Here is a 210763-nt window from a genome sequence, read left to right on the forward strand (position 1 = left end):
AAAAAACAAAGAATGAATCAACTGCCAATTGAAAGAAAGCTGGAGTGACAAAAAAAAAAAAAGGGAAAGAAAAGAAAAATTTAACTGCCAAATTCAAAGTCATGAAGATTTACCCCTATGTTTTCTCCTAAGTTTTATGATTTAACTCTTTGGTCCATTTTGAGTTAATTTTATATATGGTGTGAATGGGGGCCCAGCTTCCTTCCCTTGCATGTGGATGTCCGGTTGTTGCAGCATCACTTGTTGAAGAGACTATCCTTTCCCCACTGAGTGGTCCTGGCACCCTTGTTGAAAATTAATTGGCCATAGACATATGGGTTTATTTCTGGACTCTCAATTCTATTTTGTTGGTCTATATGTCTATTTATATGCCAGTTACACATTATTTTGATTACTGTAGCTTTGTAGTAAGTTTTGAAATTGGGAAGTGTGAGTTACCCAACTTTGTTCTTTTTCAAGGTTGTTTTGGCTTTTCTGGATCCCTGGTTAATTCCATATGAATCTGAAGGTGTTTAACTTTCTTTGGGTTATATTTGTACAAATATGTTATTAATATATATGTTTCAAAATCGTCTGAAATTCCTAAAATTTTGATATGTCTTAATAAATGTTATCAATAATAATTACGGTTATTATGTTAAATTGTTATATGCTACAGAAATATTATTTCTCAATTGTGTCATTAACCATGGCTAGAATAGTCAAACCAAAAGTCTTTTGTCATCCACAGACAATTATTGTTTTACTCTGATTCTTCTCAAAAAGTGGTTTATGGTTGGGGCATGGTGGCTCACACCTGTAATCCCAGAACTTTGGGAGGCTGAGGTGGGAGGGTTGCTTGAACTTAGCAGTTTGAAACCAGCCTGGGCAACAGAGCAAGACTCTGTCTCAAAAAAAAAAAAAAAAAGAGAGAGAGAGAGAGAAATGATAAAAGAAAATAACTTTTATCTGAGGAATGCCAGTACTTTTAATTATAAGGCCCTGAGATACATTAAAATGAGACAATAGACCGGGTGCTGTGGCTGACACCTGTAATCCCAGCACTTTGGGAGGCCAAGGTGGGTGGATCACAAGTTCAGGAGTTCAAGACCAGCCTGGCCAAGATGGTGAAACCCCATCTCTACTAAAAATACAAAAAATTGGCTGGGCGCGGTGGCAGGTGCCTGTAGTCCCAGCTACTCAGGAGGCTGAGGAAGGAGAATCGTTTGAACCCGGAGGGTGGAGGTTGCAGTGAGCCGAGATCGCGCCACTGCACTCCAGCCTGGGCGACAGAGTGAAACTCCGTCTCAAACAAACAAACAAAAAAATGAGACAATAGATTGGGCGTAATCCTAGCACTTTGGGAGGCGGAGGTGGGCAGATCACCTGAGGTCAGGAGTCCAAGACCAGCCTGGCCAACATGATCAAATCCCGTCTCTACTAAAAAATACAAAAAAACTAGCCAGTCGTGGTGGCGGGCACCTGTGATCCCAGCTACTCAGGAGACTGAGGCAGGGTGAATTGCTTGAACCCGGGAGGCGGAGCTCGCAGTGAGCCGAGATAGCACCACTGTACTCCAGCCTGGGCGACAGAGCGAGACTCCATCTCAAAAAAAAAAAAAAAAAGACAACAATCATGTCCTACTTCCCCCGTTTGAGCTATGCATTCATCTCTTGAAACTGCTTGCTTGCTGGGCAGGGTGGCTCATGCCTGTAATCCTAGCACTTTGTGAGGCCAATGCAGGAGGATCACTTGAAGCTAGGCATTCAAAACCAGCCTGGGCAACATAGTGAGATACTCTCTCTCTCTCTCTCTCTTTTTTTTTTTTTTTTTTTTTGAGATGGCGTCTCGCTCTGTCGCCCAGGCTGGAGTGCAGTGGCACGATCTCGGCTCACTGCAAGCTCCGCCTCCCGGGTTCACGCCATTCTCCTGCCTCAGCCTCCTGAGTAGCTGGGACTACAGGCGCCCGCCACCACGCCCGGCTAATTTTTTTTTGTATTTTTAGTAGAGACGGGGTTTCACTGTGTTAGCCAGGATGGTCTTGATCTCCTGACCTCGTGATCCGCCCGCCTCGGCCTCCCAAAGTGCTGGGATTACAGGCGTGAGCCACCGCGCCCGGCCAGTGAGATCCTCTCTCTAAAAAATTTTTTGAAGAGAAAAAAATCCACTTGTAACTGCTGCTAATCAGCGTGTATATTCAGGACAACTTGAATCTGTGCTCCTAGGTTGTAATCCTCAAGATTGGCCCAAACAAACTCTCTACTTAAACATTAATTTTAGCTGGGTGCGGTGGTCACGCCTGTAATCCCAGCACTTTGGGAGGCCAAGGTGGGCGGATCACCTGAGGTTGGGAGTTTGAGACAAGCCCGACCAACATGGAGAAACCCCGTCTCTACTAAAAATACAAAAAAAATTAGCCGGGTATGGTGGCCCACGCTTGTAATCCCAGCTACTCAGGAGGCTGAGGCAGGAGAATCGCTTGAACCCAGGAGGCAGATGTTGCGGTGAGCCGCGATCAAGCCATTGCACTCCAGCCTGGGCAACAAAAGCCTAACTCTGTCTCAAAAAACAAACAAACAAACAAACAAACAAACAAAAAAACCATTAATTTTGCCTTGGCTTCTTCCTTTTAGGTTGATGTATCTTCACGTGGTGATCTCATAACAGCAACCTTGCTGAATTCATTTAACTTTAATAGCTTTCTTATTAATTCTTTGGAATTTCCTATATATAGTATTTTAGTCTACTCAGGTTGCTGTAACAAAATATCACAGACTGGGTGGCTTAAACAAAAGAAGTTTATTTTCTCACAGTTCTAGAGGCTGGAAGTTCAAAATTTAGGTGCTGATAGGATAGGGTTTTGGTGAGACCTCTCTCCTCAGCTTGCAGATGGCAGCTTCTCTGTATGTCCTTACATGGCCTTTTCTCTGCGCACACATGGAGAGAGCTCTGGAGTCCCTTCCTCTTCTTATAGACAACAGTCCTCTTGGATTAGGGTCCCACGCTTATGACCCATTTAACCTTAATTAATCACTTAAAGGCCCTATCTCCAAATATAGTCACACTAGGAGTTAGGACTTCAACATACGAATTTTGGGGAACACAATTTACTCCATATCATTTTTCTCTCTGCCCCCTCCAAATGCATGTACCTCTGACATGCAAAATACATTCAGTCTATCACCCCCCAACACTCTCTAAAGGCTAAAACCATTTCAGAATCAGTTCCAAGTCCAAAGTCTCATCTAAGTATCTAAATCAGATCAGGTATGGGTAAGACTCTAGAAATGATTCATACTGAGGTAAAATTTCCCTCTAGCTGTGAATCTATGAAACCAGACAGACTATGTGCTTCCAAAATACACTGGTGAAACAACCATGAGTTAGATATTCCCATTCCAAAAGGTAGAAATCAGAAAGAAGAAGGTGATGAGTTCCATGCAAGTAAAAAAACTGAGCAAGGCAGGCCGAGCACGGTGGCTCATGCCTGTAATCCCAGCACTTTGGGACGCCGAGGCTGGTGGGTCACGAGGTCAGGAGTTCAAGACCAGCCTGGCCAAGATGGTGAAACTCTGTCTCTACTAAAAATACAAAAAATTAGTCATGCATGGTGGTGGGTGCCTGTAATCCCAGCTACTCGGGAGGCTGAGGCAGGAGAATCGCTTGAACCCAGGAGGCGGAGGTTGCAGTGAGCTGAGATCACGCGACTGCACTCCAGCCTGGGTGACAGAGTGAGACTCTGTCTCAAACAAACAAATAACAAATAAAAAAATTGAGCAAGGCAAACTCCATTAGATCGAAAGCTTTAAGAATAATCCTCTTGGCCGGGCGCGGTGGCTCACGCCTGTAATCCCAGCACTTTGGGAAGCCGAGATGGGTGGATCACGAGGTCAAGAGATTGAGACCATCCTGGCTAACACGGTGAAACCCTGTCTCTACTAAAAAAAATACAAAAAAATCAGCCAGGCATGGTGGCGGGCACCTTTAGTCCCAGCTACTCGGGAGGTTGAGGCAGGAGAATGGCATGAACCCGGGAGGCGGAGCTTGCAATGAGCCGAGATCGTGCCACTGCACTCCAGCCTGGGCGACAGAGTGAGACTCTGTCTCAAAAAAAATAAAAAGAAAAGAAAGGAAAAGAAAATAATCCTTTTTGGCTTGATGCTTCACCGTCCAGAGTCACTGGGGTGGCCGCATCACCCCCATGGCACTAGGTGAGGGCATACTGGAGTGTTGAAACCAGGGTTTCGTTTGAATACTCATAGTATTTTCCTATAGTCCCTTCTATTTTCTGTATGGTTGGTAGTAATGTCTTCATTTTTATTTATTTATTTTTATTATTTTTTATTTTATTTTATTTTTGAGATGGATTTTCGCTCTTGTTGCCCAGGCTGGAGTGCAATGGTGTGATCATGGCTCACCGAAACCTCTGCCTCCCAGGTTCAAGCGATTCTCCTGCCTCAGCCTCCCCAGTAGCTGGAATCCGCCCGTCTTGGCCTCCCAAAGTCCTGGGATTACAGGCAGGAGCCACCGCGCCTGGTCTATTTTTTATTTTTATAGTATAGAGACAAGGTCTCACTATGTTGTGCAGGCTGAACTCCAACTCCTGAGCTCAAATGATCCTCCTGCCTTCACCTCCCATACTGTTAGGATTACAGGCGTGAGCCACCATGCCCAGGCTTCATTTTTATTTATTTATTTATTTTGAGACGGAGTCGCACTCTGTTGCCAGGCTGGAGTGCAGTGGTGTAATCCGGGCCCACTGCAACCTCCACCTCCCAGGTTCAAGCGATTTTCCTGCCTCAGCCTCCTGAGTAGCTGAGATTACAGGCACGCGCCACCACGCCCAGCTAATTTTCGTATTTTTAGTAGAGTTGGGGTTTCACCATGTTGGCCAGGATGGTCTCGATCTCTTGACCTTGTGATCCACCCGCCTTGGCCTCCCAAAGTGCTGGGATTACAGGTGTGAGTCACCATGCCCAGCCTCATTTTTATTTCTGATTTTAATTATTTGTGTTCTTTTTTCTTAGCTAAGGGTTTGCTAATTTTATTGATTTTTTTTCAAATAACCAAACTTTTGGTTTTCTGTTTTCAATCTGTTGAAAGCCAGTGGGTCAAAGAAGAAATCACAAAGAACATTAGAAAATACTTTGAAATGAATGCAAATGAAATCACAACATATCAAAACTTACTGGATGCAGTAGAAGCAGTGCTCAGAGGAAAATTTGTAGCTGTAAATGCCAACTTTCCAAAAGAAGAAATAGGCCAGGCGCGGTGGCTCACGCCTGTAATCCCAGCACTTTGGGAGACCGAGGCGGGCGGATCACCTGAGGTCGGGAGTTCGAGGCCAGCCTGACCAAAATGGAGAAACCCCATCTCTACTAAAAATACACAATTAGCTGGGCCTGGTGGCACATGTCTGTAATCCCAGCTGCTTGGGAGGCTGAGACAGGAGAATCGCTTGAACCCGGGAGGGAGAGGTTGTGGTGAGCCAAGATCACGCCGTTGCACTCCAGACTTGGTAACAAGAGGGAAACTCTGTCTCAAAAAACAAACAACAACAACAAAAAATTAGCCGGGCATGGTGGCACATGTCTGTAATCCCAGCTACTCGGGAGGTTGAGGCGGGAGAATAGCTTCAACCAGGGAGGCGGAGCTTGTGGTGAGCTGAGATCATGCCATTGCACTCCAGCCTGGGCAACAAGAGCGAAACTCCGTCTCAATAATAATAATAAATAAAACAAATGAAATATCTCAAATCAATAATCCAACTTTATATCTCAAACTAGAAAAAGAAGAGCAAACTAAACTCAAAAGTGGTAGAAGGAAGGAAATAATAAAGACCAAAGCAGAGATAAAAGAAATAGAAGAAAAACAAAAGAGAGTAATGAGAGAATACCACCATCCGCCTGTTTCCTCAGCATACTAATTGTGCCTTTTTTTTTTTTTTGGCGTGATGTCGGCTCACCGCAACCTCCACCTCCCAGGTTCAAGAGATTCTCCTGCCTCAGCCTCCTGAGCAGCTGGGATTACAGGCGTGCGCCATCACAGCCTAATTTTTGTGTTCTTAGTAGAGACGGGGTTTCTCCATGTTAGGCAGATCTCAAACTTCCGACCTCAGGTGATCCGCCCGCCTCGGCCTCCCAAAGTGCTGGGATTACAGGCGTGAGCCACCGTGCCTGGCCTATATTTTTTAATTTTTGTAAAATCACAGCTTGCTGCAGCCTAGACCTCCCGGACTGAAGTGATCCTCCTATCTCAGCCTTCCAAGTAGCTGCGACAAACAGGCTGAATTTTTTATTTTTTGTAAAGATGGGGGTCTCACTTTTTTCCCCAGGCTGGTCTTGAACTCCTGGCCTCAGGTGATCCATCCAACTGGGCCTCCCAAAGTGCTGGGATTACAGGTGTGAGCCACCCCAACCAGCCAACCATTTGTCCACTTCTGATGAGTTTATAGATTTAGGCTTTGAGCATCCGGAGTTGTGACCATCACAAAAAGAGATACCAGATATTATGTGTCTCCTGATGGAAGAACTCACTGGCTGGGCGCAGTGATTCACGTTCGTAATCCCAGCCCTTTGGGAGGCCGAGGTGGGCGGATCACGAGGTCAGGAGTTCGAGACCAGCCTGGCCAACATGGTGAAACCTCATCTCTACTAAAAATACAAAAAATAGGCCGGGCGCGGTGGCTCACGCCTGTAATCCCAGCACTTTGGGAGGCCGAGGCGGGCGGATCACGAGGTCAGGAGATCGAGACCATCCTGGCTAACACGGTGAAACCCCGTCTGTACTAAAAATACAAAAAAAATTAGCCGGGCGTGGTAGTGGGCGCCTGTAGTCCCAGCTACTCGGGAGGCTGAGGCAGGAGAATGGCGTGAACCCGGGAGGTGGAGCTTGCAGTGAGCCGAGATCGCGCCACTGCACTCCAGCCTGGGCGACAAAGCAAGACTCCGTCTCAAAAAAAAAAAAAAAAAAAAAAAAATACAAAAAATAGCCAGGCATGGTGGCGGGCGCCTGTAATCCCAGCTACTCGGGAGGCTGAGGCAGGAGAATGACTTGAGCCCAGGAGGTGGATATTGCAGCGAGCCGAGATCGTGCCATTGCACTCTAGCCTGGGTGACAGAGCAAGACTCCATCTCAAAAAACAAAACAAAACAAACAAACAAACAAAAAAACTCGCCACTGTCTATGAAGTAGTCTTACCAAAATAATCAAATCTGAATTTGATCAAACCTTTCAATCCAATACCAATTTACAAAAAATCCATAGGACAGAGGAAAGATGCCACACGATCAGCAAAATCCAGAATGCAGGAAATTCTATAGGACAACAATCCATTTTTTTTTCTTTTTTTCTTCTTTTTCACCTGGAACAGGGAAGGAAGTACAATCCAGTTTTTTTCAACAAATAATTTGCAAGAGAGAAAAAAAATACCTCAGATGATTTCTTGTCTATTTCCCCTGAATAGCTCCAGGATAGGAAATGCCTGAGACAGTCATTGCAAGACTGCTGCTACAAGAATAAGAAATATTTTCATTATCTAAAAGCATATTAAATTCTTTTTAAAGAATAAAAAAATGTTTATATATGCTTAAAATGTATCTTGAAGGATACACAAGAAACTGGCTCTAGGAAGAGGAACTGAATGCAAGACTTTACTATACATTCTTTTGTACTTTTTATATTTTTTCATGTTTTATGTGATCAAAAATAAAATAATTGGAAAGGAAAGAAGGAGGAAGGAAGAAAAATTTTAGGCCAGTTGTGTTTCTCTCTAACTTCTACCAAGCAAGTCTAATTCTAACCTCTGGTTAATCCCTCTTGTATATAACAATCCTTCAGATCTTTGAAAATGTCTCTATTTTCCCCTTTAGTTTTCTTTTTAATTTAATTTAATTTTGTTTTATTTTATTTTATTTTGAGACAAGGTCTTGCTCTGTCACCTAGGCTGGGGTACAGTGGCACAATCATAGCTCACTGCAGCCTCAACCTCCTAGGCCCAAGCTCCCACTTCAGCTTCTCGAGTAGGTGGAACTACGGGTGTGCACCACCATGCTTGGCTAATTTTTAGGTGTTTTGTAGAGATGGGGTTTCCCTATGTTGCCAAGGCTGTTCTCAGACTCTTGGGCTCAAGAGGATCTGCCTGCCTTGGCCTCCCAAAGTAGTGGGATTACAGGTGTAAGCCACTGTGCCCAGCCTTTAAAATATTTTTATTTTTAATTTTTAGAGATGGGGTCTTGCTATGTTGCCCAAGCTGACCTCGAACTCCTGGACTCAAGGGATCCCCCTCCCTCTGCTTCAGCCTCCTGGGTAGCTGGGACTACAGGTGCATGACACCATGTGTGGCTCCCCTTACATTTCTTTTCTCCAACTAAACATCTCTGTGTCCTCTCATTGTTCTTCGAGTGACTCAGTTAATAATCCCCTCCTTGCCGGGCACAGTGGCTCACGCCTATAGTCCCAGCTACTTGGGAGGCCGATGTGGGAAGATCACCTGAGCTTGGGAATTCAAGGCTGCAGTGAGTCAAGATCGCACCACTGCACTCCAGCCTGGGCAGCTAAGCGAGACTCCATCTAAACAAAACAAAACAAAACAAAACAACTTAGTAGGACATGGGCTGGGTGCAGTGGCTCACACCTATAATCCTAGTACATTGGGAGGCCAAGGAGGGCAGATCACTTGAGGTCAGGAGTCTGAAACCAGCCTGGCCAATATGGCGAAATTCCATCTCTGCAAAAAATACAAAAATTAGCCAGGCGTGATGTTGCACACCTGTAATCCCAGCTACTCAAGAGGTTGAGGCAGGAGAATTGCTTGAACCTGGGAGGCGAAAGCTGCAGTGAGCCTGGGAGACAGAATGAGACACTGTCTTAAAAAAAAAAACAAAAATCCCAAAAACTTAGTAGGACATGGACAATAAAGACAAAGAAAGAGAAGGTTTGGACAAAAGTGGGGTAGAGGTAGAGAGCCTCAGAGAGCAAGACATCATGTTTTTGAACACTACCAGAAAACGACAGACAGAAGAAGGAGCTCAGTCTACATTGGAAAGCCATCTGAAGAAATCTTTCAGAAAAATTAAATTTATATAAATGTGAGCAACAGAAGAGTATCGTGTTAAATTCCACACAAAGTTACTATAAGAAAAAAGAGAATTGAGGCCGGGCGCAGTGGCTCACGCCTGAAATCCCAGCACTTTGGGAAGCTGAGGTGGGCGGATCACCTGAGGTCAGGAGTTCGAGACCAACCTGGCCAACATGGTGAAACCTCGTCTCTACTAAAAATACAAAAATTAGCCAGGCATGGTGGCAGGTGCCTGTAATCCCAGCTACTCGGGAGGCTGAGGCAGGAGAATGGCTTGAACCTGGGAGACAGAGGTTGCAGTGAGCTGAGATCGTGCTATTACACTCCAGCCTGGGGGACAAGAGTGAGACTTGGTCTCAAAAAAAAAAAAAAAAAAAAAAGTTAAAAAAAAAAGGAAAGAGAATTGAGAATAGGTAGGTTAAAAAAAAAAGAAAAAGAAAACAGATAATGAAGACAGAAAAAGATTCATGCCAGAGAGATGCTCACAAAACAGACGAAAATCATAACATTTTATTTTAAAATGAGCTAAAAGACATTAAGAAGGTGATATAAAGTCGGGTGCTATGGCTCATGCCTGTAATCCCAGCACTTTGGGAGTCTGAGGCAGGCGAATTACAGCAGTTTGAGACCAGCCTGGCCAACATGGCAAAACCCCATCTCCACTAAAAATACAAAAATTAGCCAGGCATGGCGGCGTGCACCTGTAGTCCCAGCTACTCAGGAGGCTGAGGCAGGAGAATCACTTGAACCTGGGAGGTGGAGGTTGCAGTGAGTTGAGATGATGCCACTGCACTCCAGCATTTCAGAGCGAGACTCCGTCTCAAAAAAAAAAAAAAAAAAAAAAGAGAGAGACATGAAAGAAGCTAGGCACTGTGGCTTGCACCTGTACTCCAGCCAGGGCAATAGAGTGAGACCTCATCTCTAAAATAAATAAATAAATGAAGAAACAAATAATTTTTTTTGAGACAGTCTCTGTTGCCCAGGCTGAAGTGCTGTGGTGCAATCTTGGCTCACTGCAACCTCCACCTCCCAGATTCAAGCGATTCTCATGCCTCAGCCTCCTGAGTAGCTGGGATTACAGGCATGCACCACCACACCCGGCTAATTTATGCATTATTAGTAGAGATGGGGTTTCGCCATGTTGGCCAGGCTGATCTTGAACTCCTGACCTCAAGTGATCCAAAGTGATTAAGTGATCTCATTAGTCCAAAATGACAAATATTATAATTTGAAAAAGATTGCAGGCAACTGCCACCACACCTGGCTAGTATTTGTGGCTTTTTTTTTTTTTTTTGTAGAGATGGGGTTTCACCACGTTGGCCAGGCTGGTCTCAAACTCCTGATGTCAAAGTGATTCGCCTGCCTTGGCCTCCCAAAGTACTGGGATTATAGGCATGCGCCACCGCACCTAGCTGACATATTTTAAATATTTAAGGAATAACAAGCCAGGCGTGGTGACTCAACGCCTTGTAATCCCAGCATTTTGGGAGGCTGAGGTGGGCGGATCGCCTGAGGTCAGGAGTTGGAGACCAGCTTGGCCAACATGGTGAAATCCCATCTCTACTAAAAAATATATATATATGAAATAGCCAGGCATGGTGGTGTGTGCCTGTAATCCCAGCTACTTGGGTGGCTGAGGCAGGAGAATCGCTTGAACCTGGGAAGCGGAGCTTGCAGTGAGCCAAGATTGCACCACTGCACTCCAGCCTGGGCGACAGAGCGGGACTCCATCTCAAAACATAATAATAATAAATAAATAAATAAAAAGGAAGAACAGGTGAGCCAAAGCAAAGCTAATCTTCAACAATAATGGGCACAGACAAATTGTTATCAGTATGTAGGGACTCAGGGATTATTTTTCCCACGACCCCTTCCTGAGAAATCCACTAGAGAGTGCACTTCAGACAACTAGAGAGATGTCAACATAAGGGCTGAGAGTCAGTACTGTATATTAGTTACTCATGGAAATGAGACTAATGAAGGTAAAAGAGAGAGTATAGTATGTAATGGCCATATGATCTGATAATGTAGACATTATAACCATAAAAAATAGGAGAAAGGAAATAGCACTTACAAAAAAAGTTTAAATATGTTTTTAGTAATCATAATGACGAAGGTAGTACTACTAGTTATTCTGAGACTGTTTAATGTATTGTGCAGGATAAAACAAATAAGGAATTATGGAATGTTCTAATTCTCCCATTTCTGTGTCCGTAAGAACCATGACTCTTGATGGAAGAAAAAAAACACAGACTTTTTGTAGTTTTGTAGTCCCAAATTTGACAAACCCAATAGTAATGAGCATCTTCAATAGTAATGAGCATCCTGGTGCAGAGATGGTAGTCTCTAATGACCTTTTTTATTCTTTTACAGTTGAGTCTTACTCTGTTGTTCAGGCAGGAGTGCAGTGACCCAATCATAGCTTACTGCAGCAATCCTCCTGCCTGATCCTCCCAAGTAGCTGGAACTACGGGTACATGCCACAGCACCCAACCAAGTTTTTTTTCACTTTTTATTTTTTTGGGATAGAGTTTTGCTATTGTCCCCCAGGCTGGAGAGCAACAGCATGATCTCAGCTCACCGTAACCTCTGCCTCCCAGGTTCAAGTGATTCTCCTGCCTCAGCCTCCCGAGTAGCTGGGATTACAGGCATCCGTCACCACGCCGAGATAATTTTTGTATTTTTAGTAGAGATGGGGTTTCACCATGTTGGCTAGGTTGATCTCGAACTCCTGACCTCAGGTGATCCACCCTCCTCAGCCTCCCAAATTGCTGGGATTACAGGTGTGAGCCACCACACCCAGCCCCCCACCCAAGGTTTTTATTTTTGTAGAGACCATTGGGCACTATTTTTCCCCAGTCTGGTCTCAAACTCCTGGACTCAAGTGATCATCTTGCCTCAGTCTTCCAAGTCACAGGGATTACAGGTGTGAGCCACTATGCCCAATTCTAATTATCATTTCTCATTAAAGAAACCAAGATTCTTGAAGAAATACGTGGAGACTGCTGGATGCTGGGGAAATGGTAAGATCAATGGATTGCAGTGAACGTGAAGGACACAAATTGTTGAGGTGGCATGGTTGAGTAAGTGAGCTAAAAGGAGATTATTGGAGATTTGGGATTGAAATTTCTAAAATGGTACAGTTTTTGGTGATGCTAAGGTCTAAGTTGAGGCCAAGGCAGGCGGATCATCTAAGGTCAGGAGTACGAGACCAGCCTGGCCAAGATGGTGAACCCTGTCTCTACTAAAAATATAAAAATTAGTTGGGCGTGGTGGCAGGTGCCTGTAATCGCAGCTACTCAGGATGCTGAGGCAAGAGAATCGCTTGAACCTGGAAGACGGAGATTGCAGTGAACTGAGAGTGTGCCACTGCACTCCAGCCTGGGCAAGAGAGTGAGACTCTGTCTCAAAAAAGAAAGAAAACAAAAGGAAAATTAAAGAAAAGGAAAAGAAAAGAGAGAGAGGGAAGGAAGGAAGAAAGAAAGAGAGAGGAAAGCAAGAAAGCAAGAGGCCAGGTGCTGTGGCTCACGCCTGTAATCCCAGCACTTTGGGAGGCTGAGGTGGGTGGATCATGAGGCCAGGAGATCGAGACCATCCTGGCTAACACGGCGAAACCCCGTCTCTACTAAAAATACAAAAAATTAGCCAGGCGTGGCAGAGGGCGCCTGTAGTCCCAGCTACTCGGGAGGCTGAAGCAGGAGAATGGCATGAACCTGGGAGGCGGAGCTTGCAGTGAACCGAGGTGGCGCCACTGCACTCCAGCCTGGGTGACAGAGCCAGACTCCGTCTCAAAAAAAAAAAAAAAAAAAAAAAAAAAAAGAAAGAGAGAAAGAAAGAGGGTCTTGCTATGTTGCCCAGGCTGATCTCAAACTCGTGTCCTCAAGCAGTCCTCTGCCTCGGCCTCCCAAAGTGTTGGGATTACAGGCATGAGCCACCTGGCCTGCATCTGATTTATCTTTGAAACATCCAGGGACTAGTAAAATTGGTGCATCCAGACCAATTTTTTTTTTTTTTTGAGACAGAATTTTGCACTTGTTGCCCAGGCTGGAGTGCAATGGCAGGATCTTGGCTCACTGCAACCTCAGCCAAGGAATTCGGGCAGCCTCTAGAAGCTGAAAAGGGAAGGAAATAGATTCTCCCCTAGGGTGTCCAGAAGGAACCCATCTTTACCAACACCTTGTAGTCCTGTAAGGCCCGTTTCAGATTCTGACCTCTAGAACTATAAGATAATAAAACTGGCCGGGCGCGGTGGCTTACGCCTGTAATCCCAGCACTTTGGGAGGCCGAGGCGGGTGGATCACGAGGTCAAGAGATCGAGACCATCCTGGACAACATGGTGAAACCCCGTCTCTACTAAAAAAATACAAAAAATTAGCCGGGTGTGGTGGTGTGCACCTGTAATCCCAGCTACTTGGGAGGCTGAGGCAGGAGAATCACTTGAATCCGGGAGGCGGAGGTTGCAGTGAGCTGAGATCACGCCATTGCACTCCAGCCTGGGCAAAAAGAGCAAAGCTCTGTCTCAAAAAAATAAAAATAAAATAAATAATAATAATAATAAAACTGAGTTTGTGGTAATTTGTTACAGCACCGAGAGGAAACAAATACAACCGCCTGCCACCTGCATCCTTCCCATGCGCCCCCATACATGCATGCATGCATTCATTCATTCAGTGTTATGTGTTGCTCCAAACACTGAGGACACAGGAGAACAAGAGACAAGTTTCTGCCTTCAAGGGGCTTACATTCTAGAGAGTGCAGACAGCCAATGAACAACTCAGGAAATAACTTCAGTAGTAAGTGGCATGAAGAAAACGAAACAAGGTACTGGGAAAGTGACCACTGCTGTCCACCTGGAGGAGTTAATTTAGACAGAGTGGTCAAGAAGGGGGGTCTCTGAGGCAGTGTCATTTGCACTAAGCTTTAAATAAGAAGGAGCCAGTTTTGTGTTGACCTGAAAGAAGAGCATTCCTGGCAGAGCAACTAGTGAGGGGACAAGGTCTGAAGGAAGAATGAGCTTGGAGGGTCTGAGGAACAGAAAGGAGGCCAGTGTGGTGGAACAGAAAGAATCATGGGGAGGCCATGGCAGAGGAGGTGGTTAGAGAGGAAGGGAGGGGCCAGACCATGCAGGGGCATATATACCACAGTAAGGAGTGTACATTTTAATTACAGAGAGAAGCTTAAGAATTTCAGTGGGGGAGTGATGAGATTGTATTTTTTTTTTTTTTTTTGAGACAGAGTCTTGCTCTGTCGCCCAGGCTGGAGTACAGTGGCTTGATCTTGGCTCACTGCAATCTCCGCCTCCTGGGTTCAAGCAATTCTCTTGTCTCAGCATCCTAAGTAGCTGGGATTACAGACAAGTGCCACCACACCTGGCTAATTTTTGTATTTTTAGTAGAGACGGGGTTTCACCATGTTGTCCAGGATGGTCTCGATCTCTTGACCTCATAATCCACCGCACTGGTCTTGGCCTCCCAAAGTGTTTGGATTACAGGCATAAGCCACTGCACCCGGCCATTTTTTTTTTGTTTGTTTTGTTTTTTTGAGATGGAGTCTAGCTCTGTTGCCCAGGCTGGAGGGCGGTGGTGTGATCTTGGCTCACCACAACCTCCGCCTCCCAGGTTCAAGTGATTTTCCTGCCTCAGCCTCCTGAGTAGCTGGGACTATAGGCATGTGCCACCACACCTGACTAATTTTGTATTTTTAGTAGAGATGGGGTTTCACTATGTTGGCCAGGCTGGTCTCAAACTCCTGACCTCATGATCTACCGCCTTGGCCTCCCAAAGTTCTGGGATTACAGGCGTGAGGCACCACTCCCAGCCCTTTTTTTTTTTTTCTTAAGAGTCAGGGTCTTGCTCTGTTGCCCAGACTGGAGTGCAGTGGCACTATCTTGGCTCACTGCAGCCTCGACCTCCCAGGCTCAAGGGATCCTCCCACCTCAGCCTCCCCAATAGCTGAGACTACAGTCATACACCACCACACCTGGCTAATTAAAAAAATTTTTTTTTTAGAGACGAGGTTTCACCATGTTGATCAGACTGGTCTGGGACTCCTGGGCTTCAGGGATCCTCCTGCAGCACTGGCATTACAGGTGTGAGCCACTGCATCTGGCAGTGGTTTGCTTTTTAAAATAATCAGCCTTCGCTGGGTGTGGTGGCTCATGCCTGTAATCCCAGCACTTTGGGAGGCAGAGGCGGATGGATCACTTGAGGTCAGGAGTTCAAGACCAGCCTGGCCAACATGGTGAGACACCCATCTCTGCTAAAAAAAAAAAAAAAAAAAAAAAAAAAATCAGCTGGGCGTGGTGGCACATGCCTATAATCCCAGCTACTTGGAGGCTAAGGCAGGGGAATCGCTGAACCTGGGAGGTGGAGGTTGCTGTGAGCCAAGATTGCGCCACTGCATTCCAGCCTGGGTGATAGAGTGAGACTCTGTCTCAAAAACTAAACTAAACTAAAACAATCAGTCTTGTTGCTGTGTGGTAAAAGAACTGTGGTGGACAAGAATAGAGGCAAGAAGGCCAGGTAGGAGGCCCCAGTATAATCTAGGTGAGAGATAATGGTGGCCTGGACTAGTACCACAGCACTGAAAAAGAAATCTCTCTTCCATTTGTCCTCCAGTCACCCAGTTCTTTTCCCTGGAGGCAACAACTGTTAATAGTTTCTTGAGAATCATTCTGGAAATATTCCATGCACAAACATAGCAAATGCATGTGTAATTTTTTTTTTTTTTTTTTTTTTTTTTTTTAGACGGAGTCTCGCTCTGTCGCCCAGGCTGGAGTGCAGTGGCATGATCTTGGCTCATTGCAACCTCTGCCTCCAGGTTCAAGTGATTCTCCTGCCTCAGCCTCCTGAGTAGCTGGGACTACAGGCGTATGCCACCATGTCCGGCTAATTGTTTGTATGTTTAGTAGAGACGGTTTCACCATGTTAGCCAGGATGGTCTCAACCTCCTGACCTCCTGATCCGCTTGCCTTGGCCTCCCAAAGTGCTGGGATTACATGCTGTAATTGTTTTTTAAGAGGAGAATTTAGAAAGATTACTAGAAAACGGTCGGGCATGGTGGCTGACGCCTGTAATCCCAGCACTTTGGGAGGCCGAGGCGGGCGGATCACAAGGTCAGGAGATCGAGACCATCCTGGCCAACATGGTGAAACCCTGTCTCTATTAAAAATATAAAAATTAGGCCGGGCACGGTGTTTCATGCCTGTAATCTCAGCACTTTGGGAGGCCGAGGCAGGTGGATCACAAGGTCAGGAGTTCAAGACCAGCCTGGCCAACATGGTGAAACCCCTTCTCTACTAAAAATACAAAAATTAGCCGGGTGTGGTGGCGGATGCCTGTAATCCCAGCTACTTGAGAGGCTGAGGCAGAGGATTGCTTGAACCCGGGAGGCGGAGGTTGCAGTGAGCCAAGATCACGCAACTGCACTCCAACCTGGGCGACAGAGTGAGACTCTGTCTCAAAAAAAAAAAAAAAAAAAATTAGCTGGGCGTGGTGGTGGGTGCCTGTAATCCCAGCTACTCAGGAGGCTGAGGCAGGAGAATGGCTTGAACCCGGGAGGCGGAGGTTGCAGTAAGCCAAGATCGCGCCACTGCACTCAGGCCTGGTGACAGAGCAAGACTGTCTCAAAAAAAAAAGAAAAGAAAGATTACTAGAAAATTAGCTGGGCATGGTGGCACATGCCTGCAATCCCAACTACTCGGGAGGCCAAGGCAAGAAGAATCGCTTGAACCCAGGAGGCAGAGGTTGCAGTGAGCTGAGATGGTGCCACTGCTCTTCAGTCTGGCAAGAGTGAGACTCCATCTCAATAAAAACCCCCAAGAAACAAAAACAAAAAAGAAAGATTACTAGAAGTGTATCTTGTTTATAGAGTCATAGAGAGTGTGTTGTGTTTATACAGAAATGATTATCTTTCCTAGATAAAACTGTCCCTAGAGTAGAGGAGCAATTTACTACTCCAGCCCTAATCCTGTGCTGATGAAACAAGACTTAGTTTTATAGTTTGGTCTCCTGAGTTAACTTCCCGGATAGGAGGGACTATCCCAAGAAAGTGACTGATGTTAGTTGTTTATTTTTTTTGAAATGGAGTCTCGATCTGTCGCCCAGGCTGGAGTGCAGTGGTGAGATCTCGGCTGACTGCAACCTCTGCCTCCTGGATTCAAGCAGTTCTCTACCTCAGCCTCCCGAGTAGCTGGGATTACAGGTGCCTGCCACCATGCCCGGCTAATTTTTCATATTTTTAGTAGAGACGGGGTTTCACCTCTTGGCTAGGCTGGTCTTGAACTCCTGACCTCGTGATCCACCTGCCTCAGCTTCCCAAAGTACTGGGATTACAGGTGTGAGCCACCACGCCCAGCCTGGTTTACCTATTTATTTTGATCGTTATTTTAGAGTGTACTCTTTCTGCTTAAAAGAAACAAGTTGGTCAGGCACAGTGACTCATACCTGTAACCCCAGCACCTTAGGAGGCCGAGGTGGGTGGATCACCTGAGGTCAGGAGTTCAGGACCAGCCTGGCCAACATGGTGAAACCCCCATCTCTACTAAAAATACAAAAAATTAGCCAGGCATGGTGGCGCACACCTGTAGTCCCAGCTACTTGGAAGGCCAAGGCAGGAGAATCGCTTGAAGCCAGGAGACAGAGGTTGCAGCGAGTTGAGATTGTGCCATTGAACTCCAGCCTGGACAACAAGAACAAAACTCCGTCTCAAAAAAAAAAAAAAGAAACCAGTTAACTGTGAAACAGCCTCCAGCAGGTCTTTAGGAGGTATTCCAGAAAAAGGCATGTTATCACAAAAGGTGAGTGTTACTGCCCCTGAAGACCTTCCAGTGGGACAAGATGTGGAGGTGGGAGGCCCAGGCGGGTGGATTGATGATCCCGTCCCTGGGTAGGCCTAGGCTAATGTATGTGTTCATGTCTTAGTTTTCTTTTCCTTTTTTTTTTTTTGAGATGGAGTCTCGCTCTGTCACCCAGGCGAGAGTGCAGTGGCACAATCTTGGCTCACTGCAAGCTCCGCCTCCCGGGTTCACGCCATTCTCCTGCCTCAGCCTCCCGAGTAGCTGGGACTACAGGCGCCTGCCACCACGCCTGGCTAATTTTTTTGTATTTTTAGTAGAGACAGGGGTTTCACTGTGTTAGCCAGAATGGTCTCGATCTCCTGACCTCGTGATCCGCCCACCTCGGCCTCCCAAAGTGCTGGGATTACAGGCGTGAGCCACCGTGCCTGGCCTCTTTTCTTTTCTTTTGAGAAAAGGTCTTGCCTCTGTTGCCCAAGCTGGAGTGCACTGGTGTGATCTCAGCTCACTGTAATGTCTGCCTCTGGGCTCAAGCGATCCTGTCACCTTACCCTTCCAAGTAGCTGGGACGAGAGAGGCACACGCTACCATACCTGGCTAATTTTTTTTTTTTTTTTTTTTTGTAGAGACAGGGGTTTCACCATATTGCCCAGGCTGGTCTTGAACTCCTGGACTCAAGCAGTCCTCCCATCCTGGCCTTCCCAAAGTGCTGGGATTGTAGGCATGAGCTACCATGCCCGGCCATGTCTTAGTTTTTATTTTTATTTTTTATTTTTTGAGACAGAGTTTTGCTTTGTCACCCAGGCTGGAGTGCAGTTGCGCCATTTCGGCTCACTGGAGCCTCTGCCTCCTGGGTTCAAGAGATTATTGTGCTTCAGCCTCCCGAGTAGCTGAGATGACAGGTGCGTGCCACCATGCCTGGCTATTTTTTTGTACTTTAGCAGACACAGGGTTTCACCATGTTGCCCAGGCTGCTCTCGAATTCCTGGCCTCAAGCAATCCACCCACCTTGGTCTCCCAAAGTGCTGGGATTACAGGTGTGAGGCACTGCGCCCGGCCCATGTCTTAGTTTTTAATAATTTTTTTTTTTTTTTGAGACAGAGTCTTGCTCTGTAGCCAGGCTGGAGTGCAGTGGCAGGATCTCGGCTCACTGCAACCTCTGCCTCCCAGGTTCAAGTGATTCTTCTACCTCAGCCTCCCGAGTAGCTGGGACTATAGACGCACACCACCACGCCCAGCTAATTTTTGTATTTTTAGTAGAGACGGGGTTTCACCATGTTGGCCAGGATGGTCTCAATCTCTTGACCTCGTGATCTGCCTGCCTTGGCCTCCCAAAGTGCTGGAATTACAGGCGTGAGCCACTGCACCCGGCCAAAAAAAATTTTAAATAAAAAGATCAAGAATTTTTAAAATAGAAAAAAGCTTATAGAATAAAGATATAAAGAAAGAAATATTTTTGTACAGCTGTACAAAGTGTTTGTGTTTTAAACTGTTATTACAAAAGAGTCAAAAAGGTAAAACAGTTGATAAGTCTATAAAGTAAAATAATTATAGTAACCTGGTGCCAGAGGCAGTGGCTCGTGCCTATAATCCCAGCACTTTCAGAGGCCAAGGTGGGAGGACTGCTTGAGCCCAGAAGTTCAAGACAAGCCTCCCCTGCTAGTTGAGTGAGATCTCGTGTCTACAAAAAAACAAAAACAAAAACAAAAACAAAAACAAAAAAAAATAAAAGAAAAGGAAAATTAGCCAAGCATGATGGAGCATGCCTGTAGTCCCAGTACTCAGGAGGCTAAGGCAGGAAGATCCATTAAGCCTGGGAGGTAGAGGCTGTAATGACCCATGATTGTGCCACAGCACTCAAGTGTGGGTGACAAGAGTAAGACCCTGTCTCCAAAAAAAAAAAAAAGAAAGAAAAAAAAAGTTATCGTAAGCTAAGGTTAATTTATTATTGAAGAAAAAATTTTTAAAACAAATTTGCTGAACGCGGTGGCTCACGCCTGTAATCCCAGCACTTTGGGAAGCCGAGGCAGGCGGATCACGAGGTCAGGAGTTTGAGACCAGCCTGACAAACATGGTGAAACCCCGTCTCTACTAAAAATACAAAAATTAGCTGGGCATGGTGGCACACTCCTGTAATCCCAGCTACTCCAGGAGACTGATGCAGGAGAATCACTTGAACCCAGGAGATGGAGGTTGCAGTGAGCCGAGATCGCGCCACTGCACTCCAGCCTGGGCGACAGAGCAAGACTCCATCTCAAAAATAAAAAATAAAATAAATAAATAAATAAATACATAAATTTAATGTAGCCTAAGTGTATAGTCTTTATAAAGCCAATGGTAGTATACAGTTATATCCTAGGCCTTCACATTCACTCACTACTCACTGACTCACCCAGAGCAGCATCTAGTCTGGCAAACTCCATTTATGGTAAGCACCCCATGCAGGTGTACCATTTTTAATCTTTTTTTTTTTTTTTTTTTTTGAGATGCAGTCTCACTCTGTCGCCCGGGCTGGAGTGCAGTGGTGTGATCTTGGCTCACTGCAACCTCCGCCTCCTGGGTTCAAGCGATTCTCCTGCCTCAGCCTCCGGAGTAGCTGGGATTACAGCCACCTGCCACTATGCCTAGTTAATTTTTTGTATTTTTAGTAGAGATGGGGTTTTACCATGTTGGCCAGGCTGGTCTCAAACTCCTGACCTCGTGATTCACCTGTCTCAGCCTCCCAAAGTGCTGGGATTACAGGCGTAAGCCACTGCGCCCGGCCCATTTATTTATTTATTTATTTATTTATTTATTTATTTATTTATTGAGACAGAGTCTCACTCTGTCGCCCAGGCTGGAGTGCAATAGCATGATTTCGGCTCACTGCAACCTCTGCCTCCCGGGTTCAAGTGATTCTCCTGCCTCAGCCTCCCGAGTAGCTGGGATTACAGGCGCCCACCACCACACCCAGCTAATTTTTGTATTTTTTGTAGAGACAGTGTTTCACCAGCTTGGCCAGGCTGGTGTTGAACTCCTGACCTCAGGTGATCCACCTGCCTCAGCCTCCCAAAGTGCTGGGATTACAGGCATGAGCCATCGTGCCCGGCCCATTTCTTTGTATTTTTTGAGACAGAGTCTCGCTCTGTTGCCCAGGCTGGAGTGCTGTAGCGTGATCTCGGCTCAGTGCAACCTCCGCCTCCCGGGTTCAAGCAATTCTCTGCCTCAGCCTCCCAAGTAGCTGGGATTACAGGCGCTCACCACCACACCCAGCTAATTTTTTGTATTTTTAGTAGAGATGGGATTTCACCATGTTGGCCAGGCTGGTCTTGAACTCCTGACCTCGTGATCCACCCACCTCGGCCTCCCAAAGTGCTAGGATTACTGGTGTGAGCCACTGAGCCCGGCCCATTTTTAATCTTTTATGCCATATTTTTACTGTTCGTTTCCTTCCTTCCTTCCTTCTTTCCTCCCTCCCTCCCTCCCTCTTTCTTTCTTTTTTTTCTCAAGATGGAGTCTTGCTTTGTTGCCCAGGCTGGAGTGCAATGGCGCGATCTTGGCTCACTGTAACCTTCGCCTCCAGGGTTAAAGAGATTCTCCTGCCTCAGCCCCACAAGTAGCTGGGACTACAGATACCTGCCACCACGCCTGGCTAATTTCTGTATTTTTAGTAGAGACGGGGTTTCACCATGTTGGTCAGGCTGGTCTTAAACTCCTGGTCTCAAGAAATCAGCCCGCCTCAGCCTCCCAAAGTGTTGGGATTACCAGCATGAGCCACGGTGCCTGGCCTACTGTATCTTTTCTATGTTTAGATACACAAATATCATTATGTTACAATTGCCTACAGCATTGAGTACAGTAGCATGCTGCATAGGTTGGTAGCCTGGGAGTAACAGACTCTACCATATGGCCTTGGTGTGTAGTAGACTATACCATCTAGGTTTGTGTAAGTACACTCTAAGATGTTCATATGACAAAACTGCCTAAGGATGAATTTCTCAGAACATATCCCTGTTCTTGAGGACACATGACTCTATTTACATATGAGAAAAGAAAGCATATGTCCACACAGACTTTGTACACAAATGTTTGTAGCAAGTTTTTTTCTTTTTCTTTTTCTTTTTCTTTTTTGAGTCTCACTCTGTCACCCAGGCTGGAGTGCAGTGGCACGATCTGGGCTCACTGCAACCTCCACCTCCCGGGTTCCGGCAGTTCTCCTGCCTCAGCCTCCCAAGTAGCTGGGATTACGGGCGCCTGCCACCATGCCCGGCTAATTTATATGTTTTTAGTATACACACATATATACTGTGGGATTCCATTTATGTACAATTCTACAATTCTAGAAATGCAAACTGATCTATAGTTGCAGAAAGCAGGTCAGTGGTTGCCTGGGGACAGTGCTGGGAGTGGCAGGATGGTGAGATTACAAAGGAGCAGGAGGCAACTTCTGGGGTGATCTGTATGTTAATTATCTTGAGTATGGTGATGGTTTCATGGGTATACACTTGGGTATGTGTCAAAACTTCGGCCAGTCGCAGTGGCTCATGCCTGTAATCCCAGCACTTTGGGAGGCGGAGGCAGGCCGATCATGGGGTCAGGAGTTCAAGACCAGCCTGTACAACATGGTGAAGCCCCGTCTCTACTAAAAATACAAAAATTAGTGGGCCTGGTGGCACATGACTGTAATCCCAGCTACTCGGGAGGCTGAGGCAGTATAATTGTTTGAACTTGGGAAGCGGAGGTTGTAGTGAGCCGGGATGGCGCCATTACACTCCAGCGTGGATGACAGAGTGAGAGTCTGTCTCAAAAAAACAAACACAAAACTTTTCAAATTGTACACTTTAAATACCTACAATGTATTATACTTCAATTATCCTCAATAAATCTGCAAAAAAACACTGATTTTTTTTTAAGACTTACAGAGTAAGACTGGGCCAAAAATAGTAACCACTGCCACTTGTAACGTTGCATTATCTGGCAGGTTCTTTTTTTTTTTTTTTTTTTTGAGACGGAGTCTCGCTCTGTCGCCCAGGCTGGAGTGCAGTGGCGTGATCTCGGCTTACTGCAAGCCCCGCCTCCCGGGTTCACACCATTCTCCTGCCTCAGCCTCCCGAGAAGGTGGGACTACAGGCACCCGCCACCACGCCCGGCTAATTTTTTTTTGTATTTTTTAGTAGAGATGGGGTTTCGCCATGTTAGCCAGGATGGTCTCGATCTCCTGACCTCGTGATCCACCCGCCTAGGCCTCCCAAAGTGCTGGGATTACAGGCGTGAGCCACCTCGCCCGGCCTATCTGGCAGGTTCTTTGCAAAGTCGTTTGCAAATATTATTTCATTTAGTTCTCAAAATGTTCTTGTGAAGTGTTTTTAAATGAATTTTTGGAGCTTTAGATAGAGTAACTTACCCAAAGCTACACACAAAGCTACCAAAGAGCGAAGGAAGGATTCAAACTTAGGTCTGTCAGACTCCGAAGCTGGGCTCTTAACTCCTGCACGACACTGCCCTCTATGGTCATCCCGAGGTACTAACATCAATGAGGCCTGGTTTACTACTCATGACATCATCTTTAACTGTAGCCTGAGAAAGTCACATAATTTTCTCTTTCTTTTTTTTTTTTTTTTCCAGAAAGAATTTCGCACTTTCGCCAGGCTGGAGTGCAGTGGCACGATCTTGGCTCACTGCAACCTCCACTTCCAGGTTCAAACTATTCTCCTGCCTCAGCTTCCCAAGTAGCTGGGATTATAGGCGCGTGCCATCACGCCCAGCTAATTTTGTATTTTTTAGTAGAGATGGGGTTTCCCCGTGTTGGTTAGGTTGGTCTCAAACTCCTGACCTTAGGTGATCCACCCGCCTCAGCCTCCCAAAATGTTGGGATTACAGCTGTGAGCCAGGGTGCCTGATCCGGAAGTCACCTTTCATTCAGAGTACCTGAATCAGGGTAAATAGTGCATTATACTAGAAAAAAGGATGTGTCCTCAGGACTTCTTTCTGGGGTACAGAGATGTGGGAGGGAGACTGTATTCCTCTTCCCCACCCCAATCGATCTCCTCCTCTCCTAGTGCTCCCCACACCCCTCCCAATGTTTCTGGGCCTATCTCACCTTGCTGCCTTCCCACACATTCTCATATTTCAGAAATGATGAGTGTAACATTGATCTAAGAGAGTAGAGAGAAAAGGTTAGGAAAATAGCCTTGGGAGGCAGCTGTGAAGTCAGGGTCCCTGGACCTGTAGATAGTGAGTTGGGACTCCAGGTCACACTGCACGCTTGGCTTGTGAGCATGATATTCACCATGGCTCAGTTGCACCTGTTCGTGCAGTCACCACCAGAAGCCCAGGCCTCCAGCTCATTCCACGTCTCTCAGATTCTGGTTCTCATGCAGTCCTTTCTGACCCCATTTGCACTCTTCCCCATCTCCTGAAACCCTTTCACAGCTTTCTGGAACCCAGGATTCATCATCAATAAAATCCTCCAAATGCAACATTCCCTTCACCATCTGCTCTGCGGTATAGTCCGCAGACCAGTTGCATCAGAATCACTTGGGACACTATTAAAATGCAGATTTCTGGCCAGGCGCAGTGGCTCACGCCTATAATCCCAGCACTTTGGGAGGCTGAGGCGGGCTGATCCCTTGAGATCAGGAGTTCAAGACCAGCCTGGCCAACATGGTGAAACCCCATCTCTACTAAAAATACAAAAATTAGCCGGGCATGGTGGCGGGTGCCTGTAATCCCAGCTACTGGTAGGCTGAGGCAGGAGAATCACTTGAACCTGGGAGGCGGAGGTTGCAGTGAGCCGAGATCGGGCTACCGCATTCCAGCCTGGGTAAGAGAGAGAGACTCCATCTCAAAAACAACAAAGTTTGGGATTATTAAGACGAAAAACTAAGTCAATTCTTACCAGCTAGGTTCTTGAAAGTAGAATCCATGGAGACAAACAACATACTCTGCACTTAGAATGCAGAGTATGTTGTGAGTTTGTAAACCTACAGAAGAGGTAGTAGTTAGGACCCACGTGACAGGCTGTGACTATAGACACTTCAAGAGGAATCTTGGATCAGCTCTGTAAGTACACCCACAATCACGATTTACTATTTGAATCTGGTTCTGTTGAGCAAGCTGGACTTTGGGATCACTCAGATTCAGTACCCATTTTTGCCTTGGACCTCTTAATTTTCTTCTATCACTTCCTGTTTACCCTTGGTGTGATCAGGTTGCAAGGGGCACTGATGTCTTGAGCCTCCCTGAAGGATGTAGATTATCGCCTACATTCAGTGCTCTTACACACTCAGGGCTTGCCACAGATATTCCAGTACAAACACTGGTGTACCGACAGTCAAGTCAGGTCAGCAGTTCTTGTCTCGGATTTCTGTTGGGGAGTGCATTCCAATTAACAGAACCTCCACATTCTAAAATCTCTACCCGTTCCTTAGGCTGGGTGCAGTGGCTCACACCTATAATCCCAGCACTTTGGGAGGCCGAGGCAGGTGGATCATTTGAGGTCAGGAGTTTGAGACCAGCCTGCCCAACGTGGTGAAACCCCATCTCTACCAAAAAATAGCTGGTGCATGCTTGTAATCCCAGCTATTTGGGAGGTTGAGGCAGAACTGCTTGAAACAGGGCAGGGTTGCAGGTGACTCCCAGGTGTCTAAAATCTCCAAGCTATACAGGTGTTACCTTTCACTGGCGAAGTCAGTAACAATTTACTCCCAAATAGATTTTTTTTCCTGAATTCTAGGACAAATTAAACTATTGTCATACAGACATAAATAAGGTAGAGCCTTTCTCTACCTTATATTTCTTATATTTCCGGGATGTCTCGTTTCTAGAAATGCCTTTAGTGTCTTTTCCAAGGTAGGAAGATGAGCATCTGAACATTAATCCTTTTATGCTCTGAAGCTATCCAAGTCATACATCCACTATTCAAGATCCCCCTCCAGGGGTATAAACACCTCAGTTTAGGTCACTTCCCAATGTGCTCCTCACTCAACTAATAGCTTTTCCTCATTCTCCTAATGTTTACCCATTTTTAGGATGCCAACTTAAACTTGATGTGGTTAAATCCAAAATTCAGATGCCTAATCTCCATTTCACACAGCTATGCAAACTGTGAGGCCAACGATACGATCACAATTAAAGTTTAATTTACATAAATAGCTAGGCGAGGTGGCTCAAGCCTGTAATCCCAGCACTTTGGGAGGCCAAGGCTGGTGGATTAACTGAGGTCAGAAGTTCAAGACCAGCCTGGACAACATAGTGAAACCCCATCTCTACCAAAAATACAAAAATTAACCGGGCATGGTGGCAGACACCTGTAATCCCAGCTACTCAAGAAGCTGAGGCAGGAGAATCACTTGAACCCGGGAGACGGAGGTTGCAGTGAGCTGAGATCACGCCACTGCACTTCAGCTTGGGTGACAGAGACTCCGTCTCAAAAAAAAAAAAAAAGAAAAAAATTAAATTACATGAATAAGCTTTCTTCCCCATGAAAATAATGTGTGTCACTTCACACTTGGTCTAACACACAAAATCCCCACCCTATCTGGCACAGATACACTTAACATGCAATATTAAGTACAATTTCCATTTTATTTTTCTCCAGAGAATAGCCTGTCTTCAGTCTTTAAAAACTCAGCTCCTTACATGGGCTTTGGTGGGGGACGTGGGGCAGCACCCTGAAAGACAAAGAAACAAAAGAGTAAATTAAAACCCATGGATCCAAGACTCCCCTCCCCCAAAGAACTTGACCACCATCCTCTCACTAACTGATGTATTCAGGCTACAAACGCATGGGAAGCTGATAGAGGTGGAGGGAGAACACTACTCTGCATCCTAAAAACCAATTCTGATTCTAACACTGCTTTGCAGTGTCTCTAAGCATGTTCAGGTGTGGGTCTCACCTGCCTTACAGCTTAACCTGAGGCAGAGACCTTAATTTGATGCCCCTGCACCACAGGAGGAAGCAACTTTTTTTTTTTTTTTTTAAGAGACAAGGTCTCACTTTTGCCCTGGCTGGAGTGCAAGTGGTATAATCATAGCTCACTGCAATCTCAAACTCCTGGGCTCAAGTGATCCTCCTGCCTCAGCCTCTCGAGCAGCCAGACTATAGGTTCACACTATCATGCTTGGCTTCCTTCTCAATATTTTTTGAAGAGATGGGGTCTTGAACTGTTGGTTTCTAGCAATCTTCTTGTCCCAGCCTCCCAAAGTGTTGAGGTTAGAGGTATAGGACACCGTGATCCGCCAGGATGAAATTTTTTTAACCATCACTCCCCTGGCTTCCATTCTCCTTTTAAAATACTCACCGCAGGTCTAAATCGGGGTGGGGGTGTTCGGTCCTTGCGGGCTTCACGAGATCGATTCCTGACTACTTTGCTGTGAATTGCACAACTCACACAGTAATGTAGCTTCACATACAGCTTGGGAAGCACATAGGCTAAGGAATAGAAAATAGAGTTATACTGGTATTATATACCTACCTTGCTTTTTTGTTACATGAATGAAGAGGACCTTACATGTTTACGTCAATTAAAACTAAATCTATTTAAATGCCTGTCGGGCACATAAAAGCACCCCCAAAGCACCTGTTCAGCCCAATACCTGAGCACATATGTATAACCTTCAGTTTTACAAGTGAATTAACATCCCACGTGAGTTCATCTTGACACCGCAAGGACCAGACTGACATTCTAGATGCAATAAACCAATAATCCAGTTCCTTCTACAGCTACACCCGCCCTAATGCCTACCCTGAACCTTGCTCTTTCTATAAAAGGAAAAAAAAAAGCGACGTTCTTATTGCTCCAAACATCATCCTTGCACACCAAACTAGACGGCCTCCATTCTCGAAACGTTGAAGACATTCTTCCTCACCTGTATATTTTCACAAGTACTCAAATAATCAATAGTACAAGAATTGTCAAATTTACCAAGTTTCTAGTTTTTGCAATCTCATAACCGAAACAGGCAAACCTTTACCTCAGAGTAAAGGCTGTGCACTCTATCACAAAGTCACCCTCTGCCCAGAAAAGAATCAAAACGGCAAACAAGAGAATTCTCTTCTACTAGTAACAACCTTAAATACGTGGAAATTGCCTGAGAGGCTCCAACGAACAGAGCCTGCAGAAGGTCGAAGTTGGGCGAAGGCTTTAAGATACTGGGATCCTCACACAGTTCGCGCCGGTGACCCACTTACCATCGAAGACGCTCGCTTCAGAAATGTCCCTGACTGCTGCGGCCTCCACTATGTTTCGAATGACGAATTTCTTAATGGCCTTGTCCTTGGGCACGCATCGGGCACAGTTAGTGCAGCGAATAGGCTGCACGTGGCCGCGGCCTTTTTTGGCACGACCATTGTTCCTTCTTTTCTTTGTCTGCGACACGATGGGAAACCTGTTAGGAAGACGGCGCAACTCACCCAGCCTCAGCCCCTTTCCGGCCACAAGCCGCAACGGCAGCCTCCAGGAAGGCGCGGCTCGGATCTCCTGTTTCTCCGCAAATCCCGCCGACCCCCAGAGCAAATGAAATGTACACTCGGTCCACCCCTCAGCCGTGCTCCAGGCTCTCACTTCCCCACAATCCCAGCGTCTGCACCCGAACCCCCACCCTCACCACGCAAGAAGACTCACCATCTCGGAGACACGGACCGGAGAGAGGAGGCGGTGCCTGGCAGGGCCCTCTTATATAGCATGAGATCCCTACGCGCACACCGGGAGAATCCTTAGGAGACGGGCTTCAAGAACGGCAACTCACTTTACTCAAATATCCCTTTATATTCAGCATTTCTGCTGAAATCTAGGGTGGAAATGCGTTCCTAGTGTTTATTTATCCATGGAACAAAGTGCACATGGAACTATTTAGCCGGGTGGCGGAAGAAAATCGAGGTTATGTGTCTCCCAGCAAGCCTTGCGCCGCGCCGACTCGGAAGGAATTCTGGACGATGCAGTTTTCCGGTATACGCGACGCTAGGCGTGGAAGTTGCCCGACGCTGGACCACAAGGCGCACTCGTTATTAGAGGCCACAGAGGGAGAGATGCTTGGTGGGAATTGTAGTGCGAAGCCAAGAGGCTCCCCCCTCCCCCCCTTCCCCCCTGCCCCAAGTGCTTAGACCGAAGGCGGCGCTGCGCCACCGGGGGACGCCCTGGGCTCATTTCTCTGACAGCCCTTCTACTAGGTAGGTGTAGGATTACGAAGAGGAAGGCCTGAGAGGAAACAAGCATTTTGTGAATCCCTCCTTCCAATATGGAGAAAATCCCACAATGAAGTGCATTGAGGCTGGGGCTATTTCTCATTCATCTTTTTATCTCTGGCACAGTGCCTGGCCCTGTGGTAAGCGCCTTTATAAATATTAACTCATTTAACTTTGAGCAAGCCTATAGGTAGCTACTATTATTATCTTCACTTTAAAGATTGAAGAATTTAGCCCGGCCTGGTGGTGGGCGCCTGTAATCCCAGGTACTCAGGAGGCTAAGACAGGAGAATCTTGAACCTGGGAGGCGGAGTTTCCAGTGAGCCGAGATCGCGCCACTGCACTCTAGCCTGGGTAAAAAGATCGAAACTCTGTCTCAAAAATAAATAAATCAATTTTTAAAAAAAGATTGAAGAACTGAGGTGCAGTAGGTATTCTGGCTCCGCTGTACTATGCTGTATGTCACCTAACAAATGGATGGAGGAATAGCCTGGACTAATGACTTAAACGTTTTTCACCCAGATCCATAGCACGAATACATTTTACATTGGTACCCAGTACACACACAAACACGATTACATGCACATGCAAAACTGAAACACAAGCTTTATGAAACGATACTTCCCCTTGTCATAGGTGTGCTGGTATGTTCTATTCTTTATTTTTACTTAATCTTTCTGTTCTCTATTTTAATAAATGCTGATCAAAAACCACGAAAATTATTTCACCACTCATTAGTGAATCTGACCCCCTAATTGAAAGATTATGTGTAAGCTCCATTTACCTCTGCAGAGCCATCGGAAAGACTTAAGCCTTAGGCTGGGTGCAGTGGCTCACGCCTGTAATCCCAACACTGAGAGGCCAAGGCAGGCGGATCACCTGAGGTCAGGAGTTCAAGACCAGCCTAGTCAACATAGTGACACCCCCACCTCTACTAAAAATACAAAAATTAGGCCTGGTGGCACACACCTGTAATCCCAGCTACTCGGGAGACTGAGACAGGAGAATTGCTTGCACCTGGGAGGCAGAAGTTGCAGTGAGCTGAGATTGGGCTACTATGCTACAGTCTGGGCAATAGAGCGAAACTCTGTCTCAAAAAAAAAAAAAAAAAAAAGCAAGCAAGCTTCAGCCTGGCAGGAATGGCTGTCCACAGCCAACCACCCAGTTGTCTCCAAAGTTGAAGACACTAGGGTGGCAAGGGGACCTCCTAGCATTCAGACCCAGGATGGTACAGATGGAAACCATTGTTCATTTATGACTCACTCTAGAGTTTGAACACACCAGATTCACCTTCCCTCTAGCAACCCATCATGGTTTCTTTTAACCTTTAACCCACTTCTTGGGGCTAAAATCTGTTTTCTTACTTTCTTTTTTTATTTTTATTTTTGAGACAGACTCTTGCTGTGTCACCCAGGCTGGAGTGCAGTGGTGCCTTCTCAGCTCACAGCAACCTCTACCTCCCGGGTTCAAGCGATTCTTCTGCCTCAGCCTCCCGAGTAGGTGGGACTACAGGTGGGCGCCACCATGCCCAGCTAATTTTTGTATTTTTAATAGAGACAGGGTTTCACCATGTTGGCTGGGACAGTCCCGATCTCTTGACCTCGTGATCCATCCGCCTCAGCCTCCCAAAGTGCTGGGATTATAGGTGTGAGCCACTGCACCCGGCCCCAGCTAATTTTTGTATTTTTAGTAGAGATAGGGTTTCGCCATGTTGCCCAGGCTGGTTTCGAACTCCTGAGCTCAGGATATCCACCTGACTCGGCCTCCCAAAGTGCTAGGATTACAGGCGTGAGCCACTGTGCCCAGACTTTTTTTTTTTTTTTTTTTTGAGATGGAGTCTTGCTCTGTTGCCTAGGCTGGCGTGCAGTGGTGCGATCTTGGCTCACTGCAACCTCCGCCTCCTGGGTTCAAGCGATTCTTCTGCCTCAGCCTCCCAAGTAGCTGGCACTACAGGCACGTACCACCATGCCCAGCTAATTTTTTGTATTTTAGTAGAGACGGAGTTTCACCATGTTGGCTACATGGTCTTGATCTCCTGACCTCGTGATCCGCCTGCCTCAGCCTCCCAGAGTGCCAGGATTACAGGCATGAGCCACTGTGCCCAGCTCTTTTTTTTCTTTTTTAAGATGGGTCTGGAGGCTGCAGTGGCATGATCACAGTTCAGTGCAGGCTTGACCTCCTGGGCTCAAGTGATGCTGCCGTCTCAGCTTTCCGAGTAGCTGGGACTACAGGCATGCACCACCATGCCTAGCTAATTTTAAAATTTCTCGTAGAGATGGTGTTGCCCTGTGTTGCTGAGGCTGTTCTCAAACTCCTAGGCTCAAGTGATCCTCCCAAGTAGCTGGGAGGACAGGTGTCCTCCACCACTTCCAGCTTTCCTGTCTGTTTTGACTTTGAATTTGCCAGTTTCAATGGGACATGGAAAATAATAGACTCTAGATAGGAGTGTCTCTAATTTTCACTTCACTGTAATCTCGTGGAAAACAAAAGGCAGACATTACTATATGGAATAGCAATGAGGTAGATGGAAGAGAACATAAAAAAGTTCAGAGTGAAGAGAACGGAAAATAGTTACTATTTAAGACAAAAACAAATTTATGTTCCTACTTTGGATTTTTCTAGCTTAGGGGTTTCACTGGCTGCATTCCCTGGCATAAAGGGATGAGCACATGCTTTGGATCACACACCCCTGGGTTCAAATTCTGGTTCTGTCACTTACTGGCTGATGAGCCTTGGATAAGGTATTTATTCTCTCTTGGGCTTTTATTTTTTCACCAATAATTGTGATCATCCTTTTGTAGGTGTTTCTACAATTCAATGAGTACTTAGCATTTATGAGATGCTCAAGCAGTGGTAGACCCTATGATTGTCATCATTCGCATTATTTCACCCTGGGCATAGAATGTGTTTTGTGCACAGTAGGTACTCAACAAATGTTTGATTAATTTCTACTTTGGGTAGACAGGCAAGTCAGACTTTCTCTCCTATCCTGAAGGCACTCCTTCCTGGTAGGAAAATCTCCTTCATTTCCCAGTCTAGGCTGAAAATTCTTCGTTTTTGTTTACCTCCTAAACTGTTCAGTAGTTGGTATAACATACTGCAAGGAGGACCCCTCCCTCTTAGTAGAAAAGCAAGGCAAAGGAAGTCTGCAAAAACAACCAGAGGTGTTAAATTACTCATGTTTATTTATAACAGACTTTCAGCCAGTACAGTACAAAACTTACAGTAGTATATCTCCGTTACACAAATATTTACTTACAATATATTACATATACAAAATGCTTTGCAATAAGTCTCAAAAGCTAGTTTAACTCCCCTTGAGAAAGGAGAAAAACTCTTTAAAAAAGGGGGGAGGGGAATCAGAAGAAGAGAGGAGGAGGTGAAGGGGTAAAGGTCAAAAGAGACACCAAACATAGGCTACAAAGGAAACCCTAGGAGAGAGGGAGAAGAGAGGTGGTATTGCACTTGCTTCTGTGTTTATTTTTTCTTTTTGTTCTTCATAACTTCTGATTAAAAATATATATATATATGTATATATATATATTATGTACACAAGGAAAGAAGCTGCCAGAAGTATTACAAAATCCTATCTGCAGCTTGGACACTGACACAAAAAAACAAAGGTCTGGAAAAGTGTCTACTTAGAAATATTTTGTTGGTGGTATTGATTTTGAATAGCAATATAAAAGGAAACACCTCTTTTCTCCATGTGGGTTTCAGTGTGTGTGTATTTTTTTTTCTTTTTCTTTACTTTTTTTTTTATGCAAAAGGAGCTGGGAGAGAGCATGAGGATGTTTGAGGTTCCAGAGCTGGAAGGCTCTGAAAAGTAGGATTTTGTACCTAAGACCCTGGTTAAAGTGCAGTGATGGTCTGGAGAGAGGCAGGATGCCCCCTCTCCCCTCCTTAGCACCTGGTCTTGCCCTTCCAGTCTCTGCTCTCATGGGCACAGAGTATAGCCTCAGAGCATAGTCCTTCATGTTCCGGGAGGTTACAGGTGCCACAGTTGACTGGGGAAGGGGATGGGGGCACCCTAAGGCTCTGATACCCCAGAAGGGACTAGTCCTTATGAAGTGTCACCAAATACACAGCAGACACAGAAGAGGTGGGAGGGGGTAGGTCTAACAGGAAGGGCTCAATAACCAGAATAGTTCAGGAAAAGCCCAGATATTAATCTCAGCTCTGCTGACATTCTAAAAAGGAGCTAGCACCCCAGGGTGCCATTGAGGATTCTTCCTTTCTCTAGAGACTACTCTGCTCTGAGCTAGCCTCCCCATTTTCTGCCCTTGGCAGCATCTATTTATTGCTACATTGTCAAGGAGGAACAATTGCCCCACAATGCTTCTCCCTGCCAATCTGGTTCTCTTGGGGAAACCTCAGAGTGGGGGAGAAAAAGGAGGACAAAGAGGAGAAAGTTTTTTAGGGTCTCCCTTCCCATAAGAAGGCAAGGTAGACTCCTCTCAGAGCCCTTAAGGCCCTAATCCCAGGGTCTGTTCCTTAGCCCACCCTTTACCATCCCCCCCCAAAATATCCCTGATAGGGAGTGAGAAAAGTAGGAGGTAAAAGAGCCAATAAGGAAAGGACATGTGGAAAGAAAGATGGAAGGGGAAGGAAGGGAAGAGAAAAGGAGAGAGAGAAAGACCAAGAGTTACAACTTGTGAGGTGTTGTGTTTGGTTTTTACTTTTTTTTTTCTTTAAACATAGAAAAACAGCCTTTGGTTTGAATCTCAAGGAAGCAGAGAGTGGGATGGCTGTGGCCTCGGGCAGAAAACTCTTGTAGAAAGAAACCTCCACTTGCAGTGGAGTTGTATCTCCTTCTGCCCCTTCTCACTAATCCTAGGTTACTCAAATAGCCAGGGGTCTCTGCAGTAGCCAGCAGTCCCCCCTCCTACCCTGTGTCTGGGAGCTGAGTGTAGAAGGGGGTAGTAAAGGATGACCCCAGTTCAGTTGTACCCATCCCAGTCTTGCTGGAACAAGGGTGGAATGGGGTGAAGGGCATGTGCCCGTGCTCATGCTGGGATAATTTTTGGTTATACTGAAAATTAGAAGAGAGAAAAGAGATACCCGTTTCTCCCTGCCACTGATCCTAAGAACAGGGCCCAGGAGCCCGGGAATGAGAGGGTGAATCCTGCTGGGAGGGAGCAGCAGAAGGCAGCATGACTGAGGGGCTGAAACAACCCCTTGTCATCAGGCAGCAACCCACTAGTTTCTCATAGGATGGGGACTGAAGGAGCCCCTGAGAGCCTAGGGAGGTCACTATAGTGAAGAAGTTTGAGAGGTGGAGGAGAAAGAGAAGAATTTTGACCCACTCCTTTCCCATGCCCTGGTTCCCAATTAGGCACCTGTGGCTCCCAATGTGTCAGAGACAGAGGGTTGCAGAGCTAGCCTTGGCCCCTGAGAATATAAAATTGGGGCACTCCAAGGAGAGAAAAGCCACCACTTAATAGACCGGTAGGTTGAAGGGACTAGAGCGTGTGGAGGGGTAGTTCAAGGAGAGGGACCAGATCTATCACATCCTAGAGGGAGATCCTGAATGTAGGCTTTGAGAACTCATATTACTAGGGGAATATGACCTATTACTAGGGGAATAGGACTCTCAGTCCCACAGTGCCTGGGGAGAATTTCTTCAGTCCCTCCTACTTCCAAATGAGGAAATAATTCTTCATTCATTCAAGAATAGTGCAAGCTGCCTAAAGTGAGAGGGCACAAGAGGTATGGAGTACCAGGTTGAAGAGTCCCAGAGAGGCGATATAATGCCACAGAGCTAAGGTAGGGCTGGGGGCAGGTATCAGCATCAAAACTGAAGAATTAGATAATGTAAAGGGTGAGGACTTAAAGCAAGAAGCTTGAAGTCTCTTAGTACTAAGAGGAGCTTCCTACCCCTGGGGCTGCTGGAAGATCTAAGAGAGAAAAATTGGCCTAAAGTGGAAAGGAGTTGTGGACAGGAGGGTGGGGGAGTGGCAAGTGACTGATATAAGTTAAAATTAAAAAAGGCAAAAATAAATCAACTAATTAATAAATAACTCAGTATGCTGGGATGAGAGAAGATAAAAAGGAAAAACATAAGCAAAAGATCTGTTTCATCACAATGCTTAAATCGGTCAGGATAGAGGAAGAGAATAGGTGAGGAGGGGTCAGGGTCAGGTGTGAGGTCAGGTGGCCAGTAGTGAGGGCTACAAAGCAAAACTCCTTGGGAAATGGTGGGGACAGGGATCAATGCCTGTAGTCAGGGCAGTGAAGTGGTGGACTGAGGAGAGAGGGAGAGGTTGCTAGCCCACCTTATGCTCCCCCCGGACAATGTGGGAAGAGAATTCGTACCGGTCCTGGCTGTGATAACCACAGATGTTGCACTCAAAAGGGTCTCTGAAGCCATGGCAGCCCATGTGGATAGTGAACATGACGTGGTCCAGGAAGAGGATACGGCAGTGCTCACACTTGAAGGCCTTCACAGGCTCACCACTCTCGCCCACCACCCGAAGCACTTCCTTGGAGGGGCCTGGGGTGCCCCGCAATAACCCCTCCTGTGGCTTGGGGTCCTCTTTGGCGTAGGCAGGACTGTGCCGGCCCACCACAATGGTGGGAGGTGGCTGGGGTGGGGGACCCTGAGGGAGGGATACCACCCCCGCAACCCGATCTTCATGGTTGCTTTCTGTGTCTGTGGAGTCCTGGCAGCCATTGCTGGGGGATGCCCCAGGGTCAGTCAGGGGGCCTCGGGGCCGGTAGAGAAGGGGACCTCCATCAGCCAGGTCCTCAGGTCCCTCACCTGCTTCTCGGGATCCTGGAAGCTCCAGTCGACCAGGGAGGGGCTGCATCTGGGTGTAGACAGAGCTGATGACAGGCGTGAGTTCTGAGATGCAATTGGTGGGTGGAAGGCGGAGGGGACGCAGATGCTCTGCACCCACAAAGGCCAGGGAACTTCCAAAGCCAGGCTCTAGGCTGTGGTGTGCCACCAACTCCACATCCTTTTCATAGCCACCCGAGTTCACATCATAGGGGAGGTCTGAGAGGCTGAAGCGCATCTGCTTTTCGCCTGTGGAGAAGAGGAACTCAGCAGGGCTGGGTTTGGAGAATTCCTACACTCTCCTCAGGATTACTTCTTTGTTTTCTTACCTGTGGGGCTGGGTGTAATATTATTTACACGTGGCGTTTACTTTCGCAGGGTCAGGTCCTTTGTGGGACTGCTCCCTGACTCTAGGCTATAATCTTAGAGAAGGACTCAATCCCAGCCCATTGATTTTTAATACTTCATTTTATTACTCTCCATAAAGCTCCAGGTCCTTAGAGAGCTAATGACTAGTGCTGGGGATAGGGGGAACCACATACTTATTTCCTCTCTCTGACTCTCTAAGGGCCCACACAGACTGAAGTTCTTGTTATTCTTAAAAACTGAGATAGCCCGGGCCAGGCGCGGTGGCTCACGCCTGTAATCCCGGCACTTTGGGAGGCTGAGGCGGGCAGATCATGAGGTCAGGAGATTAAGACCATCCTGGCTAACACGGTGAAACCCCGTCTCTACTAAAAATACAAAAAAAAATTAGCCGGGCATGGTGGCAGGCGTCTGTAGTCCCAGCTACTCGGGAGGCTAAGGCAGGAGAATGGCGTGAACCTGGGAGACAGAGGTTGCAGTGAGCCGAGATCGTGCCACTGCATTCTAGCCTGGGCGACAGAGCAAGACTCCGTCTCAAAAACAAACAAACAAACAAAAAACTGAGACAGCCCGATGCCTCGACCCTGTCCCTTACAACCACCACGAGAGTCTTCAGTGCCAACCCTTCTCCACTCTCTTTGAGTACATCCTCCCTCTTTACTTTCCTCCTGTCCTGAGGATAGATTTTCAGTATCAGAGGCCACCAGACTGCTTTCTTTCTTTTCTTTTTTCTTTTGAGACGGAGTCTTGCTCTGTTGCCCAGGCTGGATGGAGTGCAGTGGCGTGATCTCGGCTCACTGCAAGCTCCGCCTCCCGGGTTCACACCATTCTCCTGCCTCAGCCTCCCGAGTAGCTGGGACTACAGGTGCCCGCCACCACGCCCGGCTAATTTTTTGTATTTTTAGTAGAGAGCGGGTTTCACTGTGTTAACCGGGATGGTCTTGATCTCCTGACCTCTTGATCTGCCCACCTTGGCCTCCCAAAGTGCTGGGATTACAGACGTGAGCCACTGCACCCAGCCCACCAGACTGCTTTCTTTCCCCAAACCAAATCTCCAGACCACACAGCTCAGATTTATTTGAGCTGTGGCTTAAAGCTGATACGTCTTTCCAACTGGATTCTTACCTACAAACTTCTGGGGTGTGGAACGCTTGCGTTTGGTGAGGCTATTGGCCAGACGATCGATGAAAGTTGGCCGCTCAGAGGATGAGTGCAGCATGGAGTCTGGCACCATCTCCAGGTCACGTGTTTCGTCACCTAGTGGGAAGAAGGTGGAGACAGTAGTAGCAGTTGAGTAGGGGTAGCATTGGCCCCACAGCCTTTGCCTGGAGAAAACCAGCAGGTCAGTAGCCAAGGAAGGACATACCAGATGCCTGGGAAACTGGGCTCTGTTTACCCTACCTAAAGCTCACTCCAGTAAAATTTCAGATCATTTGGGGACAATCATACACATCTGGCCCTTGGTTTTATACTTCTTGTGTTCTCTCTCTCCCGTTAGGCCAAGGATATAGACCCAAACTTCCCCTACCTGTCGATCTCCCTAAAGCACCCACCACAGACAAGGCTCTCCACCAACTGCGGTACCTAGAATGGGGTGTTCGGCAGATTTACTGGGGTAATCGTCCCCTGTTTCACAGACTTCATCCCTCAGTGCGGGAGATACTAGAGTCACCCTTGTCTAGCACTCCCTCTCACCATCCCCTTTTAACTCCCCAGTAGTACATCAATACCCCTACCTGGTTGGCCAGCCAAAGCTTGGGCTTCAGTGCTGAGACTCTGTAGGTAGTTATGGCACCGCTCCTTGTGCTCCTCCAGGGTACTCTGCTGTTTGTAGCTCCGGCCACAGTAGTTACACTTGTAGGGCTTGCCCACTGTGGGAGAGGAGACTGTGGAGGAGAGTGGAAAGATGGCATCAGAGCTATTTCTCGCCGTGCCCTGGCTCTGCAGATTCAGCCAAGAGCAAGTATACACTGGCATGGGAAGGAAAGGATGTTGCTAAATTGAGTTCTGCTTGTCTTTCATTCCCCAACTTCAACTGCAACCGCGGACAGATGAACAATATTTGATGATGAAGGATAATGTGCAGTTATGGGGGCAAGGGAATCCTAGGGCACGTGGCTTCAGACTGGTGGTGGGTTTGTTCAAGATGGCCAAATTGTTGCTCAAAGGAAGTGAGGACCCAGGGACTTTGTAGGGGATCATCCCTAGCAGACAGGCAGGCCCCACTGCAGGATCTCAGAGTCTCGGGCCCAGACTGTGGTTTAACCTTTCCATTTGGCAGGCGGATGTAAGTGCTGTTTATCAGACAAGGGGATTTTTTGCTTTTTATGAACTATCTGCTTTGGTTTGGGGGAAACTGGTGGGCTGGCATGACAGAAATGAGAGCCCTTAGATCTGCCAATGTGGGGAGGGGGCAGTTTTCATTGACCTTTACTTGTATTTTGACCTCCAGCCCTAGCCTGGTTTACTGATTATTTTGTCTCTCTGTCTCTCTACGCTGAGATACCAAGAGAAGTCTAGAAAGCCCATCACTGATAGAGTAATTCTGAAAAGAGAAAAAGAATAAAAGAACAGAGAAGAAAATAAAGAAGAGTAAAAAAAAGAGAACACCAAATTTGGGTTTGTTTGTTTATGTGCTTGTAATAAGGAACAGGTTATAAAGATCTTGTTTCTACCGAAGAAAAAAAATTGGAAAACAGAGTGGTACTTCATTTAAAGATAACTCTTAAGAGATATTTGTGAGAGGAGAGAAAAAAGTGGAGAGAAACAACGTATTGTATATTTGATGTATCTTGCTGCTATTGAGCAGGGAGACAGGAGAAGGTATCTCTAGGAAGCTGGTAATTACTATTCACCCCTAACCTTGCCATGCCAAAGCTGGGCCTTGACTAAATCAATCTACTGGATTTTACTCAGGCTCTGTAAACTCTTGTATTTTAGGGATGAAATGAACACCATGGTCCCTATCCACCCAAAGACCCTTGGGGAAACAGTTTAACATCTGGGGGAGGAATGATCTTCCAACCGCTTTCTTTTTTTTCAAATTTTAATTGATAATTGATACATAATAATTATACATGTTTATGAGTTACATATGATATTTTCATACATGTATACGACATGTAATGATCAAGTTGGGGTAACTGGCATATCTGTCACCTCAAACATTTATCTTTTTTTCTTCTTTTTTTTGGAGACAGAGTCTTACTCTGTTGCCTAGGCTGGAGTGCAGTGGCACAATCTCGGCTCACTGCAACCTCTACCTCCTGGGTTCAAGCGATTCTCCTGCCTCAGCCTCCCAGTAGCTGGGACTACAGGCGCCCACCACCATGCCCAGCTAATTTTTTGTATTTTTAGTAGAGACGGGGTTTCACCGTGTTAGCCAGGATGGTCTCGATCTCCTGACCTCATGATCTGTCTGCCTCAGCCTCCCAAAGGCTAGGATGACAGGCGTGAGCCACCGCGCCCAGCAAACATTTATCATTTCTTTGTATTGGGAACATTCAAAATAATCTCTTCTAGTGATTTTGAAATATACAATAAATTATTGTTAACTACAGTCATTCTACTATGCTGTGGAACACTACAACTTATTCCTCCCATCTAACTGTAATCTTGTACCCATTAACCAGCCTCTCGCTATCCACCTACTCCCAACCCTTCTCAGTCAGCCTCTGGTAACCACTGTTCTACTCTCTACTTTTTTTTTTTTTTTGAGATGGAGTTTCACCCTTGTTGCCCAGGCTGGAGTGCAATGGCGCGATTTTGGCTTACTGCAACCTCTGCCTCCTGGGCTCAAGCAATTCTCCTGTCTCAGCCTCCCGAGTAGCAGGGATTACAGGCATGCACCCCACGCCTGGCTAATTTTGTATTTTTAGTAGAAACAGGGTTTCTCCATGTTGGTCAGGCTGGTCTTGAACTCCTGACCTCAGGTGATCTGCCCGCCTTGGCCTCCCAAAGTGCTGGGATTACAGGCATGAGCCACCGTGCCTGGCTTTTTTTTTTTTTTCCCCAAGATGGGGTCTCACTCTGTCACCCAGACTGGAGTGCAATGACATGATCACAGGACACTGAAGTCTTGACCTCCCAGGTTCAAGTGATCCTCCCTGTCTCAGCCTCCTGAGTAGCTGGGACTACAGGTGTGTGCCACCACACCTGGTTTTTGTTTGTTTGTTTGTTTGTTTTTGTAGTAGAGACGAAGTCTCACTATGTTGCTCTGGCTGGTCTCAAACTCCTGGGCTGAAGCGATCCACGCGCCTTGGCTTCCCAAAGTGCTGGGATGATAGACGTGAGCCACTGCACCCAGCCTACTCCGTGCTTCTATGAGATCAACATTTTTAGCTCCCACATGAGTGAGAACATGCATCCAGTCTCTTTTTTCTTATAATAGGGGTTGCAACAGAAAGCACTTCACAGAGATGGGACCTGACAGTATATCTGTGTCTGCTTCTGTTGTTAATAATCTACAGATCAACATCCAAAATCTACCCAGTTCACCTCACTGTGTAGTTGGTAAGAATTCTAGGGGCCAAGCCATCCTTGTTCCAAACCAGCAGGGGGAGCAGCCCCTTTTCTGAGGAAAAGGAGTATGTATTTCTGGCACTGGACCTTGATGGGGTTCCAGCTAGGCTGAAGAATAGCTATGTGACCCGCAACTCATTTTTCCCCCCAACAGCTTCATTTTCCTTGTCAACAAAATGGGGATAATCACATCTACCTTGGAATTGTTATGAGGATCACATGAAGAAACACAAGTGAAATGCTCTGTAGATATAAAGCATGTATCAGCGATGATCTTTCTCCCTGTTTCTCCACATACATAGAGATAAAGAGGTCCCAATTACAAGGTGGGAGAACCTGGAACAAGGTAAGTGGATGGAGAAAGTAGAGGGTGATGAAATGATTGCTCTGTCCCTTTAAATCCTGGCTCAGGAGAGTTTAAGAAGAGAAAAATAGCCAGGAAAGTTTCCAAGGACAGACCCTACTAATTCTTTCCCCCTTCCTTTCTTCCTGCCTTTTCCCAATCTTGAGCTCCCTCCTTCCTGCCAGCTCAGCTCCTGGCCTCTTCCCAAGTCCAAGCCAAAAGCCTAAAGCTTAGTAAAATGCCTAAAAAGTGCTATCTGTCCAGCTGATTCAGACAGATACTGATTCAAACAGTCTTGACTGGGCTAGAAAACCTTGTTAATCCAGTTTCCCAGCACTGTTCCAAACATTGATCTCTAGGTACCCTCTGGACTTTCTCTTGCCTCTGGGAAGGTGACAACCTCTTGGGATAGGGAACAGAAATAGGATACTCTTTTCCTATTTGGAAGTCCTAGACTCCCTTTTTTGCAATTTGAGAGGGCTATGGATATTTCCAGGAGCCAGAAGGAAGTAAAGGAGAGGACAGACTGGTTGCTCAAGACCTCTGGTGGTGTGGGAGGAAGGAGGGTGAAGATGATGACAGGTGTGGGGCCTGGGGCAGATGGGAGTGAGAGGAGGGATCTCCCAGGGGCTTAGATGTTGGGGGTAATAGGGCATGGATTGTGGCATCAACAATCTAAAATACAAAAGTCAGGGAAGCCCAGGCACAGTGGCTGACACGACGCCTGTAATCCCAGTACTTCAGGAGGCTGAGGTGGGCCGATTATTTGAGATCAAGAGTTCAAGACAAGCCTGGGCAGCATAGGGAGATCCTGTCTCTACAAAAAAATAGAAAAATTAGCTGGGTGTGGCAGCATCCTTCCAGCTACTCAGGAAGCTGAGGTGGGAGGATGGCTTGAGCTCAGGAGATCAAGACTGCAGGGAGCCAAAATTGCGCCACTACACTCCAGCCTGGGCAACAGTGTGAGACACCGTCTTGAAAAAACAAAAAACAAACAAAAGTCAGGGAAGGGTGACTTTTTTTTTTTTTTTTTTTTTTTTTTGAGACTGAGTGTTGCTCAGTCGCCCAGGCTAGAGTGCAATGGCGCGATCTCAGCTCACTGCAAGCTCTGCCTCCCAGGTTCACGCCATTCTCCAGCCTCAGCCTCCCAAGTAGCTGGGACTACATGCCACCATGCCCGGCTAATTTTTTTTTTTTTTTGTATTTTTAGTAGAGACGGGGTTTCACCATGTTGGCCAGGATGGTCTCGATCTCCTGACCTCGTGATCCGCCCATCTTGGCCTCCCAAAGTGCTGGGATTACAGGCGTGAGCCACCGTGCCCGGCCAAGGGTGACCGTTAACAGCCAAGAACATTGCCCCTATTCCTTTTGCTCCAAGTAGATGGATTTTACATCCATATGGTGGATGTAAAATACCCCATCAAGGTGTCTCCCAAATTTCCCATGAAGCCTTGCTGCCCAGAGGATGGGTGAGAGAGGCAGGGGGACCTATCTGCTCTGTAAATGCTCCCCCCTCCTCAATGACAGACATTGGAACTCCCCAAATACAAGAGAAGTCACTGAGCTCTACATACTGGGTGTGTTGGAGCCTCATTCCCTTCTCCCACTGGACAGTCACTGACCTGAGTGTGTGCGGAGGTGACCAGTGAGTGCATCACGCCGGCGGCAGGCATAGTTGCAGAAGGGACATTTAAAGGGCTTCTCCCCAGAGTGCAGCTTGATGTGGCGCAGCAGGTTCCCCTTCTGGGTGAAGGAGGCACCACACTGGTTGCAATGGAAGGGCCTTTCACCTGCAAGTGAAAGAACAAATCCCAGAGGACTGCATGTGAGGAACTTTGAAGGTTGAACCTATCACCCCACCCTCTGCCCTACCTTGCCCAAGGGAAGGTGCTCTGAACACATTGCTGACGGGCAGAAGTGCAATGCACACAAACCCTGATTTATGAAGATCTCTTGGGGATCCCTGGGGTCTTACCCTGGGGAAGGTGTGGATTAGAGGTGTGTGGCAGGGAGAGGGGCCTGGAACACGAGGCCAAAAGACTGTTACCAAAAACTGAGCCCCACAGGGCCCACTCTGCCCTAGGAGCCCAAGGCCCGAGGAAGCTGAGAAGAGAAGGCTTTTGTTTTCTGTTTTGTTGTTGTTGTTTTTTAATTATTGGATGGGAGGGCCCAAAGAATACCCAGGAGTCTTACCCCTATTGGACCATTGGCTCATTCTTGAGTCTACACTTTCCCCTCCCTCATATACTGAGAAAAATATCACCTTTTCTTTATAACAGCAGTTGAGGAAAGTGCCAGGAAACTAAAGGTATTGAGGGGAATTCAAATTCTGTACCCACCCCCACCCTGCCTCGTTTTGTCAGCTGGAAAATGTGCTGGGTGAGACCCTTCCTTTTCTGAGGCTACCCACTCCCTGCATGACCTCCTCCAGCCCCATACCTGCTGTTGTCCCAGCACTGCCCCTACCTCTCAACCCCACCCTGGGAGCTCCTCCCAGAGCCCCTCTGGCTTACTTACCAGTGTGACTGCGCTTGTGCACCATGAGCACGTTGGGTCCAATACAGACCATGCCGCAGACGTCACACTTGAGCTTGCCATTGGGCAGCCGGATGCCCCCAGGGGAGTGAGGCTCTGGCCCACTCCCATCACAGTAGCCCAGGGGCTCAGACAATGAATCTTCCACAATCACGCTGTCGTCCTTTTCCAGGAGCCGCTCATCTGGCCCCAGCAGTCTGCTTGACTCCTCATCGCTGTACATCTCCACCTTGATGGAGTTGGCTGAGGGGTGGGATGGTGTTTAGAATAGAGAGGGGCAAAGGGGGAAGCTGCTCCCAGGCCAGAATGGCACTCTTTTTTTTTTTTTTTTTTGAGATGGAATTTCGCTCTTGTTGCCCAGGCTGGAGTGCAGTGGCACGATTTTGGCTTGACGCAACCTCCGCCTCCCAGATTCAAGTGATTCTCCTGCCTCAGCCTCCTGAGTAGCTGGGATTACAGGCATGTACCATCACACCCAGCTAATTTGGTATTTTTAGAACAGACAGGGTTTCTCCATGTTGGTCAGGATGGTCTCGAACTTCCAACCTCAGGTGATCTGCCTGCCTTGGCCTCCCAAAGTGCTGGGATTACAGGTGTGAGCCACTGCGCCTGGCCCAGAATGGCACTCTTAAAGTTTAAGAGGGTGTCTTTAGGCCCTGAGACATTCAAGCCTTAAATGCAACTAACACCCTAGTATCCCTGCTGCTGCTATCAGAATCCTACTGGAACCTGAGACAACCTTTTCTCCCACCCACCAGGCAAATAGGCTTCAAGAGAAAAAAGTTGGGCCGGGTGTGGTGGCTCACGCCTGTAATCCCAGCACTTTGGGAGGCCAAGGTGGGTGGATTCTTTTGAGGTCAGGAGTTTGAGACCAGCCTGGCCAACATGGTGAAACCCTGTCTTTACTAAAAATACAAAAATTAGCTGGGCATGGTGGTGTACGCCTGTAATCCCAGCTACTTCGGAGGCTGAGGCAGGAGAATCGCTTGAACTTGGGAGGCAGAGGTTACAGTGAGCTGAGATCACGCCACTGCAGTCCAGCCTGGGCGATAGAGCAAGACTCCATCTCAAAAAGAAAAAAGTTGGGGGTACATAGGATGTCTTCTGTCACTGAGGAGAGGAGGCGACTAAGGGGAGCTTTTTTCTCTACTCTCTTGTCATGAAGAAAGATGTCTGGCTTGGCCCTGGGCAGGAAGCCAGCAAGTTAACAGTGGCGGGAAAACAGATCTAGGAAGACTGAAGGGGGACAACAGGCCAAAGAGAGCAAACCTGGAAGACAGACATGCTTACAGTTCCCTCCCACCTCATTAGATTGAATCCCTCTACCCCCTCCACCTCCATAAAACTCTGAGGCAGGGCAGGAGGGGTAAAGGAAGGAGGAACCATTGAGGAGAAGGCTTTGGCTCTAGCTCCGACCTACATTCCTGGCTACTCCAACCATTTAGAGAATGTCACAGATCTAGGGCCAGCTGGGGAGAGGCAGTCATGGGGACCCTGTCTGGGTAGGAGAATGGGCTGTGGGGAGATGGGGAGGTCCTTCTACTCTCTATTTCCTATCTAACTCCACCTGATGACCATTTCTATCTACCTGCTTCTCTAATTCCATAATTTCTCTTTGAAACTTTTACCTTAATCCCACCCATACCTCTTTTAATTCCACCCTAGTCTGCCAGTAACTGACTATTCACTCTCCTTTCAGAAGCCAGAAAAACCCTAGACACTGGGCTCCTTATTGCTCTTAGAGACTAAGCAGGAGACCAGCAGGAGGTGACGATGGGGAAATGGTTGCCAGTGGAAGGTGAATTGAAGGCCAAATGCAACAGGGGGTGCCTACTGCCAGGAGGTGGTAGGAGGTTACACTTACCACTGAGTGAGCGGCTAGGAGAAGAGTGCTGGCTGTTGGGGGTGCTCACCGAGGGCCCCACTGGGGCCCCGAGGAACTCCTTCTCCAGAGATGAGTCCCCGCTACCTTGGAGGAGAGAACAAGAGGGCAGGTAAAGCTGGAGCTGGAGATATCTACTGTCCATTGCCTAATCTTTTAAAAAAATTCAGTTAAATTTCACAAACATTTCCTTCATAGCCATGTACAAAGCAGTGTTGTATGCTGGGCACCATACCTTGTGCCCCCGCCAGTCTGGATGCCTGGTGCTGCCTTCTGTGAGCTCAGTGGCTGGGCCTTGCCTACCCTACCTTTATCTAGGCCTGAGGGCAAGAGCATCACTGCCTGACGTCCACAGGAAGCAGGGCTGAGGCTGGGTGCGCCAGGGCGGAGAGGAAAATGGGGGCTGCAGAAGGGACAGATGTTCAGGACAGACATTCTTCCCTACTGTTCCTCTCTGGAGCCCCCAGCCGGTTCAGGATCTGCAGGAAAGGTAACTGGAATTGTCCTTGAATCTAATGATAATATTAGTAATCATCATAGCAGCTAATAATATTGAGTACTTACTATGTGCCAGGCTTTATTCTGTGCACTTGCAATGAATAATTTTATTTAATCCTCACAACAACTATATGAAGTAGGTGCTAATATCATGATTTTTTCAGATGAGGCAACTGAGGTACAAAAGAGGTTATGTTAGTTGTCTAAGGTTACATAGCTGCTAGTGTGGAACTGGGATCATAGACAGTAAGCGTCCATGTCCTTAACCAGCACCTACACAGCCAATTGGGGGTCACAATCTTAGTAGGGAAGAATTGGGCCTCTTAGACTTTCTAAATTCAGCAAAAATTTGATTACTCTAGAAAGTCTCCTACTGATCTGATTCCAATCACGTGTTTACTATTTGATATTCATTGACAGTTAAGTGATCACTTATTCTCAGTATATTGTTTTAATTTTCTGATAAATTGCTTTGTAAAAATGCTTTTTGAGGCTTTCATAATGTTTTTCAAAATCAGATAACATACCTAAAGGAAGATATGAATGTCTTTTTTAAAAAAATCCCTCCTCCCCACAATCGTCTACACAAATATATAGGTGAAATAAAAATACATGTAGATAAACACACACAGAGACACAGCACATATGTAGATACATATAAAGAGAACATACCTATTGGGATAAACATACTGGTAGCCTTCTACATTATCTGCTAACATGAACATGCATGAATGTGTGCACACAGGCCTAAATATGGAAGAGAGAGAGAGAAAGCAAGGGAGAGTGCAAGAAAGAGAGAGGAAGCCTAAAATTCATCCCTGAAGTCCACCTATTAGTACTTTACCCAATTGCCCAGCTATGCACATACTTACTTTCACAAAATAAAGATTCCATTATAAAATGGTTGGAGTCTTGGGCCTGAGGCAAGAAATCCGGAACACACCCTCCTGAGGGATCCCTCTCCAGCTTTGGTCAGTGGGAAGAAAACAACCACTCAGGACTTTGGGACCATTTCCCATTCATATCCTCTCCTAAAGTCCCATTTTCCCCATTCTATCCCGTCAAAGCCTGAGGAAATTTGTTCACTATCTATAGAAAAAGCCTTATGGCTTGAATCTGAGTTTTCCCAGCTGGGGCTTTTTAGGTGAGCCATGGTTACCTAAAAATGTTGCCTGAAATCAGAACCACACACATATCATGAAGTGAGCATCTCAGGATTGTGGGTTGAGACTTGTAGACTCAGAGCCAGTTTTAAATATATCCTTTCAACTAAGTGTAGGGTTTACTAGGGTTAGAAGGGCTGAAAATGGTATCTTCTTATTCCCTTTATTAGTGGTGAATTGCCCTAAATCACTTGATGTTACTAATCAGGGAAGAACAGGGCACTTGGCTTTGAGGCCTTGACCCTAAAAGGATGAGTGAACTTGTTGGAAATCCATCACTGGTCCCAGCTTATTCGGCTGAGGCTGCCTCTTGAGGCCAGGGACTTGCTATGTGGAGGAAAATATATTTAAAAGTACACTTAGAAACACTGAGGGGAAAGCATCCTTTGTGGCTTTCCCAATTAAGGCCCAGAAACAGGAAGAGAAGCAGGAGTCACAGCAGTAATTCAAGAGGCTCTTTGATGCTGTTGCCCTCCCTAAGATTAAGGTAAGGGGAAAAACAGGCTCAAGTCTACTTTCATGGGGCTAAAATATATGTATAATGAATCTGTTTCAGGAGTCAGAAAGGCTTTCTTGGGCACCAAGGATTTTGAATTCTAACTCAGGGGTGAGGGGACTAGAGTAAGATTTAGGAAGTTTAACAGTTCCTCTCTCAGCCCCAGAAACCCCAGTGAGGGAATTTCAAAAGTCTGGGACTCCCAAGAAATCCCAGACTGTCAAAGCCAAGAATTAAGGCTGCTCTTAGGTCTCTGAGAAATTTTCTTGCTCAACGTCATCATAGATTGGCTGAACCCCCAGAGGGCAAAGCCAAATCATGAGGTTCACATCAGAGGAACTGGGAGGTAGGTAAAGGCTGAAAAGCAGGAGGGAGAGAAAGGAACTGGGAAACAGGCCACAAGCTAAAGGTGTTTCATATGTTAAAGGAGGCTAGCCTCCACTCCTGCTGCCTTTCCTTGAGACCTTTAAATAGTGGCTACATCTAGGGAATAGCCATGAGCTTGGAGAACATGGAGAACCTCCACACTTCTCTGCAAGGCACCTCATCATAACTGCTTTCCCTTTCTTGACCATGGGCTCCAGGGTGGCAGGATCCTAGCCTGCTAGCAGGGAATAGTGGGTACAAGAGCAAAGAAAGACGCCCATCCTCAGCTCTTTTGTGGGGAGGAAGCTGAGGCCCCTCAGATCTCTGTTCCAGGCTGAGGCATCTGCTTGCCAAGGCTCCTCTTCCTTACCTTGATTTTCTCCACTACCCCTTCCCACCCAGGCCTGTCTCGGCATTTCACCCCAGGCAGCTCTACCTCTATCCCCAAGGCCTAATCAAGATGTCACCATAGGCTCCCACTGTCCAAGTCGCCGTCTTTGCTTAGCAACACCAAACACCCTTTCCCATCCTCCGCAAGTATAAGGAGGAACGCCCCCTCCCCCGCTACACACACACACACACACACACACACACACACACACACACAGCCCCCATCCTCTCCATCTCCTCAGGCTTGGGAGTAGTTACTGAATTGGCTCCCTAGCCCCAGCACCCCCCTTCCTCCCTCCACTAGCCGCCTTCTGCCTGAACTTACATTATCCTTCCCTTGCCGGTGAGACCCTGGGGTGCGAACGCGGCCGCCGCCTTGGAAACGGCGAGGGAGTGCGGGTGGTGTATGCATGTCTGCGTCTCAGTGGCAGGCAGGGGTGAGCCCAGCCACTCACCTTCCAGGAAGCGTGGATTCCTGGAAGTGAGGGGAACCGCCGTCATTTCGCAGGCAGCAGCAGCGGCACGGTGAGCAGAGGCCCACGGCTGCAGCCAGCAAGAGCAGCTCAGCCCAGGGTGTATGTGTGTTGAGTGTGTGTGTGTGTGTGTGTGTGTGTGAGAGAGAGAGAGAGAGAGGGAGAGAGGGAGAGAAGGAGAGGGGAGAGCACGCTTGGATGTGCTTGGGGAGGGGGCTGGAGAGAATGTATATGTGTATACAGTGGGGGAGATGCTAGGCTACAGCATCCCTTTTCCAAGACAGTGAAGGGGGTGGGTGGTGGGTGTGTGCACAGGGAGGGAAAGGCAGATGCTGTTGCCCCTCGTGCCCAGCAGACAAAGAGGAACTGCACAACAAATGCCTGAGAGAGGCAAGAGTGTGTGCAAGAGAGAGAGAGAGATGGATGGGCCTGCGGGTGGGAGGGAGAAAGGGGGGGGGCCCAGGGAAGGCCCAATCCTCTGCCAGCTGGGGAAGCCAAGGCCCCAGAGGTCATGGGGCCCAGGACACGGACAGCTTCAAGGCTCTGAGAGAGGCAGAAAGCCCCTCCCCCACCAAACTCTTTCCCTCCTCCTCCAGGAGGAAGGTTGCTCTCTAGATGTGGGGACTGACAGCCTCCTCCTTTCCAGCAGTGAGAGGGCCCAGCAGAGTCTGGTGTCAGGCTAGTGTTGCTCCGTGGCCCTGAGACCTTTCAGATCCCGGGCAAAAAGGCTGGTACGGTCTCCCCACCTCTCCCCTCTCCTGTGCCCCTGGGGCCCCAGCAGCCGAAAGCCCTGGATGAATCCGCCCTCTATCAGGACAAGGCCTCTGCTCCCTTCCCTTTCAGAGGAGCTGCTCACTGACAAACTGACCTACTTTGGAAGACTACATTTTCTGATTCCAAGAATTTGGGGGTGGGAGGGGCTGTGAAACTTCGGGCTGCCTACCCCTGAATCCCTTTCTACTAAAGTTCTCTAAAACATTTCACAGTCTCAGAAAACTTGGGGCAAGCCCTGCTCAGTCAATTAATGGCAGGAGCTGGGTTTCAGCAACTCTGTTTCCCTTGAAAGATAGGAAAATGGAGGGGGTGGTTATCTGTGCCATAAATTAATAGACTCCTGCTTATCTCCCCCTTTTCCCTGCCCCAGAAGGGAATGATCTGTACCTTTAAAAAGAGAAAAGGGGAGAAAAGATGGATTTTCTGAATCACATTCTGTGAGGAATTCAAATCTCTTGGAAGAACAGGAGAGATACCCTTTTCATCAAGTGGCCTGATGAGGGAAGGTCACCTGGCGTGGAGCAGAAGAACTATGATGGCCTGTGGAGGCCCGCAGCGTGCTTCGGGAGGGCTGCATGCTGCAGCCTTTCCCTCTGCTTCCATATGACTCTTCCAGGAGAGATGGGTCAGTGATGAGCGCAGCTATGCCCAGTCCTAAGAGGGGTACTTTTCAGGGCTAATGGTAGCCTTACTTTGACTTTCCCTTTTCCCTTTCTAAGGTAGCTGCTGACATCTAAAATTCTCAAAGTACAGAGGAGGAGTTCCTGGCCTCCACTTCCATTCAAAAACCATCCTGTGCAGAGGCCACTTCTTATCTAGGACATGCCAATCTGCTGAAAGCAGGGAAAACTTGGTTTCATAGCATGGTGAAGCAAATCACCTCCATGAGTATCCAATATTCTCCATAAACAGGTTTGAAAAGAGCTCCACGGGATTTGTAGTTTCTCATTTGCCTGCTTTATGGTAGGGACTGGATTTTATCCATCTGAGTGTTCCCCAGCACTAAAGCAGGGTCCCAAGTGTACTTGTTGCTCAGTAGTGGTTTTCTGAATAGGCTTAACTGAGCAGGAGGTAGGAGGACTGGCTCGCTCCTCACAAGGCCATGACTTTTGTTCTAATAAAGTCTCTTCCAATTAAATGAGTCTACCTGATCCCTGTCATTCTGTCAAGCATGTGGCAGATATTGAATGCCTTTACCCATTCCAACTCCTTCCCTCCTTAAACAAGAAAGGGGTCAGAGTCAACATCTTACCTTACATTACCCGGGTGTTGCCAATGACTCTCATATGTGTGTCTGACCCATCTTGCTATCTCCTTTAGTGCATGCCAATAATTCCTTCATTGGTCCTACTTTAGAGTAAAAAATAAGCTATAGGTCATTTCCACAATGGTGCTTGGGTTTCTGATAGGGATACTCATCACATCAAAACCCAGTTTTGGTTTCTATTATTTCTTTTTTTTTGAGACAGAGTCTCACTCTGTCGCCAGGCTGGAGTGCAGTGGCATGATCTCAGCTCACTGCAACCTCCGCCTCCTGGGTTCTCCTGCCTCAGCCCCCTGAGAAGTTGGGACTACAGGCGTGAGCCACCACGCCCAGATAATTTTTGTATTTTTAGTAGAGATGAGGCTTCACCATGTTGGCCAGGATGGTCCTGATCTCTTGACTTCGTGATCTGCCCACCTCGGCCTCCCAAAGTGCTGGGATTACAGGCGTGAGCCACGTGCCTGGCCTAATTTTTGTATTTTTAGTAGAGAGGGGGTTTCACCATGTTGCCCAGGCTGGTCTCGAACTCCTGACCTCAGGTGATCTGCCTGTCTCCCAAAGTGCTGGGATTACAGGCGTGAGCCACCATGCCCAGCCTTGAGTCATTATTTTAAAATGGAGACATTTCATATAAAAATTTGGATTTCTGGTATCTCTTAAAAATTTAGAAGTTTTGGCCACACTAGATACACATTCCTGCATGACAAGTTCTAGTGGACACTGAAAGCTGCTGTCCCTTTACGTGGGACATATGTTCTCCACTTCATGACAGCCCCCACCATTCTTTTCTGCTTATTATCCTAACCTTACTTCACTCATTCACATGACTACCTGGCCCTTGTAGGCCTTTGAGCTTTGAAACTTTGTGCCACTCTATCTGGATAGAACAGGATTTCATGTTTGGCTGGTGACTTCAGAGCAAAGGAGAAGGAACCACATCTTGTTTCCATCTATTTGCTTCAAATTATTCTTCTAATGATGTCTGCTCATATTCCCCTCCTATTCCCTTCCTCTATACCCCAAGAAGTCTGGAAAAGAAAATTACTATTTAGGGAATGTAAGATCACCAAAATAATTGCACACTACCAAGGGCCACCAAGCATGAGTGTTAGCTGTGTGACTAGGACATTTAGAGGCTGTGTGCCTAGGCTGAAGGCTCTCTGCTCTGCTCTACAGGAGAGTGTCTGCTTCCAGCCCCTAACAAACAGAACACACAGAAGGCATACCAGACATATAGGAGCGGCCATTGCAGTCTTCTATGTCCATTTTAAAGAGATTCTGCTGAAAGAGAAAATAGCTGCTATTAGAAGATAGCTCTGGGAAGGGAGGAGGCTTTTCTTTAATATTCTTGAGTTAGCAAGAAACCTAAAGGAGCACTTAAGCATGGTCTGATACTATCCTAAAGAAGAAAAACCTTAGCCAGGCACTGTGGTTCAACGCCTGTAATCCTAGTGCTTTGGAAAGAAGGTGGGAGGATCACTCGAGCCCAGGAGTTTGAGACCAGCCTGGGCAATATAGGGAGATCCCATCTCTACAAAATATAAAAATAAATTAGGCATCGTGGCATGTGCCTGTAGTCCCAGCTATTCAGGAGGCTGAGGTGGGAGGATCACTTGAGCCTGGAGGTCGAGGCTGCAGTGAGCTGTGATCTTACCACTGCACTCCAGCCTGGGTAACCGAGCGAGACCCTGTCTCCAAGAAAAACCTTACACTTTGTCCTGGTGAAAGACAACGTACCCTGATTTACAAACCCCAATATTTCCTCCAATTTACAACTTCTGCAGGCCTCCCCAGCCTCTGAGGTGGAAACACTATCTTAATCCAGAGTGGACCTTGATTTTGAGATTAGACCGTGTATGTAGGTGGAGGTTACACCTCATCCCTGAGGAGGCAAAGAAACAGCCCCTTAGAGGCTCTATACCTCAGTTAAAGATGGGGGTAGTATTAAGAAGCTGGGTTCAGTCATTCAAGGGATTCTGTCTTGGAGTATGTGGTGTGAGGGAGGGTGACAGGAAAAGTAGAAGATGGAGGAGAGCAGCCCACTCAGGGTTCAGTGATAAGTCCTCTACTGAAGGTGTAATAAACAAGTTAAACCTGTAAATGGTTATTCCCCACCCTCTCATCAATTACTCTACCACGCTTATTTTAAAAAAGAAAAAAGGATGGGGGCGCGGGGGGGGGGAGTCTGAGTTTAAAATGAAGGTTAATGTCTATTTGAGGGAAGGCAAGCAGTAATTGGCAGTAGAGTATTAAACAATCGGGAACTGAGAACACTTAAAAGTGATAATTTGTTGCAATGAATTATCTCTTTAGGAGCCTGTGGGAGGAGAGAAAAAAAATGTATCTGGTGGAAATTTACATACCTCCAAAATTGCGGCCGGCATGGTGGCTCACACCTGTAATTCCAGCACTTTGGGAGGCTGAGGTGGGTGGATCATTTGAAATCAGGAGTTCAAGACCAGCCTGGCCAACATGGTGAAACCCTGTCTCCACTAAAAATACAAAATTATGACCGGGCACACTGGTTCACACCTGTAATCCCAGTACTTTGGGAGGCCGAGGCGGGAGGATCACCTCAGGTCAGGAGTTCAGCCTGACCAACATGGAGAAACCCCATCTCTACTAAAAATACAAAAAAAATTAGCCAGGCATGGTGGCGCATGCCTGTAATCCCAGCTACTCGGGAGGCTGAGGCAGGAGAATCACCTGAACCCGGGAGGCGGAGGTTGCGGTGACCCAAGATCACGCCGTTGCACTCCAGCCTGGGCAACAAGAGCGAAACTCTGTCTCTTAAAAAAACAAAACAAAACAAAATTAGCTGGGCGGTAGTGGCATGAGCCTGTAATCCCAGGTACTTGGGAGGCTGAGGCAGGAGAATCGCTTGAGCCTGGGAGGTGGAGGTTGCGGTGCACCGAGATCCTGCCACTGCACTCCAGCCTGGGCGACAGAGTGAGACCCGGTCACAAAAAAAAAAAAAGAAAAGAAAAAAAAAGAAAATTGCATTCCCCACTCATCTGACGAAAACTAAACGCCCTGAGGCAGAGGCAGAAGCAAGAATGGGGCAAGGGAACAGTCTGAGCTGCTGTGGGGATTCTTGGTCTTTTTGAAGGATCTCACTGAGGCAGATGGATAAAGATTTGGTTTGCTTGTAATGGTATATTGAGAGAGGTAGGGGTGGGGGTGGGGGGGTGCAGGAAGGCACACAGAGTAAAGTATCTGTTTTCCTGCCCCCCCACCCCCACCCAATTCTTGTCTGGAGTTGAGAGACTCCTTTTGAAGGCTCATGAGAAAACCTGAAACATGGGCTTACCTTCACTTCACAAAGCAATTCTCTCTTACATTTTGTCAGAGAGATTCCTAGTATCAACCCTATTTCCCTAGGAAGCCAGGGCATGGAGAAAAAAATTATCTAAGTTTATTAACCCTCTTTTCTTGACATCCTTCCTGGGATGGACTGAACTTAGGGACTGGACCACTAGAACAAGCCACACAATAATAAGTGGTTCCTTGAAGGGTCCCTTAGGAACAATCATTAGAAGAGCCCAAGTCCACAGTTGTTAGAGAACTCAGACTCTCTGGAACTAGCCACAAAACTTGAGATAGAGATCAAAAGATAAAGGAGGGCAGTCTGGTATTGAGGGGCCCTTTCATTTCCAAATCATTAGATTCATAATTGCCCTTTGGTGTTTTTCAAAATGAATGGAAAGCTCAGGCTGGGTTTGGTGGCTCAGGCCTGTAATCTCAGCTCTTTGAGAGGGCGAGGTGGGTGGATCACCTGAGGTCAGGAGTTCGAGACCAGCCTAGCCAACGTGGTGAAACCCCATCTCTACTAAAAATACAAAAAAATTAGCTGGGTGTGGTGGTACAAACCTATAATCCCATCTACTCGGGAGGCTGAGGCAGAATTGCTTGAACCGGGGAGGTGTAGGTTGCAGTGAGCAGAGATCACGCCACTGCACTCCAGCCTGGTCAACAAAGGGAAACTCCATTTCAAAAAAAAAAAAAAAAAAAGAATGCAAAGTTCAAAGTGCCACTTGAAGCCGGGCGTGGTAGCTCACGCCTGTAATTCCAGCACTTTGGGAGGCTGAGGCGGGCGGATCACGAAGTCAGGAGTTCGAGCCCAGCCTGGCCAACATGGCAAAACCCCATCTCTACTAAAAATACAAAAATTAGCCAGGCGTGGTGGGGTGCGCCTGTAATCCCAGCTACTCAGGAGGCTGAGGCAGGAGAATTGCTTGAACCCGGGAGACAGAGGTTGCAGTGAGCCGAGATCGTGCCATTGCACTACAGCCTGGGCGACAAGAGCAAGACTCTGTCTCAAACAAAACAAAACAAGCCCACAAAGTGCCACTTGAAACTTCCCTCACACACCTCCCCATGCAGGAGAGGCAAGAGTGAGCAGGATTTTCCTGTTTTCTGCTTGGAGAAACTGAGAGAAACTGAGGCGGAGAGCAGTGAAGTTACTTGTCCCAAGGTTCATGGTGAGAATAGAACAAGAACAAGAACAAGAACACAAGTTGCCTGCCTCTCTGAGGTGTCCTCTTTCTATTAAACCTTTCAAAAGCCAGGCTACTCAAGGCCTTCATGGGTTTTCTTGCTTTTCCCTGTTTTTTTTTTTTTTTTTTTTGAGACGGAGTCTCGCTGTGTTGCCCAGGCTGGAGTGCAGTGGCATGAGTTTGGCTCCCAGGTTCAAGCAGTTCTCCTGCCTCAGCCTTCTGAGTAGCCGGGACTACTGGCATGGACCACCACACTCGGCTAATTCTTTTCCCTGGTTCTAACATCAGGTAAGTCATCTTTTCCTTTGGTGTGATCCCTGTGGGAGTGGGGTCTGTTACTTAAAAAGGAAGAACAAGTCGAGCTGGCTGTACAGGAAGAAATATGCTCATATTATTTTGTGTGTGTGTGTGTGTGTGTGTTTGTGTGCATGCAGCATGCCTAATGCCTGTGTGAATGAAGGGCTAGACAAGCACTAGGTGGGTAGAACAGGTGAAGCATAGCATTCAGCTAGCACTGGCTCAGGAAGTGTATCTCATTCTTGGACTTTTGCCCAGATGGCCCCAAAACAATTTCCAGAAAGGTCTGAAGGAGTTGTTTTCTGAACTGGACTTTCTTTCTAACAGTAAACTGAGCTTTCCTGCTTAATTGCTCTTAACGTGCTCTGTGACACATCTTGGGCAAAATCAGTACTTAGCTGTACTTAGCTGCCTCCAGCTGGGGGTTTTTGTTTGTTTGTTTCTTTTCTTTTTTTTTTTTGAGACGGAGTCTCGATCTGTCACTCAGGCTGGAGTGCAGTGGCACGATCTCAGCTCACTGCAACCTCTGCATCCCAGGTTCAAGTGATTCTCCTGCCTCAGCCTCCTGATTAGCTAGGATTACAGGCATGCGCCACCATACCCAGCTAATTTTTGTATTTTTAGTAGAGATAGGGTTTTGCCATGTTGGCCAGGCTGTTCTCGAACTCCTGACCTCAGGTAATCTGCCCGCCTCGGCCTCCCAAAGTGTTGGGATTACAGGCGTGAGCCACTGCTCCCGGCTCTCCAGCTGGTTTTAATACCAAGTTGGTAACCCTGGAAGTGAGAGGGCATTGGATTGAAACTCTGCTGTTCTCAGTCCTGGTTTTCTGTGCAAACCAGGAGCAAATCAGCAGATGTACTTTACTCTTTGCTCAAGTCTCCCTACAGCACATCCCGCCCAGCCTTCCCACTCTCTACCCCTTAAAGCACCTCCTCCCCTGCCTAACCAGCCAGGCAGATCTTAGCGTCTCCTTAGAGGAACTGGGTCAAATTAGGCAGTGCCAATTGGAGACACATTGCAGGAGGAGGAGGTATAAGGAGAGGGAAGTTAGTTACATGAGACAGTTTTGTATCAAAGATCTTGGAAGGAGATTAGCTTTAAAGTAACATAACTGTCGGCTGGGGGCGGTGGCTCACACCTGTAATCCCAGCACTCTGGGAGGCTGAGGCAGGCAGATCACTTGAAGTCAGGAGTTCAAGATCAGCTTGGCCAACGTGGCGAAACCCCATCTCTACTAACAATACAAAAATTAGCTGGGCTTGGTGGTACGTGCCTGTAGTCCCAGCTGCTTGGGAGGCTGAGGCATAAGGATCGTTTGAACCCCGGAGGCAGAGGTTGGAGTGAGCCGAGATCACGCCATTGCACTCCAGCCTGGGTGGCAGAGTGAGACTCTGTCACTAAATATATAAATAAATAAATAAAGCAACATAACCGTCACTCAGTGACGGCGGGTAGGCACATATGTACTGTAAATTCAGCTCTGAGCTGAATACAAAGCAACTAGAAACAATCAGTGTTCCAATTCAAAAGGAATATCTCTGTGAGGAGGGAGGAAACGCTGGTCATTGTAATCTCTGGAGACACAAATTTTCTTCCCTGTTCTTATTTATTTATTATATTTACTAGAGATGAGATCTCACTATGTTGTCTGGGCTGGAGTGCAGTGGCTGTTCATGGGCACAATCACAGCACACTACAGCCTCAAACTCTTGGCCTCAAGCAATCCTCCTTCCTCAGCCTAATGAGTAGTTGGGACTACAGGTGCATGTGCCACTGTGCCTAGCTCTTCCCCATTTGTTTGAATCCACTTAGCATAAACAAGAGTCCTCCATGGCCCTGGCTTTCTCCTATCAACATTACAACACATTTGAACAGGAATGGGCATCCTTTCTAGACAGAAGATTTCCCACCAGGCTCCCTGACAGGCAGCAGTGAGGGCCAATCCAGAGTCTGATTTCCAAGAGGAGGTCAGGTATCATCTACCACCCCCCTTTCCCCAGAAACATTCTCACGGCTCTAAGTATTGATGACAAAAATGTGAGAAAGTCAGGTTTTCTCTATGTGGTGGCTCTGAAAGCCTGAAATAAGATGGACATCACTAGTGATTAAAACTCTTCAAATACTCTAAAGAATCCTGTTTAATCCAGTGACACTTTAAAATTGGAATTTAGGCCGGGCATAGTGGCCCATACCTGTAATCCCAGCAGTTTGGGAGGCCAAGGCAAGAGGACTGCTTGAGGCCAGGAGTTCTAGGCCAGCCTGGGCAACACAGTGAGACACTAAAAAAAAAAAAGTAATTTAGGCCAGGTGTGGTGGCTCACGCCTGTAATCCCAGCACTTTGGGAGGCCAAGGTGGGCGGATCACCTGAGGTCAGGAGTTCGAGACCAGCCTGACCAAATGGAGAAACCCCATCTCTACTAAGAATACAAAATTAGCCAGGGGTGGTGGTTCATGCCTGTAATCCCAGCTCCTCAGGAGGCTGAGGCAGGAGAATCGCTTGAACCCAGGAGGCAGAGGTTGCAGTGAGCCGAGATCGGGCCATTGCACTCCAGACTGGGCAACAAGAACAAAACTCTGTCTCAAAAAAAAAAAAAAAAAAAAAAAGTCATTTAACACATGCTTAATGTGGCCTAGGGGGTAAAAGGTCATGAGAAGAATATTGTTGGGAAAGAGGGTGAAAGTAGAGAGAATGGCAAGGATCCATACCATGTTTTTGTTATTATTCCCAAACTATAACAGGCAGAAGTAGAAAAATTTTCTCCACTTTCCCTTAGTACCTGGGTTCTGCGGTGGAGAGCAGTAGTTATTAACAAGACAGAACTTCCCATGTGCCTTGGGTATGAGCCATTCAGGTGCTACAAGTAGAGCAAACCCACAGCATCATCCTCTACTGTCTGTGTCTTCCTGAACTGAGTGAAATCTGAGCAAAAATATGTTGAAATCACATAGCTGGCTCTGCTCTCTATCAAAGCTTTGCATAATTGAGGAGGGAGAAGACGCAAAGGGGCCAGGGAAAGGTATGGAATTAGCCACTGTCTGCAAGCCCCTTTCCAGGAAAAAGACCTAGACATCAAGCAATTTGCAGCTCTGAAATTATTTTTAGGGTCAACCTAGTGCTCTCTGAAGGAAACCCACCAACCTTACTTAGCTCAGCTCATGTGTTTGTCTTTACAGTGGAAAGGTCTGACTCATTTTTCACCAGGCTGTAGATGGTGACCTTCTGTCTACATATAATACAGTTGAAGACAGCTCAGCTTCATTATCCAAGTGCTTGGGGAGCAGTGCAGAGGGGATAAATTCCCAGGTCATCCTAGGAATGGCCAGTCTCTAAAATAAAAAGGGGTAAGAGCTGAAAACACAACACCTGGGCAGGGGGAAAATATCACCTCATTGTCTCCTTTTAGATCTCAGATGGATGCATCTTTTCTCTTGTTCTTTGCGCTTCTCTGTCCTCCCATGTAGACTGCAGAAGAGAGAGAAGGCTAAGGTTTATGAGTGGGAGAAGAAACAATCCTATCCCTCCCATGTCTCATTTCAGGACATAAGGAACTAAGGAAAAGGGCCAAACTAAACACTTTAAATCACTAGATATGATACATAGGAGATGATACTTTTTGGGGTTTTTGGGTGTACCCCCAAGTATAGCTCTCTGTTTATAGAAAGGCCTCACAAAATCACTGCTGTTCAGTGGTATGTTTGGGCAGGGGTGGAGAAAGTAGAGCAGGGAAATTCAATTTGAGTTTTATAATAATCAGTTTTAAAGCCAAAGATGCCCAAAACAGGGTTAGCACTCTCAAGTGAAGTTTGAAATTACAGGGAAGTCTCAATGAACTATTCTGACTAGGGTACAGTAGCAAAAAAAATGTAGAAGAGACAGGAACAATTGCCTTTGATTGCAATTGTGCCCAAAAGTCCCTAATACATGCTGATCAAAAAAGTTCACTGTTGTTTGGGCCAGAAAGATGTTTTCAGGCTTCTCTGCTAATAGTCTTGCTCTGATAATCCAATTTGGTAAGCCTCTCTTCTTCATGTGGAGTGTCTAGGGCACGGGTACTCCAGGAACTGAGAAATCCTGGAGCTGAAATGGAGTTGAGAGATGATCTACAATTTCCTAGTTTTTAACAGAAGAAACTAAGCCCAGAGTCACCAATCTCGTTAACAACAGAATTAGGACATGTAGAGTCCAAGTTACCATTAGAAGATTCTTTCCACTGGAACACTATATTAAATCTTGCCCCAGTTGGAAGATTTGGGCCACCCTGCTTGCCTTCTTTCTTGGGTTATTAAATGAATGGTTTTTGGGTCTGCGTCTTGCTGACCTAAATCCTTGAACTGGAAACACAGGCTTATGGATGGGAGGATAAATAATCCTCTTCCTCCTATGTCTCTTTTCAGAGATAATGGACCTGAGGAAAACACCAAACTAGATGGTCATTAAGTCTCTAAAGTAGAAACGGCCTCTTAGCTTGAGGACTACCCCAGCATAGGTATTGCATCAGAGCCTACAATGTGGATCCTCCCCGCAGCTGGACCAGGTCATTCATATCAGCACTACCCTTTCTTAGATGCTTTTGTCTGATAAACTTTGAACCTATCTCTCTGTTTCCAGAACAGAGTCCATAACTCTTCTAAGAAGAGGAAGCAAATCAAAGCCTGGAATTCAAAGCTTTCTTCAGCAGAGTCAACAGACCAATAAAGAAAGGGAGTCCCTCTGCTTGTGGCATTGTCCACACTCACAGGGTCCCACACTCTTATTTGTTCCTACAGAGTAAAACGAGGCTAGAAATACCTATCTTTCTTTTTCTTTGGTGTGTGTGTGTGTGGCGAGAGAGAGAGAGAGAGAGAGAGATGGCCAGTTGGGGAAAAAAATAATTCCTTTGTGGATACTACTGTGTGTGGGGGGGCAGGGGGTACGGTGAAAGGTGGGATAAGTTTCTCCCATGCTGGGAAGTTCAAGCTGCAGATTTCAAACTAAGAGGACATAAAGAGACTTTCAGTTGCATTTTCACTGGAAAAAAGTCAGGACTTATTTCTGAGCCAAGTCCTGAAATATGCCTTACCCTTAACCTACTCAGAGGAAGGGGATTGCCCAGAAGCTACAATTCAACTAACTAACTGCACTCAGTGGGCAACAAAGACATTATATTTTGTGTTTGAGACATCAACTTCTATTGACTAGGGCAAGGTATAATTCTGAAGCTGCCAAAATGAGGGCAGCTCTCACCATTCTGAAGCCCACCCCAGAAGCTCCAGTGAAACTTCTCTTGCTTCCCAATGGTAAAGCTATTTTCTTCTTTTAAGATTTTATTTTTATCTCAGGAGCTACTCATCTGACTGTTCTCATGACCCAAGGGTCTGTCTGGATTCTCTGGCTTTAGGCTGTTAGTAGGGAAAGCTGAAGTCCTCCTGCAAACCATAAAGCAAGATTCACGGACCTACTGGCAGGTCCATGGGGAGGTGAGGGATTACCATACACCCCAACCAAATGAAACACTATGCTTTCAAAGATTGTCTGATTTGGCCTTTTATCTGGCCTTGTCCTCAGAATCTGAGTTATCGTTAAGTGGAAATATTCTAGGTAGTCAGATAACATTTTCATGCTTCCTTAAGGATATGAACATGTATCTTCACCCAGGCAAAGTGAGCAAGTATCAGTAAGGGGAGACAGGCTTCAATGGTCATCTGGTTGACCATGACGTTGGAACATCTAAAGCTGACATGTGAGCATGTCAGGAACATACCATGCCCACCATTGATGCTTCGAGGGCACAGGCTGGGGAGACAGGCACAGTAGGAACTACTAGACATATAAGCGAGGGTTGACAAGAGTAACAACAATAGACAGTTTTGTTCATGAGAGAAGGGAATGGGGCGAAATAAGGTATGCAAAAAATTTTCTGGCCAGGCACGGTGGCTCATGCCTGTAATCCCAGCACTTTGGGAGGCTGAGGCGGGTGGATCACCTGAGGTGGGTGGATCACCTGAGGTCAGGAGCTCAAGACCAGCCTGGCCAACATGGTGAGACCCCATCTCTACTAAAAATACAAAAAATTAGCCAGGGGTGGTGGCGGGTGCCTGTAATCCCAGCTACTTGGGAGGCTGAGGCAGGAGAATCGCTTGAACCTGGGAGATGGAGGTTGCAGTGAGCTGAGGTCGTGCCATTGCACTCCAGCCTGGGCAACAAGAGTGAAACTCCGTCTCAAAAAAAAAAAAAAAAAAAAAAAAAAATTTCCTGGAAGCAGAGTTCGTAACTTCTTGACTTTGGAGGGGGATTGGGGTACAATATTTCATAAGCATATCGAAAGGTCCACGTTCCATTAAACACTCCACTGTTCCCAGAAAGGACTAGTCATAATTTTTTTTAAAGGCACAGAAATAATATAGAAAATTTAAAAAGTGAGAACCTACAACTCTAGCAGCCATGAGGTAAGAAAATAACGGGATGGGGTTTGTGTGAGGAGGTACAGGGAGGGCTGTTTTGGTACACAGGAGCAGGCAGCCTGCTTCCCAAGTTGGCAGCTCCCGTCTGGGTGTCTGCCCTGGGGATTCCTCTGTTGCACTTCTTTCTTAGGGCTCTTAGGCAGTGAATCTCTTCTTTCCCAGCCTTGCTTCCCAAGTTCCCTACACCTCTCACCCTACACTGTGCACTTTTCACTCCATCCTAAGTTTCTTCTCTACGTGTTTCTCCCAATATGCTCATTGCCTCCCAGATCTCACCTAGGCCTACGTCTTTATCCCCAGATTCCTGTCTTCAGCATTCCTCGACCCAACACCCGGGTCCCTCGCTTTTTTTGTTCAGATACCCTCTCTGCTGCTCCTTTCTCCTCGCTGTCCTTCTGCTGTATACCCAAGCCACATCCCCACGGAGGAGCCCCGCGCCTGGCAGCTCCTGCCTGTCCTCGGCCCCCTGCCTTGATCTGTCTCCCGCCTTTTTAGGGCCCCCGAGTCCCTGCTACCTCGCTCTTAATACTGGGGCCTCGGGCCAAACTCTCCCGGCCATCTTCCACCCCTCCGGCCCCAATCCAACCCGCGACCCTCTCTCAGCCTGGCCCCTTCCCCCGCCCAAGTCTCCCCACTCCTTCACGCCAGAGCCCCTCAGGCCCCGCCCCCGGCTACCGAGGCCCCGCCCCCGCTTTACCCCCACCAAGCCCCGCCCCTCACTCACCTGAGGTGTCTCCGCGCGCGCGCAGGCTGTGAGGGGTTGGGGAGAGGGGACAGTGTTGGGGGAGAGGGAGGCGAGGGGGCGGGGGTCCCCCACTCTGGCCCGGGCGGCCCAGTGCGGGGGGAGTGGGGTCACTGAGGCGGCGGCAGTCGCCGGGTCGGAGCCAGGACCCGGGCGCTCAGAGGCGGCGGTGGCGGCGGCTCCATCTCCATCAGCAGCTTCACCTGAGAAGGGACCTGCCCCCCCAAATATCCCCCCCCATCACAGCCGTCCCCCTCCCCCTAACAACTTCCGGTCCCACTACCCGGCGACAGGCGGCGTGGCCGAACACCGAGTGTCCCCAATCCCGGGAGACTGCTGGGGGAAAATGGGAGAGGAGCTAGGGGAGAGTAGCCGAGCGCCGAAAGATTCAAGTCCGAAAGGCGCCATCGCCTGCCGAAGGTAACCCAAAAACTAGCCTTTAATCTGCACCCAGTTTGCAATCTAAGCACACGCTGGACGCCCGATGTGGCCTGGCACGTCAGGCCCTAGAGCCAAGTTTTCCTTCTGTACCTTGTGAATCCCAAAAATCTGAGACAGGTCTCAGTTTAGGAAGTTTTTGGCAAAACTTAATTTTGCCAAAGTTAGGGACGCACGCCCGTAACGCAGCCTCAGGAGGTCCTGACGACATGTGCCCTAGGTGACTGGAGCACAGCTTGGTGTTATACATTTTAGGGAGACAAGAGACATCAATCAATATATGTAAAGGCGGGACAACTCAAGCTGGGAGGAGGCTTCCAGGTCATAGGTAGATAAGAGGTAAATGGGGCGGGGCGCAGTGGCTCACACCTGTAATCCCAGCACTTTGGGAGGCCGAGGCGGGCGGATCACCTGAGGTCAGGAGTTCCAAGACCAGCCTGGCCAACGTGGTGAAACCCCATCTCTACTAAAAATAAAAAATTAGCCGGGTGTGGTGGCCCGCGCCTGTAGTCCCAGCTACTTGGGAGGCTGAGGCAGGAGAATCGCTTGAACCCGGGAGGCGGAGGTTGCAGTGAGCCGGGATCGCGCCACTGCACTCCAGCCTGAGCAATAGAGTGAGACTTCATCTCAAAAAAAAAAAAAAAAAAAAAAAAAAGCCGGGCTTGGTGGCTCACGCCTGTAATCCTAGCACTTTGGGAGGCCAAGGCAGACGGACTGCCTGAGCTCAGGAGTTCGAGACCAGCCTGGGCAACATGGTGAAATCCATCTCTACTAAAATACAAAAGAAATTAGCCGGGCGTGGCGGTGTGCGCCTGTAGTCCCAGCTACCTGGGAGGCTGAGACAGAATTGCTTGAACTCCGGAGGCGGAGGTTGCAGTGAGCGGAGATCGTGCCACCGCACTCCTGCACTCCAGTCTGGGTGACAGAGCAAGACTCTGTCTCTACAAAAAAAAAAAAAAAAAAAAAAAAAGAGGCAAATGGTTGTATTCCGCTCAAAGAAGGCAATCAGGTATGCATTTATCTCAGTGAGCAGAGGGATGACTTTGAATGGGAGGCAGGTTTACCCTAATCAGTTCCCAGCTTGACTTTTCCCTTTAGCTTAGTGATTCTGGGGCCTCAAGATTTATTTTGCTTTCACAACCTCCTTAGACAATATTGATTTTAAACTCCTAGCACCCTTTGCCTTTCCTGCCAAGTGCATTGGAACTGTTGGGGAAAGGAGTTGGAGGGTACATGTTTTTGTCACCTCTCCTCTCTTCATGGTATCCTGAGGTCAATCACGTAGGTGTCCCTGCAGATACTGCCAAACCTCAGAGAAGGAAGTCCCCCTTTTTTTGAGACGGAATCTCGCTTTGTCGCGCAGGCTGGGGTGTAGTGGGTGTGATCTCAGCTCACTGCAACCTCTGCCTCCTTGGTTCAAGCGATTCTCCTGCCTCAGCCTCCCAAGTAGCTGGGATTACAGGCACCCGCCACCACACCCAGCTAATTTTTGTATTTTTGGTAGAGACTGGTTTTGCCATGTTGGCCAGGCTGGTCTCGAACTCCTGACCTCAAGTGATCCACCTGCCTCGGCCTCCGAAGTGCTGGGATTACAGGCGTGAGCCACTGTGCTCAGCCGGAAGCCCTACTTCTTAACCTACAAGCCTACTTCCTCTCTGTCTTCCTCCCCAATTTTGTTTGTTTTGGTCTAATCTCATTATACATCCCAGTACAAATGCATCCTCCCTCCTGCAATAGGCTCACTCCCCAGGCCCAAGAGTTATGATCTTAAACGGACTATTTATTAGAAAAGTAGAACTATAAAGGGAGACGGTTGTGCCCCTTGCTCTCCTCGCAACTCTCTGGCAACCTGGAGAGGTAGTATAAGATAGTATATACACTTTTCTTACACATGCCACACACATTTCTCTGAACAATCCAAAAAGAAAAGCAAAACAAGGCCTTGATGGCAGTAGGCATTAGAAATGGAGGTGGGGTAGGAAGAGAAAATAGTGCTTGTCTCCAGAATTACTTGTCTCACTTCTAGCCCCTTGCTGTAACAGCTCACACTTCCTGGCACAGGTTCAAAGGCCAAGAGGGGTATGTAACATAGTGTCCAAAGAGGGAAGGTCCTTGGGTGAAATGTGCTATATGTGTACTTGGGTATGGCTTAGGAAGGCCAGAGTTGTGATCCAAGAAGTTGAAAGGTGGGAAAGATTTTTCTGAAGCAGTGAGGCTAATGGGTGGGGAAAGGGGTGGAGGTGGCTCCTTTCCATGCTCATGGGGAGACATAGACATGGACACGATGCCAGGCATTGCTGAGAACACCTCGCAGGTTCCAGATTGGGGCCACGGTGTCTGGCTGCACATTGTAACCATCATCCACAGCCTTACAAACAATGTTCAGTTCCTTTTGTCCAGCTGGCACAGGGGCTTTCAACTGCCACAGACGCCATGCCCAGGCCTTCCTGGGGCGCTGTTCCTCTCCATCCAGCTTAGCCACCTGCCAGGTTAGGCCCCCATCCAGAGACACATCCACCCGGATCACAGCCCTGCCACCACCACTCCATGCATAGCCCTTGATGGTCACCTCCCCTGATTCTACAGTCTCTCCATCCCGGGGCTCTGTGATGGCCGACTGGACAGGAAGTTCCTGAATGGATGGAGCAGAGTCAAAATCTACAGTGTCCCAGTCCACAGATGGAGAGAAGCCTTTGTAATCCCGCCGTTGCCAGTGGCTGTAACTTTCCTCTGGCTGTACACTCACTCTGCCCAGCCATTTGACATGGCGGGCACCCACCACTCCAGGAACCACCACACGCACAGGGAAGCCGTGGTCACGTGGCAGAGGCTGCCCATTCATCTCATATGCCAGCAGGACCTCAGCTTCAGGGTCCATGGCCCGAGCCAGAGGGATGGATGCTCCATAGGCAGTCCCAGTAGGGTCTGAGTCCAGTCCCTCAAAGCAGACGTGGGCCTCAGTTTCACAGAGTTGGTGGCCAGCCTGGGCTAACACATCACAGAGCCGTGCCCCAGCCCAGCGTGCAGTGCTGATGGCTCCTGTTCTCCACTCCAGACCTTTTACTTCTTTGACCTGAGTCATCTCAGAGCGTCGGTTGCCGGCACACTGCAGAGTGACTGTGATCTCGTACCTGGGAAAGTTGTGCAAGTCATCCAGGGAAAGAGACAGTGACTGACCCCCAGGTGCTCCTACTACGTGTAAGCGATAGGTGTCTGGATCCAGGTTAGGTACAGGCAGATGGTTCCGAGTGAAGAAGATAGGGTTGGGTGTGATGTAGTTTTCTGTCAGCAGCTCAGGGGGAGGCTCTGCATTAAAGGGCCGCTGGCTGTTGACCTTCAGGGCTGGGTGACGTACAGGATCATCAGCATAAGGGTCAGAGGTCTCCACGGTGGGGGCTACCTTGTCTTCAGGGTTCAGCTCCCCAATCTTGTACTGAGCCAGTAACTCACGCACATGGGACTGGTTGTGAACAGCATAGAGGGCCCAGAAGGGCTCTAGGGGACCCCCAGCTGCTAGCATCAGCTTTGAAGGCCCCCCTGGATGTAGGTCCACAAATTCTGTGACATCAAAGACCTCAGAGCCCAGAGTTACCCAGATCCCAGTCTCAGGGCTGGTGTGGGAACTCACTTCCTCCTTAGTGTATATGTGTGTTGACTCCTGAGCAGCCTATTGGCAGGGAAGGAGTAAGATAAAAGGGAAGAGACTATTAAGAAGAAATCACTTGGTCGGGCGTGGTGACTCACAACTGTAATCCCAGCACTTTGGGAGGCTGAGGTGGGCGGATCACATAAGGTCGGGAGTTCGAGACCAGCTTGACCAACATGGAGAAGCCCTGTCTCTACTAAAAATACAAAATTAGCTGGGCATGGTGGTGCATGCCTGTAATCCCAGCTACTCGGGAGGCTGAGGCAGGAGAATCACTTGAACCCGGGAGCTGGAGGTTGTAGTGAGCTGAGATCATGCCATTGCACTCCAGCCTGGGCAACAAGAGTGAAACTCCATCTCAAAAAAAAAAAAAAAAAAAAAAAAGAAGAAGAGGAAATCACTTGAGCTCACCCTGACCCAACCTACGGTGTTGGCCACTGGGAAGCGAAGGTAGCAGATTAGCAGATTTCATCTCCACTGTGCATAAAGACTGTGTCACTGTGAACTCTGTGGTAACTACAAGAACATGGGTCACAGCCTGGGTTGCCTGTGGAGTTTACTAGGACTGATTCCTTTATTCTGACAATTTTTTTTTTTTTTTTTTTTTTTTGAGATGGAGTCTCACTCTGTCACCCAGGCTGGAGAGCAGTGGCCCGATCTTGATCTTGGCTCACTGCAGACTTAGCCTCCTGGGTTTAAGTGATTCTTGTGTCTCAGCCTCTCAAGTAGCTGAGATGACAGGTATGTACCACCACACCTGGCTAATTTTTACTAGAGATGGGGTTTTGCCATGTTGCCCAGGCTGGTCTCAAACTCCTGACCTCAAGTGACCCACCCACCTTGGCCTCCTGTAGTGCTGGGATAACAGGCATGAGCCACTGTGCCCAGTCTGTTCTGACAATGAAGCACCTTCCCTACTTACCCTACACCGATGGTCCTGATAGGCCAACACTGCACCGAGACCTAATAGGGTCCCCATGACTCTCCATCCCTGGGTGCTGGAGTTATCACCAGAGAAGGTGAGGCTGGGGCGCTGGGGCTGAAATGAATCATTTGTGGAGCAGGCCTGAATGCAGATCCTTGAGGGGACTGACTTGAGTCTGGAAGAGAGAGAGGTCTTAGTAGCACGTATGGTCATGTGAAAGGGCTAGTGAAGGCTTGGGGTCTACTTCTTTCTCCCTGGTTGGCCATTGGTTCCTTAAGTTGGAACTTAGTTTCTCCAGGGATAGGTGGGAAAAGTGGGATCTGGCTTTCTCTGTCCTCCCTGGACACACTCTCTCAACTGTCTTATTTGCAAGGTATGACATTGTAAAAGACACTAAGGGTGGCAGATAGGGGCTAGGAGGCAAGTCCTGGGATGGGCTGGCCTACCTGCAGGCCTGTTGGAGCCTGAGGACCACAGCTCTGTGCAGCAGCAGCATTGTAGCAGACCTGTAGAAGGAAGATTCTGGGATCAAGATAGGAGACCCTGGGAGGGGATATTAGGGAGGCCTAAGGGAATGGGTGAGAGGAAGACACAGAAGGTCAGCAAGGAGCTTTCTGGGCAAGTGAGGAGTCTTGAGAGTGGGAGTCCAAATGGGCCCTTAGAGAAAACTTGGAGCACTTCAGAGACAGACTGTGCTGACAGGATGGCAGGTAATGCGGGTGGGGAATGGGGTAGGAGGGATGGGTGCTTCTAGAATCAGAATCACCTTTCTCCCATCTTCCATTCTGAACTTTGTCCACCATAGAGAACGATGCCTGGGGCGAAGGGCCTAAAGGACCGAAACCAAATGTCTACTGGCCAGATTATTATTTCTGAAGTCAGCAGAGGACAACTGTGGGTCAGACTGACTTAAACAGGGATAAAAAAGTGAAAAAAAAAGTAGTGACAGCCTAAATGGGTGAAGAAGCCCAGATTCTGGGGGCAAAATGCCTTGGGTTTGTGAAACTGGATCTCTTGTTATTCATTAACCAGCCCAATTTCCTGAGCAAGATTCCAAGCTGTTCTGAACTTGCTTCCTCATCTCTGAAATGGCATCTGCCTAGCAGAGCTAACATGAAGAGTCAACAAGTACAGTAGTACCCCCTTATCTACTGGGGATATGTTCTATGACCCCCAGTAGATGTTTGAAACCACAGATTGCACCAAACCCTATATTACTGTTTTTCCCCCATACATACATACCTCTTATAGTTTAATTACTAAATTACCCACAGTAAGAGATGAACAACAATGGCCGGCGCAGTGGCTCAAGTCTGTAATCCCAGCACTTTGGGAGGCTGAGGCGGGCAAATCACCTGAGGTCAGGAGTTTGAGACCAGCCTGGCCAAAATGGGGAAAACCCGTCTCTACAAAAATTCAAAAATAAGCCGGGCATGGTGACACGTGCCTGTAACCCCAGCTACTCGGGAGACTGAGGCAGGAGAATCACCTGAACCTGGGAGGTGGAGGTTGCAGTGAGCTGAGATCACGCCACTGCTCTCCAGCCTGGGCAACAGAGAGAGACTCCATCTCAAAAAAAGAAAAAAAAAAAGAGATTAACAACAATAACAAAATAGAAAAATTAGCCCGGCGCAGTGGCTCACGCCTGTAATCCCAGCACTTTGGGAGCTGAGATGGGCAGATCACGATGTCAGGAGATCGAAACCATCCTGGCTAACGCGGCAAAACCTCATCTCTACTAAAAATAGAAAAAAAAAAAAAATTAGCCGGGCGTGGCGGCGGGCGCCTGTAGTCCCTGCTACTCCGGAGACAGGAGAATGGCGTGAACCCAGGAGGCGGAGGTTGCAGTGAGCCGAGATCGCGCCACTGCACTCCAGCCTGGGCGACAGAGCAAGACTCCGTCTCAAACGTCTCAAAAAAAAAAAGAAAAGAAAAAGAAAAAAATTATAACATTATACTGTAATAAAAGAGCTGGGTGTCGTGGCTCACCCCTATAATACTAGTGAGAAGTGACAGCGTGCTGGCAGTCCTCACAGCCCTTGCTCGCTCTCGGCGCCTCCTCTGCCTGGGCTCCCACTTTGGCGGCACTTGAGGAGCCCTTCAGCCCGCCGCTGCACTGTGGGAGCCCCTTTCTGGGCTGGCCAAGGCCAGAGTCGGCTCCCTCAGCTTGCAGGGAGGTGTGGAGGGAGAGGTGCGAGCGGGAACCGGGGCTGAGCGCGGAGCTTGCGGGCCAGCTGGAGTTCCGGGTGGGCGTGGGCTTGGCAGGCCCCGCACACGGAGCAGCCGGCTGGCCCTGCCGGCCCCGGGCAATGAGGGGCTTACCACCCGGGCCAGCAGCTGCGGAGGGTGTACTGGGTACCCCAGCAGTGCCGGCCCACCAGCGCTGCGCTCGATTTCTCGCCGGGCCTTAGCTGCCTCCCCGCGGGGCAGGGCTCGGGACCTGCAGCCCGCCATGCCTGAGCTCCCCCTTGTCCTGGGCTCCTGTGGGGCCTAAGCCTCCCCGAGGAGCACCGACCCCTGCTCCACGGCACCCAGTCCCATCAACCACCCAAGGGCTGAGGAGTGCAGGCACACGGCGCAAGACTGGCAGGCAGCTCCACCTGCAGCACCGGTGCGGGATCCACTGGGTGAAGCCAGCTGGGCTCCAGAGTCTGGTGGGGAGGTGGAGAACCTTCATGTCTAGCTCAGGGATTGTAAATACACCAATCAGCACCCTGTGTCTAGCTCAGGGTTTGTGAATGCACCAATCAACACTCTGTATCTAGCTACTCTGGTGGGGCCTTGGAGAACCTTTATGTCTAGCTCAGGGATTGTGAATACACCAATCAACACTCTGTATCTAGCTAATCTGGTGGGGATGTGGAGAACCTTTGTGTCTAGCTCAGGGATTGTAAACGCACCAATCAGCACCCTGTCAAAACAGACCAGTTGGCTCTACCAATCAGCAGGATGTGGGCGGCACCAGATAAGAGAATAAAAGCAGGCTGCCCGAGCTAGCAGTGGTAACCCGCTTGGGTCCCCTTCCATACAGTGGAAGCTTTGTTCTTTCCCTCTTTACGATGAATCTTGCTGCTGCTCACTTTTTGGGTCCACACTGCCTTTATGAGCTGTAACACTCACTGTGAAGGTCTGCAGCTTCACTCCTGAGCCAGCAAGACCACGAACCCACCAGAAGGAAGAAACTCCGAACACATCTGAACATCAGAAGGAACAAACTCCGGACACGCTGCCTGCCTTTAAGAACTGTAACACTCACTGCGAGGGTCTGCGGCTTCATTCTTGAAGTCAGTGAGACCAAGAACCCACCAATTCCGTACACACTAGCACTTTGGGAGACCTACACAGGAGGACTGCTAGAGGCCAGGAGTTGGAGACTCCGTCCCTACAAAAAATAAAAAGTTAGTTGGGCATGGTGGAGCGCACCTGTGGTCCCATCTACTCTGGAGGCTGAGATGAGAAGATCTAAGCCCAGGAGTCTGAGGTTACAGTGAGCCGACTGTGCCACTGCACTTCAGCTTGGGCAACAGAGAGCGAGACCCTGTCTCAAAACAAAAACAAAAAAAAGTTATATGAATGTGGTCTCTCTCTCAAAATATACTTTTTTTTGGCCAGTCATGGTGGCTCATGCCTATAATCCCAAAATTTTGGGAGGCCAAGGAAGGAGGATCACTTGACTCCAGGAGTTCAAGACCAGCTTGGGCAACATAGTGACACTGTGTCTCTAGAAAAAAAAAACAAATTAGCTGGGCATGGTGGTGCCTGTCTGTAGTCTCAGCTACTGGGGTGGTGGGGAGAGGAGTGCTGAAATGAGAGGATGGCTTGAGCCCAGGGGGTCGAGACTGCAATGAATTATGATGGCGCCACCGTACTCCAGCCTGGGCAACAGGGCAAGACCTTGTCTCAAAAAAAAAAAGCCTGGGCGATGGAGCAAGTGTCAATCATGGCTCACTGAAGCTTCAACCTCTTGGGCTCAAGCCATCTTCCTGCCTTAGCCTCCCCAGTAGCTGGGACTACAAGTGTGTGTCACCAAGCCTGGCTAATTTTTCTGTAGACATGGGAGTCTATGTTGTCAGGGCTGGTCTTGAACTCCTGGCCTCTTGCTGCCTCAGCCCCCAAAGTGCTGGGATTACAGGCATGAGCCACTGTCTGGCTTCCCCTGCCCTCCCCCGCCCCTGACAGGGTCTTGCTCTGCCCAGGCTGGAGTGCAGTGGCGTGATCTCAGCTCACTATAGCATCAAACTTCTGGGCTCAAGCCATCCTCCTGCCTCAACCTCCTGAGTAGCGGGGACCACAGGCGTGTGCCACCATGCATGGTCTTTTTTTTTTTTTTTTTTTTTGTAGAGATGAGGTCTTACTATATTGCCCAGGCTGGTCTCAAACTCCTGGGTTCAAGTGATCCTTCAAACTTGGTCTCACAAAGTCCTGGGATTATTACAGGCATGAGCCACCACTCCCAGCCTCAAAATATCTTATTGTACTGTGTTCAACTATTTTCCAAGCGGTTGACCATAGCTAACTGAAACTCAGGAAACGGAAACTTTGGATAAGGGGAGACTGCTGTAATAACATTGTCTTTGAAGGCTTTTCAGTCCCCAACTCTCCCTCCATTCACCCTAAAAAAATTGAACCCAGCTGGGAACTGGACCCCAACCCAGGGTCCCGGACCACCTCAATCTTCTCTGTGCCACTGTAGTGAGCTCAGCAAATTGAGGAGTTAATGGCCAGAGTGTCAGGGGCAGGCTGGAGAAGGAAGGTAATTTTTCTGCTCTCTGCCCTGCAAGTTTCTTCCTCAAATTGCTGAACAGAGAGCACTGACCCAGCAGAGCCAAAGTGAGGAGGGGTGAGAAATGTCTAAACTGCTGATGAGATGCTGGAGACCAATGTGTTGGGGTGTGTTGGGGTGGGTGGGTCGTGGGTAGGAAGGCAAAGAAACCTAGAGATGGGAATAGGAGCAGTCTTCACCTTGCCCCTGGGCCATGGGACCATTACTCTCTCTGCCACCTACCTCAATGCCAGCAGCCTGTTTGTACTAGACCAGAGCAGTGCAGGTAGGGCTGACTCGCAGGTGAACTCAGTGAGCCCAGAATCCCAGGTTTGGGAGGGACAGCCTTTTGCTGTAATACAGAAATGCCACCCGTTGGTGCAGGTGATGACCCCTCACTCTCCATGGGCACCTTAGGTAGGAACATACGTCCGGCATCCAGGCACAAAAGGGTCTTGCGGCAACACCCCGCGATCTCAAGAGCACCCAGACAGAAGGAGTGGAGGCAGGTACTGATAGTTTTGTTGCCCTTGAGGTTCGGAGCACAGCTGGACACCAAGGCCCCCTCCGCTGCCCAGCTCAGCAGCCCTTCCTCCCCAGCTTCTTTACCACCCCCCGTCTCCTTACCGGGTCCAGTGTCCTCAGCACTGCAATTTTACCAGCCCAGCTCTGCGAGTTCTCGAGAAGGGGTGGGGCCAGCGCCGTTATGTCCGGCTGCAGTAAGGGACCTCTCACTCCCCTCAGCTTATCCCTTAGCCATTGGCTGGAAGCGGGTGGCTCAACCATTGGCTGGAACCCGCCTCCTGGAGCCGAGACAGGCAGGTTGCTAAGAAGCCTCGGAGAAGAGGCTGGCTGTTTTTGCTGTCACTCTCGCCAACAGTCCGGAGTCCATTATACCCCTGGTGTGCAAAGAATGGGACCCTCGTGCACCGGGGCTGTATGTCCGGAGCTCGGCAGTGTGGAAGGTGACAAGGAATCCAAAAGTTGGGCTGACAGGTGGGAGATTTTGAGACACCCATGCCGCCCCTCCCTGGAGGAGGCCTCGGGATCCAGTCCGGTTTTTCCCGGCTGTGATCTCCACTTTAAACCCTGGGTAGACCTACCTCTATCTACTCTGTTGCAACTACAACTACCCTGTTTATCTTTTAGGGAAAGCAAAGTCAATCGCTTAGTTCTCGTATTCCAGGAATGATAACAGAAATGCCTAAAATAGTGGTTCCAAGAATTTGAGATTCCTTGGGCTAGTCGAATTTCTCCCCAAACAAAAATGAAACAACAACACTGAATAGCCGTCTTTTATTTTGCGTAGAAAAAAAAAATAATAATAATCGCCCCTTGGTGGCACACGCCTGTAGTCCCAGTACTCGGGAGGCTGAGGCGGGAGGATCGCTTAAGCCCAGGAGTTCGAGGTTGCACTGAGCCAAGATCGCGGCACTGCACTCCAGCCTGGACAACAGAGTAAGACCCCATCTCTTAAAAAACAAACTGCCCCTTAACAAGAGCAATGGCAGCTTAACACCCCGAAGTATGAAGGTTGTAGTCTCTTATCTCAAAGTAAGGGGCATAAATATAATACATTTTCTATTGCCCTTTTGTCATTTGATGCAAGACAAAATTTATCAAACCTAGTCCCCCAACCTGGACAAATGTATCCATACACTGCCCTCTAGAGGCCGGACGGTGGAGCTGCAATTTTAATCAGTTTAAGTGAAGGTGTTCACCTTTAATTTTGAAAGATCATTTCCTTTCCTTTCGGCTCTCCAACTAGAGCTTTTACCAGGAATCAGGGAACGGGGGTGGGGGGTATTACCAAGAGATATAAGGTAAGGGAACCGACACTGAAAAGTTGGCTTTGGCTCTTAAGTGTTTGGAAATGGAAAGGATTTCAATCTGTATACAATCAAATCACTGAAGAAGGCTAATGCCCAACCTATCCTACCAGTTGTTAAAAAAAAAAAATATATATATATATATATATATATATATGGAGAGAGAGAGAGCGAGAGAGAGAGAGAGAGAGAGGGAGAAAGAGGGAGAGAGAGAGAAAGCAAGCTTCGACCTAAAAAAAAAAAGTCTCAGCCAAAGGAAGATACAGAGAAGTCAGTTAGGGACTATCTAAAAGCCTCCTTCCTAATAGTGTCATCTACTTTTGTGTGACACACATACTTTACATAATTGACCTTAATCTTCAGCTTTTGCTTTACAGATGAAGAAACGAGGCAGAAGGCACTAACTTGATCAAGGCCACAGCTGGTAAGTTGACAGAGACAGGCCTAGAATGTCAGATTTGTCTGGCACCAGTCCTCTTTCCTATCCACCTTCAGATTCTTTGGAATTTAAAGCCTCCTGCAACCACACATAATCCTATTTCATTTCCCTTCCCTCGACCTTTAGACTGTGATGGACTGAAGGGTTTGAAGTACACTAGGAGTCAAGAGCAGATCCAGGGGAAATTTTCCCGTTGAGGTGGAAGCTACAAGAAAACTAACTCAGTGATGTTTTTTTCAACCTTTGGGTCATGGACCCCTTTGAGAAACATAGAAATGGATCCTAGAAATATGCACATACGGCCGGGCGCAGTGGCTCACGCTCGTAATCCCAGCACTTTGGGAGGCCAAGGTGGGTGGATCACGAGGTCAGGAGTTCAAGACTAGCCTGACCAACATGGTGAAACCCCGTCTCTACTAAAAATACAAAAATTAGCTGGGTGTGTTGGTGCGTGCCTGTAATCCTAGCTACTCAGGAGGCTGAGGCAGGAGAATCACTTGAACTCAGGAGGCGGAGATTGCTGTGAGCCAAGATCGTGCCACTGTACTCCAGCCTAGCGACAGAGACTCCGTCTCAAAAAAAAAAAAAAAAAAAAGGAAATATGCACATACATTTTTGTATACTACTTCAAATAGCACCCCTCTCTCTAATCTCATCAGTGGGCCCAAAGATCCACAGACCATACCCTACACATATACATTCTGTTAAGAGGGCCTAAAAAGATATAATAGGGTTTGATTTGATGAACAATCTAGTGGCCTTAAAAGAGGGGTGATTAAATAGCAATAGAAGGGCTATTTTCTAAACTAGATGTTTAAGAAAAGATTAAAGGGAATAAGGATGTATCAAGATGCAGGGAAAGGTGTGTTTCTGATTCAGTAAAACATCACTGGGTATCCTTTCTTCCAAATTCCTAGTACCTGACAAACAAATAGCAAAATAATAATAATAATAATAATAATAATAATAATGATAATAATAAAATAAAAAAAAGCAACACTCCAATGCCCTTTTCTTTTTTTCCTTTTTTTACTTACATTAAATACATCGGTAAATCAGCAGTCGCATTCTGTTACCACGATTGTTATGTTGGGAGAGGAAGAAAGGCAAATGCTTTCTTAGAAGCAAAACAAAAACAAAAAACCACAACACCCCCCCTTAAAAAAACTGACCAGAAGAAAAAAATGAGCTGGGAAATAAACAAAAGAAAACTAAGATCCCCAAGCCCAACAGAGCTCAAAGGAAGGCAGAAGAGGTGGTAGGAAGTAGAGGGAAGGCAGCCGATAGGCCCAGAAGCTAAGGCTAAATCCTGTTCCTATGGGGGTGGGGGAGGGAGAAGCCTGGGGAAGTGGTTTCCCAGGCCCAAGATAATGAAACATCTTCACTCCTGATCCAAGGGGGAAAGCTGCACAGAGAAGAACTTCATTTCTAGAAGACTTTAGAAAGCCATCCTAGTTCTTCCATTTGTAAAAAGGATGCACTGGGTGCTATGGGGGGCCAGTGGCTTCTGGGAAAGGAAGGGGGAAATGTGTGTGTTTCAGGGCCATGGGAACTAAGGCTGCCCCTGGAAAAGGAAGGGAATTGAGGCCTAAGTGGAAGAACCTAAGCTGGGTCCTTCAGAATCTCAGCTTCATAGATTTCTCAGCTGTTCTGGGATAGAAGGCAGTCTGCAAGCCAAAAGGGCAGGAAGGTTCCAATCCTAGGTCACTGTGACCTTTCCTTTCTTTCTTTCCCAAAACTCCGGGCTGGAACAAGGAACTTAAAGTTCTCTTTTGCCTTGATGGCTTCTCAGAGACATCTTAAAACACCTGATGAAGGATATGAAGAGAGACTAGAAATTTAGAAAGGACCAAGGTCCTCTGATAATATGAGCCAGTTGTAAGGTACCTTCAGTGCCGGTCATTCCCTCTCCACAGGAACAGGTGGTATGATACGAGGGCACCACAGGAGGCCTCTGTGGTACTAGCCCCTATTGGTACATGGATTAAACCACTGGTTGCATGATGGGGAGGGATGGGGGGATTAAGGATGGAGGGACTAAATTCAAGATATTAACAAAGGAGCAAAGAAACAGGGCCTGATGGGAGGCAGAGGATAGAACAGACTGTACAGTGGGAATAAAGATCATACCTATTTACAAGGAAGTAGAAAAGACATGGTAATGGATATCAAATTGAGTGTGAAACCTGGGAAAGGACAGAAAACTCCTCCTTTTTGCCTGACCTCCTTTTTACTCCCCTACCTTGGCCTGTGGTATCCTGAGACACTCCCCAATTGCTCAGTTAATTCTCCAGGAAAGGCAAACCTATAGTCAATAGTTAGCTTGGCAAGAATATAGGTTAATAATTAGAGTTGGAGGAAGCTAACAGTGGAGATAGGACTTGAGTAGCTGCCACTGGTAGTTTTATCTATAACCTCTCCTCGAACCTCGTATTAACCTCAGATTTAATTGAATTAAAAAGAAGGTGGGAGGGCAAGTAAATCAATCAAAACTTCCATAAAACAAGTACCCCAACTGAACTACCATCAATTAAAGTGCAAACTGCAGGGGTATATGGTGGCTGGGGCTGAGGCCATCTAAAGGCCAGAGGGGAAAAAATGCATATGTATAAATCAGAGGATGGGTACCAGAAACTGTCCCTCCTCCAATCAGATCACAGCAGAGCCAAAGATGCAGGCAACCAGTGAAAATTCTTTGGAAGACTCTGGGGTCCAACCCCCACGATTAGGGGAAACGCTACCTAAGAGGCTGTGTGAGGGGAAACTGGGCCTTTGAAGAGTTACAGAGCCACAGTTGACACTGCACCTCCACCTCCGCCCAGTTAGCTTACAAGGCACCTCCTGCCTGGTGCCTGAGATCTTGCCTCCCCATTCTCACCTCTACCTAGGAACACCCTCCACAAGGCCAACTCATGGATACCGCAATGTTTTCAAATATGAGAAACTCCAACCAAATAAAAACAAAAAGGAAGTGTTTCCTTACTCCCTCCTGCTCTGAGCTTTATTCTCCCCCAGGGCCCTTAATGTAAATGAACTAGAAACCTCCTTCCTCAGTTCCTGGGTTCACCACTTTCTGCATCCTGGGGAGAGAAGAAAAGAGGCTCAAGAACAGGGATTGACCAAAAGCAGAAGGGGAAGGGACAGGAGTCAGAAGTGTTTTCTGAAAAAATGGGGAGGAACACTAGGGAGGAGGAGAAAAGATAACGTAAGTCGCTGTCTTGTACCTATAATACAAAGTGAAGAAAGTTTGTTTTGGAAGGTAAGTCCTGGGGGGAGTTGACCCCCAAGCCCCAGAGTAGGGGGTAGGAGGCCAGTGGCAACAGCTGCCTGGTGTTTGTTGCTGAAGCGTTAAAAAGTGCCATGACGGAGCTGTCAGGAGGCAGCCCTTGGGAGCCAGGGCTCAGTGTGCTGTTACCGTAGGGGCTGTGTGCTGAGGGGTAGGGATGGAGGTTATTTCTTAGCTCTTGTGCTAGCTCCATACTTGTTTGCTGCTAGCCACCCCCTCAGTTGCTACAACACTGGCTCTTGTTCTGCTGGGACTGTTCATGGAGATCCACACCCCGGCTTCGGCCTGCTGCACCTCCCAGATTCTGGGGTTCACTCTTTGGCAACTTCTTAGCTAGAGATAAAAAGAGAAGAGAACAAAGTATGGTAGACTTTACTTCCCTACCCCTCTGCCTCCACCCCCCAAAACCGGCTACTGAGTTGGGGAAAAGGGAGAATTTGAGAGATTAAAAGAATGTTCTGAAGATGGGAGGGTTCACTATTTGCAAACTTTTTTTTTTTTTTTGAGATGGAGTCTCGCTCTGTTGCCAGGATGGAGTGCAGTGGCACAATCTCAGCTCACTGCAACCTCCACCTCCCGGGTTCAAGTGATTATCCTGGCTCAGCCTCCCAAGTAGCTGGGACTACAGGTGTGCGCCACCACGCCCAGCTAATTTTTGTATTTTTAATAGAGACGAGGTTTCACCACATTGGCCAGGATGGTCTTGATCTCTTGACCTCGTGATCCGCCCACCTCGGCCTCCCAAAATGCTGGGATTACAGGTGTTAGCCACCACACCTGGCTGGCAAACTTACACATTGAAGACAAGGGAGCTAAAGCTGCAGCCAAGGATGGAGGTCATAACAGAAAGTTAAGGTATTTCCATACCTAAAGTTTTTGCAAAAGGAGATACTCGCACCTATCCTTGATTTGGGTTAGCTATAATTTTGCCTATAAACGAGGGAAAAAGGAGGACCTCAGGATGTTCTGACCTTACCTATTGCCAGGAAGAGATCATTCACGTTCATAGCCGTCTTGGCTGAAGTCTCCATGAACAATAAGCTGTTGTCATCTGCATATGCCTGGGCCTCCTGCAAGGAGTGGGATGTATTAGTGCTCAGAATGTAGGGTGGGAATGAGTATTGCCTTTCCACTCCCATGCAGCACAACAGCTAGGCAAAATCCTAGGTTCCCTCCCCTTAATTAATACCCCTTTGAGCCAGCTAGCCTAGATGCATAATTTAATGACAACTCCCTCAAGATGACCCCATGTCCACTCAGTCCAACACACAAATGTCAGAAAGCTTAATTATAGGGGAGAAGGTAAGTTAGTTGGGGGCTTTTGGGTTCTGACACTTGAATAGTCCCTTACCACAAATTTAATTGCTCCCTCCTTCCTGTTTTCACACTGGTACCCCCACAGCTGGTACTTCCCTAACCCTCTGCTCTGGAGTTTTCTCCTGACTCCTCTGAAAATCTCCTGGCTGTCATTAGGGTCACAGTGTTGCTGTATTTAACTTGGTGTAGAACTGGGGAATGAGACAATGAATGTCCTCAGTTGACGTTTTCAGAGAGGGCTGGTTTGGAAAAAAAGAGGTCCCAGGAACAGAGGAAGTGTTAGAGAGGAACTCCACGGGCCACCTTACTTCATACTCCACCATACGTTTGTTGGCCAGGTCAGCTTTGTTCCCTGCCAGGGCAATAACGATGCTAGGACTGGCCTGTCGCTGTAGTTCCTTCACCCATGTCTTTGCTCGGGCAAAGGTTTCCTAGGAAAACATGAAGAGAATGAGTAGGCTGGAATGACTGCCAATCCATATCCATCACCTTTTAAAATGAGTCTCAAAATTCACCTCTTCTAGGTGGTCTTCCCTCAGTGAAACCACAGGTCTCTGATAATTCATTATCTGTCTTCTTAGCACTTGGAAGCATAATTTGTAGTCTTATTTGCTATTTCAAGAACCCGTTTTCTGCCCCCTTACCCCCTGCCCCAAACTAACTCCTCTAAATATAAGCAAGGACAGTCTTTTTTCTTTTTTTTTTTTGAGGCGGAGTTTTGCTCTGTCGCCGAGGCTAGAGTGCAGTGGCTCGATCTCGGCTCACTGCAACCTCCGCCTCCTGGGTTCAAGCGATTCTCCTGCCTCAGCCTCCCGAGTAGCTGGGACTACAGGCACGCACCACCACGCCCAGCTAATTTTTGTAATTTTAGTAGAGACGGGGTTTCACCATGTTGGCCAGGATGGTCTCAATCTCTTGACCTCATGATCCTCCCGCCTTGGCATCCTAAAGTGTTGGGATTACAGGCGTAAGCCACCATGTCCAGCCAACAAGGACAGTCTTCTTAGCTCACTTACCTGATTAGTAATGTCGTAAACCACGATTGCAGCTTGGGCACCCCTGTAGTACATGGGGGCTAAGCTGTGATATCGCTCCTGCCCAGCTGTGTCCCAGATCTCAAACTTCACTGTTGTGTCATCTAGACAAACGGACTGGGTGAGGAAGGCCGCTATGGATGAGAGAATGGAGGGGAAGATGCTGTAAGTGGGAGGATGAATGGGAACATCCCTCCCCACTTCAAAATGTAACTGCCTTACACTAAGACCAGTCACCACCCAGGATAGTCAGCTACAGGAAAAGGTTTTGAGTTCTCCTTACATGTAAGTCTTGGAACCAGGATTAAGACTGCCCTTGGCTAAGTCCTTCCTGCCAGAAATGTCACTGGCTAAGGAATGGGGGTACATCATAAACTAAGAGGGACAGAAGAACTGGCACTTATACGAGTCATCCTTCTTCTAACCAAAATAGGAGAATAACAAATGACAGAGAAAATAGCTTCAGATAAAAGTCACATCAAGAACTAATTAGAAGATTGGGCTGGGCATGGTAGCTCACGCCTGTAATCCCAGCACTTTGGGAGGCGGGGGCAGAGGCAGGTGGATCACCTGAGGTCAGGAGTTCGAGACCAGTCTGGCCAACATGGCAAAACCCGTCTCTATTAAAAATACAAAAATTAGCCAGGTGTGGTGGTGGACACCTGTAATCACAGCTACTCGGGAGGCTGAGGCTGGAGAATCCCTTGAACTTGGGAGGTGGAGGTTGCAGTGAGCCAAGATGGCGCCACTGCACTTCAGCCTGGGCAACAAGAGCGGAACTCTGTCTCAAAAAACAAACAAACAAACAAACACAAACAAACAAAAGAATTAATTAGAGGATTGGCTGGGCGCAGTGGCTCATGCCTGTAATCCCAGCACTTTGGGAGGCCAAGGCAGGCGGATGGCTTGAGGTCAGGAGTCCGAGACCAGCCTGGCCAACATAGTGAAACCCCGCCTCTACTAAAAACACAAAAGTTAACCAGGCGTGGTGATGGACGCCTGTAATTCCAGCTACTTGGGAGGCTGAGGCAGCAGAAGTGCTTGAACTGGGGAAGCAGAAGTTGCAATGGGCAACCACTGCACCACTGCACTCCAGCCTGGGCAACAGGGTGAGACTCAGTATCCAAAAAAAAAAAAAAAAAAAAAAGAATTAATTAGAAGATTTTAAAGCTTGATGGCAAATCCCATCATTATCAATATTATTTGGCTGTTACTTTTTCATATAATCTGCTGCAGGTCCAGGAATACATTTCCAAGATGACCAATAAAAAGGGGAAAGAGGCCAGGCACGGTGGCTCATGCTTGTAATCCCAGCACTTTGGGAGGCCGAGGCGGGTGGATCACTTGAAGTCAGGAGTTTGAGACCAGCCTGGCCAACATGGTGAAACCCTGTCTCTATAAAAATACAAAAATTAGCCAGGCATGGTGGTGCATGCCTGTAATCTCCGCTGCTCAGGAGGCTGAGGCATGAGAATCACTTGAATCTGGGAGGCAGAAGTTGCAATGAGCCAAGATTGCACCACTGCACTCCAGTCTGGGCGACAGAGACTCCGTCTCAAAAATAAATAAATAAATAAATAAAAATAACAAGGGGAAGGAATAATATGGAAGTTCTCATAAAAGATCCTTTATTGAATTAGCACCCTATTTTGGGGTAGTAGTGTGGAAAAGGTAGCAAAGATGAGAAAGACAGACACCCTTTGTATTTTGCATTAGTTCCAGCCTCTATTTTACCAGATTTTTTTTGTTTTTGAAACAGTCTCGCTCCTTCGCCTAGGATAAAATGCACTGGCGTGATTTTGGCTCACTGCAACCTCCGCCTCATGAGTTCAAGCGAGTCTCCTGCCTCAGCTTCCCAAGTAGCTGGGATTACAGGCATGTGCCACCATGCCCGGCTAATCTTTGTTGTTGTTGTTGTTTTGTTTTTTTGAGACGGATTTTCGCTCTAGTCACTCAGGCTGGAGTGCAATGGCGCAATCTTGGCTCACTGCAACCTCCATCTCCTGGGTTCAAGCAGTTCTCCTATCTCAGCCTCCTGAGTAGCTGGAATTATAGGCACGTGCCACCACGCCCAGCTAATTTTTTGTATTTTTAGTAGAGATGGGGATTTCACCATGTTGGCCAGGCTGGTCTTGAACTCCTGGCCTCAAGTGATCCACCTGCCTCGGCCTCCCAAATGCTGGGATTACAGGTGTGACCCACCATGCCCAGCCTATTTTACCAGATTTTGATTTTTTTTTTTTTTTTGGAGATGGAGTTTCGCTCTTGTCGCCCAGGGTGGAGTGCAGTGGCGCGATCTTGGCTCACTACAACCTCTGCCCCCCGGGTTCAAGTGATTCTCCTGCCTTAGCCTCCCGAGTAGCTGGGATCACAGGCGCCTGCCACCACGCCTGGCTAATTTTTTGTATTTTTAGTAGAGACAGGATTTCGCCATCTTGGGCAGGCTGGTCTCGAACTCCTGACCTCAGGTGATCCACCCATCTTGGCCTCCCAAAGTGGTGGGCCACTGGGCCCGGCCTCTGTTTTTATAAAGGGTTTCCATTTCTCGGGAAAAGAATGGGACTAAGAGGGCCAGCTCCATAATCAGGTCTTATATCTCTTTTCAAAAGCCTTACCGGCCAGGTGTGGTGACTCACGCCTGTAATCCCAGCACTTTGGGAGGCCGAGGCAGGCAGATCACCTGAGGTCAGGAGTTTGAGACCAACCTGGCCAACATGATGGTGAAACCCCCTCTCCACTAAAAATACAAAAATTAGCCAGGTGCCACGGTGTGCACCTGTAATCCCAGTTACTCGGGAGGCTGAGGCATGAGAATCGCTCAAACCTGGGAGACAGAGGTTGCAGTAAGCCAAGATTGCACCACTGCACTCCAGCCTGGGTAACAGAGCAAGACTCCCATCTGAAAAAAAAAAACCCCTTACCAAACATTCAATCTCCTATTACCCCAAGGCACTCACCTCCAATGGTGCTCTCCTGGTACTCATGGAACTGCCCTTTGACAAAACGTAATACCAGGCTTGACTTTCCCACTGCAGATTCTCCCAGCAGGACCAATTTGAACTGGCAAATTTTGCTGGCCTGGGGTTGCCCATTGGGCCTAGCTGTGCTTCTGCTAGTCATGGCCAGATTATCAGAGTGGGAAAGGGTGGAGGGAGGGGGATACTGTAAAGGGGGGAGGGGGAAGGGGAGGGGATTTCCAGGCTTCAACACTCCTGCAAGAAAAAAAAGTGAATAAAATTAAACATATGTCCACTGAAGCTGCAATCGCTTTTCAGAGAAGGATAGAACCTCTTCATCTCCTTGCTTCTATGAGGACTTAGCTCTGAGAAGGTCCCAGGCAGCTGATCCTCAGTGGTAAGAGTTGGGAAGAGCAAAATAAGAACTGCTTCTGGAGTCTGCCCTACCACATAATCTCTAACTGCCAAGGGAGCTGAAATAGAGAGACTGAAAACTGAAAGTTTTTAATTCCCCAGTAATTCCCCACCAGGTCTTCAAAGTTTTTTGTTTGAGTCACACAAAGTGATCAACCTTTAGTTGGCCTGAAGAATATCCAGATCCACCCACCAGTACCCTAGATCCCTAGTATCTCCTTGGCATCCTGGTGCTGTGCTCTTCTTTTCCTTTTCTTCTTTTTTTTTGAGACGTCACTCTTATTGCCCAGGCTGGAGTGCAATGGCACAATCTTGGCTCACCACAACCTCTGCCTCCCGGGTTCAAGCAATTCTCCCACCTCAGTCTCCCGAGTAGCTGGGATTACAGGCATGCACCACCACGCCTGGCTAATTTTGTATTTTTAGTAGAGACGGAGTTTCTCCATGTTGGTCAGGCTAGTCTGAGAAGTCCTGACCTCAGGTGATCTGCCTGCCTTGGCCTTCCAAAGTGCTGATATTACAGGCATGAGCCACCGTGCCTGGCCTTCTTTTCATTTTTCCTTAGCTCTTTGTCAAAATGAGAGATTCACTCTAGGGGTGTGGGATAAGAGTCACCACTCCTAAGGGCAGAAGGGTAGCTGCTGCTGTATCCTTTATATATGACCTGTCTCCCTGATAAGACATTTCTAAAGATCTAACCAGGGTCCCATTGCCACAAAATCTATCCTTTCTCATTTTTGGTTGAAGGTAGAGAGAAATAAAACCAACAGATCACATTCATTATCAACTCTTTGTTTCATTGACAACTCTTTTTTCACTTTGTTTCTGCCATCTTTCCAAATCTGAAAGTCTATCAAGAATCAGTACGCTTGACCTACTCTCAACTTGCAGCTGTCTTGCTGGTGCCTAGGGATTAGATTACCCTCCACACCAAAGGGGCCTAACAGCTGTAGCCCTCCAAATTAGAGGCAGAGAAAGGTATACCGTCTAAAGACATGCAGAAGTCTCCAGAGGATGGTATAGGGGGTAAGTCTGCAAGCAATCAATATTTGATGAAAGAATACACTGAATCAACTCCTCTATCTTCTAAGAGGGCTAAGAAAGCTGCTGGTGGGGCAGGGAACAGAGAGAAGAGTTGGGACTTTGAGATTCTAATCGTCTAAATCTGAATACATTTCATCATCCTGACTCTGAGCGGTAAGGAGCTATGAAATTCAAAGGGAAGTTAGCACGGGCAGAGCATGCAAAAACCTCTCTCCCAAACCTAAGCATTGCTTGAGAGTTGTACTTTGCTTGTTCAAATTACTCTTTCGCTTTTCCAAAGCAGATCCTAGTGACTTCACAGACATCATACTCTATGGCATATGCGGGGAAACATCATTATTTTGTCACCACAATTAGTGGGACTGGAGTTAAACTGGGGTTAAAAAATTTCAGTAACCCCACTTACTAGATCGTAAAGACAGAAAATCATACAGGAGGCAATTCAGAGGAATAAAGGCTCTGGAGTCCAATTCTCCACGTTTGTTTTTCAGCTCTACTTACTAGCTAGGAACCTTGAGCAAGTCACTAAATATATGTGTGCATTCATTTCCTCATCTGTAAAATGAGATAACAGCCTTATAAGCACCTACTTCATAAGGGTGTTGTAAGGATTAAATGAGATAATGCATATAAGTAACTTAAGTATTTTAAGTATTTGATAGATACTAAGTGCTAAATAAATATTAAGCTACTAATCATTACTAATATGATATAAAGAGAATTTCTCTACCTCTCTAAGCCTTACCTTCTACCTTTGTAAAATGGAAAAAATACCATCCTCATAGCTACAAATAATAAGTGAAAGATGTGTTTAGCATAGTGCTAATAGCTATTAAAATATATCTCAATATTAGTTGTTATCAATATATTCCTAAAAAGCAGCCACAGCCTGGGTGCAGTCGCTCATACCTATAATCCCAGCACTTTGGGAGGCTGAGGTGGATCACCTGAGGTCAGAAGTTCGAGACCTGCCTGGCCAACATGGTGAAACCCCCGTCTCCACTAAAAATACAAAAAAAATTAGCTGGGTGTGGTGGTGCATACCTGTAATCCCAGCTACTCCAGAGGCTGAGGCAGGAGAATCGCTTAAACCCAGAAGGTAGAGGGTGCACTGAGCTGATGTGCCACTGTGCTCCAGCCTGGGTGACAGAGCTAGACTCCGTCTCAAAAAAAAAAAAAAGGCGGGCACAGTGGCTCACGCCTGTAATCCCAGCACTTTGGGAGGCAAAGGCAGGCGGATCAAGAGGTCAGGAGTTTGAGACAAGCCTGGCAAACATGGTGAAACCCCGTCTCTACTAAAAATACAAACATTAGCTGGGTGTGGTGGCGCGTGCCTGTAGTCCCAGCTACTTGGGAGGTTGAGGCAGGTGAACTGCTTGAACTTGTGAAGTGGAGGTTGCAGTGAGCTGAGATTGCACCACTGTACTCCAGCCTGGCGACAGAGCAACAGCGAGACTCACTCTAAAAAAAAAAAAAAAAAAAATTAGCCGGGTGTGGTTGGTGGCCAGCATCTGTAATCCTACTCGGGAGGCTGAGGCAGAACTACTTAAACCCGGGAGGCAGAGGTTGCAGTGAGCCGAGATCGTGCCACCACACTCCAGCCTGGGTAACAGAGCAAGACTCCACCTGGGGTGGGTAGGGGGGAGACGGGGGGCAGGGAAGAAGCCACAATATGAAAGTGGTACAGAGAAAGAAAAAGAGAAAAAACAGGCCTGGCAGAGCGGCCCATGCCTGTAATCCCAGGGGTTTGGGAGATAAAAGGGGAAGCCTTGCTTGAGGTGAGGAGTTTGAGACCAGCCTAGGCAACATAGCGAGACTGAGTCTCTAGAAAACATTTAAAAAAATTAGCTGGGCATGGTGGTATGTGCCTGTAATCCCAGCTACTCCAGAGGCTGTGGTGGGAGAATCACTGGAGCCCAGGAGTTGAAGGTTGTAGTGAGCTGATTGCACCACTGCACTCCAGCCTGGGCGACAGAACAAGACGCTATCTCTGGAAAAAAAAAAAAAGAGACATAACTAAAGGGTAAAGAGGAAGTTAGCAAAAGAATGAGAGGTGAGAACTCAAGGTCCCAAAGTAGACTAGATTAATACAGAGGAACATGACAATTACTTTGATTCTACTGGGTATTCTGTAGTCCCCTTGGTCAGTCAGTCTTAAAAATTCAGATATACATGTACCATTTTATGATTAAGTTTTCAATGGCCTATGATGAAAGGATCAAAATAAAGATGATACAGCAAATTTTTCATAAAGCTAAATTTATTCAATTTAAATGAGTATCTTTAATTATAACATTTCAAAATTTATTTTCCATTTTTAGAGAGAGTCTCACTCTGGTGTTTGAGAGGTCAGGAGTTTGAGACCAGCCTGGCCAACATATAGTGAAACCCTGTCTCTACTAAAAAATACAAAAATTAGCTGGGTGTAGCGGCACACACCTGTAGTCCCAGCTACTTGGGAAGCTGAGGCAGGAGAATCGCTTGAACCCAGAAGGCGGAGGTTGCAGTGAGCTGAGATTATGCCACTGTACTACAGCCTGGGCAACAGAGCAAGAATCTGTCTCTCAAAATAAAAAATAAATAAAAGAGAAGACAGGTGACACCATAATAAAAAAAAAAGGACAGATGATAAGCTGATCAAGTTTCCTTCAGGTAACATATATATGCTATACTCTCAAGAAACAATAGAAAAAGTTACTGGTTTTTTCAACTTATTCCCTCACATTTTTATGTATTTCAAAGCATGTGATCCAAGGGGTAGAATATTAAGCCTCAATGTTACTACTCTACAATACAGGAAAATGTGGGAGTTAGAATGGACTGAATTCTCATGGCTAAACATATCACTTGAGCTCTGGGGGAGTGTAAAGACAGGAAACAATTGCAGACACGCTTGAGTTGCAAAGTCTCTGTCACTAACTCTCAGAGATGGGAAGTCAAGCCAGAGCCCAGATGTGTTCAGCAAGCTTTCTTGCTACTAAGCAACCTTGGATTCTCAGAGATCAGTAACTACTGACTTAGAAAAGACTACCTCGTACCCTAATATGTAGCCTTAAGAGTATGTTCTGGCTGCACATCATGGTTCACGCCTGTAATCCCAGCATTTTGGGAGGCCAAGGCAGGAGGATCACTTGAGCCCAGGAGTTTGAGACCAGCCTGGGCAACATAGTGAGATCCCACCTCTGAAAAAGAAAGAGTATGTCCTGCCTTCTTCCCTGTTCACAGCAATTGTTGAGCCACCTCTAAGCTTTGATCTTTAATCTTATCATGTTTATAAGAGTATCATTTAAAAAATATAATAGCTAGACTCTCAAAAGTTCTGTGGTACAGAAATGAAATCATACATATAAGATTCAATTATTTATTTTCTATTCTCATTTTTTCCCATAAAAATACTAATTTTTTTTTTTTTTGGTAAACCAGTCAAGTGGTATGATGATTATTACCTTCAAACCCGAGACAAAAAAAAGGGAGATGGGGCAGGTTTCTCTTCCTTTCAACCTTTTTAGCTCAGAAGAGAAGAAATCAGATTTAACTTCCCTTAGAAGTGCAGCTCTGCCGGGTGCAGTGACTCATGCCTGAAATCCCAGCACTTTGGGAGGCTGAGGTGGGCGGATCACCTAAGGTCAGGAATTCAACACCAGTCTGGCGAACATGGTGAAACCCCGTCTCTATTAAAAACACAAAAATTAGCCGGGTGTGGTGGCTGACACCTGTAATCTCAGCTACTTGGGAGGCTGAAGCAGGAGAATTGCTTGAACCTGGGAAGCAGAGGCTGCAGTGGGTCGAGACTTTGCCACTGCACTCCAGCCTGGGTGACAGAGCAAGACTCCATTAAAAAAAAAAAAAAAAGTACAGCTCTACAAGAATGACTTATAAAATGACCCATTAACTAGGGAGGATTGAGGCCTGACCATGGGTTAGCCCACTAGATGCAGGAGACCCATGGAGGATGTTCTTTAATGTGGGCAACTCTCCCAAGCAGTGCAGCAAAGTAGGCATAACAGTAAAAGTGTCTTAGCAGTCCCAGCTAGAGTAAGACTCCATTCCTCAAGCCCGCTTCCACTTGTTAGCTTTGAGTCCCTAAACCAAATACATATGAAGCCTCCAGAAGTCTATCGCCTATCAACAGAGACAGAGTTCTCGGTATATATAGCCACTGGAGTCCAACCCAGTACCAGTTGTCAGCCTTAAGGTCAGTCAGGCAGATCAGAGCCAGTCTAGAGGTCATTTAGTCCAGTCTCTATATTTTATAGGTGAGGAAACCGAGACACATACAATTAGTCAATTTGGGCTAGGCGTGGTGGCCTACACCTGTAATCCTAGCACTTTGGGAGGGCGAGATGGGCAGATCACCTGAGGTCAGGAGTTTGAGACCAGCCTGGACAACGTGGTGAAAACCTGTCTCTACTAAAAATACAAAAATTAGCTGGGTGTGGTGGTGCGTGCCTGTAATCCCAGCTACTCAGGAGGCTGAGGCACGAGAATTGCTTGAACCTGGGAGGCAGAGGTAGCAGTGAGCCGAGATCACACGACTGCACTACAGCCTGGACAACAGAGCGATTCCGTCTCAAAAATAAATAAATAGCCCCACCCCTCCCCCGGCTCCCCCGGTGTCCGCCATGGCCAAAGCCTATGACCACCTCTTCAAGTTGCTGCTGATCGGGGACTCGGGGGTGGGCAAGACTTGTCTGATCATTCGCTTTGCAGAGGACAACTTCAACAACACTTACATCTCCACCATCGGAATTGATTTCAAGATCCGCACTGTGGATATAGAGGGGAAGAAGATCAAACTACAAGTCTGGGACACGGCTGGCCAAGAGCAGTTCAAGACAATAACTACTGCCTACTACCGTGGAGCCATGGGCATTATCCTAGCATACGACATCACGGATGAGAAATCTTTCGAGAATATTCAGAACTGGATGAAAAGCATCATGGAGAATGCCTCAGCTGGGGTGGAGCGCCTCTTGCTAGGGAACAAATGTGACATGGAGGCCAAGAGGAAGGTGCAGAAGGGGCAGGCTGATAAGTTGGCTCGAGAGCATGGAATCTGATTTTTCGAAACTAGTGCTAAATCCAGTATGAATGTGGATGAGGCTTTTAGTTCCCTGGCCCGGGACATCTTGCTCAAGTCAGGAGGCCGGAGATCAGGAAACGGCAACAAGCCTCCCAGTACTGACCTGAAAACTTGTGACATAAAGAACACAAACAAGTGCTCCCTGAGCTGAGGACCCTTTCTTGCCTCCCCACCCCGGAAGCTGAACCTGAGGGAGACAACAGCAGAGGGAGTGAGCAGGGGAGAAATAGCAGAGGGGCTTGGAGGGACACATAGGTAGATGGTAAAGAGAATGAGGAGAAAAAGGAGAAAAGGGAAAAGCAGGAAGGAAAAGAAGGAAGAGAGAGGAAGGGAGAAGGGAGAGGAATGAATTGAGGAAGTGAAAGAAGGCAAGGAGGTAGGAAGAGAGGGAGGAGGAAAGGAAGGAGAGATGCCTCAGGCTTCAGACCTTACCTGGGTTTTCAGGGCAAACATAAATGTAAATACACTGATTTATTCTGTTACTAGATCAGGTTTTAGGGTCCTGCAAAGGGCTAGCTCGGCACTACACTAGGGAATTTGCTCCTGTTCTGTCACTTGTCATGGTCTTTCTTGGTATTAAAGGCCACCATTTGCACAAAAAATAAATAAATAGATAAAAAATAAAATAAAATTAGTCAACTTGTCAAGTGTTACCATACAGCCAACTTCTAAGCAGTAAATGTAGGACTCCTAGTCAGGTACTCCTGCCTCTTATACCACTATACTTCTTAAGGAAGCAGGAAATGCTGAACTCTAAAGAGAACACCAGGACAGGATCAAGAGCTTAGACTGGATAGAGTTCCTGCCTCTATTCAGTTTAGGTAAGTACTTGCTTTGGGACTAAAAACAAATTAAGAAGACCCAGGCCTTCCTTGGCAACTGGGATGCAGTCCCATATCTTTCTGACAGAAGAATTAATTCATCACTACTCTTTTCTAGAAGGTCTATGACCAACCCCTGCCAGGACAGTTGAAATAGAAGCAATTCAATGAGAGGCAATAGGAAAACAAGCGGTAACTTTTGCAGAATTTGGTGGGCCCTGCGATTAATGTGAGAGTTTTACTAAGTAGGGAAGATAGAGCAGAAACCAGTAAATACCTTCATCTCCCTCTCCAACTCTGTTTAAACCCAAGTCACCAAAATCTTGAAATGAGAGTTCTACCACTTGGCTCAGCTCTTCATTTTGTTGATCCAGTGTTACCCAATGAGTCACTGGATTAAATGAGATTCCTTCCACATCTCGCACCCTTTCCCTTATATTTCTCCAAGAGGCAAAAAGCATACTTACCTCTTATCAGTATGGTAGTACAAACTCCCTATTATTGACCTAGGTAAGATTGGAATGCCTGTCCCTACTTGTCTGCCTAGCAAAATTCTATATATCTCACAAGACCAAGCTCAAATGTTACTTCAGTGAAATTACATAATCACCCTCTCCCCCACAGAATTAATCATTCTCTAGAGGCCCGTAGGGTCCCACAGTATTAAGACTGTATTTCTGGCCAGGTGTGGTGGCGCACACCTGTAATCCCAGCACTTTGAGAGGCCAAGGCAGATGGATCACTGGAGGTTAGGAGTTCGAGACCAGACTGGCCAATATGGTGAAACCCCGTCTCTACTAAAAATACAAAAATTAGCTGGGCATGTTGGCACAGGCTTGTAATCCCAGTTACCCAGGAGGCTGAGACATGAGAATTGCTTGAGCCCAGGAGGCGGAGGTTGCAGTGAGCACAGATTGCACCACTGTACTCCAGCCTGGACAACAAAGCAAGGATCCGTCTCAAAAAAAAAAAAAAAAGACTGTATTTCTATAATAGTATGTATCACATTATCACAGTATATAAATTGTGTCTGTCTGCTCTGCTAAACTATGAACTTCTTTAAAAGTGGGAGTTTCTTTATCTTAAAATCTTCAGAGCACAGCATGCTGCCTGATCCCTAGTAGGTGCTCATTAAATGCTCCCTAAATTAAGGCTAAGTAATTCTACTTCTCTCCCCCAATCAACTCCTCCCTTTCTGTACCATCTGGACAGATCTTACTCAATTCCATTTGGGTTCTTTTTTTTTTTTCCTGAGACAGAGTCTCGCTCTGTCGCCCAGGCTGGAGTGCAGTGGCGCGATCTCGGCTCACTGCAAGCTCTGCCTCCCAGGTTCACGCCATTCTCCTGCTTCAGCTTCCCGAGAAGCTGGGACTACAGGCGCCCACCACCACGCCCAGCTAATTTTTTGTATTTTGTTTAGTAGAGACGGGGTTTCACCGTGTTAGCCAGGATGGTCTCAATCTCCTGACCTTGTGATCCACCTGCCTCAGCCTCCCAAAGTGCTGGATTACAGGCGCGTGCCACCACACACGGCCCCATTTGGGAATATTTTTAATAGGCCTCAGAGAATCAATTCTCTCCCTAGCTCCTCTGTGATCTCCCTTGGATGGAGGGCCCCCTTGGGATCTTGCCCACAAGGTACTATTGCAACTCGCATGGGCTAACTGCTTTTCCTGTCACCCGTTACTATGCCTCAGATGGCCTAATCACACCCAATATGTGGCCCTCCCACCCAAACACTGAGGCAACTATAGCTAAAAACAAAGTTTGCTGAATTTTCAGTTGATGTTGAATGGTCAAAAGCTTTGGGCCACTATCTATTAATTCCTGACTTGAGAAACACAAGTTTAAAAAAAGGAGCCATAACACCACAGAACCAGGAGACACTCTGAAAAGGTACCCACTGTCCCTGAACAGAAGCTACAACCTTGCCCAAAAATGTACACACACTTTGTTCACCTGGGTAGCTCCTTATTCAGTTCAGTTACTGTTGAGTCAATGGCTAAATCTTTCCCAAAACACTTGTGGGAAGTGGGAGTATACCATGTAGGGTTTTATGGTATCCTTCCTCCAAGAGGGCTGCTGCATTTCCTTATTATAAGTTCATTGTCTCACACTTTGGTTACCTTCAAATCTGAAACGCTTTAGGATTAGGGAGCAAACTATACGCTTGCTTCTTCTACCCTATGCCTCCTTCTCAGAAGTAAAATTCATACCAATAAGCAATATTTGCTCCCAGGTAAAGTAAGAGTTTGAAGATATGAGGTATGTTATGCAGTAGGGATTGTCCAGGAAAAAAATTTTAAAAGATATGAGGTATGACTTGAAGGGCAATGGGAAAGCTCTCTTCTCCAAATATATTTTTGCAACTCCAGGTCTATGTATGAAATTCCTTATTGATAATTCTACTCCTAAACTCTCTCTTAGGATGCAAAAAACTGTTGGAAAAATTAGATAGGATTAAAACACACACACACGCACACACACACACACATGGCCAGGCGCGGTGGCTCACTCCTGTAATCCCAGTGCTTTGGGAGGCTGAGGCACGTGGATCACCTGAGGTCAGGAGTTCGAGTCCAGCCTTGCGAACATGGTCAAATCCCGTCTCTACTAATAATACAAAAATTAGCTGGTCGTGATGGTGCACGCCTGTAATCCCAGCTACTCTGGAGGCTGAGGCAGGAGAATCGCGTGAACCTAGGAGGCAGACGTTGCAGTGAGCCGAGATCATGCCACTGCACTCCAGCCTGGGCGACAAAAGTGAAACTCCGTCTAAAAACACACACACATACTCCTACACAACTGTCTCTAGGACTGGCTTGCAGGTGAGAAAAGTTCCTTGGGGGAAACAACCGAGGTTTCCAATGGGCGCTGTACAAAGGCTGGGTACAACAGAGAGGGCTTTTAAAGCTAGTAAGGACAAATTCAATTAATAAGGTGGTAGTATGAAATGCCCCAGCTGTACTCTGACTCTGAGATTTAGAGGAAAACCGATTTCAAATCCAGATAAGCTTGGAGCTTCTCAGGTCCCTACAGAAAGACACACACTGTACTCCAGCCTAAGTGACAGAGCAAGACCCTGTCTCTAAAAATAGAAGAAAGGAAAAGACAGACAAATACGGGGGCCTCTTAGGAGAACCATCATCATCATGGATAAGAAAGGGATAGTCAAGTAATGTGAACATGCAGAGACCATGAACATCCAGAGACCATGAATTTGAGATAAGGGTCCGAAATTCCTTTCTTTAGCAGAGATGCCAACAATTATCCCAACCAAAATGATCCTTTCTCCCCATAAAGTTTTGTTCCATCTCTTTGGGCACTTCCTAGGACACCCAGCACACAACTTGGGGTGTGTGTGTTTGTGTGTGTGTGTGTACTCAAGGTGAATAACACACAGTACAGCCCTCTGCTTGTCGGACTTGGTAGAAGACAAAATGAACTGTGAAAGGAACACAATAAATAACAGAGTATCATCCCAGAAGGGAAAACTGTAGAAAGAATAAGACTAGAGTTTGATGAGAACATGGAAACACAATTGCCTTTTGTGACACATCCCCCAAAGCAAAGCAAGATTAGTCTGATTTGCTGTCTCTGATCCTTGACCTTCCTAAAAGAAATATGAATAAGGTATGTGTGGGAGGATTTATACTTCTTAAACTGCTGTACAGCTTCCATATTTTAAAATATGTACAGATTAACTTTTGTAATTAAGAAATGTAGTGATGGCCAGGTGTGGTGGCTCACACTGTAATCCCAGCACTTTGGGAGGCCGAGGTGGGCGGATCATGAGGTCAAGAGATTGAGACCATCCTGGCCAACACGGTAAAACCCTGTCTCTACTAAAAATACAAAAATTAGCTGGGCGTGGTGGCACACGCCTGTAGTCCCAGCTACTTGGGAGGCTGAGGCAGGAGAATCTCTTGAACCTGGGAGGTGGAGGTTGCAGTGAGACTCTGTCTCAAAAAAAAAAAAAAAAAGAAATGTAGTGATAAAATATATTGGTAGAGAAGCAGAAAAGGAGGAAGTACAGTAAGGGAAAATCCAATAGGCTCCAATCTACGAGGGACTAAGAAGGCTAGCAGACCATTAAAAATATGTGGGGAGGAGGGTACTCCACTACTCTGCTTTGGCAATCTTTGTCTTTTTTTTTTTTTGGAGACAGGGTCTCATTCTGTTGCCCAGGCTGGAGTGCAGTGGGAAGATCATGGCTCACTGCACCCTCGAACTCCTGGGCTCAAGTGATCCTCCTGTCTCAGCCTCCCAAAGTGCTGGGATTACAGGCGTGGGCTACTGCACCTCTGTATCTTTTTCTCTACTCACCATCTTCCCCAGATACTTCATAGTTTGACCCAACTTTCTAACAGCACAGAAATCTGGGCTTTTGAAGTAGACAAAGAACAAGGGGTGATGCCAAGCTTTTGAAATGGAATTTCTCACTCTTCCCCAAATCTCTTCCTCAGTGATATCACCTCATAGTTTCGGACCTGTTAACTCCATTACCTGCCTGGGAAATACCCAAGTCAAGTCTAAGTCCCACAAAAGTTTCACCAACTATGATCAGAAGATCTCCTGATGGCTGAGGATCTCTAAACCCCTTTCCCATGTAGATAATGAAATAGATATGAAACAGATTCTCAGTTCTAGGAGACATGGTATTCGCTATAGACCACATTATTAAGTGGGAAAGAAGTGGACAAAACATGCCCCCAATCCAACTTCTTAGCTCTTTCATAGGACATGAAACAGTAAGTTAAGAAACAGACTGCAGTATAGACCAGCTATGAGGCCAACAGAAAGTGTAGGGGCTGAGTTTGGAGCCGCCAACAGTCATGGAAAAAAAAAAATTACTTTGATCTTCATCCCTACCCTGGGAGTTTTAAAAAGCTTCAAATTACCACATCTAAACACTAAAGGGAACAAAAGAGTGTGTACTCCCAAGACCCAGAGACCCCAGCCCACCCTTCAGCATTCCCAGAAGTTCCCATAACTGATACCAGGCCCTGCTTCCATTACTTCAACTACCTTAGTCTTCTAGATTAATACAGCCTTCTTCATTTTCCCCAGTTCTCCCTCACTGAACCCAAATCTCTCTCAGCTCAACACCATAGCACCCTCAGTTCTTTTTACAATAGGCACTTTCCCTGAAAAAACCGCTTCTTACCCAACTAAGAACCCTTCTCAGGCCCTTCCAATGAACCTCTCTGCAGGGACCCAGCCCCAGTCACCCCCGGGGCTCGGGCGACAGGTCTGACCCTCCTCACCTCCCTGCAAAATGGGCTTACCTCACTCGCTGCCCTGTTCCTTTCCCCAGCTCCTCCCTCTTCAGCGCTGCTTAATGAGGCCTGCCCCTGCCCTCACTCAAGCTCCAGGCCTCCAGCGCCCGGCCCTCGGCCTGGCCGCCGCCACAGCCCAGCGCCTTCCCGACTCACCAACTTCGGGGTCCCAGGCCGCCCAGTCGCCTCCTCAGCGACCCCCATTAGGCCTGCCGGGGCCCGGCCCCCTTCTCCCCTCTCCGGTGGGCCACTCTAACCCCTCGCTTAGGACCAGACCCGCCTCCGCTCTCAGGCCAGGCTGCTCTCATCTCCCGGGCGCTTCCGCCCCTGCCCTTTGGGCTCCATCAGCTCGGTACCTGGGGCTCCGTCTCCCCCGTCGGCCCCAAGCCCGTGTCGAACAGACAAACAGCTACAGCTCAACCAAACCCTCCTGCCCCTCCTTCTCCTCCTCGCCCTGGGGCGGGGCTCCAGCCAATAGCTCGATTACCCGCCTACCTTCGAGGGTGGGCTATATGTGCACTCATCCACCAATCCTCTGGAGAAAGGCGAGTCTCTTTGGGCGCTGTCACCAACAAGTACGAGCAAGGGACTCGACAGGCGGGGCCACAAACCAATAGCGAGGGAGAAACCTCGAAGATGGACGAGGTAAGGAGCCATTAAAGAGCAAGCTCCTGAAGACAGGGGGCGGTACACTGCCGACAGGCGTATGTATCCACCAATAAAATCTCGACACCCCATGACCCCGCCTTTTGACTCATAAACATCTAATCAGGTGAGTGATGGAGGCGGGTCAAAGTGAAACTTTAACCAGTACTGCGAAAATACGGTACTTGACTGGCAGGCAAGGAGGGGTTGAAGGAAGCCTTAGGAAGGCCGCTACTGACCTTCGCCCCTCCCCCTGGACTTGGCTGGGGCTGGCTCTAGTGCCCTGCCTTCTATGACAAATTCGCGGGCGTAAAGGGAAATACCTCTTCTAGGGATCCGGAGCCTGGGAATTTAAGTAACCCTGACATCAGCGCTTCCTCCTTTTAGTGAGGCTTCAGTGGACAGGCGTATTTGGGGTGGCCGCGGGCGGTCTGAGATGTTTTTTGGTGGAATGAGACAATGGCAACTACAAGAAGTGGTAGCTTGGAGACGCTTTTTCAGAATCGTATGTAAATGTAAATAAAAGAATCTTTGGAAAACTTTTCTGTTTGTGATATGAAACAGAAAGGAAAAAGGGCGGGCTTGCTGGGAAATGCAGTGTCGAAAGGCAAATTCCCCGGAGCCCTCTTCCTGCCGCTATGTATGTGCATGGGTGTGTGTATGTATGGGGTGTGTGTGCATATATGGTGTGTATGTGGTGTGTGTGTATTTGGTATATGTATACGTGGTGTGTGTGGTATATGTATGTATATGATGTGTGTGTGGTGTGTGTGTGGTGTGTGTGTGGTGTGGTGTGTGTGTGGTATGTTGGCTGGGGGAAAGGAGGTTTGCTGGTGTGTGGAGAAAGTGAAGTAGGAAGTATATAGGCTTCAGTTTCCCCAGCCATAAATAGGGATGATAATAACCACTTTGTTCACCGTCAGCACTAGCCAAAATGGGGTGGGGTGGGCAGCCATGCACAGAGAGATTAGGAAAAGGGGTCTGAAATCAATGATCACATACACATATTCATATTCTGTCTCCCACCATTCTTTCAGTAAATAAGAGGAGGAAAGAGATGAACTATAAAACTAGGCACATTTTTTTAATGAGCTACAAACTAAATTACAAATAACGTTAATAGCAAGAGCACTCAAGGACAAGGGTGACAGAGACAAATCATAAACGAAAAAAAAAATGCTTTTTTTTTTTAGCACTGTCATTACAAAACCCCAAGGTGCACATGGCAACAAATCCACCCACTATGACCAAAAAAAAAAAAAAAAAAAAGCCAACTCTACTATTGGATATAACCTGAAATATAAATATAATTGTTCATCCTTCTTTTAAAGAAATATTTTTACCCATGCCCTCACTCAATCACAGCCCTGAAAAAGTGTCAGCATTCTCAAAATGATGCCTAAACCCTAACTTCTAACTCCTATGGGGTAGGAGGTGGACTTCAGAGGAAAATGGGATCAGGGATCCTTGGCAACTGAAGAACTAAGAATACTAAAAGGAAGAGAAAAATTCAAACATCTCTCACCTGCCTCATAAGGCCATGGTGAAGCAATAGATTGGAATGAAGCACAATCCCTGTCCCAGGGCCTCCCAGATTCCTCATGCCTGTAGAAGGGACAAACAAGGGGACTGGGGCCAATCATTTTTCTGCAGCCCCACCCGGGCTGAGTCTTCAGTCTCCCAGCCTATTAGGTGAGGCAAAACACTAACTAGGGTATAAACTGATTGTATCTATTTTTTCAACCGAATTCTTTAAAATAGACTCCTCCCAGTGGTTTTGTTTTACTTGGTTCTCAAAAGCTCCAACTTAGCCCCTGCTATCATTTGGCCTTTATAAACATTGTGGCAGCAGGAGGCTTGGGATCCTGGTCATCCCAAACACTGGAAATAATAATTATGGGGCATTCAGAGATTGGTACAGCAAATCTAACGTGTAGGAAGGCTTTTTTAAAATTATTTTTATACCAACCCTCTTCAGCAATAACTAAGAGAAGGGGGAAAGGGTGGTGGAGGCTAACTTAAGTGCATCTAATACTGAAACTTCCTTTCATTTTCACTGGTTCCCCCCTTTCACCCCTGTATTCCCAGAGTTGGCTGGCCAAGACTAGAAGGTGAGTGTTTAAGGCAAGATCAGAGGGCCCACCTGAGTCCAAATAGCCCAAGGCCAAGCCTGGTCAAGCCCATACTGGAGGACAGGGTGAGATTAGGGCTGGGGGCTTCAAGAAGGCTATCAGAGTCGAAGATGGGGTACTGGCTTGGTCACATCCTGGAAGAAAGGGTGAGCCAGGGCTGCCTTGGCAGAAATCCGCTTGTTAGGGTCGTAGTGCAGCATTTGCTAGAGGGAGAGATGCATGTTGACTTCAATGATGTGATAGTGGACTAAATGGGCAGCAGGTGTTCCCAGAAACCAGGAAACCAGAACTCCTTCTACCCAAGGCAGAATTCTCACTTCCATCCTCCCATGGCTGAATCAGTGTGCTAACAGGGAGAGCAGGAACCAGGGAAATGAAACACTGAGGCCCAGATTTCAGAGTCTCATCCTTCCTTCATCCTGGAAAAGCCCTTCCCTGGGAGAAATGAATGAGGGAAAACAGGTGCCCACTCTCACCGATAACAAGCTCCGTCCATCTTCATCCAGGGGAGGTACAACTTTACTAAAATCTTGCCGGGCCCACTTGGGGAAACTTGGCTTGTAATCAGGCATAGAAGTAACTCCTGGCCACACCACCTCATCTGGGGTCCCCAGAGTCCGAAAGATCCGGAAGAGCTGGTCAATCTCAGAATCTCCAGGGAATAGGGCCCGGCGAGTCACCTGAAAATGGGGAAAGAGGAAATACCAAGACCCACGTTGACGTCAGTCAAAACTCTCCTCTATACAAAGGAGTTCCCACAGACAGTAAAAGGTCAGCAGGGCCCCATGACTCCCTCCCCAGGGCCTTTCATGGGGTCAGTCACACAGAACCTGAGACAATGAAGTCCCTTCATCTGTCTCCTCACCCCCTCCTTCCTTCCCCCAACCATGGCTTTGCAGATCCCCAAGGCTGGGTGGGTCTGGGAGGGGGTGAATGTCTGGGGTGCCACTGACATGTAGCAAAGGTATCCCAAGCCACTCACGGGGTATGGGGTAGACACTGCGGTCATCCCCCAACCTTGTGATGCAGCCACTTCTAGATAGGAGCACAGCGGGCAGAGACTCTGTCTTCCATTTCTTCTGTGTTCCCCACAGCACCTAGCATGGTGCTGGGTACCCACTAGGTGCTTAACAAATATTTTTTGATGAATTGAGAGAGGAATACGGACAATTGTAAGGTAACGCACTGGGGGATAAATGCACATTACATATGTATAGGCTAATGGTCTTTAAGCTCTTGGTTACAACCAAGATAAAAGACAATAAAACATATTGCTGATTTGAAGACAGCCTACTGCACTGCACTGTTATATTAAAGGAGATGGGAGCTTCTGCATAAAGCCAGGCTTCAAGGATCCTTCAGTCTGAAAAGCCAGAGGTTGAAGGGGGACATGATCTAAATCTTTTTTTTGAGATGGAATCTCATTCTGTCGCCCAGGCTGGAGTGCAGTGGTGCAATCTTGGCTCACTGCAACCTCCATCTCCCGGGTTCAACCGATTCTCCTGCCTTGGCCTCCCAAGTAGCTGGGATTACAGGTGTGTAATCCCAAGTAGCCACACCTGGCTAATTTTTGTATTTTTAGTAGAGACAGGATTTTAACATGTTGGCCAGGCTGGTCTCGAACTCCTGACCTCAGGTGATCCACCTACCTCAGCCTCCCAAAGTGCTGGGATTATAGGTGTGAGCCACTGCACCCTGCCTAAATCTGCAGTTTAAATGAAGGGTGTGGGTAAAGTGACCACAGTTGTCTTCACTACATTGCTGGCACCATACAACAAGGTCTACAAGCCTTGAAATGAAGGCCTGAAATAAAAGAGGCACTAAATGGAATCATTCTCCCAAATATATGCAGACTACAGCTAAAACAGCTGCAGAAATGCTTTAACTCATTTCAGGGATAAGAGATGTATACCAGGTACTAAGGCTGTTTGAGGATATCCTAACACTGTGGTTGATATCAGGGCAACAGTTGCATCCTTTCCCACCATTCCCCTTGGTGCTACTTTAGAGAGAGAACCCTGTGATAGAAGGGCCATAGGTCTGGGCCAAGAAGCAGTTCTGTTGTTCTTGGATGTGGGGAGGAGGGGGAGGGGGCTGGGTGGAACTTGGGCAAGCCTCCATACCATCTCAGCAAAGATGCAGCCCAGGCTCCAGATGTCCACAGCTGTGGAGTAATATTTGCAGCCCAGGAGGATTTCAGGAGCTCGGTACCACAGGGTCACCACCTGAGGGACAGGAATAGGGAGGGGCGGGGTGGTTTATAGGGTATGGAAATTCCCGCATCTCAGTTCCTCAACACTATTCTGCTTACTCTTGGCCTCTTAACAAGCAGTTTCCTTCCCTCCATCTTTCCCCTCCCACTGATTTCCAGTCCATAGTTCTGGACTGAACCCCTAATTTGAGATCTTCCTGGAAAAACTTGAGACAAATTGGTCATAATTTTATTTCTAAATTTTTTCTTTTTGTAGATTTGTAGAGATGGGGTCTCGCTATGTTGCCCATGATGGTCTCGAACTCCTGGGCTCAAGTGATCCTCCCACCTCAGCCTCCCAAAGTATTGGTATTACAGGTGTGGGCCCAGTTAGCAACACAGTATGAATTCCATGCATACCCTAAGACTCTTTAGGATGTCAAGAGATTATTTCTACCTAGTAAGAAACTGTTAGCCAGATATTTTTAGTAACTTTGTGAATACCCTAGTTAACACCTCTTGGGAAGCTCAGAGAAAAAAGACATAAAGGGACTCACCTCATGGGTGTAAGTACGAACAGGGACTCCAAAAGCTCTGGCTAGTCCAAAGTCTGCTAGCTTGATGGCCCCCTCTGTGTTAATAAGCAGATTCTGAGGTTTAAGGTCTCGGTGGAGGACCCGATGAGAATGGCAGAAAGCTAGGCCCTGGAGCAGCTGGAACAGATAGCTCTGACAAAGGAGAAAGAGAGGACTGTGCTACTCCATTACAGTGAGCAGATTGGGTTTGCTCTGTGCCCCCAAAACTCTACTAAAGCCTTTATTATGTTGGATTATAGTTACATATTTACAAGCTATTTCTCCCAATGGACTGTCAGCCCAGAGAGGATAAGGACCAAGTCTTACTCAATTTTGCATCCCTTTTCTATATGCTGTGCATTGAACAAATGTTTGTTAATAGACTGAAAGTAGCTCTGGGAGTGAAGAATCCAGCCCTAAAATAGACAATAGGGACTCACTAGCTAGTTCTTCCACCAAATGGAAGGGCTTTTTGGAGGAATTTACCAAGTGCTCTCAAATCCCGTTTATCTGAGTTTCATCTGACCTCCCACCTGAGTTGCTAGGTTGACTCACTAGAGTTTCAACTTTGATTGTTCAGTCCAACCCTAGGGTTAATGAATATAATGAGCAGGGAAGGAGACACAAAAAGAAGGGGAGTGTGTGTGTATAGGAGATGAGGGCTCAGAAGGAGGCGAAAATCATAAAATACCACCCTGAATTGCCTGCCACCAGTCCCCCAAGACATGCCCATGATGAGAGGAGCTGATGAGAAGCATTACCTTGATAAGGGGAAGAGGAATGCCAGTGAGAGCAGAGGCATCCATGAATTTCTTGAGATCTTGGTGCAGAAATTCAAAAACCAGGTAGAGTTTATTTTCTGTGTGAATGACATCCAGCAGCCTAGAGAAGGAAAGTTTGAGGAAATGGAGGTGTGAGAGAGAGAGAAATGCCCACACTGTACAGACAGAACTTATCCTCCTTTCCAGCTGGATCACCTCTCAGACGCATACTTACTTGACAATATTAGGATGGTTAAGCTCCTTAAGCAGAGAGATCTCTCGGATGGCAGTACTGGGCACACCCTCAGTCTCACTTGGAGAGGTTGGGAAAGCAGAGATGGGAATATGGTTACAAATATTCCTTTCCCCCCCACCTAGTCATTTCTTTCCCCCAAGGAGACACCACCCAGCACCCCCTAGGAAAGTGAGAGAAGAGAAAGGGTGATGGTAAGAGCTAATTCTTGGGTAGTCAGGGTGTGGTTTTTGGACATATTAAGGCCATTATCTCCTCTTTTCCCAGGGGTAGGTAAGTAAAACCGCCTGGTGAAAGTGAAGCAGGGAGACTGTAATGGAGGGGAAAAAATGCAGGAGTAGCCCCCAGCCTCCCCAGAGAGGCCAGTGAGGTTCAACTGCCATTCTTTGGAAAGAGGAGAGAATTCTAAGGTGAGGGTGGGGCAGTGAAGAGGGCTCTTCATTCAGAAAGGCGATTCTCGCCGGTTCCCACATAACTCCACTCCATGGAGAGTCTTGGACCTCATCTCAGAGACCTCCTTTCTCTTCCCGAGTCTGTAGTTGCACATTTGGGGGCACGATCCGGCTCAGTTTGGGAAGAAAGTTTTCCATGGATTCCACACCACCCTATACTCTCCCCAGGGAGTATAAGTATACTCTTCACCTTCTACTGGCTCCCAACCCACCTCTCCACTTCTAAAGAAGTCCCTCCCTGCTCTCTTCCGGTCCCTGGACGGCTACCCGCCCGTGGGGGGTTGGGGGGGACAATCAAGGAGGTCCCCAGTTAGGAGTCCCGGGTACAGAGGCCACTCACGTGTCCAGGCGGATTTTCTTAAGCGCCACCACTTCTCCCGTCAACTTGTTTCTGGCTTTGTACACAACTCCGTACGTGCCCTCTCCGATCTTTTCCACCTTTTGGAAGTTCTCCATGAAGCGCCAGCGAGTCGGGTCAGCCCGGCCCTGGAGCGGGGGCCTGGGAACCCTGCAGAAGGCGGACCCTGGCTCTCGGGGGCCGAGGAGGGGGAAACAGGGCCCAGTACCGTGGCCCCGGGTCGGGATGGAACGCAGTATACCTCTCGCTCTTGTCAATTTGGCCAACTTGAAACAATGTTGCCGCCTCCCACCGAGTTCCCGACCGCCACCAGAGGCCCCGCCCCTGCTTCCCGCGTTTCCCTGGCTCCGCCCCCAGGCCTTTCTATTGGTCAACGTCAGAGCCGGGGGGCGAGCCCAGCGCTCCTCCCCGCAAATGATCCCGCCCCAGGCAAGTTTGGTTCTTGGGGGCTAGACAAGTTTCTTCCCCGGTGGGGCGGCTGAACACTCTTCCCAAGTACCTGCTTTGGGTCCAAGTTTCCTACCTATGTCTCTAGTCTGTAGGGATTTCTTGATTTCTAACTCACTATTTTCACCACTCCTGGGGAAAATATGTATCGACCTAAGGTTAAATTCCACCTGGCCCAGGAGCCTCCTTTGGAAACCAGGAAGCCAGGAATCTCGTTGCAAAGGAATCCTGGGCCTCAGAGGAGTCGTTGCCTCTGCCTCATAGCATACCCCGACACTGTCTCTGTTTTGGGATGCAGGGTTCTGTTTCTGTCTTTTTGAGAAGTTCCTGGTTTAATTCACTCTCCCATGATAAACTGTTGTGTCTGGTATGTGTTATGCAGCTGCCTTTCAGTTAGCTCTTGCCCGGGAGTGCATCAAGATGAGAGTGACCCAGTGAAACCAGAAACTGTCATTGAGTAGCAGGATGGGAAAGCAATGTCTAGGGGCCAGGATCCCTTTGTCAGTTTTTCCTTTTTCCTCTCCTCCGGCCCCTCCCAGGCCTTCTCTGAGGGAGAAGAGGAAGGGCTATGCAAATGAGCATCCTTTTCTTATATAGGGGCCTATCCCAGTCCCCCCAGTGCCTTTGGTTGCTGGAGAGAAGAACACAATGGATCTGGTGCTAAAAAGATGCCTTCTTCATTTGGCTGTGTTAGGTGCTTTGCTGGCTGTGGGGGCTACAAAAGGTATGTGTGGATATGTGGACATGAGCAGGTGTGAACTTGGGGATGAATTCCCCCTGCTCTGGTTTCTGTCTTCCTAATGGGAGATAGCGGCAATATTTCAGGCGTCTCCCACTCATTTGATTTAGTGAGGATGTGGGCACCTGGGCTCCCTCCCTACATGGAGATTTGGGATTGAGCCTGAAAATAATCTCATATGCTTGGAGGGGCAGAAGGATAGAAGGTCTCTGTGGCACTGATTCTGAGGCTTCCTTGGCAGTGAGCTGGAGCACGGGCTCCAAAGGGGTGAAATGTGTGGGAGACTCTTTTAGGAAACGTCTCTTGGGGTAGGAGATTTAAAGTGGGGAGTCAGAGAATGTGGTATTGGGTAAGAACACTAAGGAGATACAATCCTCTCCTCTTGGGATGGGTACGGGTGAACACAGCCCAGACCTTTTGTTCTGGGGCTGGAGAGATAGGCAGAGGGGTCTCAGCTGAGCATCACATGAAAGGGCTCTCGGGGATTGGGCCTCGTGACAGGAGCAAGGGGCGGGGGTGGGGTGGTGAAAGGGTCTGGAATGTCCCGTGCTGCTCTGAGGAGAGTTGGAAGTGGAGAAAGAATGGGGTATCTTATGACTTCTCTTGCTCTAGTGGTGGGATGCTCAATAGATGATTCCAGATCCTCCCCCAGCAGAATCAACTAGGGTTACAGCACACATTAGAAAGGGAATGAGGCCGGGCGCCGTGGCTCACGCCTGTAATCCCAGCACTTTGGGAGGCTGAAGCAGGTGGATCACGAGGTCAGGAGTTCGAGACCAGCCTGGCCAATATGGTGAAACCCCGTCTCTACTAAAAGTACAAAAATTAGCCGGGCATGGTGGCACATGCCTGTAGTCCCAGCTACTCAGAAGGCTGAGGCCGGAGAATCACCTGAACCCGGAAGGCAGAGGTTGCAGTGAGCCAAGATCACACCAATGCACTCCAGCCTGGGTGACAGAGCGAGTCTCCGTCTCAAAAAAAAAAAAGAAAGGGGATGAGGCCCGGCACAGTAACTCATGCCTGTAATCCTAGCACTTTGAGAGGCTGAGACGGGTGGATCACTTGAGGTCAGACCAGCCTGGCCAATATGGTGAAACTCCATCTCTACTAAAAATACAAAAATTAGCTGGGCATGGTGGTACGCACCTGTAATCCCAACTACTTGGGAGGCCGAGGCATGAGAATCGCTTGAACCTGGGAGGCAGAGGTTGCAGTGAGCCGAGATCACACCATTGCATTCCAGCCTGGGCAACAGCAAGACTCTGTCTCAAAAAAATAAAAAAAGAAAAGAAAAGAAAGGAGATAAGGAGGCCCAGTGTGGTGGCTCACACCTGTAATCCCAGCACTTTGGGAGGCCGTGGTCATAGGATTGCTTGAGCCCAGGAGTTCAAGACTAGCCTGAGCAACATAGTGAGACCTTGTCTCTACAAAAAGTAAAAAAAATTAGCCAGGCCTAGGCCAGGCTTGGTGGCTCACGCCTGTAATCCCAGCACTTTGCGAGGCGAAGGCAGGTGGATCAGCTGAAGTTGGGAGTTTGAGACCAGCCTGACCAACATAGAGAAACCCAGTCTCTACTAAAAATACAAAATTAGCTGGGTGTGGTGGCGCATGCCTGTAATCCCAGCCACTCAGGAGGCTGAGGCAGGAGAATCGCTTGAACCCGGGAGGCAGAGGTTATAGTAAGCTGAGATCATGCCATTGTACTCCAGCCTTCCAGCCTGGGCAACAAGAGCGAAACTCTGTCTCAAAAAAAAAAAAAAAAAAAAATTAGCCGGGCCTGGTGGTGAGCACCCGTGGTCCTAGCTACTTGGGAGGCTAATGAGGAAGATGGCTTCAGCCTAGGAGTTTGAGGCTGCAGTGAGCGATGAACGTGCCACTGCACGCAGGGTGAGAGAGCAAAACCCTGTATCAAAAGGAAAGGAAAGGGGAAAGGAAAAGGGAAAGGAAAGGGAAGGAAGTTTCTGCAGGAAAGGGAAAAATGGGGTGAGGGTAGTTTTTGCTGTGCTGAACTATATACAGAAAGGAGAGGAGAGGGGAGGGAAGGGGAGGGGAGAGAGGTTTCTGCAGGAAAGGGAAAAATGGGGTGAGGGTAGTTTCTGCTGTGCTGAAATACATACATTATATCCCAGCCCTGCTTTCTCCCTAGATGTTTAGTCTCACAGATTTCTAGAAAGTTCTCCTTGATCTGACTTTCCTCGCTGTGCTGCAGTTTCAAGTCTTTTTCTTTTACTATATTCCTTAATGTATCCTGGAAAGAGTCTGTTCACACCCACCCACCTAAGGCTCTTAACAAAAAGCCTGTACTTATATTTTGGATCCTGATTTTAAAAATCATAAGGCATTTTTCCAGATATTCATGAAATTTTATATGGACTGAGTTTGATAATTTTGTCTAGCATGAAATGACATTGTGCTTATGCAAGAAAATACTCATACATTTTAAATTTGTAGGGTTAAAATAACACGATGTCTGGGATTTGCTTTTACATACTTTAGCCAAAACAAAAACAAAAACAACAACTAGTAAGGATAAACAAAACAAATGTGGCAAGGTGTTGATAGTTGTTGGACCTGGGTGGGGCAGATGGAGATCCAGCATATCCTTTTCTTCTCAGACCTCTCTTGGTCAGTTACAATAATTTTGTCTTCTCTATCCCCATCCCCAATCTCTGCCAGCCTCTAATCCATCCTCCTCACTGCTTGCCATCGTGATCTTTCTAAAACACAAATTTGATCATGTTCAAAAGTAAATTTTTATTTTATTTTTTGAGACAGTCTTGCTCTGTAGCCCAGGCTGGAGTGCAGTGGCGTGATCTCGGCTCACTGCCACCTCCGCCTCCAGGGTTCAAGCAATTCTCCTGCCTCAGCCTCCTGAGTAGCTGGAACTACAGGTGCCCGCCACCACGCCTGGCTAATTTTTGTATTTTTAGTAGAGACAGGGTTTCACTTGGCCAGGCTGGTCTCGAACTCCTGACCTTGTGATCCACCTGCCTCGGCCTCTCAAAGTGCTGGGATTACAGACGTGAGCCACCGTGCCTGGCTTAAAAGTAAATTTTATGGTATGTGAATTATGTCTTGATTTAAAACAAAACAGGCCAGGCGCAGTGGCTCACGCCTATAATCCCAGCACTTTGGGAGGCCGAAGCGGATGGATCGCTTGAGGTCGGGAGTTCGAGACAAACCTGGCCAACATGGAGAAACCATGAAACATGACGAAACTAAAAATACAAAAATTAGTTGGGTGTGGTGGTGGGCGCCTGTAGTCCCAGCTACTTGGGAGGCTGAGGAATGAGAATTGCTTGAATCCAGGAAGCGGAGGCTATAGTGAGCCAAGATCACGCCACTGCATTCCAGCCTAGGGGGCAGAGCGAGACTCCATCTCAAAAAAAAAAAAAAAAAAAAAGTAATAATAAATAAATAAATAAGGGCTTTTTTTTTTTTTTTTTTTTTTTTGAGATGGAGTCTTACTCTATCGCCAGCTGGAGTACACTGGTGCAATCTCAGAATCTCAGCTCACTGCAACCTCTGCCTCCCGGGTTCAAGCAATTCTCCTGCCTCAGCCTCCCAAGTAGCTGGAACTACAGGTGCACACCACCACGCCCGGCTAATTTTTGTATTTTTAGTAGAGACAGGGTTTCCCCATGTTGGCCAGGATGGTCTCTATCTCTTGACCTCATGATCTACCCGCCTCAGCCTCCCAAAGTGCTGGGATTACAGGTGTGAGCCACTACACCCGGCCAAATAAATGAGTTTTAAAAATGCACTTCAGCCGGGCGCAGTGGCTCACGCCTGTAATCCCAGCACTTTGGGAGACCAAAGCGGGCAGATCACCTAAGGTCGGGAGTTCGAGACCAGACCAACCAACATGGAGAAACCCCATCTCTACTAAAAATACAAAATTAGCCTGGCATGGTGGCACATGCCTGTAATCCCAGCTACTCAGGAGGCTGAGGCAGGAGAATCGCTTGAACCCAGGAGACAGAGATTGCGATGAGCCGAGATCACGCCATTGCACTCCAGCCTGGGCAACAAGAGCGAAACTCCATCTCAAAAAAAAAAAAAAAAATGCACTTCGAATGTGAGAATAAATGGGGTGACATGAATAGAGTGTTATCCTTGAGAAGGAACTGAAAGGATCCTAGGGCCCTTCATGGCACATTCCTTTTAGTACCCAGAAACCAGGACTGGCTTGGTGTCTCAAGGCAACTCAGAACCAAAGCCTGGAACAGGCAGCTGTATCCAGAGTGGACAGAAGCCCAGAGACTTGACTGCTGGAGAGGTAGGAACTTGGAAGTTCCAGGAGAGGGCATGGTGGGAGTGGGATGAGGAAAAAAGCAAGATGAACTGCATTGAGTGTAGCTTGAGAAGAAAAGGAGGGGAAACGTATACAGGGAGGGGAAGCCCAGGAGTCCCAGCTAATGTAGCTTTCCTTCCCAGGTGGTCAAGTGTCCCTCAAGGTCAGTAATGATGGGCCTACACTGATTGGTGCAAATGCCTCCTTCTCTATTGCCTTGAACTTCCCTGGAAGCCAAAAGGTATTGCCAGATGGGCAGGTTATCTGGGTCAACAATACCATCATCAATGGTGAGTACTTCCCTATTCTAAGTCCTTATTCCTAGGGCTCAGGTTCCCTGGTATGCCCAGTGAGCTCAGGGAATGCCCCTTCCTTCTCTACTTTTTTTTTTTTTTCTTTTTTGAGACGGAGTCTCGCTCTGTCGCCCAGGCTGGAGTGCAGTGGCGCCATCTCGGCTCACTGCAAGCTCCGCCTCCCAGGTTCACGCCATTCTCCTGCCTCAGCCTCCCGAGTAGCTGGGACTACAGGCGCCCGCCACCATGCCCGGCTAATTTTTTTTGTATTTTTAGTAGAGACAGGGTTTCACCGTGTTAGCCAGTATAGTCTCCATCTCCTGACCTTGTGATCCGCCCGCCTCGGCCTCCCAAAGTTCTGGGATTACAGGCGTGAGCCATCGCACCCGGCCTCCTCCTTTAATTTTTAAAACAAGTTATATGTGTAATACGTACTCATTGTAGTTAAAATTTAAAAACACAGAGAAGGCCGGGCGCGGTGGCTCACGCCTGTAATCGCAGCACTTCGGGAGGCCGAGGCGGGCGGATCACGAGGTCAGGAGATCCAGACCATCCTGGCTAACACGGTGGAACCCTGTCTCTACTAAAAAAAAATACAAATAATTAGCCGGGCGTGGTGGCAGGCGCATGTAGTCCCAGCTACTTGGGAGGCTGAGACAGGAGAATGGCGTGAACCCAGGAGGTGGAGCTTGCAGTGAACCGAGATCATGCCACTGCACTCCAGCCTGGGCGACAGAGCGAGACTCCATTTCAAAAAAAAAAAAAAAAAAAAACAGAAAGCAAAAAGAAAAGAAAATTACAGCTGTAGTCCCTGCTACTCAGGAGTCTCAGGTGGGAGGATCATGAGCCTGGGAGGTCGAGACTGCATGATCACGCCACTGTACTTCAGCCTGGGTGACAGAGTGAGAACCTGTCTCAAAAAGAAAAAAGAAAAAAGAAAATTACAGTCCCTAAAGTGGAGGACAGCAGAATTCAGGGGACCTAGAAGTTGAACAGACCTATATTTAAACTTGTCCTTGATATGTGACCTTGGGCAAGTTACTTGTTTTGTGTTTCCATTTCTTTTCTTTTTTTTTTTGAGACAGAGTCTGGCTGTGTCACTCAGGCTGGAGTGCAGTGGCAGGATCTCAGCTCACTGCAACCTCTGCCTCCTGGGTTCAAGTGATCCTTCCGCCTCAGCCTCCTGAGTAGCTGGGAGTAGCCTCCCGAGTAGCTGGTACAGGCGCATGTCACCATGCCCGGCTAATTCTTTTGTATTTTTAGTAGAGACGGGGTTTCACCATGTTATCCAGGATGACTCAAACTCCTGAGCTCAAGTGATCTGCCCACCTCACTGTGTTTCCATTTCCGAAGATAAAAGGATTGTTGTAAGGATTAGAATGTGATAATATGTGTAAAGTACTTAATGTAGTGTCTGCTCTAGCCTACAGTAAAGGCTAAATAAATGCTATCTAGTGCTGTTATTTATTTATGTATTTATTTTTGAGACAGAGTCTCGCTGTGTTGCTCAGGCTGGAGTGCAGTGGTGCGATCTTGGCTCACTGCAGCCTCCACCTCCCAGGTTCCAGCGATTCTCCTGCCTCAGCCTCCTGGGTAGCTGGGATTATAGGCTTCCACCAGCACGCCTGGCTAATTTTTGTATTTTTAGTAGAGACAGGGTTTTACCATGTTGGCCAGGCTGGTCTTGAACTCCTGACCTCAGGTGATTTAACCGCTTCAGACTCCCAAAGTGCTAGGATTACAGGTGTGAGCCACTGCGCCTGGCCCCCTAGTGCTGTTATTTTTATTCCACTAGCTAGAGCAAATCACTCTAAATATTTTGATATGTGGCTATATATATATATATACATATATCTTCTTTTTCTTTTATTTTTCTTATTTTATTTATTTATTTTAAAGTCAGGGTCCTTCTCTCTCTCCCAGGCTGGAGTACAGTGGTGTGATCATAGCTAATTGCAGCCTCAACCTCCTGGGCTCAAGTGATCCTCCTTCCTCAGCCCCTGGAGTAGCTGGAACTACAGGTGCATACCACCACACCTGGCTAATTTTTTTAAAATGTATTTTGTAGAGACAGGGTCTTGCTATGTTGATCAGGCTGGTCTTGAATTCCTTGCCTCAAGCAGTCCTCCCACCTCAGCTTCCCAAAGTGCTGGGTTTACAGCCATGAGCCACCACACCTGGCCAATTAAATTATAGCTTCTGGCCAGGCACAGTGGTGCACGCCTGTAAACCCAGCACTTCGGGAGGCTGAGGCGGGAGGATTGCTTAAGCCCAGGAGTTCAAGACCAGTCCTGGCAATATAGCAAGACCCTGTCTCTACAAAAAAATAAAATTAGCTGGGTATGGTGGTGCATACCTGTAGTCCCAGCTACTCGGGAGGCTGAGGTGGGAGGATTGCTTGACCCTGGGAGGTTGACACTCCAGTGAGCTGTGATCACACCACTGCACTCCAGCCTGGGCATCAGACTAAGACCCTGTCTCTAAAAAAAAATGTAGTTTCCACACCCTCAACCCCCAACTACCACCCCAAATGGTTATATCATGGAGAATGTACTTTCTAGCTAGGGAATATTCCCAGAGCCCCTCTCTGATACCCTGGGAGCAATTTTAGGGGTTTTGATATACAAAAAAGAATGCCAGGGTTTGAGAGTGACTCTGTATTTATCTTTCAGGGAGCCAGGTGTGGGGAGGACAGCCAGTGTATCCCCAGGAAACTGACGATGCCTGCATCTTCCCTGATGGTGGACCTTGCCCATCTGGCCCTTGGTCTCAGAAGAGAAGCTTTGTTTATGTCTGGAAGACCTGGGGTGAGGGACTCCCTTCTCAGCCTATCATCCACACTTGTGTTTACTTCTTTCTACCTGATCACCTTTCTTTTGGCCGCCCCTTCCACCTTAACTTCTGTGATTTTCTCTAATCTTCATTTTCCTCTTGGATCTTTTCTCTTTCTTAGCACCTAGCCCCCTTCAACTCTATCATAATTCTTTCTGGCAACTCTTCCTCAATTGTAGTCCTACCCCATGGAATGCCTCATTAGGACCCCTTCCCTGTCCCCCCATATCACAGCCTTCCAAACACCCTCAGAAGTAATCATACTTCCTGACCTCCCATCTCCAGTGCTGTTTCGAAGCCTGTCCCTCAGTCCCCTTTGACCAGTAATCTCTTTTTCCTTGCTTTTCATTCCAAAAACTTCAGGCCAATACTGGCAAGTTCTAGGGGGCCCAGTGTCTGGGCTGAGCATTGGGACAGGCAGGGCAATGCTGGGCACACACACCATGGAAGTGACTGTCTACCATCGCCGGGGATCCCGGAGCTATGTGCCTCTTGCTCATTCCAGCTCAGCCTTCACCATTACTGGTAAGGGTTTAGGAAGGGGCAAGGCCAGTTGTAGGGCAAGAGAAGGCAGGGAGGCTTGGATGGACTGGAAAGGAGAAAGGTGAAATGCTGTGCAAACTTAAAGTAGAAGGGCCAGGAAGACCTAGGCAGAGAAATGTGAGGCTTAGTGCCAGTGAAGGGCCAGCCAGTCAGCTTGGAGTTGGAGGGTGTGGCTGTGAAAGGAGAAGCTGTGGCTCAGGCCTGGTTCTCACCTTTTCTGGCTCCAATCCCAGACCAGGTGCCTTTCTCCGTGAGCGTGTCCCAGCTGCGGGCCTTGGATGGAGGGAACAAGCACTTCCTGAGAAATCAGCCTCTGACCTTTGCCCTCCAGCTCCATGACCCCAGTGGCTATCTGGCTGAAGCTGACCTCTCCTACACCTGGGACTTTGGAGACAGTAGTGGAACCCTGATCTCTCGGGCACTTGTGGTCACTCATACTTACCTGGAGCCTGGCCCAGTCACTGCCCAGGTGGTCCTGCAGGCTGCCATTCCCCTCACCTCCTGTGGCTCCTCCCCAGTTCCAGGCACCACAGATGGGCACAGGCCAACTGCAGAGGCCCCTAACACCACAGCTGGCCAAGTGCCTACTACAGAAGTCGTGGGTACTACACCTGGTCAGGCGCCAACTGCAGAGCCCTCTGGAACCACATCTGTGCAGGTGCCAACCACTGAAGTCATAAGCACTGCACCTGTGCAGATGCCAACTGCAGAGAGCACAGGTACGACACCTGAGAAGGTGCCAGTTTCAGAGGTCATGGGTACCACACTGGCAGAGATGTCAACTCCAGAGGCCACAGGTATGACACCTGCAGAGGTATCAATTGTGGTGCCTTCTGGAACCACAGCTGCACAGGTAACAACTACAGAGTGGGTGGAGACCACAGCTAGAGAGCTACCTATCCCTGAGCCTGAAGGTCCAGATGCCAGCTCGATCATGTCTACGGAAAGTATTACAGGTAAGAGTATCAGTGCGAATGAGGTTCACGGAGGTGGGGTACCCTACTCTACTCTGTAAGTCTTACCCAGGACTCAGATGTTACCCAATCCTTTGCTTAGCACTATGGTCCCCTCAGAGCTCTCACTGGCCTGGCTATAAAGCCCTCCAGTCTCTCTTAATGACATGGAGTAGGTCTGGAGTTCAGGAAACCAAGGTCTTCCCCTAGGCCATGAGGAAAGAGCTTGTTGCTTTCTCTACTGCTGAGAACGGTTGGCGAGACCAGGGAAAAGACTGTGATCATTTATGTAATATTTATAGCTCATTTTCTGTTCAAGCATAAATGCACGAAAATCCTTCCCAGATTCCGAGATGATCCTTCCATTTCCCAACCCTGGATTCCCATCCCAAAGCAAAAAGGGAGGAATGAAACAGTGATGCTTAAATGAGTTAACACATGTTGAATGTCTAGCCTAGGAACTGACATAGTGTGGGGTGTGATAAACATTTGAGGATTTTTTAAAACTCCAATGCCACCCCTAACTGTGACTCTGGAGGAGTCATTTTCTTCTTCTGGGCCTCAGTTTCCTTATCTATAGAATAAGGTTTCCCAGGTCTTATCTGATTCCAAGCCTGTGACTCCAGAATCCAGTAACTCTGGTTCAACCTGAAAAAAATGCCTGCTTGGCCTCTGCCTCCAGATGAGTCATCTGTCTCTTGATCTTGCCTCCTTGATCCTCTCCTGCCAGGTTCCCTGGGCCCCCTGCTGGATGGTACAGCCACCTTAAGGCTGGTGAAGAGACAAGTCCCCCTGGATTGTGTTCTGTATCGATATGGTTCCTTTTCCATCACCCTGGACATTGTCCGTGAGTCTTGCCTACTTTGGGGGCTGATGGAGGCAGCTGTGTGCTACCTAGGGCTGGTCAGTGGAAGCACACCTTGGGAGGAATTACTCACCTAGATAGGAAGAATACCCAAATGCCAGAGTCCTCATTTGAAAGCACAGGGATGGGATTGGTGGAGCAGCCTTGGGGCTTTTCTGTCTCTGGGCTTTTGGGGAGGCCAGGTAGAGGAATCCTAACTTGATAAGCTTGCAACTCTGCAGAGGGTATTGAAAGTGCCGAGATCCTGCAGGCTGTGCCGTCCAGTGAGGGGGATGCATTTGAGCTGACTGTGTCCTGCCAAGGCGGGTGAGTGTCTCACTAGTGTGCTGGTAACTCTTGGGTTGACTGTTTCTCCGCTCTCTGGCATTTAGTGTCCCTTCCCAGATCCCCTTATATATGCTGACATTTCTTCCAGGCTGCCCAAGGAAGCCTGCATGGAGATCTCATCGCCAGGGTGCCAGCCCCCTGCCCAGCAGCTGTGCCAGCCTGTGCTACCCAGCCCAGCCTGCCAACTGGTTCTGCACCAGATACTGAAGGGTGGCTCAGGGACATACTGCCTCAATGTGTCTCTGGCTGATGCCAACAGCCTGGCAGTGGTCAGCACCCAGCTTATCATGCCTGGTAGGTCCTTGGACAAGAGCTAAGATGAGGAAGGGAGTGGATAGAGGGCAGCTGGCAAGCAGCAGACACTGAGTGAAGCAGTGCCTGGGATTCTTCTCACAGGTCAAGAAGCAGGCCTTGGGCAGGCTCCGCTGATCGTGGGCATCTTGCTGGTGTTGACGGCTGTGGTCCTTGCATCTCTGATATATAGGTAAGGGCCTCATCACACAGCTCAGACCCCCTTGTCCCTTATTATCACTACTCACTTTTCCTCAAGGGGAGAAGAAACCACCTCTCCCTTTGAGGAAGCATAGTGTCCAGGAAAGAGCCCAGGCTTTTAAGTTAGACAGACTTGGGTTGCAGTCTTGCTTGTAGGACCTGGGGGAAGTAGCTTAACCTGTCTAAGCCTCTGAAAAGTAGGTAAACTAATACTTGCCCTGTGGGGCTGTTGTAAAGATTAGAAACAATGAGTAAAGCACCTGGCTCTGAAGCAAGAGTGCAATAATTGATATTAAGGACTGTTGTTAATAATATGAAGAGTGGGGGCAGTTTGGGTAAACTGAGTTTTCTTTTTTTTTTTTGAGACGGAGTTTCACCCTTTTTGCCCAGGCTGGAGTATAGTGGCATAATCTCGGCTCACTGCAACCTCCACCTTCCAGTTTCGGGCGATTCTCCTGCTTCAGCTTCCCGAGTAGCTGGGATTTCAGGCACCTGCCACCACACCTGGCTAATTTTTGTATTTTTAGTAAAGACAGGGTTTCGCCATGTTGGCCAGGCTGGTCTCAAACTCCTGACCTCGTGATCTGCCTACCTTGGCCTCCCAAAGTGCTGGGATTACAGGCATGAGCCACTGTGCCTGGCCTGGGGTGAACTGAGTTTTCTACCTGCAAGAAGGGCAGATCCCCCAGGCCTGGGGTGGCATGGTCCTCAGGCAGGAAAGCTTATGGGGTGAGGGAGGAATGGACAGAGGTTACCACAGAAATAAGAGAGGGTAAACCCTGGAGGTGAGGAGAAGGGGAGGAAGCTAGGATCAAGGCTAAGCAGACTGGGATATGGGTGTGTTCCCTTCTTTGGAGAAGCACAGACAAGCTACCTTTGTCCATTGCTAACCAGTTTACCCCTTCTCCCAATATCAGGCGCAGACTTATGAAGCAAGACTTATCCATTCCCCAGTTGCCACATAGCAGCAGTCACTGGCTGCGTCTACCCCGCATCTTCTGCTCTTGTCCCATTGGTGAGAACAGCCCCCTCCTCAGTGGGCAGCAGGTCTGAGTACTCTCATATGATGCTGTGATTTTCCTGGAGTTGACAGAAACACCTATATTTCCCCCAGTCTTCCCTGGGAGGCTACTATTAACTGAAATAAATACTCAGAGCCTGATGCTGGTTTTTCTGTTGCTTCTTGGGAGAATCTACGTCATTTAAGGAGTGAAGGTATAAAAGAAGGAAGTGTACCACTTACTTAGCAGATCCCAAAGGGGAAACACAAGTCATTTTATTCAGATGAGGCACTTTCAATGTATGTGTTTTGGGGTGTGTGTATGTGTGTGCACATGGGGAACAGTGAGGTGGTGCAGGATAATAAATACTGTGAGGGTGAAGGAACACTCCCCCAAGCTGGCAGGAGTATGTGGCAGCAATGTACAGAGCCTCGGGAGTAGAGTCCAGGGATAGGGAGGTGGGTTCAAGGCTGGCTTGGAGGCCAAGGGTGTCCCCCTTAGCTCAAGAAGCCAAAGAAATTGGTGGAGCGGGGGGGTGGGCCCATGAGCATGGGCATCTGGTTCTTGTGGGTGATCTTGATCTGGAAGGGAAGGGAGCACATTCAGAGGCAGGACCTGATACTTTGGGGCTGTGGCTTCAGAGATTTAGAGGGAAATCTGGGGTTTGGGGTGGGTTGCTAGGTTCCTAGAGAGGCCACGATAGGGAAACCAGGGGCTGAGAAATCAGGGTTTAAGATGAATGATGTGCAGGGGAAGTTCAGGCATCAGAAGGGTGTAAAGAAGCTGTGGAATGGGGATTTAGGATCCATGGAGCCCAAGGGTTTAGTTTTTGGCTGGGATCGTCAATACTCACTGTACAGGGCGTCTGCATCCAGGGTTCTCCGTCAATTTGCATGGGAAGGGTTTTTGTGGTGCTATAGGAGGCCAAGGAACATTGGTGATTTCCTTACCAATCAAATACCAAAACTCTGCTCCTTAGGTTGGCTTTGAGACCTTTTGTCACTGAGGGAGATCTAGCAAAGCCCCTCCCCATCATTCCCATGACCCTTCCGCTGCCCCAGCCCCACACCTTCCCTCAGGGACCCTGGTGGAGTCTTCCTTACTGGAAGGTGATCTCAGAGCACTTGGCCAGCCGACGTCCGGCATTCTTGAGCTTGGTATAGATTTGGCCCATCTCAATTGCACCCTCCAGCCCGACCACTTCCAGTCTCTTGTCACTTAGGTCTGGGGATGAAGTAGGGAGTTAAGTTTTACATAAACAGGGTATCCCCATAGGGAGTCACACTTTCCCTTGGTCCTGCCCACTCAGCTCCCAAGGCTGCTCCTCTCACCTGGTACACAGGTTTTCAGGATATCAGGGTCGGTGATGACTTTAGCTGTAGCACCTAAGGCCTGGTTGATCCCATAGATATCCCCATGGGGTCTCCTTGTATCACCCCAGAGGTTGGAGCCACCATGCATGCTAGGGATGTTTAGCACTGCGATGCCTTCTAGGGACAGGTTGCTCAGATCCAGCGGTTTCCCACAGATCTGAGAGGAGGGGGCACAGTCCCAGTTAGGGAGGGTACAGATCCTCACCTCATGGCATGATCATAGATGTGATCGCTCCCTCCACCAGATGACAAACTGGAGAAGGCAGGATTTGGAGGTGTGCAAGGGATGGAAATAGGGACTAGTGTATCTTGAGGACTTGGAGAATTGGGGTAGGAGAGCTGGGAGGTTAAAGAAGCATAGGTTCAAGAATATGGGAAGTTCCTAAGGGTGCCATGGAGGGAGAAACTTGGCTATTAAGAAGCTGAAAAGGATGTAGGGTTAAGTCTTATTACACACACCTCAACTGTCAAAGACTCCTCCAGCTTTTTGCATGTTGAGAAGATGGATTCAGATGTGGCAAATTCGAAGTACCATAGCTTGTTCTTCATTCTGTGTCAGCCCCAACACAAGGCCCAGTAGGGAGGGACAGGTTACACAGTGCTGGCAGGGGTGGTACGTGACAGGGAAGGGCATCAACCTCCTAACTTTAGTCCCATGGGGAACAAGGGTGGCTTTGGTTGGGGGACCTCCTAGAGGTGCCACTGTTCTTCTGAGCAATCTGAGTCAAACTTGGTCAAAACCTGGCTCCTGACACTGTGTATGCCCACACTGCCCCCTCCTTTCCCTAACCTGCTGTTGAACTTCTCCGGATATTTCTCTCGCATGATGTGGAATCGATGAGCAATAGAGGCATCCTGGAGAGTTCGGGACATGAAGGTCAGTACAGAGCTCAATCTCTCCCTCCCGGTCTCCCCTCTTTCCCAAGTCCCCATGCTGCTCCCCACAGCGTGTCCCAAGATCTTCCGTTGCAACTCAGCACTGTACTGCACTCCCAATTTCCCTGTGTCACAGGTCACTTAACCTCCCCCTCCTTTTCTGCTCTCGTCCAGCCTCTGACTGCTTGGCCCTCCCTTTCTCCCTTCTCCCCAGGCCCCATTCCACTGACCACACCAATAGAGAAGTAGTTATTGATGATTTGAAAGGGGACTGGGTCACTTTTTTCTTCAGTTTGTTGAGGTATCACCTCCACAGACCATCGATCCATATGTACCACTTTACTCATCTCTAAATCCTTGAGGATCTTTGCCAGATTCTGTCCTTCATACCCTAGGAGTGGAGAAGGCAGGTTAGCACTGAGCTCTGGGTCCCAGAGAGGCCTCTTCTCAGCTCTCAGCTCCACAAATTCCCAGGGGCCTTCTGCCCTGTTTCTACAGAGCCTCCCAGCCCTAGCCAGTGACAGGGCAGGGTGCATGGTCACCGCTCCCATGGACCTTTCCTCCATGCTGTGTGGAGGGTGAATGTTTCCAATGTGTGTGGATATGCAAAGATGGTGCCAACAGTCATCTGGAAGGTTGGAGAGAATAGCCAGGAGAATGCTGAAAAAGATGGGTGACAAATGGGGATAATCCTCTCTCACCCTCGACCCCTGATGCTTTCACTCCCCATTCAGACAGACCACAGTACAAAGCAACCATGTGTAAACAGTGTTATACAGGCAGAGTGAATGCAATAAAAGGTTCAATAGTAAAGAATAGAGAGCCCCCAAATAGACTCAAGTATATATAGAAATTTAGTATGTGATGTCATTTCAAATAAATGGGGAAAAGATAGATTATTCAATAAATGGTGCTGGGGAAAGGGAGGAGCAGCATGAAAAACTACCTACTGGGTTCTATGCTCGCTACCTGCATGACGTGACCATCCATACCCCAGACATCCCAAAGTGCTGGGATTACAGGCCGCTGCGCCTGGCCAGAATTTGTACTAGAAGAAAACATTAGTAAATGTTTTTATAATCTTTGAATGGATACAAAACTAGAAGCCCAAAAGAAAAAGATAGATAAATATAATTATATTAAAATTTAAAACTAGACGGACATGGTAGCCCCTATAATCCCAGCTACATGGCAGGAGGATTGCTCAAACCCAGGAGTTCGAGACCAGCCTGGCCAACATAGTGAGACCCCATCTCAAAAAACAAACAAACAAGGCCAGGCGCAGTGGCTCACTCCTGTAGTCCCAGCACTTTGGGAGGCTGAGGCGGGTGATCCCTTGAGGCCAGGAGTTTGAGACCAGCCTGGACAATATGGCAAAACCTCATCTCTACAAAAAATATAAAAATTGGCCAGGTGTCAGTGGCTCACACCCGTAATCCCAGTACTTTGGGAGGCCGAGGCGGGCGGATCACGAGGTCAGGAGATCGAGACCATCCTGGCTAACACGGTGAAACCCTGTCTCTACTAAAAATACAAAAAATTAGCCAGGCATGGTGGTGGGCACCTGTAGTCCCAGCTACTCGGGAGGCTGAGGCAGGAGAATGGTGTGAACCCAGGAGGTGGAGCTTGCAGTGAGCCGAGATTGCACCACTGCACTCTAGCCTGGGTGACAGAGCAAGACTCCGTCTCAAAAAATAAAAAATAAAAAAAAATAAAATAAAATAAAATAAAATAAAAATTAGCCAGGTGTAGGCTGGGCGCGATGGCTGACACCTGTAATCCCAGCATTTTGGGAGGCCGAGGAGGGCAGATCACCAGGTCAGGAGTTTCAGACCAGCCTGGCCAACATGGTGAAACCCCATCTCTACTAAAAATACAAAAAATCAGCAAGGCGTGGTGGCGGACACCTGTAATCCCAGCTACTTGGGAGGCTTAGGCAGGCGAATCGCTTGAACCCATGAGGCGGAGGTTGCAGTGAGCCGAGATTGCGCCACTGCACTCCAGCCTGGGCAACAAGAGTGAAACTCTGTCTCAAAAAAAAAAGAAAAAAAAAATTAGCCAGGTGTGGTGGCATGTGACTGTAGTCCAGGCTACCCTGAGGTGGGAGGATTGCATGAGCCTAGGAGTTCGAGGCTGTGGTGAGCTGTGAGCTCACCACTGTACTCCAGCATGAGCAGCAGAGCAAGACTATCACAAAACAAAGAAAGAAACAAAAAACAAAAAAGGAAAAATGTGCAAATAATACAAACAAGCCTATGATAGAAGAAAAAATACAAATGGCCAATATGCATAGGAAAGGTGCTCAGTATTACTAACAATTTCAAGAACCATAATTAAAACAATTAGCTAACTTTTGTTGCCTATCAGGTTGGCAAAGTATAAGGAGATTCAGAAAACCAAATGCTAATGAGTTTATGAATAAATTGGCATTCTCATTTGCTGTTAGCTACAGCATGACTTGATAAGTCATTTTTGGAAAGCATTTTGGCAATTTTTATCAAAATGTTATCCAATTTTATCAAAACATATTTTTCGCTGGGTGCCATGGCTTATGCCTATAATCCCAGCACTTTGGGAGGCCGAGGTGGGCAGATCACCTAAGGTCAGGAGTTCAAGATCAACCTGGCCAACATGAAACCCTGTCTCTGCTAAAAATACAAAAATTAGCTGGGCATGGTGGTGGGTGCCCATAATCCCAGCTATTCAGGAGGCTGAGACAGGGAGAATCGCTTGAGGCCGGGAGGCAGAGGTTGCAGGGAGCTGAGATCGTGCCATTGTACTCCAGCCTGGGTGACAGAGTGAGACTCCGTCTCAAAAAAAAAAAAAAAAAGTTGTCTGTTTATGCGTATGTATGTGTGTGTGTGTGCATGCATGTAAAAACAGAAAAATGACTGTAAATAGGAAACAATGTTTATCTCTGAGGAGGTACATGGAGTTTTGTGGGGAGTCTTTAAATCTTTACGGTGACAACGTACTGATGACTTATTTATGTAAGTTTTTCTTTTTTTTTTTTGAGATGGAATCCGGCTCTGTTGCCCAAACTAGAGTGCAGTGGCATGATCTCAGCTCACTGCAACCTCTGCCTCCCAGGTTCAAGCTATGCTCCTGCTCAGCCTCCCAAGTAGCTGGGATTACAGGCGTGTGCCACCAGGCCCAGCTAATTTTTTGTATTTTTAGTAGAGACAGGGTTTCACCATGTTAGCCAGGATGGTCTCGATCTCCTGACCTCGTGATCCACCACCTTGGCCTCCCAAAGTGCTGGGATTACAGGCATGAGCCACCGCGCCCAGCCCATTTGTGTAATTTTTTTTTTTTGAGACAGGATCTTGCTCTCTTGCCCAAGCTGGAGTGCACTGGCTCACTGCAGCCTCAACCTGCCAGGCTCAAGCTATCCTCCTACCTCAGCCTCCTGAGTATCTGGAACCACAAGCGTGTGTCACCATGCCTGGCTAATTATTTTATTTTTCATAGAGATGAGGTCTCACTGTGTAGCCCAGGATGGTCTCAATCTCCTGGGCTCAAGCGATCCTCCAGCCTTGGCCTCCCAAAGTGCTGGGATTACAGGTGTGAGCCACCATGTTCAGCTATTTGAATAGTTTTTTAAAAAGAAAATACCTTTTTTTTTTTTTTTTCGAGATGGGGTCTAGCTCTGTCGTCCAGGCTGAAGCACAGTGGCATGATCTCGGCTCACGGCAACCTCCGCCTCCTGGGTTCAAGCGATTACTCCTGCCTCAGCCTACTAAGTAGCTGGGATTACAGGTGCCTGCCACCACACCCAGCTGATTTTTGTATTTTTAGTAGAGACGGGGTTTCACCATTTTGGCCAGGCTGGTCTTGAAGTCCTGACCTCATGATCCACCCGCCTTGGCCTCCCAAAGTGCTGGGATTACAGGCATGAGCCACCATGTCCAGCATGAACATTTTACTATTAATAGTTATTTTCAGCTGGGTGTGGTGGCTCACACTTGTAATCCCAGCACTTTGGGAGGCCGAGGTGGGAGGATCACCTGAGGTCGAAAGTTCGAGATCAGCCTGGCCAACATGGTGAAGCCTCATCTCTACTGAAAATACAAAAAATTAGCCAGGCGTGGTGGCGCATGCCTTTAGTCCCAGCTACTTGGGAGGCTGAGGCATGAGAATCACTTGAACCCGGAGGTGGAGGTTGCAGTGAGCCGAGATTGTACTATAGCACTCCAGCCTGGGTAACAAGAGTGGAACTCCGTCTCAAAAAAATAAAATAAAATAAAATAAAAATGTTCATATTCTCCGAGTAAGCAATTCTACTTCTAGAAGTCTCTCCTAGAGAAATGTTCATATCTGTGCGCAGAGATAGATGTATGAGTGTTCACTGCACCATGGTTTGTAAGATTAAAAAACTGAATGCTACCCTAATGTCCACCAATAGGGAACTGTTTATAAATGATTACACATTCACACAACGGAACACTATTCAGTGCTAAAATGGATGAGGCAAACCTGACTGTATAGAAATATAATGATAATCAATATGAACTGTTAAGTTAGAAAAAGAAGAAAAACATCTATAAAATGATCTCATTGTTTAAATATATGTTAGTTTGTGTCTAGGAAGTAAAACGTGGAGGAACAGCCCCCAAAACTGTAGGCCATAGATTATAGGGAGCTTTCACTTTCTTGGCACATATATATGAAATGTTTGAGTTATTTTTTACCACCAGCATGTATTATAATTGTAGTCAGGGAAGAAAAAAGGTTTTAAAAATGTCTCCACAGCTGGGCGCAGTGGCTTACATCTGTAATCCCAGCACTTTGGGAGGCCAAGGCAGGTGGATCACCTGAGGTCAGGAGTTCGAGACCAGCCTGACCAACACAGAGAAACCCCATCTCTACTAAAAATACAAAATTAGCTGGGCATGGTGGCACATGCCTGTAATTCCAGCTACTCGGGAGGCTGAGGCAGAAGAATCGCTTGAACCCAGGAGGTGGAGGTTGCAATGAGCCGAGATCGCGCCATTGCACTCCGGCCTGGGCAACAAGAGCAAAACTCTGTCACAAAAAAAAAAAAAAAAAAGAAAGAAAGAAAAGAAAAAGAAAAAGAAAAAAAAGTCTCCACTTCCTCACACTCCATTGAGGGTTCAATCCACTGTAATTTACCTTTTGCCCATCCCACCCTGCTGAAACTTTTTTGGCAAAGATTGCCAATGACTCCTGCCAACAGTGTATCTTTCGTTCTTATTTTAACTCTTGAAAGTCTTCACTTAACCTCTGAAATATCACTCTCTCGGTTACAGAGGGACTTTCCTTTGACTTTCCTTTCTCTTTGACTATTCCTTTTTAGTCTTTGTGGTAGGCAGAATACTAGCTTCTCAAAGATGTCCACATCTTAATCTCAAGAAACTGTGAATATTGCTGGGTGAGGTGGCTCACGCCTGTAATCCCAGCACTTTGGGAGGCCGAGGCGGGTGGATCACCTGAGGTCAGGAGTTTGAGACCAGCCTGGCCAACATGGCGAAACCCTGTCTCTACTAAAAATACAAAAATTAGCCAGTTGTGATGGCGCACGCCTGTAATCTCAGCTACTCAGGAGGCTGAGGCCGGAGAATCACTTGAACCTGGGAGGCAGAGGTTGCAGTGAGCTGAGATCGCGCCACTGCACTCCAGCCTGTGCGATGGAGTGAGACTCCATCTCCAAAAACAACAACAACAACAAAACAAAATTAGCCAGGTGTTGTAGCACATGCCTGTAATCCCAGCTACTAGGGAGGCTGAGGCAGGAGAATCGCCAGAACCTGGGAGGCAGAGGTGGTATTGAGCACAGACCGTGCCATTGCACTCCAGCCTGGGCAACAAGAGCAAAACTCCCTCTCAAAAACAAAAAAAAAAAAGAAGAAGAAAGAAAAAAAGAAACTGAATGTTACCTTACATGGAAAAAGAGACTTTGCAGATACATTTAAATTGAGGATTCTGGGCCAGGCATGGTAGCTCACGCCTGTAATCTCAGTACTTTGGGAGGCTGAGGCAGGCGGTTCACTTGAGGTCAGGAGTTCAAGACCAGCATGGGCAGCACAGTGAAACCTGTCTCTACTAAAAATACAAAAATTAGCCGGTGTGTTGGCATAGGCTTGTAAGCCCAGCTACCTGGGAGGCTGAGACATGAGAATTGCTTGAGCCAGGGAGGCAGAGGTTGCAATGAGCTGAGATTGTGCCACTGCATTCCAGCCTGGGCAACAGAGGGAGACTCTGTCTTAAAAAAAAAAAGAAAAATGAGGATTTTGAGATGGGAGATCATACTGGATTATCTGGGTGGTACCAATGTAATCACAGGGGTCCTTATAAGTGAAAGAGGAAGGCAGGAGAAAAGAGTTGTAAAAGGAGATGTGACTGTGGAAGCAGGGGTTGGAGTGATAAGACCACTGGTTGGAAGGGGGACCTTGAGCCAAAGAATGCAGACAGCCTGTAGAAACTAGAAAAAGCAAAGGATTATTCCCTAGAGCCTCTAGAAAAGAACTCAGCCCTGCCAACACCTTGATTTTAGCCTAGTGAGACTCATTTTGGACTTCTCTCATCCAGAACTGTAAGACAATAAATTTGTGTTGCTTTAAGCCACTGTTTGTGATAATTGGCGACAGCAGCAATGGGACACTAATGCAGACCCTTTAGTAACTCCTCTTCCTCTGCTCAACTGTTAAATAGGGTGTTTACCAGGATCTTACTGTCTTTGTTCACCTTCTCTTACCTCTTTCTCTGGGTAATCTCAGCTACTTTCAGAATGTCAATTACCACCTAGGAGCAGATGACTCTCAAACATGTATCTCCTAAAATATTTGACTTCTCTCCTAAATTCCTGACATGTATTTCTAACCACCCACCACAACATCTCCACCTGCCCCAAACTGAATTTTTCTTCCTTAAACTGGTCTTCCTCCTATATTCCCTGTCTTAATAAATGCCACCCCAAGGTTGGGCACGGTGGCTCACGCATATAATCCCAGCACTTTGGGAGGCAGAGGCGGGCGGATCACCTGAGGTCAGGAGCTCGAGACCAGCCTGGCCAGCATGGTGAAATCTCGTCTCCACTTAAAATACAAAAATTAGCTGGATGTGGTGGTGGACACCTGCAATCCCAGCTACTCGGGAGGGTAAGGCAGGAGAATCGCCGGAAACTGCGAGGTAGAGGTTGCAGTGAGCTGAGATCGTGCCACTGCACTCCAGTCTAGGCAACAGAGTGAGACTCTGTCTCAAAAAGATAAATAAATAAAAATAAATAAATGAATAAGTGAATAAATAAATGCCACCTCCATCTGCTGAGTCCACAAACCTAGGAAATGTCCTAGACTTGTCTCTACCTCCTTCTCCACAACCTATCAGTTATCCAGAGCTGTGGCTTCTACCTCATTAACTCCACTGCTGCTGCCTTGGCTTCTGTGTTCATCATCTCTTGTCTGGACTACTGCAAACAGGTAATTTCCTACTCTGTCTCCTTCCTACAATCCATCTTCCACAGAGCTCCCATAGTGATAATCCTTTCAATCCCCCCTCTTCAAACCTTATGATTTTTTCAGTGTCAACATGTTTTCCTTTTTATTTTTTAATTTAAAGTCTCACACTGTTGCCCAGGCTGGAGTGCAGTGGTGCAATCATGGCTCACTACAGCCTCGATCTTTTCAGCTGAAGCAATCCTCCCGCCTCAGCCTCAGCTGGGACTATAGGCATGTGCCACCATGCCTGGCTATTTATTTGTGTGTTTATTTATTTTTAGAGATGAGATCTCACTGTGTCAGCCAGGATTGAGTGCAGTGGCCCAATCATAGCTCATTGCAGCCTGAAACTCCTGGGCTCAAGGAATCCTCCAGCCTCCACCTCTTGAGTTGTTGGGACTACAGGTGCGTGCCACCATGCCCAGCTAATTTTTTAAAAAATATTTTGTAGAGACTTGGTCTCACTTTGTTGTCCAGGCTGATCTCCAGCTCCTGGCTTAAAGCGATCTTCTGACCTTGGCCTCCCAAAGTGTTGGGATTACAGGAATCAGCCACCGTGCCCAGCCCAACATACATTTTCATTAGTGCTACATTTATATCCTTATTGTCATGATTCAGGTTGAGTTAGCAGAAAACTGCAATGTTTTCTGCTAACTTGTTTGCTTGTTTATGCTAACTTGATTTTTGTTTGCAGAATACAGGGAAGACATAAAATATGTAATTTCAAAATATCTAATATTATAAATGAAGAAGTCAGATGTTGAGGATCTGAAAACTGGTCAAAGAATTGGTTATATGTCTATATATAAAACTTAAGTTATAATGAACACTCAGAGATATTTCTTCCTATTTGTTCTTTTAGTTACATCTTTTACTTACATCGAGTTCCCCCTCACTGCTGCTTGTTTGATTGAGTTAAAAAAAAAAGAGAAAAGAAAAAAAAAGAGTTTGCTCATAGTTCAGGGATTGCACACTCAAATACCTGAGTGGCTTGAATGGTAAAGTGGGTTGGGCATGGTGGCTTACACCTGTAATCCCAACATTTTGGGAAGCCTAGGTGGGCAGATCACTTGAGGTCAGGAGTTCAAGACCATCCTGGCTAACATGGTGAAACCTCGTTTCTACTAAAAATACAAAAATTAGCAGGGCGTGATGGCACACACCTGTATTTCCAGCTATTCAGGAGGCTGAGACAGGAGAATCACTTGAACCTGGGAGGCAGAGGTTTCAGTGAGCTGAGATGGCACCACTGCACTCCAGCATGGGCAACAGAGCGAGATTCCATCTCAAGAAAAAAAAAAAAAAAGAAAGGGAAAGTGAATAAGTGACTAGCAGGGAGCCAAGGGGATTGTGATAAACTGAAGAATACATGTCCCACTTAGAAATAATCAAGTACAAAGAAATTGAAAACACTGCAAGGCAACTAATACAAAACGACACAAAATCATTACTGTGGGCTGTCAGCTTGCAATCTCTGGCAGGATAAAATTAAAAACTCCCTGGCACAGTATTCATAACCCTCCATCATCTGGACTCTGCTCAACTAGTCTTCCCTCTCCACATTTTCCACCTTACACCCTATGTCCCAATCATGATGAATGACTTACAGTTCCCCCAATGCACTACCATGTTGTTTGGTGGCTCCTCTGGCCTTACACTACTTCCTCCACCTAGAATGCCTTCCGCTGCCCTTAGCAGATCTCTATTCCCTAAGATCTCCAGCAAGATCTTAGAGCTGGACCCTGAACCCAATAACCTCAACTCCAAGATTCCTCAAACACAATCTGCCCTACACTGACCTCTTTATCTACCAATACCATCCCTCAAACTCTTTCTGTTTGAAAGGCATAAGAGATTAGAAATGGGAGAGCAGTTAGGAGACTATTGTAATACTCGGAAAGAAATCATAGTGAATTAATTAATGACTACCTGGTTAATTGTTTGAATGAGTGAATGAGTCATGACCAAGCTCCCTGCTAGCTCCATCACTCAGCATCTGGCTTAGCTCTTATACAACCTTCCTTATTCACACATTGTTCCCCACCCCCATATTCCTTGATTCTCTGAGCCATAAGAGTTGGTTGGGAGAAACATAAAAATATTTACAGGAAAGGGGACTATCACCCTTGACCCTTCTAGATTCAGATTGTGGTCCCTGCTTCTTCCAAAGCTCTCTTCTTTTTGGACATTCCACTTTTGTATCCACCTGTCTGTGCCCCTCTTCTTCCCCAATCCTTTCCATACCAGATGCCTAGTTTCTTCTCTAAGTGCCTTTCCCTTCCTACACAACTCCTCTCAGCCTACAGCAAAACAATTTCTAACCACTTACCTCCTCCCCATCTTAGGCATCGAGCCAGATCATTTCCAGTACCCAGGGGCAACACAGCAACAGGAGGCAAAACTGGCAAGTTAGCTTTGTCTGCGGAGGCAGGTGAAGAGAAGGATGGAGTGAGTTAGCTCTGCAAGACTACGACCCCAATACCTTCCCCACAGCCCTCTCTGCACTGACCAATGGTCTCTAGAATCCAGCCTACTGTGCCGTCTCCACCACACACCAAAATCCGGCTATCAGGAACATCCTTGAATAATCGGAGCCTGAGACAAAGGGGAGAGAGAAGATGAAGAAGGATAACAGGACTGAGGCTACCCAAGTCCTGGGCAGGCAGATTGCTTCTTGTCTCTCATTCCGTAGGACCCTCCTCCTTTTTGTCAAAAGATTTGAGTTTCTATGAAGGTCACAGAAAAGAACAATGGGGAAAGTTATATCCACTCCTCAGTGGTTAGGGAAAAATTGGATCTTCATTCTTTGAGAGAGGACAAAGATGGGCCAGAGAGCTCGGAGGATGGGATACCCAGTGACCCTAGGGAAGGAAATATTCTGAATTCTGGCCTCTTGGGGATCTCTAGCCCTCCTCTCCCAACCTGCACTCTTTCCTGCACTCTCCTAACATATACAGATATACAGACCCATGAAAACACTGTGATACAGTCCCTAACCTGTGCTCACCCTATCTCAGGACCATCCTTTAGGAGGTTGAACACCTGTCGAGGGTTTAATATATACTGGAACTTCCAGAGCACCCTGTGTGTGGGAAAAAGAAAAGTTCATGGCAGGCGCGGGGGTTGGGGATGATCTTCTGAACCTCACCCTCTTCGTGTGTTCCTCAAGGTACGCCCCTCCAGACACACACATCCCCTTCCACCTTGTAAGTGTTGCAGGCAGGCCCTCCCTCTCATCTTAGAAGATCCAATATATTTCTCCTCACCTCTGCCCCTGCTTCCCGCCACTCTTAGGATTGACAAAGACGAGAAGTGGGTGGGTGTTAGGAACAGGGTCAATCTGCATTGGGGGAAGAAAGTAAGGATAAAGAAAGTAGGATTTTGTCAGAGTTAAGGTGGGCCCAGGAGACAGGGGCAGAGGGCTGGCATTCCACCAAGATATTTCCCCCCTCCCTCCTGTTTCCCTCCCTTTCCCTCCCCTACCATGGTGGAGTTTCTGGAGAGTGAGCATCAACCGCCCCCCACCAGGCTCTCCCACTTCATTCCCACCCATGAGGGCTCCAGTGAAAAACCTGCCCCCATCATGAAGCCCAAGACTCTCAGCCCTGTACCCGCAGAGCCTCAGAGGTGCTCAAATTTAAATCATCCATGGTCTTCTGGCTTGTTTTGCTATTTTTACGATCCGGTCCAGAGGCCTGGGAGGGGAAGAAAGTAGAGGGAAGGAAAGCTGTATTGTGCATGAATCCCTAAATAGAGGGGTCTGACTTGAATCCTAAAAGTATGAGCTCTCTATTCTAAATGCCACTCTGTGCGTGTGGGAAATCGGGGAGGCACTCCTGTCCCCTCCCCGCTGCTGCCTAGGGTCTCACCAGGACACTGGGATAGATGGAAGATGGAGGCAGGATGTGATCCCGGAGCAGCCCACAGTCACACTCATGGCCCACCGCTTGCAGGCAGTCATCGTGGATCTGAAAGACGAGGTGGGCACAGAGAGATCACGAAGGTAACCCTGTCTCCTCTCAACCTGGCAGTCTGGGCTGGAAAGAGCCCTTGGGAGCAGGGGCAACTGTGCCTGTAAAGGAGGTGTGGCCGGAGGCCCGTGGAGAAGGCAGCTCTGCGGGGCCCTAAGACGCACCCAGAAGGGATGGCTCCCAAACTGACCTCTAGGTGGCACCATACACAATGCAGCCCGGTCAGACTGTGGTAGATCCGGATCTTTTTCTGACAGCGGTCGCAGCGCCCGGACTCACAGCCTCCTCGCACCCACACATGTGATTGGACCTTGGGGAGAAAGGCAGTTCCTTGTCTGGGAGGGTCTGAGCAGGACCTAGGGGAGGGAGGGGCTGAGGGCAGCAATGGGCCAAGGGCCAGGGCCAGGGCCAGGATGTAGGTGATGTTGGGGGTGGAGGCATGAGATCACTCACACCAATGTCCTTCCGAGACTTGGCATAGGTGCTGACTTCACAAGGCAGGGCTTTCATGGCACACTGGTCGTGAACAGTGTACTTACAGACTGAGGGAGAAGGAAGAAGTTGGGAGGCTTAGCTGAGCCTCTCCCCCTATTTCCTTCTTACCTGAGGGTGGGGCAGGATCAGATATGTGATCCCTTGCTTGAGGGTGTAGCAGAATAAAAGTTCGGGGTGAGGTACCCACCTCCAAAACCCACGCCTTTTCCTTACTCTTCCTCCTAAAAGATCAGCTGCTACCGCATGCCTGCCCCACACCATCCATGTGCCAGGTAGGAACTGAGCTGGATAATGCTTGGGAGGCCCAGGTCTAACAGCAACAGTAATCATAATAGATATTTTTTATTGCATCTTATAGTATGTGCATGCACCATCTGAAGCACTTTTGTTGCACCAACTTTTTTAATGCTCACAATTACCTCATTTTCAGTTGAGGAAACTAAGGCTTAAAGAAGTGGCGTGGCTTTCCCAAGGTCACATAACTAGTCAGTGGCAGAGCCCAGGATTCAAACCTAGGTCTTTCTAAGTTTACAGCGTCAAGCTCCCACAGATAGCTGGGCTGACCCTCTTCCCCTACCTCCCAGCTCCCATTACTCACGGTTACAGCTCAGTCCCTGTTTGCCAAGACCAATGCTTGACTCGCACAGATTGCAGTAGACTGGTCTGGGGAACCTCTTGGGCCTCCACATGTGCTGTCCATCGTCCTTCAGAGTCTAGGAAGGCACAGTAGATGCTAGGGAGTGTCAAAGCCCTTACAGGGCCAATCCTGGCAAGCATAACCCAAGGCTGTCTTACTCATCCCCCAAAGTCTCTCCTACTCACCATCTCCAGACCCAGCAGCACTAGCAGTGGCACGGTGGTGGCCCCAGCCCGGACCCACTCAGCTTGAGAGACAGAGCCACTGCCATCATAGTCAATCTCTTTCATCATCTCCTGAAGAATCTGAGCACAGAGTGGAAAGGGACTTTCAGTATGAGTGGGTCTTCAGACCCAACACCTCTCCACTGCCTCTTAGGATATCCAGCTCAGCCATCCTAGCCAAGGGAACCAGGTTGCCTGTCAGAGATGAAGTAAGGCAGATGCAGGACTCACCAGGGAAGAAGGTACAAGAAGGGACATGAAGGAAGAGCTGCCTTACCGGCCTCAGCTCAGACACATCCCAATCCAGGTATTCAGCCACTCGCATCATCTGTAGGATAATTTTGTCCACTTCCTGGAGCAAAAAGGGCAAGAGCCACAGCCATATCCCCTTTACTACCACCATCCAAACTCTTTTCCAGAAATCAGTTTTCCTGGGTTCCACCCCAGATTCACACCTCTCATTCTCAGGTACGTCTGCCAAGTAAATAAACGTGTTTGTATGTTTGTAAGGCAGACCCAATTCATGTCTCCAGCATTCTCTTTGAGGGGTCAAGAGCTTGGGACTTACTTTCAAATTTAGTCCTAGAGGACTCAACCTCTCCCCCCATCCTCTTCTGTTTCTTAAGACCCTGGAAGAGTTGGGGCAGGAGGGTGCAGACAAATTAACACATATTCCCTTGCCCAGCATACAGGGTCCCCAACTCACTGAGCTGTCCAGGATCCCATTTCTGTCCGTGTCGTACAGCTTGAAGGTGACTGTGGGGGTGTTTTAGGGGGGCCAGGGTCAGTTTGTGAGAGATACCCAAAGAATTCATACCAGAATATGGGGGAAACAAAGAGACAGGGAGAGAGCTTTTGGGTGAGAAGCCTAGAGTCTGGGATGGGACTGAGAAAGAGACAAAAAGGAAAGGAAAACAGGCATGGACTCCACCCTCAGTGAATGTGTCAGGGGAGACAATACACCATCCATATCCCAAGGACATCCTAGGCCGCCTACATGGGAATGCACAAGACATGGGTACTGGGGTGACTATGGTGAAGGGTATTAGGTATAAATAGTCTGGGAGAACACAGGAAATGGGCTCATTCTCTGGCCCCACCTTTGTCTAGACCTGTCAGCCTTTAGGAATCCTGAAGGAATAAGGGAAAGGAGGATGGGAAACACCTCTCTCTCCCTTCACTGCCCTGCCACCTCACTTCAGAAGGGCAACTCACATTCTAACTTGTCTTCTGGCCGACCACCCTCCAGAAGGGAAAAGTAGCAGGAAACATCATTGAGACACACCACATCTGGTTACAAAAAAGCAGATCAGAAGTCAGGGCTCCCTCCACTTTGGCTCATGTTTTATCCTTTGTTTGTTCCACCTCTCCCTTTTTAAAAAAAAAAGATTTACTGATTTTTTTGAGAGACAGGGTCTCGCTCTGTCACTGAGGCTGGAGTGCAGTGGCATGATTACTGCTCACTGCACCTTGAACTCCTGGCCTCAAGCAATCCTCCCACCTCAGCTTCCCAAAGTGCTGGGACTACAGGTGTGAGCCACTGCCCTCGACTTACCTTTCCCCTTTAACTTTCTTCCCTTTAGCTCCTAGACCAGCCTGACTATTCTCCACCAATTTCCCCCAACCTGCACAACGTGTGACTCAAGTTAATTCTCATCCCCAAATCCATACTAGTTTGATTTTTCTGCCAGAGGCTTAGCCCAGTCCTACCTGCTTGACCCTACCTTTTGTCACATTTGTCTCATTTAAGCAGTGACCAGTCTCAAAGGATTGAAACAGTGCCAGGCTTAGGTGTCTGGGAACATTATCCACTTCCAGATAGATTTTCAGGAATTGCTGGAATCCCTCGTACCCAATGGCCTATAATGAGAGTGAGCATTATCCTGGGGAGTCTGCAAGGTCAGAGCTGGGGCTGAAAAATTGGGAGTAGCGGGGACAGGGATAATAAATGCAGAGCTGAGAAGCATCTGAGGCAGGAGTACGGTTTCTTTGATTAAGTCCTGAGTTAATAGAATCCCTTGTTTTATCCTAAAGCAATAGTCAGAGTGACAATGGACACTAGGGTATCTCTAGAGGGCATAGTGAGGGGCAGGCCCAGAATAATTCCTGGAAGTTGGGGATCAAAAACAAAGATGGGAAGAGTTGATCAAGAAGATTTCCCAGCTGCCACTCACATCTCCTTGGACATATTTAGCCATCTCGCCATCCTCGAAGAGCTTTAGGACATCACTGACCTTTTTGGTGGAGTCTAGGGTGTAGAGAGAGTAAGAGAACAGCATTATTAGTCCAGCTGAGTTCTCTTGCCAGAGAAATCCAGCAGGAAAAAAGATTCAAATGAGATGAAGAAATTCCAAGAAGAAACACAGAAATACAGAGGGAAAAATATTTCAGATCCTCCAAAACAGTACCACTCTTTACTGCTCTTCTCTGAGAGCTGGTGCAAGCAGTCCAGGTATAGCGAAGGTGCGTAGAGAGCCGAGACCTTGCACAATGCAGCCCAGTTAGACTGTGGTAGATCCGGATCTTTTTCTGACATCTCCCCATCTCCCACTCCTCCCATTTCCAGTCATGGGCACACCTGAGCAGCACACTGCTCAAAGCCACTGAGGAAGCTGGGGGGCAGGGGGTGTAATGAGGAGGAGGAGGGATTCTCTGGGGCAGGGTCTCCAGAACTGAAGGCCTGACAGGAAGACTCACATTCCATGTATTTTTGCAGCTGGGCAAAATCACTGGGGCTTATTAGGCCCCTCTCCTTGGCCATCTGTCTGTTTTTCTCAAGGATGGCCAGAAAGGCAGCTTCGTAGTAGTACTTCCGTTGCTTGGACCTCTTCAGAGGGTAGGCCTGGGGAAAGGTGACAGAGCGTACAGTGGGAAGAGCCAGCTGTCTGGGTGTCTTTTCTTCTGTCTGTTCCATTCTGTCTCTACTCCCACTATTATTTTTTGTTCTTTCCTTCTCTCCTAGTCCCTCCCTAAATATCTTCCTTTCCCTGTGTCCCTCTTCCCTATGCCTCTACCTTCCCTGACAGTGTCTGTCCTCTGTCTCTGTTTCTCTGACTCATCTCTGTCTCTCCATTTCCGGATCCTTCTCCCTCTCCCCCAACCTATCTTGATTCATCTGACCACCCTCACCTTCCCACCCGCACCCGGCTTTCTCAGTCTATATATGTTTCTGTGGGTGTGTCCCTTGTCTGTTTCTGCGCTTTCTTCCGCCATCGTCAATCTCTGCAGACTCTCCCCAGCCTGAGCTCTCTCCCATCTCGGGTCTTCGGCAGTTCCGGCAGTTCCGGCCCTCTGAGTGACTCTTACTGCGTTAGCGCGTCTTCCTGGCCATGACCCCATTTTGTTCCGCCTCTGGCCAGGGACCCCAGCTCCGCTCAGCCACCCACTCCCCGAGCCACCCACGCCACGCAACGACCTCTAGCGCTTCTGACGCGCGACACAGAACCGGCTCTGGCAAGGTTCCTAGCCCCGGCCCTGCCTGGACTGCGTTCCGCCGAGCTCCACTAGGGAAGGGTGGGGACCTAGGCGCGGGGTAGGGAAGAGGCAGGGGAAGAGACTCTGGGTACCCACAGAGTCTCTTCCTCAGAAGAGGGTTCTGGGATACTGACATCCTAGAGAAAGGACTCTACCCATCTGGCACTTTTCAATGACTATAATCCAACTTCTGCTGCCAACAGATCTAGTGTTTCCCAGTCCTGGGACGATGGAGCCGAGTGCTAGTGTCTCGGCTCCTGGGAACTTCCTTCCACTCCGCTAGGTCAGCAGTGCTTAGGGAGCCCCAAGTTTTGGCTACTGGATCCAGGGACCAAGGTGCAGTGGGCGACTTTCCTTGATTCAATAATGATAATAACATATCTTACATAATATAATACAGCACGGTTTTGGAACAGAACTAGGATCAGTCATATCTGGGTCCCATTCTTAGCTCTGATACCACTGTGTGACTTGGGGAAGTTATATCTGTAAAATGGGGAGAATGAGAACCATTTTTCACAGTTGTGTGGCTTACGTAAAACAATATATGAAAAGTCGCTCATACAATGCCTGACATTTACGAGGCCTACAAGAAATGCTAGTTATTATTGTACTAACAATTAGAATCAAATAATCAGACATAGGAAATTATTGGCATAACCATTCTACAGATGAAGAAACTGGAGCTCAGAGAAGCTTGGATTTCCTAAGGCAGTTGATAGATGGAAAATCCAAGGCTCCAGCCCAAGGCCATGTGGTGGTGCCTCTGTTTGTCACTCTGCCCTCCTCTTGTTCCACTCTCTCCTCACACCCCGCCATCTGGTCTCACTGTGCTCCTTTCTGTTCCTCAGGCATGCCAAGCTCTCCCCTGCTCAGAGCAATGAGTCTTACTGTTCTGTCTGCCTGGGATACCCTTCCCAGTATGTAGTGGGTGCTCAATATTGGTTGTACACATGATTGTGTAAAGCTGGGGATTCATAATTTGGAGCTATTAATCCAAATATGGTTACATGGGAATAGGATGCCAGAGTGTCCACCTGACAGTCAGAGGAAAGGAGATAATTTGTAGTACACAGAGTAGGTGCTAAATAAATATTTGTTAAATAAATGAATGATGCTGAAAAGCACTTATTGACTACCCCATCAAACACCCTGATCTCCACCCACTCATTTAGGGCTTGTTGGGTTAGGGAAGCAGTTTGGGTGTTCAAGAACAGCCCAGCCCTTTTCCTTTCTGACGATGCAAGAACTTTCTCTGCAGCCTCTGCCCTTGGGACATCTCTGCTGCCTACTTTTATGCAGCACACCATTCCTATTCCAGCAGCTCTCTGGGAACACTCAGAAGAGGGTTCTGGGATACTGACATCCTAGAGAAAGGACTCTACCCATCTGGCACTTTTCAATGACCATAGTCCAACTTCTGCTGCCAACAGATCTAATGAATACTAATAGTCTTATGGCTAATGGGGCCTCTATAGCTTAATTAGCCTCTCTGATTACCCCTGGGGATTCTAAGATGACTCCAAAGTTCTAGGAAATGGAATCTGAGGGAGAAAGTGACAAGGAGGGAGCAAACAAGTTACAATGCAAAGGAGAGAGGACAGGCTTCTTCTCTGCCTCTCTTTTTACAATGATCTAACTCTTTCTTGCTCCTTCCTAGCTCCCCAGGTCTTAAACCTGGAGAAGTAGTATACAGTAGAAGTTAAGAGAATGGACTTGCAAATTGGACAGGCAAGGATCAGAATCCTAGCTCTTTAAAAGGTCATTTCATCTCCCTGAGCCTCAGTTTTCTCATCAGTAAAGTGGGCACCTACAGAAATCAGTCGCAATGTGGGCATTAAATAAGATGATATATGCAATGTACTTAGCAAACAGCATGGCACAGAATGAGAACTCAGTGAACATCAGCTATTATCATTATTACACAAGGGTAGTACCTAGAGAAACATTTCTGGAGATTAGGAAAAATGATGTCTTTGAACCAGGAAGGCATAAATTTCAGGGACTGCTAGCATCAGTGAAGCCCAGTTGTACGTCTTACCCCTTGTTATTAATATATCTGTCAGGTGCAAACATGTAGTATCAGGATTCTGAACTTTGCCTCTGGGAGGATGACGAGGTGGCTAGAGCTAGACTCTTAGGGTTCAAGGACACCCCTGGGCTGGAATCTTGGAAACGAGTGCTCCTGGGATCTTTTCAGTGGTTTTCTTGACTTCTCTGACCGAAAGTTTAGCTATCCCTGGAGCTGAAGGGCAGCAAACTGTGGGATCCTGGGGACTTAAAGACCTAGAACAAGTCCATTTTTTTTCCTCCAGGTCCATCCCAACCCTGAGGCTATAACCTGGGCTAGTCTAGGCGAAGGCCAGGGCTGGGAGGGTGGGGTCTGCTGCCAGCCTGCCAGCTATTTGTGACTCACCCTTCCCTTCCCTCCTCTGGTTTCCCTGCCCACCCCTACCCACTTGGGGCGAGAAAGGAAGAAGTTGACTTGGAGGCAGAGAATCTTAGAACATCCACAGAGCTGGGAGTCACCAACCCTCGTATTTTACAGAGGAGGAAATTGAGGCATAGAGAGAGAATTACTCTGTTAAGGGCACAGTCAGAGTCTAGACACCCATCCTTATACATTCCACTAAATCTTAGAGCTCATGGCTCTCTGGATCTAATTTTAAACATCAAATACTAAAATTTTAACTAAGAGATAAATATTGTTTCCAAAGCCTGTGTTAGTATTTAAAGTTTCCTTTTTTCACTTAAGCGTTCATTGCTCACATTCCAAGTCCTTTAAGTCGACCATTACTCAGGAAATAGCTATGTCTCCAGAATATTGAGGCTGCCCCAGCGGGGCAGGAGCTCCGAATTTGAGGGCCCAGGCCTGATTACCTGGACTTCTGAATTCCTTAATCACATCATAGACTGTATCCTCCTCCTCTCCCTGACCGTTGCTGCTAGTAGGTAGCCCTCAAGAGGGAATCATTTGCTTGAAGCCTCAAAACTTACTAAGCCTCCACAAACACTGAAGACTGCAGTGCTACCTGGCTGAGGGGGTTGTGTGTGTGTGTGTGTGTGTGTGTGTGTGTGTGCGCGTGTGTGTGTGTGTGTAGAGGGTGTCATTGCGTAGTATAGGAGGAAGTTACGATACTGGCATGGTTGGGGGATGTGGGCTTGTCTGTGCTGAGGCTGAAGAGATGCCCAGTAATATTTGCCATTCTTCCTCAGGAAGGCTCATTTCTCCTATCAAGGTGAAAAGTGAGATTCAGACTCAGGTATTTTCAGAAACTTCCCAGTGACAGGTGGGGAGAGGATGGGGGTGGGAAGTTGGGGACCTGGAGGCCAAACGAGAACCCTTCTCCACCCGTGCGGCACTGTGGAGGTTCCGGAGGACTTCCCTCCGAGTCGGGTCCCAGGAACCGGGCTTCACCATCCCTCCGAATGAGCGGGAGGGATGGAGGGGAAGGTCTGGGAAACGTTACCCACCGGGTTCTGGCCCAGCCCTCCCGCTGCACCCCCGCGTCCCAGCGCAGACCCTTTTCGATACCCGCTCCAGCTGTCATGCTTCCTCCTTCCCGACCCAGCCGCACGAACGCAGCCCGTGGGTCCTCGGCTTCCCTACCCCTGTCCTTTTCCGATGGGGGAGGGTGGGGCGCTGGGGGGCTCGCGGGGTCTCTACCTTGCTTGAGAGGGCTCGCGGTCGCAGCTGAAGCGCCGGCGCTGGAGCTGGAGCCCGAGCTGGGCTGGAGGGGACGGGCCAGGCAGACGCGGCCGCAGCGGGGCCGCCCCGTTCCTGACGACATAACTGCCCGCCCCCCACCCCAGCCTGCCCGCCGCGCCCGCGCCCGGCGCCCCCGACTCTGGGAACTTCGAAGTTGGAGAGGCCCGTTTCTAGGTTTCCAGTTCACCATAACCTGCTCCACCCTCCCTCGAATATGTCCGGGCCTTTGGACACATTTTCTCCGTTTACTGCGCTCCTCATCTTCTTCCCGCGCGGGCGGCAGCTCTGCTTCTATTTTCCCTTCTTTCTAATCACTCACAGCCTCTCTCTTCATCCCAAACCTGGGAGGCTAAGATACCGGGCGGGCCGCTAACAGAACAGCTCGGCAGTTGGGCACCCAACCAACGTCTCACTCTCTCCTGATTGCTGCCATCCTGAACTTCCCTGACCAACTCCCTTCCATCCACCACTGACTTCACACTCAGGAGATCCCACGGGGGCAAGCCCAGAGTCCCAAACTCCACAACCTGACCAAACACCTCCCACCCGCCCTGGGCTCTACCCTGCTTGAGACAATCTGCCCACCTTCTTCACGTTCCTCTCGTTCCTTTTAGACCTATTTTCCCCAGTCTAAGGACACCTCCTGTCAAGACTCATGTCCTCTCCTTAATTCTAGGGTGGAGGTTTGCACTTTGGTCTATGTCCACCCTTTCTCCACGCCCTCATCCTCCCACTTTACCTGCTGGCCTTGGCAGGTGGCACAGAAGGCCCTGGCCAAAAGTAGGGAGTGAAAGGTCCTTTCAGCTTCCCCTGCCTGGAGTCTCTTCTAGAGTCATTAAGGCTCTTGGGGTCGCATGGATGGTGGTGAAGGTGGTACAGCAAGGGAGAGAGATGGAGGCCTAGGGACTTACTGGCAGGAACTGGAGACCCAGGCATCCTGCTCACTGGCCCCGCCCCAACCCCTGTCTAACTCCCTCCTACCCTTCATTGAAAATGGGGCAGAGTAACAAAGCCTTAGGTTCCTGGAATCGTCCTTCTTACACCTGGGGGTGGGAAGAAGGGGGAGGGGAGACCTCTGACTAGAAGGGTATATGCATGTGTGGGTATTGTGTATGCATACATACACACACATAATATATACATACTTTTGGTGGGGGTTGGAAAGGGAATGAATACATGAGGCCCTCTAGTGGAAACAGGGATATCTAAGCAGTTCTTGATTGTCAAAGACAGGCTTGTTGGAACAGACTCCTCCACATTTGCCAGAAATATAGCTGCTGAGTAATAGGGTTTGGGAGTATTGTTGTTGTATCCAAACTGGAGATTTCGGGCATAGGTTGAAGAGGGGTCTGTCTCTCTGCTCCTGTGCCCCTCCAAGTCTCACCCTCTCACCCCCAATCATAAAAAGACAAGGGCCAAAGGCCGGGCGCGGTGGCTCACACCTGTAATCCCAGCACTTTGGCAGGCTGAGGCAGGCGGATCACGAGATCAGGAGATGGAGACCATCCTGGCTAACACGGTGAAAACCTGTCTCTACTAAAAATACAAAAAATTAGCCGGGCGTGGTGGCACATGGCTGTAGTCCCAGTTACTGGCGAGGCTGAGGCAGGAGAATCGCTTGAACCCGGGAGGCAGAGGTTGCAGTGAGCCGAGATCATGCCACTGCACTCCAGCCTGGGTGACACGAGCAAAACTCTGTCTAAAAAAAAAAAAAAAAGACAAGGCCCTTGATACTCCCCATCCTGTCTTTACAGTATTTTCTTCACTGTTAGCAAAGCTTCATCTCTCCTTCCTCTATGACCTCCTTAGTCATAGTAAACAAACTCTTCTGAAGGCCTTTTATACACTAAGTCCTGTACTTAGTTCTGCAATACAAGCAAAAACATAGTCCAGTTTAGGGACTATATCAATGAGTGGTGCAATGTGTGTAAAGCCTCTCTGCTCTGAGCTACTTTAAACAAACATACAATGTAAGAATAGGTCCTCTAACACCTCTGCCTATCAGTTTTCTGTCCCTGGATCTTTCATTTAGAAATCTTGAAACGATATTAATCTCTAAGGCACTCAGCTTTCCTTGCAAAGAATGCTTAAAGGAATGTCACCCTATGTATTACCTGTGTTTCTCACTCTATCGTCTTTAGATATGTCCCTAAATAAAGTTGAAGACACTCCTTTTAAGATAGTTTTTGGTACTTCAAAGTGGGGTGTAATGTTATCTCTCGAATAAGGAATAAGGTGGAATCAGTCTTACTCTAGATTTCTTTGTGTCTTCTTTAGGATCTGTGCTCCATCATACCCCAAGTCAGTTACTGGGGGGTGTGGGTGGGGGAAGAAAAGCCAAGAAACATCTAAGAAGGAGGCGTTTAATGCATACGGTTCCAGGTGCTCATTTCTTTAATCAACCACATCATAAAAATCAGAAAGAAAGAAACCGCAATGAACAAAGGGAAAGGAAAAAACAACAGCCTGTTCTCCCCGGCCTTTTTTGCCCTGTTCCTCCTCAGGGTGGGGGGCCACATCCGGGGCCCTGGGTTGGGTCCCAGGCAGGTCTACTAAGCAGACAATTGAGTTTCACTTCCTGTCAACCCCAGTGCTAAGGCAGGATGTCTGGGGGTGGGAAGGGGGCCTAGGCTTGGTAGTGAACAGGGGCGACTTTAGGTTTCCCTCCTGCACAAAGGTCTATTGAGCAGCATCTGAAAGCTGCAGAGACCCCTCCTGAGGTAGTTCAGTCAAGACCAACGTATCCCATTAGTTCTTAGAGGCTTCATCCCACACTCTCATGTCTAATCGTAACAAGGTTAAGGACAAGATGTTAGACCCTGCAGGGCTGAAGTACAATCGGTGAAAAGAGAGCAAGGGTTTAAGACCACAGTGTCACAACACTTGCAATAACAGTGTATCGTATGCAAATACTTTTTATTTATTTATTTTGAGACTGAGTCTTGCTCTATAATACAAGCTGGAGTGCAGTGGCACGATCTTGGCTCACTGCAACCTCCACCTCCCAGGTTCATTCCTCAGCCTCCCGAGTAGCTGGGCACTCGCCACCACACCCGGCTAATTTTTGTATTTTTAGTAGAGATGGGATTTCACCATGTTGACCATGGCTGGTCTCGAACTCCTGACCTCAAGTGATCTGCCCACCTGGGCCTCCCAAAGTGCTGGGATTACAGGCATGAGACACCGCACCCGGTCTGGAAATACTTTTTAAATGAGCCCCACCCCCAGACATTCTAAATTGGCCTCTAGTGGAAGTCACAGACATGGAGGATGGGAAGGAAGGCAAGCTGCGGTCCCCAGAAAACTTCTGAGGCCTAATTTGTCTTATAAAGGTCCTAGTCAGCCATTGCTCAGTTTTTTAGTGTTTTTTTGTTTGTTTTTGAGACGGGGTCTCACTCTGTCGTCCAAGCTGGAGTGCAGTGGCGCGATCTTGGCTCACTGCAACCTCCGCCTCCCAGATTCAAGAAATTCTCTGCCTCAGCCTCCCGAGTAGCTGAGATTACAGGCGCCCGCCACCACGCCCGGCTAATTTTTTTGTATTTTTAGTAGAAACGGGGTTTCACCATCTTGGCCAGGTTGGTCTTGAACTCCGGACCTCGTGATCCACCCGCCTTGGCCTCCCAAAGTGCTGGGATTACAGGCGTGAGCCACCGCGCCTGGCTTTTGTTTTGTTTTTTAAATGGGACATGCTGCCTAGTGTTGGAGGTAGTCACCAATACTTACCTCCTGCCTCTTCCCTGGTTCCAGGGGTACTGCTGAACATTAAACTAAGCCAAAGTGGGGATATAAGGAGGAAGGTAAAAGGGTTGATAAGGAAAAAGCTATATGAGGGTGGAGGAGGGCAGAGTTGACACCTGAGGAGAGGAACCTGCAGCCGGGCTCCTCCCAGGCTGTAGGGGAAACAAGTTTAACAGGACTTAGCCCTTAAGGAACAACAGTTGCTGAAATGGGCGGCGGAGGGAGACCATATGGGTTCGTCTGCAGAATAGGGAGGTACGGCGCAGGGCAGGACTACAAATGGAGTGACACTACGGCACCGGATTATTGGCGAGTTGCCCACCTTTAGATCCTCAGCGGTTGGACGAGTTTAATTAGAATACTAAGTAGGTCCGCCCAGAAGCTTTCACCCTGCCCTCTGACCCTAGGGCCCAGCCCGAGGAGGCACTCAGGGTTAGGAGGTCTGGGCGAGAAGCAACTAGGACCCTCATCACTTCGCCGCCGAATCCCCGGCGCCGCCCAGCGGGGCAGAGCCAGGCCAGGGCCACCCGCCCAACCTGGTCCGCTGCCTCTTCGGCCATGGAAGCTGCCGGCAGCCCTGCGGCTACGGAGACAGGTGACCGACCCGCGGCGCCCTCCGCCTTGCACGCCCCTCCCGCGGGTCTCTGGTGGTTGAGTGGGTTGGCCGACAGCAATCGGCACACGAATTCGATCTCCCCACCTTCTTAGGATTAGATAGGGTCTTCCAACCGTCCCTAGAAACACTTGTGCGCCCCAGTGCGTTCCTGGAGTTTGTCTGCTCCACGTCACCAAGCCGCTCTGAGATCTGGGTGCAGGCCAGAGCCTGGATATTCTTCCTTTCTTCATTTATAAGGCCCCCTTTTTGGGTGCAGGTGGGCCTTGCGCCCTTTTCCCTCGCAGGTCCTGGACGTACGAGGAGTTCCTGGGGATGAGAGGGACTGTGCCTCGGAACTTCTCTTGGCTCCCTGAGGACTGTTTTACAGGCAGCAAGCGCTCAGTAATGGTATCGGTGGCAGTAAAAGAGCCCACGGCTTTATTTTATTAACTATTTCAGCTTCTCCACTCTTCCTCCTCCTCCACCTCCGCCCATGAAATGGTGCACTCTCCCTTTAAGACTAAGATGGTGGCTTGCTACGATCGGGACTCCACTTCCGGTGGGGAGGGGGGCGGGACCCCAGCCCGCTCACGCCGGAAGTGGTTTGCGTTTTCAAGATGGCGACTCCCTATGTTACTGACGAGACCGGCGGTGAGTGCGGGAGGCGCGGAGCCGCTTCTCTCCGGGCTCTCGGGGCAGGGGTTCGGACTTAGAAAGGGGTCTGTGCCCCGCCCATCCCGGGGCCCCTCCTTTGCCCCGCCCCCCGGACCGCCTTCCCCATTCATTCTCTCCTACAGGGTGTCTCCTGCGCCCCCTTCTGGTCTCGTGTTTGGGGTCTCTGCTTCCGGTCACCCAAACCCTGGGGTCCTTCAGTGCTGGTCCCTGCTTCAGGACCCTCACGGGCCCTTAGCTTTTCTCCAGCAGTTGGAGCACTCATATCTCTTTTAGGTTCTTCAGGCTTGGGGGCTTCTACACTCTCATTTCCCTCCAATTCCTGCCCTCCTCCTTTTCCCCTCCCCCATTTCAGCTATACTTGCTTTCTGCCCTACCCCAGTCCCGTTTTCATTATTTTTCTCGAAGCTTTATTTGCTGAAGACCTCCTCGTTTCTACATAGTACCTTTTCCTCTCCCGTATCTTCATTTGTTGGGTCACTGAGGTTTAGAAGTGTGAAGGGAAGAGGACCCTAATACAACTTTCAGCTTGAGTTTTCTCCCTGATGGAGCCACCCTTCGCTACCTTCTCCCGTGATGGTGATAGAAACTGAGGGGTCTAAAGTGGGAAAAGGCAAACAGGAAAGTATCTAGTGGCTTTTCTCCGAAGCCCTTTGACAAGTGAATAAAACCCACTATTCCTTCTGGCTAGAGAAGAATTTGCAGGCTGGCTGGCCGAGATGCTGAAGTGTCTGCTGTGTATGTGAGGTGTATGTGTTGGAAACGGAGAATCACAGCTTTTATCATGGTTTTGTCCCTTCCTAATGGCCTCATCTTTAGAAAAATATGCATAGTAGTAATAGCTACTCAATGATGATCAAATAATATATGTAAAAGCAATTTATAAAATGCTGTGCAAGTGCAAAGTGTTTCTGTTTTTGTAGCCCTCATATGTGTAGTCTGTAGTCTGTAGAAGCAACAGTGTGCCTGTGCCTTGGTACACACGGTGTTTTAAAATGTGCCATTTTGCTTCTTGCTCTGCTGCTTTCCATGTTCCTTACACCTCAGCCCACCTATTTTATGGTACCTGATGACAACCCAGGTTGCTGCTACTTCTCCCCAACCTCACAATTGAAAGTGGTACTACCTCTTTCCTTCTGTTCTCTACCCAGTAGCTCCTTCATGAATTACCAACTTTTAATGTGTGTTTTGAAAATACTACTTATCCAGTATACTTCTCTTTACTCTTAATCATTTTCTTTACCCTGACTCCGTGAAAATCCAGGTATCACATCTTACCTTACCTTGTCACTAAAAGCTGTTTTCTGTTTTCCGTGACTATGTGGAAGAGAAAAAGGAATAAACTGCTTTTTTGTTTTCCTTTACTATGTCCAGATCATTGATCTACCACTGTCACTCTAATCCTCATGGAAGGTATTGCCATGCAATTATAGCAGTTTCTGTAAAACTTTAATGTCATCATTTACTGCCCACAAGGACCCAGACCTATTGCATCATATTTTTTTCTCTCCTTTTTTTTTTTTGCTATCATTTTCAGTGTCTCCAGCACCATTGGAATATTCTGATTTCATAGTTCCTCAGCATGAGACGGTCGACTTTCCTTTGTATTTTCAAACCAGTTGCACATCAGAATCACTACAACCTGGATCTCATCTAGGACACCGCTTTTTCTTCAGGTGCTCCCCATCACTTTAGCCTCCTTACCAGTCACCTATTTCACTATCTTAAACCCACAGGATCAGCTTTTTGTCCTCAAGTTCTCTGGTTCTTGACCTTCCCATTTCATTGAATCTGTCAGTACCTTATGGCCTTTGGTGCTGCCCAGCTAGACCTCTGTGACCAGCCACTTTGATAATATCCTCTTGCTTTCTTTATTCATTTTGATTTTCTATACTAAGCAGGCACTTCTGTTATCTCTATTGATGGGTATGATTAGAGATGTTTTCTTGGCTTCTGCTTCTAGGCCACAGCATGTTGCTAGAGAAAAAGTACAGAGCTATCAGATTCAATATAACTTAACTTCTGCCAAGATCATGGCTTCTAATTGTTTTTTTCTTTTTAAAAAATTTTTTTTGCTGGGCGTGGCAGCTCACGCCTATAATCCCAGCACTTTGGGAGGCCGAGATGGGTGGATCAACTGAGGTCAGGAGTTCAAGACCAGCCTGACCAATATGGTGAAACCCCGTCTCTACTAAAACTACTAAAATTAGCTGAGTGTGGTGGCATGGGGCGTCGGCCTGTCATCTCAGCTACTCGGGAGGTTGAGACAGGAGAATCGCTTGAACCCAGGAGGCAGAGGTTGCAGTGAGCTGAGTTCGCACCACTGCACTCCAGCCTGGGCGACAGAGCGAGACTCTGTCTCAAAAATAAATAATAAATAAATATTTAAATTTATTTTTTATGTTCTTCCATAGCTGTTTCCTCAGCCTTTTCCAGATCTGTGTGACCATCCCTTTTAATTCTCCTTCTTTTGGCAGAAGACTTCATTTTTATTTCACTGAAAACTCAAGGCCTATCATTTTTGTTTCCTTTTTCTTCACAGCCGGATTTTGTTTCTTTCTTTCTTTTTTTTTAAATGAAGCGATGCAGACATGCTATGTTGCCCAGGCTGGTTTTGAACTCCTGGCCTCAAGTGATCTTCCCACCTCAGTCTGCCAAAATGTTGGGATTACAGGTGTGAGCCTGCACCTGGCCCCAGATTTCTTGAATATGAAGAAATCTCCTGATATTTCTGTTTCCTTGCTGCCTATTCTTAACTCTTTGCAGTCATTATTTCTAGCACTACCCTCTCTCGAGTTGCCTATGCCTTTTTCTAATTGTTTTGTGAATATCTTCACTCTTGGATATACTGTCATACCTCAAATCCAACCTGACCAAAACCAGTATCAGTTTTTCCATCACTATTTCTGTTAAAGGCACCATTATTCTAGCCAACCCAAGGTAAACTTTTGTAAACTTTTGTATCGTTTCTTTTTTTTTTTCTTTGAGACAGAGTCTCACTCTGTCGCCCGGGCTGGAGTGCAGTAGCGCGATCTTGGCTCACTGCAACCTCCGCCTCCCTGGTTCAAGTGATTCTCCTGCCTCAGCCTCCTGAGTAGCTGGGATTACAGGCACATGTCACCACACTTGGCTAATTTTTGTATTGTTGGTAGAGACAGGGTTTCATCATGTTGGTCAGGTTGGTCTCGAACTCCTGACCTCTTGATCTGCCCACCTTGGCCTCCCAAAGTGCTGGGATTACAGGCATGAGTCACCACGCCTAGCCATTTCTTTTTTTAATATTCTAAATATACTTGATTTTTTAAAACACTTTTAGATTTATAGAAAAATTGAGAAGATGCTACAGAGATTTCCCATATACCCTACAATCAGTTTCCCCATTACTGTCATCTTACGTTAATATAGTACTTTGCTTGCAATTGATGAAGCAATATTGATATATTACTATTAACTAAAATCCATACATCATTTCATTAGTTTTTTTTTTTTTTTTCCCAGACAGGGTCTTGCTCTGTCACCCAGGCTGGAGTGCAGTGGTGCAATCACCATTTACTGTAGTCTTAACTTCTGGGCTCAAGTGATCCTCCCATCTCAACCTACTGAGTAGCTGGGACTACAGGTACACACCACCACGCCTGGCTAATTTTTGTATTTTTTGTAGAAATGCGGTCTTGCTCTGTTGCCCAGTCTGATCTCAAATTCCTGGGCTCAAGCAATCCTCATGCCCTGGCCTCCCAAAGTGCTGGAATTACAGGTGTGAACCACCACGCCTGGCTGATTTCCTTAGTTTTTACTTAATTTATTTTTATATTTATTTATTTATTACTATTTTTTTGAGACAGAGTTCTGCTCTTGTTACCCAGGCTGGAGTGCAATGGTGAGATCTCAGCTCACCGCAACCTCTGCCTCCCAGGTTCAAGTGATTCTCCTGCCTCAGCCTCCTGGGTAGCTGGGATTACAGGCATGTGCCACCATGCCCGGCTAATCTTGTATTTTTAGTAGAGACGGGTTTCTCCATGTTGGTCAGGTTGGTCTCAAACTCCTGACCTCAGGTGATCTGCCCACCTCGTCTTCCCAAAGTGCTGGGATTACAGGTGTGAGCCACTGCGCCCAGCCTTTTTACCTAATTTTTTTTTGTTGTTCCAGGATCTTATCCAGGGTACTGCATAACATTTAGTTCTCATGTCTCTTTAAGCTCCTCTTGGCTGTGACATTTTCTCAGGCTTTCCTTGTTTTCCATGACCTTGAGTTTTGAGGAGTACTGGTCAGGTATTTTGTAGGATATCCTTCTATTGGAATTTGTCTGATGTATTTCTTTTCTCATGATTAGATTTGGGTTATGTGTTTTGGGGAGGAAGACCACAGAGGTAAAGTGACATTTTCATCACATTGTATCAGGGTACATAGTATCACAATGATTTTTTACTGTTAATTTTTTTGTTTTTTTGAGACAGGGTCTTCCCTCTGTTGCCCAGACTGGAGTGCGGTGATGCCATCATGGCTCACTGAAGCCTTGACCTCCCAGTCTCAATTGATCCTCCCACCTCAGGCTCCTGAGTATCTAGGACCACAGGCGTGTGCTATCATGACCAGCTAATTTTTTTTTTTTTTTTGGTAAAGATGGTCTCACTATGTTGCCTGGGCTGGTCTTGAACTCCTGAGCTCAAGGTATTGTTCCCCTTTGGCCTACCAAAATTCTGGGATTACTAGGCATGAGTCACTATGCCCAGCCTGTTAGTATTGACCGTGATCATCTGGCAGAGATATTGTTTGTAAGGCTTCACTGTAAAGTTAGGCTTTACCCCCTTCCTTTCCATACTGTAGGGAAGTCACTATTGCCAGCCCACACATAAGGAGTAGAGAGTTGTGCTCTCCTTAAAAAAAGAGATTAAGGGCTGGGCATGGTGGCATATGCCTGTAATCCCAGCACTTCGGGAGGCTGAGGCTGGAGGATTGCTTGAGGCCATCCTAAGCAACATAGCAAGACCTCTTATCTACAAAAATATTTAAAAAAAAAATGAGCTGGGTAAGGTGGCACACACCTGTGGTCCCAGCTACTCAGGGAGCCTCAGGGGGGAAGATTGTTTGAGCCAGGGAGGCTGAGGCTGCATTGAGCCGTGATTGTGCCACTGTACTCCAGCCTCAGTGAGAGGCTGTCTCAAAAAACAATTAAAAAAACACACTATTTGGCATTCTTCTGCCCAGGAGATTTTTTTCTTTTCCTTTGTTTATTAATTTATGTATATCAATATGGACTTATAGATGTGTATTTTATATGTTAGGTTATAATCCAATACTATTTTATTTGCTTTATTGCTCAAATGTTCCAGTTTTGAACATTGGGAACTCTTTTAGTTTTTTACTTGGCCCATCTCCCTTTGACATTTGCCATCATTGCAGGTATGATTTTGTTCTCTGCTCCAGTCCTACGGTCTGCCATTTCTCCAAGAAGCCCTTGTTCTTTTTACTAAAGAGTAATGTTAAAAACTAAGATCTGATCACTAGGTGTTTTTATTTGTATGGGAGTATTTTTTTTTATTTATGGGAGTTTTATTTTTTTATGATTATTTTTATTATCATCTTTTACTTCTCTCTTGCCCTCCTCACGTATATCAGTTATCAAAATATCATTCTTTTATTCCTACTGCTGTTACCCTTATCCCATCTTCAGTACTTGTTAGCTATATAGCCTTGGGAATCTAAGTCTTAGTTTTCTCATCAATGAAATTGGAATAACTCCTGCAACACAGGATTATTATGAGTATTAAAATTTAAATAAAGTAATTTACATGTTTGGCACATAAAAAGTGTCCAACACATTGTTCTATAATTATTACTATTATGTAAGGGTCATTGTATGGGTTAGAAGAAATTACTATATATGGCCAAGTACCAGGCATAGTACTTGGGCCATTCTAAGTGCCTGCTAAAATTCTAGTTTCTGTTGTTCTGCAAATATTACTGTGACTTCCTAAACTGGTCATTGTATTTCCAGTCCCTCTCTTGTTTCATTTCTTCAGATATACTGCTACCAGATTACTGCTTCTTAAGTACAAATTTAGTTATGTAATTTTTGTTCAATATTAATTCATCAACCCAGAGTCTGCTGTTATATATGGCATATATCTTTCTGAACTGTTTTAAACATAGCAGAACCAGATGGTATATACATTTTTATGTCTTGCCTTTTCATTTAGCCTTATGAGGTAAATGTTTTTCCTTGCTATTAAAAACTCTGTAAACATCTTTTAAAATACTGGCAGAGTGTTTTGTAGTTTGGGCATGCACCCTATCTTTCTTCTGTTATTGGACTTTTAGATTGTTTTCAGAATTTTTATTATAAGAACACTATGAATGTTTTTGTGCATGCATCTTTTTCGGCATTTAGGGTTATTTTCTTTTTCTTTTCTTTTTTTTTTTTTTTTTTTTTTGAGATGGAGTCTCGCTTTGTCACCAGGCTGGAGTGCAGTGGTGCGATCTCTGCTCACTGCAATCTCCACCTCCTGGGCTCAAGTGATTCTCCTGCCTCAGCCTCCCGAGTAGCTGGAATTACAGGCATGCACCCCCACTCCCAGGTAATTTTTGTATTTTTAGTAGAGATGGGGTTTTACCATGTTGTCTAGGCTGGTCTTGAACTCCTGGCCTCAAAGGATCGCCCACCTTGGCCTCCCAGAATGCTAGAATTACAGGCATGAGCCACCATGCTCGGCCTGATTTTTTTAATTATCTGTAAGATGAGGTCTTGCTATGTTTCCCAGGCAGGTCTCCAACTCCTGGGTTCAAGTGATCCTCTCACCTTGGCCTTCTGAAGTGTTGGGATTATAGGCATGAGCAACTAGTTTTTCTTTTCCTTTTTTTTTTTTTTTTTTAAAGAGACAAGGTCTTGCTCTGTTGCCTAGGTTAGTGTCCAGTGGCACAGTCATAGCTTGCTGTAGTCTTAACTGTTGGGGTCAAGCAATTCTCCTGCCTCCGCCTCCTGAGTAGCTAGTACTAGTACTACAGGCATGCGCCACCATGGCTGGCTAATTTTTGAATTTTTTTATAGAGCTATGTTGCCCAGGCTGTTCTCAAACTCCTTTTCACAAGCAGTGCTCCCACCGTGGCCTTCCAAAGTGGTGGGATTACAGGCATGAGCCACTGCACCCAGCCTAGTTTTTCTTTTTTCTTTTTCTTTTTTTTTTTTTTGAGACGGAGTCTTGCTCTGTCTCCAGTCACCCAGACTGGAGTGCAGTGACGCGATCTCTGCTCTGCCAACTGGGCTCAAGCTATTCTCCTGCCTCAGCCTCCCAAATAGATGAGATTACAGGCACGCATCACTACGCCCAGCTATTTTTTTGTATTTTTAGTTAGAGATGGGGTTTCACCGTGTTGGCCAGGCTGGTCTCGAACTCCTGACCTCAGGTGATCTGCCTGCCTTGGCCTCCCAAAGTGCTGGGATTATAGGTGTGAGCCACCTGGCCCCCAGCCTAGTTTTTCTAAGCACATATGCATATATAACATTAAGGTAAAATGACATATTTTGAATTATACTGTTAAGATTGGCTGTTATTTTCCAAAATATGAATCCTTGAAACACCTAGTAATCTTCTGAGATGTGACACAAAATAACTAAAATAGAGGCCGGGAGTGGTGGCTCACGCCTGTAATCTCAACACTTTGGGAGGCTGAGGCGGGTGGATTGCTTGAGCCCAGGAATTCGAGACCAGCCTGGGCAACATGGCAAAACCTCGTCTCTACTAAAAATACAAAAAATCAACTGGGTGTGGTGACACACACACTCCTGTAGAGGCTGAGGTGGGAGGAATTGCTTGAGCCTGGGAGGTGGAGACTGCAGTGAGTCAAGGTCCAGCTACTGCACTCCAGCCTGGGTGACAGTGATCTCATCTCAAAGATAAATAAAATAAAATACAAATAATGTTTGTGTGCACAAATTTTGAGAAACACTGTAAACCATATTCCCATCTTGCATATTTACCTGAATAAGAACATAGTAACTCATTTAAGCCTTGCCGTTAAAAAAAACAAACGCAAAATCTTTTTTGGTGTTTAACCCAGAATTTCCCAAACTTATTTAACAATTTTTAGGGATAACCCCTGTTTAATATCTTATGGGAGTAGTATTTTACATAACAAAAGCTTTGGGAAATGTGATTAAATGATAGGACTACCTTTTTTATTTTTTTGAGATGGACTCTTGCTCTGTCGCCCAGGCTGGAGTTCAGTGGTGTGATCTTGGCTCACTACAACCTCTATCTCCCGGGTTGAAGTGATTCTCCTGCCTCAGCATCCCAAGTAGCTGGGATTACAGGCATGTGATCCCACCATGACCGGCTGAGTTTTGTATTTAGTAGAGTTGGGGTTTCACCGTGTTGGCCAGGCTGGTCTCCAACTCCTGACCTCAGGTGATCCATCTAGCTTGGCCTCCCAAAGTGCTGGGATTACAGGCGTGAGCCACTGTGCCTGGCCCCAGTAGATAGTTTTTAAACCCGTGCCCGCCTCTAGTAGTCCCCAATGTCTGTTGCTGCCATCTTTATGTCCGTGAGTACCCAGTGTTTAGCTCCTACTTATAAGTGAGAACATGCAGTATTTGGTTTTCTGTTCCTGTGTTAATTTGCTTAGGATAAGGGCCCTCAGCGGCATCCATGTTGCTACAAAGGACATTATTTTGCTCTTTATGGCTGTGACAGACTACTTTTTATTTAATTAATTAATTTTTTTTTGTTTTGAGATGGAGTCTCGCTCTTGTTGCCCAGGCTGGAGTGCAATGGTGCGACCTCGGCTCCCTGCAACCTCTGCCTCCTGGGTTCAAGTGATCTCTTGCCTCAGCCTCCCAAGTAGCTGGGATTATAGGCGCCCACCACCACGCCCGGCTAATTTTTTTTATTTTTAGTAGAGACGGGCTTTCACCATGTTGGCCAGGCTGGTCTCGAGCTCCTGACCTCAGGTGATCCACCCGTCTTGGCCTCCCAAAGTGCTGGGATTGCAGGCATGGTGAGCCACTGCGCCCAGCTGACAAACTACTTTTTAAATTTTTTTTATTTTTGAGACAGAGTTTCACTCTGTTGCCCAGGCTGGAGTACAGTGGTGTGATTGCAGTTTACTGCTGGCTTGACCTCCTGGGTTCAAGTGATCCTCCCAGCTTAGCCTCCCAAGTAGCTGGGATTACAGGTGTGTGCCACCATGCCCAGCTAATTTTTGTAGAGAAGAGGTTTCACCATGTTGCCCAGGCTGGTCTTGAACTCCTGGACGCAAGCGATCTGCCTGCCTCAGCCTCCCAAAGTGTTGGGATTAGAGGCATGAGCCACCACGCCCAACCTCAGACTACTTTCTTTTTTTCTTTTTTTGAGACCGACTTTTGCTGTTGTTGCCCAGGCTGTGGAGTGCAATGGCCTGACCTCGGCTCACCGCAACATCCACCTCCCAGGTTCAAGTGATTCTTCTGCCTCAGCCTTCCGAGTAGCTGGGATTACAGGCATATGCCCCACGCCTGGCTAATTTTTGTATTTTTAGTAGAGACGGGGCTTTCTCCATGTTGGTCAGGCTGGTCTTGAACTCCTGACCTCAGGTGATCCGCCCGCCTCTGCCTCCCAAAGTACTGGGATTACAGGCATGAGTCACCGTGCCTGGCTGACTACTTTTAAATATAGTATTATCACATGCCATGTTTTTGCCCATACCCTCTAGTGAAACTGGGCTGTATGGCTGATGTGGAACAGCAGTGCGATGGTGTGTAAGCTTTGGCATCAGACTTGAGTTCAGGTTACAGATATGTGCTACCTTTGGGATCTTGACCATGTCTTTTTTTTTTTTTTTGAGCTGGAGTCTCACTCTGTCACCCAGGCTGGAGTGCAGTGGTGTGGTTTCAGCTCACTGCAACCTCTGCCTCCTGACTTCAAGCAATTCTCCTGTCTCAGCCTCCCGAGTAGCTGGGATTACAAGCATGCGCCAGCACATCTGGCTAATTTTTGTATTTTTAGTAGAGATGGGGCTTTGCCATGTTGGCCAGGCTGGTCTCAAACTCCTAACCTCAGGTGATCCGCCCGCCTTGGCCTCCCAAAGTGCTGGGATTACAGGCGTAATCCCAGCCTTGAGCCACCGCACCAAGACTTGACCATGTGTTTAACCTCTTGAAGACTGTTTCCTTGGCTGTAAATGATAATATCTATCTATCGTTTAGATTTAACAGGATAATGTATACAAAGTTCCTCCTGTAATGTAGCTACTTATTAATAAATACTCTTTACTAATCATTCTTAAATACTGAGTTTTCCACTGCTAGGATTTTGCTTTTGTTGTTCCTCTTATCCCCTTTCCCTTTTCTCTGCCTGCAGAAATACTGGCTGCTGATTTGTTGTTATCATTAATTATAACTACTTTCTAGTCTTTAGTGTCAAATGAGGTTTTCCTGATTATCTCCTGTCATCTCTTAGGATACTTATGACACTCTTACTTTTGTCTTATGCTTTGCTTGCCTAATTTGCCCACTTCCTCCTTACTTAGTCTGTAAATTTTTTGAAAATTGGGACCATCTTACTCATCTTGATAACCCTATTGGCACTTATGGTACTTTTCTTCTAGGAGGCTTTTTTTTTTTTTAAGATGAACTCTTGCTCTGTCGCCCAGGCTGGAGTGCAATGGCATGATCTGCAACCTCTGCCTCCCGGGATCAAGCGATTCTCCTGTCTAAGCCTCCCGAGTAGCTGGGATTACAGGTGTGTGCCACCAAGCCCAGCTAGGAGGCTTTTAATGTTTATTTTGTTTAATTTATAGTCTGGCCTCTTTACCACCGTGCTTTTCTGAGGCTGTATTTGTGGAGATAACCAGGGATTTCCAAAATGCCAAAGCCAGAACCTTTTTCTCAGTTCTCCTTTCCTTGATCTCTCTGCAGTATTTAATACTGTTAATCACCTACCTTTACTTTTTTTTTTTTTTTTTTTTTAGACAGAGTCTTGGACTGTCGCCCAGGCTGGAGTGCAGTGGCGCGATCTTGGCTTACTGCAACCTCTGCCTCCCGCGTTCAAGCGATTCTCCTGCCTCAGCCTCCTGAGCAGCTGGGACTGCAGGCGTGTGCCTCCATGCCCGGCTAATTTTTTCTATTTTTAGTGGAGATGGGGTTTCATCGTGTTAGCCAGGATGGTCTCCATCTCCTGACCTCGTGATCCACCCGCCTCGGCCTCCCAAAGTGCTGGGATTACAGGTGTGAGCCACCACGCCCGGCCATCACCTACCTACCTTTATTTAAAACTGTTGGTCTCCATGGCTTAGCATGTCCTGGTCTTCCTTTCCTATGAATCATTTCCTGTTGTTGCTGTCACCTTTTCTTCCTTGAGGGAAATGATTATGATCATTATTTCAGGGTCATTCCTCCAGCTCTAATCTTCTCTTTGTTATATTTTCTCTGTGTTGGAAACCACATCCAGGTCTTATTTTGGCCCTGAGATCATCCGCAGGCTGAGACCTGTGACTTAGATCTCTTTTCTTATTTGAAGAAGGTCTCATACCTTTAACAACCATGTCCCCTACCTCTTTGGAGTTCCTCCATGCCTTGCTATGTTGTCTTTTCACTGTCTACCTGCAACCCCTGGAAACAAGGACCCTTTCAGTGTAAGAGTTTTTATTGCTGACAGACTTAAGGAAATAGATTGAGAATTAAAAAAACGGCAGATGTGAGAAAATGACAAAGCTTAAAAAGATTCTTACAGTAGCAGTCCCCAATCTCTAGTTTTTGACTCTCTGCAAGATATTATCTGAAAGTCCTGATATTTTGCCCTTGGTTTTTATTTCTAGGGGTGGGAACCGCCAAACCTCTCCCTTCTTTTTGACTTCACCCTTGGATACCATCAAGGCCAGAGGATGGAACCAAGATAACATAAAATAGGTGCTCCTTTGTGATAATGGGCTATTTGTATCTCTGAGGGCTTCCACACAGGATGGCCATTCAAGAAGCTTCTGCTCTGCCTTTCATTACAGTCTATCTTTAGTCCTCCTAAACCTTCAGCTATAATCTCTATGCAATCAACTTAAATATATGTTTCTAGTATTGTCCCTTTCTCCCAAATTCCATGTAAAACACTTGTCTGAATTGAATTGTTGTTTCCACAAAGTTGTTTTCCCCTGTGGACTTTGTTTATATCAGTAGTTTTTATTTTCCCAATTTTCCAAATTCAAGAGTGATATTAGAAATAGCTGTGTTCTTGTTTGTTATCTTTCTCACTAGAATGTATACTCTAAGAAGGCAAGAACCTTGCTTGCTTTATTCATTGTTGTATCCCTAGCTTCTGTTACAGTGTCTGGCACAAGAGTAAGTGCTCAATAAAAATTTAAAATCCATGTGTGAATAAATGTGATTACCATGTGCCCTACCGTATATTGAGAAAAATAAGAATACATGTGAAAAGCATGAGATTAAATCCACTGTGTCACTGTTTTGATTATTTCCTCTCTAATTCACATCTTGGTAAGTCTTTGGATCCTGTTGATTTAACTTCACAATGAATTTCTCTTTCATTTTCCTTTCATTACCTGTAGAAACCATCCAAGTCAAGTCTTTTCACATTGCAACTGTTGTTTTCATTTTCTCTACCTTTAGTTTATGGTACACATTTTTCAGTTTAATCTTAAATCATTGCTTTGAACAGATCACCTGTACTCCCTTATTGGCCATCAGTATTCTACAGCTTAAGGCTTCAGTCCAAACTCAGTGGAGGTTGGAGACCTTTCATAGTCTCACTAATTTACCCTGAGTCTCTTTTCACGTTACATATGCTTTTTGCCCAGAACATTCTGGATTCTTGCTCTTCCCTGATGAGATACTCACATTTATTCATTAATTCAATCCATATTTACTGTCTTCTGTGGGCCAGGCTCTTTGCTACAAAGTTCAAAGACAGTTTCTGCTTTCCAACAAGCAAATAATTTTGTTAAGCATTAGAGCATGATAAAAGCTAAAACAGGTGCTGCGAGTGCACAGAAAGCAAGTTTTAACCTGGCTTGGCGTAAGGAAGTCAGGAAGGCTGCCTTGAGTTGATACTTGAATTTGACCTTTAAAGACCAGTGGGAATGAACTTAAGATAAGCAAATATAGTCTATTCCAGGCCAGAGGAAGCAAAAGCCAAAAGGTACAGAGAATAGAGACATGGGTCAGGTTGAGATTTGTGAATATTTTAGTTTCTATTTTTTTTTTTTCTTTTGAGACGGAGTTTTGCTCTTGTCGCCCAGGCTGGAGTGCAATGGCGTGATCTTGGCTGACTGCAACCTCCGCCTCCCGGGTTCAAGTGATTCTCCTGCCTCAGGCTCCCAAGTAGCTGGGATTACAGGAGCTTGCCACAATGCCCTGCTAATTTTTGTATTTTAGTAGAAATGGGGTTTCTCCATGTTGGCCAGGCTGGTCTCGAACTCCTGACCTCAGATGATCCACCCGCTTCCGCCTCCCAAAGTGCTGGGATTACGTACGTGAACCACTGCACCCAGCCAAATATTTGTTTCTAGAGCAGAGAGTATGGTGGCTTTATGCTGAGAGGCTGAAAACTAGCAAGAGGTAAATCAAGAAGGCCTTTTTTTTTTTTTTTCCCCTCTTGCGGAGTTTTGCTCCTGTTGCCCAGTCTGGAGTGCAATGGCACGATCTTGGCTCACTGCAGCCTCCGCCTCCCAAGTTCAAGCAATTCTCCTGCCTCAGCCTCCCAAGTAGCTGGGATTACAGGCGTGAGCCACCGCACCTGGCCTAATGGAAATTTTTAACAGAAAAGTTATCACCCCAATAGAATTTTCATTATTGCATGTTCTTTTCTTTTTTTAATTTTTTGAGGTGGAGTCTCACTCTATCACCCAGGCTGGAGTGCAGTGGTGTGATCTCAGTTCACTGCAACCTCCACTTCCCAGACTCAAGTGATTGTCCCACCTTAGCCTCCTGAGTAGCTGGTACTACAGGCATGCACCACCATGCCCAGCTAATTTTTTTATTTTCATAGAGATAGGGTTTCGCCATGTTGGCCGGGCTGGTCTCAAATTCCTGACCTCAGGTGACCCACCTGCCTTGGCTTCCCAAAGTGTTGGCATTACAGGCATGAGCCACTATACCCTGCCTTGCACATTATTTTCAAAAAAGTTTTTAAAATAGAGATGGGGTCTCAATATGTTGTCCAAGACTCAGTTGATCCTACCACATGAGAACTAAGCTCTGACTTTTTTTATCTTGCCAAAATTCCTATCTAAGGGGTCTGGGGAGTCATGCCCTACAAACCATAAGTTCTCATCAGATGGGTTATTTAACCCTGTATCTCCCCTCCCCTCCCCTTCTCTTTTCTTGATGGAGTTTCGCTCTTGTCACCCAGGCTAGAGTGCAGTGGCGCAGTCTTGGCTCATTGCAACCTCCACCTCCTGGGATCAAGTGATTCTCCTGCCTCAGCCTCCCGAGTAGCTGGGATTACAGGCGCCCGCCACCACTCCCAGCTAATTTTTGTATTTTTACTAGAGACAGGGTTTCACCATGTTGGCCAGGCTGGTTTAAAACTCCTGACCTCAGGTGATCCACCCACCTTGGCCTCCCAAAGTGCTGTGATTACAGGCGTGAGCCACCGTGGCTGGCCTCGTTACTTTTCAATTTGACTCTGACATAACAAGAAAATAAAAATATTTTACCCCAAAACATGTTTCTTGCCGTATCTTAAAATGGCCCTGCAAAGCCGACCTTTGTGGGGGAAACTGCATCTGTAAAAAATCTCTATTAACAGGCCGGGCTCAGTCACTCACACCTATAATCTCAGCACTTTGGGAGGCTGAGGCGAGTGGATCACATGAGGTCAGGAGTTCAAGACCAGCTTGGCCAACGTGGCAAAACCCCATCTCTACTTAAAAATACATAAAAATTAGCTGGACGTGGTGGCACACATCTGTAATCCCAGCTACTCGGGAGGCTGAGGCAGGAGAATTGTTTGAACCTGGGAGGCGGAGGTTGCAGTGAGCTGAGATGGTGCCACTGCACTCCAGCCTGGGCTACAAGAGCAAAGCTCCGTCTCAAATAAATAAATAAATAAATAAATAAAATTCTGTATTAACATAGCTAGATCTATTTCTTCCAGGCTCTCCCAATGCTGAAGAGGTTAACTAAAAGTCTAGCACCTTTTAAAGAACTGAATAGGAAACGTTTGTCATCTGTTGTCTCTACGGGTAGCCACCATAAGACTTCAAAAGAACCTTGGTCTCCACAATCTTTTATCTGAACCTGAACCTTTCTATCGATCTCAGGCCTTTAGACAAACTCAACCAATTGTCAACCAGAAATGTTTAAATTTACCTATAGCCTGGAAGCCCCCTGCTTTGAGTTGTCCAACCTTTCTGAACCAAACCAATGTATTTCTTAAATGTATTTGAGTGATGTCTCATGCCTCCCTAAAATATATAAAACCAGGCGTGGTGGCTCACGCCTGCAGTCCCAACACTTTGGGAGGCTGAGGTGGGTGGATCACCTGAGGTCAGGAGTTTGAGACCAGCCTGGCCAACATGGTGAAACCCTGTCTCTACTAAAAATACAAAAAATTAGCTGGGCTACCGTGGTAGTGGGCTCCTGTAGTCCCAGGTACTCGGGAGACTGAGGCAGGAGAATCACTTGAACCCAGGAGGTGGAGGTTGCAGTAAGCCAAGATCATGCCACTACACTCCAGCCTGGGCAACAGGGTTAGACTGTGTCAAAAAACAAAAACAGTAATTAGCCAGGTGTGGTGATGTGCTGTAGTCCCAGCTACTCGGCAGGCTGAGGCAGGAAAATCACTTTAACTGGGGAGGCGGAAATTGCAGTGAGCCGGGATCGGGCTACTGCACTCCAGCCTGAGAGACAGAGTGAGATTCCGTCTCAAAAAAATTTTTATATATATATATATGTATAAAACCAAGCTGTACCTCAAGCACCTAGGGCACATGTTCTCAGGACCTCCTAAGGTCAGTGTCAGAGGCCATGGTCACTCATATTTGGCTCAGAATCTCTAAAAATATTTTACAGAGTTTGACTCTTTTCATCAACACAGGTCACCCTCCTGAGTAGCTGGTAGCACAGGTACATGCCACTAACCATACACAGCTAATTTTTGTATAGTTCGTAAAGACAGGGGTCTCCCTATGTTGCTCAGGCTGGTCTTGAATGCCTGGGCTCAAGGGATCCTCCCATCTTGGCCTCCCAAAGTGCTGGGATTACAGCCATGAGCCACTGTGCCTGACCTTTCACTATTTATTGATAATGCTATCATATTCATATGATTATCTCTTCCTCTCTTTTTTGTTTTTATTTTTTCCAATTGTAACTGTTTATGGTAAATTGTGGACATTGAGATTACTAAAATAAAAAGTGTATTGAATTATCTTTGATTTCTTACCCTCTTACTCCTTCCCTAGTTAGTGAATTACCAAATGTTGATTCTTTGATAATGTATCTGCCCTTAGTCTCTTACTTTCCAGTGCCCCTGTTTCAGCCAATTCTGTCCCTTCATGCCAGGATTATCACAATATTTTTTCCCTAACTAGTTTCCATGTCTCTGGTGTTTTTTTTTTTTTCGAAGTCACCCTTTTATTATGCTAGATTAAATACTCTGAAACACTGCTTTGTATAAAGGATTCATTCATTTATTCAAAGCCCTAAGACAATACTTCGCATAAAGGATTCATTCATTTGACAAATATTTGTTGAGTGCATGCCATGTGCCAGATATTAAAATCTTTAACTGGTATTCAAGGTCTGAACATTCCAGCCCTGTCTCTGGCTCAGCCTGACTGGTCTATTTGTCGTTGCCTGAAAATGCTATCTACATTCCCATGCGTGAGTTTTTGTTTGAGAACGAACTGTTTCTAATCTACTCTGTCTCCCGTTTTGTTTAGTTTGACTCTTCCTTCAAAGCCCAGCTCTTGTCTCAGTCCTCCCTCCAGGAAGCCTCCTACTTTTTTTTCTTTGGTTTTTATTCTTGTCACAGCTGGGCAAAAAATATCCGTAGTAGTTTTCTTTTACTCACCCAATAAAGTCCAAAGTTCTTGACCTTGTTTTTAAGGCTTTCTGCGATTACCCCATTTTTCATTTCCAACCAGGCTTCCTATTCCCTAACATGAACTGTCTCATTCACCTGAACCTCTCAACTTTCTGTTCCCTACTCACGCCCATTCCCACATCCATGCCTTTCTTTGCTCAAGTTTGAGCCCCTTTGCTCATGATTTTTCTTTCTTCCATGCCCTCCACCTGTCGAATCACCCATTGCCTTTAACAACTTTTTTTGTTTTATTTTATTTTTTTTTGGAGACAGAGTCTTGCTCTGTCACCCAGGCTGGAGTGCAATGGTATGATCTTGGCTCACTGCAGCCTCCGCCTCTTGGGCTCAAGTGATTCTCCTGCCTCAGCCTCTGGAGTAGCTGGGATTACAGACGCCCAGCCACCACTCCTGGCTATTTTTTTTATTTTAGTAGAGATGGGGTTTCACAATTTTGGCCAGGCTGGTCTCGAACTCCTGACCTCAGGTGATCCGCCTGCCTCGGCCTCCCAAAGTGCTAGGAGTACAGGAGTGGGCCCGTGCGCCTGGACTTTTTTGTTTTAGTGTATTAATGATATTTGCATTTTGAACAAAAAAACAATTCATGTAATAATATATAATTCATGTAGGAGGCCCTAGACATTTATTTTAAAAGTCTTTTTTTCCTTTTTCTTTCTTCTTTTTTTTTTTTTTTTGAGAAAGATTTTCACTCTGTTGCCCAAGCTGGAGTGCAGTGGCACGATATTGGCTCACTGCAAACTCCACCTCCTGGGCTCAAGCAATTCTTATGCCTCTGCGTCCCCAGTAGCTGGGATTACAAACGTGCCACCATGCCCAGCTAATTTTTTTATTTTTATTTATTTTACTTATTTTTACTTTTTGAGATGGAGTCTTTCTCTGTCGCCCAGGTTGGAGTGCAGCAGTGCAATCTTGGCTCACTGCAACCTCCACCTCCCGGGTTCAAGTGATTCTCCTGCCTTACCCTCCCAAGTAGCTGGGATTAAAGGCGCCCGCTACCACGCCTGGATATTTTTTGTATTTTTGTAGAGACAGGGTTTCACCATGTTGGCCAGGCTGGTCTCGAACTCCTGACCTCAAGTAATCCGCCCACCTCGGCCTCCCAGAGTGCTGGGATTACAGGCATGAGCCACCATGCCCAGCCTTATTTTTTTTTTTTATATTTTTTTGAGACGGAGTCTCACTCTATTGCCCAGGCTGGAGTGCAATGACATGATCTTGACCTACTGCAACCTCACTTCCCGGGTTCAAGCGATTTTCCTGCCTCAGCCTCCCGAGTAGCTGAGACTACAGGCACTTGCCACCACACCCAGCTAATTTTTGTGTTTTTAATGGAGATGGGGTTTCACCATGTTGGCCAGGCTGGTCTCGAACTCCTGACCTTAAGTGATCCACTCGCCTCAGCTTCCCAAAGTGCTGGGATTACAGGTGTGCACCACCGCGCCTGGCCTCCAATTTTTTTTTTTTTTTTTTTCCAGACGAAGTCTCGCTCTGTCACCAGGCTGGAGTGCAGTGGCTCAATCTCGGCTTACTGCAACCTCCGACCCCCTGTTTCAAGTGATTCTTCTGCTTCAACCTCCCGAGTAGCTGGGATTACAAGCGCATGCCGCCATGCGTGGCTAATTTTTTTTTTTTTTTTTTTTTTTTTTTTGTATTTATGTAGAGACAGGGTTTTGTATGTAGAGACAGGGTTTCACCATGTTGTCCAGGCTGGTTTTGAACTCCTGAGTTCAGGCAGTCCACCTGCCTCGGCCTCCCAAAGCACTGGGATTACAGGTATGAGCCACCTTGCCTTGCCAATTTTTGTATTTTTAGTAGAGACGGGGTTTTGCCATGTTGGCCAGGCTGGTCTGGAACTCCTGGCCTTGTGTGATCCACCCACTTCAACCTCCCAAATTGCTGGGATTACAGGTGTGAACCGCCGCATCTGGCCTTAAAAATCTTTTTTTCTTTATTTTTACAAAAGTAATACTTAAAATAAGAGAGCTACAACAAAACATATATATATATGTTAACTTTCTCTCAACATATATATATGTTTGATATGTATTAACAGTTTGATATGTATCCTTGCACACCTTTTTCTTTGTCCCTGTACACAGACTACATGTCTTTAAGTGTTGCCCCTTACTCCAACAAGAATAGTACCATACTGGCTGGGTGCGGTGGCTCACACCTGTAATCTCAGGACTTTGGGAGGCCGAGGCGGGTGGATCACCTGAGGTCAGGAGTTTGCAACCAGCCTGACCAATATGGAGAAATCCCGTCTCTACTAAAAACACAAAATTAGCCAGGTATTGTGGTGCATGCCTGTAATCCCAGCTACTCAGGAGGCTGAGGCAGGAGAATCGCTTGAATCTGGGAGGAGGAGGTTGCAGTGAGCCGAGACTGCACCATGGCACTCCAGCCTGGGCAACAAGAGCGAAACTCCATCTCAAAATAAATAAATAAATAAATAAATAAAATAAAATAGTGCCATACTCTATATCAGTGATTCTCAAAGTGTGGTTCAGGACCCTTAAGGGGGTCCCTGAGACTCTTTCAGAAGGTCTGCAAGCAAAACTATTCTCATAATCATGCTTATTTATTTGTCTTTTTCACGGGGTTGACTTTGCACCAATGGTGCAAAAGACATGGTTGGTGAAACTGCTGGCCCTGTAAGCATGCATTTGTCAGGGCAGTGGCACCAAATTATACTAATCATTTTGTTCTTCACTGCCACACACTAGCTGTAAATGCCAGTTTCACCTAAGGATATCATTGATGATACAACGAAAATGATTAATTGTATTAAGCCCAGCCCTTGAATACATATTTTTTTAATGTTCTCTGTGACTCATGGGAAGTAAGCATGAAACACTTCTGCTGCATACCGAAGTAGGATGGTTGTCTGAATTGCAAGCTGAACAAACTTTCTTCTCATGGAGCAGTATTTTTTACTTGAAAAAAAAAACACTGACAAACTATGGTAATTCAGACCTGACTATCCAGTGATCATTTTCCTGAAAATGAAGGAAGTGAAAGTGAAGGAAAACAACTGATAGTTTTTCTCACCAATGATAAAATTCAAACACTTAGGTGAAAATTAGAATTTTGGAAAACTTATTTATTTTATATTATATATAATAATATATATAGATATATATATCTAATAGATATCTAATATATATCTAATATATAATAATATATATCTAATATATATCTAATATATATAGAAAATTAGAATTTTGGAAAACTTATTTATTTTATATAATAATAATATATATATATAATATAAATTTTCCAAAATTCTATTTTATATATATATATATATATATATATATATTTTTTTTTTTTTTTTTTGGGTTGGAGTCTCGCTCTGTCACCCAGGCTGGAGTGCAGTGGCGCAATCTCCACTCACTGCAACCTCTGCCTCCTGGGTTCAAGCAGTTTTCCCTGCCTCAGCCTCCTGAGTAGCTGGGATTACAGGCGCCTGCCACCACGCCCAGCTAATTTTTGTATTTTTAGTAGAGACAGGGTTTTGTCATGCTAGCGAGGCTGCTCTCGAACTCCTGACCTCAGGTGATCCGCCCGCCTCAGCCTCTCAAAGTGTTGGGATTACAGGCATGAGCTACTGTGCCCTGCCAAGAATTTTGGAAAACTTGTATTTCCCATTCTGAGCTTGATAGCTTCCATGTACTTAAATACTTTAGTGATGAGATTAATGAATATGATCTCTTTTAAGTATTGTATAATAGGCCAGGCGCGGTGGCTCACACCTGTAATCCCAGCACTTTGGGAGGCTGAGGCAGGTGGATAATGAGGTCAGGAGATCGAGACCATTCTGGCTAACATGGTGAAACCCCGTCTTTATTAAAAATACAAAAAAAAAAAAAAATTAGCCAGGTGTGGTGGCAGGCGCCTGTAGTCCCAGCTACTCGGGAGGCTGAGGCAGGAGAATGGCGTGAACCCGGGAGGCAGAGCTTGCAGTGAGCCGAGATTGCGCCAATGCACTCCAGCCTGGGCGACAGAGCGAGACTCTGTCTCAAAATAAATAAATAAAAATAAATAAATAAATAAATATTGTATAATGATATGCATATTATAAAATAACAGTGTAAAGGGGGTCCTGAAATAAAAAAAGTTAGAGGACCACTATTCCACATGTTATCCTGCAGCTTGCTTTTTCTCTTAGTATATCTTGAACACTAGTCAGTGTCAGAACATTTATTTTATTTTTTTTGAGACTCTGCAACCTCTGCCTCCCAGGTTCAAGCGATTCTCGTGCCTCGGCCTCCCCAGTAGCTGGGATTACAGACGTGTGCCATCACACCCAGCTAATTTTTGTATTTTTAGTAGAGACAGGGTTTCACCATGTTGGCCAGGCTGGTCTCGAACTCCACTTGATGGCCTTTTAAGTTGCTTTCAGCTTTTTGCTAATCTTTTTTCTTTTTCTTTTTTTTTGAGATGGAGTCTCACTCCGTTGCCCAGGCTGGAGTGCAGTGGCGCAATCTCGGCTCACTGCAACGTCCGCCTCCTGGGTTCAAGTGATTTGCCTGACTACAGGCGCTCTCTAGCATGCCCGGCTAATTTTTTTTTGTATTTTTAGTAGAGACGGGGTTTCACTATGTTGGTCAGGCTGGTCTCGAACTCCTGACCTCGTGATTCAACCCCCTCAGCCTCCCAAAGTGCTGGGATTACAGGCGTGAGCCACCGTGCCTGGCCAGCTTTTTGCTAATTTAAATCATGCATCAACGAATACCCTTTAAAGGCCAGGCGCTGTGGCTCATGCCTATAATCCCAGCAATTTGAGAGGCTGAGGTGGGCGGATCACCTGAGGTCAGGAGTTCGAGACTAGCCTGGCTGACATGGCGAAACCCATTTCTACTAATAATACAAAAATTAGCCGGATGTGGTGGCAGGGGCCTGTAATCCTAGCTACTCGGGAGGCTGAGGCAGGAGAATCGCCTAACCTGGGAGGTGGAGGTTGCGGTGAGCTGAGATTGCACCACTGCACTCCAGCCTGGGTGACAGAGTGAAACTCCATCTAAAAACAAAACAAAATGAAACAAAAACCAAATACCCTTTAAATACATCCTCGTGTACTGGTGTGTATATATCTTGTGGTATGAATTCCTAAAAGTTGACCTATTTTTTTAAGTTCCATCTAAATAAAATTTCTCCTTCTTTACAACATCCGCTATTGTCATTTCTCCTCCCTGTGGTTTTTATGTCTTTTTAGCCTCTTGTTTATTTACTGCCTTTCATGTTCCCATGCTATTGCCTTGGTTTTTTAACAAAATTCTTCCTCTGTGCCTATCCTGTCTTACCTACAAATAGAATCTTCTTGAGGGCAAGGATGGTTTCTTGTACAGTGTATTGGCACTCGGTAAATAAATAATGAGAGAGGGATTGAGTGTTGGTATGAGAAAAGGAGCCTTAATGGTTGCATTTGGATGAATGGGTGCTGAGAGATGGTATGTACATTTATACATTCTTGTCTCATCTTGTAAAATGTTTGAAAATAAGAGTAATTTTCAACTTAATTTTTCTTATTTTAGGCAAGTATATCGCGTCAACACAGCGACCTGACGGGACCTGGCGCAAGCAGCGGAGGGTGAAAGAAGGATATGTGCCCCAGGAGGAGGTCCCAGTGTACGTGGTTAGGCTTTGCGTAGGGGTTTTCTGATGGGGTCCCTACAGAAGGATAGAATATCCTTATGCCTACAAGTTCAGGGAGGACTCTCCTAAGCCCCAAGGAAATGGAAGGAGGGGCAACTATCTGAGAAAGGAGAGAAAGAGTCTGGGATTCAGGGATGAGTGAGGGTTACAGATCACTAGTCCTATACTTTTGACCTCTGTTCATTAGAACCTCCAGAGCTTTAGGTTCTAGGGACTTCGCTGCATCTTTCCTGCAGAGCAGAGGAAAGTTGGGGAGGGACCATAAAGAGAGAAAGGTGGTCAGGCCCGGTGGCCTACATCTGTAATCTGAGCACTTTGGGAGGCCTAGGCGGGTGGATTACTTGAGGTCAGGGGTTCAAGAACAGCCTCCCCAATGTGGTGAAACCCCGTCTGTACTAAAAATACAAAATTACAAAACACAAACATCAGCCAGGCGTGGTGGCATGAGCCTGTAATCCCAGCTACTCAGGAGGCTGAGGCAGGAGAATCTCTTGAACCCAGGAAGTGGGAGGTTGCAGTGAGCCGAGATTGCGCCAGTGCACTTCAGCCCTGGCGACAGAGCGAGACTCTGTCTCAAAAACAAACAGGCAGGCGCAGTGGCTCTCTGTAATCCCAGCACTTTGGGAGGCCAAGATCAGTGGATTACCTGAGGTCAGGAGTTGAAGACCAGCCTGACCAACATGGTGAAACCCCATCTCTACTAAAAATACACAGTTAGCCAGGCGTGGTGGCAGGCGCCTGTAATCCCAGCTACCCGGGAGGCTGAGGCAGGAGAATCGCTTGAACCCTGGAGGTGGAGGTTGCAGTGAGCTGAGATTGCGCCATTACACTCCAGCCTGGGCAACTGAGCGAGACTCCATCTCAAAAAACAAACAACCCCACAAAAACAACAACAAAAAAAGGAAGCAAGAATGTAATGAGGATGAAGTGTTTGGAAGTTTAAGAAAAGGGATCAAAAAGTCAGTAATTCTCTGAAACTCTTGATATCCTTTGTTTCCTGCAGATATGAAAACAAGTATGTGAAGTTTTTCAAGAGTAAACCAGAGTTGCCCCCAGGGCTAAGCCCTGAGGCCACTGCTCCTGTCACCCCATCCAGGCCTGAAGGTGGTGAACCAGGCCTCTCCAAGACAGCCAAACGTAACCTGAAGCGAAAGGAGAAGAGGCGGCAGCAGCAAGAGAAAGGAGAGGCAGAGGCCTTGAGCAGGACTCTTGATAAGGTGTCCCTGGAAGAGACAGCCCAACTCCCCAGTGCTCCACAGGGCTCTCGGGCAGCCCCCACAGCTGCATCTGACCAGCCTGACTCAGGGGCCACCACTGAGAAAGCCAAGAAGATAAAGAACCTAAAGAAGAAACTCCGGCAGGTGGAAGAGCTGCAGCAGCGGATCCAGGCTGGGGAAGTCAGCCAGCCCAGCAAAGAGCAGCTGGAAAAGCTAGCAAGGAGGAGGGCGCTAGAAGAGGAGTTAGAGGACTTGGAGTTAGGCCTCTGAGGCCTTTGGGGAATAGGGAATGGACTGCAGAACAAACCATGGGGCTCTCTGGGGTCTGGGGGAATACGGGCAACAGCAGTCAGGAGGGGTACCCCCCATACTGGCTTCCTTCCACCTCTTGCGGCCCAGCTCTGTCCTCCAGAGCCTAGCATCTCCCTCAATCCTTCCCTTTTCTTCCCAACTTCTACTTTTTGGACTTTCCCCCTCCCATTCCCAGTGTTCAAAATCTCAGTGACTACCCCAGGTACCTTTGCTGCTGATTTGGGTGTCTTGTTTAAAAGAAAATCAGGTGGGTGGGAATCTCTTGGAGAACTGAGGCTGAGGGTAGAGGGAGTATGCCCAAGTCTTGGAGTCTTGGTTCCTGTTCGTGGTGTTTATGGGTTATTTCCCTCTCCATCCCTCATTTTTTTTTTTTTTTTTAAAAAAAGCAAAAATGAGAATAAACACAAGTAGACATGTCTGGCTTTGCCTCCTTATTTTCAGCTCCTAGTAGATATTGTATCTCCTGAGTTGGGCACAGGAAGACAAGTATTGGGAGTGATTTCTTTTCTTTTCGAGACAGAGTTTTGTGCTGTTGCCCAGGTTGGAGTGCAGTGACGTAATCTGGGCTCACTGCAAACTCTGTCTCCTGAGTTCACGCAGTTCTCCTGCCTCAGCCTCCCTCCCAAGTAGCTGTGATTACAGGTGCCCACCACCACACCTGGCTAATTTTTTAGTAGAGATGGGGTTTCACCATGTTGGCCAGGCTGGTCTTGAACTCCTAATTTCAGGTGATCAACCCACCTTGGCCTCCTAAAGTGCTGGGATTTTAGGCATGAGTTACCGTGCCCAGCCGATATATATTTTTTTCTTTTTCTTTTTTTGTGAGATGGAGTCTCGCTCTGTCTCCCAGGCTGGAGTGGAGTGGCGCGGTTTCAGCTCACTGCAACCTCCGCCTCCCGGGTTCAAGCAATTCTCCTGCCTCAGCCTCCCGAGTAGCTGGGATTATAGGCACCCACCACCACACCCCCTCTAATTTTTGTATTTTTAGTAGAGACAGTTTCAGCATGTTGGCCAGGCTGGTCTCAAACTCCTGACCTCAGGTGATCCACCCAGTTCAGCCTCCCAAAGTGCTAGGATTACAGTGTGAGCCACCACACCCAGCCCAATATTTCTTTTAATTTTTTTTTTTTTCTCTTAGAAACTTCGTCGGTCCTGGAGAAAGGGAGGCAAACGGCCCCTGCCTCCTGCCGAGGGTCCCCCCAGCCCTCACTTTCCCGTTGCCATTGATGGGGTGGTTCAGGTGCTCAGTGGAGGCCAGGAAGGCCTTGAGCTTGGGCCGGGCGCTGAGGTGTGCCATGTAGGCCGAGAGCAGGGGGAACACATCCAGGCAGCTGGTGGCCAGGACCTCATGGATCAGCAAGTCCAGCAGGTTGTAGTAAGCGAGGGATATATCTGGTCGCCCACAATGAAGGCCTAGCCTCCCTGGTTCTGGGACGGCAGGGTCTCAAAAGGCTTCAGTTGTCTGGGGAGTGCCTTCACATAAGTCACCCTTGCCCACCTCGTAGTTGGTATAGATGAGGGTGAGGTATTTATTTATTTATTTACTTTATTTTTGAGACAGAGTTTCCCTCTTGTTGCCCAGGCTGGAGTGCAATGGTGCAATCTCGGCTCACTGCAACCTCCGCCTCCCGGGTTCAAGTCATTCTCCTGCCACAGCCTCCCAAGTAGCTGGGATTACAGGCGCCCACCACCAAGCCTGGCTAATTTTTTTGTATTTAGTAGAGACTGGGTTTCACTATGTTGGTCAGGCTGGTCTTGAACTCCTGACCTCAGGTGATCCACCTGCCTTGGCCTCCCAAAGTGGTGGGATTACAGGCGTGAGCCACTGAGCCCAGCCTGAGGTATTTAATTTTTTTTTTTGAGATGGAGTTTTGCTCTTGTCGCCCAGGCTGGAGTGCAGTGTCATGATCTCAGTTCACTTCAATGTCCACCTCCTGGGTTCAAGCGATTCTCCTGCCTCAGCCTCCTGAGTAGTTGGGATTACAGGCGTGCACCACCACGCCTGACTAATTATTTTTATTTTTATTTTTATTTTTAGTAGAGATGGGGTTTCACCATGTTGGCCAGGCTGGTCTCGAACTCCTGATCTCAGGTGATCCACCTGTCTCAACCTCCCAAAGTGCTGAGATTACAGGCGTGAGCCACTGCACCCGGCCAGAGGTATTTAATTTTTAAAAATAGTGAGTTTCTGACCAAATTAGCAACACTAATTTCTGCATGTTTGCTGAGACTTCAGTAAACGAATTAGTGTTATAATCAAATGAAACTTAGAACAAATTTAACTTGACATGTTAATTTATATGTTGCCATTAGTGTGCTGAATAGCAACGGGAGTTCTGTACCTTCCTTACTGTTTCTGAAGATAATCTTATTTCACAGCTGCACCTAGGACAGCTCTTTTGAAATTTCACCTTCTTAGATGCCACCCCAAGATGGCATTGTGGGGCAAATTAGTGATACATGTAGAGGAACCCAAAAGATCTGTCACTTAATTTTTACATGTCCTCTGGTTTCCATACCCTCATTTATCACAGCCTTTTTCTCTAGCTAGCTGTGGGGGTGGAGATGAAAGGAGTGGGAAGTCAGCTGTAATGAACTATCTCAAGAGTTCAGAGTTCTTAGCCTGACTCATAAGCTCACATATAATCTGGCCCTACTTAACTCCAGCATCATGTCTTTCCATTCTCCACCTCTGATCAAACTCAATGCTGCAGCTATACTGAACTTCTTTCAGTTCTTCAGATGAACCATATTCTGTCTGAGTCTCAGTCTTTTGCCTCTGCTTGTCCCTCTGCCTAGAACACTTCCTGACCCCCTAATGAACTTTTTTTTTTAATTGATGAAACGGGGTTTCACTATGTTACCTAGGGTGGTCTCCTGAGCTAAAGCCACCTGCCTGCTTCAGCCTCCCAAAGTGCTAGGATTACAGGCATGAGCCACCGAGCCTGGCCCCTAATGAACTTTTTCTAAGCCTTTGGCTCTCTTAAATGTTATTCTCTCTGGGAAGCCTTCTTTTATTCATATATACACACACACACATACATATATATACACATACATATATATATGTGTGTGTATATATATACTATATATAGTGTGTGTGTATATATATATGCACATATATATGCATATATATACACACACACACAAGTAATATGTGTATATATACATATATATATATATATATTTTTTTTTTTTTTAGATGGAGTCTCGCTCTATTGCCCAGGCTAGAGTGCAGTGGTGCAATCTTGACTCACTGCAACCTTCGCCTCCCAGGTTCAAGCAATTCTCCTGCCTCAGCCTCCCAAGTAGCTGGGATAACAGGCACCCAATACCATGCTCAGCTAATTTTTGTATTTGTAGTAAGAGATGAGGTTTCACCATGTTGGACAGGCTGGTCTTGAAGTCTTTTTTTTTTGAGACGGAGTCTCACCCTGTCACCCAGGCTGGAGTGCAGTGGCATGATCCTGGCTCACTGCAACCTCCGCCTCCCAAGTTCAAGTGATTCTCCTGTCTCGGCCTCCTGAGTAGCTGGGATTACAGGCGTGTGCCACCACACCGGGCTAATTTTTGTATTTTTAGTAGAGATGGGGTTTCGCCATGTTGGCCAGGCTGGTCTTGAACTCCTGACCTCAGGTGATCCGCCTGCCTTGTACTCTCAAATGTTAATTTATGCACCCTTATTTGCTTCCTTTTTAACTCCAAACTTATTTTTTTTTTGAGACAGAGTCTTGCTCTGTCGCCCAGGCTGGAGTGCAGTGGCGCGACCTTGGCTCACTGTAGCCTCTGCCTCCTGGGTTCAAGCGATTCTCCTGCCTCAGCCTCCCAAGTAGCTGGGATTACAGGCTCATGCCACCACACCCGGCCTTCTTTATTTATTTATTTATTTTGAGATGGAGTTTTGCTGTTGTTGCCCAGGCTGGAGTGCAATGGTGTGATCTCAGATCACTGCAAACTCTGCCTCCCAGGTTCAAGTGATTCTCCTGCCTCAGCCTCCCAAGTAGCTGGGATTACAGGTGTGTGCCACCATGTCTGGCTAATTTTGTATTTTTAGTAGAGACAGAGTTTCACCATGTTGGTCAGGCTGGTCTTGAATTCCTGACATCAAGCGATCCACCAGCCTTGGCATCTCAAAGTGCTGGGATTACAGGCGTGAGCCACCATTCCTGGCTTCTTTTTTTTTTTTTTTTTTCAGATGAAGTCTCACTCTGTCATCAGGCTGGAGTGCAGTGGCGTGATCTCGGCTCACTGTCACCTCCACCTTCCAGGTCCAAGCGATTCTCCTGTATCAGCCTCCTGAGTAGCTGGGATTATAGGCGTGCACCACCATGCCTGGCTAATTTTTTTTTTTTTTTAATTTTTAGTAGATACAGGTTTTACCATATTTGCTAGGCAGGGTTTGAACTCCTGACCTCAAGTGAGTGCCCGCCTCAGCCTTCCAAAGTGCTGGGATTACAGCGTGAGCCACTGCGCCCAGCTCAAACTTAACTTTTGTAGTAGCATTTATTTTTTATTTTTTTCTAAGATAAAGTTTTGCTCTTGTTGCCCAGGCTGGAGCGCAATCTCAGCTCACCATGACCTCCGCCTCCCGGCTTCCAGCGATTCTCCTGCCTCAGCCTCCTGAGTAGCTGGAATTACAGGCATGCACCACCACGCCTGGCTAATTTTTGTATTTTTAGTAGAGACGGGGTTTCTCCACGTTGGTCAGGCTGGTCTCAAACTCCCAACCTCAGGTGATCCGCCAGCCTCGGCCCCCCAAAGTGCTGGGATTACAGGCGTGAGCCTCTGTGCCCAGCCAGCCCTCCTCCTTATTAAACTATGAACTCCTCAAGCCCTGGGATTGTATTTATCATCATTGCATCCTCAGTCCCTGACATAGTACATTCTCAAATATTTGACTGAATGAGCTGCAAGTCACGTGCAGAACAGAAGATGGGGTATAATTAGTGCCTCACGCACAGCTGAACAGTTAATGAGTACTTGACTGAGCACCCCAGTCAAGTGTGAGACCAAAAGCAGCCTGAGTTCCCTTTCATAGGATCCCTATAAAATTATAGAGATTTTATATGTGAGATTTAATTGGCTTATACAGAGATGTTTGATGCTTTGTAAATTTAGATATCTTACAGGAATCTATACTTTAAAAACCATTATTGGCCAGGCTCAGTGGCTCATGCCTGTAATCCCAGCACTTTGGGAGGCTGAGGCGGGTGGATAACCTGACGTCAGGAGTTCGAGACCAGCCTGGCCAACGTGGTGAAACCCCCTCTTTACTAGGAAATACAAAAATTAGCCAGGTGTGGTGACACGCGCCTGTAATCCCAGCTATTCGGGAGACTGAGGGAGGAGAATTGCTTGAACTGGGAAGCAGAGCTTGCAGTAAGCCAAGATCATGCCACTGCACTCCAGCCTGGGCAACAGAGCGAGAATCTGTCTCAAAAAAAAAAAAAAAAAAAAAAAAAAGTTAACTGTAAAACAGCCTCAGGAAGGTCCTTCAGGAGGTATTCTAGAAGGAGGCATTGTTATAGGAGATGACAGCACCATGTGTGTTATTGCCCCAGAAAACCTTCCAGTGGGACAAAATGTGGTGGTGGAAGACAGTGATATTGATGATCCTGATCCTGTGTAGCCTAAGCTAATATGTCTGTTAGCTTTTGTTTTTGTTTTTGTGAGGCAGCACCTCTCTGTCACTCAAGCTGGAGTGCAGTGGTGAAAACACAGCTAAGTGCAGCCTTGACTTCTGGGCTCAAGTGATCCTTTTGCTTCAGCCTCCTATGTAGCTGGGACCATAGGCTTACTCCATCATGCTCAGTTAATTTTTTTTTTTTTTGAGACAGAGTCTTGCTCTGCTGCTCAGACTGGAGTGCAGGGACACGATCTAGGCTCACTGCAACCTCCACCTCCCGGGTTCAAATGATTCTCCTGCCTCAGCCTCCCCAGTAGCTGGGATTACAGGTGCACCACCATGCCTGGCTAATTTTTGTATTTTTAGTAGATACGGGGTCTCACCATGTTGTCCAGGCCGGTATCTAACTCCTGACCTCAAGTGATCTGCCTGCATCGGCCTCCCAAAGTGCTGGGATACAGGCGTGAGCCACCACTCCCGGCCTTCTTTTTTTGAGACAGGATCTCTGTCACCTAGGCTGGAGTGCAGTGGTACAATAACGGCTTACTGCAGCCTTAAATCCTTGGACTCAGGTGATCCTCCCACTTCAGCGTCCTTAGTAGCTTGGACTACAGGCGTGTGCCACCACACCCCGCTAATTTTTTAAATTTTTTTCTAGAGATGGGTTCTGACTATGTTGCTCAGGCTGGTCTCAAACTCCTAGGCTCAAGCAGTCAGCCCACCTCAACTTCCGAAAGTGCTGGGATTACAAGCATGAGCCACTACGCCCAGCTCCCATGTCTTAGGGGGTTTTTTTTGTTTGTTTGTTTTTGTTTTGTTTTGTTTTTTGAGATGGAGTCTCCCTCTGTCACCCAGGCTGTAGTGCAGTGGTGCGATCTTGGCTCACTGCAACCTCTGCCTCCTGAGTTCAAGAAATTCTCCTCCCTCAGCCTCCCTGAGTAGCTGGGACTACGGCGTGTGTCACCATGCCCAACTATGTTTTTTTTTTTGTATTTTTAGTGGAGACTAAAAGTTAATAAAACATTACTAAAAGTTACTGTGCCCTGTCCCATGTCTTAGTTTTTAACAAAAAAAGTTTATACAATACAAATAAAATAAAATAAAAATTTTTAAAATAGAAAAAAGAGTCGGGCGTGGTGGCTCACGCCTTGTAATCCCAGCACTTTGGGAGGCCGAGGCGGGCAGATCACTTGAGATCAGGAGTTCAAGACCAGCCTGGCCAACATGGTGAAACCCGGTCTCTACTAAAAATACAAAAAAATTAGCTGGGGACTGTGGTGTGTGCCTGTAATCCCAGCTACTCAGGAGGCTGAGGCAGGAGAATTGCTTGAACCCGGGAGGCAGAGGTTGCAGTGATCCGAGATCACGCCACTGCACTCCAGCTTGGGTAACAGAGCAAGACACCATCTCAAAATAAATAAGTAAATAAATAAAAATAGAAAAAAGCTTATAGAATAAGGATATAAAGAAATATTTTTGTATGGCTGTACAATGTGTTTCTGTTTTAAGCTAAGTGTTTTTTACGAAAGAGTCAAAAAGTTAACAAAAAATTTAAAAGTTTGTAAAGTAAAAATATCAGTTGGGTGCAGTGGCTCACGCCTGTAATCCCAACACTTTGGGAGGCCGAGGTGGGTTTATCACTTGATGCCAGGAGTTCGAGACCAGCCTGGCCAACATGGTGAAACTCTGTCTCTACTAAAAAGACAAAAACTTAGCCAGGTGTGGTGGTGCGTGCCTGTAATCCCAGCTTCTCGGGAGGCTGAAGCAGGAGAATCACTTGAACCTGGGAGAGGGAGGTTGCAGTGAGCTGAAATTGCACCACTGCACTCTACTGGGTGACACAGTGAGACTCCATCTCAAAAAAAAAAAAAGAAAAAAAAAACTTATAGTAAACTAAGGTTAAATTATTATTGAAGAAAAATACTTTCTTATAAATTTAGTGCAGGCTAAGTATACTTTAATAAAGTCTACAGCAGTGTACAATAATGTCCTAGGCCTTCACATTCACTCACTGACTCACCCAGAGCAACTTCTAGTCCTGCAAGCTCCATTCATGGTGTACCATTTTTTACCTTTTATATCCTAATTTTTCTGTACCTTTTCTATGTTTACATGTTTAGATACACAAATAAATTACTATTGTGTTACATTTGCCTACAGTATTCAGTAGATGCTTGTATATGCCATAGGGGTTTGTAGCCTAAGAGCAATAGGCCATACTATGTAACCTAGGTGTGTAGGAGGTTATACCATCTAGTATGTAAGTACACTCTATAATGTTTGCACAGTGATGAAAAGGCCTAATGATGCATTTCTCAGAACACATCTCTGTTGCTAAGCAACACATAAGTGTACATAATACTATATATATATATAAAATAAATTTGATAGCCACTGATAACAATCAATTGTGAGGGGCTGAGGTATCACACATCCTTTCCTGCTTCTGGTTCCTGTATTTGGGATGTGTGAGGTAGAAGGATATTATTTTAATTACTTCCCCAATGGGCCCGTGTAGCTTATGGCAAATTAAATTATCCCTTGACTTTCTTTTCTGTTTCTAAGGCTATCTACTTAATCTTGCTCTCCGCCTTGCATGTGATTCTCTCATGATGTGCAAATAGCAAGATTCTAGGGATCTGGAAGTGAGTTATTTTAGGACTGGTCATTTACTTTCATGGGCTCAGAACCTATGTGTTGGTTTATTATTGTCCACTAGGTGGTACTAGGAGGAGCCAATGTTTGCAAGTTACCTTGACCCTAAACTCCAGCTTTTTTTCAGAGTAGCAGATAGGTTTATTTTGTTAGATAATTTTTTCTCCCCAGGCTCCCAATAATTTCAGGAAAGGGTATCTGGATCTTCCTCTCCTTCCCAAATATAACCTAGATGAACAAATTGAGGAGGATAGAAAATCTAAGATGAAGAAGGTACATTTTTTGGTCAATATTGCCACCTCTTAAAGATCAGGAATGCATTCCACTCTCTCCTGGAGATTAAAGAAGATGTTCTATTGCAGTGGAAGGGATAGGGGTTATACCCCAAATGAACAACTGGCTGTGTGGGGTAATATAATTGGCTGAGAGGAGGAGAAAAAGGAAATGTTAAAGGATCTCTTCCTTGGGAAAGCAACAAGTCATAGAATTTGAATAAATGAAAATATTGAAAATAAAAACATTTTTCAAGAGCATTCTATAGGCCAGAAGAATAGAAAGTTAAATAAATTTTCCTTTCTAGAAACTAAAGGGAAACACAGGTCAATACCCAACCACAATACAATGTGATAAGTACCCTAATAGGGACATACACAGGGTGCTATGGAAGCAGAGAGTGGACTCTTTTTTTGAGACAGAGTCTTGCTCTTGTCGCCCAGGCTGGAGTGCAGTGGCGCGATCTCAGCTCACTACAACCTCCATCTCCCGGGTTCAAGCGATTCTCCTGCCTCAGCCTCCTGAGTAGCTGGGATTACAGGTGTGCACCACCACGCCCAGCTAATTTTTGTACTTTTAGTAGAGACGGGGTTTCATCATGTTGGCCAGGCTGGTCTCGAACTCCTGACCTGAAGTGATCCGCCCACTTCAGCCTCCCAAAGTGCTGTGATTACAGGTGTGAGCCACCGCGCCCGGCTGAGAGTGGACTCTTCCGTCAGCTATGAAGATGGGGATGGGGAGGTGGTGCTCAGGGAAGGCTTCCCAGAGGAGATGACATGGAGGCCAAGGCTGAGTCTGGAAAAATTAATAGTATCTCTCTAACATCCTGAAAATCCACACATTTCTGCTGTACTCAAGTCTCCCTTGGTGTCTTCATTTACTCCTGTGATTTCAATAATTACATCTATGCTAATAATGCCCAATCTTTTTCCAGCCCAGTCATCTCTCTAAAACCATCAGATATCTCCTATTTTGGTGTTGATGCTTAAAATTCAACTTGTCTAAAAACCAAACACTGAAGGAAGCCTGAGGCTATGAGCTTTTATGGTGATCATAATAATTTGTATCAATATTTTTATTACCCAGGTGGATATCTCAGTTACTTCTCATTTGGACTACTACAAACCAGTGGTCCACACTAACTGGTCTTCAACTTAGGTCTCTCCCCACCACCCACTTCCCCAGTATGTCCTAAACACTTTGATTTTCAACAAGATTTACCTCCCTAAAGCCCAATGTTGATGGTACATTTCATTGAACAACCACCTTTAGTAGTTCACTTTGCTCTACCTGGTGGAGACTAAGTTCGTCCATTGAATAATCAAGGCACACTATGTTCTGGTCCTAAATTACTCTTTCAATCTTATACCGTATAATTCCCTTAAGTGCCTTTTACAGACAAACCCACCTACTTACTACTTCCTGAACATAGCTAATGCTTTTCTACCTCAGGGTCTAAGTTTATGCTACTCCTCTTATCTTGCTTGTCACAACACTCTTTTGGAAAGGGAAAAGTTTCCTAAGCATAACATTTATATATAACAAAGGCTATATTATATAACAAAGAATTTATATTTTAATATACAAAGAGCTGTTGCAAATCAACAAGAAAAGACAACTACTCCAACAGAAAAACAGGCAAAGTACTTAAAGAGACAATTTCTATTGAGATGGTTGGGTTTAAGTCTACCATAATCTCCCATAGTGCTGTTTGTTTTCTGTTTGTTCCATCCTTTTTTTCCTTTCCTTTTTTTTTTTTTTTGACGGAGTCTTGCTGTGTTGCCCAGGCTGTAGTGCAGTGGCACAAGCATGGCTCACTGCAGCCTCAACCTCCTGGGCTCAAGTGGTCCTCCCTCAGCCTCCTGAGTAGCCGAGACTACAGGCACATGCTACCACGTTTGGCTAATTTTTTGTATTTTCAGTAAAGATGGGGTTTTGCCATGTGGCCTAGACTGGTCTTGAACTCATGGGTTCAAGCAATCTGCCCGCCTCAGCCTCACATAGTGTTAGGATTACAGGCATGAGCCACAGTGCCCAACTTACTTTTGCTTTCTTCCTCTTTTCCTGCTGTCTTTGGATTATTTTTGATATTTCACATTATCTCCCCTTATATTTCTTATTTTTTTCAGTGGTTACTCTAAGGTTTACCATAGGTATCTTTAATTTATTAGTCTACATTCAAATAATATATATAATCATATTTATATATTATAATATATAATCATATTTATATATTATAATATATGATTTTATATGTGTGTGTATATATATATATATATATATATATATATATTTTTTTTTTTTTTTTGAGATGGAGTTTCACTCTTATCGCCCAGGCTGGAGTGCAATGGCGCGATCTTGGCTCACTGCAACCTCTGCCTTCTGGGCTCAAGCGATTCTCCTGCCTCAGCCTCCTGAGTAGCTGGGATTACAGGCACCCACCACCACGCCTGGCTAATTTTTTTTTGTATTTTTAGTAGAGATGGGATTTTGCCATGCTGGCGAGGCTGATCTCAAACTACTGACCTCAAGTGATCTGCCCGCCTCGGCCTCCCAAAGTGTTGAGATTACAGGCGTGAGCCACCAATGCCAGCCCCAAATAATATTATACCACTTCATATGTAATGTAAACACTTTATAAAATCATACTTCTATTTTCCCCTCTCCCATCCTTTTTGCTATTGTTGTCATACTTTGTACTTACTTCTACATATATTATATACCTATTATATCCCACAATACACTATTATTATTTTTGACTTTTTTTTTTTTTTTGAGATGGAGTCTTGCTCTGTCACCCAGGCTGGAGTGCAGTGGCGTGATCTTGGCTTGCTGCAACCTCTGCCTCCCGGGTTCAAGTGATTCTCCTGCCTCAGCCTCCCAAGTAGCTGAGATTACAGGGATGTGCCACCAAGCCGAGTTAATTTTTGTATTTTTTGGTAGAGATGAGGTTTCATCATGTTGGCCAGCCTGGTCTCAAACTCCTGGCCTCAAGTAATCTTCCCACCTGGGCCTCCCAAAGTCCTAGGATAACAGGCATGAGCCACTGTGCTCAGCCCTGGCTCTTTTAAATAATTTAAAAAAATTAAAAAATATATTTACGTACATATTTACTATTTCCTATGCCCTTTCTTCTTCCTTCCTCTTCTTCTTTCTTCCTTCTTTTTCTTTTTTGAGAGGGTCTCACTCTGTCACCCAGGTTGGAGTGCAAGTGGTGCGATCACAGCTCACTGCAACCTTGTACTCAAGCAATCTTCCCACCTCAGCCTTCTAAGCAGCTAGGACTATAGGCACATGTCTAATTAAAACACCTGGCTAATTAAAACAATTTTTTTTCTGTAGGGACAGAATCTTGTTATGCTGCTCAGGGTGGTCTCTAACTCCTGCATGGCCTTTTATTGTGTGTGTAGATCTCAGTTACCTTTTTTTTTTTTTTTTTTTTTTTTTGAGATGGAGTCTTGCTCTGTTGCCCAGGCTGGAGTGCAGTGGTGCGATCCCGGCTCACTGCAACCTCCACCTCCCGGGTTCACGCCATTCTCCTGCGTTAGCTTCCCAAGTAGCTGGGACTACAGGCGCCTGCCACCACGCCTGGCTAATTTTTTTTTTTGTAATTTTAGTAGAGATGAGGTTTCACCATGTTAACCAGGATGGTATCGAGCTCCTGACCTTGTGATCCGCTTGCCTCGGCCTCTCAAAGTGCTGGGATTACAGGCGTGAGCCACCGCGCCCGGCCTCAGTTACCATTTAATATCATTTTTCTTCAATCTGCAGAACCTCCTTTAAAATTTCTTGTAGTGCAAATGATAACATTTTCAACTTTTGTTTGTCTAAAAATGTTTTCGTGTTTGATGGGTATATGTTACTTCCACTGGATACAAAATTCTAGCTTGACATCTTTTTCTTTTAGCACTTTGAATATGTCATTCTATTGTCTTCTGGCCTGCATTATTTCCAATAAGTTGGTGATTATTCTTATCCTTGCTTCCCTATATGTAACTTATCTTTTTCTCTGGCTTCTTTTCAGATTTCCTTTTGATAATTTTTTTTTTTTTTTGGAGATGGAGTATCCCTCTGTCACCCAGACTAGAGCGCAGTAGTGCGATTTTGGCTCACTGCAACCTCTGCCTCCTGGGTTCAAGCGATTCTCCTGCCTCAGCCTCCCAAGCAGCTGGGACTACAGGCACACGCCACCATGCCAAGCTAATTTTTGTATTTTTAGTAGAGACAGGGGTTTCACCATTTTGGCCAGGCTGGTCTTGAACTCCTGACCTTGTGATCCACCTGCCTTGGCCTCCCAAAGTGCTGGGATTACAGGCGTAAGCCACCACGCCTGGCTTTGATAATTGGTTTTCATGGCTGCATGTGGTGGCTTACACTTGTAATCCCAGTACTTTGGGAGGCCAACGTGGAGCTGTTTCTTTGTATAGCTCCCTTCTTTCCTGTACTCTCTTCCATAATATCTACCTCCTCAATCTCCCTGAACTCTGATCTTTGACCCTTCAACTCAACAAAACTACTGTGCTCTGCTTGGGTTTCCCATTCCTGTGCCAGTCTGGAAAGTTTCTCTGGCAGATAGTTGGGATAATTGAAAGGCTTACACAATTTGTTTTCTTTCCTTTTCTCAGGGATCATAATCCTACGCTGCCTTTGTCTAACATCTGAAAAATGTTGTTTCACATATTGTGTACAATTTAAGTTTTTAAAATGGTAGATGGGTTAGTCAGATACCAGTTACTTTGTCATGGTCATAAATATACAATTCCATTTTCACTGGGTATAACATTTTAGGTTCACATTTTTTAATACTTCAAAGGTGTCATTCTATTGTCTTTAGACTTACATTGTTATCTTTGTTCCCATATATGTAATGCGTCTTTGTTAGAAAGGAAAAGTAAAACAGCAATAAGATATACTTTACTATTGTGTTGTTTAAATAAAAAGAGGCTAGGCATGGTGGCTCACACCTGTAATCCCAGCATTTTGGAGGTCAAGGCAGGTGGATCACTTGAGGTCAGGAGTTTGAGATCAGCCTGACCAACATGGTAAAACCCTGTCTCTACTAAAAATACAAAAAAATTAGCCGGGCATGGCGGCACACACCTGTAATCCCAGCTTCTCGGGAGGCTGAGGCAGGAGGATCACTTGAGCCCAGGGGACAGAGGTTGCAGTGAGCCGAGGTCACGCCACTGCACTCCAGCTTGTGTGATAGAATGAGACTCTGTCTCAAAAATAAATAAATTAAATAAATAAATAAAGAGTCCACTGTCGGTAAGACTCAGGGAAATGGGTACATTCACATATTTCTGGTGGTGCAAATTTCTTGTATGGACAGTTTGTTAAAAGTATTAGAGGCCGATAGCCAAAAAGCACAAACAACCCAAGTTGGTTAACCCATCTGTTAATTATCCATCAACAGATGAATAGTTAAACAAAATGTGGTATATACATAGGATGGAATACTGTTCAGCCACGAAAAGGAATACAATTATGAAACTTGCTTCAACATGGATGAACTTTAAAAATATTATGCTAAGTGAAATAAACCAGACAGAAAAGGAAAAATATTGTATGATTCTACTTATAAGAGGTACTTAGAATAGATGTATTCATAGATATAAGTAGAATAGCGGTTGCCAAGGACTAGGAGGGAGAATTGAGAGTTATTGCTTTATGGATATAGAGTTTTTGTTTGGGATAATTGAAGAGTTCTAGAAATCGTGGTGATGGTTATAACACATTGTGAATGTACTTAATGCCACTGCATTATACACTTAAATACAGTTAAAATGGCCAAGTGTGGTGGCTCATGCCTGTTTTCCCAGCACTTTGGGAGGCTGAGGCAGGAGGATTGCTTGAGGTCAGGAGTTTGAGACCAGCCTGGGTAATATAGCAAGAACCCATTTCTATAAAAACATTTAAAAATTAGCTAGGCATGGTGGTGCATGCCTGTAGTCCTAGCTACTCAGGAGGCTGGGGTGAGAGGAATGCTTGACCCCAGAAGATCAAGACTGCAGTGAGCTACAAGTATGTCACTGCACCCAGTCTGGGTGACAGAGTGAGACTCAGTCTCACACACAGACAAAAAGATGGTTAAAATGGTACATTTTATGTTATGTATATTTTATCACAATTAAAAAATAAAAAAATTAAAAACGAGAGAGCTAAGATGGTACATTTTCTTTGACACAGTAATTATAAGAATTTTTCCTAAGGAAAAAATGAGATGTGTAAAGATTTAGTCATATGGATTTTTAAAGAGTAGTTTTACAAAACAAAATGAAACAAAACAAAACAAAAACAAAGAATTCAATTTTAACGTCCCCAAACAGGCCACTGGTGAAATATAATATGATATACAATAAAATGCCATATAGCCACCAAAAAAAAAACCCCAAAACCCACTATTCTATCTGAAGATAGATTAGAAAAAAAATAAAGAACTACGTTGTAAAAGGATAATTTTTTTTGAGATGGATCTTGCTCTTGTCGCCTAGGGTAGAGCGCAGTGGTGTGATCTCAGCTCACTGCAACCTCCTCCTCCTCCTGCCTCAGCCTCCCAAGTAGCTGGGATTACAGGCACGCACCACCACGCCTGATTAATTTTGTTGTTGTTGTCGTTGTTGTTTTGAGATGGAGTTTCGCTTTTGTTGCCCAAACTGGAATGCAATGGCGTGAACTTAGCTCACTGCAACCTCTGCCTCCTGGGTTCAAGAGATTCTCCTGCCTCAGCCTCCCGAGTAGCTGGGATTACAGGCGGGCGCCACCATGCCCGGATAATTTTTTGCATTTTTAGTAGAAATGGGGTTTCACCATGTTAGCCAGGCTGGTTTTGAACTCCTTACCTCAGGCGATCCGCCTGCCTTGGCCTCCCAAAGTTCTGGGATTACAGGTGTGAGTCACAGTGCCTGACCTGATATGAATTCCTTCTGCCTGGAGTTCCTCTCCTTGAGTGACAAGCTTGTTTTAAATGGGTTGTAAAAACAATGCCTTATCTAACAATAGTGTTTCAGATAATAAAGTGCAGGCTGTAACAATCCTCAAACACTAAAATACAGAGGCAAATTCAGTGAATTATTCCTATTTATTCCTACTAGGTTAGGACCTCCTCATGGCCGTAGAAATGACTAGTCTTATCCATTTCTAAATCCATGATTCTTGGTACCTAGTGTATAATGAAACATAATATAGATATTTCTTTTTTGAACAAATCTAGTTCCTAGGGTTTGCTGTCAGAATAACTGGGTTCAAATCTCAGTTCTTTTTTTTTTCTTTTTGAGACAGAGTCTCGCTCTGTCTCCTGGGCTGGAGTGCCGTGGCGCGATCTCAGCTCACTGCAACTTCCACCTACTGTGCTCAAGCAATCCTTTCACCTCAGCCACCCAAGTAGCTAGGACTACAGGCATGCACCACAATGCCTGGCTGATTTTTAAATTTTATTTGTAGAGACAGGGTCTTGCTATATTGCCCAGGCTGGTTGTGAACTTCTGGCTTCAGGTGGTCCTCCTGCCTGGGCTTCCCAAAGTGTTGGAGTTACAGGCATGAGCCATCATGCCCAGCCTAAAGTTAGTTATTATTGATGAAGTTTTGAAATAGAGAACTGATGGTAAGATCATGGAAAATGAGGAGAAACCAGGTATGTACTTCTCAAGATACCTCAACAAAATAGTATTTCTTTTCCTGATGTGTTGACCATGGTCTGGATCTTGCCAATATGCCTACAGACATCTGGTTTTGTCAGCACAGACAGTAGATCGAACTTGAGGATAGACTCATATTAGTCAAGCTTACAAGGCTGATTTATAAACTAGAACATATAAATTAGAATGTCAGTTTATCATTTTATACAAACCAAACCTACCATGAGGAATAGAACATTTGAGTCAGCACAACCAGCACTCTCACTGCCCACAAACATTGCTCCTTGGTTCACCAAATTATATTCAGAAGGTTACTTGGTGAGTATGCATATTAGTTTCCTGTGACTGCTATAACAAATTACCACAACTTGGTGGCTTAAAATAGCAGAAATGTATTCTCTCAAAGTACTAGAGGCTAGAAGTCCAAAGTCAGTATCACTGGATCAAAGTAAAGGTGTCGGCCAGGCATGGTGGTGCATGCCTGTAGTCCCAGCTACTAGGGAGCTACTAGTACTAGGGAGGGTTAGTTAGGAGGATCGATTGAGCCCAGGGGGTGGAGGCTGCAGTGAGCTATGACTGTGCCACAGCACTCCAGCCTGGGTGGCAGAGTGAGACCCTGTCTCAAAAAAAGAAAAGCCAGGTGCGGTGGCTCACACCTGTAATCCCAGCACTTTAGGAGGCTGGTGGATCACCTGAGGTCAGGAGTTCGAGACCAGCCTGACCAACGTGGTGAAATCCCATCTCTACTAAAAATACAAAATTAGCTGGGTGTGTGGTGCATGCCTGTAATCCCAGTTACTTGGGAGGCTGAGGCAGGAGAATCATTTGAATCCAGGAGGTACAGGTTGCAGTGAGCCAAGTTTGCACCATTGCACTCCAGCCTGGTCAACAAGAGTGAAACTCTATCTCAGAAAAAAAAAAAAAAGGAAAGAAAAATCAAGGTGTTGACAAGGCTGCACTCTCCCTCCCCAGGGGCTATAGGGGAGAATCTAATCCTTGCCTTTTCCAGCTTCTGGTAGTTGCCAGCATTTCTTGGCTTGTGACAGCATCACTCCAATCCCTGCCTTTATCTTCCTTCACATTGCCTTCTCCTCTCTTTGTGTGTGAAATCTCTCTCTCTCTCATGAGGATACAGGTGATTGTATTTGGGGCCCACCCACATAATCTAGAGTAATATAATCTCAAGATCCTGAACTTAATCACATCTGCAAAGACACCCCCCGCCCCCCAACCTTTTTTTTTTTTTTTTTTTTGCCATATAAGGCATTGTTTACAGGTTGTAGAGATTAGGAAGTTAAGATCTTTTTTCAGGGAACATTTTTCAACTTATCACAGCATGGAAATTGGGACTAGGGGAGTGACCTGGTTTAGATGTGTGTCCCCTCCAAATCTCATGTTGAAATGTGACCTTCAATGTTGGAGGCTGGAGGTGGGTGTTTGGGTCATGCGGGCAGATCCCTCATGAATGGCTTGGTGCCCTCCTCATGGTAATGAATGAGTTCTCACTCTATTAGCTCACACAAAAGCCGGTTATTTAAAAGAGCCTGGAATCTCTCTTGCTTCCTCTCTCGCCATGTGACACGACTGCTCCCGTCACCTTCTGCCATGAGTAAAAACTTCGGAAGACCTCACTGGTGCCATATTTGTACTGCCTGCAGGGCCGTGAGTCAAATTAACCTCCTTTCTTTGTAAATTACCCAGTCTTAGGTATTCCGTTATAGCAATGCAAAATGGACTAATACAGGGAGTGAGTTATACTGCTAGAAAGACTGAAGACATCAGGCTGCCATTGTGTGATGCATTTACTTCCACAGTTGGGATGGCCTAGTCAAGTGTCCTGAATACTCAAGTCCATTGCCAAGATTTATTCTCCCAAATACCATCCTTGAACGGCCACTACCAGTGTTTGCTTCTTTTTTTTTTGAGACAGAGTCTCACTCTGTTGCCCAGGCTGGAGTGCAGTGGCATGATCTTGGTTCATTGGAACCTCTGCCCCCTGGGTTCAAGCTATTCTCATGTCTCAGCCTCTCAAGTAGCTGGGGTTACAGGCGCCCACCACCATGCCCGGCTAATTTTTGTATTTTTAGTAGAGACGGGGTTTCGCCATGTTGGTCAGGTTGGCCTCAAACCCTTGACCTCAGGTGATCCACCTGCCTTGGTCTCCCAAAGTGTTGGGATTACAGGCGTGAGCCACCACACCTGGCCTGTTTTTTTTTTTTTTTTTTGAGACGGAGTCTTGCTCTTGTCGCCCAGGCTGTAGTGCAGCAGCGCAATCTCGGCTCACTGCAACCTCTGCTTCCCAGGTTCAAGCGATTCTCCGGCCTCAGCCTCCTGAGTAGCTGGGATTACAGCTACCCGCCACCACTTCCGGCTAATTTTTGTACTTTTAGTAGAGATGGGGTTTCGCCATGTCGACCAGGCTGGTCTCGAACTCCTGACCTCAGGTGATCTGCCTGCCTTGGCCTCCCAAAGTGCTGGGATTACAGGTGTGAGCCAACGTGCCTGGCCTGTCTGTGGCTCGGCTTTTTGATGCTTCTATGGCTTACAAAACTACTTTGATTGGCTTAGTTTTTATTTTTCATCTTGTTCTGGCCTGGGGACTGTTCTATTTCCTTAATTGATAGCTTTGCCTAGCTCTGTTATGACCCACTATATATTGATGTTTATAACTTACTTCTTAATAGGCAATTTCTTTACTAATAAAAATAACATAGGTATAGTGGTTTCTTCTTCCAGAATAGTGAAGTAAATTTCTAACAGCCCTACCTTTCTGCGGATAACAACATAAACTGAGGACACAAAACAAAACAACAACCTGAAGGCTCTGGAGAGTTAGCCAAAGCAGGCATATTTAGGAGGAGAGTTGAAAGTTGGATGAAGGACTTGGTCCAGGGTGAGTTTCCTATTTGTATGTTGTTAGACTAAGGGCATACCACATCATGGTGTGAAATGAGACAGCTAAAACTTTGATGAAAAACCCACCATCTGTCTGGCCTGAAGAACCAGAGTTCAGAGCTCAGGGCACACAGTCATGGGAAAGTGAGGAGGCAATGCCAGAAAGAAGAAAACCAGGAAATGGGGGCCCCCAAATCTGCTTATAAATACTAAGTCTCTGGCTGATCTGAGAGAAGCTGGCAGTTAAGGCTAAAATAATTTCAGCCTTAAAATTTTACCCTGAGATCCGAGCTATCACCCACCACCATAGGTGAGAGAGAACCTATTTTTTACTCAAACAGAAACATCAACACTCTGGCCAGGTGTGGTGGCTCACCCCTGTAATCACAGCACTTTGGGAGGCCGAGGCGGGTAGATCATGAGGTCAGGAGATCGAGACCATCCTGGCCAACATGGTGAAACTCCGTCTCTACTAAAAATACAAAAAAATTAGCTGGGTGTGGTGGCATGCGCCTGTAATCCCAGCTAGTCGGTAGGCTGAGGCAGGAGAATCGCTTGAACCTGGGAGGTGGAGATTTCAGTGAGCTGAGATCATGCCACTGCACTCCAGCCTGGCAACAGAGTGAGACTCCATCTCAAAAAATAAATAAATAAATAAATAAAAAGAAAGAAACATCAACAATCTTAAGAAGAATATAACAAACAGAGTCTGTATAACATAACATTCACAATGTCTAGGACATAGTCCAAAAGTCTTCAACACACACATAAAGCAGAAAATATGACTAATTATCAAGGGAAAAGATAATCAACAGAGGTCAACCCCGAGATGATTGTGCTGGTTATTGATTTTTTTTTTTTGTCTCTTAGCTCCAAATTCACCCTTTTGGCCTGCTCTGTAAAAATGAATGGGGGTATGGCAGGGAGCAGTGGCTCAAGCCTGTAATCCCAGCACTTCGGGAGGCCGAGGTGAGTGGATCACGAGGTCAGGAGTTCAAGACCAGCCTAGCCAACATGATGAAACCCCATCTCTACTAAAGATACAAAAAATTAGCCGGGCATGGTGGCGTGCACCTGTAATCTCAGCTACTCAGGAGGATGAGGCAGGAGAATCGCTTGAAGCTGGGAGGCAGAGATTGCAGTGAGCCGAGATCACACCATTGCACTCCAGCCTGGGTGGCAGGGCGAGACTCCGTCTCAAAAAAAAAAAAAAAAAAGGAAAAAGAAAAAGAAATGAATGGGGATGCTTTGAGTAGTTTTCCTTTGCCAGTAGGCACTGAAGCTTTATCAGAAGAGAGCACTGCAGAGACATTACAGGAGGAAGGTCTTTTGTTTCCTGGTTCTGATGTGCTCTGGCATTTTGCAAGGCTTCTCCAGTGCCTGGCTCCTGCAGTGCATGGTGGCAAGCAGTGCCCAGAGCTCAGCAGTTTCCATGGCATTCCCCTTCTTGGATGGTTTTGTAGCAAAAGGTGAGGCATCTTCTCATGAATAGTTTTCCCTGACACATTACGGGGCAGACTTCCAGCAAGTCCTGAGGGTGTGGCATCACAGTTTCTTTTCTGCCCTTTGGTATATTAAACTTTTTTTGTTCAAATTACTGTGTGGTTTCTTTCTCCTAATTAGGCCCAGACTGAGCAGTATTGTTTTCTATTTAGAATTGTGTTTGGTTGGTTTCTTGGTAGTGAAATGTTTAAGTTCCTTTCTCCTTTCCTTTCATGTACATTCTATAGCTACTTTTTTGTGGTTTCCATGGGGATGACATTTAGCATTCTAAAGTTTTTTGTTTTTTGATGGAGTCTCACTCTCACCCAGGCTGGAGTGCAGTGGTACAATCTCGGCTCACTGCAACCTCCGCCTCCGGGGTTATAGCGATTCTCCTGTCTCAGCCTCCTGAGTAGCAGGGACTACAGGCGCAGGGTACCACGCCCAGCTAATTTTTGTATTTTTAGTACAGACGGGGTTTCACCATATTGGTCAGGCTGGCCTTGAACTCCTGACCTTGTGATCTGCCTGCCTCAGCCTCCCAAAGTGCTGGGATTACAGACATAAACCACTGCGCCCAGCAATGAGGTCTTGCAATGTTGCCCAAGATGGTCTTGAACTCCTGAGCTCAAGCAATCCTCTTGCCTCGGCCTCCCAAAGTGCTGGGATTAAAGGCGTGAACCACTGTGCCTGGCAACTCTGCTCCTTTATAGCTCTACCCCCACCCCTTTCAGTTGTTGATGTCACAGAATTACATCTTTTTTTTTTTTTTTGGAGACCCAGTCTCCCTCTGTCACCCAGGCTGGAGTGCAGTGGCGCAATCTCCGCACACTGCAGCCTCCACCTCCCAGGTTCAAGTGATTCTTCTCCCTCAGCCTCCTGAGTAGCTGGGATTATAGGCGCCCGCCACCACAGCCAGCTAATTTTTTTGTTTGTTTTTTTTTTTTGGAGACCTACTCTCACTCTGTTGCCCAGGCTAGAGTGCAGTGGCACAATCTCGGCTCACTGGAACCTCCGCCTCCCGATTCAAGCGAGTCTTGTGCCTTAGCCAACTGAATAGCTGGGATTACAGGCGCGTGCCACCACGCTCAGCTAATTTTTGTATTTTTAGTAGAGACGGTGTTTTGTCATGTTGGTCAGGCTGGTCTCAAACTCCTGACCTCAGGTGATCCGCCTGCCTCGGCCTCCCAAAATGCTGAGATTACAAGCGTGAGCCACTGCACCTGGCCTAATTTTTGTTTTTTTTTTGTTGTTGTTTTGTTTTTGAGACAGAGTCTCACTCTGTTGCCTAGGCTGCAGTGGCAGGATCTCGGCTCACTGCAACCTCTGGGTCCTGGGTTCAAGCGATTCTCCTGCCTCAGCCTCCTGAGTAGCTGGGATTACAGGTGCTCGCCACCATGCCCAGCTAATTTTTTTGTATTTTTTTATTAGAGACAGGGTTTCACCATGTTGGCAAAGGCGGTCTCGAACTCCTGACATTGAGTGATTCGCCCACCTTGGCCTCCCAAAGTGCTGGGATTACAGGCGTGAGCCACCACGCCCGGCCTAATTTTTGTATTTTTAGTAGAGACAAGGTTTCACCATGTTGCCCAGGCTGGTCTTGAACTCCTGGGCTCAAGTGATCCACTCTCCTTGGCCTCCCAAAATGCTGGGATTACAGGCATGAGCCACCATTCCCCGCCAGAATTACATCTTTATACATTATATGCCCCACAACATAAATTAATAATTCTTTAAAATGCATTACTCTCTGAAATGATGTAGAAAACGAAATGTGGATTTACAAACTAAAGTTACAATAATACTATCTTTTAGACTAATAGTTGTTTTTTAAAGATGTGTTTGTCTTTTAAATCGTGTATTAAGCAAAAAGTAGTTACAAACCATTGTTACAATGCTATCTTTTATAATTGCCCTTGTATTTTACTTTTTTTTTTTTTGAGACAGAGTCTCACTCTGTTGCCCAGGCTCCAGTGTAGTGGCGCAGTCTCGGCTCATTGCAACCTCCACCTCCCAGGTTCAAGTGATTCTCCTGCCTCAGCCTCCCAAGTAGCTGGGATTACAGGTGCATGCCACCATGCCCAGCTAAATTTTGTATTTTTAGTAGAGGCGGGGTTTTGTCATGTTGGCCAGGCTGGTCTCGAACTCCTGACCTCAAGTGATTCACCCACCTTGGCCTCCCAAAGTGCTGGGATTACAGGCATGAGCCACTGTGCCTGTCCTCATGTATTTCCTTTTTTTTTTTTTTTTATTGAGACGGAGTCTCGCTCTGTCGCCCAGGCTGGAGTGCAGTGGCACAATCGCGGCTCACTGCAAGCTCCGCCTCCCGGGTTCACGCCATTCTCCTGCCTCAGCCTCTCTGAGTAGCTGGGACTACAGGCGCCCGCCACCACGCCCGGCTAATTTTCTGTATTTTTAGTAGAGACGGGGTTTCACCGTGGTCTCGATCTCCCGACCTTGTGATCTGCCCGCCTCGGCCTCCCAAAGTGCTGGGATTATAAGCGTGAGCCACCGCGCCCGGCCCCATGTATTTACTTTTATTGAGATCTTTGTTTCTTCATACAGCTTCAAGTGACTGTCTAGTGTTCTTTTATTTCACCCTGTAGGACTCCCTTGGACATTTCTTGCAGGGCAGGTCTAATGGTAATGAACTCTCTCAGCTTTGTTTTTTTTTTTTTTTTCCAAGACAGAGTCTTGCTCTGTTGCCCAGGCTGGAGTGCAGTGGCACGATCTTGGCTCACTGCAAGCTCCGCCTGCCGGGTTCATGCCATTCTCCTGCCTCAGTCTCCCGAGTAGCTGGGACTACAGGCGCCCACCACCACACCCAGCTAATATTTTTTTGTATTTTTACAAAATACAAAAAGTAGAGACGGGGTTTCTACTTGTAAAAGTAGAGACGGGGTTTCTACTTGTAAAAGTAGAGATGGGGTTTCACCATGTTGGCCAGGATGGTCTCGATCTCCTGACCTCGTGATCCGCCCGCCTCGGCCTCCCAAAGTGCTGGGATTACAGGTGTGAGCCACCGTGCCCAGCCTCAGCTTTGTTATTTGAGAATATTTTAATTTATCCCTCACTTTTCCAGCTTTGTTATTTGAGAATATCTTAATTTTTCCCTCACTTTTGAAGGATAGTTTTGCTGGATATAGAATTATTGGTTGAACTTTTTTTTTCCTTTGAATATATCTGGCAACTGCCTTCTGGCCTCTAAAGTTTCTGATGAGAAATCTGTTCATGATCTTACTGAAGATCCCTTGTATGTCATGAGTCACTTCTCTCTTATTACTTTTGGCTTCTCTCTTTGTCTTTGGACAGTTTGATTATAATATTTGTCATGTAGATCTCTTCAAGCTCATCTTACTTAGAGTTTTTGAGCTTCTTGGGTGTTCAAATTCATGTTTTTTAAATCAAATTTGGAAAGATTTCAGCTATTGTTTTTTTAAATATTCTCTGTCCCTTTCACTTTCTCTTCTCCTTCTGGGATTCCCACAATGTATATATTGGTCTGCTTGATGGTGTCCCACAGGTTCCTTAGGCTCTGTTCACTTTTCTTCAATAATTTTCTTTTCTGTTCCTCAGACCTGATAATTTCCTTTGTCTTTTATTCAAGTTCCCTAATTCTTTTTTCTGCCTGTTCAAACTGCCTTTTAGTTAAATTTTTACTTCAGTTATTGTAATTTTAGCTCCAGAACTTCTTTTTGGTTTCTTTTAAAATTTTCCATCTCTTCATTGATATTTCCATTTAGTTTATGCCTCATTTTCTTCACTTTGTCCATATCTTCCTTTAGTTCTTTGAGTATCTTAATGATAGTTTATTTAAAGTCTTTGTCTAGTTTATCTGTCATCATGTCTTTTTCTGGGACAGCTCCTATTGATTTTTGTTTTTCCTTTGGGCCCTTCCTTTTTTGTATATTTTCTGATTTTTCACTGAAAACTAGACATTTGAATCTAATAATGTGGTAACTCTGGAAATTAGATTCTGTCCCCTCCCTGAGAGTTTGCTGTTTTTAGATATTATTTTTGTCAATCGCTTTTTTGTTTTATTTTATTTTATTTTTGAGATGGAGTCTCGCTCTGTCACCCAGGCTGGAGTGCAGTGGTGTGATCTTGGCTCACTGCAACCTCCGCCTCCCGGGTTCAAGCAATTCTCTGAGTCAGCCTCCCGAGTAGCTAGGATTACAGGTGCCCGCCACCACGCCAGGCTAATTTTTTTTGTATTTTTAGTACAGATGGGGTTTCACCATCTTGGCCAGGCTGATCTTGAACTCCTGACCTCGTGATCCACCTACCTCAGCCTCCCAAAGTTCTGAGATTACAGGCGTGAGCCACCACACCCAGTCTGCTTTTTTTGTTGTTTTGTTTTTCAGTAGAGACGGAGTTTCACAGTGTTAGCCAGGATGGTCTCGATCTCCTGACCTTGTGATCTGCCCGCCTCGGCCTCCCAGAGTGCTGGGATTACAGGCGTAAGCCACCGCGCCTGGCCAACTTTTAAATTTTTTAATTATTGTAGGTTGTGTCTGTTCTGAGGATTGGCCTGAGATGTGAATTTAGGGTCTTCCTTCTCAGCTTTTTTCTGAGATTTTCTCTGTGCATGCATGGTCATTTTCTAATTTTTCCCCACATATGTAGTTGTTTTTGAATGTCCAAGTCTTTAATGACTGGGTTCCAAAAGGGGAAAAAGAAAAATGAAGTGTGGCAAGAGGAAAGGGTGCTGGCTTTAAAGGATTTAAAGGGGAGTGGGAAGGAAGTAAAAAAACAAGGGCACCCAACTCTTTTTCTGTAGTTCTGTGACCAGAAGCAGCAATCAATTATGAGAGCATAGATAACCAATATTTGGAAAGTAAGATCCTTTTTTGTCTACCTGGCTCTGCAAACTGTGGCAAGCTGCTCCAGGAACACAGGCACAGCGGCCTGCAGCTGAGGTGTGAGGAATGGGTGGCTAAGGGCTGAAAAAATTTATTGTGCTAAGAGAGCTGAAATTGACTGAAAGTAGTTGCAATTTACAGTCCAAGCCCTGCCCTGGAATTTGCAAGCATTCAATAGACTCTAGAGTTTCAAAACAGTTCACTCCAGACAGATTCTGCCAGTGCAATTATTGTGTAGGTGGAGAGACAGATTCCCAGTGCTTCCCACTCTGCCATCTTCCTAGAATCCTTAGATAATCTTTTTTTTTTCTTTTCTTTCTTTTCGTTTCCTTTTTACAGGCAGCCCACCAGAACTCGAAGATTCTAGAATAGATTTGGAGTGGCTGCCTAGATAATCTATTGATTCCGTTGTTTCTCCTTGGTGACATCCCTCTGGGGCCTACCTTTATGCTTTTTAGTTGGGACTGGCTGCTGAAGCCTCAGAACTGGGCCTGCTACATTGTTGATATCCTGGAATTTCCCTTTGCCACATTGTAGCGATGATCTTCACCCATCTCATGGGTAGAATCTCATTTCCTGGCCTTCATATTTTCCTCTTTCTTGGCTTAATTCTTTTTGGTGGAGAACACTGAAACAAATAAAAATATTTTACCCCAAAATATATTTATTTAACATATGTTGAGATGGCTGTCAGACAGCCAGAAAATAGCAGTAGCTCTGCAAAGCTGTCTTTTGTTGGGGAGATTTGCATCTGTAGAGAATGTGTATCGATGCAGCCACCTCTTCCCTTGTCCAGATCCAGAGACGATTAACTGTGAGTTTGATATCTTTAAAGGTCTGAAGGAAACATTTACCATCATTCCTCTTTGAGGGCTGCTACCTGTGAGATTTCATTTGCAGAACAAGACCCACTCTTGCTAGCCAGGCTTCATCTTCTCTCCCTCCCATAACCTGTTTTGCCACTGTAACCTGATTTACCACCATAGTCCGTTTTTGGCCATGCTCGAAGACACCATTCTTTCTGTAACCTTAAGATGGTATATAAGCTTCTGCACCACATTGGGGGTGGGGTAATCATTCTGTGGTTTTCCCCCATGTGCACATTAATAAATTTGTATGCTTTCCCCCAATTAGTCTGCCTTTCGTGAGATGATTTTTCTTTTTCTTCTTTTTATATACTTTTTTCTTAAAAATTATGGCCAGGTGCGGTGGTTCATGCCTGTAATCCCAGCACTTTGGGAGGCTGAGGCAGGCGGATCGCCTGAGGTCAGGAGTTCGAGATCAGCCTGGCCAACATGGTGAAATCCCGTCTCTACTAAACATACAAAAATTAGCCGGGCGTGGTGGCGTGCGCATGTAATCCCAGCTACTTGGGCTGAGGCAGGGGAATCGCTTGAACCCAGGAGGCGGAGGTTGCAGTGAGCTGAGTTCGTGCCACTGCACTCCAGCCTGGGCAACAGAGTGAGACTCCATCTCAAACAAACAAACAAACAAATGTATTATATATTTGCAAAAACAAGTGACTTGCTTTTTGGAATGAAAAACATCAGGGAAGAGTGCAAATGCAGTTCCCCACTGCCACAAATTGTTTACTTGAGTTTCCCACATTTGGGGAAATTGCAGGAGTCAGCACATCTGGAGTGCAAACAAGAAGCCTCGCCCTGGAAAAATCCCCTTTGTGATCATGATATCTCCCCTGCCAGGTAAGTATTGTGAGTTGGTTTTTCAGTGAAACTTCAGTGAGCAAAGGGGAAGTTTCCCATTGGCTCCTACACTTTTGGCACTGTGAACAGAATACCAAAGCTCCACTCTTCTGGAAGCCACAGTGAAGGGAACTCAGTACATGACAAGCCAGAAGAAGGCTAAGAATTTCTCGGTCAGGCTTGCAGCCTCTCTTTCTGAGGAATTCGGTCAGGCAGATGGTAAAAATCACTGTTTGTCCCTTTTTCCTCTGCAAAGTCTAATGGGAGAAAAGAATTTGTGTGATTAAATCTTGAGTATAGCCATTCTGGTGTACTTTTTGGTATGAATATTCATATTGTTTGATCTCTTTCCTCCCAGAAATAGTTTTTTCCTTTGTCTTTGTCTTTCAGTGTTGCTCTGTCATAAAGAGAGGTACCACAGAAGCCCATTATTCAAGCTGACCCTGCAGACTGGTCAGTTTTGTGGTTCTGATCAGACTGGCATATAAATTTTGCTGTGGGTCCCCAAAATATAAGCCCAGGGAAGTTCCCCTCTCATCTTGTTTTATGTCCTTGAGAGCTTGATGTGTGACCGAGTGGGAGCACTTTCTCTTAGTTTCTGCCATCTGAGGGGCTGTGATTTTCAGGCCATGTCAGGTCGCCAGTCTGAAAATGGCTGGGAACCCAAGACATGTAAGATTTTAAGCAACAAACTTTTTGTTCTGAATGTGTCAAGCTCTCAGTAGAGTTTGTCTTAATAATAAGTTCCATCCATAAGGGAATTTGTTGTTGTTGTTGTTGTTGTTGAAACAGAGTCGCCCAGGCTGGAGTGCGATGGCTTGATCTTGGCTCACTACAACCTCTGCCTCGTGGGTTCAGGTGATTCTCCCACCTCAGCCTCCCAAGTAGCTGGGACTACAGGTGCGTGCGACCACACCTGGCTAATTTTTGTATTTTTACTAGAGATGGGGTTTCACCATTTTGGCCAGGCTGGTGTTGAATTCCTGGCCTCAAGTGATCCACCCACCTCGGCCTCCCAAAGGGCTGGGATTACAGGCATGAGCCACCATGGCTGGCACATAAGGGATTTGTTTTGTTTCAACCCCTGTTGCTAAATTAATCCAGAGAAGATCCAATCCCAGGAGGGCCTACTGAGTGTCACAGATTAATGAGTCTGTGACTGCCAGCTCCCTGCCCCCCACAAATTTGTGGGTTACTGAAGGAACTGTATGCAGAAACACCATTCTTAACTGTCCGTGGCAACAAGAGTCTTTGTTATCTCAGCCTATTCCTGGGAGTGAATTTTTGGGTGGAAATCTTTGGGATTGCCTTTTATACTGCTCTCTAGGAAACACCTCTTTTTCTAAACCTGGAAAATTACATCATGGGCTTTCCATGAAGGGACTATTGGATTGAGTCACTATTGGAATAAATGCAACATTGGCAATTCTAATCAGTGGCCAAAAAATGGATCCCTGAAATCAGAAAGACCCCTCAATTAAAAAAAAAAGATTATAGAGATTTCTCATTCTAAATAATTGCCTTATTTGTATTTATGAGAGTAAATTAAAAGAAAGACACATAATCATGTCATGGCTAGTCTTAGAAATTCTCTTGGCTGGGCTCGGTGGCTCACGCCTGTAATCCCACACTTTGGGAGGCCAAGGTGGGCGGATCACCTGAGGTCAGGAGTTTGAGACCAGCCTGGCCAGCATGGTAAAACCCCATCTCTACTAAAAATACAAAAATTAGCTGGGCGTGGTGGCACATGCCTGTAGTCCCAAATACTAGAGAGGCTGAGGCAGGAGAATCGCTTGAACCCAGGACCCGGAGGTTGCAGTGAGCCAAGTTTGCACCACTTACTCCAGTCTGGGCAACAGAGCAAGACTCTGTTTCAAAAAAAAGAAAAGTAAAGAAAAGAAATTATCTTGAAAAAAATTAAAGAACAAAAATTGACCTAAAATAGACTACTGCTCAGCATGCCACTTGGCAGAGGGGCCAGGCCTGCTTTCTCTTCCTTGCTGTCTACCTCTGACTGCCAGCAGGACCTGTCCCTCGCTGACACTGATACCCCATATCATTGCCCACCCCAAGGATGATGACCCCCAAAAAGGGAGGTGATGGAATTAAACCACTCCCAATTATTGGAAGATTTGGAATCTCACTGAAAATTAGTGTTGCTGGATTGCCAAATGTTTGGAAATCTGCCATCTTCACTGTATTAACCAGTAGTCAGACTTCAGCAGTAAACTTCCTATTCTAAACTATTGATTCTAACTAGAGGAGAGTACCTGTGCCAGATGAAAGGTTTGACTTTCTTTGTCAGGACCACAAACTAGCACGCAAAATTCCTGCCTTTCTAGATGTAGTGAATATTGCTGGCTTTGTGAGAGGAGTTGATTTCGGCCGTGGAAATGCTTTTTTATCTCAAATCAGTGCCTGTGATGGAATCTTCCCTGTAACACTTGCTTCCAAAGATGATGATATCATGCATGTTAAAGAAAGTATAGATCCTGTTTGAGATATAGAAGTAATACATGAGGCCGGGCATGGTGGCTCACGCCTGTAATCCCAGCACTTTGGGAGGCTGAGGCAGGTGGGTTACCTGAGGTCAGCAGTTTGAGACCAGCCTGGCCAACATGATGAAACCCCGTTTCTACTAAAAACACAAAAATTAGCCAGGCATGGTGGCAGGAGCCTTTAATCCCAGCTACTCGGGAGGCTGAGTTGGGAGAATCACTTGAACCTGGGAGGTGGAGGTTGCAGTGAGCCGAGATCATGCCACTGCACTCCAGCCTGGGCAACAGAGTGAGACTCTGTCTCAAAAAAAAAAAAAACAACAAAAACTAATACATGAAGGGCTTAAATATGAGGAAATAATTGGGCCCATTAAAGATAAACTAGAAAAGGTGGCCTTTTTCTAGTTTAGTGGGAACTAGTGAAGGAGATAAAAAACTAAAACCTGAGGCCAGGCACGGTGGCTCACAGTTGTAATTCCAGCACTCTGAGTGGTGGAGGCGGGCGGATTGCTTGAGTCCAGGAGTTTGAGACCAACCTAGGCAACATAGCGCAACTCTGTCTCTACTGAAAAAAGAAATACAAAAAATTAGCCAGGTGTGGGGGCACACACTTGTAGTCCCAGCTACTTGGGGAGCTGAGATGGGAGAATCACCTGAGCCTGTGAACTCGAGGAACAGAGTCAAGATTGCACCATTGCACTCCAGCCTGGGCAATCAGAATGAGACCCTGTCTTCAAAGAAACAAAAGACCCTATATTAGTCAGGGTTCTCTTAGAGGAATAGAACTAATAGTATATATATGTATATGTATAGTAGTTTATTAAGTATTTACTTAACACAATCACAAGGTCCCACAATAGGCTGTCTGCAAGCTGAGGAGCAAGGAAAACCAGTCTGAGTCCCTAAACTGAAGAACTTGGAGTCTGATGTGTGAGGGCAGGAAGCATCCAGCACGGGAGAAAGATGTAGGGTGGGCTGGGTGTGGTGGTTCACGCCTGTAATCCCGGCACTTTGGGAGGCTGAGGCGGGTGGGTCACTTGAGGTCAGGAGTTCGAGACCAGTCTGGCCAACATAATGAAACCCTGTCTCTACCCAAAATACAAAAATTAGCTGGGTGTGGTGGCACATGCCTGTAATCCCAGCTACTTGGGAGGCTGAGGCAGGAGAATCACCTGAACCCAGGAGATAAAGATTGTGAGCCGAGGTCATGCCACTGTATCATGCCACTGCACTCCAGCCTGGGCAACAGAGTGAGACTCTGTCTCAAAAAAAAGAAAAAAAAAACTAATACATGAAGGGCTTAAATATGAGGAAATAATTGGGCCCATTAAAGATAAACTAGAAAAGGTGGCCTTTTTCTAGTTTAGTGAAAACTAGTGAAGGAGATAAAAAAGGAGATAGTGAAGGAGATTCCAGCCTGGGCAACAGAATGAGACTCTGTCTCAAAAAAAAAAAAAAAAAGGAAAAGGAAGATGTAGGGTGGTAGGCTAGGCCCGTCTCACCTCTTCATGTTTTTCTGCCTGCTTTATATTCTCTGGGGGCTGATTAGATGGTGCCCACCAGATTAAGGGTGGATCTGCCTTCCCCAGCCCACTGACTCAAATGTTAATCTCTTTTGGCAATGCCCACACAGACATACCCAGGATTAATACTTTGTATCCCTCAATCCAATCAAGCTGCCACTCAGTATTAACCATCACAAGCCCCAAACATGATATAATTTGCAGTCAAATCCTGGGTATAGATCAAAAGAAACATCATTGTTTCTATTATGATTGGGACAAAGAGATAGTATTTTTAAATATTTATTTTTTACTTCTAAACCAGTGGTGTACTTGATTAATCTTTATGAAAAAGTCTGCATTAGAAAGAAAAATGAATGTTTGATAAAAATAAAGAGTTGGTGGACAAGTGTGACTCCGGTGTATTCGTCATTACTTTGAGTGGGGCCTTGGAACACATGTTGCAAGAACTGAGTACTGAGAGAGCTGAGAGAGACAGAGTACCTGAAAGTGAACATGACACAGAGTACTTTGCTAGAGATCATTAAGGCTGGTTTTGCAGTACTCCTGCTAGAACACTTTTTCACTGCAGGCCCAGATGAAGTACATACGTAGACCATCTGCAAAGACATGGAGGCTCCTCAGGCCGTGGAACAGATTCATACAGATTTTGAAAAGGAATTCAGTATGGCTGACATAATGAAATATGAAAATTTTAAAGAGGAAGTTTCTGAAAATGCAGTGAAGCCTGCTGCAAAGTACAGACAACAAAGCAGAAATTATACTGTGGAAAGTGGAGATGTTATTTTCTTTAAATTTAGTACACCTCAACAACCAAAGAAGAAACAAATTTTAGTTATTGCTTAGACAAATTTACAACTTCCAAAAGGCCTATGACTTTTTAAAATTAAAATTTCTGGCTGGGCATGGTGGCTCACACCTGTAACCCCAGCACTTTGGTAGGCCGAGGCGGGTGGATCACGAGGTCAGGAGATTGAGACCATCCTGGCCAACATGGTGAAGCCCCGTCTCTACTAAAAATACAAAAATTAGCTGGGTGTGGTGGCACATGCCTGTAATCCCAGCTACTCGGGAGGCTGAGCAGGAGAATCGCTTGAACCTGGGAGGCAGAGGTTGTAGTGTGCCGAGATCGCACCACTGCACTCCAGCCTGGCGACAGAGCGAGACTCCGTCTAAAAAAAAAAGAAAGAACAAAAAAAATTCTGAAAACTGAAGGGACAAATAACTTTGGGGAGATGGGAATCTTCTACAGACAAATTATTTTAATTTTTAATTTTTGTAACAGGGTCTCACTTTGTCACCCAGATTGGAGTGAAATGGCATGATTATAGGTCACTGTAGCCTAGGACCACTCCCAGACTCAGGTGATCCTCCCACCTCAGCCTCCCAAGTAGCTGAGAATACAGGTGAGTGTCACTATGCCTGGCTAATTTTTTAAAAAATGTTTTGTAGAGAAGGCCTTGCTATGTTGTCCTGGCCTCAAATGATCCTCCCACTTTGGCCTCCTAAAGTGCTGGGATTACAGGTATGAGCCACCATGTCCAGCCTTGAAACCCCTCTTTATTTATTTGTTTGTCTGAGATGGAGTCTCGCTCTGTTGTGCAGGCTGGGGTGCAGTGGTGTGATCTTGACTCACTGAAACCTCTGCCTCCAGAGTAGCTGGGATTACAGGTGCGTGCCACCACACCCAGCTAATTTTTGTATTTTTAGTAGAGATGGGGATTTCCCATGTTGGCCAGGCTGGTCTCAAACTCCTGGCCTCAAGTGATCTGCCCACCTTGGCTTCCCAAAGTGCTGGGAATACAGGTGTGAGCCACCACATCCAGCCCTGAAATCCCGTTTGAAAATTATGTGTTTGGGCCAGGTGCGGTGGCTCACAACTGTAATCCCAGCACTTTGGGAGGCCAAGGTGGGTGAATCACGAGATCAGGAGTTTGAGATCAGCCTGGCCAACATAGTGAAACCCTGTCTCCACTAAAAATAAAAAATATTAGCCAGGCATAGTGGTGGGTGCCTGTAATCCCAGCTACTCGGGAGGCTGAAGAAGGAGAATCACTTGAACCCGGGAGGGGGAGGTTGCAGTGAATTGAGATTGTGCCATTGCACTCCAGCCTAGGCAACAGAGTGAGACCCCATCACAAAAAAAAAAAAAAAAAAAAAAAGAGAGAGAAAATTATGTGTTTGGTATCTCTGTTCTCTTACTTTCTTAATAATTGCTCTCCCATTTACTTCTACTTCTCCCTGCTTCTCTTTCCCCTTCATTAACACAGGAAAGGATCTAGAGGGGACTTTTATTTTATTTTATTTATTTTTTGAGACAGAGTCTCACTCTGTCACCCAGGCTGGAGTGCAGTGGCATAATTATGGCTCACTGCAGTCTTGACCTCTGGGCTGAAGTGATCCTCCCACCTGAGCCTCCCAAGTAGATGGAACTACAGGTACGTGATATGCCACTACCCTCAGCAAATTTTTGTATTTTTGTAGAGATGGGGTTTTGCCATGTTGTCCAGGCTGGTCTCAAACTCCTGGGCTCTAGTGATCTGCCTGCCTTGGCCTCCCAAAGTATTGGGATTACAGGCGTGGGCCACTGCATTTGGCTTAGAGGGAACTTATAGTGACTCAGACCCTTTAAGGAACACAGAAAAAGGCACCACTAACCCCTTTTTTTGGGTCTTCTCTCTTCCTATGGAGTCTGAAGAATGGTGAACATATTCTTCTCAGGTTTAAAGCTTTGTATTGAGTTACCTGATGTCTTTGACTTTTTTTTTTTTTTTTGAGATGGAATTTCGCTCTTGTTGCCCAGGCTGGAGTGCAATGGTGTGATCTCGGCTCACAGCAACCTCCACCTCCCAGGTTCAAGCCATTGTCCTGCCTCAGCCTCTGGAGTAGCTGGGATTACAAGCATGCGCCACCATGCCTGGCTAATTTTGTATTTTTAGTAGAGACAGGATTTCTCCATATTGGTCAGGCTGGTCTCGAACTCCGGACTTCAGGTGATCCACCTGCCTCGGCCTCCCAAAGTGCTGGGATTACAGGCATGAGCCACTGCGCCCAGCCTGTCTTTGACTTTTGGAGGTACCAGGGGTTACTCTGTACTATGAGATAACTTGACCTTTGTGTTTGTGATGACTGGCAAGTCACTGGTAACAGCTGCAGTTTTGGAGGTGGTTGACTTCAGTTGTGATAAATAATTGTTACTGCAGGAGACTACAGGTTAGTGCACTTGGAGGCTATGAGAGCATTCACCATCAAGGGATAAAACTTCCAGGGGGAGGCCGGATGCAGTGGCTCATGCCTGTAATCCCAGAACTTTGGGAGGCCAAGGCGGGTGGATCACGAGGTCAGGAATTCGAGACCAGCCTGGCCAACATAGTGAAACTTCGTCTCTACTAAAAATACAAAAATTAGCCGGACATGGTGGTGCACATCTGTAGTCCCAGCTACTCAGGAGGCTGAGGCAGAAGAATCGCTTGAACCCGGGAGGTGGAGGTTGCAGTGAGCTGAGATCGCGCCACTGCACTCCAGCTTGGGTGACAGAGTGAGACTTTGTCTCAAAAAAAAAAAAAGAACAACAACAAAAAACTTCCATGGGGGATGGGCTGATCACAGAGTGTGTTGGTTGGTGTTGGTTACCCACCAGCTTTGGGGGAATGTGCTTGCAGCAAGGTGCACTGTGGAAACATGGTGCTAGTCTCATGGTGTTTCCCTCTTTTGGGGGGAACAAGGATTCAATGTAAAATTAGAAATCTTGGTTTTTAGGCCGGGCGCAGTGGCTCACGCCTGTAATCCCAGCACTTGGGGAGGCTGAGGCAGGTGGATCACCTGAGGTCAGGAGTTCGAGACCAGTGTGGCTAACATGGTAAAACCCCATCTCTACTAAAAATACAAAAAATTAGCCAGGCATTGTGGCGCATGCCTGTAACCCTAGCTACTCACCCAGGAGGCTGAGGCACAAGAATCACTTGAACCTGGGAGGTAGAGGTTGCAGTAAGCTGAGATCACGCCACTGTACTCCAGCCTGGGCAACAGAGCAAGACCCGGTCTAAAATAAATAAATAAATAAATAAATAAATAAATAAATAAAATATATATATAATATTTAAAGAGGTGGGTGCTCTGTTTTCCAGCTGTGCCTGCTTTCACATATTTAAATTATTAGGCCCCCCAGACTGCAAATGCTTTGTTGGCCCTGTTCATTAATGGGCCCTGACCTGAGTTTAGCAATGCAGTGAGAAAACAGAGACTAAATTAAAAACTGTTTAGCTAGGTTAGTCTCCAAAATACAACTTTCTGGGATTTAGCTGGTTATTTTAATAAGATTTCTAAATTCCCTTTAGGCTCATCTATATGTTTCCTTGTAAGATCCTATGGTAAATTCTTATGATTTTGTGTTTCCTTGGCACCCTTTTTTTTCTTTTCTTTTTTCTTTTTTTTTTTTTTTGAGACAGAGTCTCGCTCTGTCACCCAGGCTGGAGTGCAGTGGCACAATCTTGGCTCATTGCAACTTGTGCCTCCTGGGTTCAAGCGATTCTCCTGCCTCAGCCTCCCAAGTAGCTGGAATTACAGGCACCCACCACCATGCCCAGCTAATTTTTGTGTTTTTAGTAGAGATGGGGTTTCACCATGTTGGCCAGGCTGGCCTTGAACTTGCAACCTCACATAATCCTCCCACTTCAGCCTCCCAAAGTGCTGAGATTACAGGCAAGAGCCACTGAGTCCAGTGCTTTTTTTTTTTTTTTTAAATTCCTGGCAGTCTATGAATGGCATTCATTTTTAATCTTTCTCTAACACACCTAAACTCCTTTTTCAAAAAGCTTAAATTTTCTTTCTGTGCTTTGAGATATAAATTTGCCACTTTGTTTTCTCTAAAACTCAGGGCTTCAGCCATGTGAAACGAATTACAGAAGCATCAGGATTGAAAAAAATACACTTTAACCTTTTCCATTTACAAAGGCAGAGTTTTAATCCAACTGTCCTTTTAAAACTAGTGAGTTTTACCAGTCTCATGGCTAAAATTTTAAAAAATAAAGATATAAAGTCTTTATTTGTGTTTGTTTGTATCTTTATGTTATATGTATACATGTCTATGTTTATATATTGTCTATATGGTATCAAACTAGATTATAAATAAATGAAAACTCATAAATTAAGTAAATAAGCCCAAATGCTTTTCAAGTTCAAGTGACTTTAATAATCTTTGGTAAATAAAACCAGTTCAAAAATTGGTAAAAATCAAACAGAAACATCTTTGAAATTTAATTTAGACATTGTTTTGCCTGGGTCTATCAGTCTACCAAGTTTATGTTATCTCTGCTAGATATTTTAAGGTCATAAAATTATTGCTTCTGATATTTTTTGATACTTCCTTGTTTTGTCTGTGAGCTTATGTCTTTGAATTTGAGCCTTTAGATTTCCAGGTCTAGACAAGTGGCCTTGGTGAGGCCCGAGGAGCACCCAGCCCCATCCTCACTATTCCAGCTGTGCCTCCTGGCCATGCTGGAGTGGCTGGATCCTCCAGGCAGCATCTTCACAGATCTGTCCTTTGCCCTGGGATCTGCATCTGGTACATAATTAAAATTGCCTACTTCCTAGGTTTCACACTAAAAAAATTAGGGTTACTAAGAGCTAACATTGTAATGAATATGTGTAATTAAAACTACTAGATATAAAAGAGAAAAGACAAAAAACAAACAAAAAACTACTACATACAAGAGAAACAGTTCTGTATGCAAAGTAATCCCAGCACTTTGGGAAGCCAAGGTGGGCGGATCATGAGGTCAGGAGATCGAGACCATCCTGGCTAACACGGTGAAACCCCGTCTCTACTAAAGATACAAAAATTAGCCGGGCATGGTGGCGGGTGCCTGTAGCCCCAGCTACTCAGGAGGCTAAGGCAGGAGAATCACTTGAATCCAGGAGGCAGAGGTTGCAGTGAGCTGAGATCATGCCACTGCACTCCAGCCTGGGTGACAGAGCAAGACTCTGTCTCCAAAAAAAAAAAAAAAAAAAAAAGTTGTTTTAAATTGAAGAATGATGATAGATAAAACTAAATGGGTATAAAAAGTTGGAAAAAAAGGGAATGAAAAAACTGTAAGAGGTTATAAAAGGTTTACAAAAATGTTACCTTGTATGGTCAAAATTGGTTGAAATTGGATGGATTTGTTTATAAGAGTTTATTAAAATTAGCTTTGGCATTAATAATACACATGCAAAGATAGAATTTGGCTTTCTCTTTTAAACAAGGTTTTTGTGCAGTATTAATAAGAGACAGTAAAAGATTTTTGCTTATTTTTTTTTTTTTTTTTGTGATTGAGTCTTGCTCTGTCAACCAGGCTGGAGTGCAGTGGCGCGATCTCGGCTCACTGCAAGCTCTGTCTCCCGGGTTCACACCATTCTCCTGCCTCAGCCTCCCGAGTAGCTGGGACTACAGGCACCCACCACCACGCCCAGCTAATTGTTTGTATTTTTATTTTATTTTATTTATTTATTTATTTTTGAGATGAAGTCTCACTTTGTCACCCAGGCTGGAGTGCAGTGGCATGATCTCGGCTCACTGCAAGCTCCGCCTCCTGGGTTCATGCCATTCTCCTGCCTTAGCCTCCAGAGTAGCTGAGACTACAGGCATCCACCACCACAGCTGGCTAATTTTTTTTGTATTTTCAGTAGAGACGGGGTTTCACTGTGTTAGCCAGATCTCGATCTCCTGACCTCATGATCCACCTGCCTCGGCCTCCCAAAGTGCTGGGATTACAGGCGTGAGGCACCTCGCCTGGCCAATTTTTCCTTACCTTTTAATTAAACTGCCAAAACTACTTGGCCTCCTGACTAGCTGGCTAATGTCACAAAGCCTGGCTAATTTAAACAATATTCATAGAGATGTGGTCTCACTATGCTGCCCAGACTGGTCTTGAACTCCTGGGCTCAAACAATCCTCTGACCTTGGCCTCCCAAAATGCTGGGATTACAGGTATGAGCCAATGCACCTGGCTCCTTGCTTTGTTTTTTAGAGGCAGGATCCCAATCTGTCACCCAGACTAGGGTACAGTGTCATGATCATTGCTCATTGTAGCCTAGAACTACTTCTGGGCTCAAGTGATCCTCCCACCTCAGTTTCCCGAGTAGCTAGGACTACAGGGTCATGCCACCATGCCTGGCGCCTAGCTATTTTTAAAAGATTTTGCAGAGATGGGGTCTTGCTATGTTGCTCAGGCTGGTCTTGAACTCTTGATCTTGTGATCCACCCACCTTGGCCTCCCAAAGTGTTGGGATTACAGGCATGAGCCACTGCACCCAGCCTTTATCATTATTATTATTATTTTTGAGACAGAGTCTCCGTCCGGGAGGGAGGTGGGGGGCAGCCCCCGCCCGACCAGCCGCCCCATCCGGGAGGTGGGGGACGCCTCTGCCCGGCTTCCCCGTCTGGGAAGTGAGGGGCCCCTCTGCCCGGCCGCCACCCCGTCTGGGAGGTGTACCCAACAGCTTGTTGAGAACGGGCCGTGATGACGATGGCAGTTTTGTCAAATAGAAAAGGGGAAAATGTGGGGAAAAGAAAGAGAGATCAGATTGTTAAAAAAAAAAAAAAAAAAAAAAAAGAGACAGAGTCTCTGTTACCCAGCCTGGAGTGGAGTGGCGTGATCTTGGCTCACTGCAACCCCTGCCTCCCAGGTTAAAGTGATTCTTGCACCTCAGCCTCCTGAGTACCTGGGATTACAGTCGCGTGCCACCACACCCAGCTAATTTTCCTAGTTTTAGTAAAGACAGGGTTTCACCATGTTGGCCAGGCTGGTCTCGAACTCCTGATCTCAAGTGATACACCTGCTTCAGCCTCCCAAAGTGCTGGGATTACAGCATGAGCCACTGTGTGTGGCCTAATGTTTGTTTTTGAGACAAAGTCTCTCTCAGTCACCCAGGCTGGAGTGTAGTGGCAAAATCATGGCTCACTGCAGCGTTGAGCTCATGGGCTCAATCAGTCCTCCCTCCTCAGCCTCCTGAATAGCTGGGACTACAGATGCATGCCACTGGATAATTTTTGTATTTTTTGTAGAGATGGGGTTTTGCCATGTTGCCCATGCTGGTCTGGAACTCCTAGGCTCAAGTGATTCACCAGCCTTGGCTTCCCAAAGTGCTGGGATTATAGGCATGAACCACTGCACTGGGCCTTGAGCTATTTATAGTTTATAACAATTGGGTAAATTATACTTCTGTGAGCAAAATCAAAATATTTACTTTTCTCTCTGCCTGATTTCTCCAGAATTCAGAAACTGTTTGTGAAGATTCTTAGTTTATGGCAATATGGTTATTTGAAAAATTTCAATAAGAATCCGTTTTCTTTTGTAAAGAGACACAATTGGAACCTTATTTTACTAAGGCTGTGACTGGATTGGCATATTTTCAAATATGACCAGATTGCTTTCAGGAATTGAAGTAGACTTTGCAGAGTTGATATAAAGCCTCCTGGAAAGCCTGGCCTGCTACCTTTTCTACATATTTCCCTTACAAGGTTTCTGACTTGTGATAAGTAAAGAATGTCGCTTTCTGACAGGTCTAGGAATTTCATTCTTTTTTTTTTTTTTTTTTTAGACAGTGTCTCACTCCATCACCCAGGCTGGAGTACAGTGGCATGCTCTCAGCTCACTGCAACCTCTGCCTCCCAGGCTCAAGTGATTTTCAAGCCTCAGCCTCCCAAGCTGGGATTATAGGTGCCCACCATCATGCCCGGCTAATTTTTGTATTTTTAGTAGAGACGGGGTTTTGCTGTGTTGACCGGGCTGGTCTCAAACTCCTGGCCTCAAGTGATTCGCATGTCTCAGCCTCCCAAAGTGCTGGGATTATGGGCATGGGCCACTGCACCCAGCCCAGGTCTAGGAATTTCAAGGTATTTTGAGGACCTTGAGAAGAAAAGAATTCACCAGATTCATATAGGTGTTACAATCTGATGATAAATCTTTGACATGGGTTTCTAGCCTTCAGGCTTTTAAAAGTCGAATCTAAAATTCCTTATTAAAAAATTCTGGCCAGGTGCCATGGCTCATGCCTGTAATCCTAGCACTTTGGGAGGCTGAGGCGGGCGGATCACTTGAGGTCAGGAATTCAAAACCAGCTTGGCCATCATGGTGAAACCCCATATGTACTAAAAATACAAAAAATTAGCTGGGCATGGTGGTGCACGCCTGTAATCCCAGCTACTCGGGAGGCTGAGGCAGGAGAATTGCTTGAATCCAGGAGGCAGAGGTTGCAGTGAGCCAAGATCGTGCCACCGCACTCCAGCTTGGCAGACAGAGTGAGATTCCATTTCAAAAAAAAAAAAAATTTCAGCAAAGACAACTTTAAAAGATACTATATATACTATATGACCAATCACTATTCTTGCTGCACTTTATGCAGATAATCAGGCCACGTATAATAAAAGTAAAATGTATTTTGCAAATAAATTGATCCTATTATTATTTGTCTTTGGTAGAAGTAGAAATGGGGAACTGGAAAGAGAAAAATTATGTTTCACAAAAAAATATAGTACACATGATATTAGATTGTAGCCTTGGCCATTGTTTTTGAGTCTTTATTATTTGCCTACAATTTGGACTGAATCTGAATTCTTTCCCAGATACAAGTCTCCAAACTAATGTTTTCAAATTTTCCTGCCATTTTTCTGACTCAGACTCACTAAAAATTAAAATTGTGCTTTTATTGAAGCCCCGCATACTGAAGCTAGATAGCTTGATGTATACTCCAGGAGAAATCACCACAGCAACTTATGTAGAAACAGCATTTGTGCTTGCTAATGTATAGAATACTCAGAAAGTTCACCTGAACACCTGGTTCGAATTACAATTCAGAAAAATCTGTCGGATTGCATTGGCAATCTGAAGATACTTTAGAGACTCTGCAAAAATGAATTTATAGACTACTCCTGACATTAACTTTTGCTCTTCTTCCGTTTCCATATAAATGACTCTTATTAAAGATCTGTTTGTCTGCATCATAAATAGAGGCCTAGCCCATCTGCAGTGGCACCTCCTAGAATGGGACACAGCTGTTTAACCAAACTGATCTATTCTCAGAACTAAGACTCTGATTAATGAAGATACGGGATGATACATTTAAATTTGCTCTTTTCTGCTTATCCAAATTTGTCAGCTCCTTTCTCTATCTCTATCTAACAACCTTCAACTCAAATCTCTCCAAAGCTATCAATCTGACTTTTAATATTAGAATCATTTTTAAGTTTCAAAATGGGGACTGAAGGAAATAAAAATGTTTTACCCCAAAATATATTTATTTGATATATTCTGAGATGACTGTCAGAGAACCAGAAAATAGTAGCTCTGTAAAGCTGTATTTTGTGGGGGAAGATTTGCATCTGTAAGAATCTGCATTGATACAGCTTGGCCTTCCCTTGCCCAAATCCAGAGACGATTCACTGAGAGTCTGACACCTTTAAACCCCTGAAAGAAACATGTACCATCAATCCTCTTTGAGGGCTGCTGCTTGAGAGGTTTCATTTGCAGAACAAGACCATCTTTGCTAGCCAGGCCTCTCTCTCCTTCCCATTATCTGTTTTGCCACTATAACTTGATTTACCACTGTAGCCTGTTTTTGGCCATGCTCTGGGCCCCATTCTATCTGTAACCTCGAGATGGTATATAAGCTTCTGCACCACACTGGGGATAGGATAATCATTCTACGGCTGTCTCCCCTGTACACATTAATAAGTTTGTATGCCTTTTCTCCAATCAATCTGCCTTTTGTGAGTTGAGTTTTCAGTGAACCTTCAGAGGCTAGAGGGTAAGTTTTCCTTTGGCCCCTACAAAACCTTACTGAGAAAAGGTACAAGAAAGATAAACTGTGAGCTTGAATTTCTGAAGATGCCTTTATTCACCTTTCACATTTGACTTATAGTTTGGCTGGGTATTTAATTCTAGGTTAAAATCATTTCTTTCAGAATGTTAAAGGCATTGTTTTTTTTAACGTTAGCCTTCAATATTGCTTTGAGAAAACAGATGTCATCTCATTCCTGATACCTAATATATGACTTGTGTTTTCTCTCTGAAAGTTTTAGGGGCTGGGTGCGGTAGCTCATGCCTGTAATCCCAGCACTTTGGGAGGCCGAGGTGGGCAGATCACCTGAGGTCAGGAGGTTGAGGCCAGACTGGCCAACATGGTGAAACCCCATCTCTACTAAAAAAATACAAACAAAGGGCCGGGCGCAGTGGCTCACGCCTGTAAACCCAGCACTTTGGGAGGCAGAGGCGGGCGGATCACGAGGTCAGGAGATTGAGTCCATTCTGGCTAACAGGATGAAACCCCGTCTCTACTAAAAATACAAAAAAAAAAAAAAAAAAAAAAAATTAGCCGGGCGTGGTGGCGGGCGCCTGTAGTCCCAACTAGTCGGGAGGCTGAGGCAGAAGAATGGCGTGAACCCGGGAGACAGAGGTTGCAGTGAGCCGAGATCACGCCAATGGCACTCCAGCCTGGGCGACAGAGCGAGACTCCGTCTCAAAAAAAAAAAAAAAAAAAAACCTGGGCGAGGTGGCTCACGCCTGTAATCCCAGCACTTTGGGAGGCCGAGACTGGAGGATCACGAGGGCAGGAGATCAAGCCCATCCTGGGCAAGCAACATGGTGAAACCCTGTCTCTACTAAAAATAAAAAAAAATTAGTCAGGTGTGGCGGCGGGTGCCAGTAATCTCAGCTACTTGGGAGGCTGACACAGGAGAATTGCTTGAACCCAGGAGGCGGAGGTTGCAGTAAGCCGAGATCGCACCACTGCACTCCAGCCTGGGAGACAGAGCTAGATTCCGTCTCAAAAAAAAAAAAATCGGCCGGATGTGGTGGTGGGCGCCTGTAATCCCAGCTACTCGGGAGCCTGAGGGAGAAGAATCGCTTGAACCCGGGAGGCAGAGGCTGT

General features: G+C 46.5%; 8 protein-coding genes, 1 long non-coding RNA gene, 1 other non-coding gene and 3 pseudogenes across 41 annotated transcripts; 5 read left to right on the top strand and 8 right to left on the bottom strand.

Annotated features, from left to right (window-relative positions):
- Positions 1 to 26398: 26398 nt before the first annotated feature.
- RPS26 (ribosomal protein S26) lies at positions 26399 to 28750 on the bottom strand. 2 transcript variants are annotated; one of them, XM_004053347.4, is made up of 4 exons: positions 28457 to 28750; positions 28024 to 28201; positions 27134 to 27264; positions 26399 to 26503 (listed from the first exon to the last, which is right to left on the bottom strand). In XM_004053347.4, the coding sequence occupies exons 1-4, from the start codon at positions 28457 to 28459 to the stop codon at positions 26468 to 26470; spliced, it is 348 nt and encodes a 115-aa protein (XP_004053395.1). In that variant the 5' UTR covers positions 28460 to 28750; the 3' UTR covers positions 26399 to 26467. The 2 variants fall into 2 exon arrangements, with proteins under 2 accessions (XP_004053395.1, XP_055215373.1); XM_055359398.2 differs by having other exon boundaries at positions 28024 to 28220; positions 28457 to 28533.
- Positions 28751 to 32183: 3433 nt separating this feature from the next.
- IKZF4 (IKAROS family zinc finger 4) lies at positions 32184 to 63876 on the bottom strand. 11 transcript variants are annotated; one of them, XM_055359403.2, is made up of 13 exons: positions 63375 to 63414; positions 62826 to 62851; positions 59047 to 59123; positions 52092 to 52146; positions 50854 to 50951; positions 48680 to 48829; positions 46812 to 46905; positions 45424 to 45528; positions 43542 to 43802; positions 42647 to 42814; positions 37897 to 38046; positions 37286 to 37417; positions 32184 to 36043 (listed from the first exon to the last, which is right to left on the bottom strand). In XM_055359403.2, the coding sequence occupies exons 6-13, from the start codon at positions 48764 to 48766 to the stop codon at positions 35283 to 35285; spliced, it is 1758 nt and encodes a 585-aa protein (XP_055215378.1). In that variant the 5' UTR covers positions 48767 to 48829; positions 50854 to 50951; positions 52092 to 52146; positions 59047 to 59123; positions 62826 to 62851; positions 63375 to 63414; the 3' UTR covers positions 32184 to 35282. The 11 variants fall into 11 exon arrangements, with proteins under 11 accessions (XP_055215378.1, XP_055215376.1, XP_030872510.2 ...); XM_055359401.2 differs by having other exon boundaries at positions 50854 to 50948; positions 52092 to 52143; positions 62826 to 63876; XM_031016650.3 differs by having other exon boundaries at positions 52092 to 52143; positions 62826 to 63876.
- Positions 63877 to 65040: 1164 nt separating this feature from the next.
- Positions 65041 to 75797, bottom strand: SUOX (sulfite oxidase). Of its 4 annotated transcripts, XM_063693902.1 has the most exons (6): positions 73242 to 75797; positions 72858 to 72966; positions 71276 to 71390; positions 68299 to 68358; positions 67850 to 68027; positions 65041 to 66948 (listed from the first exon to the last, which is right to left on the bottom strand). In XM_063693902.1, exons 4-6 carry the CDS (start codon positions 68346 to 68348, stop codon positions 65539 to 65541), a joined length of 1638 nt encoding a protein of 545 aa, XP_063549972.1. In that variant the 5' UTR covers positions 68349 to 68358; positions 71276 to 71390; positions 72858 to 72966; positions 73242 to 75797; the 3' UTR covers positions 65041 to 65538. The 4 variants fall into 4 exon arrangements, with proteins under 4 accessions (XP_063549972.1, XP_055215390.1, XP_004053391.1 ...); XM_055359415.2 differs by lacking the exon at positions 72858 to 72966; XM_004053343.5 differs by lacking the exon at positions 71276 to 71390.
- A 95-nt stretch (positions 75798 to 75892) lies between these two features.
- On the bottom strand, positions 75893 to 96596 carry RAB5B (RAB5B, member RAS oncogene family). Of its 2 annotated transcripts, XM_055359417.2 has the most exons (7): positions 96270 to 96525; positions 91116 to 91229; positions 83477 to 83731; positions 80502 to 80653; positions 79794 to 79916; positions 79145 to 79238; positions 75893 to 78501 (listed from the first exon to the last, which is right to left on the bottom strand). In XM_055359417.2, the coding sequence occupies exons 1-7, from the start codon at positions 96319 to 96321 to the stop codon at positions 78386 to 78388; spliced, it is 906 nt and encodes a 301-aa protein (XP_055215392.1). In that variant the 5' UTR covers positions 96322 to 96525; the 3' UTR covers positions 75893 to 78385. The 2 variants fall into 2 exon arrangements, with proteins under 2 accessions (XP_055215392.1, XP_030872511.1); XM_031016651.3 differs by lacking the exon at positions 91116 to 91229 and having other exon boundaries at positions 96474 to 96596.
- Positions 89529 to 90621, top strand: LOC101136448 (ras-related protein Rab-13-like; annotated as a pseudogene).
- Positions 96597 to 97820: 1224 nt separating the features above from the next.
- On the bottom strand, positions 97821 to 104180 carry CDK2 (cyclin dependent kinase 2). 2 transcript variants are annotated; one of them, XM_055359416.2, is made up of 8 exons: positions 103467 to 103819; positions 102657 to 102734; positions 102422 to 102542; positions 101643 to 101813; positions 101018 to 101119; positions 99877 to 100020; positions 99371 to 99574; positions 97821 to 99097 (listed from the first exon to the last, which is right to left on the bottom strand). In XM_055359416.2, exons 1-8 carry the CDS (start codon positions 103580 to 103582, stop codon positions 98993 to 98995), a joined length of 1041 nt encoding a protein of 346 aa, XP_055215391.1. In that variant the 5' UTR covers positions 103583 to 103819; the 3' UTR covers positions 97821 to 98992. The 2 variants fall into 2 exon arrangements, with proteins under 2 accessions (XP_055215391.1, XP_004053386.1); XM_004053338.5 differs by lacking the exon at positions 99877 to 100020 and having other exon boundaries at positions 103467 to 104180.
- On the top strand, positions 103862 to 116431 carry PMEL (premelanosome protein). Of its 6 annotated transcripts, none has more exons than XM_031016655.3 (12): positions 103862 to 103913; positions 104529 to 104655; positions 108839 to 108949; positions 109108 to 109254; positions 111930 to 112064; positions 112453 to 112614; positions 112866 to 113588; positions 114316 to 114432; positions 114672 to 114756; positions 114866 to 115071; positions 115174 to 115261; positions 116187 to 116431. In XM_031016655.3, exons 1-12 carry the CDS (start codon positions 103899 to 103901, stop codon positions 116320 to 116322), a joined length of 2052 nt encoding a protein of 683 aa, XP_030872515.2. In that variant the 5' UTR covers positions 103862 to 103898; the 3' UTR covers positions 116323 to 116431. The 6 variants fall into 6 exon arrangements, with proteins under 6 accessions (XP_030872515.2, XP_063549970.1, XP_063549971.1 ...); XM_063693900.1 differs by having other exon boundaries at positions 103891 to 103913; positions 115153 to 115261; XM_063693901.1 differs by having other exon boundaries at positions 103891 to 103913; positions 112866 to 113351.
- Positions 116432 to 116512: 81 nt separating this feature from the next.
- DGKA (diacylglycerol kinase alpha) lies at positions 116513 to 139404 on the bottom strand. Of its 9 annotated transcripts, none has more exons than XM_004053332.5 (24): positions 139226 to 139404; positions 134001 to 134145; positions 133478 to 133551; positions 133028 to 133163; positions 132519 to 132593; positions 132010 to 132059; positions 131581 to 131655; positions 131265 to 131384; positions 131041 to 131155; positions 130401 to 130489; positions 130138 to 130257; positions 129846 to 129944; positions 129588 to 129671; positions 129243 to 129316; positions 128984 to 129058; positions 128486 to 128571; positions 128306 to 128395; positions 118750 to 118910; positions 118434 to 118498; positions 118103 to 118193; positions 117602 to 117800; positions 117374 to 117494; positions 117124 to 117184; positions 116513 to 116851 (listed from the first exon to the last, which is right to left on the bottom strand). In XM_004053332.5, the coding sequence occupies exons 2-24, from the start codon at positions 134062 to 134064 to the stop codon at positions 116768 to 116770; spliced, it is 2208 nt and encodes a 735-aa protein (XP_004053380.1). In that variant the 5' UTR covers positions 134065 to 134145; positions 139226 to 139404; the 3' UTR covers positions 116513 to 116767. The 9 variants fall into 9 exon arrangements, with proteins under 9 accessions (XP_004053380.1, XP_063549969.1, XP_004053381.1 ...); XM_063693899.1 differs by lacking the exon at positions 139226 to 139404 and adding an exon at positions 138445 to 138584 and having other exon boundaries at positions 117602 to 117662; XM_004053333.4 differs by lacking the exon at positions 139226 to 139404 and adding an exon at positions 138445 to 138584.
- A 2972-nt stretch (positions 139405 to 142376) lies between these two features.
- On the top strand, positions 142377 to 168120 carry PYM1 (PYM homolog 1, exon junction complex associated factor). 2 transcript variants are annotated; one of them, XM_019038305.3, is made up of 3 exons: positions 142377 to 142819; positions 166053 to 166146; positions 167177 to 168120. In XM_019038305.3, the coding sequence occupies exons 1-3, from the start codon at positions 142783 to 142785 to the stop codon at positions 167658 to 167660; spliced, it is 615 nt and encodes a 204-aa protein (XP_018893850.1). In that variant the 5' UTR covers positions 142377 to 142782; the 3' UTR covers positions 167661 to 168120. The 2 variants fall into 2 exon arrangements, with proteins under 2 accessions (XP_018893850.1, XP_018893851.1); XM_019038306.2 differs by lacking the exon at positions 142377 to 142819 and adding an exon at positions 143279 to 143470.
- On the top strand, positions 146993 to 155901 carry LOC129526066 (uncharacterized). Of its 2 annotated transcripts, none has more exons than XR_008670679.2 (2): positions 146993 to 147110; positions 155279 to 155901. It is a non-coding gene; the product is annotated as an uncharacterized lncRNA (long non-coding RNA). The 2 variants fall into 2 exon arrangements; XR_010129323.1 differs by lacking the exon at positions 146993 to 147110 and adding an exon at positions 154407 to 154688.
- On the bottom strand, positions 167946 to 169230 carry LOC101132734 (glutathione S-transferase P-like; annotated as a pseudogene).
- Positions 169231 to 194679: 25449 nt separating this feature from the next.
- LOC115930375 (U1 spliceosomal RNA) lies at positions 194680 to 194843 on the bottom strand. The gene has a single exon (XR_004067007.1). It is a non-coding gene; the product is annotated as a U1 spliceosomal RNA (small nuclear RNA).
- Positions 194844 to 196912: 2069 nt separating this feature from the next.
- LOC101132364 (obg-like ATPase 1) lies at positions 196913 to 199702 on the top strand (annotated as a pseudogene).
- Positions 199703 to 210763: the final 11061 nt, after the last annotated feature.

This window comes from Gorilla gorilla, chromosome 10, assembly GCF_029281585.2.
Source record: "Gorilla gorilla gorilla isolate KB3781 chromosome 10, NHGRI_mGorGor1-v2.1_pri, whole genome shotgun sequence".
Lineage (NCBI taxonomy): Eukaryota > Metazoa > Chordata > Mammalia > Primates > Hominidae > Gorilla > Gorilla gorilla.

Coding starts and splice junctions, on each gene's coding strand:
- IKZF4 (XM_055359399.2), bottom strand. CDS start 63,531: ATGTATAACACCAAGCTGTGCTCCAGTCACCTAGGGCACATGTCGTCA. Junction 45,529..52,091: donor TGGCCGCTCCTATATGTCTG/GTATGCCTTCTG, acceptor CTCTCCTCCAAG/GTAGCGGGGACTCATCTCTG. Junction 37,418..37,896: donor AGCTTTGGCTGGCCAACCAG/GTAGGGGTATTG, acceptor TCTTCCCACTAG/GTGACGAAACACGTGACCTG.
- PMEL (XM_063693900.1), top strand. Junction 113,589..114,315: donor GTCTACGGAAAGTATTACAG/GTAAGAGTATCA, acceptor CTCTCCTGCCAG/GTTCCCTGGGCCCCCTGCTG. Junction 114,433..114,671: donor CATCACCCTGGACATTGTCC/GTGAGTCTTGCC, acceptor GCAACTCTGCAG/AGGGTATTGAAAGTGCCGAG.
- RPS26 (XM_055359398.2), bottom strand. CDS start 28,518: ATGCTATATAAGAGGGCCCTGCCAGGCACCGCCTCCTCTCTCCGGTCC. Junction 28,221..28,456: donor CGGTCCGTGTCTCCGAGATG/GTGAGTCTTCTT, acceptor TCTTCCTAACAG/GTTTCCCATCGTGTCGCAGA. Junction 27,265..28,023: donor TGAAGCGAGCGTCTTCGATG/GTAAGTGGGTCA, acceptor TCTATTCCTTAG/CCTATGTGCTTCCCAAGCTG.
- SUOX (XM_004053344.5), bottom strand. CDS start 68,348: ATGCTGCTGCTGCACAGAGCTGTGGTCCTCAGGCTCCAACAGGCCTGC. Junction 68,028..68,298: donor AGGCTCCAACAGGCCTGCAG/GTAGGCCAGCCC, acceptor TCTCTCTTCCAG/ACTCAAGTCAGTCCCCTCAA. Junction 66,949..67,849: donor ATCAGGACCATCGGTGTAGG/GTAAGTAGGGAA, acceptor CCCTGCCAATAG/GCTGCTCAGGAGTCAACACA.
- DGKA (XM_019038300.4), bottom strand. CDS start 134,516: ATGGCGGAAGAAAGCGCAGAAACAGACAAGGGACACACCCACAGAAAC. Junction 133,552..134,000: donor GCTGCAAAAATACATGGAAT/GTGAGTCTTCCT, acceptor TCTACACCCTAG/ACTCCACCAAAAAGGTCAGT. Junction 118,499..118,749: donor ACTACTTCTCTATTGGTGTG/GTCAGTGGAATG, acceptor CGAACTCTCCAG/GATGCCTCTATTGCTCATCG.
- CDK2 (XM_055359416.2), bottom strand. CDS start 103,582: ATGGAGAACTTCCAAAAGGTGGAAAAGATCGGAGAGGGCACGTACGGA. Junction 102,543..102,656: donor AACCATCCTAATATTGTCAA/GTAAGTATGCGT, acceptor TTCCTTCTCTAG/GCTGCTGGATGTCATTCACA. Junction 99,098..99,370: donor ATGGACGGAGCTTGTTATCG/GTGAGAGTGGGC, acceptor CTCTCCCTCTAG/CAAATGCTGCACTACGACCC.
- RAB5B (XM_055359417.2), bottom strand. CDS start 96,321: ATGGGGGTCGCTGAGGAGGCGACTGGGCGGCCTGGGACCCCGAAGTTG. Junction 83,732..91,115: donor AGTTGGAGAGGGAGATGAAG/GTATTTACTGGT, acceptor TTTTTCTTGCAG/GAGTGTTGAAGCCTGGAAAT. Junction 78,502..79,144: donor TGATCTCTTCCTGGCAATAG/GTAAGGTCAGAA, acceptor TTTTATCTCTAG/CTAAGAAGTTGCCAAAGAGT.
- PYM1 (XM_019038305.3), top strand. CDS start 142,783: ATGGAAGCTGCCGGCAGCCCTGCGGCTACGGAGACAG. Junction 142,820..166,052: donor CCCTGCGGCTACGGAGACAG/GTGACCGACCCG, acceptor TTCTTATTTTAG/GCAAGTATATCGCGTCAACA. Junction 166,147..167,176: donor CCCCAGGAGGAGGTCCCAGT/GTACGTGGTTAG, acceptor TGTTTCCTGCAG/ATATGAAAACAAGTATGTGA.